Raw genomic sequence first — 230,816 nt, forward strand, 5'->3', positions numbered from 1 at the left:
ATTGAAAGAGTTCATAGAACACCCTCTACACAAAATCCCAAAAAAACAACTCCCAGAAATGTAATTGCCACATTCAAGAGCTTTCAAGCTAAGGAGAAAATTCTACAAGAAGCCAAAAAGAGGAAATTTAGATACCAAGGAGCACCAATCAGGATCATACAAGACCTCGCAGCTTCCACACTAAAGGACTGCAAGGCCTGGAACATGATATCCAGAAAGGCAAGAGAGCTGGGTCTTCAACCAAGAATCAGCTATCCATCAAAACTGACTATATACTTCCAGGGGGAAAGTATGGGCATTCAACAAAATAGAAGATTTCCAAGTATTTGTAAAGAAAAGACCAGAACTACGTGGAAAGTTTGATATCCAAACACAAAGATCAAGAGTAACATGAGAAGGTAAATATGAAAGAGAGGGAAAATGAGAAAAAAATGTTCTTTTTAATTCAAACTCTCTTCTTTAAGGGCTACAATTAGGTCAAATTATACATATTAATATATGGGGGGAAATGTTATTTGTAACTCTGAAAAAATGTTTTCATTATTATAGTAAATAGGAGAATCATTCATAGGAAAAGATTGGGGCATTAAGGGCTATAAAATGATATGCAAAAGTAGGTGGGGGGAATCAATGGTGGTACCAAAAGATACTTGAAAAAATAGAATAATCTTTGTCACACAAAGATACACATGGGAAAGGGAGGGGAAGAATACTCTTATAAGAGGAAGAGAGTGCTAATAGGTAATACTCGAACATTACTCTCAGTGAAATCAATTCTGAGAGGGATGAGCATCTAGATCCACTGGGATCTTGAAGTCTATCTTATCCTACAGGGTATGGAAGAAGGGAAAACTAAGGGGAGTAGGAGTAGGGAGAATAAAAAAGGGAGGGAAGGATAGGGGGGAGGGAACTTAAAAGACCCTAAAAAAACAAGAAGGGAACAAAAAGAGAGGGGCCAGAAAGGGAAGCATATTAAGGGAGGGGAATAGGGGGATTGACTAAAAGTAAACCACTGGATTAAAAGGATATAGCAAAAGAAGAAAGGACATAACTAGGAGAGGATATCAAAATGCTAGGGAATTCACAAGTGACAATCATAACTTTGAACATGAATGGGATGAACTCATCCATAAAACGTAGATGAATAGGAGAATGGATTAGAATCCAGAATCCTACCACACGTTGTCTATGAGAGATGCACCTGAGGCAGATACTCACAAGGTCAGAATTAAAGGTTGGTGTAAGACCTATTGGGCCTCAACTGATAGAAAGAAGGCAGGAGTTGCAATCAAGATATCTGACAAAGCCAAAGTAAAAATAGACCTGATTAAAAGGGATAGGGAAGGTAAATACATCCTGATAAAAGGGAGTATAGATAATGAGGAAATAACACTAATCAATATGTATGCACCAAATGGTATAGCATCCAACTTTCTAATGGAGAAACTAGTAGAATTGAAAGAGGAGATAGTAAAACTATACTAGTGGAAGACCTGAACCTACCACTATCAAATTTAGATAAATCAAATAAAAAAATAAACAAGAAAGAGGTAAACGAGGTGAATGAAATCTTAGAAAAAATAGAGTTAATAGATATATGGAGAAAAATAAATAGGGACAAAAAGGAATACATCTTCTTTTCAGCAGCACATGGTTCATTCACAAAGATTGACCATATACTAGGTCATTAAAACATGGCATCCAAATGCAGAAAAGCAGAAATAATAAATGCAACCTTCTCATATCATAAGGCAATAAAAATAATGATCATTAAGGGTTCATGGAGAGCCAAATCAAAATTTAATTGGAAATTAAATAATATGATTCTCCAAAATCAGCTAGTTAGACAACAAATCATAGAAACAATTAATAATTTCATTGAAGAAAATGACAATGATGAAATATCCTTTCACACTCTATAGGATGCAGCCAAAGAAGTACTCTGGGGAAAATTTATATCCTTGAGTTCATATATTAGCAAATTAACAAATTAGGGAGAGCAGAAGTCAATGAATTGAACATGCAAATAAAAAAACTTGAAAGCAAACAAATTTTAAAAACCCAGAAGAAAACCAAATTAGAGATCCTAAAAATTAAGGGAGAAATTAATAAAATCAAAAGTGATAGAACTATTGAACTAATAAATAAGACTAGAAGCTGGTACTTTGAAAAAAACAAACAAAATAGACAAAGTATTGATCAATCTAATAAAATAGAGGAAAGAAGAAAACCAAATTAACAGTGTCATGGATGGAAAGGGAAAACTCACCTCCAATGAATAGGAAATTAAGGCAATCATTAAAAACTATTTTGCCCTATTATATGGCAATAAATACACCAATCTAGGTGATATGGATGAATATTTACAAAAATATAAATTGCCTAGATTAACAGAAGAAGAAATAGAATTCTTAAATAATCCCATATCAGAAAAATAAATTAAACAGGCCATCAAAGAACTCCCTAAGAAAAAATCCCCAGAACCAGATGGTGAATTCTATCACATTCAAAGAACAGCTAATTCCAATACTATACAAACTATTAGACATAATAAGCAAAGAGGGAGTTCTACCAAATTCCTTTTATGACACAAATATGGTACTGATTCCAAAGCCAGGCAGGTCAAAAACAGAGAAAGAAAACTACAGATGAATCTCCCTAATGAACACAGATGCAAAAATCTTAAATAGGATACTAGCAAATAGACTCCAGCAAGTGATCAGAAGGGTCATCCACCATGATCAAGTAGGATTTATACCAGGAATTCTAGAACAGTTCAATATTAGGAAAACCATCCACATAATTGACCATATCAACAAGCAAACCAGCAAGAACCACATGATTATCTCAATAGACGCAGAGGGACTCTGGTGGAGCTTCTCCCCTCCCCCTCTCTACCACACCTGATGGCATTTTTTTCACATCCCCACCCCTCTGCCCAGCAGTCAGTGGGGGGTGCACAGAAGTTAAGGTGGGTGGCTCACAGGTGTCAGAGCTGGAGGGGAGCACAGCACTCAGGCTACACTCTCTGGCTTTCTATACTCACTGAGGACATTCCTCACTTTACCCACTTCTCCATCCAGCAGCCCAATGGGATCCCTATCTCCCTCCCCTGTGTGGGGTAAGAGGGGCAGAGAGACAGGCATTGGATCTCTAAAAGGTCCATCATCATTGCCTTAAACCAATTCACATCAATTAAGTTTAACAAAAGGATATTTTACTTCAAAACAAAAATACCATCAATTCCCCTCCCAGGCCCCTAGAAGGTATATTCTCCCTAAACTATCTTGTAGATCATCAGTAGAATAGACTCAGATTTAATATAGTTTCTACAAATGAATGAATGAAGCATTTATTAAGAACTTATTATATACAAAACCCTATGTCAAGCACTGGTAGTACAAATAGAAAAGTAAGGCAATTCTGATCTCGAAGAGTTCACATTCGAATGAGAAGACATCGAATACAGAAGGTTTTAGCTGTTAAGTCATGCCTCTTCAATTTTCCACTGACGAAATCATATCAGTTTCTGAGGTTGAACCATTTGACAGCACCCAGGACTTTGATGGCTAGAACTTTCCTTTCTGTATCTTCAGTAGCTATAATTGTAGTCCTCACAGGAGTAGTTGTCTGTCTGTATTTCCAAAGGGGTTGTTTCCCAGCATGATGGCTGTGGACACATGGCTAGAAGTACTGATAATCCCTAGGCTTTTGAGTACAGGGTGTAAATTTTAAAAAATAATGTTCAAGACTCCAACTATTATTTTTAATCATATTTATCAACATTTAACTTGAAACAAAGGGAAAGTAAAAGGCTAGAGAAATCAAGAGAGCTCACCAGATTTTCCATGTGGAAAAGAGAGCAAGAGGGAAGAGGCACCTCCACTATATAAAAAAAACAATGATGCACGTACAGGAAAGGGAAAAGGGAATTTTGGGACGAGAAAAGAATGCTGGGAGATGAAGTCCAAAGAATACACAATTACATTCATATAAGGATCCTAGGCTCTCTCCATCAGTGTCTAGGAGACATTCAGGACAATGTATCCCCACATTGTGGGAAAATGGTGATTGACTTGTCCAGCCCATGCTACCTCCTCTCCCTCAAGATGACTTGCTGCTTTAGCTGGACTTGATTGCTTGCTGGTGGGTTGTAGTTGGTAGAGATGGCTGGTTCTTCACAGGAGTTGCTTCCCTGGATGATACCTGTGAGGGGTTGGGAAGAAGCAGGACTTGTGGTCTGGTGGTAAAGTGGGGATGGGAGAGTGCTGCCACATCCTGCACCCATCTGCCCATTGGTGGTACTGATCAAGTTCACATCCAAATATGGCTTTGGTACCAGAAGAGTCCTCATCTTAGATATTACTAGGTTGTGTCTCCATGGTGTAAGGGCCAGATTGTAAGGGGTAAAATTAAAGGGTTGGATAAGACATTTAAGAATGTGGTCACCAAGAATTATTACTCAATTCCAAATGATTTTTTTAATGCTAAAAAGGAGAAAGAGTAAAAGTAAGAAAATCAGAGGGAGTAGATATTTACTCTGGCCCAGTCTGAACCAGGTAGGGTTTCAAAGGCCCCAGCAAAGGGGACCCAGAGGTAAATTAAACAATGGTTTTATCCATTAGCCATAAGGCCTCCTTCAAGACAAGGGGCCTCTCTGGAGGCCAATATCTCCAGAACAATCCAGGGAAAGGAGTCAGTCTTTTTCACTCACTCACATGGTAGTTCTAATAGAAAAAGCAGTCCAAGGTCCTCAGCCTATGCTCCTCCAGAGTCAAGTTAAAGGCATAAGACCTCGTCACAGGAAGTTCTTTTCACTTTTAAAGACCCTTCCTTTTATCACTTCCTGTGCCTTCCTTCCACTTTTACATGGACCAATTGTAACTATAGTTTTGCTTAGGATTTCCCAAGGATCAGTCAGTGGGTTCTGATTTATCACCCACTTTCACACACATGGGTCACAGACTTCCCCCACTTACAGATAAGTGGGGTGTATACGCTTTTGGTGATTACATCTAAAAACGGGCAGGGGAGAGTTAATCTCATCTTCATAATGGTTATTCCTCAGGCAATACTAGACTGGCTGGACTCTACTCCTAGACTTTTGAGAGTCATCCAGAGGTCTCTCTGAGGGTCTGGAGTCCACTCTATCTAAGTGTGACAATTTTGGTCAAATAATGGAGTGAGAAACACTATGTGCTCAGTCCCACATGCGTAAGCATCACATAGTGTTCTGCCATGGCACGAGGTTGGTTTATTTTATAGGTTCAGTGAGAACATGCTTTTCTGGCACACAATCAATTTTCTACATACATTTTCCATAGAACTTAACAACAGACATGAAGCCTAAGGAGATAATCAATGAAACATTGTTGCTACAACAGAGATGGAGATAAATGACATGAGTAGAGTGATTTGGAGGTTAGTCCCTCTTGACCTAAGGAGAATCATTATTACTTTTGGTCAGCTTTCACAATTAATCACAATTACTTAGGAGATGAATAACAAAACATTTCATAGCTAGGTACAGGGGTCAGAGGGTAATTTAATGACAGACTAGAATTGGGGTTTTCTTCAATTTACAAGTTCTACTTTTCTTGTGTTACTTTAAAGCACCTGGCAATGTTGCCTGGTTTCTGTCTGTAGTGGAGTGTATCTTGAAGGTGATTGATGTTCTTGGTTTGCCTGGTTTGTAATGGGAGTGAATGTAACTCTGTGGAGAGGGAAAGGAGGGGGATAATGGTTAGTGATCTTTAGGTTTTAATTCTGTGAATGTAATCTTTTAGGGTAATAATCTGGGGAGATTAAGGTGGGATATATGTTTATTCTATAAGTCTTTGCTCTTATATCATTTCTTTTATATTAAAGAAAGCCATTAGTGAGGGAAGTTAAAGTAAGAGAAGTCACAGAGGGGGATCAGTGGGGGCCTCATAGCCCCCATTTCCCAAAATGTGACTTTGTCAGCCAGTGGGGGTTTGACAGCTCTCAACACTAGACTTCCTGGTTAGTGCCTTGCTCTCTTAATCTTTTGAAGCTCACAAAGTCATGACCATCTGGAATCCAACCTTCTTCACCTAAAAGCAAGAAGAAGAGTCACTGAGGCAAAAAACCAGGACCCACATGTTGGTCTCAGATGGGAAAAGGCCTCTTCCAAAATTGTGTCCCCTCTACTTGGAATACAGCCAGGCAGGAAAAAAGTCAGGGTCACAGGACAGGGTTGATTAGTGCCTCTTGAATACCCTCTAGTTCTAGTTTCATATTCCTTCAGACATTCTTCACCACCTATTTAGCCAACCTGGATGGGTTACAGAGTCTGTTCATATTTCAAAGTCCATAAGGGGACATAACTAAATACTCTGACCAGGCTTAGAAGGGAGATAGTTCCTGTTATATAGGAAATGTGTCTTTTTTCCCATGACAGTTTCCTGGCATATTGGCCGAGAATCCAAAATATAGAATGAATTGCTTCCCATTATGCCTTGGTGTCCCACTGCAGTAGTGAAATTAATTTCTTTTTTAAATCTCCATTTGGAGCTTTGATGGGAAGTTACCTGTGGACTCTATGTCTATTTCTGGGGCATTGAATTTCTCCCTCTCTCCTGAAGGTCAGAAGAAAATCTTTATTTCTGTTTCTTTTCTATTTAATTTCTCTTTTAACCCCGAGGATCTGTTTGACACTACAGAGTCCCAGAGATAATACTGTCTTGTTTTAACCCTATGCTAGCAAGACATTTGAAGAAGAATCTTGTACATCTAACCACCTCTACTGACTTAGTGTGGGTTTGGTCTGATGCTGTTTGCATAGCTCCACTGAATTGTGTGGGTTGGTGTGAAAAATCTGTAGTTCCTGTCCCTAGATCACATGTCCATTTAAGATTCAGAGAATTTTGTAGGCCTTAGTGAGATTATGTATGTTGGCTGTTCTCTTTCCTTGTGCATCTGTGGATTTTCTTTTAAACTCTTACCTCCCATCTTAGAATCAATATTATGTATTGCTTCCAAGGCAGAAGACCTGTAAGGGCTAAGCAATGGGAGTTAAGTGACTTGTCCAGGGGCACATAGCTGGGAAGTATCTGAGCCCAAATTTAAAGCCAGATGCTCCTGACTCAGGGCCTGGCACTCTATCCACTGAACCATCTAGCTACCCCTTAGCTTACTTCTCTTGATGTAACCAATCATGTTGCCCCCACTCCCATGATATTGCCAACATTTGCATTATTTTCCTCACTTACCCAGTTCTGTGCTTATAAAAAGGAACTGTGCTTCCCTCCTCTGGGTCTTTGGCTTAATGGAGGTAGCTATTTAACCCACTTTATTAACAGTTCTCAGCCTGATAATAAACTGATAAATGTCAAAGTTCAATGCCGCAGTTTATCTTTATTAAATTCTCTCAAGGTAGTTGGTGGCAGCAATGAGATCAGGGGAGAGAGTTCCTGACACTGTGGAGTGTTCCCCAGTGAGACTTTTCTTTTTTTTTTTATTTTTTTTAAAATATATTTTATTTGATCATTTCCAAGCATTATTCGTTAAAGACATAGATCATTTTCTTTTCCTCCCCCCCACCCCCCATAGCCGACGTGTAAGTCCACTGGGCATTAGATGTTTTCTTGATTTGAACCCATTGCTTTGTTGATAGTATTTGCATTAGAGTGTTCATTTAGAGTCTATCCTCTGTCATGTCCCCTCAACCTCTGTATTCAGGCAGTTGCTTTTTCTCGGTGTTTCCACTCCCATAGTTTATCCTTTGCTTATGAATGGTGTTTTTTTCTCCTGGATCCCTGCAAGTTGTTCAGGGACATTACACCGCCACTAATGGAGAAGTCCATTACGTTCGATTATACCACAGTGTATTAGTCTCTGTGTACAATGTTCTCCTGGTTCTGCTCCTCTCGCTCTGCATCACTTCCTGGAGGTTGTTCCAGTCTCCATGGAATTCCTCCACTTTATTATTCCTTTTAGTACAATAGTATTCCATCACCAACATATACCACAATTTGCTCAGCCATTCCCCAATTGATGGGCATCCCCTCGTTTTCCAGTTTTGGGCCACCACAAAGAGCGCAGCTATGAATATTTTTGTACAAGTCTTTGTGTCCATTATCCCCAGTGAGACTTTTCACTTGGAAGAAGAGATTCTCCTGGATAACTGTAAGTGGAGAGTTTTGAGCTAGGACATAACCTTAGAGCTTAGTCTAACCAGGGGAAAGCCCACGACTTTGATTTTTAAAGCCTTAAGGAATTTAAAGTCTTGTTTTAAAATTTTGGAGAATTTTTTTGGTTCCTCAAAGAGAACCCCTAGGCCAAACTAGGATTAAGGTTTAAAACCTTTAACTGAAAGCCTTGGAGAATTTCTGCTCCAAGGGGAGACCCTGGATAAACTGTGGCATCTCTTTCTTCAAGGAGAGCTCTTGACTTCAGTCAGGAGAAACTGGGAGAAAGACATAATTAAAATCTAGAGAGAAATGTCCTAGAATCAGCCTAAGGAGGGACACATTTTCTACACATTAGGAGCCCCATGTTTTTCTGCCTGTGTTCCTGACTATAGCATGGTCTTTGGAGACATCTAGTAGCCAACCTAAGAATAATAATCCACTGGTTGTCAGCCCTGTGTTTGTAAGTTATTGCATGCTTCTGTGTGACTTTGAAACAAATGCTTCAGCAGAGAGCCTAGCAAGATGGAGGCTTTTTTAACCCCTTACCTTCTGGCTTAGAATCAATACTGTGATCATTAGAAAATTGGTTAAAAGTTTCAGACTACTATTTAAATTATGTCTGACTACTTGAGTTCTGTAGATATCTGTATTTAAATATCTGTATTAAAAGGATTTCTAAAATTTTCTCACTATATGAATTCTCAGAATAAAGCTGGAGGTAGGAGGGTTGCTATTGGTCAGTTGGAGCATCTCTTGGAAACAGCATAGCTTATAAGGACTGAATATTTAGAAAATCAAATTAAGCATATGTTGCTTTTTGGTTGTTTGTCACTATACTGAATTATGTTACCTTGGTTATTTACAGTTGGAAATTTTATAGAATAAAGTGTAAAGGGGAAAATATTTTAAACTGAAGTTTAATGAGAACTCAATCTCCCTTTTTCAGCATGAGCCCAGATCTTGGAGAAACACATTTTCCTATGCCACAAGCAAGTATAATCTTCAAAGTGGGACTGGAAATCTAGTCAGGGATATAGTTAATTTTATGAAATGTATAGAAGTGAAATATAACTGTAATTTCATTTTTCTTCTTTTTGACAGTCAGCTTAGATCTAATTTAGATAGAGATAAATTCAATTTTTATCTAAAGTTGTCCTTTTAAAGCATACACATGTGAAAATGCAATTTTAAATTTATTTATTTATTTTAAAAATATTTTTCCATGGTTACATGATTCATATTTTCCCCCTCCTAGCACTGATAAGTAATTCCACTGGATTATACATGTATTATTACTCACAATCTATTTCCATATTATTCATTTTTGTAATAATCTTTTAAAACTTAAGCCCCAAATTATATGACTATATAACCAAGTGATAAAAATAAAAAATGTTTTTCTTCTGTGTTTCTATTCCCACAGTTCTTTCTCTAAATGTGGATAGCATTCTTTCTCATAAGTCTCTCATCATTGTCGTGGATCATTGCATTGCTATTAGTAGCAAAGTCAATTACATTTGATCATCTTACAATGTTTTAGTTACTGTGTATAATGTTCTCCTGGTTCTGCTCATTTCATTCCCGCATCAATTCATGGAGGTCTTTCCAGTTTTTATAACAATCAAGCAGTTCATTGTCCTTATAGCACAGTAGTATTCCATCACCATCATATACCACAATTTACTTAGCCATTCGTCAATTGAGGGACATACCCTCATTTTCCAGCTTGAAAATGCAAATGTTAAGATAAATTCCAAAGTTTCCCTTCTATTTATGAGTCTTAGATAGTTAGCTAGAGCACTGAGAAGTTAAATTACATGCTCAGTAACAGTAGATCAGAGAATAGCCAGTATATCAAAGACTTCCTTGCTTTGAGGCTGGTTCTTTACCCATGATTCTGACATGGGCACTGTACCCCAGAAACCCAGGTGAACCATTACCAGGGAAACTCCCTTGCCTTTGCATCCTTGTGACTCTTAACCTAGAAACACCCAATGACCCCACCTAGGGTCCTGAGATGTTTACCCTCTTTTGTCCTCTAGATTTAAGATGGACAAAGAGATGAATCTTTATGCCTCCAGGAAGACCCCAGTCAGATGACCACCTCACCCCACCAAAATGCCTGAGGGACTAACACTCTCCAAGTCATGTCCACACCAGGACATAGCATCTAAAGAGTATATAAACCCCAGAACTGATGTCATCTGGGGGACAGCCTTTCCATCCATGCTGTCCCCATGGAGGAACAGCCTTTCCTTTCATGCTGTCCTCCCAAGGAACTGCTCCCCATCTTGCTGTCCCACCTTGCTATCCTCCTGGCCACTCTCAATATTACTTTCTAAATTAATAAATTTATTTTTTGTTTTTAAGCTAAGTTTTGGAGTCTTGCATGCTTGCAAAAGGTATCCTTCCTGAACCCCAAGGGTATCCTTCCTGCCCATAACATTTTGATGCCCAACATTTTTGGCTCTCCTGAAAGCTACTCCTGTACTCCAGATTGTCCATGAGGACACAGCTTCTCAGGTAGGAAGGAGTCTTTTCTTTGACTCCTGAAATCCCCATCTTTTGGGTGATATCTTTGTGAGAACTCTTTTATGCTCTCTCTCCCATCAGCCCCAGATCAGTCTGGCCGCTGGAGTTTGAGGTCTATCTGTTGGCTTCCCCTTCTGATACTAGAAGACATTCTGATGTGTGGGGAGTCTCGCCTCAGTCTTACACTGAGTGTTCACCTCAGTCTTGAACTGAGTGCTCTTGGTCGGGCAACCTCTGTGGACGCATAGTTGTTGACCCTCTGGTGTGGAATTGGCCATCCCGCATCTAAATGGGACAGAGACAGAGTACCCCGAGATTCCCCTTTGGGATGTATACTTAAAAATTGGAAAAATTGGCACTAAAGGAAAAGCAACCAATTTCTATTTGTAATGTTGACTGGCCACATTACATCCTTGATAAGCAAGAGGCATGGCCTATCCATGGCACACTAAAATTGAAATTTTAGTCAAGCCAGATAGGGACTAGCCAATCCAATTAAGACAAAGGGAGAAACATGCTTGCAGGCCTCTCCTGTTGGAAAGAGATCAAGTCTAAGCAGCCTGAGAGAAAATTCAGTTGGATTTTTTGTTTGTTTGTTTGTTTTCTCTCATGTTAAATAGCTGAGCAACATAAAAAAAATGATGAGGAAATTGACTTTTTGGTACCCTAACTTCTAACACCAGGTGGCAATTGGACATATTTTATGGACAGAAGCTCCTTACCTTTTAGCTTTATTCTCTCACCATGATCCCAGTCCTCCAAACTCTACTCTTCACTTGGATTTTAAGGCAAGGGCCCACCGAGAAACCCAGATGGAGATGGGGGGGAGGAAACAGGGAAGCTTTTCAGTTCACTGATCAGATCTGCCTTCCTCCTCTACTGCAGAGAGGAAGAAGGATTGATTCTGAACAGAAAAACTGGTGAGACACCCCTATTTGGTGGATTTTTAAATGTCTTACACTTTTAAAACTAAAGTTTTTTTCAACTTAAAGAACAACCTATTAATTATCTTCTGTTTTGAGATAAACAGGGAGAGATAAGAAGACCTGATAAATCTCCTTTCCCTGTCTGCTAGCCAGAAGGAAGTAATGTTCTCGGTCACCGAGAGACTACCACTAATATTAGAGGTATTTATTGGTATTTTATTTCAAAATTGTGATCATGTATTTATGTGGGTTTAAAAAAATAACATCCTAATTTTAATTTTGTCAGACAGTGAAATTTGTTTGTATAGAAAAGCTACAGATTGGTTTTGTAAAATAGGTTTTTAGCAGTATAGCCTCAAAAAGACTGCATTCCATCCTTATCTACCTTTCTACCATAAGAAGTTTAAGGGAAAAAATGGGTTTAAGTGTTTAAACTTACCAAAAATGGTTTTTTGTTTAAAATTATCAAATGGTTTTCTTAATGGTTTTCATCCCAGTTTATTAAAGTTGGACTAACTTTATTGTTACATTTAACTTCTTAATCTTGAAAATAGTTAATCAGCCTGCTTGTCAAAAGGCTTACTTTAAGGTTTACAGTTCTTAAAAGGTTTCAAATCTCTAAATTTAAAATAGATCATGTTTACTAAATACTAATACTAAATGCTTTATGAAATTTTTTAAATGTTATGTGAGTTGCTGTTGAAATATGTATTTTAAATATTGTTTGGATGTAAACAAAAACTCATCACAAACCTATAGATTTTGTTCAATACTCAGTGGTTACCTCAGTTTACCAATTTGTTCTATGAACTGAAATTTATAACTGATGAGTACTATGCTCATCAGTACTATGATCCTTTAAATCAGAATTCTTATGGGTTACCAATTAGCAATTGAAGTGATATCAATAGAATGTTTGTTTGACTTATGATGGTAAAAGCAAGTCAGAGAAGGTGAAGAGGTATGTTGGGTTTGAATTCAGAAGAAAGAGGGACTTTGCTCTAAAGTCCATAAAGCTTGAGTATGAAGATTTGTGAAGGAAAAATGGAAGTTGTGTTCTGCTTTTTAAGCAGAGGGTTTTGAATGAAAGAGAGAGAGAGAGAGAGAGAGAGAGAGAGAGAACATGAAAGAAAACAGATAGATGTTTTGCTCTCATAATTGGATCTTTAACTTAGGGATAATTTGTAGAATTGATGTATGTAGTTTTGGAAAATCAAAATTCCTTAGAGAGATTCCTGACTGGTCTTATCTTAGTTCCTTCAGATGGCCTAAGGTCAGGATATGATCTAGCCTTGATTTGTATTTACTATAGAGCTAATGAATTCAACATTTCTGTTCAGGTTTTATGACTAAATTGTGACAAATTAATTATTGCCAAAATATGTAAAATAATTGCTATAATGTAGACTCATAGGCTTTAAGGAATCCTTAGAGAGGGCAAATGGTCAGAAAAGCTTGTTTGAGGATATGGAAATTTGTTTTTAGTCTGCTGATAAGCAGAATTTCTCTGAGCTGTAATGGGTGAGACTTATCCTTTAAGGAAAAGAAGGCTTCTGGGATCCAGTGGCAAGTGCTCTAAGGAGAGAGAAAGTCCTAGGATGGTTAAAGAGAAGGCAGCCCAAGGCTCACTTTGGACTGAATTTTCCTGACCATCTAGACTGTTAATCCTGGAGTGAAACAATAATGGCAGTGCCAGCCTTGCTTGGTACATGAAGCCACTCACTATGTCCTTTGACATGGGGAGATATTTTCCCTTTCTGGACCTTCTTCCTTTGTGACATCCCCATAATCAGCACAAAATACAAATTGGAAAATTGAAGTTTCCATTTCCCCAAACAACCTATTAGGTTAGTAATTAAACATTCTCAAATTCTTAGGAACATACTTTGAGAAGTAGGTGAAGTTTATTAATTGATGGCTTGTATTTGCAGCCTTAATTGAAGTTTGAATCTTGAGCTTGGAATAGCTCAAAGCTCTCCTGAATTTTCCCCAGAATCTGGGGTAAAGAAATTCATCTGTAAAATATTGTTACTCAAGTGTTTATAGATGTTATAGTTAATGTGTACTTTGCAAAAGGATATTATTTAACAGAAACATCACATACCAACTCTGCAAACAACTCAGGAATCCAATTTCCTAAAGGGATCTATTCCTGACAGAAGATGATTTCTGAAGAAGTCTGTTGGCTAAGATACCCAAATGCAAATGTGTAATGCCAATTGTTATTGTACTAATTTTCTTTGTTTCTATCCCCCTAGTCCTGGTTTCTAAACTTCTATCTTGGGGGCTAACTCTCCCCTTGTTACCTGTCTTCCCATCAAGGGAAGCAGTCACTGGACATCCCTCACATCTCCAAGCAGATTCCCAGCTACCTAGGATCCAGGCATTCACTGAGGACATGTCCCTAAGACCCTGTGCCCACAGCCTTTCCTTCTCTGTTATCTAAACCCCTTTTACTTTAGCTCTTAACTACCTGACCATAACTATTTCTTTCCTTAAATTTTGGGTCTTCTTCTATGTTTTAAATCATGAATATCCAGCCAGCTGGACATATAATTCTCTGATTCAGCTTGGGGAAGCAGTAGCCAAAGTGGGTCCCGCTAACTGTTGGGTCTGTATGAAGCACCCCCAAAGTGGAGAGAACCCCACACCTCTAGCCCAAGATCTCAGTGCCTCTGAGGTGTATCCAAGACCTGAGGCCTTAAGGAGATTAGCAACCACTCCAGTTTTTGTTACTCCCCTGTGGGATATGTGGACCTTGTATTTGTAACCTTGTCATCTCTCTAGTTGCTTCTAGAGTAAAAGCACTCATGGGAGTCACCCAGATGCCAGATGCCACCATAACCTCGGCAACCATCCCAGCCTGATGCTCTGGACATGGCCTAGAGTCAATACCTCTCTCTCCTAAGGGGTAGGCAGGGACATCTCTACACCCATTCTCAGCTGTAAAGAAGTTACAGAAGACAGACCACCATCCCTTTTCCCTTACATAGTAGGAGAGCGGGGAGATGACATGGGCAATGTACCCCAGAAACCCAGGTGAACCATTACCAGGGAAACTCCCTTGCCTTTGCATCCTTGTGACTCAACCTAGAAACACCCAATGACCCCACCTAGGGTCCTGAGATGTTTACCCTCTTTTGTCCTCTAGATTTAAGATGGACAAAGAGATGAATCTTTATGCCTCCAGGAAGACCCCAGTCAGATGACCACCTCACCCCACCAAAATGCCTGAGGGACTAACACTCTCCAAGTCATGTCCACACCAGGACATAGCATCTAAAGAGTATATAAACCCCAGAACTGATGTCATCTGGGGGACAGCCTTTCCATCCATGCTGTCCCCATGGAGGAACAGCCTTTCCTTTCATGCTGTCCTCCCAAGGAACTGCTCCCCATCTTGCTGTCCCACCTTGCTATCCTCCTGGCCACTCTCAATATTACCTTCTAAATTAATAAATCTCTTTTTTGTTTTTAAGCTAAGTTTTGGAGTCTTGCATGCTTGCAAAAGGTATCCTTCCTGAACCCCAAAGGTATCCTTCCTGCCCATAACAATTCCATAGTGCCCTCTAGTACATTTTAGTAACATATATAACACGCACTCTTCATCATTAAGGAAGGAGGCATCCACATCCTTTGAACAGTTTAAAAATATCCATAATTTTACAATAAATTTTGCAAAAAGAAAACCAGACCTCTTGAGGATTCTGAAAGGGAATAATAACTAACATTTACATGGCACTTACTTTGTGCCAGGCACTGTGTTAAGCACCTTACAATTATTCTCTCATTTGATTAGATATTTGTTTAGTTCTGTTTTAAGGTAGTTTAGTTCTAATTAGGAGATATTGACATGGGATTTTTGGGAAAACATAACTGACTTTTTATCCTGTTATTTGCTACTTTTCTTTTTATTTCTCTGTGAGTTCTTTGACAATACTGAATGTTTCTTTCTGTACTGTTTTGCCCAATTGATTTGTGATTACAAAAAAAAAACAAAACCTCATAGCTCCTCAGTTGTTACAGAAACTCATCCGTTTCTCTTTATCCTCCTTGATAAAACATGTAATATGAACTTAAAGTTGATTAGCCAAACCAATTGATAAAGAAGGTACTGTTTCCTGTAGTATAATGTAAATGGCTATGTTTACAAGGACACATTTCCTTTGTAACAATTTTAGGAATCTCCTCTTTGATAAGGGCTTGTCTTGCTTACATTCTTGACCTGATCTAAATAAAATTACTTTGTAAAAGGCTAGTACTCTGGCTTGAATAACTTAGGAAGGAAGTATATAGAGATATGTCTATATGTGTATGTATCTATATCTATATCTATCTATTATATATCCATAGATATTTTGTTATAGTTCAGTTACTGTTATTGTTTAGTTATGAGTCAGTTCACGTCTGACTCTTCTTTAGGTAACTACCTATTTACTTAACTCATTTCTTAATTTGTTCCTCTGTGCTTTTAGTAACATGATGAAATGAGAGAGGGGAATAATTAGTCATAGACCAATTGGTTAGACTATTGATAACTGATGGATACTGTATGATGATAGCATACTCCCAGATTTGGGATCATTACTAAATCTGTGCATGATAATTGGATAATTATTGGATACCTATTTTTCTTTACAATAGTTGTTTTCCTCATGCTAAGGCAAGAAATTTTAAGTTGAATGCCATTGCTGCATTGCCATCTCTTTATTATATAGGGTTGAAAAATGAGTCAAAATAAGTTAACAATAGATTTCATTTTTTCCTTTGTGGATAATGAGTTTCTTGACTGCTATAATACCAATATGTGTTGTCAACTTGAAATATAGAAACCCCCAAGTTCATTTAGCTTGAAAGCTGGACACCCCAAGTTTGTGCCTGTTCCTGTGAGAATATACCCCCAGGGAAGTTTCAGAATTAGTTATTTCAGGTTGAATAATGGACCTTAAGATACTTAATGGCCCTAGTTAGGTGGAGCTAGCAGATCTAAATCAAATGCTAAATACCCTCTTGTCCTGGTAGTTTCTCCCATTGTATCAAAGTTCATTCTCAGGTAGCCCAGCCCTTGGCTGTAACTTTCCCTTTTGTGTTCATTGTAAAGTATCAGCCTCTCCCTGATAATCCTGTCTAGAACTCCTCATTTCTTTGTAGCCATTGTAAAGCCAATCAATAATATTTTCCTGTCTTTAGTTCCCCTAAGAGGTATACAAGTTTTCATGATTCATTGGAGCTGTCTTCTACTGGTGTCACTCTCAGGGATATGGTAGCCAGAATAGCCAGAGCCTTCAGCTCTGTGTGATTTTGAGCTCATGATTCTGTGTGGAAGCCTAAATATTTGTACTTTATCCCTCTCCTGATTAAAGACTTGGTTTTTCTGCCTATTTAATAGTTCTGTGTTTTTTCAAGTTTAACAATGTTAAAGACTTTCTTTCTGGTACATATAATCTTTACTCTAGGCCATCAAAAAGAGTAATTAATTGCTTGAAAGCTCGCTAAAAAAAGACTTCACCAGATCCTCAGCACTTTGGATAAATCAAATTTGTATTTCCAGGTCCCAAGTTAAGAGTCTTTTCACTCTAGATGTTGAAATTAAACAGAAGGGCAGGATGACTGCCAGTAACTCTCCCCTTCCCAAGAATGAAATTAAAATAATGCAATCATTAAGATTTTAAACTATTTTTGCTAATTCTAAGAAAGATGCATTTCTGGTTTTGAAGGAGACTCTTTTGTAGTATCATTGTTTCTATTTTAAGATGATTAATTATTTCCATTGATGTTTGCTTTGCAATGTATTTGGATTGGTGCAGTGTTTAAAATATGAATATGGAATAATTCAGGTAGAACCAAAAGAAGAAGAAACAAAGTATTTTAAACACCCCATAAGGGGGCATCTGAGTGGCTCAGTGGATTGAGAGCCAGGCTAGAGGCAGGAGATTCTCTGTTTAAATCTGGCCTCAGATACTTCCCAGCTGTGTGACCCTGGGCAAGTCACTTAACTCCCATTGCCTAGCCCTTGCCACTCTTCTGCCTTAGAACTGTTAACTTGGAAATAACACAGAACTATTAACTAGTCAGAAAAATCAAGTCTTTAATCAGGATAGGGATAAGTCTAATTTGGCCCTTTACGGTGCCACAACCTTTTCAGGGTGCAAACCCTGGACTCTGGGGATGTTATCCCCAGGGAGTGCCACAATGCTAGATGACAACTCCAAGGAACAAAAGAATTTGGGGAACCTATATACCTTTTGGAAAATCCAGGGGCAGGGAAAGATGATTGACATCACTTTAGCTACAAAGAAAATGGGAGTGTTCAAACTACACTGACAGGATACAATCAAGCTTGGAAAAAGACTCATAGCTAGAGGCTAGGGTGTAAGAGAAGAGGTTGCTTACAATAGATACTAAAGGATGGTTCCTGCTCAGGTGTGGATCTTTTTGGGAAAGGTTCTAATACAATAGGGGAGACTACCTAAAACAAAGAAGTCCTTAGCATATGCTTATCTCACCCAACCAGGATTCTCATTTTCCTGAGGGTCCCCCACTCAGTCTGAAACTTCTAACTTGGGATTCCCTTCAGGGTAGATTCCCATGAGAACAGGGAACAAGTACAAGCAAAATCTGAAAATTGGGGTTCATCAGATCTCACTAGGTATGAAGTTTGGGATTCCTAAAATTCCATGTTGACAGAACCAATACACAGTATTCATTCTAAGATGGAAGGTAAGAGTTAAAAACAAAAACAAAACAGCCCATAAGAGCTCTCTGGACAAAAGATGTTTCATTGTTTTATTATATATTATGTTACTGGTACAAAACAATCTCAGTGCCTTGAGATATTACTATATACTGTCAACTTAGAAAAAACGCAGAACTATTAAATAGTCAAAATCACTCTTTAATCAAGGGAAAAGGGGTGAGCGCTACTAAGTACAACAGAGCTGCTCCCCAAGACTGCACAGTCTGGACGCCCTGGTCACTGACCCCTGGGAGTGCCACCGACTCAGGATGGACTCCAAGGAACAAAGGAATTTGGGGAGCCTATATACCACTCTAGATGACCTGGGGGCTTGGAGTGAGAGGGACAGCTGACTGACTTTACAATGGTAAGAAAGGAAAATGAGGAGTTCCAGACAGGAATACCAGTGAGGGGCTGATGCCCTACAATGGACACAAAAGGGAAAGACTCAGCCCAGGACTGGGCCACCTTGGTAATGGACCTTAGCCTAGGGGGAGAAACCATTGGGATAAAAGGGATTAGCTGCTCCCACCCAAACTACCAGGATGTCCATTGTCTGTTGAAGAGGGACCTACCCTCAGGGGGAACCTCTCCTGTGACAAGGTCAAAACCTGGGGTTTCTACACTCAAACTAAATAAACTGGGGATCTCTATATTTCCATGTTGGCTATCTGGGTGAAGGGCTAATAATGAACTTCTAAATTTGTATTTAATGGCTTGAGATGCTGTTTATCTTTGGTCATTGAGAGGAAAGACCACCTACTCAAAAAGAATCATGAACTTGGCATGTGCCAAAGGCTTTTTAATTTCATCCTCTTGAGAATGGGCACTCTTGAGTCAGAGTTACAGCAAGTAAGTGCAAAGTGAAAAGACTCACAGACTTCCTTTTATCCTGGTTCCTGAGCAAAGAGGGTCTCTCCCCTCATTCATCACTGACTGGTTACCTGAGAGTTACAATCTTATCTTAAAAGCTAGCTAATTGGAATGGGCAATTTATAAACCCAGTTATCCTAATTACTCAGGTGGGGTTTAACCAATCAAAATAAGGATTAGGGCTTACCCAATCATAGGAGGAGGAGTTTATATACTGCTCTTAAGTTTCAGTTTCTACAAATCTACTTCTTATCTCCTCAGCCAGATGTACTTCTGAGTGGAATCTATTCGATCTCTATTCCCCAGTCACCAAGAGAGCTCAACAACCAATTAATTTATTGATTATTGCTATCCTGACCAATAAATTAATTTTCTTATCCAGAACCCAGTCTCTTAGAATTTTTAATCGCTACAATATTTTCACCACAACAGAATAAACACAGAGACAAAGAACAGTCACCTACATTCATAGGCCACATCTTGGCTCTAGGTGGAAAAGATTCAAGATATGTCCCTTTGCCTAGAAAGTTATAGAATGTCTCTTTCCTCTGACTAAACCAAGGAGGAAAAATGAGTCCATACCATAGTAGATTAGTGCCTCTTCAATGTATTCTCAATTCTTTCACTATAGTCAATTGAAAGGTTTCTCTTCTTCACAAGATATGATGGTCAGAATAAATATCTTTGAATACTTTGAATACTCTAAAGTAGAGAGACCCAACTCTTTCATTCGGGGTCATCAGCTACTTCTCAGAAGCAGATTTACTGCCTTTGCAAATATAGTGGGATATAACTGCACTGTAAGAAATGAAAAAAGGGGCAGTTTCAGAGGAACTAAACTGATGCAGAGTGATGTGAGCAGAAGAGAAGAATAATTTACATACAATAGCGACATTATAATTTTTTAAAAAACCTAACACCTTTGAAAGACTTAACATTTATTTAATATAATGACCAGCTGTGATAAAGAAACACCCTATCTACTTCCTGACATTGAGGTTGATGTGGGAGAGCTTTGAGGAACTGCAAAACGCTGGAACTGGATGGGTACCCTTATCAGGGATGACAGACTCCAAAAGTTAGCTTAAAAATAAAGAGGTTTATTCATTTGAAAGCAATATTGAATGGCAGGGAAACAGGTATAAGAGTAGATTCCTCAAGGAGATGGGTTCCAGGCTTTTTATACCCTTTAGACAACAGGGGTTACATGCCAGAGATAATGAGATGGGATGATGTTACTATGTAAGCATTAGTGGGGTGATATTTGCCACCTGACCAGGGATGAAGTGATATCTTGTGTCCTGAGGACACAAGGGGTGACTGGAATAGTTTAAAGGTCGATTAGATGTCTTAGATAGAACCTGATGCTTCTCAGAGTAGAACTCGGAGATGTATATCTGTGTTCATCACAAAAACAAGGGGAGAATCCAAGAGCAATACTTCTCTCTCAGGGGTCTTTCCCTATCGTGGGTCTCTGATGCTCAGGGTCACCTTTTCCTCAGCAAGACAAAAATGCAAAGGACAGGAATTTCCTGCATCCTTTTTGACCTGGAACACTTCTGTAGTTTGGGTTGTCCAGAGGAAACCCTGGGTCCAATGCCAAGGATAGGAGGGTACAGACTTTCCCTAGATATCCCAAACCCCTGATTGTGTGCCAGGTCATAGAGTACACAAAAGACGCATTTTTTCCTTGCATTCCTGCAGTGCTAAAGGGCATTTTGAACTAAGAGGAAGATCCCCTCGGCCTCTCCCCCCCCCATTCCTGGGCATCTCTCAGCTTGCTTCTAATAAGCATCTATTTTATATCCCAGATATCTGATTTTCCTCTAAACTGAACAGTTTACCCTCTTTTGATTTTGAAGCACTGGACATAACCACATGACCCTTCTCATATTCCAGAGACCCAGTAATATACCATCAGCATCATCCCATCTCTAGTCATGGAGACCCTGTTGTTGAAAGGGTATGTAAAGCCCAGAATACCTCTCCACTAGGAGGCAGCATTCCACCCGCTCTGCCTCCATCAGCCATCCCATTTGACTTACATTCAAATTAACAAATTTCTTTTATTTTTAAGCTAGCCATTGGAGTCTGTCATTCTTGACAAGGGCAACCCATCCAGATCCAGGGTTTTACCTTAAAACTCTTCCATAACACCAAGGTTATATATCAAGGAATCAATACTTCACAATAGTACACAGAAAAGTGCATTGCCAAAAGAACTCTTAAGATTATTAAGAAATGAAGAGATGCATAATGTAATTACAGATGAAGTCAGTTATGAAAGAATAGGAAAAATAGTAAGCAATTTAACATAAAAAGTGGTAAAGCTTACCCAAAAAATGGATTCTAAAAATTATAATGAACCTAATTAAATGAGGTGTCTAGGAGGGAACTTCACTATCAAAAGCAACTGGCCTGGAAAACAGATCAAAGAGTGATAATCTAGGAGTCACTGACCTACTCAAAATACATGACCAAAAAAAAAGCCTGGATGCCATATTTCAAGAAATTGTAAATGAAAATTACTCAGATTAATTAGAATCAGAAGAAAAAATGATGATAGGTCATTGTCTCCTGAAAGAAAATTTAAATAAAATGCCCAGAAATGTCATAGCCAAATTCCAAATTTCAGGTCAAAGGAAAAAAATATTGCAAGTGGACAGAAAGAAAATATACAATGGTCAAAATCACCCAAGACTTATCAGGTGCCACTATAAAGGAGAAGAGATCTTAGATTATGATATTCCAGAAGGCAAAACCAAAAATCCCAGAGAGGGGAAAAATGGATCTTTTAAAAAAATACATTTTTATTCATATCTTTTGTTTTCACATCATGTAAATTTCCTTCTGTATCTTTCTCCTTTCTCTCCCAGTAAGCTATTCCATATAACCAAAAAAATTTTTTTAAAGAAATAAAAAGAGGAAAGGGGGGGGGGGAATCAGTAAAACTAATTAACACATAAAAAATTAAAATATATACAATGATCCACATCTGCATCTCTGCAAAGATGTTATCATCTCATCTTTCTCTTCAAGTCCACATTTTGCAATCTGTTCTTTGTAATTTTATACCATTATTTTTATTGTTTTATGGCTATTTTTGAGACAATGAGCTTTAAAAAATAAAAAAACCCTTATCTTCCATCTTAGAATCAATACTGTGTATTGGTTCCAAGGGAGAGGGTGGTAAAGGCTAGGCAATGGGGGTTAAGTGACTTTGTCCAAGGTCATACAGCTATGTAGTGTTGGAGGTCAAATTTGAACTCAGGACCTCTAGTCCCTAGGCCTGGCTCTCAATCCCCTGAGCCACTGAGATATCCCTGAGACAATGGGTTTTTAATGGAATAGAGGGTATCAAGCATTCCTGATAGAAAAATCAAAGCTTAGTAGATACTCTTAAAATGCAATCACAGGAGCCAGAAAGAAACCTAGAAAGATAAATCTGACTTAATGGAAGGGACATTATGATGATAAAGTGTTTATGCCAGAATAGAGAAGATTCAAGTACAAAGCCTTGATGTCTTTATGGGTTATTGAGATAAATAAGAAGCAGTACTTGAGGGTGGGGTGGATCTAGTTTGTTTTTATAGCGATAAGAGAGAAAAGAAAAGGGAAGGAACATGGAATATGTATGGGAAGAAGAGACTGAACTTACTTTCTCATATATGAGTAAGGAAAATGATTATACAAATACAGAAGTTTCACTCTTCCTAAATGGAGAATTCAACATATCCATTGAGGCTCATTCACCAAATTTATACTATTGCTGGTCAATTAATTGACTCTCCAGAGGGGTGTCTCCTGCATTTCCCAGGGAGTTTTAGGAAGTTATCTTCCTAATCACTCACTTGGGAGCCTTCACCAATGTGCTTCTGTCAACTTGAAATCTGGAGACCCCAAATTTGCCCAGGTCACTAGAGTTGGCCTGAGGGAGGTCTCAGGCGTTGCCATTTCAGACTGAATAGATCTAAAAGTAATTGATGATCAGTTTAGGTGGAGCTAGCAGACCTAATCAAATAAGTTACCCCCATAGCCTCAGATATCAGACCCCAAGAAGACCAACACCTGGGTAGGGACTACCCTTTTGCCATCTATTGTAATTAGGTCACTCCCTCCCCCTCCCCCCCCCCCAGCCTCTGGCAATACAGTTTGGGCTTCTCATTTCCTTGTAACCATGGTTACATCCATCAATCATACTTCCCTATCCCCAAGAGGAATCAAAGTATGAGTTCTAGCGTGGTGTCTTCTTCCTGGGTAGTTCTGGTTTTTTCCAGGTTAACACGCGCTTTAACAATCCCGCAGGGGCCTGGGTTCTTTAGCAAGGGCATTTAATCACAAAGTAAGTGGCATTTAGCCATTAGTTCTTCAGGAAAGCTATGTACCTTCCAAAATCATATCAAGAATAGTCATTATGAACCATTTCCCCCAATACTAAAGGCATACGTCCCTACTATTTACCCCGAATCCAAAAGAAAGGGAAAGAGCAGGTATTTACTTAAGAGTGCAAAGGGAGTGAGGCTCCAGTTTGGGGATGTCCAACAGAAACGGGCTATTAATCCATAAGCAAGGATGCCAGTGGGCTACATAATAGTTTTAAAGTGCAATCTTATCCCTATTTTGTTAAATATTTCCCTGTTTCATTTTCATCTGGCTCCCTCTGCCCTAGGGAGCATAGAAGGTTTGCCATCAGTCAGTGCTGTTCGGCTGGCCTGACTCTGCAGGGCTCCATGTTTCAGCTGGACGGGCTCCTCTGCTGCTGGGAAGGGTGGAGCGGGTCACTCAGCAGCTCTGCTGGCTCCTTACCAGGTTCCCCAGCTGCTAGCCTGGCCTCAACCAGAGTTGAGCAGACTACTATGCCACTTGCTAGTGGCTGCTGGATAAGCCTAGGAAGGCCACTTTGTTGCTGGGCAGCTGCTGCCAAATGGTGCTGGACATGCTGCTGTGTCCTTGGGAAACTGCTGCCAGGCGGGGCAAGTTGCTTAGCTTCCTGGGGTGCAACACCTCTGGCAGACCCCACTGGTTTCCTGGGTTTGCTCTCTGAAGGCGGCTGCAGTCTTCTTCCACAGTGAGCCATTGGCTGATCTGGCTGATGCTTCATGCTTTCAGCTAGGGCAACAGCCCTTTGTTTAGGAGTGGCAGAAGCTTCTTCTCTTTGATTCCCTGAGCTCTGAAGTTGTTTGTCACGTCCAAGCAGGAGATGGGAGCCTCCTTACTTGTCCCAAAGATAAATTCCTCCTGGCTCAAAGGTCCGTTCTCTCCAAGCACTTAAAGTTGCCTTAGTGACTAGTTTCAGTTTAGTCATTTTCTCCTCCCAGACTCCTCTGGGAATCTTATGTAGATGAGTGTCTGGGGACAATGTAGTCTAGCTCCCAGGCGCATTCTTTGCTTGGCTGCCCTCTTCATATGCAATCAGGCATTCAAGCTTTGCATCTTTTCTAAAGTGGGGAATGGCTATTTTGCATCTGAAAGCTTTCTCCTTTACCTTTCAATGTCCCTGTCTTTTAGCCTCCAGTAGTAGCTGTTCCTCCTCTACCCCCACCTTATCACTTTGGAGAGTTGTGTTTACATTAAACTCTACTGGAAAACTAGATTACTGAGGGGTTAAAAGGGAGGGTAGCAGAAGGGAAGAAATAGTCACTAGGGAAACCAAACACTTGAGAGGCTGGACCGTGAAGAAGGGAATTAAAAGGAAAAGAAAGAAAGGGTAAGAATGTTAGGGTCTGAGCTGGGGGAAGCAGAGGGGAGAGGCCACTGCTAGGTTTATACCCTTGAGTCAAAAGAGGGAAAAGGCCTTGTCAGCTTGGAAAAACAGAAGCACTTTTTTAAAGTAGTCATAAAAACCAAATCTTCAATCTGGATAAGAGGTAAATCCTTAATAACCAGAGTTTCTTTCAGGGGGCCAAGCCTTATGGCTGGAGTGATACTCTTTGGGATACCCATTTTAAAACACCAGCCTCCCCCAGGCAATCCAGTCAGGAACCCTTCCACTTTGTCCTTTATCTGTCTCCAACCACTGAAAAAATGTTATAATCCCTGCAGGGAGACTTGATTGTAGCAGGGTTCTCCTATAAATAAGGGATTTGGGGAGCATTCTGTCTTGGGTCAATGACTTGAGGCAGGGCCCCACATGTTCTCTCTCAATAAAGCATTATATTTTAAACAATGGCTTTCCCTGCTCATATTTTTTTTCAAATAGTGGTTAAAGAGGGTGTACTTTGAAATGTTCAAGGTCCCCTCAATGTCCACTTGACACACTAGGAACTTTTCCTGATCACACAATCATTACCTCACCAGGAGAAGCTCCAGATTTCCAGACAAAATACCTATTATCAACCTATTTCCCTTGGAACCCAAAGTCACTCCAAGGAGTTACTGTCAAGAATCTGCTGTAGCAACCTCTCCATCAAGCTACAATGTGTTTTTTTCTTCCTCATTTTAAATACAATAAAAAGATGCCAATTCCTGTATCTAATGGGCATCTCTCCTTAGAGAGGAGTTGAAAAAAAACAATCAACATGCCCTTCGAGTGCCCTGTTTCTGGTGTCTTTCTTTGGTCCTGTGGGGTCAGTATTGGGTTGACAATAGCTAAGAAGATGCTTAACTGTACCAAGAGTCTAGTTTCAGACTGAGGGGATTTCAGTTTAGACAGGGGATGGAGGAGGGCTGAACCCAGGAAACAATTTTCCTGACAGCTATAGAGGCCCTTCTAGCATTAAGACAATTCATAAAGCTTGGAGAGTGGAAGGTTGGCCTACTGGTCTGATAATAAAGATCTACCCCTCCTCCTTTTAGGAATACCATGGTCCCCAGTACTGTTCTTTATTACTAAAGCAGAGGTCCCCTCCCCCTCCACGACACCAGATAACACTTTTTCACCTTTCCCACCCCTCTGCCTAGCAGCCCAATGGGAGTGCTTCCTCCCTCCACTGTGGGGTAAGGCAGGGAGGGGCATGGCTCAAGGTTGGTCCTCAGAGACCTAGACCAACTCTAGTCCCAGGTGGAACAGCCTGAATTGATCATAACCTCAGGCCTGAAGAAGTGAATTTGTAAGAAGGAACCTAATTCTTGGGCACCTACACTAGACCAGAGCTGATACAATCTAATTTTGTCCCTTTAGTGTCTCCTTTTGTATTTGGGACACACCCAGGCACGCTAGCCTCTGGCTAAATTCTCTTTCACAAGCCTTTATTTAACCAGTCAGTTGTCTTTCCTTTCTCTTCCCCAAGTTCTTTAGTTCAGTGGAAATTCCCATTATTGGCTTCTTTCCAGGTCCAAGGCTCTTCCAGGAGAGGTTGGCTCTGTGTGGTGGCTTTGATCTTTGTCTCCTTTGACTTGCTTAAAGATTTGCTCCAATGTAACTAACTACTCAGGCAATTATGAGTTACTTTTTCAGGCTGACAGCATTAACTCCCAGAACACTGCAGAGCTTCCTTAAGGAAATCCGTAATTATTTGAGATTAATTTAGCTGCCCACACTAAAAAGACAGAAGGATGAAAAGTGTATATTGTCCAAATGATAACATACGGTCGGACAGATAGCCCATGATTTAGTCCATCGGCAGATAGATCTTGGCACAAAGATACTATGAATAATGTGCCAGGCCATGGCTGAAAGGGACCTTAGAGGGAAACCAAAATATTACCTAAAAACAATACTCCAAGTGAATACTGTAATTGGTTGCTAGCCCCATATATATGTCACACATTTATGTCACATCCCTGGGGCTAGTAAGGCCATACTCTACTGGCTGAGCCCGGTTGTTCCTAGACAGGGATAAAGTTCCAAATCCCTGACCTGATGGTCTGACCTATAGTCAGGCCTTCTAAATATTTTTATCATGAAAGGTTTTCACTACTGGAATCAAAGTTTCAAGGCAAATGGGAAGGAATCATCTCATTAATACCTGTTCCTGTAGGTAGGTTCCACAAGGTCCCAAGGGCAAAAGCCATCTCGGTCTTTTCTCAAAGTCTGTTGCTTCGTGCCCAACTGGAATCCTTCCTTTACCCACCAATGGGATGCTCACTTGAGAGTCTCACTGGCATTTCCAACATCACCCAAAGCTGCCCCCAGGCTCAGGGTCCAAGATCATTCAGACCAAACAAAATATCTGGCAAGTTGGAACTGCAAACTCATGATCCATACTGTATTTCTGGGATGTTTTTCTGTAAAGCAGGCAATTCTATCTGAAAACCCCTAAAACTTTAGGCAACTTCCTTTGCAGTAGAATGCCCTTATACTGTCCAACCTTTTGGCCCCGTCAGGATTAAAACTGTGGGGCTAAAAAAACATGGACCAAGCAGGCTGTGTACATGATGTTTTTACCAGTAGAATGTGAGCTACCTCAGGACAAGAATTGCTTTCAGTTAATGTTTGTATCACCCACACTGAAAACAGTAGCTGGCAAGGGACCTAGTAAAGGTGGAGGGGAGCTCAAGTGCTACCTTGGTATCCTTTATATATTAAAATGTTTAATTGATGTTTTTCTTTATACCTATTATTTCAAACAACCCTCTCCAAAAAGCTCCTTTTCCGGTGACAAAGAAAAACAAGCAATACACCCTATACTGTGAGAAAGTGAAAGGAATGCTGACTAGAATCATGGTTGGATTTGCTCAAGCCTCCATTTTTCCAGGGTTTCTGATATGTAATAACAATCCTTTTTGACTATAAACCTGAGAAATGGGCACCTATCATCTAAACCCTGCCCTAACTGCACCAACAGGGCCAGGACTGAGAACAATACTAGGAATCTTTCCTGATATGATGATCATTATCTAACCAAGAAGAGTTCTAGGTAACTGTTATCAGACTATCTCCTCAAGACCCCCCCAAAATCACTCCTTGCTGTTACATAATAATACATGTATAACTCTGATGGAATTGCTTGCCGGAATGCAGGAGGTGGGAGGAAAGAAGGGAGAAAGACAATTTAGATCATATAATTTCAGAAAACTTACATGGAAACATTAAAAATTTTTTAAAATTGCCATTATACCTGTCCCTCAAGCAGTAATCTTCTTCTTTCTCCACCCCACCCCCCTTGTCTTTTAAACAATTAATTTGTGGCTAGTTTCAGTATCTAATGGGCTCCTCTTCTTAGGAATTCCCCCATTCATGCTTATTCTCAGAATACGTTAAAATACCCTTTGCTTCTTTCTCAGTTTCTAGTGTCTCTCTCACTGGACTCTGGTTTGATAGTGGGATACTCCATAATTTTGTGACCACTGGACAAGTCATTTAACCCCAACTGCCTAGCCCTTACTGCTTTTCTACCTTGGAATCAATACTTAATACCAATTCTAAGACAGAAGGTAAGGGTTTAAAAAAAAAAAAGCCATTGGCCACTGGCTCTAGAAGAACCAGTTTTTCAGTTAAACATTGCTCAGATACCAGAAGTCTCAAGGGCCGATGAAAAGTGAGGCTTGGTATTAAGGGCCCAAGACAGCTTCTACTTCCTTTATTCCTCACTCACCACACCCTTTTCCACTCCAGCTCCACAGGGCAATTCTCAACTCTTGTGACTGACTGCTCCAGGTGATTCTCCAGGGAGCATTCCAGACCACATTAATCTCAACCCAGTTCTGATTGGGAGGACCTGCATTGAAGCAGGGATCAGAGAAGACAGATACAATAAAATGTAAAGTAAACTTTATTATCCTTAAACCACAAAATAGATTTCTTTGGTTGTACAAATGTCACTAGTTACAGTCTTGATGCTAGCTTCCCTGGCGTGTGACACGCCCAGTACCAGTTTTTTTTTTTTTTTAGGGGGGAGGGCTGAGGAGTGGGTAAGGTAAGGGAAGACACACAAGTTAGTTACTGAAGCTGAGCCAGGCGGCTCCCAACAGTTTTGAGTTAAAACGCTAAAACCGAGTTAGAAAAAGTTCCCAGGGATGAGGGGAATGGGAAGGGGGAGCAATGAACAATGATTTGTGATAAATGCCTGCCCCACCACCACCCCCAATCAAAGGGAAACCAAAATCCCATTAAAATGATCCAGTTTCATGGGGATAGGAGGTCACCATTGATTCAGCTCAAACGAACAGCCACAGCCAGGGGAGAAGGGAATTCAGAAAAAAGGGTCTGAGGCTGGGGGCTGAAACTGCTCATCCCTACCCCAGGGGTCAAACATGGAGCCCAGATAGAGCAGTATCCACTGAGCCCTACCACTGGCTGGTTCCCTTATACATCAGACCAGACACTGAGGAAAGGGCCAGCACAGTGTGGCTGGTGGCTGGTTATAGACTTTTGCTCTCTCATTCCTTAGACACAATTTACAAACTTCCCATTTATCAGCTCCTTCAGTGGGGTTGGGGGAAGAAAGTGTGCCCTGGGAGTCTAGGAGAGCATGGGATCTAGACCCTTTCCTTCCCTCTACTCCGGCAGCATACTATGGGGCCAAGAGGTCCCCACCACTCCCTTTAACCCTCTTGGGGTTTTAGGAGGGCATGGGTTCAGGTTCCTCTCCCCTTCTGGAGGGCCTAAGAGGACATAGGATCGAGGGCCCTCTCCCAACCCTTCTCCCCTTTATGGGGCTTAGGAGGGCACAGGGTCCAGGCCACGACGTTCATGTCGAAGTTTCCGACGGGTGCTGCAGAGAGTTACTTCCTCCAGGGCTGTAGGACTGGGTCCAGGGGGGCCCAACAACACTTGTTCTACTTCTCCATCCTCCTCCTGGAGGCCTGAGAAGGAAGTATGGGTCAAGGCAGGTCCAGACAATCTCACTGCCTTTAGAGATTGAAGGTGGCAGCGGCAGGGAGAAGGGTCCAATAGCATTAAGGATAAAAGAGTCAGTTTTCCCCTTTTCTTTCTATCCCAGACCCCAAGGCTCACCAGGACTGAGGCTGTCCTCCAGGTATTTGAGCTCCTCTGGCAAATCTGGAGACTGAAACAGACATATAAAACAAGGTTAGAAGAGCCAATATGGAGTTATGACTGACTACTTCTAGCTAAAAAAACTAGTGTATGTAGGCCAGCCTTCTTCACCATCAATCCACTGAAGTCTTCAGTTCCAGGCAATTATTTGGATTTCCAGCACCCTCAATATGTCCCACCCAAACTTCTTGTCCTGTTCCATATCCCAGTCCATGAAAGAGGATGGGTACATAGAAAGGGAAACTACCATTAGAACTCGTGTTCACTTTTGCCTGATCTCAGTCTAGTACAAAAGACAGAAGGTAAGAATCAGAGTGAGGACAGGATGGAATGAGAATGGCTTTGCCTTCTGGGAATGGGCTCTCAACTCTACTCTCAAAGATACGAAGCTGACAGTAGCAGAGGCCAGGAGAAAAGTTCACATGAAATAGAAAATTTCCCTGAAAAAAAGGTGATGGTCAAAGATATCCATATGAATATCAGTCTTTGTTAAGAGGAAAAGGTAAAAAGGCCAGAGGAATAACTACAAGGCTGTTCAAAAATTGAATGGGCTACTTAGAGAGGTGATGGGTTTCTCCTTGAAAATCTTCAAGCAGATGCTGAATAATTACTTCTAGCATTGGGGGTTAAATTAGATGATAATTAGGAACTCTTCTAACTTGAATTCCAAGACTTGATATCTTTTGAAGATAGGTAACAGGTTCTTCCATATAATGGACTGGAATATTTTTACAGAGGACATTTATAACTTTACAAAGAATAAGATTCACAGATGACACCAAGTCTGCTACAGGATACAGGAAGAAGTCATGGTGATAGACAATTCCCTGCCAAGCGGTACAGAAGCACAATGTGAAAATATGGGTAGGCAGATATTGATGTCTAATGGGAAACCTTTTTAAGGGAGAAAAAAACAACAGCCTGATCTTTTACCTTCTTTTCCAATATTTCTTTCTTTAATGCATCTTTTAACACTGGCCTCTGCCGTTTTTTCTCCAGGTTTAAATGGTCTCCCTCTAATTTCCCCTAACTTCCTGCATTGAGAAAGCAAGAAAGTAAATTTCCACACTGGCTAAAGATTTTTCTTAACAAAAAACCCTTCAATCTCCATTGTGAGTCCATCAGTTTTCCAACTGGAGGTGGGTTGTTCTCTGGTATCATGGTTCGTCATTGTGCTGAGCAAAGTTGAAAGAAAGGTCTTTCAAAGTTATTTGTCTTTACAATATTATTGTTGCAAAAATTGTTCTCTTGTTTCTGCTCACTTCACTCTGCATCCATTTATTTGTTTTCCTAGGTTTCTCTAAAACCATCTCCATCATTTCTTATAGCACAATACTATTCCATCACTCTGAATGCCTTTAAAATTGGATTACTTTCAGTATGATTTTTTTTTTAATGTGGTCAGGTTTACTTTATGTATGAAACTAGGTTTTCTCTTCTCACATTCTTCTATCATTACTACTTCCTCACAAAGTGGTAGGCAAAAGTCAGGGGTATCCCTGGCCCTTCTAGACCTGGAGTCAGAAAGACTCGAGTTCAAATCTAACCCCAGACACTTACCAGCTCTATGATCCTGCGTGAATCACATAATCTGTTTGCCTCAATTTTCTCACCAGTAACATTAGCACTTATATGCCAGAATTTTTAGAAAGATAAAAAAAAGCCAATATTTGTAAAATACCTTGCAAACCTGAAAAGATTACATGCTTATGCTCTTAATATTATCTAACTCAATTGGGTCTCACGATGACATCTTTAAAAGCTTGTTTTTCCCTCAGTTTCTTTAGTGGTATTACTTGTAATCTTCTATTCTCTGCCATGTTTTGCAGATGAATTGCTGTTTGAAGTAATGCTGGCTAGGGCTGCCATGTCCTTCAGCTTTGAGTTAATGCTGAGATTTTGGGGAGTGGGGTGGTAATGACATGACATGATTAGCTTCTGCCTTAACACTTTTCTAATAAACTCTGACATTCAAAGTTTCTCTACTTTTGTCACTTATATAGTTTTTGGAGTTGATGCTTGTTGTTTTTAAATTTTCAGAATCACTTGTTATCTATCTCTATGCTAGACAGTGCCTCAAAAAGGCTATCCAAGATGGCTGGGTCGGTTCAGCCTAGAACTAAATATTGTGATATTCATACCTTAGGGAAAGTCAGCAAAGGGGACCTTAAGCTTTGGAGGTTTATGAAGTTAAATCAATTTCACATAAAGATGGTAAGCCTACTCCCCATTACATGTAGAATGGCTACCTCCCTCCAAATTGATATTCATTTCCTAATACATATCTTCTCTAGACAGCTAGCAAAATTTCCTTTAGCAACTGGGGAGAAGCAGAAAAAACAGATAAGCTTTGGGAACAGTAAAATACTCTACAAGAAAGCTACTGAGCAGTAGTGAAAGAGTTTTTCTTTACGAGCCTTGGCCATATCTCAAAGATCTTATGGATTGATGGCTCATAATTGGCCAATTATACGAAAATACTGAAACCATTGCTCTCCTTGGTTATTAACTATACAGAATGTATTTGGATTAAGCTTTAAGGGGCTTCCCTGGGGCTAGTTTAGGTAAATAGCTTGGAATCACTGTGTCCTACAACCCTGGCAGGAGAGAGGGCTTTGCTTTTAGGGCTGCTGACACTACTCTAAGGCTAGCTACTGGGTCAGCCTTAGGAAATCTGTGGTTTATTAGGAAAAGTTTTTCTGAGGAGGCATCACAGAAAAGCAATGGAGGCTAGAGCAACAATGACCTGAAGACACAGACAGCTGACTCTGAATTGACTTCCATGTGATTAATGTTATTTCCTGTCCCTTAAAAGTCTTTTGAGGGGCAGCTGGGCTGCTCAGTGGATTGAGCCTGGCCTAGAGATGGGAGGTCTAGATTCAAATCTGGCTTCAGATACTTCCTAGCTGTATGACCCTGAGCAAGTCACTTAACCCCTATTGCCTAGCCCTTACTGCTCTTCTGCCTTGGAACCAATACACAGTATTGATTCTAAGATGGACAGGTGTTAACTTTTTTACAAAGTGCATCACATATCAATGAACTAACTGCATTAAACACTAAATCTATGAACTAGTTTGAAGGCTTTTATCAGGTTCTTCAGAGAACTTTTCTACTTCACTGCCTAAAACAGATATCATAAGCTGCCATTATCCTTATGGTAACTTGACTGGTCATGCTTATTGAGAATAAGCTAGTTTACAAAGTGTTCTATGAATTGATGTTTATTATTGCCAGGCAGCTGACAATAAAAATAGCTCTGGAAATTCACAGAAGCATCACGATTCAGTGGAAAGCACTAGATTTGGGGTTAGAGGAGCTAAGCTTCTGCCACTTCCTGAATAACCACCTTGGGCATGTTGGTTAACTTTTTCTGGAACTCAGTTCTTTATGTGTAAGATAAGGAGCTTGTACTTCATGGACTGTATGGTCTTTCTGACTTTAAATGTATAACTCTATAAATTCTTTTATTTTTCTTTCCAGGAGAATCTTTGAGCTTCTCATCTAATTAGCTACAACTTTTTTGCTTTCTAATTTTAATTGCAACATGAATGTTTATATGGGTGTGGCTTAGTTTACTTCAGTAATGTTATATAAACAGCCCACATGGAGTCCCAACAGTATATGTCTAATTCTTGCCAGCTTCTCTTCCTTTTCCATCATCCTACCATTGGCACTATAGTATCTATCAGTAGGGAAAGAGCAAGACTCAAGTCCTTTCTGTAATCTGCCAGTTTCCTTGGTTACCAAACAGTCTGCTGCTCCTGAGTAATTCAATACTCAGCTAGTCTAGTCCACAGACAACAAACTTTGTCCCTAGAACCATTTCCTGTTTCAGTGGAGTCTAACAGATTAGTATCTTGATTGGCATAGTCTTTGAGAACCTAAAAGTTCCCTCCACACCCAAGCTAGCCTCCATATTATGAGGCATTAGAGCTTCTATGAAGGCATCAACCAATTATATTATTTTTACAAAGCTATACAGAAAAAAGAGCTGAGCATGAATACATGTAGCAAGGTGGCACAATGGATGGAGTGCCAGGCCTTAAGTCGGGAAGACCCATCTTCCTGAATTCAAATCTGGCCAACACTAGCTGGGTGATCCTGGGCAAGTCACTTAACATGTCTCGGTTTCCTCATTTGTAAAATGAGCTCCAGAAGGGAATGGTAATCCATTCTAATATCTTTGACTATAACACAGACCAGAAAAGGGGAAGAAGATCCAATTCTTATTTTTGCTTCTCTATAAGGAGAAATGATTAGTTTCAAGTGAGTAGACAAGAAAAGTTCACCTAGTCACTCTCAATAAGTTCAAGTCACTAAGTGCTAGTAAAATATTATACTCGTAGGTAATAAAAGAACTTTCAGGCAGAACTGGTTGAGTTGTTTTAAATAATTGTTGAAAACATTTTGAAGAAAAGTAAATAGGTATTGACTAGGTATTCAAAAAGGGGGAAGTAGATTAATTCTACAAACTATAAGCTGATGAAATTGATTTCAATTCCTGTCTCAAAAGGTAACTGCATTGGGGGCAGCTGGGTGGCTCAATGGACTGAGAGCCAGGCCTAGAGATGGGAGGTCCTGGGTTCAAATCTGGCCTCAGAAACTTCCTAGCTGTGTGACCCTGGGCAAGTCACTTGACCCCCATTGTCTAGCCCTTACCACTCTTCTGCCTTGGAACCAAAACACAGTATTGATTCCAAGACGGAAAGTAAGGGTTTAAAAAAAAAGGTAACTGCAATATTAGGCTGCCTTAAGAGAAGCAGAGCATCCAGAATGAGGTGGGGGTAATACCATTGTACTTTTGTATGTCCTAGTCCAACCACAACTGGAATTACAGGAACCATATTTTAGGAAGGATACCAACAACCTGAAACACCACCAGTAGAACCATAATTCAAAACTATGTCACATAATGAAGAAACTGAGTATTCCTTACCACGAGAAGTCTAGTGGCGGTGAGAGAAGGAAGGAGAAAAGGGAGAGATAATAACTGTTTTCAGGAATTTATAGAGCTTTTTTTTTTTGTTTTTTTTAAACCATTACCTTCTGTCTTAGGAGTATTGGCTCCAAGGCAGAAGAGTGGTAAGGGCTAGGCAATGGTGGTCAAGTGACTTGCCCAGGGTCACACAGCTGGGAAGTGTCTGAGGTCAGATTTGAACCTAGGACCTCCCGTCTCTAGGCCTGGCTCTCAATCCACTGAGCCACCCAGCTGCCCCCTAATTTATAGAGCTTTTATGTATCAGAGAGATTAGATTTATGAGTAGAATCAAGAACACTAAAAATTACAAGAAGGGAGATAATGATAGCTCAATATAAGGAAGCAAATTCCCTAAAAACCAGATCCATTTCAAAGTGAAATAGGTGCCAAATTCCCTGTCATTTGTAATTCTTGAATAGAATCTGGAGGACCACTTGTTTTGGGTATTACAGAGGAGATTCTAGTTCAAGTTAATATTGGCCTTAGAAAAGGTAACTGTGCTAGGCACTGGGGATACAAATGAATGAAACAATTTCACAAAGGCTTGTGACACGGACAAGAGTGTTTTGGAGACAGAGTGTGAGGATAGATAGGGCCCAAGGCTGCTTCAAGAATTTTAGGTTCAAACAGGGCAAAAGAGGGCTTAGAAAGAACACAAAAGTCAAGGCACAGGATGTAGTTAATAAACAATTAGAAGGCTAGAAATCAGACTCAGATCCTGACATTCATTTCAAGGAGCATTTTCTGTGAAAATTTTTGTCCCTTTCTTCTACTTGTTGCCCACCTCCAATCTCAGGGAGGGGGAAAGAATTTTGTTCCCCTGTGTTTAAAATCAGTAACCCTTCTCAGTCTTCCCCTTTTCCCAAGCTGCCTCCCCAATAAGGGCTGTGTGCTGTCTCAGGGACAGAAGGGTAAGAGACATATAGGGAAATTATATTCAGTTCTGTAGGGGCCTGGAAGGAAGCCTGGGTGGTAGACTAGGTAATAGAAGCTAGAATGGAACAAATGGGATGGCCTAAGGCTGTGTTGGCAAACCTATAGGCATGCATGCCACAGCACGCTGGAGGCTGCTTCCCTCCCCCTCTCCATGTGCACCTGAGGACATTTTTCATATTTTTCCTTCTGCCCAGCAGCCCAATAGAAGCACTTCTTCCCTCCCCTGTCTGGCATGAAGGGCGTGCAGTTTGGGCACTCTGTCTCTAAAAGATTCACCATCACTGGAAGGCCTAAGTTTCCTTGACTGCTACAGTGGCAACAATCCTATGCTTGAGTTATGGGGAGCAGGGACAGAGACACTGGGGCAAAGCAAAGGGATGGGACAACTGAAAGCATCATTGGGGAGGAACAACAAACAGTAATAGGTGAGAACCGGAGGGACAAACAAAACCACAGTCAAAAAAGGGAAGACAGATAGCTTTGCTGGTACCTGGATGTCATATACAGGCCTGGAAGAAGGAAGAGCAGCAAATTCCCGGTAGTCAAACTTCTTTTCAGACAAGGACTTGAGGGGACAGCGTGAAAGAAAGAGAGGGAGGGAGTTGGGAAGGGAGGGGAAGAGGAAGGGGAAGCGGGAAGAGAGACAGGTGTGAGAAAAAAGAAGGATGCTCAAGGCCAAAATAGTAGGGATTGGGAAAGTCACTACTCTAACCCCTGAAGGAATTTTTAAGGACAAAGTGAGATTCTCGTGTGTGTGTGTGTGTGTGTGTGTGTGTGTGTGTGCGCGCGCACGCATCCGCACATGTACACATGCACGCATACATGGAGAGGGAGGGGGGCTATATTTAATATTCTGGTCCCGCTGGGAGTTTTTCTCTGGTTACTGCCATTCCTCTAGACCACCTCCCTCTACTCCCAACATCCCAATACAGATCAGGTTTCTGAGCTTCTGGGGGTGATGTCATGACTTTGGAAACATGAACCTGTACAGAGACATAGAAAAAGGCTTGGGAAAGTACTGGGAATGGGGAAGCAGTAGATATGGAGATAATAAACAAGAGAGAAAAACATAAGAGGCAGCAACAGAGAGGCAAAAGATAAGAACAAAGAAGAGAATCATATAAAGTAGGAGGGGAATGTGGAGATAAAAGGACAAAGTGGGACTCAAATTAGAGGAGTGAAAGACTCATCCTTACCAGCCGGCCAGGTGAAGTGACAATCCTGGGGCTAAGATCTGGGGAAAAATAAGACGAGATTAATTAGTGCCCTTCAAATGTCTCTCCAACCTCTAGGGGCCAGTGATTTGTCCTTCCCCTTCCTTCTTCTCCCTGGGACTTGTCTTTGATGCCTTACTTGGACTGCTAGCCACTCCTGTCTTTTAATACTGTTGTCCATCTTCTGTTTACTCCCAACCCCCAGCCCCAGGTAATCTAAACTGACCACTTTCCCCACCCTCACCACCTTCAAGTGGTGTCGGTGAGGGAGTGGGTGCAGGCGAGGGGGCCTCTGTCAGCTGGCCAAGAGGGCTCCGTTTTCCCCGTCCTTCTTGAGATTTGGCGATGACCATCTGAGCCCGTAGGGCATCCTGCTCCAGGGACTTCATTCTAGAAAGAGTCAGGATGGACAGGGGAGATGGGTTAGGATTGGGCTTTCTCCTAACCCCAGTCCACTTGGAGCCATGGATAAAAAAAGATCCAGTGGAGCTAGGGAGTCAAGGCCTCTCCCCTGTCCCATAGACCCCATGGAGCACCCAAAACCATGGTCCAATACTAAGGCATGCAGCTGGGGAGGCAGGGCCATGCACACCTTGGGGCAGGACTTCCTGGCCCAGCTCGGGGGGTGGGTCTGAGTGGAAGCCCTTGCTGGCGGGCCCGGTAGAGTCTACGGGCCAGGTCCTGCTCGTAGTCCCTAAGGCTGTCGTCCAAAGCTGAGGGTCTAGGGGTCATGGAGATAGAGGTACGGAGACAGAGACAGAAAGCAAGTGAGAGACAGAGAATAGAAAACAATGCAACTAGACCAGGGCCCCTTGGGTCAGTTACAGGCACAGTAAGACCAGAGAACTGAAAGTAAGATCAAAATAAAGCAAGGAGAAAATAGAACAGAGCAAAGGAACCAAATTTCCATGCCTTGCTAATAGTCACAGCCAATCACAGTCATCCATGCTATCTTTTACTGACTTTGACTCTAGCATCTAACCCCATATTTAGTAGAAATCTTCATTTAAAAGGCAGTATGTGACCAAGGATAGATTCTTAACTCTAAACTGAGAATCAAATGAGATAACAAAATTCTGGACTGAATTCTTTGGATCTTTAAAAAAAATCCTTACCATTTGTCTTAGAATAGATACTAAGTATCCATTCCAAGGCAGAAAAGCAGTAAGGATAAGGCAATTGGAGTTAAGTGACTTGCCCGGGGTCACACAGTGAACAAGTGCCTCAGGCTTGATTTGAACCCAAGACCTCTCATCTCTTTATCCACTGAATCACCTCACTGCCCTTGGAAAGATTTAAAGCTCTGAACATCTGGGCATGGTACTTTTTGAGGCCCAGAGTGACCAGAAGCCTTTCCCCCACTCCCCTAATGTTACTCCTTTTTCATACACTCTCAAGTATCTCCAGATAAGGAATGTTCCTCTCCCCCAAGAACACTTATCTTTTGTCCTTCTGGTTACAGCTCAGAGAGGAGTTAAGAGTTGTATTTCCACAAGGGGCACATTTCGATAGTGTAAATGTTCGGAACTATTAATAAGGCTATTAATATGGGCAGGCCCACAGTGTCTAGAGCTGAATGATGGACTTAAGGGCAGGGAGGAAAAAAGAGGTAGGGAAGGAACACCGAGTCCTAGAAATGAAAAGGGAAACTGAACAAGACCAGATTCCTCCACCAAGAGGGATAGCCGAGAGTAGAACAATACTTGGTCCCAAAATACAGTGGATTTGGAGGACAAAAGAGGCTAGATTGGCTCTGAATAGCTCAGACCCAAAGAGACAGAATAGCCATACAACACATTAAATGAAAGGAGAGAGGCTATGAGATCGAGCAAGGGACCAGGAATTCTTTGAGCCAGAGATGAGGTGGACCAGCAAAGGATGGGAATATTTAAAGAAGAGGATGCAATGTCTGGGTCCTGAAACAGGGGAGTTGGACCCAACTAAGACAGTCAGAAACAAAAAAATTCTGGGGGTAATGAGGATGGAAGATGCCTAAGAAAGTCTGGCTAATTGTGCTTTATAACTGCAGGCCTATCAACATTCTGTGCTGTGAAATGCTTCAGCCATCAGTAAAATTGTCAGTGTACTGGAGACACTGGGCTAGAAGGCACAAGGCTACTATAAGAAATAACCAGAAGCTACATTTCTGAGATATGGCCCTTAAGGCAGGAGCAGAATTAGATTTAGAGCCTCAGAAACACCCTATAATAATTTCTTTTAGTCAACCTCATCCTCCAACCTAAGGCTCTTATATCCCTGACAATCTCAGTCTTCAGCACACTCTTTCAATATCCATATTCCTCAAGAATCATACACATTTCAATCACCCCTGAATCTGATAGTCATCACTCAATGGCCACATCCTTCTTCATTCATTAATTCTGCCATTTGCATGCATTTCTGATATCACACGAGTCCTTATCCATATAAGGCATGCTCTCATCTTTCCTCCAAGTATTATGGGTGCCCAGATGTGTGCACCTATGGCAACACATGCCATAGCCATCATGCCTCGTCTACAAACACACCCAATAACAAACATACCCTTGGAATCACTTCTTTTCAACCCTTTTTTTGTCCATACTTGTAACTGTATTGATACAGGAAATTCCTGATGAGGAAACTGTCTACTAAGGCAAACTAATAACTGTTCTATAACACTTCCAGGGAGTTGTAATGACTTGCCCAGGGTCACACAGCCTGTCAGAAGTGAGATTAGAACCTAAGTCTTCCTGACTCTACAGACATCATTCTATGCACTATACCCATACTCTTAACTCAAATATTATATCCTCTGAAACATTTATCCAAGTATTGAAGCAAGCTGTATCTTATATTGGAAGCCCCTGTCACCTTTCCTAGTCTTAATCTAACTTTAATCCACCATGGTGAACCAATGGCATCCTAACCAGCAGTCATCACAATATAGCAATCAGCAAGTCTAGCAGAAACCAGCTTTTCTCATTCCCCTTGTGGTCAAGTTCCTTTGTGGTATCATGAAAGAAGTGTTGTGGGACTAGACAGTAATCTAGAAGGGGGTCAGGCACCTGGCTGCCCGCCAGAGTGCCCTCTTCTCAGCCTCCAAGGCTCGTCGTTCGGCTGGGGATAGCTCCCGTTCAGGCCCACTCAGGAGTTCTGGACTCTGCATACGCAACCGTTCCTGCTGCCGTCGCTCAGCCTTAGCTGTCCGGACTGGGGCTCCCAATTCCCCGCCCCCCAAAGACATGGGGCTCAGCCTGTAGGCGACACAAGGATCTACCTGAAGGACACTCAATACTGAAAGGGCAGTAACAAAGTTGATACCATTCCCCAACCTCTAGACCCTTATGATATAATTGATGCCCCAACTCTAGACCCCAGATCCTTCCTGAGCCCGTCCTTAACCATCCCCTTTCAAAAAGCCTATAGAGAGCCCTGCTTACCGGGCTGGGCAGTTGGGGCGTGGCTCTTGTTGGGATCCTTCTTCCAGTGAGTTCCTCTGGGAATGGGAGGGCTCAGTTTGGGGGAGGCTAGAAGGTAGTGAAGGGTAAAGGAGCAAATCTGTTACGGTAGCTGAAGTTGTCTATCTCATGGATAAGGGTGAAGCCCTGAAGCATCAAGCCTCTAGCAGATGTAGCAGATTCTGATGAGCCACCTCTTATCCTGGGCTGACCTGCCATTGGTTGTCCTAATCTAGGAACAGTCTTTCAGTTCCCAAAAGCATACTCCATAGACCTACAAGGGCCCAACAAGGCTGTCTGGTATGCAGAGAAGTTTGTTAGCCCAGACTAAACTGTGATTGAAGTCCCTTGCCTTGGACAGGGCATCCACTCTTCCAGCCATACAAACAAGGCTTTGCCAGACATGTAGAGTACCACCTAAAGAAGCCTCAGATCAACAGTCAACTGGTTTTCAACATAACTAGTAGGAAACAGTGGGATGAAAGGCCTACCCTGAATTTTATGGGTTTGTCTTGCCAAACCCTAACTACCATGGTCAGGGTCTACTGGACTGATTTAGTCTACAAGTGAAAGCCCCAACCTCTCACCAGCTCTTTTGTTCTCCTAGGGACTCCAGACCCTCCAATGGGGCAGGGGCAGTTGCTACAACTTCCTCTGCCTCCTCTTCTTCCTCTTCCTGAAGAAGTAAGGCCCGTTTCTGCTGTAGCTTCCGTGCTGGAGTAGGGGAAGGAAGAGAATGATAAGAAGCTTTAGTGGAGACTTCTATACTACTTCCAGTCCAACCAATCCCCAGAATTACACTTTCTCCCAATCTCTTTCCATCAAATGCTACTCCACCTTCTTCTTCCTTCATCTTCTTCAGGTCATCCTCACCAACCAAGGATACCCTTTTTGGTGGACCATCAGCCTGGGGAGGCCTCACTTCCAACTCAAAGTATTTTTGTCTCTCACGGAAAGACAACTGTTCTGGGCTGGCAGTATTACCAGGAGATATCACCTGAGAAGAGAGGAAGAAGACATCTGACTCTAGTCACTAGAGCATCCACTTTAACCCTCACTTCTCATCCATGGCTTCCATGCTCACCATGTTTCCACCTGCCCCCTCACCTCTGGGGAAACTTGGAGCCACTCTGCCTGTGCAACTCCTATTGGGAAAACCAGGTGGAAGGGAGGTGGGGTGTCAGTGGAAGGGGATGCTCAATGAAAATTGGAAATAATTGGCTATTCAGCTAAGATTGGGAAGTCTTAAAGAGGAGCAGAGGAGAAACTAGACTTAGTTCTGGAAGTTCCCCAAGGGTCAGGTCATACCTGAGCCTCTGTCAGAGGGTGAGGGGGGGGCACAGCTGCGAAAGTCCGGTAGGCCTGCTTAACATTGACAGGGAACTCACTGGGGGAGGGTGGGGATGGGGGACAGGTACGAGGCTGTGGAAGACAGAAGGACAGAAAGAGAAAGGAATAGGTAAAGTTGAATAGGGGTAAGGAAGAAGAGGAAAAGAGGGAGAAGGTAGTAAAAAGGAATGTAGGAGTAGGAGGGAAAGGAGAAGGCAGAAAAAGATAGGATGAATAGTAGTCATGAAAAACTGTTTCCTGAGCCTAAACCCATAGCCTGATTGGAGATTTCTATGATGCCTCTCTCCATGTAAGTTCTTTCTCCAGAATCTTCAGCTCCAGCTTTATCTCTAGCTGCTTTGTCTTCAGAAAAATGACTCTTTTTATCAGGCCCTGTCTATCTCTCTCTCTCTCTTCTCCCCAACCCCCAATCCAGATACCAATTCCCAAAGCAGATGTCTAGTTTTCATATATCTGTGTTAAATAGGGTTAGGGAATGGAGAGCCTCCCTTCAAGGTGATGTCTCCCTTTTAACCTGTAAGGTAAACTGGGTGGGAAACTTACAGAGCTGGGGCTATAGGCCCAAGGCAGGGGTGAAGACTGGAAGGGGTTGGGGCTGTCTCTACCACCAGACGTGGTGGATCCCACTGGCCATGGCCGAGGCTGGATTACCCCAGGTTTAGTCTGCATGGATAATAGAGAGGAAGAAAAGAAATAGAGAGGAAAAAAAGAAACAAGGAAGGAAAAAGAGGAGTTGGAGTCAAAAGGAAAGATTAGAAAGAGAACAGAAAAGGTGGTAGGGCATAGTTTCAGATAAAGGGAGAGGATCATATGGGGAGAAATGGAGCAGAAGTTAGAGAAACAGTAAGGAACTGGCAAAAGGTATCCCCAAAGCCCAGAGGAAGGGCATAGGGTAGAAAGGACACTCACAGATTTGTGCTCCTCTTGGGAGGGCAGGAAGCTGATGGAGGCCTGAAACAAAGGAAGAATTGGTAAACTTCTCCCCTGTCAGTGTGGCTCCCCTCCATCCCCACCCTCCCAGAACTAACAGCCAACAGTACAGCCAGCCTGCCCCCCAGCTGCATCCTGTGCCCACAGGACAAAGTTAGGTTGGAGAATTCCAAGTCACCTCCTCCTTGGCCCTTCCCACATTTCTAATAAAAAGGCTGGAAAGGGATATTAGGTTGAGAAAGGAGGCCCTGGCCTATCCTAAAACCTCAGGGGCCAAGCCCCAAAGCACATGCCTTGCTAGTAGCTCCTCCCAATGAAGTGCCAGAGGGAGAGAGAGGCAGGGACAGAGAGGAACTGGAGACCATCTGGCAGAGGGAATGCCAAGCAGAAGGAGCTGCAGCACATAAGACACTTACAAACCGGGTCTCCCTGCCCACCAGGTGGAGGGGTCGGGGGGAGGCAGGTGGCTGAGGGCACCAGAAACAGGTACAGAGGGATCCATGGGAGAGAGAGGAAGAGATCAGAGGGACCCCACCCTACAAACTACAGGGATCTATCTATCTAAGAGAGGCCAAAAGGCACAGAGCTATCTGGGAATTGTCTAACCCTGATCCCTACTACTACCTATTCAAGCTAGAGCTTCAAGACTAGCCTCAAACCAGCCTTTCTTGGGCTCTGCCTTATAATGACTCAGTTGTACACCCACCCTCTATACCATCAGTTTAACTCCTTCAAGTCCACCCCACTGGTCCACCTTTCAGAGGAGTACTAAGGAACTGAGAGAAGCCACAACTGGCTTCTCTTTTACCTTAGGTTAGGGGCATTCACAAATACCCTTCTCTTCAGAATCTGCTAAGGAGATGTGCAAAATTTGCTACCCTCTTGAAAGAGTACCTTGAATATGTCTTCAAAGATTCATTCCAAAGAAGACAAGAAAAGAAAGAAGGGTTGGAAGGGAAAGGTATACCCATGAAACCAGAGGCCAGGAAAAGACTCCAAGGGCTCAGGTAGGTCGAGTCTGGCTAAAATGCTAGTATTGGTCCCTAGGTCTTGGGTTTGGTGGACAAGTGTATATTTCCCCTAGAACTACTGACTTTTAGAAGAGATCAGAGGTTACTCAGTTCAACTTTCCATTCATAGCAAAAATCCCTTTTTTATACATTCTTGGCAGACAGCCATTAAAACTTTACTTGAAAAACTATAGTGACAGGGAGTTCAAGACCCTACAAAGCAATCCATTTGTCTTTACCCTAAATATAAGAAGTTGTTCCTTAGGTCAAAACGAACCCTGTCCTTCTGTGCAGCTTTCACTCACTGTCTTTAGTTCCCCCATACCTCTTTAGGATTTTGTTATTGTTGATTACATTCCTTCTTCTCAGTTTGGGTCCTCCTCCCAGACTGTGGAAGCTGAATATCTTTTAGTTCATCTTCATAGGACATAATCCCACCACAAAACCAGTTCAACTAAGAGTTTTGGCTTTGGATAAGATTTGGGCTAGAGAATATCTGAGGTTCCTTCCTCCTCTTCAGAGTCTCTGACTTTAATCACTAGGGTCAATTGTTCTATCGCTAGTTAGATGGGGTAGCCAGACATTCCTGCCTCTGCCCCCACCCCTCCCTTACAGGCTGGGTATGGGAAGATCATTTGTAGTGCTGGTTCTAATCCTTTCCTGACAGGGCCTACCACCTTGTTGGCTATTTGGACCTAGAAGCCCAAGTGCCAATGTCTCCTTTATTAGACTGCAAACTCCTTGAGGGCAGGGACTGTTTTTTGCCTTTTTTTTTAAACTTTTTATCTCTATCACTTAGCATAGAACCATACAAGTGTTTAATAAAGAACTTTGGTAGCAAGAACTTTCTGTATGGCTGTGGCTATAGCCTCTATAGGAGCAGGTTGCATCTCCACAGGAATTGTTTCCCAGATTTGATAACTGCAAATCAGCCAAGTAAGACACCTTTGGCAAGACTCATCTGTAACCAAATTTTGGTTGGTAGTTCCATAGTTTTATCCCCGAGTTTTTTAAAAGTTCTGGCATTGATGTCAGTTGAGGGGATTTATTTAAATTACATAGCTACATTATATCTGGAATGAACTATGCCCTTAGGATTGGCTGACACGAAACATGAACCAGTCGTTTCTAAGGCATCATCTTCATTAAAGTCAAAGATTTTAGTCATCTCATCCTAATGACATTCTTATTCCTTGGACCACTTTGGACAAAGGGTCAACACCAAAGGATGTGTCCCACAGATATTCTTCTCAATGACTCCATAAAGTCTCTTTTCATTGGCTTTGCAATCTTTGTGAGGGCCTCCTCACATTTGTTGGCTTGATTTGTCCTACCCTACACTTCATTATCCTTTCCTAACCCATCCTCTGAGAGACCCCTCAATTTATTCTCTTCATTCGGATAATACTGACATTCTGTAAAGTCATTTTTTCCCCCTCAAAAGTGGCTTCTGACTGTCAATAGGTGTGTTCTTTCCCTGTCTAGTCTCTACATAGGTCTCTAGCCTCAAGCTCCCAGAGCAAGGTCTTCATAAATAGCCTCCTCCCATCTACCTAGAGTCACAGTTTCAGCAGACCCCATTTACCGTTTGCTCTGCCCCCTTTCTCCCACAATGCTGTCATGGATCTAGACCCTTTTGGCCACAGGTATGAGTGGGATTCAGGCCCTTCATCTAAAACAGTGCTAGTGAATAGATTTCTTTTAGCCTAAAGCTCAACCTCAAGAACCACTCTGGTTTCTGACATTCCTCTCCAAACAAGTCATAGCATATCCCACCTTCATAGTCACTTTAAGGGCAAAGGTCTTTATTGAAAAATTGGTCCTTTTCCTTTTCTGAATAATCCTCCCCATTCCTTTTTACAGAGTCAAAACTGTTTCTGACCCTTAATGAGCAATACAAAGATTATTTTTTATTAATATGATTATTAGAGGCACAACACAAGATGGATTTCTTCTAGTAAGCCTTTTCTAATTATGCCTAAGTAGACATCCCACTTATTCAGAGTGTTCCATTATAGTAGAGGGGAAAAAAGGCCTAGAAGTAGATCTCAGCTCTTCTCTGTACTGACTTGTGTAAAGCTTAGTTTTAGGTCATGACTATTCTCTAAGTGTCACTTTCCTTCATCTGTAATATAAAAATAACATTTGTGCTAACTACAGCAATGTTCCCCTGATGCTATCACTGAGGGAAGTAATCATTTTCTCAAAGGAGGCCTACCTTCCTTATTTTACCACCAGGAACAACTGCTGACCAACTACCATCAACAGGCAGATAAGCCTAGAAGCCTTGGGAATGGCAGCACCTTCTAAATTACCAAATTTGTTTTCAGCCTGGCCTTCAGAGCCATCATGTGAGGAAGCAATTCTTTTGGAGAAAGGGATAGTCATCTCCAGCAACTGCCAATCAACTCACACGGGCAGCAATCCAATGAAGCAACAATACTCTCTGAGGGAGAAACAGGAGGCAGCATTGGCCAGCCAAGTCAAATCACCAGTACTACCTTGATCACTCTTTTCCCATATATTGCATATTCCAAATTTATTTTGTCTAGAGGGTGTCCTAAAATCCTTAGTGTGGTTAAAAGACTTTTGGGACATCCTGTACATCTTACTCTGTATGTAATTGTTGGCATGCATCTCTCTCAATAGACTGGGAATTTCATGAGTTTTTTGTTTGTTTGTTTTTTGCCTTTTCTTTGGTATCTTGAGCACCTAGCAAGAACCCTACAAGTGAATTGACTAACTGTACCCAAGAACCTTGGGAATAGCAATGCTTTAACCATTGTGTCTGTAGTCATCAGACTGGAAAACAATCCCTGTGGAGGTGAAGCCCGGCAACTGCTCCTGCAGAGATTACAGACATGGCTAATGAAGTTCTTCCCACTGAAGTCCTTGGTGCTGGTTCAACATCAGAAAGTGATATGAATTTACTAAAGGACATGACATAAAGAAGAGGCATAAATATCTGTTGTACCATGGGATCTTTCCACTAGACTTGCAGCTGAAACCTTTCATATTTGTTGTCTTCCCATTAGAATATTAGCTCCTTGAAAGCAGAGACTGTTTTACTTTTCTTTTTTTTTTTGTATCTCCAGTATTTAGTAGTGTGCTTTGCATATAGTAAATGCTTAACAAATGCTCCATTCCTCTCTGAAATCTTGTGCCACTCTATTCTTTCAATAATCTCTCATGTTACTTTTTTGCCCATTTTATGCTGATGGCATCTCATTGCAGATGACTTCCAGACTTATTTCTAGACCTCATCTCTCTCCTGAGTTCCAGTCCCTCATCACTAGCTGCGTTGTTTTCTTAGAAGTCAGGTTAAAATGTGGTGTCTTGACCTCTCTGTGTCTTTTCTATTCAATCAGGAGTCATTCTACAGGACTCTTGAGGTCCCTTCTAGCTCTAAATCTTGGATCCTTTTTGAATCCCAAGCTTCCTTGAAGGCTCAGTTGAAGTGTTCTCTCCTCCAAAAGGTCTCTTCTGATCCCCCCAGTTACTGATATCCCTATTCATCTCTCCAATACTGTGTATTCTACATATATCCAACATTTATTTTTTGTGAACATGTTCTATTCCACCAGTACCATGCAGGGCTAGGACTGTCTCACTAGGTGTTAATTAATCCTATAATCTAAGGTCTTGGACTACTTTCTTATTCAACTAACATGCCCTGTGTTTTCCTATTTCTAAGTTTATATTAACACTGTTCTCTGCTTAGATGGCCAGTTCTCACTTAATCTAAGTGGACTGTTCTACAGAACTTCCTCTTCGCTCATGGAGCTCTATGTGCTCCTACACCCTCCACAGATCTGCCCAATGTTGCCCCTGTCTCAGCCTGCTGGAAGCACTAGTTGGAGAGCAAGCCTGTGGCAGAACTCTGCTGCCAGCCTACTAGGGCACAAAGAATTCTGAAAAAAAAAAAAATCCACATTCTAAAACAAATAGCTATGTTTACCTTACAGTATTGATGTGGGCAATGCTGATTGGGTCTTGTCCAAAGAATTGATTGATGGCTCAAACTGACTCCATTTTGAGGAAACGAGGTTTATTATAAGAGAATATAGTAACAGAGTTGCTAGTACAGTAAGTAATTAAGGTAAGGTAAGGAGGTATGATAAGTAAAGGTAGAGAGTGTGAGAGTAAAAGGGGATAAGGACTTTTAGTAATGATTTTTATCTTGATTAGTTACTAAAGAAGGGGTCGTTTGCTTGGGCAGTTGCTGCCCTGTGTCTCCAGGGGAATGAATGATGTCACTACCCAAGGTCCACTGTGTTCTATGTGGCTTTACCCATGGTTCACTCTGCCCACTAGGGGAAAGCAAACACCAATGAAAATTGGATATTAAACACCCTGGGGCAACCTTAGGTCAAGTTTTGCTCGTTTCTGCACAGACTCTAAGGAAGGCATTGAGTATGGGAATTGAACATTGTTTGAACCTAGTCCTGTCACTGGTGTAAGGGTTAAAATAGGGGTCTGGCAAAAATAAAAGAGCAGCTTTTAACAATTAAGTTGTATTAAAATAAAGATTGAAAAGAATATATATAGCAAAGAAGGGAAATATAAGAAAGAGGTAGAGAAAGAAAAATATCCTAATGTCTATACTAGTTATCCTATAACTACCTATAATTACTACCTAAAACTGTCTACCTATAACTGCCTATTAACTACCACTAATAGCAATCACCCCCACAAAGTTCCAACCCAATCCACCCCAATCAAAACCAACCCAATCAGTGTTTAATCCAATCCCAATTAAGTCTGTCAATGAAGACCAACCACATCCAAAAAAAAGTTCAAGAAAGAAAAAACCTAACAGCCCAAACCCTCTAAAGGCTAAAGCCAAACGCCCTCTCAATAAGCTCAGGCTCACCTTTTATATTCCAGCAACTAAACACCAATCACCAACCCAACACATTCCCAGCACCCAACTTCCCCACAACTGCCAGCACCTGTCAGCACATGTCCCAATGCCCGACTCCCCCCCCCCCCCAACTGATGCTGGACCTTTTTATGCCCTTTCTCTACCTCACTTCCTGTCTTGACAGAGACAAACCTCAAAGTTTGAGGCAAAGGTCCAAGATTGGCTTGTCTCTGTCACTGTCTCTATGGTTCCTCCTACCTGTCTCTATGGTTTCTACTTCCTATCACTGTGGGCTAGTTAATCCCTACACATCTCTACGGTAAGAGGACCTCCAGGTCCCCAGTTAAAATACAAAAAGGAATAAAGAATTCCTTTTTACACTGGGAAACTGAACCACCTATACTTGCTGTCCAGAGATCCTAACCAAGGATCTAGGTTACATCTAAAGATTGATGTAAGGAGTCTTCTCATAACTGTGAATCTAAGCAACTCATAATTTTAAATGAAAGATGGCCCCATTCTAATCAACTAGTTGTCTCTATGTTCTTTTGACAATGTACAGCTGCTTGACAGGGTTTGTGGGACATTTCAGTCCACACCAGTACTATGCTCTCTCTCTTTGCTTCTACCCCTCAGCTAGCCACTCCCCACCAAAAACATCAACAACACTGCTCCTCCACCCAAAAAATAAGGCAGAAGACTCGATGCCACCACCACACAGTGGGGCTTGGCTTGAGACCTTAGGCACTGAGAGAGGAGACCTTTGCCCACCCATATGCCTAACTGTCCTTGTCAGGGCCCTGCATGTCAGTCTTTTGTCTGTCAGTGTTCAGGTACCATGCTTCTGTCCCTGGCCCCCATATGTCAGCCCCGTCCCTTTCCAACCTCCATGGGAAAATTCACATTATGGTAAAATCTTTAAGTAGAAGCCTTCCAGAAGTCCCCTTACCTAAGGCAAGAACTGTCTGTAATTCACATCCCCTTTGCCTACTGTTTCCACCCACTGAAAAGCCACCTCTTCCAGAAAACCTTCCTTGCTTTCCTCATTGGTAACAAAGTCCTTCAAACCATACAGAACTCTGCCCCTTTCTGATGAACTTTTCATGAAATACTTATCTGACCTAACCCCTTCTGTTTTCTTTGCTAGATTACAATCCAACCTCCACCTCAAAGCTCTTTCCTGGGCTGCCTTCTTTTCAATATTCTCAGTACTTTGGTGATCTCATCAACATTCATGGGTTCAATTAGCACCTTGATACAGAAGATTTCCAGATATACATATCCAGCTCTTAGTTCTCTCCTAAATTTCATTCTTGAGTCACCAACTACTTGTTGAATATCTTTATTTGGAGGCACCTCAAGCTCAATGTGTTCAAAGTGAAACTTGTTATCTTCTCCCCAGCACCATCAAACCAGCCATATACTACTTGATTTCTAAGAGCCCCATCATCCTCTCAGTGACACAGGTTTGCAGCAAAGTGATTTTTAACATTTATTCCTCCTCACTTCATACACTGAATTGGATGTGAAGCCTTCCTAATTTTCTGTCTCCATAATAAGTCATATTTGTTGTTCTCTACCCACTCATACAGTCACCACACTAGTTCAGACCCTTACGATTGCCTAAATGGGAAAGGGGACAGGTCTCTGCCATTACACCAAGGGCTCCTGAAGAGTAAGGAGTCTTGATTAAAGATATATTTAACTGACAGACCCTAGTCAGGAAAAAAAGATTCCCCTGCCAGGCTGTCTATTCACTACTACAAATTCTCCAGTCCAATATCCTTTCTTAGTCCCATCCCTTATTGAAACTCACCTGTTGGCTACTGGGAGATCGAGGAGCTTCAAGAGGATTTCCTATGGCCCCTGGAGAAGCCTAGAAGTGAAGAGGAGACAAAATTGTGAGATAATGGGGGGAGAAAAGAGAGGGAAACAGAAGGTATACACACAGATACAATCAAAATCTCACAAGGCCCAAAGGGGATAGATATGTATATGCATAGAACAATATATATCTACCTGGGTATGGAGTTTAAAAGGCTAGGACAGAGAAAAGTATAGGAAGTTGGAGAGAGGTGAAGGGTTGAGAGTTGGCTAAGTGATCTGGGGATGGGACAGAAAAAGCTTAAAATATTCTCTGTGGGTATCCTCATAGATAACAAGGATATAAATGAACTTGGATGAAGAAGATACTATGAGACCTATAGATGAGGGAAGGGTTTAGAGGTCATAGTTAGAATTCCCTACTTTCTCTCCCTCCCCCAGCTTCGTTTCTAGGTCTGAAAATTAGGGATCACAATTAGTATCTCTTACAATTACCTTAGTTCCAACCCCAAATCCCAGGTTAGTCTCTATTACACAGTTACTGGGGTAAGGGTGAAGGACTGCTTGCCTTGGGGATGCAGAGGCTGGTCTTCAGCACCCCTCCCTGGCCATATCCCAGGGGAGGTCCCCCTAGGCATGATGTTCCCCGGTTGGCCAGCACAAAGGGGTTCTCCCCAAACGGAATTGACTTGCAATCCACCAGGCTCTCCCCCTCCCCCATGGGCTCTTCAGAACTTCTTGGGGAGGCACCCATGACTGGGGTAAACCCAGAGGGGCCTTTGCTAGGTTGGACCAAGGCTGAGACCTCTGAGCTGCCCTCAGCTCTGTGCAGGTCTGCTGGGGCTCTGTCCATCGCGCTGGGCTTGGGGTCCCAGAGACTGTCACGCAGGAGAGAGTAAAACTGGAGCTTCACATGAGAGAGAGAGAGATGGAAGACAGACCAACAGAGATGGGACACACAGAAAAGGAGTGTAAGTGAGGAAGGGAGATGGAAGAAGAGATGAGGAAAGATGATGGACACAAGTGTAATAAAGCCCAAAACAATGCTCCCTTCCCCTAGTGTCAATCCTGTTTCTGCCAGCCTAGCACCCCCCAATTCTGTCCAAGGTACCAAGGACTGGTTTCAAAAACACTATGGTCAATCTTCAATATATTATTATTATTATTATTTTAAACCCATACCTTCCATCTTAGAATCAGCACTGTAGTGGTTCTAAGGCAGAAGAGCGGTAAGGGGTAGGTAATAGGGGTTAAGTCACTTGTTTAGGGTCACACAGCTAAGAAGTCTATGAGGTCAAATTTGAAACCAGGACCTTTTTCTTATCTCTAAGCCTGGCTCTCAATCCACTAGCTACTACCCCCCCAATTTGTTATTTTTGAAGGTTTAGAGTTATCCCTAAAATCCTCTCCAAAGGACCTTGAAACTCAGTAATTTATCAAAATTCTATTTGAATCTGTATTTCTAGCTTGGAACAACCTCTGGGATTACAACTTGTTATGATATAAGACTTTTTGCTATCTATCCTACCTAAATCCCTCTCTCAGGCTCCCACAATTTATTGTCTGATCTGATGCATTAAGTTCATGTTTGCTCTATATATTTTATAAATTTAATGACTTGGATCTTGTTTTTTCTTAGCTTTCAATTTTCCAATATTAAAAGGCTTGTGTTTTTCATCTTGCCTTCAACAATCTTTCCTTGTTTCTATTCTTGTTCTTTCTGAGTCTTCTTTAAGCATGTTAATGTCCTGAATGATGTCTACTTATCACACCTGCACTTTGGGCTATAGGTAAAGGGGAGGTGAATATTTTCACTCTAATTCCCAGCTCCTTGCTGTTAGGGGCCACCTCTCTAATCACAACAATCTTAGTACATATCCTCAAGGAAGTCACAAAATTGGAAGGGACTGTGAAGGCCATTCAAGACCAACCATTATCTGAAGAAGAATCTGTTCTAGAATAAAGATATTTAAATCTATAAAGATTCTTAGGTCCTCTTTCTACATTCTCTCTAGGAACTCAAAGTCCAGAAGAGTAGAGTTTGAATGATTTCCTTCCTAATATATTCTACATTTGTCCAAATTAATGTTTCCCTATCCCATGTTCAGCTTCAGGAGTTGTCAGTGTAATCTGTTCGATTAGAACAATATTTTACTACCCACTGGAGTCATATACAGTCTCCAATCATGGTTATTTTAGACTATATTTCTTCTATATAATTTTTTAAATGTTAAGCTAAGATCAGGATGTTCTAGAACATCCATTTCTAGAAGACCTTCCCTACTAATCATAGTTCTCAACCCATAGACATACAAGTTTTAAAAATGACACCTCATTTATATTACTGCCTTTGGGGACTTTGAACCTTCACTATAAAAGTTGACTTAAATCATCATATAAATAACAATGGCTGTTACTGAAAATGTGCATTCATTAAAAAAAAAAAGATCAAGTATGTCTGGGTATGTTCTCCTCTTTTGGGGCCCTAGACAGCTGCCTGCCTTGTCTCTCTGGCATCCCAGCTATAGGCCTCATCTCCAGCAGGAGGCATGCTGGCTATGTGCCAGGTCTCCTGAACAGTGCATGTTTTGTCAGGACACATTATACATTTTCATCAAGCTTTCCCCAATTTCACCCTTAAATTCCCTTAAAACTTTCCAATGGCTGTCCAGGAGAGTTTACTAATATTTAATGTGCTGATTAAGCCCAGAATATCTTGCATATTTACCACTGCTTGACCTATTCTTGCTAACTCAGTTGCTCTTCTAAAAGGCAGTTTAGAAGGAAGAATCTTCCTGATACCTTTCCTCAGAAAAGACCAGGGCACAGAATTGAGCCTGTTTCTTGAAATCTCCTTTCCCATTCCTGAGCCCACCTTGGGAAGTGCTACTAAATGGCCTGTTTGAAATTCCTTTAATTAGCTTATTTATAGACTCTTTATAATGGCTTTGGAGTCCTGTGAAAGGTCCTTCTCAAACACTTTTGTGTCATTACCAGCAGGAAACATGGAGAGGGAGGTAAGTAGGATAAAGGGCAGGGAAGACTTTTTATCAAAGGGGAAGAATTAATATGGGAATAGTACAAAAAGGAGGAGTGGTATGCAGGGGAGAATGGGAAATGTATAGGATCAGAGAGAGTGATGGGAGGGGGTTAGTACCAAAATAAAATCCCCAGTTTTTTTATGCTAGAAGGCATCTAAATCTTATTTATAGTCCCTCTACCCTTCTCATTTCCTCCTTTTCCCTTCATGCATCTTCTTTTACAACCCACCTTTAAACTGACCTCCCTCCCTGTCCCCAACTGTACAGGTACCCACAAAATCCTCCCCCCAAAACTAAGCCTCAGCAGAGCCCCCCAACAAAGATGTAGTCTCCTCACCTCCTCTGGAGAACACTGGCCTCCAGGACTAGATGGGTTACACCCCTTTCATAGCCCCACAACATTCCTGAGGGTCCTGGGCTTCCCAGCTGCTGGACTGCCCTTGGTCACACCCACCCAGCTGGCTATTTTTATCTGCTAGGGGGAGGGGAGAAGAAATAAATGAGGAGGAAAGAGCTATGTAAAGACCCTATATGGAAGAGGAGCCACTGACATGACTAGAACTGTGGGAAATATTCAGGGAAAAGGTCACATTTGGGAAAACAGGGTGATCTTGGCAGTTTCCCCCTTTCCTTCTTGAAACCTTTCTTCTTTGACCTCTACACTAATACACTATAATGGCTTTCTCTGACTCTTCTTTTCCTGAGACATCTTCTCCATCCCAACCTTTAGGTCAGGTTAGGACATATATTGCCAAGTCCTAAGTCTCTTAATATTCTGTTCTTTTCTCAACTTTCACCTTTCATATGTAATCTATGGGGGGGAGGGGGGGGTTGTTAGGTGGCTCAGTAGATTGAGAGCCAGGCCTGAAGATGGGAGGTCCTGGGTTCAAATCTGACCTCAGACACATCCTAGCTGTATGACTCTGGCAAGTGACTGGGCAAGTTACTTAACGACCTTTACCTAGCTCTTACCGCTCTTCTGCCTTGGAAGCAATACACAGTAATGATTCTATGATGGAGGTAAAGGTCTTAAAACAAAACAAACCCAAATAATTCATCATTTTATATCATTAGCCCTGAACTCTCCTCTAAGTTCCAAGTCCTTATCATAGTTTAGTTACTTAAGCTCATCTAGTTATCAAATTTCTTCCCAACTTGTCCTTTCTGTTATATATGCTAAACTGAAAATATTAGGGTCACCTGGGCAGACACTGTCAGGAGTTCTCTTTTACTCTGCCTTGGGATCCCAGATTAGAAGGGGTCTTAAAATTATTTAAACTCATTTTATAGAGGAGGAAACTACAGCCCAAAGAAGTCAAAGGATCTAGCCATGGCTATAACGTAGTGAGGAGCACAGCCAGAGGCTGAACCAAGCCCAGAGTCCTTTCTTCTACACTGCTCTGTAAATCATTCACAATATTACCAAGCATCCCTCCCTTCTCACTCCATCTCACTACCAAATTTAAGGATCTCCCATGGTAAAGACTTTATCCTTTGGGTTTGTCCCACTGCTTTATATACAAAGATGATTTATTACAAGTTTATTATTGCTGCAGCCTCAGAGAAGCCCTAATTGAGTGCCTCTTACCTTAAGCCATTGGCAATCTGGACCCAACCTACCTTTCTGAACATGTCTCCTCCCTGCCTCATCTGCGGCTTTAGCTACTCGGTTTCCTTGTTGTCTCTTGAAAGTGCCCTGTAAATTACTGACACTTCCATCTTTGCTCCTGTTATTCTTTGGGCTTGGAAAATCTTTTCTACTTCTAGCCATTCTAAATCCCACTATCCTTTAAGGCCCAACTCAAAGCTCATCGGTACTCAGAAAACTTTCCTAACTGGTTCCCTCAAACTTTTTATAGCCCCTCAGCAATCACTGATATCATCCATCTCATACTCTTATCTTCATTCTCTATCCTATTCCCTTTCATACAGCTCACACATGTTCCTGTAGACCTCAGGCCAAGAGAGAAAGAAAAGGGAAGGGTGGAGGGGTGCCAAGGGTGTTGGAAAGAGAGCTATAGTAACTGGGAAAAAAGGGGGGGCAGGAAAAGGAGAGAGGGGGGAAGAGAGAGAGCAAGAGCTCACTTACCCTGGAATTAATTCTCTGGATACTGCTGCTTCCAGGCAAAGCAGCCAGGGTTCGGTAATCCAGTCTCAGGGGTTCTGGACTCAGGGTCTGCAAGACAATCCAAAGAAAATATACCAGTGAGAAAGTGCATGTCTACATGAGAAGGAATATGTAAAACTGACCAGAATGGTAATAAGCTTAGAAACCTTGCAACCTAAGGAGTATGTGAAGGCACAGAGGATGTTTGTTTATATGTGTTGCCCCAGACAAGGGGAACTTCCTTGAAAGTTTAGGCTATTGGGGGCAGTTGGGTTGCTCAGTGGATTGAGAGCAAGGTCTAGAGATAGAAAGTTCCTCTGTTCAAATATGGCCCCAGATACTTCTTCTTAGCCCATGGGCAAGTCACTTAACTCCCATTACCTAGACCATACTTCTCTTCTGCTTTGGAACTAATACACAGTATTGATTATTAGGCAGAAGGGAATTATTTTAAAAAGAAATAAAGAAAGTAGAGGCTATTTTATTCTAGTCTTTGTATCCCTACACATAAATAATATTTTATAAGAAGGGTGGGGTTTAGCAAATGTTGGTTGAATTTAACTGAGAAGACTTGGTAGTGATAGAGGTGTGTATACATGATTGTTGCCGTCAGGTATTTGATGGGCTACCATGTGAAAGATAGGTTAGAATAGCCCTTTTTGCCTTCAGAAGAATTAGGAAGTTACAGAGTTCAAGTCAATATAAGGAAGAATTTCCTAACAATTAGCACAATTTAAAAATGAAACCAGGGCTACCTTGTAGGCTAATAAATTCCTCCATTTCTGGAGGTCTTTGAATAGAAGCTAGATGACTATTTTAAAGTAATATTGTTAAGGCAACATCTTTCAGGTAAGAGTTGGATGCTATATCCTCCAGTGTATTTTCTGACATGAAATTCTGTGGTTCAAAGACCTTGCTATATAACATATGTGGGTATGTAAGATGTACACGAGTGTATATACATGTAAAGAGTGCAAGGAATAGGTTGGAATTTCTAGGAAGTCTTAGAACTGGCGTTAATCTTTGGCAAGGGTTAGCTAGTCCCTAGCTAGCTCTGAGTAAACATTTATAACCACATGCCTTCCTGGTACCTCTATTAATCCAGCAGTCACCAGGACACAGGAGACATGTGAATGAACTCACTGAGAAAAAAAGTGAAAAGCAAGGTGTAGAGACATACACACATGCCCCCTCTACATGGGCACTTCCTGTTGTTTATTTCCTACCTAAAGCCTCCTGTACCAGTCCAGGACCACAGGATTTAGGTGGGAAAAGGGTGAAAATGGAAATTAAACAGACCGGAAGCCAGGAGGATGGGAAGAGCCTACCTGTAGCCCTATAGATACACATATTATGGGATGGATGGAAGGGGGGAGGGAGGGACGGAAGTGGGGGGGAAGAGAGAGAGAGAGAGAGAGAGAGAGAGAGAGAGAGAGAGAGAAAGAGAGAGAGAGAGAGAGAGAGAGAGAGAGAGAGGAGAGACAACAGTGTTTGTCCTCAAGGAGAAGCCACATGGAACAACTGAACTCTGACCCAATATTCACCAGTTCACTGGGGAAGCTCTTTGTTCATGTCAGTCATGTGGGCCACTCAAAGGACTTGAGGGAGGCTTGACTATGCAGCTTACTAACCTTGTCCAGATCTTCAGGGCTCACGTCACGGTCAATGGATGAGATACTCTCCAGGCTGTTCTTGCGCCCAATACCAGCAGCAAAGGGGTTGGCAATGATACCTGGAGACATCTGGGAAAGGAGAAAAGTAAAAAGCAAGAGGGATATGTGAAGACCTGGCTCCAGGAGGAGAATCTGGTTTGGAATTACATTGAAGCAAGGCATGTACTACTGCAGATATGTTGCTATAAATGAATAAACTCTGATAAGAGCTACCTTATGTACTAGGTTAATTTTGATAACTTAAAATGTTCAAATCCATTCAAGAAAAGAAAAAAGTAAACTCAAATAGCACTATTAGATTAACAAAGTACTTTTCTCACAGCACTCTCTGAGGTTGGTGATTCAAATATTATCCCCATTTTGCAGATCAAAGGTTTAGAAGCAGAGAAGTATACTCAGAATTCAAACTCAGGCCCCTCCTGACTCCATGATCACTACTTGCTTTATTATACTATATTACATAAAGAATACTAGTTATCTCAGGCTATAAGAGAAGCACTGTAGGCCAATGAAATTAAACACTCAGCTCCAGGTAAAGGCATCACTAATTGAAACGTGTGCAGAACTCACTGTAACTTACATAACTTACAGTGATAAGGCATTCAAAGTTATCTCATTTGAGACTAACAACAACCACTGGAAGGTTACATAACACAGGTGCTGTCATCATTTTACAGATTAGGAGACTGAGATTCTGAGAGGTTAAGTGACTTCCCATATTCACACAGCTTGTATCCAAAGCACATGCCAGAAGCAGGATTTAAACTCAAGAGTTTCCTGTCTCCAAGTCCAACCTTCTAACTTGAATTGGAAAGTTATCTGTACTTTTGCAAAAGGAACAAGAGATAATCTCTCTCTCTTTTTTTTTTTAACAATAAATGATTTATTGATTGTTTTAAGGGATTTTCCCCTCAAAAGAACAAGTTAAAAAAATTCCCCTTGCTTTTTCGACCTGTGTATATACCTTTTCCTTTCAGCTATCTCCTTGTGTACCCTAATTTCCTGGGCAAATACACAGTGGTGCTGAATAAAGATCCAGAAGAACAACATCTGTGTTTCTGGGCTTAAAACCTTTCCCAGTCTAGGGTAGCTCCCCAGAGAGTTGTACTGAGGTTGCATTTCCTTCAGAAGAACAAAGATTTTTCATCCTCCATGCCTGTGATTCACAAGAAGGCTCCTCCTTAGCTGGGCTTCAATTTCTGGGTGCTCAGAGAGGATTGGGGGGGGGGAGCCACCCAACAACAGAACATACTCACTGTGTCAGTAGCATGACAACTCATCTAGTATCTTCTGTGTTAACTTTAACTACCTTTTTGCCAAGCTGAATACAATCATAAAATATTTTCGGGTTCTCAGCCTGGAGCCCTTCCCAAGCCAAGAGCTGGGGACAAAGATGTAGAGGGCTTTTGTGAAGGAGACCCAACACAAGTCTGGGCCAAGTGGCAGGAAACTTTTATAATGAGATAATCTCTTAACCTTAAAGGTTCTTAACCTGGGCTCTGAGAACTGTTTTTTTTTTGTTGTTGTTGTTAACTGTATACATATTTCAATATAATTGGCTTCCCTTGTGATCCTCTGTATTTTATTTTGTGCATTTAAAAACCTAATTCTGCCCATAGGCTTCCCCAAATTGCCTAAGGGATCTAGGACACAACAAGATTAGGAAACTCTGATGTGGTCTAATCCCTTGATTTTACAGAAGAAGAAACTGAGACCCACCTAGCTTCAGGTTACAAGGCATGCTGTGGCAGTTTGTCTCCACTCTTAAGAAGCTTGTGGGTGTGTTGGGCTTCTTCTAGATATGTACACAGGAAATGAAACTCCCTGAGAAGGAAGGAATCTGGAGCCTATTCTCTAGCATGGTGTCTTGTATACAGCAGATGCTTAATAAATGTTGAATTTGAATTTGGTGATAGGAATTATTTCAACAGCAGGAAGAGAATCTCTCAGAAGTAGTGAACTGCCTTCTAAGGCTGGGAGGATAGCTCAAAGGTCCTGAGTGCAGCCAAACCAAATCAATAAATCTCAACTCTTTCCCTTCCAGTAACCCCAAATATCCATGCAGTTACCAAGTCTTGCCAACATGCCTGTATAACACCTTCCACTTCTCTCCACTGAAGTACAGGCCCTCATCACCTCTTACTCTATCTAATTACTGCAATGGTATCTGAATTGAGCTCTTAGCTTCTACTCTCTTCTTTTTAAATTCAACCTTCTAAAATAAACTTCCTGTCCATGACACTCCCTGGCTCAAGAATCATCAGGAATTCCCTCTTCCTCAGTAAAAAAAACAAATTCCTCAGCTTGGCATTTAAAAGTCCTTTACAATCTGGTGCTAGTCTACCTTTCCTAACTGGCCTATTTTAATATCAAGATCACTAGAATCTAACACTTGAGCATATGAATTGGAATCAGAATCACTGGGTGGGTAGACACCTGGGCTATGAATTAACAGCATGGAACACTGTGTGGAAGAAGGGACATCGGACCTGTGCCCATCTTATGAATAGGCTGGAGGCTGCTGATTATGAGGATTTTAGAGGCTGTTTAGAGGCTCAGGTCACTAAATGGGTATTTGCTAGAGGTATTCTTTCCTCTGTTCTACAGATGGAGGCTCCTCAGAGAGGTTAAATTACTAGGTTGTGCCCCTTGGCCAGGTCATCTCTGGGCCAAGGAATCTCCCATATTTTAGTACTTCTTGCCCTTTTACTCTCCTAACCAACCCTCTCAGGCCCTCTAAGTGTTGTCACCTTCATTAAAACTTAAACTCCCTGAAGGTGAGGACTCTTGTATTTATACTCATAGCACTTAGCACAGCGAAGCAAGCGTGACCAAATGTCTACTAAATATCTTCCCTTCCATGTCACTGGCTGGGTGACTGACCTCAAGGGCAGCAGCAGCTACAGGATCAAAACCATCACAGACAAGCACTGTGAGGGTGTCTCCAACACCACGAAGTAGTTGCACAGCCTCAGTATGCGTCAGGCCCAGCAGGCTCTGTTGATTCACCTCAAGGAGCCGCATCCCTACTCTAAGTCGGCCATCTCGCCCAGCAGCACCTGCTGGGCTCACCTGAGAACCAAAGGAATGTGAAAAGGTGAGAATGAAGGTGGGGATATCAGGAGAATGAAGAAGAAACTCAGCAGACTGACATTGGGGGAAAGTCATGCTCTGTCACTAGGAAGCACAGGGGAAAAAAATGTATGAATGATAGAAAAGGATCATCTTAGAATAGATATGTTTGAAGGGGAAAGGAGAACTTCCCTTCAGGGTTTGGTGGGGAAGAGCAGGGTAAGAAAAACCTAATCTTGGAATTATTTTAGTGGAGGATCCCTCTAGGCTTCAGGAGATCTCACCTTGGAAATGAAGACACCTTCATCAGTGGGGTCAAAGGGGTTCCCAGCATGACCTTTGGCCCCACCTCGTATACTGATCCCCAACTTCTCCCCAGGGGCCTTTTCAATGCAGATCTCCTAAAGGCAATAAAGATAGAAATAAAGGAGAGGCCAAAGAAGCCCTCTGTCACCATTTGAAGGTAGTGTATACCACCACATCTCTCCAAACCCAACAAAATCTCTCTTCTGCTCTCAAACAGCCCTCTGCCCCAGGTCCAACATAGCCTGGTTAGAGATACATGCCTTCATGCCTGGTGGGGGAGGATCCCTCCGTATTAGCAGACACAACTCAGGGGTAGGGCTGAGTAGGGCATTCACGGCCTCCTGATGTGTAGCTCCTCGAACATCTTGCCCATTCACTGCCAGAATTCTGTCACCCACACGAAGCCCACTTCGAGCAGCCAATCCCCGAGGAAGCACCTGGCAGAAACATAACAGAAGAGGTACAGGGCAGTGCAGGATGTCCTATGGGATGGGAGAGCCAGCTAGAGTTGGATGACAAAAAGTAGGAAGAGGAAAAATACTTGTACAAGCCTGGCTGAATGGAGTATCAAATGGTATGTGCTGGCTTTTTTTTTACCTCCTTTATTCTAGTTTCAGTTTCTAGATATTCTGTTTCTTTAGCAAACACATATTCAGATATCCCTCTACCCAGGCAGCGTACAACCATACACATAACATATATATCCACTGTATGCAAACACTATCTCCCCATCACATAGGCATCAATGATAAGGCTTCCTGGAAAGAGTATTCCCGATAGAGAAAGAGGAATGAAATACAACCCCACCTCCCATAGCCACAGATACAACTTGTTCCCTTCCCCCCCCAGTACCACTATACCTTTGAGATGAACACACCAGGCTCTTGGATCCCAAATGGGTGGCTGGAATGGTCAGAGCCTCCAACAATACTCAGCCCCAGAGGCCCACCAGCCTTCACCAGGGAAACTTCCTGGAGATATTGAAGAGGCAAGGAAGAAATTATGATGGGGTAAGTATAGAGCACAGTGGCTTTTTTGTCAGAGCTAGGGAATTGTCTTGGAGACATAAAACAAAGGAAAGGTAGGGATCAAAAACTTAAGAAAAGTTCACACCTTGATAGGACTTTTATAGAAACAAAAGGCTAGATGTACATTATGGAGTCTGAACTTTCTCTGGATAGGGAAAAATAAGCAAGATTTATTTTTATAAATAATCTGGCAGAGACTACACAATGAAATCTCCAGGGTTGTGGATGACAATAAGCTCTTCGAAGTGAAATGTTAACCCAGTGGGGATAAACATCAATACAAAGTGATGAAGTTAGGTGAAAGAGTTTAAGAATGATGGCAAGGAAACCTCAATTTGGTATACTGTAGGGTAAGCTATTTGGGGATATCTTCCAAATTACTTATAGGATAAAAGACTCTGCTTGTTGTTATAAATAAGATGGACCTTAGTAACCACCAGAAACTTCTGGCATCAGAGCTATGGTGAACTGGTAAGGATCATAGAGACCATTCAGTTCATTCTTCTCAGAGATAATGAGCTCCTCAGAGATATGGCACCTGAAATGAGTGACTTGCTCAAAGAGGTTTCAGAACTAATTAATAGCAGTTTTGAGACTATGCTTCCCAATCCTCAACTTGGAGCTGCTTCCCTAAGATCATCAGCCTATAGGACTTAGATCAAAAATGCTAGGCACTACAAGGAAGGGAAAGGGAATAGATATATCTTTTGGCCTTCGTACAACAAGGATTCTCTGTGTAGGTCTGGTTTCCAAACCTCAAAAAAAAAAAAAACCCTGAAACACACACACACAGACAGACACAGACACACACACAGGGCTACCTAAGGCAGTTCCAAGGAAGCTGAGGTGATTTGGACATAAGTGAGGGAAATAGTAGGTAGGACAAGAACATATGAAGACAGACTGAAGAATGTGGGCCCTTTCAATCTTGAAAGGCCAAAGCTAAGAGTGCATCTATGTCTATAAAATCTGGAAGGCCAAGGAGAAGCTTATACATTAAATTTCAGATATTAGGGTTATGCCCTCCTATACATGATGGAAGGTAGATTTGGGGTCAAACAACAGGAAGTCCTAAATCACACACTAGAGGGTAAATTTATGTAATTAATTATACTGAGTATCAGTACCAGTTGAAAATAGAGATTCAAAAACTATTTAGAAACATCCTCGGATCACTATGAACTACTAACAGTCAGAGATGTGTGGTGACATCTTTGACTTGGATGGGTATGTGAAGAAGAACAAACATGGTGTCCCCAGACTACAGGAGACAAAATCCTGGTCTAAGTACATAAATAGAGATGGTCCCAGGAGGTTTTAAAAAATTTCACAGGATAGAAAGGAAAGAATAAAGGACTCCTTTAGTGGGAGAAGTAAAGGGGAAACACTAGGCAGGGGGAAGGGGAAGGGAAATAGAAAATAAAATGTATATGTAGAGAAAGGAAGGTAAGTGGGGACTAGGAAACAGGGAAGGGGGTGAATAGGGGGCTCCTCACCTCCACAGGATACGGTCCTTCTAGAGTGGTGGCCATGAGGCTGGGAGGGGGCCCAGGCTCCCCAACTGCCATGGGTGTGACAGGGCTGGGGGGTAGAGGGGAGCTGAGTGGTGCAGCAGGGGTGAGAGGCCCATCAGCCTCTCGTTCCAGCAGCAGCGTGATGGTAGGGGAGGCAGCAGTAAGCAGTGCGACTGCCTGGTCATGTCTGGCCTCTGTCATGTCTACCCCATTGATCTAGAAGAGTTGCCCCCAGGGACAGGGATCAGGGACCAGAGAAGCAAGACAGCTATCCCTGAACCCACATCCCTGTGCAGGGGCCAGAACAGACAGAAGCAGCGCTGAAGAGACAGTCCCAGCTCTTACCACCCTGGCTAGCCACAGAGGTTCCAACAGACCTCCCCCCCAAACTGGGCTGGTTCAGCCCTTTGATACAGCCACACCCCTACTCCATAATCCTGCAATTCCCAAAGCAGAGAAAGAGCATATGAGAGAGACACACACAGATTGAGATTACACAAGAGCCCATGTGCAATTTTTGAGGGAAGAAGAGATCCCAATCATCTGAGATCTAGCCACTCACTGAAATTACTCGGTCCCCAACCTGCAATGTGCCTGCCCGGTGGGCAGCCCCACCTTCAGCAATCCTTGAGATGAAGATTCCCTGGGCAGAAGATAGAATGGTTAGACCCTGCTCTAAACTTCTCACAAACTCTCTGCTCATACGACTTCACAATTAGAAGGAACCTTAGAAGCCATCTTTCTCCTTACCTTTACCTGCTCAGATTCTTTTTAGTCCGTCCTTTCCCTCCCAGCCTCCCTAGCAGACTACCCCCAAGTAAGAGCTTTGAGAAAGTCTTATCACTGAATCACTGTCCCAAAATACCACTGAGGGTGGGGAAGGAGGATCCAATGTCACTAGAGCTATTCTCAGCTCAGGAATTGAGTTCCATGGAAATATAGAAAAAGTCTCTATCCTCTCCTCAGCTTCATCTTCTTTTTTCTCGCCTAACAGTCCTTAACTCTAACCTTGGCCTTTACTCTTATCCCAGCCTTTCATTTCATCTCATCCCTTAACCTGCATTCTATCTCCTCACCCCATCTCCCGCTCGATAGGGTGTGGAGCCTTTGCCACCAGCAATACTGAAACCAAGGCCTCTTTCACTTCTGACTAGAAAGGTAGTATGTCGTTGCCGAGGAGGGCAAGTGGGGCTGGAAGGCTCAGGCAGACGAAGGGCACTCCCCCTCCTCTCCCGGGGACTGTAGTCATCCTCAGGACGCAAAGGAGTGACGGTGATTGCATTCTCTGGCTCCACCATTCGCTCCCGCCAGACTCTCATCAACACTGCTCCACCTGCACCCCGAAGTGCCTCCACTGCCTCATGGTGCTCAGCCCCTTGTAGGGTCACACCATTCACCTGTGGGAAGAAGGGCAAAAGGGACGTCAAAGAAGAACAGACATAGAGAGTGAGACCACTCATCAATCTACTGAAACCTTTCAATCTTCGCATTTGCCTTCCACTCCCTACCATCCCACTTAGATTACACTTAGTTCAATTATTTCTTTTTTTCCTTCCTCTGAAACACAACAAACTGCTTCCAAGGCCAATGATTCAATGGTTGACCAGCTATAAATTTGGCATCATGTATACTGTATATTCTAAGTACCTTTAAGAAATCTCCTGTATTCAGATGCCCACTGGTTCCAGAGAGACAGGCATACATCTCTATGTGTCATCTGAAGTCTTTTTGTCTCTAGGTTTGTGTAATAATGTACAGAATAAACCTTTTACTGACGGGTTCTCAAACATGATAGAGAAGGTTTTCTTGCCAAAACACAAAACAGAAAAAAAAAAGATGATTTTAAGTGGAAGGCATTAGCAGTTGGGGAGATCAAGGAAGACCTAATAGGGAAGCAGAGTTGGGCCTTGAAGGAAATTAGATATTTAGAAAGGAAAGGAAGCAGTATTGAGTTATTCTGTGGGTGGAGAATAGGCTTGACCTGGTATTCTCCAGAGGAAGCAAGAGAATATTGCAAGACCATTCCTATATGGTAGTTAAAAAGAAACAAGGATTAGTCAGTCTAGGACATTGTGTTCATGTAAGATTCATGATGTCATGGGATATAATCTCTATGTTCTATAATCCATTAGTGATAATAAAGGTAACAAAATGGCTAAAACAATATGCTGCAGCTTGCTGTTACCAACTCTGATTTTATTCTGGTCATTATCTTTTCTGTCAATACCACAAACCTTAATATTTGTTATATTTCTTAAATATAATATAATAAATCCATTTCTTCCAAATTCCAACTTTTCCAGAAGTAAACAATTATAGTATCATTTGAAATTCTCAATTACATTTTCATTTTCTTAAATTTTAAAAAGTAAAATGATATCCCTTCAAGAAAGATCAATATATATAATCATCTGATGAAAAAACCCATCTGAACTGAAGCAACTGAAAGTAGTAAATGCAAAGACAATACAGACAGATGAAATGTTGAAATACAGAACCAATACCCTCTTAAGGGACAAATTCAATGACCTTTTTTTAGTCTTCATTCTTGATCTCTACTTGACTTTGGTCTCTATTTAGCTTTGGTTCTCTGACCTGTAATTAATTTTTTATCTGCTGTGACTTTTTTCTGAACTGCTAATCCCTTATCTGCCTCCTTGGATTCACCACCTTGCTCAAATATATAGAACTTTCAGAAATGCACTCAATTCTCTTCTTTTCTCTCTAGAGATTGAGCCTTAGGTCTTTTTCACCTGCCTGAACATGAATTCCAAATGTTTTATCTCCAGCCCCAACCTCTTCTGAGCTATAGACCTGCCTATAGAACAATGATGGCAAACCTTTTAGAGACAGAGTGCTGCCCCACCCTTGTGCTAGATGTGCCCCACACCCCCTCCTTACCCAACACAGTGGAGGGAGAAAGTGCTTCCATTGAGTTGCTGAGCAGAGGGGTGGGTGAAGTGAATATAGAGAGGGGGGAGAGAAGTAGCCTGAGCTCTCTGCTCCCCTCCAGCTCTGCTGCCTGTGAGCCACCCACCTTACCCACTGTGAGTTCCCATTAAGCTGCTGAGGTGGGGGAAAGGATGTGAAAAAATATCATCAGGCAGAGTGGAGAGGGGGAGGGGAGCAGCTCCTCCTGGTACCTGAGTCCCTCTGTCTTTCTAGTAACAAACTGTGGAGGTGGGGAAAAAGGTGGCTGTATGCCCAAAGAAAGCCCTCCATGTGCCACCTTTGGCACCTGTGCCATAGTTTCGCCATCACTGCTATATGCATTTCTCACTTAGTCTATATGACGCCTTCATTTTAATGTTCCACCAGAATCTCAAATTCAGTGTCCAAAACTGAGCTCTAAATGTACATGATCTCACAGCCCCCAATAGCAATTGTCAACTTGAACAACCATTTATTAATCACCCAAAGCCTATATGGAGGTTATGTGCCAGGGAGACAAAAAGGTAAAAAAAAGAGTTTCTGTGCCCTTATGATGTTCTCTGGTTCTTCTGTGTCTTATACATAATAAACACAAGTCTGTTAACTGGCTTGATGACCCATAAAAATTTAGAGATGAGAGTATGAAGTTTGGGTGAAAGATCATGGCTGAAGACAGGCACCTGGAAAAAAAAAATCTCTGTAGCTGTGACAAATGGAGTTGTGAGAACAAACAGATAAGGTTTCTGAGGTGAAGAGTATAGAGAAAAATAAGGAGGGGACGCGAGCAGGACCTTGAGAGAATAAAAGGTCACGAATTGAGAACGAGCAAGAAAAGATATACGTTGAATGGGCAGATTTCAAATCCTAGAAAAATTTTCTGATGACTGAAAAATGTAACATTACCCTGGGAATGAACAGGTTCCCCCTCACTAAAGGTCTATAAGCAGAAACTGGAAGGGCTTTGTGTATTAGGGGATTACCTAAATAAAAAAGTTGGGAAGAGTTTGAGAAAACAGCAAAAGAGAAAGAGAAGCAAGCAGAGATATAGAAATGGGAAACTACCCCATTTCTTTCAGTAACACTGTTATTCTTTATTTCCCAGACTAGAAACCTTGAAGTAGCCTTTGGCTTTATCTCCTATATGCAACTTCTCATCTAATCCTATCATTTTTTCCTCCTTCAGAATGTTTTTTTCATCAACCACTTCCCACTTCTACAACCCAAGACCAGTTTCTTATCATATTCCTAAATAACTACAAGAGTTTTAAAATAATTTCTAGCCCTTCATCTTACAGATCATAGACATATTAAATTAATTTAGAGCCCAATTTTGTACTACTACTCTGCTCCAGAACCCAATTACTATTGCCTATAAAAACAGAGTCACAGAATCTCAAACTAGAAGGAACCTTAGGACCCATACAGTTAGTTTAAGCTGAACCTAAACAAAAATCTCTTTTACAGCATAACTGACATACTTGGTAAGTAGTCATTCAGTTTTTGCTCGTAAAGCAAAAATGAAAGGGAATCTGTTAATTCCCTAATCAGTCCATTAGACTTTTCAATAGCTCAAATTGTTGGAAAAATTTTCTGACAAGAGTTCAGTCTTTCCCTGTAACTTTTACTTCTTGTTTCTTGTTCACCACTCTAGGGTCAAACAGAAAATTAGTCTCTCTTTTACATAACAGTCCTTTAGATAATTGAAGGCAGCTATAATGTTGATGAGCCTTCTCTTCTCCAAGCTAGACATTTTCCATTCTTCCCACCAATATTATTATAGCATAATCACAAAGCTTTTCATCATCCCAGTCATCCCAACTTATCAACATGCTTCCTAAAACATGGCCCTTGGAAGTAAACACAATACTCCAAATGCATTCTAACCAGGACAGAGAACAGTGATACTATCTCCTCCTAAGAACTAGATTGATGCCTCAATATCATCTAAAACTACACTTATTTTTGGCTTCCATATCACACCTGTGATTCCTAGTGAGTTTATAACCTACTAAATCCAACATGTCCTTAAAAAAAAAACACCCCCCCCCCTTCTGTCTTAGAATGTGTATTCTAAGTATTGGTTCCAAAGCAAAAGAGTGATAAAGGCTAGGCAATGGGAGTTAAATGACTTGCCCAAGGTCACATGGCTAGGAAATATCTGAGGCCAAATTTGCACCCAGGACTAAGTCTTGCCTGGCTCTCAATCCACTGAGTCACCTAGCTGCCTCTTCAGGATGTCTTTTAAATGAATAAAACACCCTCCTTACAGTCCCTGGGTTATCTGTGTGACCCTAACAAATCACTTAACTTTACATTTATACTGTCCTTCAGACCTGCAAAATATATAGCTCAATGGAGGACAACAAGAGTTATGACAGCTGACATTTAAATAAAGCTTTAAAGTCAACAAAGCACTTCATTTATATTCTCATTCAAGCTTTCAACAACCCTGTAATACAGATGGTTTTATCCTTGAAGGTATTGGGACTCAGAGAAGTTAATTACTTACCCAGAGATATAGCTCCTGAAAGAACAATGATTGGAACTCACATTTTCCTAAGTGTAGCACTGCATCCACTATGGGACACAACTTCTGAGCCAAAATTCCTCATTTGTAAACTAGGAATAAAAATAGCACCTATCTGACAGGGTTGTTGATGAGGATCAGATGACATACTATACATAAAGTACTTTGCAAACCTTAAAGCCCTACATGAATGTTAGCTTTCGTTATCCATAATTATTCAGCTTTTAAAGCTCTCCCCTCACTCCTCTAGTCCAACAGAACTCCCTCCTAAAACTCATAGCATTTGTAGCTAGTTCCCATATCAACAGTGGATTCTCAAAGTGTTGTAATGCCTTGATCATAAGTCCCCTACAAATCTGGAGCTCTCCAAGAGAAGAGACTGGGTATTTTACATTTCTGTTTCCTACAAAATAAGAGCATAACAAAAATGCTCAAGCATGCAGGTGTCAGGAAACATTTGATAGATGAAGACCCAAAGACATGAAAAGAGACACAGAACACCACATGCATATGAACATGCAGGCATGCACTCAGTTATATGCTTGTACTGAGAAGTATACTCATTCATATTCTTACCCTTCACATATACATCTCTCACCTCTAGTAGCTTGTCTCCTACTCGAACCCCAGCTCGGGCAGCAGGACCTTCCTCTGACACTCGAGAGATGAATATGCCCTGAAGAAAATAGAAAAGTGGATTGGGGAATGGGGTCATCTTCTAGGAGTAAAGAAGAGAAGGCCACACTTCAATATATGTAGAAATGGGGAGGGAAGGTTTCAGTTAGTCCATGCCACTGTCACATATCACTCCGTACTGTCTTTTTAGGCTTCTCTACTAGCTTTCTTTGAGCAGTCAAAGATGTTAGAAGAGATGGAAATGTCACAAAACCAGATTAAGCCTCTTATCTCCTTGAAAACATGTTGAAAATAATTCTGGTTTGTGTAAGCTACTCTTAAGGCTCTTTAAAAAATGTTCTGCAAAGTTAGATGTGAACAACTGTGCACTATAGTATTGCTAGAAGCAAATTCTGCAAAAGGAGAAAAAGTCATTGCTTGGAGGCAAGGTATTAAGCAGAAATTAGAAGAACAATTTCTCAAAAGGTAAGAAAACCAAGCAACTGAAAATCTTTCTAAAATAAGGGACCTAATCATCAGACTCTGTTGATATTGGCAGAGATGCTACCATGGCTTTGTTCACTTGTTCTCCTTCATCATAAGAGAAGGCAGGGTACAAGAGAGAACATTCTCCTGGGGCAGTTGCTCAAAATATTTTAGTTAATCCTGAAAATAAAGTCTTTTGCCTTGCTCTGTTTTAGAATGGTCAGGACTTCCAGGGGAAGATTAAGGAAATGGCTGGATTCTGAGGGATAAGGACAACCTCCAAGAAGGGTCAAGCCAAAACTCAAGGTGAGTTCATAAAGTAAAAGTTAAAGGTACTACATTATACCATAGGCATTTCTTTAAAGGTTAATCTATGGGGGCAGCTGGGTGGTTCAGTGGATTGAGAGCCAGGCCTAGAAATTAAATTAATTAATTTAAATTTTAAAAAAGTTAATCTAAAATATAGTATCTTATTCAATGTTTTTAGGTGTTTTAAAAAAAAGCTACATTTCAGAGAAAGGAAAGGATTTTGTGGCTTTAAGTGGTATGGAGACTTTGTGGTTACAAGTGGAATCTTAGCAAAGCACACACCATATACACACTTCTAAATGATGGCAGAGGGGGAAGCTGGGTTGCTCAGTGGTTTGAGAGACAGGACCAGAGACAGGAAGTCCTGGGTTCAAATCAGACCTCAGACACTTCCCAGCTGTGAGACTCTGGGCAAATCACTTAACCCCCATTGCCTAGCCCTTACCACTCTTTTGCCTTGGAACCAATACCCAGTATTGATTCCAAGATGGAAGGTAAGGGTTTAATTAAAAAAATGAAGGCAGCATATTGTTAAAAAAAAAAAAAGACCTCGGCCTCAAGTTCTAGAGACATTGAATCTAAGTTATTAAGTGATAGCAAAATGTTTTTGGGTGTTTATAGAGGGAAAGGAGAAAAATCAAAGAAGGGAATAAAAGATTTAGCAGGAGGAAGCAGAGGATACAACAGAGGAAAGGGGCTAAGAGAAGCAAGGGGGTGGTCACAGAAGGAGGCCTTTGGGGTCCTATGCACCTGCCCAAGACAGATCACAGATAGAAAGCCCAGGCCTCCCTTACCTCGTCGTCTCCCTTGTATGGGGTGGAGCCCTTCCCCCCTGCGATGCTGATCCCCAGGCCACCTGTCTGCCGCAGGATTGTTAGTGTCAGCTGGAAGCAGAATGACAGGCAGAGGTTACATACAGCAAGAAAAGGTACTGGAAGGGAAGCAAGGCATGTGTATATGCATGTGAAGACTTGAGACCTGGCCAGGAGATGGGGCCTTTTCAGTGTTAGCAATATGGGTGTGGGGAGGAATTTGCATCTTGGTAACATGTGAACCTATAAGTCTAGTACATTTTACCCGGGGCATGCAGTTCCCTTTCCAGACACCTGTGAACCATCCTATACTTAATGTTATCATCTACTATCCCAACAGTGGCTCCCCTGGACAAAGACCTTCTTCTCCAAACCCACATGACTGGGATCTCCCTCTATCCCTCTCCTCCCCCAAGCCTCTCACCTTGGCCACCCTCTAGCAAGGGGAGTTGTGGATATATAGGAGCTGAAGGACTGGAAGTCCTAGGCCTGGGACTCTCCACTCAACTCCTCTGGGCAAAGCACTAACTAAGGCCTCCAGAAGTTGGAAGAGTGAGCCAAGAGCTACCTGCACAGAGGCCAGGAGCTCCATCCACATGGTTTGGGAAGCAAGGGGAGGATGTGGAAAGCAGTAAAGAAAGGGGTTGAAGGAAAGGAGGTAACAGTGATTTAGGAGCTAGGAGTCTTCAAGCAAGGGAGATCTTATAGGGAAGAACCAAGGAGTGGTAGAAATAAAGAGAAATGAATGAACAGAGTAGAGATGACAGTTGAAAAATGATTATATCTTGGCAGAGGGATCTATACAGGGAGGTTCCCTAAGCTCAAAGTAGATAAACCTAATGACTATTGCAGAGTGGGTGACTGATTCACACCTTAATCAAAGCCCCCACACCCCTGCATCACACTATATGTGCGCACACGCGCGCGCGCACACACACACACACACAAGTACATATACATACTCTCACACACACACTCCCCTTCTCATTAAAGCTTACAAAACTATGATGTTACTTGCTGAATTCTTGCAGGGCCATGATAGACAAAAGGCACTTTTGATATGGAATGTCCTCCCTTCTCCCCCATAATACTTAGGCAGTTATGAGGTCAACTTTTGGCCCATTGCAAGGTCCCTCATTTTCCCATCTCAGAACTTGTACTAGAATAAACAGAGAAATGTACACTCTACGGGAGAACTAAGGCTTTCCTAACTTAAGACCCACTACTCCTAGACCTGTGCTTACTCTGTATCCCCTCAGCTTATTTTCCCAAAAATGCTTTAAGGTTCCCAGTTACCAACCATGTTCTTCTCTACCTGCTGGACCACAAGATATTTCTCCCTTTCAAGTCTCCAAAACTCATTTTCATTTACCTTCTGAAATATTCCATCTTTCTCCAGTCTTGAACTGAAGCACAGAAGTATAATGCATAGACCACACCCAGAAAAGGAGACAAATGGGAACCCAAAGTGTCAAATTTTCCTCAGGAGCATCTCCAAATAAGAGGTGGGGGGAATTTTAAAGCTAAAACTCAAACAGGGAAAACCAGAACAAACTTAAGAGTCTAAGAACAGATCAAATCCTACAGAAGGAAAACATAGTTAACAGAGAACTAGGAAATTAAAGAGATTAAGGAAAAAATTATGTAGATTTGCCTCCTTTAAACCGGATACAAGCTCATCTTGGGAAGGGGAGAGGGAGAAGAGTCTAGGATAGACCCAAAGATACAAATACAATGTAATCAGGAAAAGGGGGCAAGAGATCAGGACAAAAGATTTCTATAAGCACCCAACTTAGAAAATAGGAATAGGAAAATAGGAATAAAATGAAAATTACTCTCCTCTCCAACAAGAAAACCAAAGACTTTAATGAACCTGTTCAGCATCAACTTTAGAATGGAACATCTCATGGGTAGTAGTTTCTGGGTAAGGGGCAAGGATAAAGGGTAGGAGATTGGTGGTAGTAACTCTAGGTTGATAGAACACAGGACAATAATTCAGTGAACACTCATGAAAAGAGAAAAAGCAATAATTGTAGGAATGAAAAGAGATTTGGATGGGGTAGGGAAGAAAGAAGGTTACATTAATGAAAGGACAGGACAGTGACCCTAGACAGAATTTTAAGGATCTAAACTTCCAATTATATAGCTGAATATAGAAATGCTTGTTTACCCAATTTATTATTTATTTTTGCATGTTAGCCTTCTGCTTCCAATTAGAAAAAAATAATTATCACATTTAAAAGCTGACTTCAAAAAAGCTAATGTAAGGGGAAATAGGCTAAAGAGATGACTAAGAGATATAGAAAAGTTAAGGAAATAAAGAGCTTTTTTCCCCTCCCCTCTTACTTAGCTCCTTCCTCCTCACTGGTCTTCCAGTATGTTTTTTGAATTAAACAAAGTAGGGAGAGAGTAAGGATGTATAATAAAGATGGGCAACACCCAGGAACATCCCTAAGAATTAGATCTTAATGTGGTGTGACTTTTAAAGCTAGGTCTCTAAGAGACAGAGAAATGACTGAGTGACCTTGGATAAGTCACTTATCTCATAACCCCAGGCAATTCTTAAAAAAGACTATAAATGACAGGGTAGGTGCAGACCTGCATTGACCAAGGGAGAGTTCCTGGCAAAGAGATAGCTATAGTGATAAAAAACGTAGGTCTGGACTAACCACCCAAAAAAGTATTTAACACACGCATGCCCACAGAGCTCAAATTCTGCCCCTCAAATAAATTTAGCAACATGTCCTGCACAAATAGTGTATGAAAAGAAGTAGTTATACCTTGTAAAAAGCCTGATCAGATCATTAAGGTAAATAGAGCAGAATTAAAAACTTAGATCTGAAATTCCCTATTAAGAACACAGCTTGAAATTCAAGATTTTTTTTTTACACTGCATTAAAATGTATTTGTTTCTTAATTTGGTTGATGAAATAAATGAGGTGGTGAATTTAATTCAGGAAATACTTAATCAGCTAGCTTGTGCAGAGCACTGTGTTAGGTATTGGGGGAGATACTAGGTTGGATTAGTTATTTCCCTGCTCTTATGGAGCTCAAAGATCAGTCTTGGATAACATACAAACATATATAACTACAACATACAATATTAGGTGTTATATGCCTTGGAGAGGAGGCAAAAAAAGCTACATGAAGATGCAAAAGTGCTATAATTGTGGGATCTGTTAGAGAGGGCCTAGGTAAGGTAACTGATTGGATAGGAAAGGTGACAGAGGAATAAAACAAATGCCAAAATTTCAAACATGGAATACTGTGTGAATAATGGTACCATAGACAGAAATTCTGAAGCTGGGAGAAGCATGGCTGGGGGGAAAGATGATGTCCTTGGGATTTAGACATACGTAATTTGAAGTGAAAGTGAGGACATCTGGAAGGTGGAGGATGTCTTGTAAATAGTTAGAGATGAAGGTAAGAACTTCAGAAGAGAATAAGGGCTGACAAAAATTTGGAAGTCATCCATATGTCACTGGTACTTGAAACCAGAAGAATCAATGTGATTACCAAGATATAGAGTATAGAGAAATAATAGACCCAAGAATAGACTCTTTGAGAATACCCATTTTAAAGGTTCAGGAAGATGAGGGTCCAGTGAAGGAGACATGGAAGGAATGGCTAAATAGCTAAGAGTATATCATCTCTGAAGTCAAGGGAAGAGAAAGTATCCAGAAAAAGAGCAAAGTCAACAGTATAAAATGCTTCAGAGAAATTTAGAAAGAATGAGAAGTATTGGAAAAAAACAAAGAGTTTTTTTTGAGATCCCATTGTCCTCCTAGGGTAAAACACTGCTACTCCTTGGACTAGACAATATAATGATGCCAAATAGTTTTGAAAAAGAAATTAGTAGCCATGGGGGACTAATTTTCCTATTTTAATAAAGATCTTCAAGCAAAGTCTGAATGACCACTTATTAGACATTTTGTGAAGGGGCTTTCTGCTAAGATACAAGTCATAGATTAATTTGGCTCTGAGATCTGTGGCTTGTAATTATATAATTTTTTTTTTTTGCTGATGAAAGGAGGATTGGGAACAAGGAAGAGAGCTGGATGTATTTTGTTTTTGACACAAATGGTCAGAAGAGTGGCTATTGGGCTCAGACTGTACTGTCTGCTCAGTTAGATCCCTGGGGTAAAGCCAATGTTAAAATCATAAGGAGACTCCTGCTTCAAGGAGAAAAACTTGATCCCAATGCCCAGGAAAAAGGGATTAAAGTGAATCACTCTCATAATACTTCTGAGAGCAAATTATGACCTGAATAATGGGTAAGTGGATGCTGACCCTCTCTCCCCCATATAGCTCCCCAATACATACATACAACCCAACTCTGCAACAGCTGCTTCTAGTTCTAGAATTTCAGGGAGATAGAGGATCATTTACAAAGGAGGGTGAAAAGTATAAGAAAAGATAGATCACTGTATATGGTATGCTCAGAAATAGGACCAGCCTGCCAGAACCCCAGGTAGCAAGTTAAGCAGTGTGAGGAGTCCAGGGGAGAGTGAATGAATGAGCCCAACAGGAGCAGTACAGACCTCTTCCTCCTCAATGCGAGCAGGCTCTATCAGCAGGTTATTGGCCTGGTCAAACGACACCCCCTGTTAGGACAGGACCAGCAAAGAGGCATGCGGATTAGTGGGGCCCAAACCAGCACCATCACCGCCACCACCACCACCACCATATGCCCACAATCATTCCTGGAGACGTTGCTTGGGGCCTTATCTGCTCCAGCACCAGCTCCAGCCACAAGGCAGAAAGGAGAGGAGAGAAGGAAAACCACCAAATTCACCCATGCCAGAGTGTGAAGTGTAGCCACCAGTGTCCTAGGACCTAAATCCCCTCCTCCACCGGTGGACTGACTCTCCAGTCTCTTTGCTTTGTCCATCTTCATTGGGGAAAATCCAAACACAAACCCATTTCCTAGCAATAGACCCACTAAAAGAAAGGTTGGGGTTCCTTGACCCCTATGATTATTTTGGTAACATGGGGGGTTGATGCTGCCAATATCATTAGGGATAAGAGGGACAAGGACAACAAATATTGATATGAAGAAGTGTTTCAGGCAATCCTGAGTGACCAGAGCAGGGTTATATCTACAGCTAATGCCGAGTAAAAATCTAAAATAAGGATGTCTCTGAATAACCCAACATAAGGATCTCTCTGACTAGTCCTGAGTAGCTCTCACAGGGATAGTTCTGTCTTCTCTAGATCATCTCTAAATAAGTGATCAATGGGACAACATATGTCTAGTGATCCTTCTTGCTCCCATATAGCTAACAGCTAAAATGTTAGGTTTATGATAGACATTAATCTTCCAACTCCTCCAAATCCACATCCTTAGTCAAAGAACAGAAGGCTAGGGGAGAAAAAGCAATTAGTTGCCAGTATCATCTTGGAAGGCTAATCACAAAGATTATGGCAAAAGAAAAAAGCATATTAGAACTGGCAACAAATGGATGAAGAGTAAGGATCATCAGTACAAAAGATTGTGTCATTCAGCAGTATAATTAGGGGACAGCAGAGGCATCCCACTGCTGAAAGATTTCACCCTACTTGTTCCTTTCTACCTCTTAAGGATGGAAAAAGGCCCCCTAAAAAAAGCCCTGGTATGTCTAGGGAAGTGAAATTCCCAAAAGTAGGGAAGTTTTCAGCCTTCAGACTTTCTGCAGTATGACAGCTACTCTCCAGTATCTTCCCTACCTTAAAAGCTCCCTGAGGATACCCAGGCCCTTGGGGCCCTACCTTGACAGAAGGTGGGGCAGGCACTGTCCCATTCTTCTCTTCATCAGGTTCATTATCCTCTTCTTTGTTCATTTCAGCATGCTGGCCCCAAGGGAGAGGCCTCTGCTCATGTGAAGCATGGGGGCCATTGCTACAGCCTGTTGGGGCTAGCTCCCCCTCTCCATCCCCTGACAGCCCCTGAAGCAAGGCCACCACAGCCTCAGGCCTGGGCAGCTTGGTAATTTTAAAGTGCTTCTTGTAATGAGGGGTATCTTTCCGGATCAGCCTTTGCCTCTCCCCAGGTGGGGGTCGCAGTTCCTCAGCTTCATCTTCATCTTCACTTCGTACCAACGTGTCCTCTGCAAAGTGCACAGTGGGCTGTAAAATGACCAAAAATGTGAAACCTAACTCTGGGACCACAACAACTATCCTCTTTTGCCTCTTGATCATGCGAGTCTCCCCTGATATTGCTCCCCTTGAAGTCATGGGGATTAGTTGAGTTGAGAAGTAATCCTCAAATGTTCCTTTCCCTTCCTTAACCTCTAAACACTACAATCTCTTCCACCACAAAAATTTCAGGTTTATACTTTCCACAATAAACCAGAATTTATTACTTATTCCATTATGCACCCATAATGCCCTATCCCAGCTTCTTTAACCCTCCAATTCAATGCAATAAACAATTATTAAGCACTTGCAGCATGCAAAAGACTGTAATAGACACAGGGAGCACCTTTAAAGATGAAAAAGGACACAGCCTTTAAGCCCAAAGAACTTAGGAGGTGGGGGATGAGTGAGATGAGAAGATACAAAAAATACACAGATAAGTATAATACAAAGTAGGAAATAAATGTGGCAAAGGACAGATTCAAAGTACTCTAGGAAAACTTGAGGAGAGAGAAAACACTGATCTTCCTTCCATTTCTCCCACTGCCTCAGACCTTTTTACTCATTGCTAGCACCAGCCCATCAGTGTCTCTGTCTTCCTATCACCAGTGCCCTGTTTTGTTTTCCCTTTCTCATCTTCATAGAAGAATCAGATATATGAATTCAGCATTGCTTAACTTCCTAAGCTCTGGGGTAAAGTAGCACTTGATAACAGCAAAGCACACTGTTTAGTACACAGTAAGCACTCAAAAAGTTTTTTATTCATTTCCAGAGTACACTGAGTTCACATAAGAAATATTTGAAACCTCATATGCAAGGCAATCATGCATTTCAGTAATGAAAAACAAAACCACCCCCCTCCAAAACAAACAAACAAACAAACAAAAACCACTAGCCTACTAGTCAAAAGACCTGGGTTTTGTCTGGGTTCCCACACCTACTTACTGTGCAGCAAAGGATAAGTCAATTCCTCCTTCAGGGCCTCATCTGCAAAAACTTAGTATGTCCAAAACAGAACTCCTTTCCTCAAATTTGCACTTTATCCAAACTGCCTTAATTTTGTTGAGAGCATAACTATTTTGTTGGTTCCCCAAATTCATCATAGAGTTTCTCTGAGTCTTTTCTTTCCCCTAAATCTACTGAATTGTTCCCATTCACAGTCACCAACCTAATTCAAGCCCTCATCACCTCTTAAACTTAAAATAGCCTCTTACTGATCTCTTTTCTTAAAAAAAAAAAAATCCTTACCTTTTGTTTTAGAATTGATATAAGTATCAGTTCCAAGGCAAGAGAGGTATGGGTTAGGCAATGGAGATTAAGTAATTTGCCCAGGTTCACACAGCTAGGGAGGGTCTGAGGCCACTTTTGAATCTAGGTCCTCCTGTTGTCTCCAGGCCTGGCTCTCTACCCACTGAGATACCTAGCTGCCCCTCTTCTAGTCTTTCTTCTCTCTCATCTATATCCTATCTCATGTATATAATTGTGAAAATAATCTTAAATGCTTGGCTTCTGACTGATTCTAGCATAAAACACAAATTCTTTAACTAACCTTTTAAACCCCATGCATAATCTAATTCCCACCTACCTTATTTCATATTACTCCTTTTCATAAACTATCCATCTTGGCAAAATTGGATTGACTAGTCATGCCTTGAACTCTCACTTCTATGACACTGGTCCAGACATTCCCATTTCCTGACAGGTATGTGCCCTCTTCATCTCAGAATCCTTATCTGGCTTCCTAGGCTCAGCCCAGGGCCCACCTACTTGGTAAAGACTTCTTCTATCCCAACAGCTGTTGATGCTCTATCTTTCCTAGATCTTTCTCTTTCCCCTGAGAGAACAGAAGCCCTGGGTCAGTTTTACTTTTGTACTAGTACAAGATATCATTTGGACCCAATATGTGTAAATTAGAATTAGATCTCTAATTACTCCTTTTTCTCCTGCTTTCAAGAAATATGGGTTGGTTCAACTCTTGGCCCCCTGCTATTCTTGACCAATAGCCTCTGGATACTTGAATCATGGTTTCAACTATGTTCAGCATGTGGATGGCTCATATATATATTTCTTTGTCATTCATTCATTAATAAAAGTTTGAATTGTTTAACATTATAACTATTATATGTTTTTATTTTAATTCACTCACTAAACTTTGAACTTCTCAAAGGTGTGAATTTTTCTCTATACCCAGTCTAATAGTGTTGAGCACAAATATTTGTTGAATGATTAATGTATCCATTCTCTGTATCTGTTCTGGTCAACATGCTTAAGTCTACCTGTCCCTATTAGCATATCAGTCTGTCTCCTTTAGAATATGAATCAGTGTTTCTCTTCTGGTACATAACTGTCCATCCTTTCCCCCTAATCTATCCCCAAATTGATCAGGTCTCATAATGTGACATGAAGAGGCTTGGGCCAACTCAAGCCACCTGAAGATTTCACAAGGCCCTACTAAGGGAAAGAAGAAAGAGATGAGGGCGAATGAGAATCACTAAGAAAAATGGACCACAGGTAGCATCTTCTCTCTAAAGCAACTCAGGTCAAGGCACTCCTTTGGCTACTTCCAATTTCCCCAAGTGACAAAGAAGTCCTCTTTTACAAGAGGCATCCAGTGTCCTGGGTGTTGTGGGGAGGGGAGAAGAGGAGCTCCAGGTTACAGAGTCCATATATAGAGAAAGACAGAATCCTAAATGCCATGCCAGTCAAGTCCATCTGAAGCAAGATGCTGCTTAATTGCTAATGATGTGTAACAATGAGCTTTGTTACAACTTTGCCCATTCTTCTGCTTTGCTATTTTTGCCCTCCTTCCCCTTAGTTGTTTTAGTGTAAATTCTATAGGAGGAAGACTTGCCACATGTTGGCTGAAGTGAATGAAGGGAAAAGGGCTCTGTTCACCCAAAGCCCACTTAGGAGAAGCAGAGTACAGAAGAAGAGGGCAAAAGCAGTCCCAATTTCCTGGACTGGGACAGGGAAGTTGAAAATTCCAAAGAGGGGATGAGAAAAGCTGGTAATCCAAATATTTTCCCAATTCTCTCCTCCCCTATTTGCTATGGGGGATCTCCCCACCACAAGAAAGTACAAAAAGTCCCCTTTGTACACTGCCTGACATATAGTAGGTACTTAATTATTAAATTGAATAAACAAAAATAAAAATTTCTTGAGATTAAAAAAAAATTCTTAGTACCTAGAAGCTAACCTTGTTGGGATAGGTCCCTTCTCACTTTTTCACTTCTTCCCCCCAAACCCCTGAACCACTCTTACCACCTGAAAAGAAAACATTTATGTAGAATTAGTCTAACTTGCAAGTGCTTTCCCCTGTAGGGACTTTATCCCAACGCAGGTCAACTCTCAGCAGAACCTTTAACACTTAGGAGTTAAACCTGACAACCACAGAACAAAAGCTACAAGTTAGGACCAGGGGCAAGGAAGCAACAATCATTCCTTTAACTGACACTAGAACCCTAAGACTACAGGCCTGATCTCAAAGAAATTTGCAACAGCAGTTGGCTTCTTAGTTATGAAAGTATAGAGATAACACAACAGAAGAGCTAAATCCCTTCCACCAACCAATGCTAACTTGCTTCTCCTCCCCTCTCCACTCATTCCCAGTTCTTTCCCCTTCCCTCACCCCACCTCTTCATACCTCATCATACTCCTCCTCCACTTCCTCCTCATGGCTAGCTGCCATAATTTCCACCTCCTCCTCATTGGCTCTGTGACTTGTTTCCTTTTCTGATGTTGGCCCCTGTTTCTGCTCCGCCTCTTCTTCCTCTTCCAGGAAACTTGCTGAGACTGTGCTGGTGGACACATGAGAGTCCATGCTCTGGTGGGATTGAGAGCTCAGCCTCTTTTCCTGTAATATAGAGAAGCTAGAGATTATACCTCTAATTACCCCTTCTCATTCTCCCCCTTACTAAAATATGGGTGGATTCAGCTCTTGACCCTCTGTTATTCTTCATCTAGATTCTCTGTATCAGAAAGATTGTCAACAGTCATGGTTTCAATTATTAACAAGTTATGGATGGTGCACAAAATCTATCTTTAAACCTAATTTGTCTCCTGAGCACCAGTCCCACTAAAAAGTGATGCCAGAGGCCAATTAATCTAACCTAGATGGCCTAAATTAAATCTTCTCCCAAACATGCTCAGTGTATGACCAGACCACACTTGAAGACTTGGTGGGGAGGGAGGGAGAGGGAAGAAAGACCTAGAGCCCACTGCACTTTTAGAAAGCTCTAATTCTTAGAAGCATTTTCCTCATATCAAGAGGAAATCTACCCCACTCAAACTTCCACCAAATGAAATTCATTCTGCCCCCTGAGGCCAAGTCAAACAAGTAAATCTCCTCCCACACAGGATAGTTCTTCAAATATTTGAAGATAATTATGTCTCCCAAGAGTCAGTTCTCCATGGGAAACATGCCCAGTACCTTCCACCAATCCTCCTCCTTCTGACAGCTCCTCCTCTGCCTCCTTCAATGATTGCTCTAATGCCTCAAGTTCTCTAAAGATAGGTTTTCTCCAAGCTTTGCCTCATCCTTCTTTTTGCTATATATCTTTCTTCTTTTTAACATTCTCTTCCTTACCAACTCCCAAGACTTCAACAACCATGTAGAGGTCCCAGACAGGAATTACCACCTAAATACCCATCCTGTATTACCAACTGCATATATGACATCTCTACCATAACAATCAAACACTTCAAACCCAACATGTTGAAAACTAAAATCTTGTTCCCCACCAAATCCACTTAACTTTTCTATTTCTGGTAATAGTACCATAAAGACTTAAAATTTTTGTGTGATCTTTGCCTCCCTCCTCCTTTTGCCTCTGACATCCAGTGGTTACTACTAAAGTCTTGTTATTCATTCACCAAATTTATATTAGGTATTTGGGGAGATATATAATTGGGATGAACATATAAAACTAGTAGTTGAAGTCAAGATGAATTTGCAAAGGAAAAAGAAGTAGAGAAAGAAAATTGGGCCATGGACCAAACATTAAAGAACACTTTCATTAAGGAATAAAACAAGGATAAGGAGGCAGCAAAGGAACAGTTAGGGAAGAGGAGAACCTAAGCATGTGCTATTTCTAAAGTGAAAGGAAAAGGAATCATCAATTAGGAAGAGGTGATCAGTAATACCAAATGATGACTGTTCTCTAAAAACTCTTGCATCAGTTAGCTCCTGTTCATTTCTACTACCACTGCCCTAATTCAGTCTTATTACCTTCTACTTGGACTATTATAATTGCATTCTACAATATGTCTCACCACTGGAATGCTTTCCTCCCACTGCTATCATGTTATTCTCTTGATAACCTTCAGTGAATTCTAAATACCTATCAAATAAAGTCCAACTTTCTCAGTCTAGTTTCCAAGGCTCTCTCTCTATAATCTGCCTCTAATCTCATTTTCCATCCTCACTTCACACTATTCCATGTTCCAGGCAGAACGATTTACTGGCTTTTGATCATCTAATGCTTTCTTATATCTAAAATATGCTCTCTCCCTCTTCCCTAGCCTTCTTAAATCCTATCATACTTCAAGGCCCAGAAGTCACTATCATCTCCATAATCATATATATTACAGTTGTTCATATGTATATATTACTACACCTATTAAACTGTAAGTAATGGCCAGAAGAGCAGGGACTATTTATTATACATCTTGTAATATATGACCAGAAGGAGGTCACACACTCATACACTGGGGAACTGGGGATAGAGAGTGAAAGAACTGAAAAATGGAGAGAGGGGAGAGATTGATCCTCCCCTCTCTTCCACTTGGGGAAGACAGCACAAATTGTCTTTCAGAGGGACAGAATATGTCTCTTCAGAGATCAGGTTTGGGATATGGAGGTCAATGATTGGGGGAGAAGGTCTCAGAGAAATGTCTCACTGCCTCCCTTCTTTATCTTGGCTGTTGCTAAGAAACAGGGTAAACTTCCTGCCTCTGGATGCTCCCAATATCCCAACTGCCACCTTCCCCTTTGAGACCTGAATTACTCCTCAGCCTTGGTCTGGAGCTAGCTCTCTTCCATTCAGGGAAAAGGTATGATTCTCCCCAAATCTTCAATCCCCTTCCTTGATGTTAGAAAGCAGGCAGATCTGATCTAAACAGATACCACTTTATTCTTGGGGACTCACCAGGCAGGGAGAATGAGGGTGTTGGGAGAGTAAAATGAGAGATAGGAATCTCACTGACTTCCTCCCCAAATCCTGAGGGGTTCAGGCTAGCTGCCTGACCCTCCCTTTGGTCAGTTGTTGAGTTTGTCCTTCCTCCTAAGCTAATCTGGCTAAGAGTTGAAGTCCAGGACAATTTTGGGGATAGAGAGAAATCTTCTTAGTAGACAGCTTTCTATAAAGTCCCAGTCTACTTTTTTTTTTGTCTTCAGCTGGAACCAGAGAGATTTAAGGGTTCACTGGAAGGTAGTCAATGTTCAAAGGGATGGGATCCTCTGTCTCAGAGGTCCTTTTCTCATACCCTCCACTCCAAGAAAGCTCACAAGAAGAAGTGATCTGGCAGTTTCAATTTCCCTTAGCTCCTCTGTTCCTTTCTGGAATCTTGAGTCTTCTTGCCGTTCCCCTGCTTGGGCTGTTCCTTTGCATCTGATTTTCTCTTTTACACTTTGCATTGCTAGATCTGATTTTCTCTCTCTTACAATCTTTATGCTTTGCCTCAGCATCTAGAAACGCCTATCTACATATTGCCATTCCAAACTTGGCACTAGGCAGCCAGCCTATCCTGGATTCTTCTCTTTCAGGTCAAGTCCTGTCAATGTTCCAAAAAGTCTCTCATCTGTTCCTACTATCATCAAACTAATCTAGGTCCTTTATATCATCATAATAGTAAAAGTAACTGTAATAATAATAATATCTATATAGTGCTTACTAGGCACCAGGCACTAGACTAAGCACTTTCTAATTATTATCTCATTTGATCCTCACAACAACCCTGGAAGGTAGGAACTATTACTATCTCTATTTTATAGATGGGAAAACTGAGGCAAAAAGAGGTTAAGTAACTTGTCCAGCGTCCTGTATCTAGATGTGAACTAAAATCTTGTTGACTTCAGGGCACTGATTTCTACAACCTGGCACCACCTGGTTGCCCCTACATGTTACGCCTTGACTGAATCAATAGTTGTTTTGCCTGTTTCCTTCTCACCTCCACTTTTTCAAAAATCCTGCCTAGTGTTACTAGGCTATTCTTTCTTTTCAAAACTGTTACCTTTCATCTCAGAATCAATATTTTGCCCAGGATCAAACAGCTAAGAAGTGTCTAAGGTCAGATTTGAACCTAGGACCTCCTATCTCTAGGTCTGGGTTTCTAACCACTGAGCCACCTACCTGCCTATGTAGACTATCCTTTCTTGAAAACACTTTTATCATGTCAAAGACCTGCTCAAAAACCTTCACCGTTTCTTCCCTGTCTAAAGGGTAAAGTTTGAACTTCTTAATTTGGCATTCAAAATCTACAACTCGACACCCACATACCTCTCCAAACTTCCTTCCCACTATTAGCTGTGATTTTGTATAAGATGCTTCTCCTTTCTGGGACATTTTTGAGAAATTAGGTTTGTTTTCATCAATGAACAAGTATTTATTAATTATAATTAAGCTGAGTACCAGGGACTATACTAGGTGCTGGTAATACAAAACCAAAAATGAAATAGTTCCTATCCCTCAAGGAATTTCCTATTACTCAAGAGCCAACTACCAAAAGAAACATCATTTACACACATAAATAGATCAAAACTATGTAAAAAAAGTAAATATGAATTCTTCTGAGGTTGTTAAAATGCACAAGCAACTGAGGGAGGATTGAAAAAAGTTTTATGTAGAAGGCAGCACTTGAGTTTGGAAGGAGGCATACGGGACAATCTGCACACAGGCCAACAAATGCAGTGTGAAAGGAATAGGAGGAGGATAGTAGGGCTGAACATCAGAGTGCAGGAAAGGCAAGTTATGAAGCGCTTTAAATGCTTCCAGAGGAGTTTATATTTGATCAGAGACACAAAAGAGCCACTTTTCAAACAGGGGAGTGAAATGGTCAGAACTTTGCTTTAGGAATATCACAATGGCAGCTTTGCAGAGGATAACAACTGAGTGGGGAGAGAACTAAGAGAGGAATACAGATGTGAGAGATGGTGCGGAGACAAAATCATCACAACTTGGCAACTATTTGGATGGGGTAGGAGGGTAGGTTAGAGAATGGTGAGTTAAGGATAACTGAGGTTGGGAACCTGCATGACTGGAAGGATGCTGTTGCCCTTGACAGAAACTGGAAAGTATGGAAGATTGGGGTAGTTTAGAGAAAGGATGGGGCAGGGTGGAAAATGAATTCCTCTTTGGACATGCAGAGGCTGAGATAGCAATTAGGAAATCTAGTTAGAAATAACTAATAGGTGATGTGGGATCAAAGTTCAGGAGAAAAAGTAGGGCTAGATATATAAATCTGGGAGCTGATTGCATAGATCTAAATGAATCTATGGAAGCTAAGGAATTGGAAGAAAAGGAAAGGGGAGGGTAAGGAACAGAAAACCTTGAGGTACACAAGGTAAAAGGTTAGGCCTGGATTATGATCTAGCAAAGGAGACTGAAAAGGAAGAGCTAGACTGGAAAGAGAGTGGCTATAGCAGTATTATGAAAAACCAGAAAGGGAATATCCCAGAAGAGAATGTCAGCATCATCAAATGATGCAATGGATGTCAAAAGGAAAGAAGTCTGAAAAAAAGGCCACAGAATTTGACAATTAAGAGGTCAATGATGAACTTTGGAAAGAGTAGCTTCAGTTGAATGATTAGGTTGGAAGACTACACATGGCTCAGTAGACTGAGAGCCAAGCCTGGAGTTGGGAGGTCCTGGATTGAAATGTGGCCTCAGATACTTCCTCACTGTGTGACCCTGGGCAAGTCACTAGCCCTTACTACTCTTCTGCCTTGAAAGAGAAGGGGAGAGAAAGATAAGGATTCTAAGAGATTCTAAGACAGAAGGTCAAGGTTATTTTTTTTTTAAGACAATACAGGGGGGAAGTGTAAGAGGAAAGGAAATGGAGCTAGTGAATGTACTTGTTCAAGGAGGTAGGCTATGAAAACAAAAGAGCCTGAAAGGATAGAAAGGTCAAATGAAAGATCTTTTTTTAAGAACAGGAGAAATGTCTGTAGGCAAGGAAGGATCCAGTAAATAAGGAGAGATGGGAGATTAGAGTAGAGGGAAGTTAAGATTTCAGAGATCAAGAACACAAGTGGAATGTTGGCCTAAGCAAGTGGGGCCACATTTCTTCAAGGCTAGAGCTCAAATTAAGAAATTTCTAGTTTCTAATTGATGTAAAAATAAGGTACTCTTCTAAAAAGGAAAGGGAAATGGAGGAAGAGATGATGTAGAAAGACTGAGAGAATTGAACATCAAAGAAGGAAAGGCTTCTGAGTGATGGCAGCAGAGGGGAGGCAATCAAATACAATTGGCAGATCTTCCCTTTACCTTGTGTTCCCAACAACATAGCCTAGCATAAAGCCTCAAACACAGAAGATATTCAGTTACAAAAAACCAAAACACAAAAGGCCTTGCTGAATTATTCTCAGTACAAGAAAGCAACACAAACCCCAAACATGCATAATGGGAATGCAAGTAGACAACACCACTCTAGCAGGTACGCATGGAGAAGAAACATAGTCCCACTCAGGAAACACTCCTTCTGAAAAAGGAATCATGATACCTAGGTTTTCTGTAGTAAGAGGATGGAGATGTGGTCCTTGCCTTAGAGAAGCCTGCTACTTTTATGGGGAAGATATAGTCCCATCTCTAGAAATTCCACAGTTTAAAGGTTCTAAAGCGGGAAACATAGCTTTTAGTTGTCCCAACTCAGGGCAGAAGGAGAGTAAAAAGACAGCTAGCTCTGCCCTTAGGAATAGCTTAGGCAGAAATTTTGGAGAAGCTCAAAGTTCAGAAGGCAGAAGTAATTGCTAAAGCACAGGCTACCATAGAATATAACTATGGAAAGAGGCTTAGAAATCATCTAGCCTAACTCCCTTATTTTATAGCTACAGAAATTTAAATTTCAGAGACACTGACATGCCCCAAAGTGCATGTGTAGCCTGGAAGAGCATATTTAATGAGGAAAAAGTTACTAGAAGTCAAACACCCCTGTCTCTGATGGTTGCTGTGGCATCACCAGATTCAGTGGGCTTGGTAGGTGGTAGACTCAGTGAGACATACCAACCAGTATTAGTGCATGTGAAGACAGAACAAGCCACATTGGGGGAGCATGCAGAAGACCAAAGTCAGGAAACCTTGGGAGTAGCAGTCACACAGGCAATAAGGGGAGGAAATGGTATCTCTAAGAATAGCTTAAGACAGGAAAAGATCCACATAGAAGAGCGGCAAGAAAATAACTTGAGAGGAAACACCCCACCCCCCTAGGGTGTCCTGTCACTAGATTTTCCCCTGACAATTCTAATCATGTCCTCATGTATCTCTATCCCAGTACTCCTATGACTCAACTGCCCTCCTACCTTGTGAGGGAATAACTATTCTTCATTTTATAAAATCTAAGAAGGGCAAATGAAGCAGGACTCCTGGCTCTTTACAAAATTTACTAATACATAAAAATATATAACCTGTTGGATAAGAGAATAAGAATTTTAAAATGTCAGCAGAACAGAACAATGGATCAATCTAATAAAATATGTTAAGGATAAATGTAAAGTCTCACACTTAATCTTAAAAAAATAAACTGCCTAAATGTAAGTTAGAAGGCTGGGCAAGAGTTCTGAAAAAAAAGACCTGGGGGTTTTAGTGGCCTGTAAATTTAATCTGAAGAAGCTAGGTGGCATAGTAAATAAAGCATGGGGCCTAGAGTCAGAAAGACCTGTGTTAAAATTTGACTTCAGACATTTACTAGCTGTTTGAGACCTTGGGTAAGTCTCTTAACCCTGTTGGCCTCAGTTTCTTCATCTATAAAATGAGCTGGAAAAGGAAATGGCAACCACTCTAGTATCTGTGCCAAGAAAACCCCAAATGGGGTCACAAAGAGTTAAATATGACCAAAACACTTGAAAAACAATAAGCAAAGAGTGACATGGCAACCAAAACCAAAAATGAGGTCTTATATTGCATTAATGGCAACATATGATCTCAGAAGAGGGAGAGAAAAGTTTTGCTGTCCTCTATGATCTGGTGGAATGATCCTTGGATTATTGGGGTCAGTTTTAACCAGCACATTTTGGGAAGGGTAATGAAGAACTGGAGTGTATTCAGAGAAGCATGGCCAAAATTATTAGAGATTCAGAATCATGTCACATGAGAAAGAAACTAGGGAAAGTTAGCCTGGCAGAAGAGAAGAATTAAGGTGAGGGCATAATTGTTTCAAGTTAAGGAGCTATCATGAGAGAAGCAGAGTACTTTTTAACCTATGCCTACAAGGCGGAACAAGAAATAATTAGAAGTTGTAAAGGCAGATTTCAGCTCAAGATCAGAAAAAAATTTCCTAAAAGAAAAACAACAACAACAAAAAACCTTGTAAAATAAAAAAGGTTGCTTAGAGGTAGGCTCTGTAGAAATTATAGAGGATGCATGACTACTTGCAAGGGATGAGGTCTGAGATCTGGGTTGAACTAGGCAATCCAGGGTCCTTGTAAATCTGAAGTAGGGATTCTGTGACTTAGTTCTTAAGGCCCCTGAGATTTCCCAGGGCTCAGTCTTAAGCAAAAAGGAATACCCTGAGCAGAGAAGATAGGTCCTCCAATGCCTTTATCAACTTAAGAACACTTCAAGATAGTGTGATTTAGGGGCAAAAGTGTTGTGCTGGAGCCTCATTAGACCTGGATCTGGTTACTGGCTATTGTGCTTACATGTTATATGACCCTAGGCAAGTCACTTAATTTCTCCAAAGCCTCTGTTTCTTCAGCTATAAAATGGGGATAATAGTTCTACTAAATTCTACATCCAGTTTACTTTAAGAAAAGACCTTTTCAACCTAACGTGCTTTGAAATGGAATCTATAATTTCTCTAACTGTTGTTGCTTGGGCTCCCCTGGATAAGAAACAGGAATAGGTAATATGGACAAGGCAGCAGGGAACACACAAATAGTTGTGGAGCAATAACCCCAGATTCTTGACAAGAGTGAAAGGCGAGTCTTGGGGAACAGAAGTCAAATTCATGATTTTATAAGACCCCTGCTGGAGAAGGTATGCCTAGATACATGTGAAGGAGATATAGGTGAAGATAAAATGAGATATTTTTAAGTTCTTTGCAAAACTTAAAACTGCTGTGGAACTGCCAGCTATTTTATAAAGATAATTTATAAGAGCTAATAGTTTCTTTCTCCATCAAGGGATACAATTCCATGAAATGAAGGACCAGATAATTAGTCTTAGGACTTTTCTTAAGAAAGACAAAGTGATCAGAAAGGAAAATGTCTATAGTTTAAGAAATGCATTTTTAGGTGTGAGTCCCCAGATAAAGAAAAACCAGGTCTGTGTTTCAGGAGTTTCTACTCAGGCCAGCTGATCTGTAGATGTAAGTTAGGGGTGATCCATATAGCTATATTCTATAAACTCACCGAATCTTAAAAGTAGGGAAATGTGCTGATAAAGGACTATATTCTATAACATTCATGAGAAGTCTTAATATAGTCTCTGCCCCATTATCTCCAGTGACATGTTCAGCATTTATAAGGGCAGCCTTTTTTTAGCTGGACAGCAAAAAAGTTCTCCCTCATACACCAGGGATCTGCCACTCTATAACTTTCAGTCACTGGTACAAGTTAGGACCACACATTATTAGACCTAAAAAGGATATATGGGGAGGCGAGGTCAAGATGGCAGGGTAGAGGCAGTGAAAGTTCAAACCTCTGAAAACCATTCCTTGCCAATTAAAAACCAAATGCTCCTAGAGGACTGAAAACCAAATCTAACAGGACAGAGCTAAGGAATCCTCCTGCTGATCTCAACTTAAAAGGTATGCCCCGCCCCCAAAAGCCTGAATTGGAGAACATTCGGGTTTAAGGGGAAGGAAGAAGGAAGGTCCCAGGACCCCTCCCCCACCTATAGTACTGAGCCTCCAGCAGTGGCTGGAATCTCTGGACAGGCAAGGGCCCTAGCCTACAGCCTAAAAATGCTGCCCTTATAAATGCTGAACATGTCACTGGAAATAATGGGGCAGAGACTATATTAAGAGGTATATTAAGGTACTAGATCCTAGTACCTTACAGACAAAGCTGTGCCAGGCTCAGGGTTTTGATCACAGGTGGCGGGGAGGCAGCTGGAAGAGAACCTCAAAGAAGGCAGCCCAATTGCAGATGACATTCCATATTGCCTCCCCCCTTCCCAAGGTTTTGGACTCAGGGCACATCCAGCTTTGCAAGTTCAACTCCACTGGACTTAATCTTAACAAGCTTTTAGAGGGCAAGGAAGCTCAAGCTCCAACACCCCTGCCCCACAGATTGCTCTTAGAATCTTGCTAAATTCCAAGGGTGAAGATTGACAGAAAAGCCCAAACCTACAGATACAGCACATAATGAGAAGAGCAAGACCACAGGCAACTACAAGGGGAAAAGAAGAGGCAAATGTGAGCAAACAACAGAAAAAGGAAAAAGAAATTACAATTGACAGCTTCTATCCAGGGAATGAACAAAGAGCAAATGTAACAGAGGAAGATCAAACACCAAGCAAAAACACAAACTCCAGTGAATTGGACACCGGCTTTGGAAAAACTCAAAATACAATTCAAAACACAATTAAGAGAGGCTGAAGACAACTGGGAAAAGAACTTAAAAAGCAAGATAAGTCATCTGGAAACAGAAATAATGTCTTGAAAACCAAAATTAATCAGCTTGAAAATGAGGCAACTAATTGAAAGATGAGGCAAAGGTTAAAGATGACCTCAAAGAAAATCAGACCAGAAGGAGAAGGATGACCAAAAAGCCAGGGATGAAATTCAGTCTTTAAAAACCAGAATTCAACAATTAGAAGCAAGTGACTTCACAAGGGAGCAGGAAACTATAAAACAAAATCAAAAGAATGAAAAAATTGAGGAAAATATGAAACACCTCATTCACAAAACAAAAGACTTAGAAAAATTGGTCTAGGAGAAACAACTTTTAAGAAACACTGGTCTAAATTATCGCTCTTTGCAGATGACATGATGGTCTACTTAAAGAATCCTAGAGATTCAACCAAAAAGCTAATCGAAATAATCAACAACTTTAGCAAAGTTGCAGGATACAAAATAAACCCACATAAGTCATCAGCATTTCTATATAATTCCAACACAGCTCAGCAGCAAGAACTAGAAAGAGAAATCCCATTCAAAATTACCCAAGACAAAATAAAATACTTAGGAATCTATCTCCCGAGACAAACACAGGATCTATATGAACACAACTACAAAACACTTTCCACACAACTAAAACTAGACTTGAACAATTGAAAGAACATTAACTGCTCATGGGTAGGACAAGCCAATATAATAAAAATGACCATCCTACCCAAACTCATCTATCTATTTAGTGCCACACCCATGGAACTTCCAAAAAATTTTTTTACTGATTTAGAAAAAACCATAACAAAGTTCATTTGGAAGAACAAAAGATCAAGGATATCCAGGGAAATAATGAAAAAAAATACAAAGGAAGGGGGTCTTGCAGTCCCAGATCTCAGACTATATTACAAAGCAGCGGTCATCAAAACAATTTGGTACTGGCTAAGAGACAGAAAGGAGGATCAGTGGAATAGACTGGGGGCAAGCGACCTCAGCAAGACAGTATATGACAAACCCAAAGATCCCAGCTTTTGGGACAAAAATCCACTATTTCATAAAAACTGCTGGGAAAATTGGAGGACAGTGTGGGAAAGATTAGGCTTAGATCAACACCTCACACCCTACACCAAGATAAATTCAAAATGGATGAATGACTTGAACATAAAGAAGGAAACTATAAGAAAATTAGGCGAACACAGAATAGTATACATGTCAGACCTTTGGGAAGGGAAATACTTCAAAACCAAGCAAGAATTAGAAAGAGTTACAAAATGCAAAATAAATAATCTGGATTACATCAAATTAAAAAGTTTTTGTACAAACAAAACCAATGTAACCAAAATCAGAAGGGTAGCAACAAATTGGGAAACAATCTTCATAAAAACCTCTGACAAAGGTTTAATTACTCAAATTTATATAAAGAACTAAATCAATTGTACAAAAAATCAAGCCATTCTCCAATTGACAAATGGGCAAGGGACATGAACAGGCAATTCTCAGCCAAAGAAATCAAAACTATTAATAAGCACATGAAAAAGTGCTCTGCATCTCTTATAATCAGAGAGATGCAAATCAAAACAACTCTGAGGTATCACCTCACACCTAGCAGATTGGCTAACATGACAGCTATGCAAAGTAATGAATGCTGGAGGGGATGTGGCAAAGTGGGGACATTAATTCATTGCTGGTGGAGTTGTGAATTGATCCAACCATTCTGGAGGGCAATTTGGAACTATGTCCAAAGGGCGATAAAAGACTGTCTGCCCTTTGATCCAGCCATAGCACTGCTGGGCTTGTACCCCAAAGAGATAATGGACAAAAAGACATGTACAAGAATATTCATAGCTGCGCTCTTTGTGGTGGCCAAAAATTGGAAAATGAGGGGATGCCCTTCAATTGGGGAATGGCTGAACAAATTGTGGTATATGTTGGTGATGGAATACTATTGTGCTAAAAGGAATAATAAAGTGGAGGAATTCCATGGAGACTGGAACAACCTCCAGGAAGTGATGCAGAGTGAAAGGAGCAGAACCAGGAAAACATTATACACAGAGACTGATACATTGTGGTACAATCGAAGGTGATGGACTTCTCCATTAGTATCAATGCAATTTCCCTGAACAATCTGCAGGGATCTAAAAAAAAATACTACCCACAAGCAGAGGATAAACTGTGGGAGTAAAAACACCGATGAAAAGCAACTGCTTGACTACAGGGTTGGAGGAGATAAGACTGAGGAGAGACTCTAAATGAACACTATAATGCAAATTCCAACAACAGGGAAATGGGTTCGAGTCAAGAACACATGTGATAACCAGTGGAATCATGCGTCGGCTATGGGAGAGGGAAAGGCAGGGGGGGGGGGGAAGGGGAGGGGAGGAAAAGAAAACGATCTTTGTTTCCAGTGAATAATGTATGAAAACGACCAAATAAAATAATGTTTAAAAAAAAAAAACACTGGTCTACTGGAAGACCATGACAAAAAAAAAAAGCCTGGACATATCCTACAGGAAATTATCCAAGAAAATTGCCCTAACATTCTAGAATAAGAGGGGAAAGTAGAGATTGAAAGAATCCACAGATCATCTCCTGTACTTAATCCCCAACTGACAACACCCAGGAATGTTATAGCCAAATTCAAGAACTACCAGACCAAGGAAAAAATATTACAAGCTGCTAAGAAGTCGTCATTCAGATACCATGGAACTACAGTGAGGATAAGACAGGATCTGGCTGCATCTACACTGAAGAACTGAAAGGCATGGAATATGATATTCTGGAAAGCAAGGGAACTAGATCTATAACAAAGAATCAACAGCAAAACTGACTATATTCTTACAAAGGAAAGTATGGTCATTTAATAAAATAGAAGAATTCCAAGTATTCGTAAAGAAAAGACCAGACCTGAACTGAAAATCTGATGCCCAAACACAGACCTCAAGAGAATCATCAAAAGGTAATTTAGAAAGGAGGAAAAAATAAAAACAAAACACTTTTTTTAAGGGACCCAGTAAGTTAAAATTATATGTATCCCTACAAAAAAAGAGGATATTGGTAACTTTTAAAAATTGTTATTATCTGGGTACCTAGAAGAATTATACTTAGAGGGAACAGTGACAAACTGTATAGGATGAAATGCCAAGACATAAATATGTATATAGATATATGTATGCATAAATATGCATGTGTATATATACAAATAACATATATTTACAACTAGAGTTTAAAAAAGAGGTTAATACTAAGAGAAATTGGAAAAGAAACAAAATGGGGTAAATTTATGTCACAAAGAAGTGCATGGTGGGAGGGAGGAAGAATATCGATACACTGGAAGGGTAAAGAGGTTGGAGATAGGAAAAACACAATTCTTACTTGCATTGAAGTTGACTCAAAGACAGAAGAACAATCAAATACACTGGGACAGAGAATTGATTTGTGCACTATAGGGAAGGAGAAGGGTAACAAACAGACAGGTAGGGAGGGAAGCAATACAAGGGAGGGCAAGGGTGGGGAGGTACTTTAAAAAGACTGTAAAGAAAATAAGAGGGGAATAAAGGGGGGTATAGAAAGGGACGTAAAATAAGGGTGGGAATTAGGGGGACTGATTAAAAAGAAAACACTGGTATAGAAGGAAATAGTAAAGAAGAAAGGGCAAGACTAGAAATGGAAATCAAAATGCTGAGAAATACACAGCTAGAATCATAACTATGAATGTGAATGGAATGAACTCACCCATAAAACACAAGCAAATAGATTGGATTAGAAATCAAAACCCTACCATATGCTGTCTACAAAATACACACCTGAGGCAGGTAGATACACACAGAGTAAAGGTAAAAGGCTAGAGCAAAATCTATTGGGTATCAACTGAGAAAAAAGAAGGCAGGAGTCGCAATCATGACATCTGACAAAGCCAAAGTAAAAATAGATCTAGTCAAAAGAAAGAGATAGGGAAGGTAATTATATCCTGATAAAAGGCAGTATAGACAATGAGGAAATATCCATACTCAACATGTATGCACCAAATGGCATAGCATCCAAATTTCTAAAGGAGAAACTAGTGGAGCTCAAGGATGCAATAGATAAAAAAACTATGTTGGTGGGAGACCTGAACCTTCCTCTATCAAAACTAAATAAATCAAACAAAGAAATAAATAAGAAAGAGGTAAGAGAAGTGAATGAAATCTTAGAAAAATTAAGAGTTAGTAGATATGTGAGGAAAAATAAAGAGGGACAAAAAGAAATACACCTTCTTTTCAGCAGCACATGGTACATTCACAAAGATTGACCATGTACGCAGGCATAAAAACATTGCAAACAAGTGCAAAATAGCCGAAATAATATATGCAACCTTCTCAGATCGCAATGTAATGAAAATAATTAGTAAGGGTATATGAAGAGGCAAATAAAAAATTAACTGGAAATTAAATACAATTCTCCAAAATCAGTTAAAGAACAAATAATAGAAATAATTCATAATTTCATTGAAGAAAATGACAATGATGAGACATACTTTCAAAATTTATGAGATGCAGCCAAAGCAGTACTCAGGGGGAAATTTATATCCTTGAATTCATACATTAACAAATTAGGGAGGGTAGAAATCAATGAATTGGGCATGGAAATTAAAAAACTATAAAGTGAACAAATTAAAAAATCCTCAGATGAAAACTAAATTAAGAGATCCTAAAACTCAATAAAATTGAAAGTCAAGGAACTATTGATTTAATAAATAAGACTAGAAGCTGGTACTTTGAAAAAACAAATAAAATACCCAAAGTACTGGTCAATCTAATTAAAAAAAAGGAAGAAGAAAAACAAATTGACAGTATCCAAGATAAAAAGGGAGACCTCACCTCTAATGAAGAGGAAATTAAGGCAACCATTAAAAACTATTATGCCAAATTATATGACAATCTAGGTGACATGGATGAATATTTACAAAAATATAAATTGCCTAGACTAACAGAGGAAGAAATGGAATACCTAAACAACGCCATATCAGAAAAAAATTGAACAAGCCATCAAAGAACTCCTTAGGAAAAAATCCCCAGGACCAGATGGGGATTGACAAATGAATTCTATCAAACATTCAAAGAACAACTAATCCCAAAATTATACAAACTATCTGACAGAATAAGCAAAGGAGTCCTTTTACGACACAAATATGGTACTGATTCCAAAGCCAGGCAGGTCAAAAACAGAAAGAAAACTACAGACCAATCTCTCTAATGAACAAAGATGCAAAAATCTCAAACAGGATACTAGCAAAAAGACTCCAGCAAGTGATCACAAAGGTTATTCATTATGACCAGGTAGGATTTATACCTGGAAAGCAAGGATAGTTCAACATTAGGAAAACCATCCACATAACTGACCATATTAACAAGCAAACCGACAAAAATCACATTATTATCTCAATAGATGCAGAAAAAGCCTTTGACAAAATATAACACTCATTCCTATTGAAAACACTAGAAAGCATAGGAATAGAAGGCCCTTTACTAAAAATAATAAACAGTATATATATAAAACCATCAGCAAACATAATTTGCAATGGTGATAAATTAGAAGCCTTCCCCAATGAGATAAGGAATGAAACAAGGATGCCCATTATCACCTCTATTATTTAACATTGTACTAGAAACACTAGCTGTAGCAATTAGAGAAGAAAAAGAAATTGAAGGTATTAAAATAGGTAATGAGGAGACCAAGCTATCACTCTTTGCAGATGATATGATGGTCTACTTAAAGAATCCTAGAGAATCAACTAGAAATAATCAACAACTTATGGGAGTAAAAACACCGAGGAAAAGCAACTGCTTAACTACAGGGGGGGAGGGGATATGACTGAGGAGAGACTCTAAATGAACACTCTAATGCAAATACCAACAACATGGAAATGGGTTCGAACCAAGATCACAAGTGATACCCAGTGGAATTGTGCGTCAGCTATGGAAGAGGTGGGGGGGCGGGGGGAAGAAAAGAAAATGATCTTTGTTTCCAATGAATAATGTTTGGAAAGGACCAAATAAAATAATGTTTAAAGTGAAAAAAAAAAGAAATAATCAACAACTTTAGCAAAGTTGCAGGATACAAAATGAACCCACATAAATCATCAGCATTTCTATGTATTTCCAACACATCTCAGCAGCAAGAATTAGAAAGAGAAATTCCATTTAAAATCACCACAGACAGTATAAAATACTTAGGAATCTATCTACCAAGACAAACACAGGAAATATATGAACACAACTACAAAACACTTTCCACACAATGAAAACTAGATCTGAACAATTGGAAAAACATTGATTGGTCATGGGATGGACAAGCTAACATAATAAAAATGATAATCCTACCCAAATTCATTTGCTTATTTAGTCCATACCCATCGAACTACCAAAAAACTTTTTCACTGAATTAGAAAAAAACATAACAAAGTTCATTTAGCAGATCAAAAGAGGGGGCAGCTGGGTAGCTCAGTGGATTGAAAGCTAGGTCTAGAGACGGGAGGTCCTAGGTTCAAATCTGACCTCAGACACTTCCCACATCAGATTTTGTGATATAGTGCTGTATATGGTAGCTCCCTTATAAATTCACTGAGGCCAAGAACTATCATATCATCTTTTTATATGCTGTGATACTTTGTCCACAGTAGATGTTCAATGATATTTGTTGAATGAACAAATGATCTTGAACAGGGATATGATATGATAAAAAAGTTATTTAAAAAAATAAATACGGGAGCAGCTGGGTGGCTCAGTGGATTGAGAGTCAGGCCTAGAGAGATGGGAGGTCCTAGGTTCAAATCTGGCCCCAGACACTTCCCAGCTGTGTGACCCTGGGCAAGTCACTTGACCCCCATTGCCTAGCCCTTACCACTCTTCTGCCTTGGAGCCAATACACAGTAGGAAAGGGTTTAAAAAAAAAGAACAACAACAACAAAAGATCAAGGCTATCCAGGGACATCATGAAAAAATGAGAAGGAAGGTGGCATTGCAGTCCCAGATCTCAAACTATACTATAGAGTAGTGGTCATCAAAACAATATAGTACTGGCTAAAAGACAGAAAGGAGGATCAGTGGAATAGACTTGGGGTAAATGACCTCAGCAACACTGTCTATGATAAGCCCAAAGATCCCAGCATTTGGGACAAAAATCCACTATTTGATAAAAACTGCTGGGAAAATTGGAAGACAGTGTGGGAGAGACTAAGTCTGGATCAGCACCTCACACCCTACACCAAGATAAACTCAGAATGGGTGAATGACTTGACTATAAAGAAGGAAACTATAAGTAAATTAGGTGAACACAGAATAATATACATGTCAGATCTTTGGGAAAGGAAAGATTTTTTAAGACCAAGCAAGAGTTAGAAAAAAATCACAAAATGTAAAATCAATAATTTTGATTACATTAAATTAAACCAATGCAACCAAAATTAGAAGGGAAGCAACAAATTGGGGGAAAATCTTCATAACAAAAACCTCTGACAAAGGTCTAATTACTCAAATTCATAAAGAGCTAAATCAATTTTATAAAAAAAATCAAGCCATTCTCCAATTGATAAATGGGCAAGGGACATGAATAGGCAATTTACAGATAAAGAAATCAAAATTATTAATAAGCACATGAAAAAGTGCTCTAAGTCTCTGATAATCAGAGAGATGCAAATCAAGCAGATTGGCTAACGTGACAGCAATGGAAAGTAATGAATGCTGGAGGGGATGTGGCAAAGTTGGGACATTAATGCACTGCTGGTGGAGTTGTGAATTGATCCTACCATTCTGGAGCACAATTTGGAACTATACCCAAAGGGCACTAAAAGACTGTCTGCCCTTTGATCCAGCCATAGCACTGCTGGGTTTATATTCCAAAGAGATAAGGAAAAAGACTAGTACAAGAATATTCATAGCTGTGCTCTTTGTGGTGGTAAAAAATTGGAAAATGAGGGGATGTCCATTGATTGGGGAATGGCTGAACAAATTATGGCATATGTTGGTGATGGAATACTATTGTGCTTAAAGGGATAATAAACTGGAGGAATTCTATGTGAACTGGAATGACATCCAGGAATTGATGCAGAGTGAGAGGAGCAGAACCAGGAGAACATTATACTGATACACTGTGGTACAGTCGAATGTAATGGACTTCTCTACTAGCAGCAATGCAATGATCCAGGACAATTTCTGAGGGACTTATGAGAAAGAATGCTATCCACATCCAAAGAAAGAACTCTGGGAGCAGAAACACCGAAGAAAAACAACTGCTTGATTACATGGGTTGAAGGGATATGATTGGGCATATAGACTCTAAAATGATCATCCTAGTGCAAATATCAACAACACGGAAATAGGTTCTGATCAAGGACACATGTAAAACCCAGTGGAATTGTGCATTGGCTACAGGAAGGGGTGGGGGGAGGGGAGGGAGGGAAAGATTATGATTCTCATAATCAAGGAATAATGCTCTAAATTGACTAAGTACAATTTTCCAAACAAAAAAATAAATAAAAAGGATATATGTTTTGCCTTCATGAGAGTCTTTCAAATACCTGAAAAATGGTGATCCTCCCTATCTGCCCCATATCAATAAAAATCTCCAATTCCTTCAGCCAACCTTCATATAATATGGTTTCTAGTTTCCTCAGCATTCAAATCACTCTCCTTTGCATCTGCTACAACTTATTAATCTCCTTAATACTCTGATATAAGGTTTTATCAAGGCAGAGAACAAAAGTATTATCACCTCTCTTACTTGGGACATTTTAATAGTTAATGAACTAACATTTACACAGCACTTTAAGGTTTGTAAAGCCTTTTACAAATACTACCTCATCTTATTTGATGCTCACAACAATCCTGGGAGGTAGATGCTATTGTTACCCTCACTTTATAGATGAGGAAACTGAGGCAGGGGTTGTAACTTCCCCAGGGTTACACAGCTGGCATGTCTGAGGTTGGATTCAAACTCAGGTCTTTCTATTCCAGGCCCAGAGCTCTATCAACTGTACCACAGTTACCTTAGCTTCAGAAAATATAGCCAAAAATCACTTTAATTCCATGTCTATGTCTTTGAATTTTCTGGTTTCTTTTGGTTTTGTAAGTATAAGTTCCTTTTGAAAAACCTTGTCTTAAAGATATTTAAATAAGAGAAAGATCTGTGATTTCATTAGCTCAGGAAACTCCCTCCATCAAGGCAGATCACAACCTGTCTATGACAGTCCTGAGTAGGGATGGGTTAGTAAGTGTTTAACATCTAGATCTCCAAAATGTGCAACATATTTTTAAGTTTAATCTACATTAAATTTTTTCATTTTCTGAAGTCTAGGCAATCAACAAGCCAATAAAATCTATATTTTTTGTCAAATTCCAAGATGTAAACGTTCTCATTGAAGATTTACTAATCAGTTGTTACAGGCCAGATGAGTTAGATGTAACACACTTACCATCTAGTGAATTATATGAGGCACCGAGAGGTTACCCAAGCTGCCCAGGATTGCATAGCTAGTGCCAAGGTAAGATCTGAATTCAGGTCTTCCTGACAATAAGCCCAGCATTTATGTACTATCCCACAGTACCACACCTTTGTGGCAGTTCATACTGCTATAGAAATTTAAACTCTTTCAAGGTTGCAGAGTCTCATTCTAACAACCCTATGAGGTAATCAATATGAGTCTTATTAATCTCATAGTACAAATACAAAAAAACCAAGGCCCAGGAAGGTTTAGGCCCAAGGCCCAAGGTTAAATAACTAAGTTAGTGGAAAAATGGACTTGAATCCAGGGATTAATTCAGATACAACCTTCATTCACCTTCACAATCCTGGCTGAAATCCCAAAGGAAGGGTTTTCCTTCAAGACAGAAACTACCCTAATGGTTAAATATGCTGTCAGCAGCCATCAGACCAGATGAAGAACTGGGAAACTTGGGTAAGGCTGAGACAGAAAAGGAAAAAGAAGGGGATAGAGCCCTTCTTGTATGAATAAACCAAGACATACCTCCTAATCACCCCCACTCCACATCCTCTTACTCTTCATTCACCCATCTCTCCTGACTGCACTTTTCCAATACCTTCTACCCCCCCCCAAGTCATGTTGTCCCACCTTTCCCCCCAGAACTCCCACTTTATACCTCCTCAGTGGGCAACATTTGCTCTGAGTCAGGCTTTGCTGTGTAGGCCTCATTACGCCGATCCTCAATCACTTTCTTCATAACCTTCAACTCGCTGGGGTGGGGAGTGGCTCTTCGTTGTAGACCCTAACAGAAGAGTGACTATAAGTGGAAAGTGGACCCTGCCCTGTGAGAAGCTGAGGGGTAGGAGAATGAGATGGGGGGAGAGGAGTGGGGGAGACAGTGACCAGGAATTGGTGGTGTGAATATTGAGGGAACAATAATGAAGCAATGACCCCCAAGAGTGAGTGAGAGTCAGAGTGAGAGAGAGTGTGTATGTGCATGTGTATGTGTATGTGTATGTGTATGTGCAGAAGTAAGAAACTAGCTCGAGTCTAGCTTCTTAACTGGGAAGGGGCATGGGAACTTGTCTTCCAAAGTATTAGTGTTCCTCAAGCACCCCAGTCCCTCAACTAGACTTACCCTCTTCTCTGCCCCAGGCTCCTCATCTTCCATACCCATCGGCTCCTCTAAGAACTGGATCACGCTGACCCGGTTCACATGACTGTGGCTGCCACTCCAGCTCTCATCCAGGCTGCTTTGCAGCAGGGTGTCTGGAGGAGCAGAGAGGAAGCAGGGACTGGGCCAGGGGAAGATACGATGGGGGAACCAAGGCAGATAAGAACTGGACTAGTGAGGGAAAAACATGAGGTTTGGGGTGAGGCAGAGGCCTGGGGGTGAGGCAAGAAATTGGGGTGGAGAAGAAAAAGGAGTGGAGTTAGGGTGGACTCTGGGGAAGGTGAGGTAGGAACACAGGGAGTGGTGAGGTAGTGTGGGCCCAGAAATGGGGGTTAGGTTGAAAAGGAAAGCTGAATACTATTATGTCCTACCAAGGCTAGGTGAGGGTTGTTGGGGCAACAGGTAGCAGGTGAGCACCTTCTCCCCCGTCTTCTGATCATCCTCTGTTTGGAACTTGAGCATTGGCTGAGCCTGGTTCTCTGCCAGCCACAGGGCCTTCAAGTTGAGGTGGGTGAGGGCGAAGGGCAAACTCTGTAGCCTGGGGGGATGGGATCTACTGAGAGGGGCCTTGCTCCCCTGAGCCAAGGGCCCCTCCTTGAACACCTCTCCTGTTCTCCATTACGCAAGGGGAAGAGGCAGAGGTGGGAGCTAAGAATAAGGAAGGGGCAGTCTGCTTACCGGTTCCCTGCCACATCCAACACATGTAGCTCAGTGGTGCCAGCCAATTCAGGGGGTAGAGAGGCCAGGCGGTTGTCACGAAGGGAAAGCACATTCAGACTGGTACAGCCCCCGACCTCTGCAGGGAGTGTTCCTAACCGGTTTCGGTCCACATTCAGGTTAGTCAGTTTGGTTAGCTTCCCCAAGGATCGGGGAAGTGCCTGGCAGGGAACAATCATGAACTCAGGGCTTCCAGTCACTATGATGAGGTCAGTAATACAACTGCCCAACCTGTAAGTAGGGTCACAGGGTAAGCCCTTTTCCATGGGAACCCTGTCTCATGGATGGTTTCTGGTGACCCAAGTGAATGTTCAGGGCAGGAATTGTGCAAAGGACTTCCCCAGAGACACACAGGGGAAGGAGAAGGGCATGGAGAATATTATGGGGTCAGAGTTGGGACAACAGGGATAAGGATAACAAGCATGGGGGGATTATTCAGGCTATAGAGTCAGTGGTGGAGTTTAAAGCATCATGGACTATTAGGCTGGAAGTGATAAAAACAGAAATTAAGGGACTAAAGGTAAGAATCATTACTGGCCTAAGATAGGGTCTGTGGGCTCAAGAGTAAGGAATGTAGGGAATTAGGGACAAGCCAGGATCAAAACTGGATTTAAAAGCCTGTGGAATCAGATGGGCATGAGAGGTCCAGGTCCAGACTGTGATCCATACCGTCAGCATGTTTTCAGTGAGAATGAGCTCTGATAGGTTCTCACACTCTCCAATGGTTTCAGTAACCTCACAAAGCCGATTCTGATCCACCTTCAGAATAGAGAGCTGTTTCAGTTGGCCTGGGGACAGAAGGATAGAGAATAAATGAAAGAAAGGTATTTTCCTATCAGGAGGAGCTGGTGACAGAATGGAGTGCTGGGGTCTGGTTTTAAAAAAATGAATTCAAACTCAGCCTCAAACATCTGCTAGCTGTGTGACTTTGGGCAAGTCATTTAACCTCTTTGTCTCAGTTTCTTTACCTGTAAAATGAAGATAATAAAGCACCTTCTTTGAAGGATTGCTGTGAGGATCAAATGAGATAATATTTATAAAATGCTTAGTAGAGCATCTGGCACAGAGAAAATACATAAATATTTATCCCTCTTCTCTCTTCCCTTATCTAACCCTTTCCTCACCAAAAAGTTAATGTTCATGGAACACCTCACATACCAATGCCATCTGGGAGCCTCTCCAGCAGGTTCTGAGACAACAACAGGTCTGTGAGCAGGGTCAGCCCACTGACCTCAGCAGGCAGCTGCTCTAATTTGTTTTCAGACACATCTAGGCACACCAAGCGCCGAAGGTTCCCCAACTCCTAGAAAAAGCAGAGAAATATTGAGAGAGATTGACCAAAAGCACCAATATATTTGGAAGGACAAAGGACAGAAACTGAGGAACACTGGAAGAGAAGAGCTTGAAAGAGAGCTGGAAAGAAGGGGCATGAGGCTAGAGGACAGAGGAGAGGCTGAGAAGTTGACTAGAAGGAAGCTAGGGGAAAATGAGAGGAAATGAAGGAAAGCCAAGAAGGGAGAAGAATGGGAAATAGGAAGGACCAGAACCGGGGTGGGAAATGGGGAAAGGTTGGAAAGGATAGAAATAGAGACACAAGAAAATAAAATGATTTTGAAAAGATAGGGAAGACTGAGAAGGAAGGGGGAAGAAAAGGGAGAGAAGACTGGGAAAGAATGGGAAAAAGTAGAGGATCAAAGGTAAGTGGAGGCTGAGCAAAGGAAGACAGGGAATAGGCAGAACAACAGGGGAAGTCAGGAGAAAGTTCCTGACTTCAGTCCTCCCTTTTGCTCACCGGAGGCAGTGTAGATAGCTGATTTCGGTCCAGCCACAGTTCTCGCAAGTTAGGAAGAGCCCCCAGAGTATCTGGCTATAACAGAATAGGATAAGCAAGGCTGGATCAGTAAAGACAAGGAATTCCTTTGCTTCTGCCCAGACATCCCCACCTTTACCACCACCTCCAGTCCCCAGGGCCCCAGTTGCTATCCCTTACCAGAACTTCCAAGTCATTGCCACCTAGATCCAACTGTTCCAGTTTGACAAGGAAGGACAAGGACCTGTAGGCAGGAGGCCAGGAGTGTAGGATAGAAGAGGATAAGAGTTTAGGGGAGAAGAGCAGCTAGGTAGCTCAGTGGATAGAACACCATGCCCAAAGATGGGTGGTCCTGGATTCAAATCTTGCCTCAGGCACTTCCTAGCTGTGTAACCCCATACAAATCATTTTACACCTAATTGCCTGACCTTTCTATTCTTTTGCCTTGGAATCAATACTTAGTATCAATTCTAAAACAGAAGAATTAAAAAAGTATATATAAGTATATGGGACCAGAGAGGGAAAGGAAGAGCTCAAAATGCATCTTAAAGAATCAAGGTTGTAAATAACTAAAGTCTTAAAGCCTAGGAGGGCAGAGAATCTCTAGAGGCAGAAAAGACTTGGATGGGATAGGGGGTTCTGCTAAAACTCACGTAGGAAGGGACTTTAACAGGTTCTCCCGTAGCTCTAACGTCACCAAGTTAGCCAAACTGGAAGAGAGATACGAATAAGCATAGGAGATGGAAGGTGGTTCCTACTTTAGCTAAGGTGCCATTTCCCTTCCCAGAAAATCCCATCATCCAATTCCCTACTCTCTACCCAGGTTCCCCCATTCACTCACTTGCCCACATCTCCTGGCAGCACCTGCAGAGATACATCATTCAGGGCAAGATGAGCTAAGCTGCGCAACTGGGTGAAGCCATCAGGGAGCCTAAAGAGGTTAGGAGAATCAAAGGGAAAGATCTTCAGACAACCTCCTTTAGAGGGAGAGACAGATCCTTAAATACACCATTACCAGATTAGAGAATACTTAGCTTCCCATCCCACCCCTTCCCCATAGGAACAGGATCCTCAGAAACCACAAAGAACCACAGCAGATCTTAAGCCTCACTTCTCTCTAGTCCTTTTACCTGGATAGGGGATTCCCACTGAAGTCAGCAATCTCCAGGGCTTTGCAAAACTTGATACTCTCCGGTATCTCAGGAATGTCTGTATAACAGAATATCAATAGCTAAAATTTAAATAGCACTTACCATGTGCCAGGTACTGAGCTAAGCATTTTACAATTACTCTCATGATATAGCCAGGTCTTTCAATGGATTGAAAGTCAGACTTGGAGACAAGAAGTCCTAGGTTCAAATCCAGCCCCAGGCACTTCCTAGTTATGACCCTGAGCAAGTCACTCAACCCTATCTGCTTAGCCCTTACCTCTTATAGGAAGGAATTGCCTCTGCCTTGGAATAGATATTCAGTATCAATTCTAAGGAGGTAAGAGTTTAAAAACAAACACCACCCTCCCCCAAAATACCCAATTACTATCTCATTTGACGCTCACAAAAATCCTAGAAGTTGGGTGTTTTATTATTGCTATCTTATAGTGAGTAATCTGAGGCAAAAAGAGGGTAAGTGACTTGCTCAAGGTCACACAGCTAGTGCCTACATTTAGAGCTGAACCTATCATCCCAAAACAGCCTTCTGACATTCCTATCAGAGGAATGTTCAGGCAGGAAGGAGATCCAGGGACCACAACTGACTCAGACTATACCCCCTCCTGTTCCCAACTCTATTAGATGTGGCATGGCAATTACAACCCCCAAAATAAAATGCTTCCCTTTACTAAGATATGGAAAGAATTTTTTAAAAATAAAAACCCTTACTCCCCTTCCACCCCCATCCTATTTCCTCAGTTTCTGAGACAATTAAAATTTACCAAAGAACCTTTTATTAAGAAACTGAGAAAAATTAAAAATCACAAAAGACATAGCAATAGATGAGCAAACGGAACACTACTATAAAAGTCCAATAAGGAAAAAAATGTATACCAAAGATAATAATTTGTTGGTGGGGTTGAGGTATCTAAAGTAGCCATTTGTATTAGCCCATAGTACCAGACAGTTGTGGATCTGGAAGTTTTCTAGTCCTTGTATTCTAATAAGCCTTGACCCTTTTGTCTTTTAACATCTACTAAAATAACATCTCCACCAGGAAGTCCTTTTGCATTGATGTTGGGTATTCAATTGTGCAATGAGCACTTCAGTTGCCTGGAGCCCAGATGAAATTTTTATTAATTCTTCCATCAATAAGCACACAATGCAGGAGCCTCCTATCATCTCTACCTACCATTCTCAGTCATCTTCCCCATGTCTAACCACAGGGTATCCCTACCACATAAATCTCTCCTCCCCACTCCTGAGCCCCTTCCCCAAGGCCTCTTACCATTTCGGGAGACATCAAGCTCCACCAGCTGCATGAAGTTGGCCACCTCAGGTGGTAGCCTCTGAATCTCATTGTCACTCAGGCCCAATTTTCTAAGATTCAGCAATCGGAAGAAAGGCTAGGAAGTGAAGGAAAAGAATATTTCATGGAAGCCTCATTGAGATTGTGAGGTTAAAATAAAATCCAAGGGAACAGGTTCATATCAAAAGCAGCCTTTCAAGCCCTCCTACCTCACAAGCAACCCTAGGAGAATCCTACACACACATTTCCCACCAACACCCAAATAAACCATGCCCTGAAAAACCCCATCCCTAAAACGCATGCCATCTTAGAAACAAACCAATAAGCTTATTCAATCTCCTGCTCTCCCTCTCAATTTCAATTACTACTATAACAGACACAATTTTCCACAGCTTGAGAACACAGGCCCCAAGAACATAGATGGGAAAGGTATGGAGCCTAGTGGACTGCCAAGGAATTGGCTGTTTGTCCATTGTGATGTACAACACACGGATTTCCGGCCATTTAACACCAAGACTTAGGAATCTCAAAGCCTTTTGGAATCTGCTTCTCTAATAGTACCCCCTCCCCCCAAGATATTAGCACAACAGCTCCCACCCACATCTCGGGTACACAAAGGCCCAACAAAGGTACTAAGTAGGAAGAGGAGAACCAAACTTGCAATGGGAACCAAGGTAGGCACTGAGAACAGAGATGCCAGGGAGAGGCTGTAGATGTGGACAATGTAAATGAGGAAGAACGTCTGGGCACAATAAAGTAGGCATGCAAGAGCTAGAACAAGAAAAACATGAGAGCTAAGGCAAGGCAGCCAGCCAGAAAAGGTGCTAGGCAGTGACAACCAAGGGGAGAGGGGAAGAAACAAAAGGAAAAAAGCAGTTGGAGACAGAATAGAACAGTTATAGGACTACTGGGGAAAAGATTGGTACCGCATTGGGGGAGGGGAAGGAAGGAAAGAGAGTCAAGCCAAACTCCCAAGGGCCCAGCCCCTATCCTGCCTGGACAGGCTACATGCGGCTTCCCTGCCCCAGGGACGGAAACCCAGAGAGCCTAGGAAGGAGGGGAGGAACTTGGAGTAGACTCAGGGCCTCCCTGGATGCAAGCAAATTAAAAGCTTCTCTTAATCAGCCTGAACAGAAGATTTGCTTAGGACAATCACAGCCTTTGCTAGCTTGCCTTCTACTCAGGTTTCACATCTCAGTTCTCTCTCCCCCCTCCCCTCCCAGAGAGATGGGCAGTGACTGCCTGGTGACAGGTGCCACCTGGTGCCTTCTCAGCAGCAGGTAGCCAGAAGAAGGGGGAGGGAAGGAGCTCAGGTGGAGCAGGAACCAGTTGGACTTGGCTGGGCTGGTTCAGTAGGGCTTCCTCTGACTCAAGCTCCTCTAACACCTAGGACAAGGAAACATCTCTCCCATCATTGTCTTCTACAGGCTCCTCAGAGATCAAAGGACAGGATCCCATACTTTCTTCCAGCCCAAAGTTCAACCTAGGGATCCCCAGTTGAGTAAAAATGAAGATGGTGTCCAAGGGCTCCTCCCCAGATGAAATGTGGATAATTGACAAATGACACATGATGTTGGTGTCAGATAAGATGCCCAAACAACCAGATGTGGGAGTCTCTCCCCAGTATAGTTCCTCCTTAGAATTCCCAATTAATAGCCACCCTTTAGTTCCCCAGGGAGGTCCTATTTCTCTATTTTCTCCCTTCCTCCCTCTTTCTCTCCCTCCCTCCCCTAGAAAGCCCCACCCCCTACTGAAAGGAAAGGCAATTTATCCAATCCATTAATTAGGCCGGACCCACTCTTAGAATGCAACACTAGCATCCTGATGATAGCAGAACTCAGAAACAGTGGAACCCCTCCAACCAAGATACATGACTCTCATGGGATATAGGAAAGCTGTCTGTAGCAACACAATTCTTGCCCATCATGTTTGGGTTATCCTTTGCCCCTGGTACTCAGAGAAAATGGTGCCTATTTTTAAAGCTTCCTAGTGACAATAAAAGACACCTTTTCCAGTTTTTTATAGGCATATGCCTATAAAGTATGCCTAACATACCAGGAAAGAGCAGACAACTAGCTATCCATCCCACATGCATACTGGTGGAAAGGGTAGGAGGAACAGGGCCCAATGGGTTCATAATGCTGTGCCTTCTGGAATGCCTATCCTAACTTCTCACCTTAGGTAGCTCCCTCAGCTGGTTGGCATCAAGCAGCAGTTCTTCCAGGCTGCGGCTGTAACGATAGATCTCTTCTGGAACGGCCTGTAGTGAGCAGTGCCGCTTGTCCACTGACTCCACATGCCGGTTACACCGCCACAAGGGGATGCACTTCAGCATGGTGCTTCAGGAAGGTTCCCCTCCTCCAGGATGGAGAGAAGGGAAGAGAGCAGGGGGCTCCAGCAGGCAAGACAAGGTCAAAGAAGCTTAGGCCAAGGGGTCCCTAGATGAGGATTACAGGATCCAGAGCCAAGCAGTTCTGGGCAGGAGGCATCAGGAGAGAGGCACAGAATAGGAGCTGGGGACAACAGGCAGGAGCCCCTTGGTCTCTCTTATCGGGGAGCAGGAAGGTGAGGCCAGGCCAGGATCAGCAAGGTCTGGCGATGGCACTGCCTTGGGCACAAGTGCCCTGGGCAGCCTCTGAGGAGGGACTGGGAGGCAGGGGGCTTCGAGGGAGTTCGGGGCTGCATGCGGGAGGGAAGGTGGGGGCCAGGCCTGAGCCGGCTGGGAGGTGGACTCTCTTAGGTGAACACTAGAGCTAGAGGAAGGGCCTGGGGTAAAAAAACCCCTGGTAGGAGTTTAAAAGTTCCCTTGAAAGCACCTAATAAGTGGTGAGAAATTTGTGAAGGAATGATCTCTAAAGAGGATTCCCAAGAAAAGAAAGGGTTCTTGTGTCCCAAGAGGGCAAGCCTAAAAGTCTATGAGATGGGTTAGGCTCTAAAGGAGATGAGATGAGAAGTTTCTCTATAATAGATACAAATAGGGTCTCTTAGAAAATTCCCAAACTAAAGGGGGTAAAAAATGAGAAAAGGTGTGATTTTTGGAGTGGAAACTCTAGGAGGGAGGGGTCCTTTTTAAAGCTGATTGAACAAGCTATCAAGGATTCCTACAGAAGAAGGGGATAGAAGAGAAAGTTGTCTTTGTTAGAAAAAAGGAAATATCTCTAATTGAAGTGTTTTTTGGGGGAAAATCTTTGAAAAAATCCAATATAGTAAGAAGGAATTCCTATGAGGAAAAGGGGTCTTTGAAGAGATTCCCTTGAGGGAAGGTGGGAGGGGGAAGGAAAGCCTGTGAAAAGTGAAGAGGCAGGTTTCTGAGATATAGAATGGGTCTCTGAGAATATCCTAGGGAAGGAAAGGGCAAGTCCCTGAGGATTGTTAAAAAGGATTTCCCAATTCTCAGGGGAAAGGCAGAGGGAGAGGAGAGGGGAGGGGGGTGTCTCTGAGGAGACTAGGGGTGGAGTGAGTGTTTTAAGGGGGTGAGACCTCAGTCTAGGACAAAGGGGCAGGTCTTTGAGGAGATAAGGGAGAGAGCGAGCCTCTCCAGGGAGACTGGAGGACTGGGGTTTTCTATTAGTCTCGGGGATACCTCGGGTGAGGAATGGAAGGTTTGCGGGAAGACCGGGGTAAACTAGACCAGAGAAGAGGCTTAGGTGTACAGCTGGGGAAAGGGGCTCCCGGAGGGGCGGGGCGACGTCTCCGAGGGGGGCTCCCCAGGAGGGCGGGGCGGGGGCGTCTCCTCACCGGCCCGCTCGGCTCAGCTCAGCGAGGCCCGGGAAATGGGTGGGGAAGAGGCCTGGGGTGGGGGGCGCGGCCCCGGCTGGGCGCTCAGGCGCTGAGGCTCCGCTCCCACATCCCGCCTGCTCTCGGCTCCACGTTATTCTCGTACCCCCGGCAGTGCCTTCAGTCTTAGTCTCGGTCTCGGCTCCCGCTCCGACTCCAGCCGTTCGTCCGTGCGTCCCTCCCTCCGTCCGTCTTCACCACCGCCGGAACCGCCACCGGCCGCCCAACCGCCTGCTCGCCGCGCCGCCTGCCGGGAAGGCGAGTCCCTCCCCCGCCGCCCCAGTCCCAAACCCAGTGGAGGACTGCAGTTCCCAGAAGACCCTGCGGCCGCGCCTACATTGGCTCCTCCAGGACCTAAATCCCACCCCCTGCTTACTGTCGAGTCCCCTAAAATCTTTTCCACATATTGCATGCCGGGAAACGTAGTCTGTGCTTGCCAGCCAAACCAGACTAGGAAGCCAAGCACTATGGGAGTTGTAGTTCCTGATGCGCAAGGGCGTATTAAAGGAGGTTGCTGTCGTGCTCTGTGCTTTACCAGTACTGGTTGCAAAATAAGAGTGGGAGACAGACCAAGGATAACAAAAAGGATTTTTCAAAAGCAGCTATATTGAGAAAAAGATGAAGCTCAAATCAGGAAGGGGTCAGATAATGGACAAAGGGAAGGCAGTACTTATTTTTCTTGTTTCACCTGAAAAAATTATTGGACTGGAAAGGACAGGTAACACTATGGGTAGTATTGATGGAATCCGTTCCAGATCTCAATCCTAAGGTAGTGGGAAATGGGGCAGCTAAGATCTTTTAAAATTGAGGAGAACAGTAAAGTCTGGAGGTCAAATCTTGCCCCATTAAAAAAAAAAAGTTTTCAGCAATTCCCTGCAAAATTCCAGAATGTAGTAAATTGTTTATGGGTTTGCCAACAAATCATTTAAAATTTACCTCATGATCCATTTAGTTACAAAACTCATTAAAGATCTGCAGTAGCTACAGGTTACCTAGATTTTCACAAAGCATTTAGCTGGTTCTCATGTTACTTTTATGGACAGAACTACTGACTAGATGGAGGAATGATGCACTAGAAGACTACCACGCAAATTAGGTGGTCTCCCAACTAATTTAACATCCTAAAAGAAAGAGAACACTCTCCCAAGTCATCTAGTGCCAATTCCCTCAAGGTTAGGAAGTAACTTGCCTAAAGTTACTTTAATAGCATGTAACAGAACCAATTTTGAACCCAGGTCCAAATCCAGAACTCTTGCAAATTAAACAAGACTAAAAAGGATAGTTACTGCACTGGATGATAAGAATCCAAAATAAATCTTGATAGGCTAGTACTATAAAAGGCAGTACATCTGAACAAAGGTCCTGGGGTTTCAGACTGTCTACTCGAATTGAATTAACAATTTTGTTAGGGCAACTGAAAGAACCCCTAACAATCTTAATACTGCAATTAGTCTCCAAGATGGTGGGGGATAAATTGTCCTGTTTTCTATGCCTAGGTCAGACCACATCTGGAATAGTTTTTGTTCCAGATGTATCATAAAAACCCCTTGATAAGCTGGAGAATGTCCATCGGACAACAAAAATGGTGAAGAGTCTGAAGGATTGATGAAAAACACTTGGCCAGGAGAGGTGGGGAGAAAGGAGTAGAATGACTTTTCTCACATGGAGGCTTTAAACAAGGGCTTAATTACTTCTTGGGATACACTGTAGAAGTCAGTGGGACAGAAGGGACATTCTTTTGCAGAGTTGGAGAGAAACCTCTTAAGGTCTTCTAGTCCAATCCACACCTTAATAGGAAGCTTCTTTTCCTTGCTAACCTACTAGAAGACTTCTAACAGTGATTATTTAATACAAATGTGTTTCTTTGGCTACTACATTCCTGTTTAACTTCAATTCTCCAATGACTGTCAATAATTCAGATCTCACTCTATCCGTTTCCTCTCATAAATTCACCACAGATGTCCCACTTAATGTGCTGAGTGCCTTCCTGAAGTTCTCAATTTTGGAGAAAACCAAAAGAACACGAGCTGTCCCTTAGTCTTCTTCACTCTTGCCTTTTATGGCCAGCCCATAATTTTTTTAAAACTGGAAATACATTTCTCGGATGGCATTTACTTTTATATCTAGAAAAATTGAGGTAGAAAGGGTGACAGGTTTGCTGAGAGGAGAAATGGTTTCCAAAGGAAACAAAGTTAAATAATGTAAGGCAATAACATGAGATAGCACATTATTTAACTTTTCATGTATGTACATATTTTTTCAACTATTGTCTCCTTGAGGGTGGGCATGTGGCATACCCCACCTCACCATTATTACTGATTCTATAAAAACACAACTTTAAGTAAAATGATATAATTGGGGCAATTAGGTGCATAGGAAATCTACTAAGTGAGTAACTGGTAGAACTATGAGACAGAAGCCTTCCTTAAAGCCAATTATTTGCCCCCAGAATGATGCTACTGTGAAATGATAGGCAGGGCAACATTTTTCAGGGTATGCCTATCTTTTAATCCCTGAACCCCTAGGAGGATGTCTTTTTCATCCTCCATGGGACTTTCAAAAGTTTGCATGAACCCTAAGTAGAATCATAATTTGAAGCTCATTTGAGGATGCAAATCAATACTCCTGCTTCCAAATCAGCTACTAAGGGAGTGAAGGAAAAAAACACACACAAAGGGAAGAGTCTATCCCATGCTAGAGCAAGGTCCCTGCTGAAGGGCCTGACAGCTGGAAAAGAGAGCAGGTAAAAGAACTAAAGTGAGAAAAGGAAGAAAGGAAGGATGGAGGCAGATGGAGCACCAATTCTTCAGGGAATGTGAGGCTAAACCTTTATCCTCCCGCTTAATCTTCCTCGATTCTTCCTTTTCCCTCAATGATATAGATAAGGTAAGGTGTTCTTTGTGGTAGGCAATGACCGATGAAATATCCTTTCTTGAAACCAATTTCTCTATGCACTTTTGCCCCTCTTTCAGAGACAACTCAACAACATTCTCCTTTTCTCTACCCGCCCTGTTTCTACCCTTAACATGCTGCTCCCATGTCCCAGTAACCAAATATACCTTGACTTCATGTGACCTGAATCTTCTTCTGTAGAACTTTCCTTTGAAATGCACTGACCAGAACTGTTGCCCACTTAAGATCTGTAGGACCCTCATTTTTTTTTTATTTAAACCACAGGCCTGGTAGGGTTGGGCCCAGTCTCAAAGCAGTCCCTTATCTTTCTGCAGAAAACAGAGGGTAGAGACTACTTGCATCATTCTATTTCATTGTGTGTGCATTTTTGACCCAGCCATGAGGTCCTTGAGGGGAAGACCATATCTTCTCTTGTTATCCCCCAACACAGCCTAGCACAGAGCAAACACTTGAACTGAAAAAATTGACAAGGGTGAGGCTAAATGGCCCCTCAAAGCACCACAAGGGCCAGAAAGCTCTTGCCAAAGCCTAGGAGGTGGCCCTGGAAGATAAAAGTCCATGGAGAGTTGGGGAGAGCCGGCAAGCATATGATCTCACACACAGTGTGTACAGGGGGCCAGCAGCATCCGTACTTTTATCCAAACTACACAAAAAGGCCAGGCAGGGGCTGAATTCAGCCCCCCAGGGTGAGCCCCATATATCTTTCTACACAAACTGGAGGGGAGAGACAAGAAAAGGAAGATTCAAGTCTGTGAGAGGTTGGGGAGGAGAAGGGCCGAGGTCACGCAGACAGGTCGCTATTGTCAAAGCGCTCTTGGTCATAGACCTCAGCCACCACCTTTCGGCCAGCAAACCAACGCCCATTGAGAGCCTGGATAGCCTTGTGTGTCTCTGAGGCCATGGAGAACTCCACAAAGATCTTGACTATAATTTCAGCGTCCTCTTCCTCACCCTGCTTCTCTTGGTAGATGATGACACGGTTGACAGCCCCAAACTTGCCACATTCTTCTGTCACTTCCCCCTCTAGATCATCATCAATGTCTTTGGGGTCCACCATGTTTCGTAGAACCATCACTGTGGACTGGAGGGAAGAAGGGGATGTGAGCACTGAGACTAGGTGCCCTCCATTTCAGAGGTGCAGGTGGGAAGGGTTTTTCTCTCCTGCTCTGATGACTGCCCCACCTGATACTGGGGGTTAGTCCAGATCATGCTGCCCCTCCACTTTGACCACAACTTTTGTCATATACCTTCCTTTTCATCCCTTCTCCCATATTGTTAAGGGGAGTTCAAAGGAATAGCAAATGGAACCCAAAGATATCAGACTAGGTAGTTCCTAGGAATTGATATGTTTGGAGTTATTCAAAATCAGGGCAAGTATCCATGGAGATGGAGATTTACCCTATGGTAGAAGGTAGATTTGGGAGACACACACACATCCAGAGTAATAAGAATGGGATGGGATAGGCAAGTAGGCAAGGATGAGCTCTGGGGGTCTCATATACCTCCTGTTTCCGCAACAGTTTCTGCATGACCATGTGGCGGGCACTACTGCCCGAAATGCTCATGTGCTCCTGCTCACTCAGCATCTCCGGCCGCTCTGATTCAGGGAACAATTCCTCCTCCTCCTTCTCCTTCTTAGGCTCCAAGAGGCCTAGTGTCGGAGGGCTAGCCAGAATGGGATTCACCACCCCGACAGAAGGAATGGTGACAGGGATGGGGGGTCTTGCAGGGGTCACACCTGTCACACAACAACATTAACTGTGAATTATCAGGTGAAGTTATCTTCTCCCCACCTCCTTCATCACCTCCCCCCCCCCACTCCCCCCCCCCACACACATTATCTCCCATAGCCATTTGCTCAAATCCTAACAGGGGAAACAGTGGTGACACTGGATATAAATAATGATAGAGGAAAAAATCTATTAAAAGCAACAAAGATGGGTAAAGAAAAAGGTAGTTCAAGTTCAGAAAGAACAGGGACAAGGGGGATCTTGCAACAGACTGGCATGGGTGGCTGAGGTGATTACCTGTGATGACTCCAGGGGCCTGGGCTGCCATGACAGCTTGTGGGAGAGCTCCTAGGGGCTGGGCCAGAGTCAGTGCTGGTGACACTAGCCCAGGTGTGGCCAGAGTGCCTAGTACAGCTGCACCAGCCACTGCTTCCTACAACACAACAGCAAAATCTGAAGCCAAGACTTTCCACAACTCATGACCAACCAACCACCTCACATTTCTTCCATAGCCCCAGGCCAGTAGCACATCTCACCTCCTTTCCCCAACTTCAAAGCCATTTCATGGCCTTCCCAATAATGAGAGATTTAAAAAAATATATATATATATATACATGCACATATACAACCCAACTCCACCTCCTCTCCCTGTTTTAACTCTGCTGACATGGCTCTCACCTGGGCAGTGATCTTGGCTGTGGCAGCAGCAGCTGCTACAGCAGCTGCAGGTGGGAGACCCCCAGGAGTGGCAGGTGTAAGTAGGGGCATAGGGGGTGTGACTGCCTTGCCTACCCGAAGGTACTGGCCCCCCAGATCAAAGAGATTCATGGATGAGACAGCGTCCTGAGATGACTGGGCCTTTTCATATTCTGCAAGGATAGTTTTTAGAAAACAGTCAAGAGCTGTGGCAGTTTATCCATATCCCCTTCCTCCACCTTTCCCTTGAGTCAGAGCCTTGTTGATGGCCCTTCTCCCCTCCCATACTCTTCCCTGGGCTCACCGATGAAGCCATAGCCCTTGTGTTTGCCTGTGGTCGGGTCCCGAGCCAAAGTACATGACTTGATCTTGCCGAATGCCTCAAACACACTCTTGATGTCATCATCTGAGAGGTCCTGGTGCACTGAGGCCACGTAGATGCGGTTAAAGGCTCTGGCTTCTTCAGCCAGCTGGTCAATGATGGGCTGGGCCTGTCCGATGTTACTGGGCCTACCCACCTGAGAGTGGGTGGCATGAATGGGCAAGTTAGGCAGACCACTCAAAAGTTCATATAGGCCAAGCAGGCCACACTCCCTAATACATTTCTTGACCACCAACCAGGATGGAACTATGATTCAGGAAAGGCAAGTTTTTGTAATCAGAGACCTCACGGTTAAATCTTCTATCAGAGCAGCCAAGGAGGTAAGGACTATCAAAATGGCATCTATGTCAAGCCTAGGTGCAAGGCATTCTGCCTTGCCATTCTTTAGGTATCTCCTAACCTGTTTCCCCTCCAAATCAAGGAACACTGTCTACTTCACATGTCTGCACTTAATTTGCCTTTGAAAATGCTACCAAGATATTTCATATAAATAAAACTGTGGTTGTAAGAGTAAATCCTCATGAGATTTCATGTCAGTATGCAAGTACAAGGATCATGCCCACATAAGTCCAGAACTGAATCCCCTGTACCAGCAAAGAAGGGGATTCTGTCATTAGGCCTTTCCAGTGAATCATTCACCCTGTCCATTCCCTTCAACCCTCCACTCCCAATAAATACTATGCAATGAGCTTTTGGTTTTGTTCTGGTCTCTGTTCCTTTAAGCCTCCCTTCTTCACCTACCTCCTGGACCTGGTCACCCCATACTAAGGGGCAGGCTACTCCCCTGAAGCTCCTCACCTTAATATTCCTTCCTCCTAGCATCACAGAGTTCATCTGCTCCAAGGCCAACTGGGCAGCTTCTGGCACCTCATATTCCACAAAGGCAAAACCCTAATGCAGGGGAAAAGTCAGGTTACGGGGGATGGGGAGCCCTGGACCTGCATATACTTAGCAACCCCTGGAGGCAAAACCTCCTTCTTAACCCACCCAGGTCTGGGAGAGAAGGTAAGGTAACTGGAGTAGGCCCAGGCCCACCTTGTGTTTCATGGTGACTGAGTCCCAGGACATGTCTATGCTCTTGATAGGACCGAAGGGGGCGAAGGCCTGGCGGATGGTGTCTTCTCCCAACTCATAGTAGATGGAGCCCACATACACCCGACACATGATTGCCAGTGCCCTCTGCCTCTGAGCTGCCATCTAAAGGAGAGAGAAAGAAAGAGAACCACTGACCCATGAGCATGGGGGAAGAGTGAGGGAGCCAGGAAAAATTTCTCCCCAATCCCCAACCCCAACTCAACACCCTTTCTCAGAGCTGTGGGAGACAGCTCACCCTGCACACACACACAGCAGCAGGGGCAGGCTCTGGCCAGGCTGTGCAGGGCAAGGTGGTAGCAGGCTGGCAGGCGGGCAGGCAGGCCCCCAATCCCATCCTCCCCCCTGCTAGTTCCCACAAAGGCCAGCTCCCAATCACACAACTGATGCTGACCAATCACCTCTGCAATGGCTGCCTCAAGTGGCCAGGCCTGGGATCTCCATACCTTTCCCCCATTCCCTACTTCCTTCCCATATTTATGAGGAATTCAGTACAACAGTACTGCCCCATCTCTGGCTCAAGGAAATGAAGCCAGGCCTAAAGGAAACCAAGCTATTCAGGGTAGGGAGAATTCAAGAAAAGCACCAACCCAATCCCGTCCCACCTCCCCTCTCCACCCAAACCCTCTAACCCTTCAATCCTCCCTCCCCACCCCAAGGTCAGGCCTGATTGCCCAGGACCTAGGCAACAGGCAGGCAATGCTGGGGCCATAGCCAGGAGTCGGATGATTTGGAGATGTTTGAATTCTATTTGTAGAGCAGTCCGAGGAGCCTTATACTCCAGTCCTGATGGACAGAGCCCTATTACACTCAGGCTGGGAGATCCCCTCTATCCAGCACTCCCACCTTGGGAGGCTGCCTCTGAAAGCCGCACAATTCCAGCCTAGGGTTTAAAAGGGAGAATCCAGAGCCCCAAGGGCCTTCTCCAAAAGTTAGGGTACTACAGGCTGAGCTCTAAATTCAACAAACTATAGGCCCAACTCCCTTGGCTCTCCCCTCCTCATCCAAGCTCATTATACCCACCGGGCTTAAAACAGACCAGCAACCAGGAACAGGGGCTTGGGAAGGTGGTAAGGGGAGCTCAAAGCAGAAACCTGGAGCTAGTCCTGGCCCTAGCCAAAACATCTGCTAGTAGCAGGTACTCTTGGGAAGGTCCACAGGAGAGGAGAGAGGGTACATGGTAAGAGAACCCAAGTGGCCTTCCCTCAGATATGTTTTGTCCTGTCCAAAGATTCTATGGCTTATGGCATCCAGGGGGGTTCGGGAGTATGGGGTGGGCTGGCCAAGGGGTTTGGATTCCACCTCCACAAAATAAAGCACATATATGCCAAAACCCATACCTGCACAGGCCCCATTAAGCAGAATCAGTCCTTGCTAAGGGGGAGTGGGGAGGGCAAATGCAATCCCAATAGGCCAGTTCCCCACCTCACCCTTTAATGACCTAGAATGAATATGTAGTAACTGCCTGCATCAACAGTAGTAAGAAGTTTGGGAGATTCCTTTGGTGAGGAAGAGAGAGGAGTTGGCATCCTACCTCCTAGACTAGTGGGTTTTCTCTATGGGTAAGAGCCTCACAAAGTGAGAGCAGTGGGCTTCCTTCCGGCAGCTGTGGGGCTAAGGAGATCGACAGACAGACAAGATAGTGGCCATAGCAGAGGACAGGAAAGGCCTTGTTCCCAGGATATGGCTGGGGCTGTCACTGACCCTGTGGGTGAAATGTCCCCCTTGTTTGGGAGGCATCATAAGACTCACCCATACCATGCTATAAGATATTACAATCTCTTCTACTTCCACCCTCGTCCCCCAAATCACCAGTCTAAGCCAGGAAGAGTGCTATTCTTGGGAAAGGGCTGGAGAGAACCAGCTGTGCTCAGGCCTCTCAGTGGGCTCAGTATACACCAGAAAGGTGGGGGAGAAGGCAGGGAAGCACGCTGTCCTCTTTAAAGAACAGCTCCAAGGACATGAAAAGGACACCCTCCCTTCCCCCCTTGCCCCTGACTTTGGGCTCAATGCTGTAGCTAGCCCTTTCCTGACTAAGGAGGGCCACCTTGGGAAGAACAGGAGAGTTGGAAAAGCCACAAATAATTCAGACAAGTCAATCCTTAAGTTCACCCCTCACCTTCAAGTTTGTTTACATACTCTTGGCACTTGACCAATTTACCCCAAAGGAACAGGGCTTGAGACAAGACCATAGTGGTTCTTGGGGTGAGAGGGGGAAGAATGATAAAAACAGGAAAGAGGCAACCCCAGGTGTAGAACTCATTATGAAAAGTGACTGATAGAATTGTTTAGATACTAAATGTAAATTCTCCAAATCAGGGGCCCCGTCTCTCCCCAGACAGGTCTTATGCTTCCCCCCTTAAACTGGAGCTATATCTTCCCCACTTCAAACTGAGGATTCCAAGGATGAGGAACTTTTCATTCTGACCAATGGCTTACTGAGAACAGAGCCCTGTCTCACTCCCTAAGGCTGGAGGGGAGTCTTCAAGGGCAGAGTTTATTTCTCATAAAACTGGGATGCCCCCTCTCCTTCCAGGCCAAGGGCATAACCAGGCAGCAGGGACCACAACTCTTCCTCCCTTTAGGTCAGAAACTCCCTTGCAAGCTAACTATTTCCTCAGAGGGGAGACACCTTGAAGGTTATAGCTATACCTTCCTCCCCAAAGATAAGGACCATAATATCTCTATCAAATTGAGGAGGTCTCTTTTTCATCTTAAAGCAAGGCCTTCCTGAAGGCAGGGGCCACATCTCCCTCAGAACAGAGGTTGCCTGAGAGCAGGGTCAAGTTCTCTTATCAAACTGGAGTGAGGCCCTCTCTTATCACCATCAGAGCAAGGACATTCTCTCCTTCTGAGTTCAGGAGCTCTGCAAGAGAGCATTAACACCAATCAAACCAGGGGGCTGTCCTTTCCCTATCAGACCAGGGACAATCTTCCTTCAGACCAGGGCTCCCTAAGGGTAGGAGCCACATAGTTCAAACTAGAGGCTCTTCCCCATTGTATGTGACCAGAAGCTATTTCCTTCTTAGAAGAGAGACATCCTGATAGTGAGGACTGTATTTCTCCTCCGTCTATCTCTAAAGCTCCCCCAGCCCAGGGCTTTGCCCATATTTCATACTGAGGCTGGAGAGGGGTGGTGGAGGGGGGTGGGGAATGGAGGGAAGATAAAGGGGGATGGGAATGACTGGTGGAAAAGCTGCCCTCCTTATAAACTCTTATTTCCTAAGGGACAGGAAAGGCTTTCCACTTATTGGGCAAACCCCAAAGAGAGGCTGCTCCTGGGTCCAGTGGTGGACTCCTCTGGTGGCTAGGCAACTCCCTATTCATGACAACCCATTAATGGAAGCCCACAAAGCCCAAGGTCAATCCTCCAATAACTTTATCACTCCCTTACCCTCCACCCACCTCCCCCAGCCCTGGGATAGTTATATAATTCCCTCCCCTCCTCCCTCCCACCCAGGACTTAATATGATGCCATGGGGTCCCCCCTCTCTCACCAGAAGCCCAACCACGGCCCAAGAGACAGGCCAGCCGGGAGGGAGCGTAGTTGTGCAGGGAGCCTGCCCTCTGCGGCCCCAAGTGCGTGCGTGGCTGGCTGCTGCCCTCCCAGGCGGCTGCTGCCCCTCCGGAGTTACCTGGCCGGTTACTTTTAAGGCGGGCCCTCAGAACGGAGCATCCCTAGGGAAACGGCTGTCCCCCAATGTCCCGGGGGGGTGTGCTCCCAAACAGCTGGCCAGCTGCTGCCCGGGCCCGGCCCCGCCCGGCTCTCTGCTCGGCTCGTCCAGAGCTGGCGGGCTGGGGGAGCATGGTCCCCACCACGCGGGCCTCACTGCCCCCCTCTAGGCCCTGACTAAGGAAATGTGCCCCAGAAGAAGTGAGTATTTCTATTGACCGATTGCAAAGGTGAGAGAGGATCTCCAAAGCCCATTGTCACTGCTGCCATCTGAAAGACAGTAAAGACAGAGTTCAGTCTGTTGGAGCTGAGCATTCTCCCGCTATTGTCAACAACTCACGCAGACAGCGGCACGGAGACCCTGCCTGCTGGAAGGGCCTGCCTTCCTTCCCCTCACCGCCGACCGACCGACCGCCTGCACCGCCTGCCCCCTCGGGGCCTCCAGAGCCCCGGGCTGGCCGGGCCCAATGTGCCAATTCTCCAAGCCTGCCCAGCCAGGGCAGGAGGGAGGTAGGGAGCTGCAGTGGAGGGAGCAGTAGCCTCTCCCAGCAGGGGAGGGAGGGAGAAAGGGAGGAAGGGATGGATGGAGAAAGGGAGGGAGAGAGGAAGGAGGCAGGGGCTCAAGGCACTATGGACCTTGGGTCAACACAGCCTTTGCCTCACCCCTGGCATTATAAGGAGCCCCTCATACAGACATCACAACCACCACACCAGCCACCTGAGAGCAGAGCAGAGCAGATCTGCCTCTCCTAGGCATGTGCCTTGGTCCCAGAATCCAAACTGGAAGTTCCCATCCCAGGGAGAAGGAAAACCTTTGGGGAGAGGCCAAGCCCAGACAACCCTACCCTGGGGGGTTGAGGGGGTAGCAGGCAGGCTGAGGGGCACATATACATTATTCAGCCTTTCAGCCCAAGGCTTGTGGACAAGGAGAGCCACTATACACACCACATTGCCTGCGGGCCATGCAGACAGCCCAGGATAGGGAAAGGGGAGGAGGGAAGGGAAGAGCAGTGAGCACTGAAGATGGGATGGCAGCAGATGGGGACAGAGAAAGTAGGCAAGTGGGACCCCTGAGTGACGGAAAAGAACAAGGGTACTATGGGCTCAAACAATACAGGGCAGAGCCAATGTGAAAAAGAAAAGGAGAACAAGGAGAAAGGAGGGTAAAAAGTAGAAAATACCAGGGAAGAGAAAGTCCATTGGACTGGGGGAAATGGAGATGAATCAATCCCTGAGAAGGCTCAGAGATCTCTAGAGCCCCAGGAATAGGGGCTAAGCGAGTTTGTAAAACTACTCAGGAACCAGAAGGAAGGGGAGAGGGGGAAGAGGAAGAGGAGGAGGCAGCAGCAGCTTCCCTTCCCAATCTGGGTGGTAGGGGCACTTTTCACAGCACACTTGGAATTTACTGTAGAAACAGCAGTGAGAGGCCTGGGGCCTGGGGGCCAGCCAGCTGCCATGGCTCCCTGGGACCTGGGTTCCTCAGGGTAGGGAAGGGAGGTAAAGCACAAAAAGGAGGGTATCTCACCTGGAGGTTGGTGAGCTGCTGCTGCTGGTGGGCGATGGTTTGCTTCACCAACACACTCTTGATGCTCTGCTCCATAGCATACTTCTTGGCCTATCAGAGAAGCAAGATAGTACAGTCATAACAGATCAGGGCCCAATGTGAGTAAACTTATATCTCTCACCAGACTTGGGCACGAAAATCCAGAGACTCGATAGCTAATAACTTAGGAGTGAAAGTAACACTTGTGAAAAGATCAACTTTGTCCAACCAGCTTGGAATGGGAGACCCCTTTTCCCAGTTGGATTTCATCCTGGTCTGCCTATATCCTAAGAGCAAGGTTTTAAACCTAGGGTCCATGAAGTTTAGAGTTGTTTTTTTTTTTAATATGTTGATGTCTGTATTTCAGCATAATAGTTTTCCTTTAGAATCCTATTTATGATATGCATTTAAAAAGATTTTCCTGAAAAGTATTTTTGCCAAAGGAGTCAGTCCATAACACAAAAAAGGTTAAGAATTCCTTTTGTAAAGCTTCTCCCCATGCAATCTACACAAGATAAAATATAAGGGGGCTGGGGCTACAGCAGTGATGGCAAACATTTTAGAGACCCAGTGCCCAAACTGCAGCCCTCATGCTGCAAATGAGCTCCTGCCTTACCCCAGACAGGGGAGGGAAGAAGCATTCCCATGGGGCTGCTGGGCAAAGGGCAGGTGATGTGAGCATTGTCTTCAGGCACACCTGGAGAGGGGCATATGTGCCATAGGTTCGCCAACACAGGTCTATATAATTCTAGGTAGAGACACATGGACTCTTAAGACCACCAAAGCTGGAGGTCTCTAGAAGATATCTCATTTGACTCTCATTTGATAAACAATAGTCATACTTTCCAATTTTGTGGACCAAGGCCAGCTCCTTCACGATTTGACTGGGTTAGAGATCTAATATCTCAGCTCTTGTCAACAGTCTCTACCAATCCAAAGCCCCCTGATGTCTGTCTTTTACCTAGTACCTGTAGAAAACCTGAGTCACCAGTTCATCAAGGAGGCCAAGAGTTAGGGAGGCATCAAAGTTCAAAGCTGGCCTATACAATGGGCCTACAGGATTTTGTTAAAGTTATACAAGGAACCATTTTTGGACCAGAGGAGGAAAGGAAAGGATTGCTCACCTTCTGGAGGGCCTCCTGCTGCTCAGGTGTGAGGGGTGGCAGCCCCAGCTTTGCTGCTGTGCTCTGCCCATTTTCCATTTTGATGGAATCTGTGCCCTGGGAGACACAAGAGCCATGATCAGCTGTTCCACACTCCTCATACAGATGTACAAACTCTAAGGGTATCATTGTTGCTTATCTTTACTCCCTCTCCATCCCCGAGATAAGGAACCATAATAAATCCCCACTCTAAAAACTCCCAATCTCTCTCCATTTTTACCTCCTGAGCACAAATAATACAAAAAAGTTTTCTATTTGTGTAGACAGGTGAGGAGGTGATAACACAGTATATATATTTTGGTGAATCCCTAATAAAGCCCTAAAATCAGAATCCTTAGGATCTGGACTTGCCTCTCTGGACATTAATTCCCTCCTCCCTTCCCTCCTCTCCTAAGAACCATTCTCAAGGCCTCCTGCCTAGATGGTTTTTATACACTCTCAGCTCATGCCCCTCTCATACCATGCCTGACCCCTGGCAGAATCATTCCATAGCAATAGAGCCCTATGTGAGTAACTATCACTCTCATACTCTTACTCACAATCTTAATGTCAATAAACATTATAAAGTCTGAGCACCATTTCTTCTCTTTCCTCCAAGCACTAGGGCAGGGAGGATGAGACATAGAAAGGCAGGCTACTCAAATGCTGACCCTTTGCTCACCTTCCCAATCCTAGGCAACTAAAGGCTATTTCAAGCTTCATAAAGTCAGAATAACTAACCCAGAGAGGACTAGGAGAAAAAAAAACCTATATCTATACCCTTTTACCCCTGCTTTGAGATCCCAAATTACTAAAGTGGAACTAAACTCAGTTCTGGGAAAGATAAGGTCATAAATCACCCCCTCTCCACTCCCCCCACCAATTTCCTGGCAGAGATTAAAAAAAAAAATAACTCTCTACACAAACCCAAGGATGAGCACAGAGTTATTGGAACTCACAAAAGCAATTTTACAGTCCCATACCTTAAAGTAGACATGTAGGGGCCATAGTCCAATGGGGGGGGGGGGTGTTCCAGGTTCTGACTAAAACCCCAAAATCTTTCTTCCTAGCCACTTTCTTTTCTCTGGAAGAAGATCCCAGGCTTGGCTTAAGGCCAGGGTGCCTCGAACCAAAGCTGAAAGGGGCCCTGTTTCCCTGCCTCTCTGATCCCTAGACCAAGCTCCTTTTCTCTTTCCATTTGTTCTTGCCCCAGAGCCTGCACACAAAGGCAAAGTGGGTAGAGGGAGGACAGGATTGAGGGGGTATAGCATTGAAACAAAGAATTCAAGAACTAAGAAATAAAGGAATCACACAGGACAAGATTTCTGTGCTCTATGGCAACCAGCTTAGTTACCCTTTAGTCCACATCTCTCTCCCCATCACTCCTACCTCTGAGGCCTGAAATAGGGAGGAGGCTGCTTAGTTTGAAGGAACAAGAATGATTTAGCTTACTTTGAGGAAATCAAGAACAGGTCTAGAAGGAAGCATCCATCTCTCTTCCCCAATCTCTGAGGAGCCAAGAAAAGGAACCTATCTCCCTCGGGAAATGGAGAAAATAAATCTTGTTTCCAGCTAGTATTTTCTCCTTTTCATGAACTCTACAATCAACCAAATTAGATTAATAGCTATTCCATAAACCTAACACTCCAACTCTGATTAATTACGTCTCTGCATCTGCACAGGATGTCCCCCCCTTGCCTGGAACTAACTCTTCTGCATCTTTTTTTGTCTTACTTCAAGGCTCAGCTCAAGTGATAACCTCCTTCAAAAGGCCTTCTCTATTCACACCTGGGTGTTAGTGGTCTGTCTCTACTCAAATTATCTTGTACTGTATATGTTGTGTCTCTTTTCTTCTTCCTTCCCCTAACCTCCTGTATAAGCTCCTTGAGGGCTTATTCACAGGAATGGCCTCATTTTTGTGTCTGTATCTTCAGCTGAATTGAAGGTTTAGAACTACCCTTTTATTCTCAGATTCAGCCCCCATAAGAATCTCTTTCCCTATCCTTGCAGGCTCAGTTCAATGCAAAATAATCAGGCCCAAGGGAATAATAGGAAGCCCTCAAAGAACACAGATGTGGAAATGGTTCACTGTTCAAAGGACACCCAGAGCCTCGTTCCTGTTGATCTAATTCTCCAGATACCACCATTACTAAGTCTCCCTTCCTAGTATTGACCCTGCTCTGGGAGCTAGGGGCAGATGCTGAGGGAAGAGGTCTCAATTTTAGTGGAATCTAGAGTTTGAAGAGTCTTCAAAACCAAATCCAACAGCATCTAGTCTGAACAGTCTGCAATATCCCTAAATGATGTTGTTCTAGCCTGAGCTATCTATTAAACTATTGAATAGCTGAGATTATCACCTGCATACACATGTGTATTATATATACATATGGACATATGTGTGTATGTATGTATGATGCAATTTGATGAGTTTTGGCTTCTATCCATTCTTCCTAGTTTGGCTATCTGGAACAACTTGGGGTCCCTCACCTATCTTACCATATCTGAAGGCCATAATCTTTTCATTCCCTTATCAATCAATCAATCAATCAATCAATAAACATGTATTAAGTAACTAATACAGGAGAGACACTGGGTTGGAGGATACAAATACAGAAGAGAGACAATTTCTGTTCTCGAGGAGATTATGTTCTACCAGAGGGATACTTAGTCATAGATAATAGAGAGTAAATACAAAATAAGAACCACTATGATTGGTGGGGCATTAACAACTGAAGGAAACACTTTAGGTAGTACCATGTAGGCTGAACCTTGAAGGGACTAGTAGTGTCTTAATCACAAGTAAGGAAGAAACATCCCAGGTATAGGAGGCAGCTTATACAAAAGCATGGAGGTGTATAGGGAAGAGTAAGCTGGCCAATTTGGCTGGAGTATAGAGTGCGTGAGCAGTTTTAATATGTAATCATCCTGGAAAGATAAGTTAGAGCCAAGCTGTAAAGGTCTTTAAATGTCAAACAGAATTTTAATTTTATCTGAAGGGCAATAGGGAACTTCTGAAACTTCTTGAGCAGGGAGACATTAGGAATACAAGTGAAGTCATAGTGACACACTATCCTAACGACTCCACCTAACCTGCCATTCTATACTCTACCTATAGAAGTCAATACCCAGGTTTCACAGTTGTCTCCCTTCCCCAAGACTAAACACTGCCCAGCACAACCATCCTCCCAAAGTCAGCTATCTCACTTCCTCTCACCTGGAAAGCTGTTTCCTCTACTATTCCATTCTCACCCCAAACTATCTTTGATTTTCTCAGGAATGCATACTAACTAGTCCAGAGCCCTGGGCAAGGTGTGTACCATCACTATGTTTGCTGACTGAAAATATGTCTTCACTGAATACCTCTGTATTTTCACCACACTGAGGGGAGAGAAGGGAGGGGAAAACCAAGTATGGGCCCTTAAGGAGCTCAGTCTAACTAGAAAACAGGTCTCACTCAGAGTAACAACTAAAGAATAATATTAGACAGCATATGATCAAGGGCTTGATGATAGGAGGCAATCAAGAAATGCTCTAACCCTTCAAAGGAATGGTCCCTGTGAGCTGGAGTGGTTGTGGAGAAAGATAGCCCTGAATCTTGAAGGATGATAGAAGAAATCAAAATTAGAAGCTGTTTAGAGTTAGTTTGTTTAAAACCTTTAGATAGAAAAAACAATGACCAGTCTTTTGAGCTTAGGGCATGCAGAAGAGAGAGCTTTCAGTCACTCACAGTGTGCAAGGGCTCCCTGAGTTCTCAGCTTTCAAAAAGAGAGCAGGGAGGAACAGTGGCCCAAAAAAGCAAACTAAGGTACACTTGGGATCTTAACAGGGACGAATAGGCCAGTGGTTAGTACTTATTTGTCTGCCAGCCTTTTCTTCAGGGCTGTTTTGTAACCAGAAGAGAAAGAAAGCAAAGGGAGAGATAGGAAGGAAGCCAGGAAGGTGGGCCAGCCAGTAGGCCACCTAGCTCTAATCAGACATACAAAAGAACAAAAGCTTGTTTGCTAGGACTTTGCTGAGCCCACTCAAACCAGAAAGGGGATGAGGAGGAAAAGCAAGCCACAGCAACACACTTCATGACCCCAGAGAGTACTGAGGACAGCTCTGAAATTCTTTAAGTGCTGGGTAGGACAGAGCTCCCTTCTGAAGAAGGAATCCTCTCCTCTGCTTGAATAACTCCACTGATGGAGACTTTATCCATGATCTCCTCCCAGGCATTCTGCTCTAGTGTTAAAAGTTCTTGCCAAATTGGCCTCTTTATAACGCTTCCCTCCCTGTATTCCCAAAATGAGTCCTTGTCCTGCACTCTGGGGGCTAAGGAGAACAAGCCTAATCTTTCTTCCCCGTGGCATTCCTTCATATATTTAAATACAGTGATGGCATCCTCAAAGTCTTCATGCCATCATTTCTAACTTTAAAAAAGTAAATATGAAACTCATTGATATATTTAAATAAGAAGGTGCCAGTCTGAGCCTAGATATATTTTTCTTATTCCACTCCCAATGGCATTTTCTTGTAATGTTAAAATAGAAATATAGGCCACCAATGCTTAATTAATTTCAATACTGGAGTTCTCCTTTGCATCTCAGGATAGACACCCTCCCCCAGTATATTTAAGGGTAGTCGGATTGCAGGCAGAGTACCTAGAGGGCATGTGTTGCAGATGTAAACTTATTTCAGTGACAATCAAGTTACTAATAAGTGGCAAAGGAGCAGGGAAGGATTTACAGAAAGAACAGCATGAATAAAGGCCCAGAACAGGAAAGGGGAGGGTATAGGTTCCTTAAGATTAGTGAGTTAGAGCCCATCAACTATCCTTCAAGTGAAAATATAGATAGTTGACATAAGGTCCCACTATCCCTTGTCAATGCCAATCCTGGGTCCTGAGAGGAAACTAGAAAAGTCCTAGGCTAAAAAATCATAAATCTTCAGCCTAGAACAAAAGCTGCCGGAAAAGAAACCTTGATGAGCAGTTCAGGGTACATATGGTGGGAATGCCCAGGTTATGTAGACAAATATGTATACCCAGACCAGCCATTATGTATTTCTACATACTACCCTCCCTGCACCATCACCTATGGGGTGATACCTTTCACAGGCAGAAAATATTCTGGAGCATCTCAAACAAGCAAAAAAATACAACCTGTACATTCCTTTTTCCAGGTGGTAAAAATGTGGTTGTGGCCCTGTACCCTCGGGACCAACCTAGGCCCCTGCAAGATTGCATTGCTACCCAGTCCAGCCCCTTGCCAGTCTCCAAAGTCAGTTCTGCCTCTCTTTCCCTTTCAAACTCATCTCTCCTATCCCTCTTTAACCTTCACCTGCCTCTTTCCCTTTCCTCATCACCAATCTAAGCCCCAGCTCTGAGGCAAAAAAAGACCCTAATAGTTAGGTGGAGGCTATAGGATAGGGGCCATTCACCATGGTAACCAGTAGCCAAACCACATAGGGTCCGGAGATTGAAATCCTTCAATTCATCCTTTGTCTTGGGAAACAAAAGGCCCTTCTCCATTCGGCCAATAGACAGAGTGCTTCAGAGGAGGTCAGAGGAGTGATGAGGCAGACTGACACTCCCCGCTGCTGTCCCTTCCCCCATTAAGCAGAAAACTGGGGTCTCTTCCTTTCTCCTTTCCCCTCACCCTCTGAACAAAGGGGCCAGTCCCATGTACTGGTTGGCTTTCTTTCCAACCCACCTCCCAAATGGCCCTATTAAAAAACACCTGGCCTAAAATTCCTTCTAAGGGGCTAACCTCAGAGACCTCTCTGGCCAAGCACTTCCCTTACTCCTCTCCCTTTGAGCTGCCCGAGGGCTCCAAAGTGGCACCAGGCCTAAGGATACTAGGCAGAGAGAGAGAGAGAGAGGCACTGGCTTGTCCATGACAGGGCAATAACTAAGTAAGCACCATCTGCATGCTCATGGAAATGGATAGACCCAGGGTCTCGGGAAATCAATAACAAATGCAAGAAATTCTCTACAAATAAAAATGAACAAAAAAGGGCAAAGTTCTAATCTCCCTGACTCCCAAAAGGAGCCACAAAGAAAGGAGTTTAGGGTGTGCAGCAATTTGGAGTAGGAGTGTATATGTATACAATAGCTTTCGTACATTCTATAAGTCTGATCAATCAGAGCTGGGCTTTAGAAGATTAATCTGATGCAGGCCTGATTAGGGAGAGAGTATATGTGGACAGGTAATTTAGGAGGTGCACTAGCTCAAGTTAAAGAGTAGGAAAGAGAAATAGAGACTAGAGCCCTTGACCTCCAAAGAGGAGGCTGGAGAAGACAGAATAAAAGATGATCCAGAACTATAGGAAGGACAGAAATTGGAAGCCAGGAAATTTAATTCCTTATATTAGGAGATGACCTTGAATGTAACAAGTTCTAGAAAAGAGGCTTCCTGAATAGGCTTCAGGTCTTAAGGACCATGCAGCTGAAATGAATCTGTGGAGTTTATTTCATTTGTCCCAATGAACAAATCTGACTTTCGAGTCTAACTTAGTAAAGAGTCCCAATGGTCTATGGCTGCAATGGTCACTAAGAAAACAGCCATTCTTATGCACTGCATGAGACCTCCTGTCCTACTTTGCCCTGGGTTGGAGGAAGCAAAGGCCTCCAAGCATACCCCAGTGATAAATTTGTGCTCCGAGTTGAGAGAGAATATGGTAAAGGCAATACCTGTGGAGCTTTCCACTTGTCTCCCGCTGCCGATGGCTCGGGCCCCCCTCCTTGCTGGCCATTCACCTGCTGCAGGCAGGAACGAGATGTTGTGATAGGCAGGCACTCAATCACTGTTCACAGAGCCCAGGCACCCAGAGCCTCCGCCTCCACCACCACCACCACCCCCTCCCCACCCCAGGGAGAGGAAGACCATATCCCAACCCAAGCCCCACATTCTAGGATTCACGTGATACCCCCCCTACCCCTCATACCAGCCACTGCAAAAACAAGCACAGCCCAAGCACAGGCAGATAAAGGGGTTCAAAAGGTACTAAGTCATGAAGAGCTTCAGCCTACCCAATCAAAATGACACTCCTTCACTGCCCTGGCCATTAAGACCACAGACCTCACTGATATTAGTATCCTTTTTTTGGAGGGGGGGAGGGAGGAGAGGGGGCCGGGGCCTGAACTTCTCATCCTAATAGATGCTGTCTATCCCTCCCTTCCTTACTCTGGTCCCCTATCCCTCAATACTGTTAGTTATTACTCTCCCCCTGTGGTCACTTCATCCTGAGAGGGTTTAAGGGGTAGTAGGTTTCCTCTTTACCCTTAAGGCTGATAGGTATCACAACTTTATACATCTGATAATTAGTATTCACACCATTACCACCTAAAGGATCCCCCACCTCCTGCCCCATTTACCCTGATAGATACTATCCCAGATAGCTTCTGGCTCCTAGTCCCAGCTATTTTAGTCTTAGAGCTAAGGAATCCAACAGTCATTGTCCAGGAACAGATACAGAAGAGGTCATGGAAGGAGTGAAGCAAGTTAAAACACCTAAAAACAAAAACAACCAGGAAGCAAGAAGGTCTCCTAGTGTGTTGTCCTTAAACTGCTTTGGGGGTGGGGGTGGGGATCCTATATTATGGTCTTCTCCTTCTACCCTTTAAATGTAAATTATTCCTACCTCACCACCCCCAAATCTTCTTCTGGAAAATTCCATTCATCATCATGGCTTCAATTATCAAATGACTTCCAGATTATTATCTCCAAACCTGGTCTTTTCCTGGAGCACCAATTCAAAATTTCTAGCTTAGTTGTCTAGCTAGCAACTCAAATTCAACACATCTAGGGCTGAATTGATCACGTTTCCCCCAAAGCATGGAGGGAGGGAAAGGGGGGTTGAGAAGGACCAGGCAGCTAGTTGGTTCTGTGAAAACCAGGTCTGGAGATAGAAGTTTTGGTCTCAGACATTTCCTAATTGTATGACCCTGAGGCAAGTTACTTAACCTCCACTGACTAACCCTTACCACTCTTCTGCCTTAGAACCCATATACACTATTGATGATTCTAAGATGGAAGGGAAGGGTTTTTAAAAAAACAACAGAGGGCAGCTGAGTAGCTCAGTGGATTGGGAGCCAGGCCTAGAGATGCAAGGTCCTAGGTTCAAATCTGGCCTCAGACACTTCCTAGCTATGTGACCCTGTGCAAGTCACTTGACCCCCATTGCCTATCCCTTACCAAGCTTCTGCCTTGGAACCAATACACAGTATTGATTCTAAGACTCTTTTTCCTCTATCCCAGTGGACAAGTCTATTGATTCATTCCATCTTTCCACCTTTCTTAAGTCTAGGTCTCTCATTGACTTCAGAGGTTGTTAATAAGGAAAGCACCTTATAAATATTATATAAAAGTGGAGGGGGCAGCTGGATAGCTCAGTTGATTGAAAGCCAGGCCTAGAGACAGGAGGTCCTAGTTTCAAATCTGGCCTCAGACACTTCCTATAGCTTTGTGACTCTGGGCAAGTCTCTTAACCCCCATTGCCTAGCCCCTACCACTCTTCTGCCTTGGAACACATACACAGTATTGATTCTAAGACAGAAGGTAAGGGTTTTAAAAAAAAGATAAAAGTGCGAAATGTCTCTGGACCTCTCCCCCAACTCCAGTCTATCCTATACATGGCTACCCAAGTAATTTTTCTTAAATACAAAGTTGATTTTCTAACTCCCCTAAATCAAGCAACTCCAATGGCTTCCTATATTTCTCTTTTGTTTTTAAAGTCCTGGTATCCACTTCTCTTTCTAGCTGCAATGGGCATTATCTCCAAATTGTCACCCCCATGCCCCCGTTTCCCTCAACAACAATCCAGCCAAACTGGCTTCTGTATTTCTTACTCAAGTCACTTTCCTTCTGTCTGTGTCTTTACACAAGTTAACCTGGATGGTTAGAATACACTTCCTTCTTACCTCAGTTCTGCTAAATGCCCTGATAGTGTCCTCCCTCCCAAACTATCTTGGATTTGTCTGTATGTGTATATGTATAAAACTTTCTATTTAGCTGGACTTGTCTCATGATTAGAATGTAAGCTTACTGTAGGTAGGAATCACTGAATTCCCAGTATTTAACTGGCATAGTGCTGAGTACATAGTAGCTGCTTAATAGTTACTAATAATAAGCTCCTGACTAGTCCTCCTTCTTGCCTCAAGTTAATCTTCTCTCTAATTCATCCTTCTTATAGCTACCCAAATAATCTTATTGTACCACCCAAAGCACCAAATCATAGAATCTCAAGTTTTAAGGATCTCAAAAAGTCTAACACATACCTAAACACTACCAGCAACTCCAATAAGTAGTCTTCCAGCCTCAGTGAAGGGAACCCACTACACCATCCTAGTGGCCTATTCTACTTTTGGTAAGCTCTTATCTTTAACTTTTTCTGATGGCACTAGAGGTAAGAACTAGGATGAGCATGTGGGATTTGCAGAGAGGATTTAGACTTACCTCAAACTGCTGGCCTTAATTTACTCCCCTTTGCTGCCAAACTGGACTATTTTCTGATTTCCCATTCTAATTCTGCCTTTGCTATTACTGCTTTTCATACCTGGAATAGCTCCCCTCCAAAGTCTGCTGTTGGAATCTTTTCCTTCCTTTAAGATTCAATTGCTACCTAGGATGATGAAACCTTCCCCAGCACCTCCCTTCCAGATAAGGTGAAAGGTATCAGTGCCTCCTGTTACAGCCAAAAGAGTGTTTGCTTTAAACTGTGACCGAGGAAATATGGTTTCAAATCAAAAATATAATGGTGGCCATGGGAAAATTCCCAAATATTAAGTATACCCAAGTCAGCTGGGTTTTATGGAGATTTTAATACAAATTAAGGAATTAATGAAAGGGAGTAAGAGAGTAAGAGGAAATAATGAGAAAAAGGCTAGGCCTAAGCCTTAAGAGAGAGATCAGTCAGTCTTTAATCCACTCACCACAAGATTTGTCCCAAGCAAGATTCTAGTGTTCAGAGAGACCCACCAGTTCAGCTCACCAGCTCAACTAAGTTCAGCCACCAAGCCCTCCAATTCAGCTTTGGCAAGCTCACTTTTTTCAGAGGCCTTTCTGACCTCCTTTTAAAAAGAATTTTCTCCTATGTCACCTCCCCTAAGTTCTCACATCTACTAATCATGGTAGACGTTTTCATAGGACTGACCATTCTTAATTCACACCTGAGTAGACTAAACTTTTGAGTAAATTCACACCTCTTTGCCCCTTGCAAGTTGCTTGACCTTTTAGTGATTAATTTGACCTTCATAGGTATTTAGCACCCTTTTGTATTAGATCTAAAAATAGACCTAGCTTAAGGGCTTTTGCCTCACTATAAGTATGGGTTAAGTACTTTTTCACTGTTCAGTAAGTAGTTTACAACTTTATCTTCCCCTAAAGTATGCTTAAGTATGGGTGGAATAATGTTAGAGTTCTCACATTCCTGATCAAGTACCTTCATTGTTTAAAATGGGGAATGGTCTTAACCAAATACTCTAAGGTAGAGTCTGAGGATTTTTAACATTCACAAGTCGAGCAATTTTAAGATTCACACTCCTCAAATTTCTCATGGTATTTTGTCTTGATCTTAATTTTGCCCTGACCACATTCCTTCTTGTTTCACAATTATTTGTATAGATCTACTTTCTCCTCTTTTTTTTTCTTCTAAAACCCTTACCTTCTGCCTTAGAATCAATACTATGAATTGGTTCCAAGGCAGAAGAGCAGAAAGGGATAGAAAATTGAAGCTAAGTGACTTGCCCAGTGTCACAAAGCTAGGAAGTGTGAGACTAGATCTGAACTGAGAACCTCCCATCTCTAGGCCTGGCTCTCAATCCACTGAGCCACTTAGTTGCCTCCCTCCCCAATTTATTATTCTTTAGATAAAAAGCTTCTTGAGATCACATAGTCCATGTGACATCAGAGGACTAGGATCCAAATCCCATCCAACCACCTGGGGCACTTCATTTCTCTGAGGTCCCCCCAGCTCTAAATCTACATATGATCTAGCACAGCAGTTCTCAACTTCTCAATTTGTAACAATGAGAATACATAATGCATATCAGGTATCTACATTCCGAATCATAACTGTAGCAAAATTACAGTTTTGAAGTAGCCACCAAAATAATTCTTTGGTTTGGGGTCACTGCAACATGAGGAACTGTATTGCTGGATCACGGCATTAGGAAGGTTGAGAACCACTAGCACCTAGTAGTAGACCTTGTTTATAGATGCTTAGGAAATATTTGCTAAATTTGCTCCTCTAACTGCTCCCCAACCCCTACATTAACATTCCCCACTTAGCCTTCCATTTAATGAAACAGGGGCTAGCCTCACCTCATTGAAGCCCTCCCCCCAGTCTACCTGTCCTTCGTCCCCCAAGGGGCTGATGCCTCATTGTTCACAGCTCGGATCAGCTTCAAGAGGGGATGAGAGGTATCAAGAGGCCAAAGCAAGAAGGGAGAAGGTATTATAAGTAGATGAAGGTAGTGATGGGATGAAGGAACAATGAGATCATATAACTTGAAGGTTAAATTCAGCAGATCCTATCTTCTCTTTCTTCTGAAAGATTGCCACAAAAATCAATTCACAATTCTACCAATTACCAACCCCAAGCAAGGAAGGATATTCCATGTTGCAAACCCTACCTAACTTTCAACTTCAAGGCTCACTCTTCTTCTTCTAGCCAACTTTCCCAACTGTCCTAGTGTATACTGTTCCCTTCCATCTCTAAATTATTACTGTTAACTTAGCACTTCCAACAAAATATGAGGCAGTTTACCTTTTTACTATTATGTTTGTTTTATCATTCCCACTAGACTACAAGACCAATAATGGCAAGGAGGCAGTTAGATGGCTCAGTGGATAGAATACTGGGCCTGGAATCAGAAAGACCCAAGTTCAAATCCAACCTCCAACTTATACTGGCTGTGTAACACTGGATAAGTCACTTAAGCCTCTGTTTGCCTTAATCCAAGGGTGGAGAAAATGGCAAACTACTCTATTATTTTTGCCAAGAAAAACCTATGGTCAATGTGGGCCATGGATCATGAAGAGTAGACAGAACAGAACAACTAATGTCAAGAGAAATGATCTCATTCTCCTTTGTCTTTCTCACTGTGGAACTGATTGAGGGTCATGGCAAAAAGCAGGATCTGTGACTCCTATGGTAGATATCCTTCTTTCTAGACTAAAGGTCCCAGAAGGGATAGCAACCCTAAAGTGAAAAGTCTCTCCCCAACCCACTCTTTTATTTCCTGCCTCACAATCAAAGATAGTGGAATAAGGACAGGTTTGGTCCCTGATGCTCCTGCAGCAGGCAGTACTTTATAGAATAAGGATGTCTTAGGAAGAGAGCCCAAATTCAGGACAGGAAACTGGCAAAGTCACCTCCATGTGTCTGAGTCCTGTCTCACTCCTTGGGATGACATCTGGGAATACAGAAGAGGAAGCACTGGGAGTAAGGAATTCACTGTCCAGCTTACTGTTTTTTAAGTCATGTAAAAAAGATGGAAGAACAAAAAACTGAAAATGGATATAAAGAGTGAAGCAGTAGGACAATGTCAAAAGCACTTTAAAAAGCTCCAAATGAACAACCCCTAGTAAAGAGCACTAAGGACAACCAAAGAGGCTCTTAAAGACATACCAGGGCACAAGGAAGAAAGCTCAAAGAAGAGATACTATCTTGCTGCAGACCAAGGTATATGGAGAACTAATAAGACAGGAAAGAAAGTAAAATTGCTTTCTTTTTTACTCTACAAAGAAGAAATTACTTTCAGATTGGGAAGCACAACTTAGATGACCTTGCCTGGCCAAACAACATCCCAATGCATGTAACAAACAAATAGAAGTAATTACAAAACCTCTGTCAATAATCTTCTCTAAATCAAGAAAGGGAAAGAACCTACAGAGCTAGAGAAAGATAAATACTGGTAGAAATTTCAAAAGAAAGCAAGCAGATTTGCAAACTGTAGTCCTGTGACTTTGACTGATTCTGGAAAAAAATTCTAGAACCTATTATTTTTTAAAATTATATAATGTCCATCAACTGGGAATTGGCTGAACAAGTTATGATATATGGTTGTAATGGAATACTATTTTGCCATAAGAAATGACTGAACAGGATAAGTTCAAAAAAACCTCAAAATTTATAGAACTGATACAAAATGAAATGAGCAAAAGCAGGAGAACACTATACACACTAACAGAAATATTGTATGATCAACTGTGAAGCACTAACCTACTATCAGTAATACAAAGATCCAAGACAACCCCAAGGAACTCATGACAAAAAAAGGCTATCCATAGCCAAAGAAGGAAATGTTGGAATCTGATTGCAAAAAGTAAAATCTTTCACTTTATTTCCTTCAAGGTTTTTATCATATGTATGATATGGCCTTATCCCACAGTATGGAGAATATGGAAATATATATTGCATGAAAGCACTGGTACAGCCTATAATAAGCCTATTTACTGCCTCAGGAAAGAAGGAGGGAGGGAGAGAATTTGAATAGCAAAATGCCAGAAAACAATTAAAAATGTGTTTTTTAAGTTTAAAAAACATGGTTTGTGAAATGGTAAAATCACTAGAGCCAACATGGATTCAAAAAGAAGTTATAATAGACTAACTTTTATTTCCCTATTTGACAGAATTCCTTGACTAGTAAGTAGATTTGGGAAATTCCAGAGACATATAAACAGATGATGAGATATGAGTTGATTGCAGTTTTCAAACTACAAATTTTACAAGTGTGAGGACTTTTTTTTAATGTATAAAAAGTTTAAGGAAGCCTCCATAACTGTAATTGTTATCTGATAAAATGACAAAAAGATAAATAAATGACACTTTTAAATAAATTTGTATGTTATCAAACCTACAGCACACCAAGAATGCGGTTTTGTTGGTATGGAAACACCATCAATGTAAACACTGTCTACATTTTCTATAATTTACTAAATAAATCTCAAGAGAGCTAAAGTCCTAGAATTAAAAGGACCTGAATAACATCTGTATGTGAAACATTTAGTCATCTAAAGAAGTGTATTTCCTTATCTATGAAAATTAATATGTGGATACCGAAACTCTTTCAGCAACTCTGTTGTACATAGGAATCTGGTTGTATACCACTGGGCCATATGATAGTAGCTAGACACTGGCTGATTTGACTTGACCCAAAAGGTATTGAAAAATGTCACTCTGGAGGAAGGTATCTAGAATGATGACACACATGAAGCTAGGCAGGTTTCCTAATATGTTGGATGGAAGGATAAGGATTCAGTAAGATCTTGACTGGCTAAAAGGATAGATCATATCTAATCAAATAAAATTTCAAAGGGAATCCTAATAGAAAAATTAACTAAGCAAGTACAATATGGGGAAAGATGGTTTAACCTTGCCTTTGCAATCCTGCAAATTGGCAAAAATGACAAAATATGGCAATAGTTATTGGAGGAGTTATAGAATAGACATACCCACGTGCTGTTGAAGCTGTTAATCAGTACCTATTTTCAAACTTTTTTAATGGATTGATCAGCTCTTCTTTTTTTGTCTTAAAAAACTTATATGGAAGGGGACTCTGGGAAGAAGAGGGAAAACAAGGAGGAAAAAAAATGTTTAAGCCCAGACATCAATAAAACTAATTCTAAAAAAAGGTCTAGCAATTAGATCTGTCTAAAATCCAATTCAACAATGATCAAGTGTGCTATGGAACAAATAAGATAGTATTTTCAAAGCATTTAGCATAGTGCCCAGAACACCATAAAAACTTGTTTTCTCCTGTCCTCCCTGTGATTGACCTTGGGGATTAAAAAAAAATCTCAAAGCTCACATTCTAGAGGGGGAAGAGAATATAACATGTATATAAGTATACACATAATAATTTGAAGAGGGACTGAACACAAACAACCAATAAGATTAATAGTGTTTGGGATGAAAGAAGTAAAGAAAAGTAGAACTGCTCAGCATTCTAAGGAAAAAGTACAAAAGTGTAGAGGTATTAGATAAAATAGGCTGAATAGAAAGTTTTCAAGAGTGATCACTTGTTAGAGATGTAGAGATGTGCTCAGATAAAAGACTTCAGGGGGCAGCTGGGTGGCTCAGTGGATTGAGAGCCAGGCCTAGAGATGCAAGGTCCTAGGTTCAAATCTGCCCCCAGACACTTTCTAGCTGTGTGACCCTGGGCAAGTCACTTAACCCCCATTGCCTAGCCCTTACCAAGCTTCTGCCTTGGAACCAATACACAGTATTGATTCCAAAATAGAAGGTAAGGGTTTAAAAAAAAAAGTCCCCTCCAGATCTGAGATACTATGATTTTGTGAATAAAGTGAAGTCATGCAGTCTTGAATCAGTCCCTAAGTTCCTTCTCCTGGGGCAAACCCTCAAAATATCTAATAGAATATTCCTTGCAGGAGGAGGACAGAGGTATGACTCTGATACCTTTGTTTAGCTCAAGCAGCAATTCAAATGGCTGTTCCAACCACTCAATCTTATTGCCTGCCAGTCCAATCACCAAAGGCTGAAAAAGCAGCTTTGTCTCCTCAAAAGGCCAGCTCCCACGTGCAGGCCCACTGAACTCCTCTGAATGCTCTTCAGCAACAGCAAGCTGTCTCCAAATAAATCTCCAGAGAACAATACCAACAGCTGTGGAAAAGACCTGGGCATAAGCCATCTCCCAAATAAGAGGGAGGGAGAAGAAGAGAGACAGAGAGGGAGAGGGAGAGGGAGAGGGAGGGGGAGAGAGAGTCTGTGAGCGCACGTGAGCACACACGTGTGCGTGTGTGTGTGCGCGTGCACACACAGAAAGGAAGAAAAAAACATTAAGTGCTTACTATACTCAGCATAGAACTACGCAGTGTAGATAAGATACAATTATAAGCAAAAAGACAGTCCCTGCCCTAAGAAAGTTTCCAGTCTAAAGAGGGAAGAATATAAATATATGGGAAGTGAAAATGGGGGTGACTGGACGGAAAATGAATGCAGGTCAACCTTGGTTCATCCACAAAATTGAAGCTCCAAGAACTCAGAACTCACCAAAGGGGAAGGGCACGGGCCTTGCAGAAGCACATTCCACAGTGAGTGGGCTGGGAGATTGGCATGCTGTTCCAGGGTGAGACAGCTCAAGGAATTGAAGAAAGTTCCAGGGTGAGGCCTACGATGCCCTGCCATTTCCCATAATGCTAATACTGCCCACTCCTGGACCTCTACATCCCTCCAGACCAGCTCCAAAAGTTGGATATTTGCTGGACTACACTGAGTTGCCCATGAAACCAGTAAAGTACAGGTAACAAATAAGTGCTTGGGAACCTATATGGCTTCTGACTTCAAACAACACCCCAGGGCATAGGTCTAGTTCTTCATCTTCCTCTTAGCTGGTAAATCCAGGTAACTTTCATTCAGGTAGAGAAAGTTCCAGAAGGATCTGATGCTTTAGGAGGGGAAAAACAGGGGAAGAATTGACATGGAAGTATTCCTTTCTGGAACATGAAGATGGTACCATTACCACATCATGAAAAAAAGATGAGTGAGGTGATTTTTTTATCTTGAAAGAAAGAGAAAGTCTCATAAGGAGTCCAAAAACAAAACCCAGACTCATTATTGATATCTCCTCTACAAAGAACCTCCTACCCTTAGGGTCATTGGGTCATTTGTCAAATGAGTCTCATAAGGTTAAAAAAAATACCCTGTAGCCTAAACTTCTGTTTAACACCAGCATACATCTACAATCAAAGGTCTAATGTTCCCACCCTATTGCATGACCAATGCTCAAATCTCCCTGGCTCTTATGCCCCAGACTAGTGCTTGATGCTCCTTGACTTGCAAAATTAAGCAAACACATGGGAGCAGGAGACTAAGAAAACTAGATGGAGAAAGTCGGGGCACAATTAAATCATTGGTGATGTTTTGTTTTAATGTCTACCAAAACAATGCCTTACCTATTGGGAGGGAAGGAGAGAGGAAAGACTGACTGTCATCTCAGAGACTGTCATGGATGACAAGGAACACCCAATCTTTATGCTCACAGTTCCTCCCCATCCCACTGAATACAGTTTACCAGTCAGAAGGAAAAGTATTTTCATTAGTCAGAGCAGAAAGGCCAAACCACTCTAGCAAAACAAAACAAACAAACAAAAACAAAAACAAAAAAAAAAAACTTAAATTGCCAGAGAAAAAGGAAAGAGGGGAGAGAAGAAGAAAGCAAAAATAACGATGGCAGAAATGGCAAATATCAGAAGCCGGCAGTAGGGCAGAAAGTTTGAGAAAAAGACAAGAAAAAAGCTTCACAAAGGGGGACTAGTGGTTACTCAGATCTCGGTCACTCAATAAACATTTATTAAGCACCTACTCTATGATAGGCACTATGCTAAAGATACAAAAAAAGGCAAGAGACATCTCTGCCCTCAAGGAACTTACAGTATAAAGAGAGAGAAAACCAGCAAATATAAATAAACAAGTTATATGGGGGGTGGGGAGGAAATAATCAACAGAGGGAAGGCAACTAGAATTAAGAAGGGTTTGGGAAGACTTCCTATAAAAAATAAGATTTCAATTGGGACTTGAAGCCAGAAGGCAAAGATGAAGGAAAACATTCCAGGCATATGGGACAGTCAGGGAGAACATGGAGCTAAGAGATAGTGGGTCTTGTTTGGGAGAACAGCCAGGAAGCCAGTGTCACTGGGTTACACGCTGAGGCACTAAGAACACTCCTTGATGTACCATTTTCCAAAGGCCAACATTCCTAAGTCATAAAGGGACAGAGAGGGTGAAGTTCTTAGGGAAAAGTCAAATGAAGACCTACTTCCTTCATTAATCTCATATAAGTGGATTGAGAAAGTGTGGCACTTTTGGCACACCCACCAGATCAAGACTGGTGAAGCTGGCAGGGGAACTCACTGAGCCAAAGGCTCAGCTCTAAGCTGAGTGCCCTAGACCAAGATAAGAACACACCCAGAGGCAGGCAGCAGAACAAGTCCCCACTGTATCCTTAGCTACAGATTTCATTCATCCACGAGTGAAAAGGTTAGAGGGTCTCCTGAGCATCTCTGACTCCCTGCTCACAATAAAGACAAAAGCTTTCTCAGAAGAAATGGTTCTCTGAGTTGTAGGATCCATAGGATAGCTTTAGTTGGTCATAATGAAACCAGGCATTAGAAGGCTGGATCTAGCTGTTTAAAAAAAAAAAAAGTTGTTGTCTTTTTTTTTTTTAATAAACCCCAAACCAAATATACACAAGAGATATATCAGAAAGCTGTAGAAACATGTTGGAGCTGTTTCAGAGAGCTCATACCTGAGCCCAGTCTCACATCACTGACCAAACACAGGTCTATGCTGACAAAAGCAGCCTGCCCAATTCTGCCTTAGCTAGTACTGGAAGATCAAGTGCCCATGAAGATCTAAAGGGGGAATACTTGGCTGTTCTCTTCATGTATGTGCTAATTCAATAGACGCCTATACAATAAAGCCTTTAGTAATTAAAAAATGTTAATATCCTAGAGTTTCCAAAGTGTCCCACATTTATCAATGATTTATAAAAAGTAGGCTAGTCTTTGGAAGGGTTTCTAGAAACACCTTCTTTTCTATTTATTTGTTTTGTTACAATGAAAGATCATTTCTAAGCCAGTCTTACCTGGGGATGGCAGGCTATTACACTGTTAAGAAATCATAAAATTTAATCAGAGAATGGTTGGAAATTTACCCTCATTTATGCCCCAAATCCAATGAGACCTCAACAAAATCAACCTACGAAACAAAGTGTTAATTCTATTGTTCCTCAGAAGAGATTTTATGAAAAAGCAAATAAAACCCATCTGGGCAACATGGTATAAGCTTTCTGATCTCTCAGTAACATCAAATGTGAAAATTGTTATGGTATACCTCTCACCTGACTATTTCAATAACTTTCTAATTGACTGGCCTGCCTCAAGCCCAACTATCCTCTACACATTGTTGAAGTAATTTTCCTAAGGCACAGATCCCTGTTAAATAAATTCCAGAGCTCCCTATTACTTTTGTTTAGCATTTAAATCCTTCACAACCTGGTTCCAACATACCTTTTCAAACTTACATATATCACTTGTCTTCATAAAGGCCAAAGTCATAATCTTGTTATTCCTCACTTGCAACATTCCATTTCCCACCTCCATGCCTTGGTCCAGGTTATGTCAGTTATCCCTGGAATGTACTCTCCTCTCACCTCAGTTGATCTAAACCTCCAGATTCATTCCACATTCGGTTTTTGCCATTCCTTCTACATGAAGTCTTTCCTAATAAGTTGCTAGTGCCTTAGCCTCCCAGACTAGCTGTATTTGTAATATATATGCTTACCTATGTTGCCTCTACCTCCATCATGTATGATATCTGAGGACAAAGACTGTTAATTTTGTCTTTGTGCCCCTCCTTGCTCCCGATCATCCTTCTCAACTATCAAATTGATCTTCCTAAGCATAGGTTTGCCCAATTCAATTAACTTAAGGGGTTCCCTATAACTTTTTGGATTAAATATAAAATCCTCCAATATTCAATGTACTTAATAACTTGCCCTCTTCTGCACTTTCAGTCTTTTTACATCTTATTCCCTCTGCCTTATACTCTGTAATCCAGTGTCACTGGTCTCTTTACTGCTCCTCTAACAAGACACTCCATCTTTAGACTGAGCATTTTCACTGGTGTTCCTCCACCTAAAACATTCTCCCTTCTCATCTCTATCTCCTGGCTTCCTTCAAGTCTTTCTGCATTCAATTTTTTCTGTATCTATCTCATTTACACATAGTTGTTTTCATGTTCTCCTCCATTAGACTGTAAACTTGAAAGCTGGGACTGTTTTTACCTTTCTTAGTATGCCCAGTACCTGGAAAATAGGTGTTAAGTGCATGTTGACTGATTCAGCACCTACAATTACTGTCTGGCATGTAGTAATTTCTTAATAAATGCATTAATTGAGGGCAGATAGGTGGCAAAGTAGATAGACAGGCCTGGAGTCAGGAAAACATCTTCCTGAGTTCAAATCTGGCCTTGGACACTTACTAGCTGTGTGACTGTAGGCAAGTATTTTAATCCTATTTGCCTCAGGTCTTCATCTGTAAAACGAGCTGGAGAAGAAATGGCAAACCCCTCCAATATATTTGCTAAGAAAACTCAAAAAAAAAAAAGGGGGGGGTCACAAAGAGTTAGATATCACTGAAATGACAGAACGCAATTGATTAATTAGGTCTGAGATTTTGTACAAAATCAAACTTGGAAGTAGAGCTCCTGTTCAAAGGGATTTTTGTTATGGGAGAATTTGCAAGCTCCCATAAACACTCAAGCCTAGGTGTCTGAAATGGAAAGGTTATGCTCCTTCTTTCAAACACTACGAACAACCAGTAAGTGCTTATGACGTATAAATTATAGAAAGTGTGGTTCTCAATGTTGACAGCAAATCAAAGGCCACTCAGAGACTTTTTCACACAATGAAAAAGAAAATTATTTCCTGGAAGATTAGAAAATGACTGTATGCAGAAATCTTACCCAGGAGACTAGGCCCTTGCTTCACAATACCTTGATGAAAAGGAAACAGACAAGTAAAAAGAACAAGTGGGTTGAGAAAGCACCTTCCCGTTCATAGACCAGAGTTGTAAGAAGCCTTAATGATTATCGATTCCAAGAGTGATCCACAGACTTGGTAAGAGCATAGATTCCAGGGAATCTGAACTTGGATGGGAAAAAAAGTTGCATCTTTATTTCAATATACTTGTTTTCTTTGTACTCATATGTATTTTATTTTGTATATTTAAAAAGAAAGGGTTCATAGGCTTCACTTGACTGTCAAAGGGATCCATGCCACAAGAGTTGCTAAGCACACTGATCTATTCCAATATTCACATTTTAAAGATCAAACTCTGAAAGGTGAAATAACTTTCCTAAAATTACATAGAACCAGGACTTACAATCTAGTGTTCTTTTCATTACAACTGTTTTCTTAAGCCTTGGATACTAACAGTGTCTACACTTACCAACCTACATAATAGCCATGTCCATAATAAGAAATGAAAATTTAATAATTATCTCTACTCAATGTGCTATGTTTAAGAGAGAATGATGTGAACACATTAGAAAGCATCATGGAGAACTGAACAAGAATCATTGGGTTAAGAGCAGGGTAAATGTGATCAGGACTTTTAAAAAAAGGAAAAAGAATGGAGGGGTGAGCTGGGTAGCACAGTGGATTGAGAGCCAGGCCTCTCAGAGACAGGAGGTCCTAGGTTCAAAATCTGACCTCAGACACTTCTAACTGTGTGACCCTGGGCAAGTCACTTAACCCCCATTGCCTAGCCCTTACCACTCTTCTGCCTAGGAAGCATATTCCAAGACAGAAGGTAAGGTTTAAAAAAAAAAAGAATGAAGTCTATAAACTACAAGCTATTTAGTTTGATTTCAATTTCTAGCAAAATTGTAGAACTCATTCAAAGGACAGTTAGATGTACACAGATAAAAGGGAAAAAAGTAACCACAAGAAGCCAATACAGTGTGATCCAGAACAGGTAGGGTCTAGCATTTTTTTTTTTACAGTTTAGACCAGAAGAATCAAACACTCAGCCATATGAGGTCTGAACCAGATGAAAAATGTAATTGGGATATATTTAACAAAATAAGTAAAAATACAATAAAACATTAATTAAGTTTAATATGTGGTCTTCTACATCCACACACATCCAAAAGGATGTAGCTCCAAGTTTCTATATGAATTTGATACTAGTTTAGACCTTTATTAACTCATACCTAGACTATGGTAATAGTTTTCATTTAAATTCAAGAAACGTTCATCATTTAAAAAGTAAAAAAACAACAAGGAGAACTGCTCTCGTAGATGTGGTTCTCTCCAAAAAGAAAGAACTGGTTGCTGACATAGAAATGATGGGAACATCATTAGGGATTAGGGAATACAAAATTTTAAATTTGTGATAGAAGAGGAAAACTGGGAAAAGCCTGAAATGCATCCTGAATTATGGAACAAATTTCAAAGGATTCAAAAAGTAGCTGGAATCCCAGACTAAAATTCAACAATAGGTGGAGACAAGGAGGCATGGAAATATTAAGAGGATCAAAGAAACAGTAGTGAACAGTATAATACAAGACAATAGGTAGTCCAAGCTAGCTGGAATATTGAGAAAATGACAGGAAATATGAGAAGGCTAGAAAGGATAGTTGAACCCAGGTTGAGGAGCAGGAAGGTAAGTAACAGGACTAGGAGCTTAAATTTTATGAACACTGGACTTTAAATAAAAACTTTCTTCCAAATAAAGCTAACTAAATTGCAATGGTTAACTACCTGTTCTTCCTGGACACTTCTTAGGGAGTAATTGCTTTTACTTTCTCTGTCCAAGTAACTGATTTTTCACAGGTTTTCTTTCTTGGATTATCATTCATCTTTTAAGTTTTCCTCGGTTTTATCCTAGGCATTCTCTTTTCTTTTCTAATTTCATCAACTCCCATTTGTTTCCAAATATCTCTTTGTGGTGACTCCCAAATCCATACAATATACTCTAATTTCGTCCCTAAATTCCAATGACATGGTTAACTCTTGCTTGAATACTATCTCATCCCTGGCACCTCAAACTTAGAATGTCCAAAATGGAACCTATCATCTTCTTTCCATATCTGTTCATTTCCCTTCCAAACTTCTCTATTTTTGATAAGGGCACCACCAGTCCCAATACCATGGTTTGCAATCTCAAGATCATCTTTTGATTCCTCTCTCCTTGCCCTGCCCAAAAATACAACTGCCATGCTGTACAGATTCATCGTCCATAATATCTCTTACAGCTGGTTCTCTTCTCTAGGTAGTCACATTTAAACCTAGAACCTATCTCCAGGACTCCCTATCCACTAAGCCACCTAGCTGTCCCTCATATGTACATCTGATTCAGTTCAGAAATTACTTCCTGGGGTTAGGATTCTCTCAATTTTCCTTTGTAACATACTTATTTGTGTAGCTATATCCTCCTCCCAATAATAAATAATTGCTCTCCTGGAGGGCAAAAACTTCAATTTTTGTCTGTCAGTGTGGAGCACAGTAATTTATAAACAAAAGGAATTTAATAAATGTTTGTTAAATTGACCCCCAGCTCTAAGAGCCTGGAATTCATTCTTTCCTTTTAATGCAAAGAAAAGTACTTTAAATAGAATAACTAATGAATTTGGTTTCAGTTTTGTTCCATATGGGATAAAAATGACTATAGTTAGAAAGTAAGTTAAGAAATCAAAAATTCAATTGACTGTCCTACTCAGTCTTCTAGATCAGAAGGAGAAGACCAAAGTCTGGTGAAGATTTACTTGGTCTTTGGCTTCCCCTGACTCTTCCACTTAACAGACATCTTGATTCCCCAATAACCTCTCTTCTGGAAAGGAAGGGTTTTCTCAGCATGGGGTATGACCCATCCCAGAGCCTATCTCGGTTCATCTGTAACTACCAAGATTCTTCTCTTTCATTAAGGCTTCCATTAAAGGTCTCTCCAAGGTCTCATTTGAGTGTGGAGGTGACCACTATCAAGTGGAGGTGGGTTTTAGGAGGCTTTGCCAGTGGAGTACTAAGTCTGAAAGGCTCCATCAAGCTGGAAAGATTTTGATTTAATTTCACTGTCCAAGGAGTAGCCAAGCTAAATACAAAGGGGAGCAGCATCAAACTGCCACTAAATGATGAACTCTTTTTTGAGGGGGTTGCCATGGCCAAAGAAAAATACAAAATGTTCCCTCAGCTCTGGGGAGGTAAGTGTAATTACCATATTTGGACTTTGTTTCAACAGCAGCAGAATGGCAGAAAAGGAAGAGGTAAAGGGTGCTAAGAATCATAGTTCTTGATATAAACACTGATTTTACTTTTAGTACTATAAACATAGCCTCTTTGGCTGGTAAGCTGATAGTGTTGAAGGAATTAAACTAAATCTATATTAATATTCTAATTATAAATGAAACCAGAAGACATAAAGAACATACAGTTAAATGAAAGAATAATTTAAAGGTTCTACTAGAAATAGTGTTATGTAGAAGAAAGAACACTACGCAGCCATCACTGATAGTGTAATTATCATATATGGACTCATTCTACTCTACCCAATGTGTTCATTATAAGAAAATGAAACCTGTAACTAACGGAAATGGGGAAGTGGTTCTATCTAACCAATACATATGTAAGAAACTTATGCTTAAAATAACAATTGTAGTGGCATTCAGAGATTGATTTTGAGTTAATTCATAAAAGAGGCTCCTAAAGAAAAGTCTATGAACTATATGTCACCACCAAAAAATAACCAAACTTTACCAACCCTGATGATGATCTTATATCTATACAACTTTTATGAAAATGATTTTATACAGATATTGAGGGTATGTTAGATGAAAGCATAAGGGGAAAAGGCAGGCTTCTGAAGGTTGTTATTTGTTTTGAACCAAACCATATCTTCACTATCACAAAGTTAAGATATAGGAAACAAGCTTTTTATTACAAAAAAGCAAAATGTCTTAGTAGAATAAAAGGCTCCCATGGTGCCTCCCAGGAGTGTGTTAAGATCATTCAAGATTGTTTAATAATTACTGCAACCAAAAAGATAACTTTAACAATTCTCTGAATGTAGTATCAGTTTCAAGCAAGGAATAAAACAAGAAGTACATCATTGCAGGTGTGTATCTCTGTCATGGGCATAATCCAGACAGAAAGTCTCTCTACATAGAAGATGAAGTTCTTTCAGATGTCCTTATTTGCTAAAAAGGGCCTCTCATTATGATTCATGGATGCTCAAAAAGACTGGTTTAGCAATCTGCACAAGAAAAACAAAGTGGATGAATAAAAATTTTTTATAATTATTTGGACCATTTGTCCCCCTTCCATTATTGTCAATCAAGATGAAATTTATCAATTACTCCCTATATATAATTAACAAGCAAGAAATAAACAGGGAGACATATGTGTCCCATCATTGAAGATGTCCTATTCAAAACAAATGGAAAACAAAATGACTGTGTTCTCTACATGCTCCAGTCAGCAGATATTATGCTAACTGTAGTAAACTCCAAAATACTAGAAGACCTTTTCAATGCAATTTATAATGATATAAAGGGTACTAGCAACTTACATTGAAAGAAAAAAACTGACAAAGAATAAATATTGTCCAGATTAAAACATAATGTTGAATGAACAATTAACTGATTTATTCTATTAGTACGAACCCAAAATTAAGTAATTGACCTGGGATTGCATTTGAGAAACTGCTTGATGTTTTTAATGATCATAGTTACTTCCTAGTACAAAAGCTATGTTTTCATTTTTATCAATCAGTCAACAAATATTATGCACCCTGGCACTGGACTAAGTGCTAGAAATATAAATACAAACAGAAAAGGCAGTCCCTATCTTCAAAGAGCTTATATTCTGAAGTGAAATACAACACATAAAAGGAAGCTGAAGTGGGTAGAGAGACACAATAAAGAGTTCAGATTGTGATATTAAATCTAATCTCTCACTCCAACCCTAAATTCACCTGGGTGCTCTCCTTAAATAGAGGTTTGGGGAAGAGCCATCCAATCAGAAAAAAAGACCCAAGGGCTGAAGAAGTGTACTTCTCAAGATGTGACTTTAAGTTGCTCTTTCAAAATTAAGAGTTTGAGGGGCATGCTCTATCATGCTATAGAAATCTCTTCACTCTGGAAGCTTACTCTACCTGGAATATTTTTCACACTGGAAATACTCTTTGCCCCTGATGATTCCTTCCAAGTGGCTCAGGACAACCAGACCTTCATACCTAACCAGGATGCCTTGCTGATTGTCTTCACAATACTTTTTCTACCAGGGACCATCCTTCCCCACCCCACCCCCAACCCCATTCATGTGTAGTCTTTATCATTAGAATGTAAGCTCCTCAAGAAAGTTAACTGTCTTTCTGCTAGTATTCTGGAGTCTCAGTGCTTAGCACAGTGCCTGACACATGGTAAAATCTTAATAAATATTTGTTTACTGTCTGATTTTCAACAACAATAACAGTCACCATTTCAAAGTAATGCTTTTTAAGATGGACTGAAAGTCATGGAACATGATCTCAAAAGAATCAAAATTCTTAGCAAATGGATCTTGGCTTTGAAGTAATGTAAAAGACATCATCAAAGCTGCACAAGTAGAAACAGAGATGTCAGGTATGAGAAGCAAAGGATAAAACAAATAGATGTGCTGAATATTGTAGATATAAAGCAAATATTAAAAGACCTTGAAAGAAAGCCTCCAATCCATTGGGTAGATATCTGGAAGATTTATGAAAAGACAAACAAAATTGATGAATTTTAATCTGCACAGGCAGAGCACAGTTCAGATATCATCTCTTCCATTGAGTATTCCTTGATTGTGAAATAAACTCTCCTTCCTCAAATTTCTCTAAATCACTTCGAATGAATCTCTCTCCCTTGCCTCTACCGTCATCTTACCTTTTTACATCATATGTGTGTACATGTCATAACACTTTCTCTAGACCCTAAGCTTTGTAAAATCATCTTCATTAGATTTTCCTGTGACTTGCACATAGACGGCACATAATATATTTGAACCGAACTGCTTACATTGATAAGGCCCGACCAGTCCACATCTTTTGCTGGGCATCCCTGGATTCCCTAGCTGGGGGAAGGAGGCCAGCCTGCCTTCCTCTTGGGCTCAAATGGAGGGAAATTGGACACAGCCAGAAGAAAGCCCTTCTTCCAAGCCTCGTAGCTCACGTGGCAGCGGCCTACCTTCAACAAAATCATCCCCACTGCTGCCTCCTAGCATGCAACTAGGATCCCACAGACAAAGCTGTTAAGCATACACGAGAGGGGAGGAGGATGCGGAGGTGAGGGTGGGGTACAGAGGGGAAAAGGTAACATGCACTACTGGACCCCGCCCCTAGCGCCCGCTGCCCATCCCAGGATGCAATAGAAATGGAGGTGGGGGAAGAGCACGACTCGTCCCAGCATGCTCCGCGATGGCCAGCGAAAACTACACCCCCCGGCATGCAAAGCGGAATGACAGGGACTCAGTGCCCCGAGCGCTCTGGCGCAATGAAGTCTGGGCATTGTAGTTCCAGGCCCCCGCCACCGCAGGAAAGCCAGTAGCCCTGCCCCCCTAGTCGCTTTCCCGTTTCCAGGAGGCTAAAGATGAAGAAGATTCACGCGAAGGACCCGCGGACACGGCGGCAGCACCTGCCATGGACTCCCCGGGCCCTCAGCTAACCCTTCCCCCACCCTCCCGCGCCCATCTCGCCGCTAACCGCGCTCCGGGAGGGGCTCACTTACGAGAGTAATGGTCGCCGTCGCCATCTTGCGTCCGCCGCGGCCGCTGCGCGCGCCTCACTCGTCCCACTACTCTTCCCACTCTCGCGAGAATTCCTACCGACAGACGTAACGGAAGATGAAACTGGTGGAAAACTCGCGAGAGGCCCTTGGAAAGGGAGAAATGAGAACCAACCTGCTTCCGGCCTGAGGCTAACGGTTAACGCCTCTGAGCAGGCTGGACAAAGAAAGAGGGATGAGGGAGGGTAGAGCGGCCTGCGAAGGAGATAGAAGGGCTGTAGGACCCGCCCTGGAACGAGTTCGTTATCTCGCCCCCCTTCGGAAAGCCTGAGAAACCCAGACCGCTCACTAGCTCCGCTGCGACTCAGTCTTTTTCCCAACGACTCTTGCAGACCTCTAATGGCGGGGAGTTCACTACCTTAGGAAGTAACCCATTCCATTGGGGAATGACTCAATTTCAAATCCTCTTAAATCTTTTTGGTGTAATAGTTCCCTTTTCAAAATCATGTTTTTAAAATGCATTACAAAGGAAACCAATTATGTTGAAATTTAGAGACCCAATAAGTAGACCACTGGGCCTGAAATCGGAAAAATTCGAGTGCAAAACTAACCGTAGTTGTGACCCAGGGCAATCCATTTATCCTCTGCTGGCTTCACTTTCCTCATCTGCAAAATTGATAATAATAGCACCTTCCTCCATGATTGTGAAAATAAAATTAATAGAAAGAACTTTGTAAAACTTAAATTTCGATAAAAGCCACTTTTCACAGTTTTTAAAAGTTCACAGACCCAGTTAAGAATCCCTACAAAATGTAATGATCAGTAAGTTTTTCTTGACGACAGGATTAAAGCTACTCATCACTCAGTTCCTGGCAGTGCTTCCTAAAAACATTTTTCACATTCATGTGATTAAAGATCTCTTTAATAAAAAAAAAATCAAATTTTTAAAAAAGCTTTCCTACAACCCTCTGGGAACAGGGTGGCACATTGGATAGAGCATGGAACCTAGAGTCATTTTCAAATCTTGCCTCAGACACATTAGCTTTGTGACCCTGGACAAATTATGAGATCTGTGTTTGCCCCAGTTTCCTCAGCTGTAAAATATAGAGATAATAGCATGTACCTCTCAGTGTGGTTTCAGTGTCTGTCTCTCTCTCCCCCCCCCCCCCCCCACACACACACAGGTCAAATTGGACAATAGACCTTCAAAGTATTTAAAGATCAAATGTTAAGTACCCTTTTCCCCAGGTAGCCCAGCCCTTGGCTGGACTCAGCCTCTCCCTGATAATCCAGTCTAGGACTTCTCATTTCCTTGTAGCCATAGTAAAGCCATTTAATCATACCTCCCTGTCCTTAGTTTCCCAAAAGGTATACAAGTCCCCAAGTTCTTTTACTCTGGAGAATCATCTTGCCGCCATGATTCTTCCAGAGATATTGTCCCCAGAGCCCCAGGGTTTCAACTCTGTATAGTATTTAGGGCTTGGCTCTCTGTAGCATCCAATTATTATGGACCTATCTCTTTCCTGACTAAAGATTTCATTAAGTTGACTACTTTAATAGTTCTGTGTTTTTCCAGGTTGACATAGCTATTATAATTAAGACAGTCTCAGTTCCCCTTCTGCCTCCCTTCCCTGCCAATTTCCCTCTAGCAAAATTGTTTTTGGAAACTTCTTTGGAACTCTAGTATTCCACTTCACTTTGGCTTTTCAAGCTTCCTTTTGGTATGTTGTCATCCCCTAGGAAATTAGATTGTAAACTCCTTGAGGGCTCCTCCTGGGCACTTAGTTCTAGGCTTGGTTCAGGTTGGTGCTCAGTAAATGTTAACTGATTATTGAGACAGTCAATAAACATTTATTACCTACTATGCACTAGGCACAATGCTAAACTGTGGAGAAACAAAAAGACAGCCCCTGCCTTCAAGGTGCTCACAACCTAAGCCTCAGACTAGATAAATAAGAATGAACAGAGAAAAAGCACAATTAGATTAGTGAGGGCTTCCTATAGGGAAGTGGGATTTTTAGTTAGGATTTAAAGGAAGCCTAGGAGGTTAGGAGTCACTCCCACAAATCAGCTTCGATATTGGGGTTTATCATTGATGTTCAGTTGTTTCAGTTGTATCCAACTCTTTGTAACCCTATTTGAGGTTTACTTGGCAAAGATACTGATTTGCCAATTTCTCCTCTAGCTCATTTTATAGATGAGGTACTGAGACAAATATGATTAAGTGACTTGCCCAGCATCAGACAACTTGTGTCTGAGGTCAAATTTGAACTCGGGAAGATGTCTTCCTGACTCCAGGCCTACTGCTTTATTGGATGTACCACCTACCTGCACTCAAATCAGTAGGGGAGGGAGGGGGAGGAATTACAAGTATGAAGGATGGCCAGAAAAAGGGGTCAAGATAGGGAGGAGAGAGAGCTGGGAGAAAGGGAGTCTAGGATTGAAGTCCTGGTATGGATGAAGAGTAGGATGTGGCAACAGAAGGCAGAAGGAGAGGTAGAACCAAAAGATTATGGTCAGATAAGGGGATTTCAGAATTCTTGAATGTGGTGGTACATTTGTAGTTTTAAGTATTATCTCTATTTTATAGATGATATACTTCATCAATTAAAGAGCTTTATAGCAGTAAATAGATGGTCTAGGATTTGAACCTGGATCTCTTGATTCCCAAGTTTAATGTGTTTTGTTTTTTTCCTCCATTATACCATGTTGTCTCTAAACCTATACTAAGCCTGTAAATGCCAAGATGGTGACATTCTGAAAATTTTACCAATTACTGGGAAATCTTGGCAGTTCAGGGAAGAAATTTTTGAAGTATCCATTTAGAGATAGTACTGCCATCAACCACAGCCTTTGAGGGAAAAAAAAAATGCAAAGAATCACAGAATTGAGATATTAGTTCATCTAATCCAATCTGGATGTGAATAAGAATCTTCACTACAGATCTTGGACAAGAGGCTAGTCAATCTTTGCTTGAAGATATATCTAGTTGGAGGGAAATCCAGCCTATTATGCTTTTGATTATTGCTAATTCATAGGAAGTTTTTCCTCACCTGGGAAGGGTTAGAAAAGAAAGTTCTCTCCACTGAAGTCCTTGGCACTGTCAGAAACCAGTATGACTTTATGAAAGGAAATGATGTTAAAGATGATAACATCTTTTGCCACTGTACCCTAAGGACCATGGACACTTTCCATCTAACCTGCAGGTGAAAACTATAATTATATATTGTCTTCCTGGTCAGAATGTAAGCTTCTTGTCAATAGGAACTATTACCACTTTTCTATTTGTATAGCCAGCATTTAGCACAATGATAGGCACATGGTAAATGCTTAATATTTTTTTCATTCACTCACATCTTGCCTAAATCCCACCTTGGTGCTACTTCTTTCTTCTACTCACTTTAAACATTTATTAATATCTATTACATATACAAAGTGCTAGGAATACTGGAACTGTGATTTCATCAATATGGGTATTCCCTTCAATGATGAAAATTTCAAGTCTATTCCCATCACTTCTTATTCTAGAAGCAACAGGTTTGACTCTGACACCCTCCACCCCAACTACTCAAATAAACTCCAATGGGTCTCTATTACCTTTGGGAACAACTATAATTTCTCAGTTCACAACAGGGGATGAATCTTCTAGCCTGTTGACATCCTTTTAGCTCATGACTCGGGCATTGTGGTACAGTGAAAAGAGCACTATAACTAGGTAAAAGTTAGAGGATAGGGTTCAAATTTCTCCTTGGACACAACTTGGCAAGTCTGTGTGGGGAAGGAGAGCACCAGGCCTGGACTTGGGAGAACCTGGGTTCAAATATGATTTCAGACATTTCCTAGCTATGCAACCCTGGCCAACTCATTCCCATTTGTCTTGGAATTGTTTCTAAGAAAGAAAGGGTTTAATTAAAAAAAAAAAAACCATCTCCATGGGTCTCAGTTTCCTTATCTATAAAAGGAGATGGCTGCATTCATTGGTCTCTGAGGTTCCTTCTAGCTCTAGATCTATGATTCAATGATCCCAATTAACTTTTCTTCCCAACTTCTTATCTGCAGATCTGATAAGCATACAACCCTCCTGAAGTCATCCAAGTAATTATTGATATAATGAAGAACCAAGTGACCAGTAAAGATGGTAAATTAGAAAGGCACTCCTAACTGGCTGCCCTGGAAATTTTGTTCCAGTCTTTCTGAGCAAGCTTGGTGCTTCCACTTCCTTTTCTTACCTTTGCTGTCTGGTTTTCAGTCTCACCATTCAAATTAAAACTTGGTCTCTTCAGTTATCCATGATCCCTTAAACAACAAATCTCATGTCCTTTTCTTAATATTCATCATTCTTGATATCTCTGCAGTCTCTGATAATTGTCAATAGCCCTCCTCTTTGATGATCCCTTTAGGTTTTTGAGATAATAGATATTCTGGATTCTCCTCACATCTAATTGTTCCTCAGTCTCCTTTGAAGGATCTTCATCCAGGTCCAGTCCCCTAACTATAGGTGTCCTCCAAGATTCTGTCCTGGTCCCTTTTCTTTTCCTTCTATACTTCCTTTGGTGATCTCAATCACCTCCCATGGGATTCAATGATCATCTTTAGATGATTCTCAGATCCATTTATCTAGGCCTAACCTCTCCTGACCTCCCATCTCACATCTCCATCTGCCTATCATAGCCTGGATTTCCCACAGATAGCTTTTCATTCAAAATATCACAAAACAACTAACTCATTTTCCCTCTCCAAGCCCTTTCCTCTTCCTAACTACTTAATTACTGTCAAGGCCCATCAACCTCACTCAGGCTTCCAACTTGTTATCCTCAACTTCTTACTCCCTGACCCCCTCCCCACACATAATATGATAAACATTCATTAAGTGCCTACTGTGTGCCAAGCACTGTAAAAGTACTAAAGATATAAATCAGAAAAAGAAAAGCAGTTGCTGAAAGAATTCAGACAATTGAGGAAGACAATACACAAAAGGAAGCAGAAAAAATGAGGGAGACGTGCCAGAGAATGCCTGGGTCAAGTCATGAAGATGATAATGGGGTCAAAATGTAGGAGAGCAGCTGGTGGCAAGTGAAGAATTTGGCTGATATTTCGACCCCTCTATAAAGAGCTCAGAGGGAGCCCTTAAGGAGTATGGGAGTTTTTTGCTTCTCTCTCCAACTCACCAAATAGATGGGACTGAGGGTATTGATGAGGTATGAGTAGCTAAGCTGAAGAAGCAATCTCCCATGATTACAAATTTCCTGGTGAGTTTATACTAGGAGAAACATGACAAAATTAAAACCAAACAGAGCAGCTGGTAGCAAATCAATAGAATCTGTGGCAAAGTCCTATTGACAATTCCTTATTAACATCTCTGCATGCCCATTCTCTCCTTTGCACTGGTGCTATCTCTTATCACCTTACATCTGTACCATTACAATAGTCTACTGGTTCTGTGGGTTGGCCTTCCAGGCTCAAGTCTCTTCCCACTTCAGTCCATCCTCCACTCAGCTGCCAAAGTGATTATTCTAAAGCAACAGGTTTGATTCTGTCACCCTCCAGCACAACTACTCAAAATAAATTCCAATGGGTCCTTATGACCTTTAGGAACAACTATAAAATCCAGTTTGGTTTTTAAAGTCCTTCATAAAGTCCTAGACCAGTGATGGCAAACCTTTTAGAGGGGTGGGTAATGTCCTCAGGCACACATGGAAAGGGGGAGGGGAGTAGCCTGTCTCACCCCCGACCCCAAGTACTTCTGGCTTTCTCGTAATGAACTCTATGCTGGGGCCCTAGCAGGTGTGCCCATAGAGAGAGTTCTGAGTACCCTCTCTGGCACTCATGCCATACGTTCACCATCACAGATCTAGACTCTTCCTATTTTATTCTTATACATTACACTCCTCTACATACTCTGATCCAGAGACACTAGCCTTCTTGCTGTTCCTCAAACAAGATACTCCACCTTCTAATTCCTCAAATTTCCAAGCCTCAGCTAAAATCTTACCCCCAATAAGTCTTTCTTGTTCTTAATGCTAGTGTTCCCTTTGAGTTTCTCTTTCATTTATTCTGTTTGTATATAATGTTGCCTCCCTCATCAAAATGCGAGCTCCTTCTTGATAGTAGTGATCATTTATGTGATTCTCTTGTTATCTTCACCATTTATCTTAGTGCTTGGCACATTTTAAGTACTTTAGACATGCTTGTTGCCTGCTTGTGAATGACTAAGTTCACACCCATAGCCACCACCTTCCTCCTTAGCACATCCCTTTTCCTCTCAAAGCTCAGTAGCACAGCCCTAACTAATCCACTATAAGGATACTTGTTAGGAGCCCCCTGAGATGTGAGGAAATAGTAGGGTCTACAGCATTCTACAGATCATGAAGTTTGACAATGCTGTTTACTAATATTGCCCATGATGATCCTTCTTCCAGGATGGTCAGGATATCTGTGAAGCCTCTGGGCAGGCAGGATCTGGGGTGAATGCTACAAGGACTTTATGTCAGTAGTAGTGTCAGGAAAACAGGAGAGTCAAGAGTTCAGGTGTGAAGAAACACCTGTGTATGGTACTCCAACAAAGAACTCTATGGGATATTGTCAGAAATGTGATGTGGCTGCCCAAGACTAAAAAGGTCTTTTGTATCATTTAGCTAATAATAATGGCCAGCATTATCAGTCATGCATTGTGCTAAGCACTTTACAAATATCTTGTCCTCACAACAACCCTAGAAGGTAAGGAATTCTCATTTTGTAGATAAGGAAAGTGAGGCAGGCAGAGATTAAGTGATTTGCCCAGCAAGTGCTTGAGGCTGAATTTGAATTCAGGTCTTCCTAACTCCAAGCTATCCACTGGGTCACCAGCTACATTTAGGACCTGAATGACAGTGATTCCTCTGCTCTGGTCAGATATCTGGAGCACTGTGGCTAGTTCTTGGGGCCACACTTTAGGAAAGGCATTGACAAAAGTGCAAATACAGATAGGGATAGACTCCTTTGGAGCTCTATACAAGTAACTGAAAATCTGTCTGAGGAAAAAGGATCAGACTTGTTCTGCTCAGCCCCAGAAGGTAGAATTAAGAAATGGAAACACATTACAAGGAGTCAGTTTGACTGAAAGAGAAACTTTCCCACAACAATCAGATTTGTCCAAAGTGGAATGGGCTACTTTGAGTGGTAGAAAGCCTTCTGTTCCTACAAGTCTTCAAGTTGGACACCTACTTCTCAGGCATGCTGAAGTAAGGGTTTCTTGCTCAGAGACAGGTTAAACTGGCAGATAAGGACCTTTCTAGCTTTAAGATTCTGTTAACTACCTGCCAAGGGGTTGTCTTACTCATTTTTATCTTCCCAGAAAAGCTTAGCCATGTACTAGGCACATCAGGGTCCTCAACAAATATAATTTCTATCTCTGTCCCAACCTGTAATTACAGAAGTACTAGTTAGGACTCCCTGGTGTACCAGCTGCTTCCATCATTGCCCATCAGATACTCTTTTGCAATTTGGACTTAAGAGAGTTGTCTGGAGGCACTGGAGGCTTCAGTGATCTGCTCGTCACACTGGAGAAGGTACCGGTCAGAAGCAGGTCTCAAATAGCAGGTCTTCCTAGCTTGAAGGCCTTTCCTCTATCCATTCTTCTACACTGATCCTTTTTCTACAGTACACAGCAACTTTTAAACACCTTAGAAGTAGCCTGTGAGGTGCAGAGGCTAAGAATGAGCACTTGCCTCTGTCTCATGAGGAAACTGAGACCTAGAGGTTAGATGCCTTACTCAAAAAGACAGGTGTGTGGCAAACTAGCAGCCCAGTCTGCTGAACCCAACCTCTTTTCTTTGTGCCCTTTTAACTTTCTTGGAACAAACCCTTGTCTCGAGCTCCCCCATCCCCAAAAGTCCCTTTTCCTCCCTCTGCTGACCCTCCATCTGATTCCCCAGAAGAATGGCAGGCCTTTGGATCCGTGCAGGTACGTTATTTATTCATTGTCCCATGAACAATAATGGGACACCCCTTGTAAATGAGAGAGAAGGGGGAGGAAAAGGACACCACTGTTTGTCAAGGAGAAAGACAAGCCCCCTCATCCTCCAGGTTAGGCCGGAGCCCATGGAGGTGGGTAATAGGATGGGGTCAAAGGCATCCCCAGTCTGCCACACAGAAGCCTGGAGAGGGAATGGGTTCTGGAAGGAGGAGGTGTTGGTCCCAAATAGATGTAGGCATTGAAGATGGGGTAGGGTAAGGGAACAGGGATTTCATCCACTGAAATTCTTTGGGGGTGGGGTGGGGACAGAGGGAATGTAACCCCTGCCAAGTCTTTCACCAAAAGAAGGAAGCATCAGGCACATCCTCCCATACATACACCTCTACCTCATCTCAAATCACTCTCTTAGCCAATTCCAGCAGCATAGCCCTGTATCCCCCATCCCCATCCCCAAGACCCTTTCAGAGTTGAGGAGCAGCAAATTGTGGCCTTGGGCTGGGGCAGGATGTGAACTTCCAGTGCCCTTGCACTCCTGGGTAATATTTGGGGAATGCTTCCCAGGCTACAGGAAGAAGGGGCCCGGCAAGTAGAAAATAGGGCCCAGGTCAGGGTGGGGCTGAACGATATTTGTGGAAGGTGCTCTCCAGAAAGGCAGCCAGTTTTTCGCAATCATCCTGGGGGAAATGGGATGAGGGACAGCCATGGGGAAGAAGATAAGAGAAGAAGGGTTTTCTTCATCTCCTCCCCCCTACATCCTATTCTCATGGCTCCTTCACACACCAGATTTTCTTACCCCCCCCCTTCTCCCCTTGCCTCCCCACAACTACTCTGGGGCCCTGTGTAGACACCTCCCCAACCCCCTCACCTCATGAATGAAGCCATAATGAACCAACTCTGTGGCTAGATCCTTGGAACTGTCAGCTGAAAGGAGCAGAAGACAGAGTAAGGCCACTTCCCACCCCCCCAACCCCAAATTCCCCCTGGAGCCACTTCCCAGAGCATATCAGCTAGAAAGAGATGCAGGGAGAGAGAAGGTGCTAATGTTCAGCTAGCTCAATAGCTAAGCTGGGAGGGGGCAGGAGCAGAGCCAGAGGACCCACAGCCAAGCCTGGGCTGGGAGGGGAAGAGAGGGACAAGGGCAAAAAGAGGCGGAACTGGACCAAGGAAAGGAAGAGAGCACATCATGAGAAGGGTAGGGAGAAAGTGCCTACTTGGCAGGAGATCATAGCTCAGCTGTCGGTGTAACTTGTCTTCCAGGACCAGGAGCAGAGTGAGCTGAAGAAATGGATACACAACCCAGGACAACATTGACGTGATGATCCCAGAGCAGGCACCACAGTCATGTGAGTGCTGGGGAGCCTGGGGGTGGGGGTGGAGGGGTGGAGAGGAGATGTGAATATAGTAGGGGAGAGGGGCTGCTCCCTTAGGTCTCACTCACGTGCCACTGAGCTCTGTCTTCATTCATCTCCATGTTACACTGCATTTGTACAACCTGGGAGAGGGCACAAGTAGAGGAGTCATGGCCCTCCCTCCTACCCCGGTCCCCTAGGAAAATCCTCCCTCTTCCCATTTTCCTCCCCGTGGATTCCCCTTCACTAGAGGTCTTCAAACAATGGCTGGATGATTCCTTATCAGGTAGAGGTGGTCGTAAGGAAAGTTTCGCAAACTTTCAAGTGCTCTAGAAATAAGAGCAGATGCTGGCATGGTCAAGGGGTAATCCTAAAGGAAGAGGGGCTGGACTAGATGTCTCAGAGGTCCCTTCTAACTCTGAGCTTCTAGGATCCTCCCCAGCTCACCTTCCTGGTTTCCACATCGAAAGGCTCTGGGGTGGGGGTCTTAGCTTTTCGGGCATCCTCAGGGGGAGGAGCCAGTACACGAGGAAGCCCCAGGGGTCGAGAGGCAGCAAAGTTCATGAGTGGGTAGATTCCATTTCTGGGGAGCCAGGGAAAGGCCAAACAATGACAATGAGCTCACTAAGCTTTCTTCTCCTCCTATCTCCTACCCCCACCCCCACCCCCAATTACTGAAAGAACCAGCTAACTACCTACTTACCTGACATCTTCCAGGAACTTGTCCAGCTCTAAGAATGAGACCTCAGAGTACCTGGGGGGAAGGGAAGTAGGGGAAGGACATACACTCATGGAAAGATGAAGTGGCTGAGTAGCACAGTGGAGAGAGCACCAGGCCTGAAATCAGTAGGACCTGGGTTCCAACCTGGCCTTGGGCACTTCCTAGATGTGAGACCCTAAAAATCACTTAACTCCAATTGCCTAGGCTTTGTGGCTCTTCTTAGCACTGATGCTTAGACAGAAGGTAGGGTTTAAAGAGAAAAAAAGGAAAGGAAAAGAAAGATGAAGAGGTCTTCAGAGCCCAGGACAGACTTCAATTTCCACCCCTCTCCCTCAAGGTAGTTAGGAGGTGGGGCCCAGAAGAAAGCAGAACTAGAGGGAGAGGGGAAAAACACTCACCGCCACTGAACTCCTGGCCGGCCAGTCCGATGAATCTCAGCCATCACCATGTTGAGGTCAATCACCTTGGTCTTTTCTTCTACCACATTTTCTGGCATCAGATCTGAAGAGGCCTTTCACAGTCACTCACGAAGGTCCTCTGTACTCTCCAACAACTCACATATGCCCTCCCTCCCTTCAGGTGCTAGGTACCAGAAGTATAGGAACACTCCCCCCTCAGGCCACCCACACCCACACACCCCAGACACTCACCACTACCCCCCTCCACATGAGCCCTGGATGCCTTCCAACCCTGAATCATTCCCCAGAGTACTGGGAATTTCCCCACACCCCAGATCACTCACATTGGTGCTGGATGAAACAATGAGCCGCCAAGAGCTTCAGTGAGTGAACTTCAAAGAGCACACGATGGAAGAGAAGGTTGTGGGCAGAAGGTCGGCAGGCTGGGTCCAAGACAAGGCACGACAGGATGAACTCCTGTGAGGGACAGAGAACATGGGGATCAAGGAGCAAAAACAGGACAGGGCAGGAATGATGAGATGATGCTAGGATGACTTGAATGAATTGGGAAACTAAAGTCTGGACTCCTGAGTAAGAATAAGAAATTTGTTTTCCCCAAAGACCCAGTGTTGGCATCTGTGAATCTTAAAATTTCTCAGACTTGTTAATGTTAATGATTCTCAGACTCTACCTTAGAACATTTGGTTAAGACCATTCCCCATTTTAAACAATGAAGGTACTTGATCAGGAATGTGAGAACTCTAACATTAGTCCACCTATACTTAAACATACTTTAGGGGAAGATAAAGTTGTAAACTCCTGTACTGAACAATGAAAAAGTACTTAACCCATACTTATAGTGAGGCAAAAGCCCTTAAGCTAGGTCTATTTTTAGATCTAATACAAAAGGGTGCTAAGTACCTATGAAGGTCAGGCAACTTGCAAACTTGCAAGGGACAAGCTTAACAAAAGAGGTGTGAAGTTTTAGTCTACCCAGAGAAGTTGAGAACTAAAGAAGGTATGAATTAAGAATGGTCACTCCTGTGAAAATGTCTACTGTGATTGGTAGATGTGAGAACTTAGGGGAGGTGACAAAGGAGAAAATTCTCTTTAAAAGGAGGCCAGAAGGCCTCTGGAAAAAAATATAGCCTTGGAAGCTGAAGTGAAGCTTCCTGAGCTAAACTGGAGGGTCTCTCTGAACACTAGAGTTTTGCTTGAAAGGATCTTGTGGTGAGTGATTAAAGACTGACTGGTCTCTCTTAAGGCTTAAAGCCTAGGCCGGCCTAGGCTTTTTCCTACTATTCCCTCTTTCTCTGTTTCTCTCCCTTTCCTTAATTCCTTTATTTGTATTAAAATCTCCATAAAACCCAGCTGACTTGGGTATTTCATATTTGGGAATTTTTCCCATGGCGACCACTTTATTTTTGATTTAACGCAAGACACTGTCTTGAAACCATATTTTCACGGTCACAGTTTAAGACCTTCACTCTTTTAAATGTTACACATCCTGCGCACGAGTGAAAGGAAAAAGGAACTGCAGATGGAGCTTTCTTTAGAGTCGAGGCCAAGTCAGGCACCTACAGACAGACTGGGGCATTCCTACTCCTTGCCTCAGAAGGAGAATTTAGGGAGCTTGAGAGAAGACTTGCTATTCTATCAGCCCAACAGGTGGCACAGTGGGCAGTGCTGGAGTCTTTTAAGAATCCTACCTCTGTCACTTTTGTGTGACCCTGGGCCAATCATTGCAAAATTGAGCTAAAAGTTCTTCACATATTTGTGGTGAGTCAAACTAAAATAATATATGTAAAGTGCTTAAAGCATTGTATCAACCTTAGCTGTTACTATTACCATCAGAGACTCTAAGAAGAGTCTTACTCTACAACATTCCCTAGCAATTCATCCTTGTAGCATAATGGAATGAGCTGATGATTTGGAAGCAGAGACCCAGGTTTAAACAATTATGTAACTAGGGGTGGGAAAGGTTGGGGAAGGAGGGATGGAACAGAATGATGGAGTTGGAGACAGGAAGACTTTGGTTCTGATCAACCCATTCTGGCACAGACAAGTCGTTTAACCCTGTGCCTCAGTCTTCTCACTTTTAAAATGTGAATAGCATCATTGGTGCTACTTTGTCCCTGTGAAGAAAGAGGCTCAAATGAAAGGTATGGAAAGCGCTTTGCAACCTCACAAAATGTTCTATAAATGGTAGCCATGGTTATTATCATTGTCTCTTGGAGCCCCAGTTTCCTCCCCTGTAAAATGGTGATAACCACTGTATTCCCTGCCTCTGTGGGTTATCCTGAGGCAAGTACTTCCTAGGGAATAAAAGAGCATAGGGTACCTGAGGCAGCATGACCCAGAGGGAGTGAGCTTCAGATTCAATCCAGAAACCTGGAATCCCAGCTCTGATCCTCGCCCTGTGGCCAAGGGAAAACTATTTCCCCTCTCTGAACCTGTTCTCTCATTTATGAAATAGAACCAATACCTGTATGATCTTCTATTATGGGGCTTTTAAGAGGACACTACTTTGTTTATAAAAAGGTCAGGGACATGGGAAAGCAAGGGAGTTCTTGGCTAACAGATAAACATCTCCCTTCTCATTCATCAAGTAATCCTGGGGACCCATGCACAAAAGGCATTAACTCTTGGATATAATAAAGACTTCATGGGGAAGGGACAAAAAACTGGGAACAAAGTAGACAACCAACAACTGGGGAAAGGGTAGATAAGTTGTGATTCATGAATGTAATGGAATATCACTGGGTTGCAATAATAATGATAGCCTGCATGTATATAGTGCTTTGATTTTGCAAAATATTTTCCTATGTTATCTCATTTGGTCCTTACAAAAACCTTGTGAAGCACCGTTTATTATTACTCCCATGGCAAAGATGATGAAACTGAGGCTGAGAAGAATTAAGGGACCACCTATAGTCACTATGGAAGGATTCAAACTTGGATCTTCCAGACTCTGAGTCCAGTATTCCATCTCAATCTAAGACCTAATTGTCTTTTAAGAAATAATGAATACAGAGGGGCAGCTAGGTGGCTTAGTGTATAAAGAACCAGGCCTGGAGTCCAGAGGACCTAGGTTCAGATCTGATTTTAGATACTTCCTAGGTGTTGTACCCTGTGCAAGTCACTTAACCCCAATTGCCTAGCTTTACCACTCTTCTGCCTTGGAACTGATACTTGTATTGATTCTAAGACAGAAGATAAGGATTTCAGAAAAAAGAAATGATGATTATGATGACAAGTATGAGAAGACTTGTATCAACTGATACAATATGAAGTAAGCAGAACCAAGAAACAATATACATAATGGTTATAATGTAAATAGAGAGAACAAAATAATCAAAAATGGAATGCTGAAAAAGTATAATGACCACACCTGGCCTCAAAGAAGTCATGAACAGATACCTCATCCTCAACATCTCCTTCTTTGCAAAGGTAGGGTATCACAGGTCAGAATTTCTGGTACATTGGTTAGTGTTGTGTAATTTTTTTCCCTCCCTTTTTAAAAAATTATTTATCATAAGAGATGGTTCTCTGGGAATGAGTAGGGGAGACACACAGTAGAAAATGTAACAGATATATGGGAGAGTAAGGAAAAGAGATACTAAACTTTAGGGAGAACAGGATAGAGACCTACACATTCAAGCAGTACCTACATGGTACCCATGTTCCAAAAAGATGATGCCACAGAGAAAAGGCACTGAAACAGTTTCAAAATCATGATGGGGTGGGGCAAACCCTTGGGCCTTGCTATTTCTGGGTCACTTTACAAAACACTGTCCTAACCAAACATCTCTTGGTTTCCTTTTGGACAAGACAAAAAAATGGAAACACAAGAAAACAAGGTGAGGTAGATTCAGAACTCCTTTAGTGACCAAAAATGGACCAATGTCTCCCTTCCCTCTCTCCAGCATATATACACACACCACAAATCCATTAAGTTGCTAAGTCTTGTCAATTTTAGAGAGGTAGATGGTGTTAGCCTATCTATCAATCTCATTCTCTCTAATAACATATCTCTCTAATAACACTAACTAAATCAGGCCGTTATCAATTCTCACTTGAACTATTTCAATAGCCTTCCTCAAGTGTTTCCCCTTTCTCTTCCATCCTCTATATATACTGACATTCTAAAACCACAGGTTGAACCATGTTATTTACCGGCTCAATAAACTTTAGTCTCCCTATTATCTCTAGAAAAAAAAACTATAAGTTCCTCCATTTAGCATCTAAAACCCTTCACAACCTGGTACCAAACTCCCTTTCTAGGTTTCTAAATATTCTTTTTTGCACACTAGATTGTCCAACCCAACTTTAATCCTTGCTGTTCTTCACAAGTAACATTCTTTTCTGTCTCTGGGATCTTTGAACTGGCTGTACATCATGCCTGATGCTTCCTCATCTTCTACTGTCTGACATCTCAAATTAATTTCCCTGCATATGCTGGATTTACTTCTATATGCACATGTTACTTCCCTCAATCCAATGTAAGCTTTTTAAGGGCAGAGATGATTTCATTTTTTGTTTTTGTAGTGACACCCTAGAGCACTAGTACCTAGCATGTAAGAAATGCTTACTGATTAATTGAATGTCAACTTGGAGGAGTGCCTCAGGGATTTGTCCTTGACCTTCAGTGGAGGCATTGAGGTAGCCCGGTAGATAGGGCTCCAGGTCTAGAGGCAGGAAGACCTGGGTTCCAATCTGGCCTCAGATACTTCCTAGTTATGTGATCCTGAGCAAGTCACTTAACCCCAATTGTCTAATTCTTGCCACTCTTCTGCCAGAATACAGAAGGAAAGTATTTAAAATTCTTTTTTTTAGCAATGTCTTAGATTTATAGATGATAAAGACCTGGACAGTCAGTTAACACAGGATCACATAATTTGGATCTGAAAAGTTCTTAACATAAAATGGATTTGAATCTAAACTGATGAAATTTAATAGACATAAATCTAAAGTTCTACATTTGGGTTAAAAAAATCAACTTGAAAAGTATAAAGGGGGAGGGAAAGGTATGGTCAGATAATATATAGTACATCTGAAAAAGATCACAGGGTCTTAAGCTCCTTAAGGACAAGGAGCATTACATTATTTATCCTTTCATCTTTAGTGTTCAGCACTTAGCCTTGTAACATAACAGGAGCTTAGTAAGTCATTGCTGAAGGAAATATAGCAGTGAAACAAGGAAGCAGTATAAAAAATCACTAATGGACTAATGAGTCATTAGTTTACACCTAGGAAAATAGGTAGAGCTATAAATCTCAATCAAGGTAACCTAGATCCTGGGTTAAGGAGTCAGGAAACCTGGGTTCAAATCCCAGATCTGACACTTAATATTTGTGGGACCATTGGCAAGGCACTTAACCTCTGTGTCACACTGTAAAACAGGAGTAACATTTATATTACAGCCCTAATAAGGTTTTTGTGAGGGAAAGAATTTGTAAAGCCCAACATGTTATAGAAATAAGAGTTAATGGGTCTCTAGGAACAAGGGAAAAGATAATTTCCTTACCTAAGAACTATCAAAGTGAAAAGAGAATGGGGACCGCAAAGGAAGCCACAATCTTACCCATGGATACTGGGCAGATTGTATCAGGGTGGCTCCCTAGAACAAAAGATGAAGACTGATTATCCTGACAAACCACAACCAACTTTAAGAAGTAGTAAAGGCTTTTTAGAGGCAAGCCAGGACCAAAGAAGCAGGAAGCACTAGGGAGAGAACAAGACTTAAGCTTAAGGCTTACAGGAAAAAAAGAAAACTTCAGGGAAGAGAATAACTGCAAGATGCATCTTGATGGCCTGAGGGCAGAGGAATGAATGTTCTTGGAGCCCATATGGGAAATAAAGTATTCTCCTCCAGCATCTAGGTTTGGGAGAGATACTCCAAAAATGAGACAAAGGAGCCAACTTCACAATCAGTACAAAACCTGAGGCCCAGGTAAAAGAAGGCTCCTCTAAAGTTGGCAGGAATTAACTTAGCCTGTTAGGGACTATAGGGAAGAACAATGGAATCAAGCAAGGTTTGGGGGAATAGTCATTATGGGAAAGAGTTGTGCCACAATATTCTTAAATGAAGCTGGGCAAGGGGCAGGTAGGTAGGATAGTGGAAAGAGGAAGAGGAAAAGGAGGAAGAGGAGGAGGATGACAACAATGACGACAGCAGAAAGGTTTGTTGACAACTAAAGTGATAAGAGATACAGGGTACCAAAAGCAGTAACATAAATATATGTATAAACATTTCAGCAAATAAATCATATGAACACCCCAGAGAGACTGTACATGTGACCCTGAGAAAGGCTAGGCAGAAAAAAGAAGATGAACCTAAGAGTTGTTGGGTCAGAGAAAAGAGTCTATTACAATGGAGATCCTGGGTTCAAATCGATCTTTTCTATGTTAATAACATTTCTGGGACATAGTTTCCTCATCTAAAAAATGAAAGGGTTGGACCAGAGGCCCTATCACAGCCCTTCCAAGTCAAAATCTATAATTCCTGACTAGTATGACCCTCTTGTAGCCATTCTTCAGGTTGGCAACCAAGAAAAAACCCCACTGGGGAAAGAGAAGAATTAAGCCATGTTTAACCCCACGTAAAAGCTAGAGATGGTATATGAGTGATGGGTCAGGGGAAGAATGCTAAGGAGGAACTGGGATGTAGGCTCTTACCCGCATATTAGGATCACTCAGTGAGTGTCGGGCACGAGCAATGGCCTCTTCAGTCACTCGGGTGTCCCCATTAGACTGGATCTCTAGCACAGCCATCTGAGAAGGAAAGGAGACCAGGAGTACAGTCCAGGTGAGAGGAGCACATGAGGAAGAAATGGGGGATGCAGGAGCAGGAAGCAGGACAAGAGGGCAGGTATTGGCATTTAAGAAGAGGAAGGAATGACCAGGGTCTCTGCTCAGGATAAGGAAGGAGGGTAGGGGATCCTATGGAGCATTTGGAAAGGGCATGCTGGGAGGAAAGGGCATGGGCAGGGTGGGATATGAGCAAAAAGGCCGTGCTGGGGAGACGGGGGGGGGGGGGGGGGGGGGGAGGGAGCTAATACCTCCAGTGCACACATCCCGAATGAAAAGATGTCCACAGCTGTCCCGTCAGCAACCCCTGAAACCGAGGGAGCAAGGGTGGGGAAGGAGGGGTATATACCACAGGGTCAAAGTTCAGGGAAAAGGTAGCACAGGGTCAGGAATCAAGGAAGATGGTTCAGGTGCTAAAGGGTTATGGGTAAGAGAACAGGGGGGTGGTTGTGGAGAACTATAAGGAAAGAGGAGGCCTGGAAGAAGACAGCCCTAGGGGTCCCAGTGGTCACTCACGGCCATACTCCGGGGGGAAAAAATGCAAGTTTCGCTGTTCTTCTCGCTCAGCTCGAATGGGGCTACGGAGATCATCAGGAATTGCTGGAGGGAGCAGATGGAGAGACTGAGGTGGCCCCAAAGGACCTTCCCCAAAAAGGCACTTGATCTTTCCCAGTCTACTCCCACCCACCCACCCCTGCCCCAAACTCACCATTAGAGAATACCCTGTGCCAGACTGAGGGAGAAAGAAAAAGAAAAATGTGAATGGGTGATGAGGAGAAGGAACAGGCCAGACAAAAGGGAGATTTGCCCTCCTTTCAGGCTCTCCTCCTTTCCCCTGTCCCCGAGTCCAGCCTCACCAGAACCAATCTTGATTAGGCCATTGTGCTGGATGAAGATGGTGTCGCTGGTCAAGTTGCCATGAATGATGGGAGGGTTGCACGAGTGAAGAAAGCTAAAGGGACACAGGCCCAGGTTTAGGGTCAGAAAGAGCTAGAGGCTAGGGGAAATGCTACTGGGGGTGGGGATAGGGGAGGAGAGGAGAGTGTGTGAGTGTGAGTGTGTGTGTGTGTGTGTGTGTGTGTGTGTGTGTGTGTGTGGATGGGGTTCCAAATCTATGATTTTATGGTGTGAGGAACTCCCAATGCAAAAACCCCCCCTCTCTATCAATGCAGATTGGCAATTTATCTGTACTATATTACTACAGAGGGTTTTCTGGGTCACTAACTAAGTAGTCCATGGTCACATGGCTTTTCTTTGTCAGAGAGGGAATTAGATGCTGGGGGAAACTGAAGGAGGGAGGAGATGGGCGACTAAAAGCCAAGGGGGTAGATGGTCTAGAAGGGTGAGCTGGGGATATGAAATAGTGTGAGGAAAACACAGAATGAGAAGGCTGGGGGGCCAGGGCCATCTCACCTGAGAGCAGATAAAATCTGTGTACACCAGCGTTTCCAGGCCTGAGGGCAGAGGAAAAAGGGCTTAGGTCCTTGCTACTTCTGGGGAAAAGTGGGATTATTCCACACCAGGCATCAAGGGCCAAAAGGTCTCTACAGATGTCAAAATCCTCCAAACCAAACTACTAACAAATAATATATTCTCAACCCCAACCCTAACAGCTCCCCAGAGCCCTCATACCCGGGCATTCATAGCCTTGTGGTTTTTTTTTGTCTTCTTCAAAAACTGCTTGAGGCTGCCTGAGGAGACATACTCAGTGATGAAGATCACCTAGATGGCAAAGACCAGAGTTCAGCTTTAGGTACTCCCTTCACCCTCCCAGGGAAGAGGGGGGAGCTCCTTGAGAGCAGGGGCTGGCACACAGGAGGAGCTAGGGACTTCAGGAGGGGGTTAAGGGGCAGTCTAGCCTTGCCCCTCTCCACCCAGTGGCTCAAGGACAGGGAGAAAGAGGGACAGAAAGCAGAATCCAGCCTGGAACAGGTCAGGAGGCAGGCTGTGTTGTGTGTGCACTGGGCAGGGGGGCTGGGCTCACCCGGGCCTTGGATTCTGGCGTGTCCAGCCAATACTTGTGCAGCTTGACAATGTTGGGATGGTCCACAAGTACCAGCTGTTCAAACATGGTTTGGATCTTCTCCTGGGGGGACCAGAAGGTGGGGGATGGGGGATTAGGCACAGGCTAGAGGCAGGAGATACCAACTGATGGATGTTGGAAAGGGGGGGGGGTCACCTCATGGGCCTTGAAGGCCTTCCTGTCTGTGAAGTGCAGCTCATTCCACACCACCTCCACACCTTCCTCTGTGTCCATGGCTAGGAAAGTGCTCTGGATCCCTGGCATATTGCCCTGGTTGACCTGGGGAAGGAGTGGGGACCAGTTATGGCACCAGAAGTCAAAAGTGTACAAGGCAGGGGCTAGGCAGTTTGGGGGCTCAAGCTGGGCATGGTGAGGCATGGTTATGAAGGGGGGGCCAGGCAAGTCAGGGATCAGGGCCAGCGGGAGGGGAGTTGGACAAACTGAGCAAAGACACAGGCTCATGCCAGCCCCACCCCCTCTTCCCTTCCCTGGCCCCCTTGGGTCACACAAAGGCTCCTCTCATCTCTAGGCCAGACTCAGAAGGGAAGGGGAGGGGAGAGGAGGGAACAGAGTTGTCACCTGATCCAAAAGGGAAGGCTAAAGTAACTCTGGGACAGGGGCCCATTTGGTCCCCTAAGATACTGTCTAGCTAGAAGACCCTGCCTTTCCCCTAGAATGCTCTCCTAAAGGTGGCTTCCCCTGCCCACCCCCCCTTTAGCCATTTTCCCTTCACACACTCTGCACCCCCTCCCCAACCATCAGCCTCCCTAGGGACTTGGAAAAAAGCATAAGAGGAGAATTAATGAAACTCAAAATTCCTGCTGTATATATAACCCTCCCCTCAATCCCCCAACCTTCACCAGATCCAGACCCCTCCCCATGGTACCATGGCCCTTTCTCTTTACACACACAGCATGGGGGATCGAGGGGGAGAAGAATGGAGGCTTGTCTGTCCCAGTTTCACCAGTTCCCTGGGAAAGCATCTGTCCCCTCTCTTCCCTAGCTCTCAAGGGAGGGAGGCAAAAAGTACAGATAGTCACCTCTGCCCCACTAGGTACTACATACTTCCTCTGACATGCTGAGAAAATGTGTGTGCCTGCCTGTCCCTTCTCTCTCTAATAGAGTAGGACTCTATTAGGAGAATGTGCCAGTGTGCTGATGTGTCCCCAATCTCTCTGGCCCTAAAAGGGAGTGGGGCAAAAAGTAGGGGCCCTACAGGGCTGGGGGAAGGGAGGTGGGGCAGAATGGGAGCTGGAATGGGACTGAGGGATCAGGGGCCCGGGCACTGGGCCAATGCAGGCAGAAGGCTCACTCCCCATCCTTCCCAGCCCCTCGGGGCCCCACCCTGCAGGCAGCCCCCGAGGCAGGCCTCTGCAGCGTCCCCTCCCATCAGGTAACACCTTGGACCCCCACCCTAAAAGCATAGCACATAGCAACTACCATCTCTTCTATCCCTCAGTACCCCAACTATCCCTGGTTCCTAGTGACCACTGCCCACAAACCCACAGCCTCAGGAAAACCTTGGATCCCTACTTCCCAAACCCTCACATCCCACAGTTCTCTTTTCGCCAAGGGTTCTAAGTTCCCCGCCCACGAACCCCTCGGGTCCCCGATCTCCCCTTAGCCACAGCTCCCCTTCTTCTGCCCGAGGCTCCCGTGCCCACTGGGTCCTAGTGTCTCTCTTTTCCCGGAGATCCCCGCTCACCGCCCAGGGCCCACGAGCCCCCTGGGTCTTAGCGAACCCCACGAGTCCTCCCCATCCCCCTCCCGGCAGCCCCCCGCCCAAGACCCCGAGTCCCGCGGGTCCTAGCGCTCTCGCCCTGCCAGGGTCAGGTTCTAGCCCGATACCCGGCCTCTCGGCCGCTCCCAGCCCCCGGGCCCGGGCCCCACCTGCTCCCGGCGCTTCTGCCAGCGACCACACGGACTCTCTTCCAGGATCTCACTCTCGTCCTCGCTCTCGTCCTCCCGCTCCCGGCCCCGCCGCGCCGGCTCCGGGGCCGCCATAGCTGCGGCCGCCCGGGGAGCGGTGCGGGGCCGGGGGCTGGGACCGGGGCCGGGGCCGGCGCGGGCCAGGCCGGAGGCTCGGCGGGCTCTGCTAGCTCACGGTCACGGTCACGGAGACGGCCACGGCCAGGGCCCCGCCCCTCCCTCTTCTGGAGCCCTGCTGGGCTCTGCTCACTTCGCTCCGGCCGCAGCAGCTGCGGGGCCGGGCCGGGAGCCTGGGAGCGGCCGCGGAGCTCCGCCCGCCGGGTCCCGCCCCGCGGGGTCCGCCTCGGGCTGGCTAGCCCCCTTCGTCCCGCCCCCGACGCAGCCCGGGACCCTCTTCCATTGGCTAGCCCCCAGCCCACGGCCCCACCCTTGAGTCTGACTGCCCTCGTGGGTATCTCGGTTCCTGGCGGGTGTGAGCATCAACCGAGAGCCCCCTTTCCCCTAGACTACGTTTACACACACACGTTCCATCATCTTCCACCTCCTTGCTTTTTTCTGCACGCGTGGTTTCCTAAGCCTGGAACGTACTTTCCACCTCACTTTTAGAAATCTCTAGTTTTCTCTAAAGTTCAAATGCTATCTCCAACTGGAAATCTTTACTAATCTTCCCAAATATCAATGCCGATACCCATTATCTTATAGTTATTTTGTATATATTCTGTTTGCATATCTCTCCCAGAAGAATGTAAACTCCTTGAAGGCAGGGACTGTTTTAGTTATGTCTGGATTCCCAGTGCATATCACAGCGCAATAGATGATTAATAAATGCTTATTGATGGATTGATGAAGAAATTGAGGCCCAAAGAAGAGGAGAAGCGATTTGTTTGAGGTCTCCCAGCAGTGTCGGGCAGAATTGGAATCTAAATCCAGCTAGTCTGTCTCCAAATCTAGGCTCTTTGACAGCAAATCATTTAGCTTCAGGGCACCTATTGAAACCAACTCCACAAACGATTTATTATTAATAGTAGCTAACATTTACACAATGCTTAAAGGCTTGCAAAGCACTCCTCAAATCTCTTATTTTTGTCCTCATAACAGCTTCAGATATAGGTGCTATAATTTTCTGAGAAAGGTGTTATTATTCTTACTTTGTAGGAGAGGAAACTGAGGCTGACAACAAGTAAAATCACTTTCTCTGATTTGCACAGCTAGTATCTGTCTGAAGCAAGCTCCAGAGCCAGAGCCTCTAACTACTGTACCACTTCCTTGCTTCCTACTATGTATCCCAGGAATATAAATGTAGCAGGAGTGATCAGGGAAACTGCTGAATTTAGTTCTTGAACTCAAGGAACTTACAGGGGAGGGAGCATATGACAGGTGCATAAAATAAGAAATAATACAAGGTAGAATTTCATAACCCCACCCCAAAAGGAAGAAAAATTTGAGGACAGAAAGAAATTTTTCAGCTGGGAGAAATTGTCTCCCACTTTCTATCCTCAAATTTTTCTTCCTTTTTTTCTTTCAAATTTTCACCCTCCCCTACTTTTCTCTCTATTCTCAACTGTACATTTTAAGTACATTGTATATCCACAATTAACCATGGGAAATATGTCTGTAGTCTTTTGAGGCTTCCTTTCCTGGTTCCTACATTCTCTTGGCTTGCAAAGAGGTCAGAACTGGGTTCTACTACATCCTCCCTGGACAGAATCTTAAGCTTAATAAGGAGAGATAGCCTAGTCCTCATATGTAGAGTAGTTAGTTAAATACCTTTAAAATAAAAGGGACTGATTTTGTAACCTCAGATAGTTCAGGAAATTTTTCTAAATACCGAAGTAGCAGTAGATGAGAAATGATGTGGAAGCATCTCTTTCCCCTACCTTGAACCAGGTTCCTCTCAGCTTGATCTAGAGTTTAAAATATAAAAATTTTATTATTAGAATATGTTTCATAAATTTATCACAAGTCAGGTCATCTCCAAATATAGCTTGTGCTCCATTTCCCATTAATATCTTTATGTCCTTCCCCACTTTGACCCAAAAGAAAAAGAAATTCTCATTATAGTTCAAGATCTTTTTATGACAAGAAATTCTAATTAAAAGATATAGTGCAGTATTTAAACTTTTAACTGCCACCTGCCACTCAGAAAAAGGGTCAGCCTTTTCCATTTCCAGAATTAGCACCCTTGTAATAGATTAGTTCACAACTTTATTTTCCCTGAATTTTCCCAGAAGCCTTTAGTGGAATATACAGTTTTACCATAGCCCAACTGGCTCCTAATATAGTTCATTAGAGGATCTGAGGAGCTAGGGTGAACAGCTGTCCTCTCCCCAGGTATAGTTGCTTGCTTGTTCCTACCCTGTGATCTTTGCTCAGCATTGGGTTATGCCAACTCTGCTGGTTTCCTCAGCCTGGAATGGTCTCTGCGGATACTGAGATCCTAAGGTGTTGAATCCTTGACCAGAGAACACAAACAATCCCTGCAGCTCTTCCCTATCAATATTAAGAATAAATTATTTGGCATTCAAAAAAAAATCCAGGACAATTCTGAGGGACTTATGACAAAGAATGCTATTCATCTCCAGAGAAAGAACTGTCCAAGTCAGAATGCAGATGAAAGCAGATGATTTTTCAATTGCTTAGTTGGGTTTGGGAGTTTTGGTTTTATAAGATTACTTTCAAAAATGAACAATATGGAAATATGTTTTGCATGATAATACATGTGTAACCCAGTTTAAATTACCTCCCAGCACTGAGAGGGGGAAGGGAAGAAAGGGAGATAAATTCAATCATATAACTTAGAAAAACTTGTGTGGAAACTTGTTATTACATATAATTAGTAAATATATCTATGTATATATATTTATACACACATATTAAAACATATTATACATAACATTAAAAAAAAAGTTGCTGCTGTCTATGTTTTCAGAGAAGGATTCTGATGCCCAGAGAGTGAAAGAGAGAGAGACAGAGAGAGATGAAATGAAATGCTCTACTTAACAATAGGGTGAACCCACCCTGTTTATGTGGCTTCTCTCACAAGTGTTGCCACCTTTTCCTCTTTGACATGGCATCCAAAAAAACACTCTACTTCCTTGGGTTTTTAACTGCTGTGATTAGGGAGATAACTAATGACAATGTCAATTTCTGACTTTCAGCAGTTCCCATAACCTCAGTGCAACTGTCTGGGTAGAGACCAGGAAGATGTTCATTTGACTAGTCTGGCTTCAGAGGACCACTGGTTCAAAGCTAAAAGGAACTACAGAGGTCTAATTGTAATGGATTAGGGTTAGGATTAGGGTTGGATTTATTACCTGATTAATTTGATGAATTTCCCCAACCAATTTAATAAGATTATGTATTGTGGACTCATGTTGTACTTCCTATTGTACCTTGGGCAAGTCACTAAACCTCCCTGCACCTTGAAGGAACTCGTTTCCTGCTCTGTAAAAGGAAGGAATGGGACTACATGGTTTATGAGGTCCCTTCCTGCTCTAAATCCATGATTCTTTTATGCCTCCACCCCTTGCTAAGAGCATCCATGCAAACCCACAGATTATTCTCCAAGGACTGGTATTTCCTCCTGTTGACCTTCTGGAAGATGAACTCTTGTCAGAGGAACTGCCTTCTCTTCTCTAAGACCAAGCTGTGATAAAACCATCTCTTTTTATCCTTTTTCTTTAGTTTGACTTGGCCTTTCAGGGTGCAGCATGAATAGCAGAAGAAAGAGGATTTATCCTTTGCATGTCCCTTCCTGCTCCCCCCAGTAGAAAATAGCCATTGGCAGGAGACACACAGAGAAAACAGTGTAAGCTAACCCAATTGAGTCTGAAAAGGGAGTTTCTGCACCTCCAGGCCTGGTTCCTCCTTTTGCTTTTCTGAGCCCAAGTTTGAGACTATCAATTCAAAGGATAGATATTTCCAATCTTGGGGATTACTCATAAATAATTCCAGGTTTCAAAGTTGAATGCAAATCTCCTAAAGGTAGAACAGCCAGTAGTATGCGGGTAAAGTTTAATAATTGGTTATGGATCAGAAGGTGAGGGGAAAGCATGACACATTTTAAAGTTTAATCTGTATTCGTGTTTTCTGTCATTTTCTTATGTTAATGCTACAACTCAGGGCTTGATTGTTTTGTTGATTGCCCAGACTTAAGAAGATTATACCCAGGCTAGTTCTAGCACACCCCAGGAATAGCTCACTTCTCAAAAAAAGGAGGAGAGAATCTTTTTAAGAAGATGTGGGTCAGGAGATCTTGGGCTTACCTTTCCTTCCTGACACTACTGTGGATGTATGAACACTGCTGGTAAGAGATGACTGTAAATTGTAATTGTAGCAAACACTGTAATAGGCCCATAGTGTCTTTTTCTTCAGCTTTGTCTGTAATCCCCTGCAAGCACTGATGTAATATCTATTTGTATTTTTCTACGTTATTTGATACTGCTAATAAATTACATTAGCATTAATTTGGATAGCACATACAGGCTCTGGGTTCATTTTCCTCTCTCACTCCAACTAGCAGTTTGGTCCCCAGAGCCAGGCTAATCCTCTCTAAAAGATCTAAATGAAATGCTGAGAGGTTGTAGGGTTTCTGTCCACAACTCATATTGCTGTAGCTTATGAGCCCCATCGGGTGTATTTCTTCTACTATCACTACCAGCTAATATTTCCCTAATATCATCGAACTAGTAATTGCTATCCCAATATCATTCAACCAATGACCATTTCTGCAATTTAATTAACCAATTAACACCCATTTTTTCCTGAGGGATATTTACAGAAAAGTATAAAGATAACTACCCAAACCAGGGTACACTTCTCTACACAGCCACCCACTTGGTCCCGGAAGAGTGGGTTCAAACTCAAAGAGTCATTACAAAGATTCTCCTCTCCAGATTCACTTCTGGATATGGCATAGTTGGTGAATGAGTAGCTCTACTACACAGGAGAGCAGAAATGGGTATATTGGCTGCCAGGTCAATTCATAGCTGGCCTAGGTCAGTCACGTCACTACTTAGAGCTTGCTCTTTGCCAGAGTTGACTACTGTGGCTACCAGTGGCATATTCTATGAACTCCAGCTGCTGGAGCTCTGGTGTCATAAGGTAATAATTTGGTCATTCGGTCTCTAATATTCATTCATCTAAGATCAGGGAAGAATAGACATAACTGAGGTAGAAGAAATGTAGATGCCTTGCATTCCTGGCCACATAGCATTCCACATGTAGAAAGAAGGCAGCTTGTGCTGTCTTTTCCCTGACTTGGAATCTTCTAGCAGTTCTTTTCTTGCTTGCTGGCCAATACAATGCTAGGTATACAGAGAACTTTCATCTATTCAAGTCTTTTTGTATACACATTCTGTTCCTGCACTGCAGCCCATTAAAAGTTGCTTTTTGTTGTTGTTGTTGTTTTTTGTTAGCATACAATATGCTGACAGGAAAGGGAGAATGCATACATTTGAAGCAGGGAAAGGCCTATCCATTATGCAATTCCAGAAGCAGGCTCTCCAAGCCTTCATGGGGGTTCATATGAGGCAGAGCATACTGTACATTTTCTAAGGACTGGACCCTTATTGGCCAGTCCTCAATTACATTTTTATATCCTATAAATTTTGGCATTCAGTATTGAAATGGGATGTCAACCTCTAGAGAAAAGTAAATGAGAGCTCAGTAAGAGAAAGAATGGAAGGAGGAAGGGAGGAAAAGAGAGAGAAAAAAGAGACAGAGATAGAAAGCGATAACTGTTTGGCACCTGTGCCATAGGTCCACCATCACTGTTCTAGGATCTGGAGGTCAGCTAGGGTAAATTTCTGCTTACCTTCCCCAAACTGACAGTCTGAGTGGAGTGCCCAAATGCTCACTCCCACCCTCTCCAGCCAGAAGGAAGGAGATTCCCCAAGAGCAAGAATGTGCTGAGGAGATGTTGTTTCAGAGTTGATTTTATCTTGCAGGACTGATACGTTTCTGGACATCATGAAATCCAGGAGGTTAGCTGGGTGAGAAACAATGAGATGAATTTCTTGCTTGCCCTTTTAAATGGCAGAGAATTAGGAAGAAGTTCTCCAATGTCCAACCTCTACCCATCCTAGTCAGAGAATAGTAGGGACCTCAAAGATAGGAGATTCTGAGAAGGTATGAGATTCAAAACTGATTTTATCTTGCTGGATGATGAGAGAGAGATTGAAAGAGAAAGACAGACAAATAGAGACAGGGAGACACAGAGAGAAACAGAAACAAGAGACAGACAAAAGAGAGACTCAAACACAAAGAGAGAGAGACAGATTCTCATATGGGTAATTTCACATAAGCTCTAGATTGCCTTTGAACCCAAGAGAAAATTAACAAGGAGATTAAGTTCTAGGTGTGAACTTTACATCCAGAAGTAAACTAGTGGGTTGGAGGTTGGGATGGGGAAGGTGTCATCAGGGAGATGTTTTATAGTAACCATTGAAAGTTTGAGCCCACTCTCCCTATGGATTAAGGTGAGAGAAGAGAGTATGCTTCTGGTTTGGAATGTTTTTGTACTTTCATCCTTGCTATACCATCATCTCTTTGTAAAACTATGTGTCATTAAGAACTAATTGATGTGATTTGGTTAAATGATATAAACTGATGATAGGTATTGGTGGAAATACATTAGATGAGGAACTTATCAATGACAGTACTGGGAAAAAATCCCCAACCCCTCAGGGTTCCCCCTAGTCCTCAGGACTGCTATAGCCAGCCAACTCCTCAATGCTAGTCAGGGGTAAGAAGAGTGAGCCCAGAGCCTTCATGCCACAAGAATATTGAAGTAGATGGTTGCCAAAGTACCTTTTATCTTTTTTGTTGTTTGTTTTGTTGTTTAAACCTTTGCCTTCTGTCTAGTATCATTTCTAAGATAGAAGAATAGCAAGGGCTAGGCAAAGGGGTTAAGCGATTTGCCCAGGGTCACACAGCTAGGAAGTGTCTGAGGTCACATTTGAACCCGGGTCCTCCTGACACCAGACCTGGTGTTCTATCCACTGTACTACCTAGCTGCCTTTTCTTCTGTCTTTTAGTGGAAAGAAAATTAGATTTGGAGTAAGAGGAATTGAGTTTGAATCCTGACTTTCCCACTTACTATTTTTGAGATTCTGTACAATCCACGACCTCTTTCTGTCTTAGCTTTCTCATTTGTAAAATGAGGAGGTTGGACTAGATGGCTTCTAAGTTTACTTTCTATCCTTGATCTAGAATCCTACGACTGTTATTTCTCAGCTTCAGGTACTCGGGGTAGCTAAGTACAGAGTTGTACATGCAGTGGGAGCTTTATTCTGCTGAATTAAGTGAAAGAATATTGAAGTCTCAAAAGGATACCCTTCCAAGTCCAGTTGTGTCTGTGCCTTCTTTGCATATCCCACAGCACCCAGGATTTCACCTCTGGTTAGATGGGGAGAAGAAATCTTCAGACGACTGGAAAAAATGGAGATGCAGAGACAGACAGTTTGAGCTCCTTAGGAGATGAGATACATCTGGCTCCAAGGCCTCAGACTCCAAAGATACACCCTCAGCCTCTCATGAATACCAGCTGTCTGTACTCACATAGAAGACTACATTTTGGACTCAAGCTGAGTCAGGAATTCAGGCAGATGGAGAAGAGCTAAGGGGTTCTCTCTTCCTCTCAAACAAAGAAGGAACCAAAGAATCATAATCTAACAATCAGGGGGCATCTGGGTGGCTCAGTGGATTGAGAGCCAGGCCTAGAGATGGGAGGTCCTGAGTTCAAATTATCCTCAGATACTTCCCAGCTGTGTGGCCCTGGGCAAGTCACTTGACCCCCATTGCCTAGTAGCCCTTACAGCTCTTCTGCCTTGGAACCAATACACAGTATTGATTCTAAGATGGAAGGTAAGGGTTAAAAAAAAAATCTAAAAGCATAAGGGAAGCCTTAATGAACAACTTTGTAAAGCTTTGCCTTTTGTTTGGTTTTTGGAATCACATGCTTACTAGTATCTTCCCTCTGTTGATTATTTCTCCCTTAACCTATCTGTATCCTATTTGTACAGAATCGTTTGCATGTTGTCTCCCTCATTTGACTGGGAGCTCCTGTGGAGCAGGAACCATCTTTGCCTTTCTTTGTACAAAGTAGGTACTTAATATATGCTTATAGACTGTGTGACCCTGGGCAAGTTGCTTAACCATCTTTGAAACTGAGGATCCTAGGTAAAATCAGCTTAATACTTAAATTACCTCCCTTACAGGTTCTTCTTCTTTTTTAACTGTTTCCTTTAATCTTAGAATCAATACTGTGTTCCAAGGCAGAAGAGTGGTAAGGGCTAGGCAATGGGGGTTAATGACTTGCCCAGGGTCACACAGCTAGGAAGTGTCTGAGGCCAAATTTGAATCTAGGACCTCCTGTCTCTAGGCCTGGCTCTCAATCCACTGAGCCACCCAGCTGTTCCCCTTTCAGGTTCTTAAAGCAGAAATGCTTAACCATTTTTTTATGTTATCTACACTTTTGGCAATCTGATGAAACCTATGGATTTGTTTTCAAAATTGTTATAATCCATAGCATTTATATAATATTTTCAGGTTTACAATATATTTGGATATCTCATTTGGTCCTCACAACAACCTAGGGAGGGGTTGTTATCATTATTCCCATTTTACAGATAAAGAAACCGAGGCTAGAAAAGATTAAGTGACTTGTTCCAAGAAACAGAGCTAGTAAGTGTCTGAGGTAGGATTTGAACTCAGGTTTTCTGAATTTCAGAAGTTCATTATTCAATTTATTTTGCCACTTTAAATGCTCAAGATAAAATAAAATATAGAATTACAAAAGGAAATCAATTATATTGAAATAGTTGTAAACAACCTTTGACCCAGCCATAGCACTGCTGGGTCTGTACCCCAAAGAGATAATGGACACAAAGACTTGTACAAAAATATTCATAGCTGCGCTCTTTGTGGTGGCCCAAAACTGGAAAATGAGGGGATGCCCATCAATTGGGGAATGGCTGAACAAACTGTGGTATATGTTGGTGATGGAGTACTATTGTGCTAAAAGGAATAATAAAGTGGAGAAGTTCCATGGAGACTGGAACAACCTCCAAGAAGTGATGCAGAGCGAGAGGAGCAGAACCAGGAAAACATTGTACACAGAGACTGATACACTGTGGTATAATCGAACGTAATGGACTTCTCCATTAGTGGCGGTGTAATGTCCCTGAACAACTTGCAGGGACCCAGGAGAAAAAAACACCATTCATAAGCAAAGGATAAACTATGGGAGTGGAAACACCGAGAAAAAGCAACTGCCTGAATACAGAGGTTGAGGGGACATGACAGAGGATAGACTCTAAATGAACACTCTAATGCAAATACTATCAACAAAGCAATGGGTTCAAATCAAGAAAACATCTAATGCCCAGTGGACTTACGCGTCGGCTATGGGGGGTGGGGGGGGAGGAAAAGAAAATGATCTATGTCTTTAACGAATAATGCTTGGAAATGATCAAATAAAATATATTTAAAAAAAAAAAAGAAATAGTTGTAAACATATTTTTTAAAGTCCATAGACCCCAGTTTAAGAACCACTACTTTAAAAAATCTAGAATGGGAATAGTAATAATAATATTAATATCTGTTATTATTATTATTATTACTACCATTAGCTTCTCTTGGCTTGGAAGCAATAAAACTCTCTGGGAAGCCTGAGGGTAGGAAAGACACCCAGAGTCCCAATCTAGTGGGAGAATGAAAAAGGGAACAGGGGAAGGGCAAAAGGGAAGGTCAGGGCCTCTTCTGCTCCCCAAGGCATTGTGAGCAAGGACAAGCACATATAGTGGTAGGCACAAGAACGAGATGGGAGACTCAGATTGTGCTATTTTCCCCTCCTCTCCAGGAACAGATTTCCTAAAGAAATCTGGCCAAGGGAAGGAAAGGAGGGATGATGATGGTGGCCAATGATGCTGAGGCAGAGCAGGGAAGGCTCAACCTTAGGTGAGAAGGGAATGGAGAAAAATGAGTCCAAAGGAGAAAGATATAGGGAAAAGGAGGGAGAACCTCTTCCCAAATTCCTATCTAACTTCCCACAAGTCAAGCCATTTTTGTCTCATGTAATGGGGAGATGGGGGTGGGGATGGGGATGAGAAGCACAAGGCAAGAGTGGCTTCCATATCCTTTCTTGTGTCTTATTAGGGATTTAATACTATAAGCTAACACTGAGGCTAAGGGAAAATAGGGTCAAGGACCTATAAAATCAGAGGGAAGTCAAGGCATGGCTCAAGGTGGGCACCAGGGGGCAGCCTGGCCTCACTCAGTCCATATCTCCTACCAGTTGACCCCACCCCACCCCAACTCTTCCACATTACCCAATGGGCTCCAATAATCTCCTCTGTCCTCTTATATCTTTCCTGCCATGCGCCTTCCTCCTACATCTTATCCATCATATCCATCACGTAAGACAGAGGATACACTATAGTGTTTAGTTACCATGCACCCTAACCTTCCCAGGTTACATTTTCCCTGACTAACTTCTACCCCCCACCTGTGTGGGTGATCCACCACAGAAAGCTCCTTCCCTCACAAGATCCTTTCCACCCCAGGCCAGGAACCCCTCCTTCCTTCACACACACCCTTTCCCAGCATACAATCCTCCTCCTCATCCTTTCTCAAGATACACCCATTCCCCCTCATTAATTTTTCCCATGCTTATCAACCCTCAAACAAAAACCTACACATCTCTATAAACTCATGCATAATGCACACACAACTAGTCTCCCATAAACTTTCCCTCCTACTACCACATGGGTTTATTCCTGCTTCTCTCCTCTCTTTTGCCTTTGCCCCACAACCCAGTGCTCCACTTTCCTTTCCTCTCCTCCTTCCCTCAGTGTCCTGACCCTTCTCCCTTTTCCTCTCTCCCTCACCTCTGTGCTACATCCCTTTCACCTTTTCTCTTTCTTTTTCCTCTCTATTGCCTGTCCCTCTGCTCTGTCCCTTCTCCTCCCTCTGGGGTGCTCCCCTGTGCCTCCTTGATCTTTCTCTTACTTGCCATCCCCACTCAGTGACAAGGAATGAAGGATGGAGGATAAGAAGCCTGGAGGTTTTAATGAGGAGAAAACCTAATAGATTTAGGACTCTCTGATTTTCCTGGCTTCCTTTAAGTGTCAGCTAAACATCTCATCTGTAATAAGTCTTTCCCATTACTCCTCAATATTATACCTTCCCTCCAATTTATCCTTTATACATTTTGTATATACTGAGTTGCTGTGTATTATCTCCCCAATAGATTGAGAACTCCTTGGAGACAGAAACTGTTCTTGCCTTTCATTGTATATTGAACTGACAACAGAGCCTGTCAAGTTTTTTATGAATATTTGTTGATAGGACAGTTAGATGGCTCAGTGAATAGAGAGCCAGACCTGGAGATAGGAGGTCCTGGATTCAAATATGACCTCAGACATTTCCCAGCTATAAGACAGTAGACAAGTCACTTAATCCCATTGCCTAACCATCACAACTCCCTTCCCCCCCCCCCCCCCATGGTTCCATGATTCATGTTTTCTCCTTTCTCTCATCCCTCCTTACCTCCTGGAGTTGACAAGCAATTTCACTGTGCATCACCATTCTTTTGCCTTGAATCACTACTTAGAACTAATTCTAAGACAGAAGGTAAGGGTTAAAAATAAATAAATAAATGCCTGTTTACTTGATCTGATTCAAGTGAGGTAGAGATGGAAAGACAGAAGATTGTGATCATAGAGGGAAATTTCAGCATTCAGAATCACTGGTGGTATGCTTATGGGTAATAGTGATGTATTGAAGTATTCCTTATGTAGCATGAAGATGTCCTTGTGGAGCTCAAAGGAATATCTCTGATCTCTTCTCCCATCATCCTTCCCCAAGGGAGATTTTTGTTTCTTCCAGGGGAAGCAGGAGGTTTGAATCAGACATATTGTCCACTTCACTCTCAGACAGAGGAAGGACTAGGCTGGAATGATATCTTTCTGATCCCTTAAATGTTATTAGTATAAGAGATGTGATTTTTCACATTCAAGCTGATCATTGTTCCATTAATGGAGGAAGCAGATCTCTAAGCTTGAACATATCCAAGACTTGATTCCCTTCCCACCAAATACCAGTTCTGCAATGAACACATAGCAAGAAGCAAAGAAACACATTTATCTAAGTTGGAAAACAAAAAAATAGAAACCAGAGAAAGCATAAACAATAGGGTATTTGGGGGGCAGCTGGGTAGCTCAGTGGATTGAGAGCCAGTCCTAGAGACGGGAGGTCCTAGGTTCAAATCTGGCCTCAGACACTTCCCAGCTGTGTGACCCTGGGCAAGTCACTTGACCCCCATTGCCTAGCCCTTACCATTCTTCTGCCTTGGAGCCAATACACAGTATTGACTCCAAGACGGAAGGTAAGGGTTTAAAAAAAAACAACAACAGGGTATTTGTATATACATATGTATATATTCATAAAATATATAGAAAATACAGAGGGAATGAGCTTTCTTATTGAAAGCAAGGTAACTTAGCTCAACTAAGTCTTATCTTAGATACTCAAAAGGAAGTTCCTATTGTGAAGAGTGAATTAAATTTTCTTTGTCTTCAATCAGCAATTTTTAAATTAATTAGTCAAAAACTTAAACACCCCTACTTAATACCAAGAAAGAGAGTTTGCAAGTCACTTACTAAAGTGGGTGACAACTCCAGAAGCCACTGGGAAGTGTTAGGCAAATTGAAAGACTGTGATTGGTTCCTGTAAAGTGGAGGAAGGGACAGGAAGTGATGTAGGGAAAGGACTATAAAAAATCCTGAACTTCCTGTCAAGGGGAGCTTGGATTTTGACTCTTGGACTACTTCTTAGAGGACTACTCCTGGATCTTCTCCTTTGGACTTTGGTGTTGGAGGACTTGGCCTTTGGTCTTCTCCTTTGGAGTTATCTTGGGTGGGTGAGTAGCTGGCCTTCCTTTCCTGACTTCTGGAGAGATTGGTTACAGAGATTCTTGCTGTGGTTTTGGAGGAGGCTGCATTGGTGGAACTCTAGTTGAAGACATCACCAGACATGGGGAAGCCCCTGCTGGGCTGAACCTCAGTTCACCATAGAAGAACTACTAGGCTTATTAAAACTTGTCTCTTCAGCTACCTTTTCCATTTTCATTCTTTCTAACTCTTTGTAAATAAAACTACTAAAAGTCATTTTTAACTTCATTTATAATATCTTTAAATCAGTGACCACAATATTACTTTAAAATTTTCATATTTAATATAAAAACCTGAATTTAATTTCTTACACCCTAAAGGCTCTAGTGTAGCAAATTGGAGTTAAGGACATGACAGAAACTTATTGTATGTTGGCTTCTTCCCAGTCTTTTCCTTTAGTAGTCTGAAACTAGGTTGGTATCTTCCATCTTCTCTCTTGAAGCTAGAAGCCAACAGCCCTTGAAGCAACAGCAGAACCCCTAAAAGACTGAAGAGACCTAAGGAACTTGAATGACTTGAACAAAACTGAAAAACTCTCCCCTGCTCTCACTAACTGCCCTGCTCTTATACAGGCACAAAGGCATTAATCTCCACCAATGAGAACAGAGTTCTATACCAATGGGCTTTGGGAGGTTGGTTACAGCATCATCTAGGGTTAGAGTAAACCTGGAAGTCATGGGAGACCAGGCCACCAGAAAGGGCATCAACAGTTAGGTCGTATTCCACAAATAGGAAGGTAGAGTCTAGAGTGAGGCAGGTGCTGAAGAAAGAATGATTTGAGGGCAGGGATAGCACAGCAAGAAGGATCTGAAATGAACAATATAAATTGATGAATAAAGCTCAAAGGAAGAGTAATTGCTGAGTAATGCATGTTTGTTTGAAGTAGACCAGGGATATCACAAGGTGAAGTTGTGACTTGCTCATGAATTGAATTTAAGTGAGGCAGAGTTTCACAAAGTCATCAGTCTTACTCTCTCTTTCAGAGTCCTGGGTTGATACAAAAGTCAAGACAACTGGAGATAACCTGGGATGCAGTGAATGACCTTGGTGTCTTTCATGTCTGACCAAGCTCTAAGTGCTTCTCAGTGCTTGCTTCAGCTGCCTCCATGGCCATTGGAACAGACTGTTCTCATCTGCCCATCTCACCAAGGGACATCTTCCCATTCTTAGGATAGACATCCTCCTAACTGGTCCAGGGGTTTTGGGTCTGTCAGCCTGAGATGGTTTTATGGGATGCAGCGGCTGCTGAACATGCTACAGCTTCTTGGAGTCACAGGGAGAGCTGGGTGAAACACCAAAAGTAAATACACAGCCCTGAAAAGGGTTTGGAAAGCCCTAATACCAGAGGTGCTAGTTCTCCCATAGCATACTGCAGAGTAATGCTGGCAGAGGGATGGTCTGATAGTAGAAGGGCCAACTCCTTCAGCTCTATGTATTGGAGGACATCAGAGAAAGAGCCACAATGGAAAAGTACTGGAGAGGAAGAAAGGGACTGGGGTGATGGTTGGATTGAGCTGAAGAAGAGGAGGGCATATGAAAGGTTAACAAGACAAAGAGACTTTCATTAAAAGGACCTGCCTGCTCTAGGTCACTGGGATTAGGTGAGTAGGAGGTGCAAATCTGCAAGATATAGGTCAGTTCCATAGATTGGTTGTACAGTGATAGAGACCAGCACTAGTGTGGAATTTACTCTCCAAACTCTGGGCAGTTGAGGATAGCCCTGGGGAGCTCAGGTCTGAGGTCTGGGTTCCCAGGGACTCCCCTGAAACTGAGCTTGATTCAGTTTAGTAGCTACATTCCAAGGGGGGAGAAAAAGGCCTAGCCAGAAAAATACCAAACAAAGAACATGCCATTGGCTCTGTGTCAGGTCTGACATCCCATCCCAGGCTTCAGTTCTTGAGGCATTTAGTCTGATGTTTGGAGCCCAAGTCAGAGAGGCACTAGCCTTTGCTCTGACAGTCCTGTCTTTCCAACACTGAAATGTTCAGGACATGCTATCATGGGCTGTGAGGAGGTTGTGGGGTTCAGAGTATTGGAGGGGGAGGTAGGGGATGATATGTGAAGGCAATGGGGAAAATTGAGAGTTTGAAAGGGATGGAGGAGAGGGCAGCTGGGTGGCTCAATGGATTGAGAGTCAGGCCTAGAGACTGGAGGTCCTAGGTTTAAATCTGGTCTCAGATACTTCCTAGCTGTGTGACCCTGGGCAAGTCATTTAACCCCCATTACCTGGCCCTTACCACTCTTCTGCCTTGGAACCAATAATACACAGTCGTGATTTTAAGATGGAAAGTAAAGGTTTTTATATAAAATAAGAAAAAAAAAAGAAAGGGATAGAGGAGAAAAGTATGGGGACATGGTCTTAGAGATGAAATATACAAGGATAATCAAAGGGGTGATTGGCCCCATGTAACCTCTTTTGTATCTTGAACCCTTCTGGCAACCAGAGGAAGTCTATGGACCCCTTCTTTGAATAAAGTTTTTAAATGCAGAAAACAAAATACATAGGATTGCCAAGTGTTGACTTGGAAAAAAAACACAGAACTATTAAGTAGTCAGAAAAATCACTCTATAATCAAGGAAAAGGGGTTCAGTGTGATAGTAGGCCTCTACACAGAGCTGTGAGCTAACAATTACACAGAGTCCACAAAGTCTGAGGATTGAACTCTGGTCACTTTGGACACTCACCCCTGGGAGAGCCAACCATGCTAAATTGACAACTCAAAAGAACAAAAGAATCTGGTGAACCTATATACCATTTGGGAGAAATCCAGGGGCAGGGAAAGATGATTGACATCATTATAGCTACAAAGAAAATGGAAGTTTAGTCAAACTATCTATACAGAAAAAAATACAATCAAGCTTGGGAAAAGAATCATAGCTAGAGGCTAAGGTCTAAGAGAAGGGGATGCTTACAATGGAGACTAAAGGATGTCCCTGCTCAAGTGTGGGCCTTCCTGGGAAAGGGTCTCTAATACAATAGTCTTAAACTGCTAGCCTGAGATTCCCTTCAAGGTGGATTCTCACTGGGTTCAACTTTGGGGTCTCCAACTTACAAGCTAGTCCTAAAACTTGGGGTTCATCAGATCTTACTAGGCTACAAGTTTGGGTTTTCTAGATTCCATGATGACACTAGGAAGTCAATTATACTGAAAAGCAGTTATCAAAATATTTTTTAAAAGCAAACAAGTTTACAAATCCACAGTTAAGAATCTCCTATCTAGAGTATTAGGGGATTGGGAAACACGAGGTATGAGGGGGCTGTGGGAACACGGAATCTGACAGGAAGAAGAGATAAAGAGTGTAGGGGGAGGTAAGGACAAGGCTTAGAAATTCTTTGTTTCTTTTTTTCTGGTCTTTGTGTTCCTCACCCCTTGCAACACTCCTGGGTCTTTAAAGATTAGATTACAAGGAGCCCTTTTTCTCTTTTGATTCTCCTCTAGATTTTTGCCCTCTCTGGAGTTCTCTTTATTGTTTCATGTCGATGACCCTGAGATTTCAGAGGCTAGAACAGGGATGGCCTGTGTGTCCCTGGGCTCTGTGGGCAGTGCTTATCAATAGCCCATTGGCTACAGGAAAGGATATTTTTTTCTTTTTCAACAGCTCATTTAGATTCCTAAGGTTGTGTGTATGACAGCAGTATCGGGAAGGCTTGGAAATCTTTGGTGTTGAAGTTCACAGGCGGTTAGGGAGGGAGGGTGGGCACAGAGGTAGGCCATGGTAGAGATGAGAAAACTGAGGAACATGCAAGCTGTCCAAAGACGCACATGGGAATCCCAGTAAAGTTGGATCCTTTCCTTGGCCTTTACCCACAGCTCTTTGCTCTGGGGGCAAGCAGAGCTTAGAAATCCAAAATCATCCTACTCAGTTTCTCCCAGAGCACTAGCTAGAGCTCCACCCTACTTCATTCAATTGGGGTGGATAACAAGCCTCGAGGACCTGGAGGGAAATCCTCCCCTGAGTATCTCTTAAGCCAAGCCCACCTTCCCCTACTGTCCCCTCCCCAGGCCCCTGGGACCAGGCCAGGGCTAGCCGAGGCTTCCTCCAGGAAAGGAGACACCTAGGAATGTGGTGCGGAGGAGGGAGGAGGGAGCTAGGCTGGGCAGGTAAGAACGGGCCCAACCGGGCTGGGGCTGGAGGGGGAGCGGGGCGGAGATGAGAAAAGAGTGGGGGAAGGGGACTGACTGTTCTGCTCTATCCAGTCCCTTCCCTTCCCAAAAGCCCCGGCTTAAAATCTCCTCCCTGAGACAACTGGAGCGCCATACTGGAAGTGGTGTGAATCTCGGGCTCCTGGTCAGATTCTTTCCCCTTCCCCTCCTTCCTCTCCCTTCTTTTCCTAGAACCATTTCAATGAAGCAATTCTGGCCCTCTGTCCTTTCCCTCTCTTCCCCTCCGGGTCAGCTGAGAGCTAGAAGAGAGGCAACTACTTGCTTCAGGTGCATTGAAATTCCCTAGTCTGTCCTCTCCTCCCCTAAACCAAATCCAGACTCTCTCGCCACCCTAAAACACCACCAAGCGCCCCCCACCCCTACCCCCCTTTCCCTGGTCCTATTCTGCCACTGGTCTCTGCGTACGGACCCCAGCCACGGCCCAGCTCTGCTCTGGATTGGGTCCAGAGAACTGTCTGCCGGTAGGAATTGACTAGTCTGGGCAAGAGGCTGAACCATTGGCATAAAACGATCTGACAGCAACAGTTCAATAAATATTGACCAGCTACCTCCTCTGTGCCAGGAATCTATTGATTTGAATTGATTCAGTTCCATAAGTATTTACCGAGTGCCTATTGCTTGGGCAGCTAGGTGGTACAGTGGATAAGAGTGCCAGGCTTGGGGTCAGACCCATCTTCTGACACCCTTCCTTAGTTGTGAGATCCTGGGCAAGTCGTGTGACCCTGTTTGCCGTAGTTTCCCCAAATAGAAAATGAGCCGGAAAGAGAAATGGCAAAAAGGGGTGTTAACTTGGGAAAAAAAATACAGAATTATTAAATAGTCAGAAAAACCAAGTCTTTAATCAGGACAGAGAAAGTGCCCTCTATTGGCCACCACCATTGTTTTCTGAGAGGACAGCTGAGCTAGGTAATAACTCCCAAGAGGGCCAGAACTTGAGGGGTCTTTTATACCCTCTGGAGAACTTGGAACAGCAAGCCTGCACAGACAGGCTGCAAGCAGGCTGCCAAGAGGTTGGCAACCAGCCTCAGGAATATCAGGGAGAGCCCAACACTAACAATTACAAAGGAAAGGGTCAAACTAAGAGCTGGGCTTCCTGAGAGGGGACTTTAATACCATGGGAGAAGCTTCTAAGACAAATAAAGGCACTCTACATTCTGACTATGTTTATGAATCTCACTCAAACTAGTGTCCCCCAAAAGTTTAAGGTCTATAGTTCAGCTCAAAACAGGTGTGCCTGGTCCTGGGTTCCTCAAAGTGCAGGGGTAAAATTGAGGTGTCTAGATTTCATATTGACTGGGGGCAGTGGATTGAGAGCCAAGTCTAGAGATGAGAGGGCCTAGGTTCAAATCTGCCCTCAGACCCTTCCTAGCTATGTGATCCTGGGCAAGTCACTTAACCCCATTGCCTAGCCCATACCACTCTTCTGCCTTGAATATACAGTAGAGAGAGAAAGGAAGGAAGAAAGGAAAGAAGGAAGGTAGGAAGGAATGAAGGAAGGAAGGTATGAAAGCAGGAAGGAAGGAAGCTTTGAAGGAAGAAGGAGGGAAAGAAGGTATGAAAGAAGGAAAGAAGAATGAAGGTATGAAGGAAGGAAGGTATGAAAGAAGGAAGGAAGGACAGTATGAAAGAAGGAAGGAAGGAAATAAAGCAAATCACTCTGGTATCTTTGGTAAGACAACCCTAAATGGAACTGTGAAGAGTATGAAATGACTGGACAACAGCCTATTGCTCTATCCTGGACTGGACCTTGTTAAGGTCAGGGTTGTGCTGTGCTGTTAAATATTTAATGACCCAGATTTCTGGGGAAAAAATAAACTCAGGGCATATTTTAAAGTTTAATCTACATAATATTTTCTCTATCTCTCTCTTAAATCTAGACAACCAATAAAGCAATAAATCAGATCCCGATTTGTAGTGTTTGCCAATTTTTGAGGTATAAATGCTCACCTTGAAAATTTAATAATCAGCTCTCTCCAGTACCAACTAGGTTAAATTTAACCCAATCTAATTGAAGAAGCATTTATTAAACATTCACTATATGCAAGACTCTGTGTTAGGTGTCTGAAGACAAGGTTAAAAACAACCTCTTCCCTAAAAAAGTCTACATTCTACAGGTAGAATATTATCTATCAACAGATGTAGATGCATGAGCAGGGAGAGAGCACAAATTGGGGAATCAGGAATGGCTTCCAGGAGTAGATGGCGTATGAGCTGAGTCTCATGGAAGTGAGGAGGCAGGACATTTCAGAAAAGGGAACTAGACTGTGCAAAGGCAGAAGAAGATGGGATGCCAAGTTGGGGAACAGAAAGTGATCTGGCAGAGAGAAAACAGAACTGGTGTACTGCCTTAAGAGATCATAGACTGAAGGAGACAATCTGGTCCCCTAGGAATGATAGTGCTAACACTATTTCTTTTATTATTTAAGCATTTAATAGATGAGTATAGATTGATTTATTGAATAGTCAACAAACATAGGAAATCATTCATAGATAAATACTGATAAAATTCACTTTCTCTTAATAATACTATTGCTCTGAGTCATACTTGCTATTCAGAGAAGAGTAGGGATCAGTAGGGAGGAAGAAGGCAAGCCTCCTATGGTGATGGCAGTGTCCAGGAGTCAGAGCACTTACAGGAACTGTCAACCAGATGGGTAAGGCTAGCAGGTTAGTGGTCTTGAAGAGTATTTGAGCAAAGCCAAGCATGGGAATTATGATGTATTTGTACTGAGCTATAATATTGGGACCCAAATGGGTGTAGATTAGGTATTCAGATGCTGGAGCAAGCAAGCAAGAAAGCATGCTTTTCTCTCTGTGACTTCCCTTATATTTACTAGGAATTTATTTCTATATGGACAGGATGGATGCCCTAGGAAGGAAGGGATTCTATTTACGCCCATTCCCTTGTTCACTAGGGCTTGGATTCAAATCTTGTTTCTGTTCTATTCAGGTTGTAATTACTGTGCTTTACATTCAAATGTGAAGTAAGAACTTATTTGCATGAGGGGAGAGCTAGAAATGTGCCAGCTTCAGAGATTTCTAGAAATGACTTCTGAGAGGGAACAAACACAAAGACACGCCAATACTATTAGAACGAAGTCCCCTAAGGGCTGCTAGGTGGTTCAGTGGCTAGAGAGCCAGTTCCAGAGATAAGAATTTTCAGGTTTAAATCTGGCCTCATACCCTTCCTAGTTGTGTTACCCTGGGCAAGTCACTTAACCTCCATTGCCTAATCCTTACTACTCTTCTGCCTTGGAACCAAGGTACAGAATTGATTCTAAGATGGAAGGTAAGGGTTTAAAAAAAATGAAAAAAAAAAACCCCACTTGGTTAAACATACAAAAACTAAGATATAGAAGGAACCTCAGAACCATCAAGCTTTTGTTTGACCAATAATCCCTTCTACAATTCACCAATATAGTGACCTTCCAGTCTCTATGTAAAGACCTCCCATTGGTCTATAGTGATAATTCCACCAACAGAACTACTGCTCCATTTAGGACAAATGCTACTTAAAAAATCCTGGTCTTGCTAGTGCCTAGAATGTCAGAGGCACTTAATGAATGTTTGGTGAATTGAATATAAGGCAGCACTTGCTGAAAACTGTTTTTTGTTTAAATTTTTTTTTATTTTAATAAAATTCAGCATAAGTTTTCCAAAATCATGTGATCCGTATTGCCTCCTTCCTTTCTTCCTTTCCTCCTCCCAGAGTTGACAAGCAATTCAATCTGGGTTATATACATATTATCACACAAAACATATTTTTATATTATTTATTTTTGTAAGCAAATAATCTTATAGGACCAAAACCCTCAAACATATGCCCAGATAAACAAGTAATAAATCATATGTTTTCATCTGCATTTCTATTCCAACATTTCTTTCTCTGGAGATGGGTAGCATCCTTTTCATAAGTCCTCAGAATTTTCCTAGATAACCGTATTGTTGCTAATAGCAAAGTAGCAAAGTCAATCACATTTTATCATCCCACAGTGTTTCAGTTACTGTGTACAATGTTTTCCTGGTTCTGCTTATTTCACTTTGCATCAGTTCATGTAGGACTTTCCAGCTCTTTCTGGAATCATCTTGTTCATCATTCCTTACAGCACAATAGTATTCCATCACCATCGTATACCACAATTTGTTCAGCCATTCCCCAATTGAGGAACATCTTTGCTCCCACAAAAAGTTGCTGAAAAGGAATGTCTGCCATATATACAAATGCTTACCTGGCAAGTAAATAAATATTGCTGGATAGGGTATAGGTATTAGCTTGGAGTCAGCAAGTTCTGAGTTTGTATCCTGGCTCAGATTAGTTGTGTGACCCCAGGCAATGTAACCCTGAAAATGTGGGTTTCAAGACTGTGAATTGCCAAAACTGTAAAGATAATTTTTAGTGTCTTGATTTAAATAAAAAATAAGTGGTCGACATGGGGAAAATTCCCAAATATGAAAATACCCCAAACCAAAGGTTTTATGGAGATTTTAATTAATATGAATGAAGGAATTAAGGAAAGGGAGAGAGAGAGAATAAGAGAAAATAGTATGAAGAGCCTAGGCCAAATAGCCTAGGCCTGAGCCTTAAGAGAGACTAGTCAGTCTTTTATCATTCATCACAAGATTTGTCCCAAGCAAAACTCCAGTCCTTCACTGAAATCCTCAACTCCTGAACTGAGTTCAGAGACCTAGCTCCTCCAAACTAACTCCAAACTCCAACTAAAAAACTCCACCCCGAGCTCCTTCCTTTTAAAGAAAATTTTCTCTTGTGCCATCTCCCCTAAATTTTCACATCTACCAATCACAGTAGACACTTTCCCCAGGATTGTCCATTCTTAGTTCATATCTTCTTTTGTTATCACCTCTGATTAGATTATATCTTCATACCTCTTGCCTTTTGTAAGTTGCTTGACCATTTTAGTGATTAATTTAACCTTTATAGGTACTTAGCACCCTTTTGTATTAGATCTAAAAATAGACCTAGCTTGGGGTTTTTGCTTCACTATAAGTATGAGTTGGGGACTTTTCATTGTTCAGTAAGGAATTTTACAACTTTATCTTCCCCTAAGGCACTGGCTGAGCAGGGTGGAGTAATTTTAAAGTTCTCAATACATTCCTGACTAAGTACCTCCATTGTTTAAAATAGGGAATAGCTTAACCAAATCTTCTAAAGTAGAGTCTGAGAAATTTTAAGATTCACAGCAAGTCATGTAAGTGTCCTCAACCTCAGTTTCCTGGTATGTAAAGTGGAAATACTAATAGTATTGACCTTACAAGGCTAATGAAATTAATTCATATAAAGGGTTTTGTAAAAACAAAGTGCTATAGGAATTGAAAGGAAAATTGTTATATTGCCTTTATATTACTAATCATGAACCAAGTGATAACATATAATCTTTTAGATAAGTAATTGCAATTATAATTTTTAGAAAGAATTAGACTCATTTATTGCACTGTGTATAAGATAACAATTATACTAATAGAATATTAACTATAGTATTAGAAAGGATTTTGGTGTATTAGTTTGGTATATTAGAATATTATAGCAACTAAATATATTAAGAACTTCTGTTGGAAAAATAGAAACTTTAGGTCTGTTTAGTTATCTAGGAAAGTTAAAACTTATGGGAATAGTGACTGTATAGGCCAGTAGAAGGGATAGGTAGAACTGGGATAGAATATAAGAAACATGGAGTTGAGATGGGTGAGAAAGAGGGAAAGAACAGAGGAGGTTGTGGGGGCAGGATGGTGTGTTTTCAGAAGTCAGTGGTTGGCTCAATATCACTGGGATGGGAAGATTCAGAAGGGCTAAGAGTAGGTTAACCATTGGGGAATAAGTCCACAAAGACTATGAAAACAATCTTGGCATGTCCAGGAGTTGTTTGATCCTTTGATGATTTATGCCAGTTATATGGTCCCTAGCACATTATGGCCAAAAAAGGTTACTTTGACCTAAGGAGTATGATAGTTACCCTCGTGCTGAACTTGGGACTTCAAATATTCCAAGCCCTTGTTCCCAAACACCATTGCATGTTTCTTAACATCCTCTACCTTCTACGGTGTTAATGACTTAGGTTAATTAACCGTCAAAAACCTATAAAACACACTGCTGAACATCTAAAGAGGATCTTTGCCACAGCTTAGGCATGGTGAATCCTCCAGTTTTAATTTACCACAATTAAAGTTCAGATCTTCAGGTTACATTATGGCCCAGAGATTTCTTTAATTCTAACAGAATGTGAGCTATTATTGTTGTTGGGGCATTCACTTGTGCACCACTTGACACCCTAAAAAATAATACATTCCCTAAATCACAGGGAAAGTAATACATTCATTAGCCAGATCTGAGTAAATAGACATAATACAAAAAAAAAAGAAAACAACCCAAACCCCAAAACAACCCACTTAGCAATATTATGTATCCCCATGGTTTTAAGTTCCTTGTGAAAATTGGAGCCTATTTGTGAGACTATAGCATACATGTCTACACACACACTTATATACCTATATAATTATATGGTGACAAAATGAAACAACAGATATAATATGCAGAATTGCATAAGTGCAGAATGGATTGTTATTTCAAGATCTGGGGGAAAAGCTAACAGTAGGAGATCAAGTAAGACTTCCTGAAGGAGGTATGATTTGAGTAAGTGGAAAGGAATTCAATAGGAAAAGGACAGGTTGGAGAAGACATTCTAGACAAATAAAATAGCTTTAGCAAAGGCACAAAAATAGAAGAGTAAGGGTGTGTTTGGGGCCCAGAGATGAAACCAGTTTGATTAAGCTTAGAATAGTTCATGGAAGAGATATGGGGGAAATCACATGAGAGAAGACTGAAAAAGAAGGTCGGCCCCAGATTAGAGAAAGTCTTGAGTTTTAAGCAAAGGATTCTGAACACGAAGACATGTAAGGAGCCTCTAAAGTCTTTTAGGCAGAAGAGTGGCATAATCAGAGCTGTTCATTTCAAAGATTGTTTTGGTAGCTGTGTATTACTGGGAGAATGGGGATAGGAAGTCCTACTAGGAACCATAGAATTCACGATTTGGAAGGGATCTCAGCATTTATCTAGGCAAACTGATACAGAAAAGGGATTTTTCCTGAAACATACTGATAAGAAGGTAACATGTTAGTCTAGGTAGGTGGTGATAATAGATGGTACTATGAGTGGCATGTTTGCAAGGGTTAAAATCCTGGCCAGGCTTCCACATGCCCTGGGCCACTTAATTTCCTGTCTCTTTACCAGGCTTCTAGAGTCTCCCAGGGTCACTGCCAGGTCCTGATCATATTGGATTCCAGAACACATTTGCCCATGACAATGAGAGACATTGCCTCCAGGAGGCTTCCTGGGCTTTTCCCTGCCTTGATGCTGGGTTTCCATCCTGGGACATGTCTTGTCATTTCACCTTTTCAAGCTTCTCCTGGAAAACCTTCCACTCAAAATATTGGCAGACTCCAAGACACAGATCCTTCTTCCTAGCTGGGGTTCTGAACACCTGGGACCCATTACTTCTTTTTTTTTCTTTTATGCATTAAAAATTATTTATTAAAATATTTTTCCATGGTTACATGATTCATGTTCTTTCCCTTCCCTCTTCCCTCCCCCTCCCAGAGCTGAGGAGCAATTCTGCCGCATTATATATGTATCATTATTCAAAACCTATTTCCATATTATTAATATTTACAATAGTGATCATTTAAAGCCAAAATCCACAATCATATGACCATTGAACCACTTGATCGATCATGTTTTTCTTCTGCTTTTCTACTCCCACAGTTTTCTCTGGATGTGGATAGCATTCTTTCTCATAAGTCCCTCAGGATTATCCTGGGACCCATTACTTCTTGCTTATTCCAGGCACAAAGTGGGCTTCCAAATGCTTCCTAGGACACAGAAACATCATTTGCCCTCAGGCTAGGCAGTTAAGGAGCTGTGCACAGATCTCTAGAACCAACCCTGAACTCTCTAGTCAATCTATCTATCTAGATATATGTCTAAAGTATGTTATCTATCTATTTAGATAAACTTGTGTGTATAAATATGTATATAGATATAGAAATAATAGACAGAGAAATAATTATTACATATATCTAGATCAATTCTCCCCTTTCTACAGCAAGGCAGCCCTCCAGTTCTTCCCTAATTGATTCTCAATTCCTCTTGCCACAACAGCTGTTCCAAAACTTTTATTCCTCTTCAAACCTTCCATGCCACTCTTCTCCCTATACCCTCTGCTGAGGACCTTACATGGTGCTTCATCAAAAAAATTGAAGCCATTAACTGAAAGCTCCTTCTTTTCCCCTTCTCATAGCATATGTGTGACATCACCCCCCCTCCACCCCCCCAGTCTCTTTATTCATTCCAGTTTCTGATGAAAAGGTATTTCTTCCTCTTGCCAAAGTCAGGCTTCTACATGTTCCCTTGATCCCATCTCCTCCCATCTTCTTTAGTAACTTGCCCCGCTGATCATTCCAATACTCCCAATATTCTTTAGTCTCTTCCAGTCTCATGGTTCCTTCCCTGCTGCCTACATGACTGAGCCTGCCTTATATTTTTAAAAAAGTATATATTTTAAAAACATTCTTATTCTGAAATTAGACACACACAAAAATAGTATTTACATACACGTAGGAGACCACAAAAAGAATGTTTCTATGAAATTAAATCTCCTTTTTATATCACTTGCTCTAAAAAATAAAAGTATACAATAGATTCCAAACATTATTTTCAAAGCTGACCTCTTATCTATGCTTCCTTAAACAAAATTTTCTTTTGCATTTTGAAACATGTTTTAGTTTGTTGTTGTTCAGTTGTTTCCAGTTGAATCTGACTCTTCATGACCTCATTTGGGAATTTCTTGGCAAAGATCTGGGAGTGGTTTGCCATTTCCTTTTCCAGCTCATTTTACAGATGACAAAATGGAGGGAAACAGGGTTAAATGATTTACTTAGGATAACACAGCTAAGTGTCTGAGGCCAGATTTAAATTCAGGATGATAAGCCTTCTTAACTCTAGGCCTGGCACTCTATCCATTTTGCCATCTACCTGAATCAGCAGTCATCTTTTACTTAGTTTCACTATTGCTAACCTTGACTCAGTTTCTTCATTTTTTAAAAAACTCATCATATTCTGCCATCCCCACTAGTTATTCTATATTTTTCCTTCCCTTTTCAGCTAAATTCCTTGAAAAACTTCTTGGTGCTTCCTTTTCTTTACCTCTCACTTTTCTTCTAAATTGTCTGCAATCTGGCTTTTTACCTCATCATACACCACAAACAGCTATCTTCAAAGTTACTCCGAGTCTTCAAAATACTTAAAAATATCTTCTTTGATGTTAAAAATACCAAATAAAATGAGCACTTTCACAAAAACAATAGTACATAAAAATAGGATATATGAAATTATGAATTTTTATCATGTACATCTGGATTTTATTTTAAACATATAATAAATTCAACTTGCTGAAAGGACTGGCCCCTATTGGCTAATTCCCCATTATACATATAATGCTGGCACTTGGTTTTAAACAGATTCTACTTACCTCTATTAAGGAAAGGCTCATTTATTCTTATACTTCCTAGTGTTTATAACAGAAATATTCGATTTTTCAAAAGCTTTTTCAGTATCTATTGATAGAATTATGTGCCTTAAATTATTTTTCTTATTAATATGATCTATTTTTTGTTTATAGTTTTTTGTATTGAGCTACACAGAATTCCTGGTATAAATCCAAACTGTACATAGTGCAAAATATTTTTATTATGTTTTTATAGTCTCTATACTAATATTTTATTTACTATTTCTGTATCAGTGTTTGTTAGGGATATTGGCCTATAGATATTTTCTTTCTTTGCTTTACCCTTGACTTCTGCAGGAATTCTTGGGTTTTAGCTTATTTTCTGAGGGCTCATTTTCAGTTTTGGTCTTGTCTGACTTTTTGTCTCTTGAATCCAGAGTGGGCTCTATCATTCTTTGTGATACTGACAGTCTCCAGCCAGGTATCCATTGATGATTGTGTTAGAAGGAGCGCTTGCAGAGATCCTAGGTGCTTTGCTTTCCAGGCGATGCTCTGGGTGATGCCTTTCTCTTGCTTGAGTTCCTGCCATGGCTCAACCATGGGTTACCTGGATGCTGGGCTATCCAGGCACTGACTTGTCTCATCTTTTGCCTGGCTCTATGTTGCTTGCACACTCTTAACTTATCTCTACTCAAGGCTTACACAGGATTTTCTGGCCATCTTTCTGTGCAGGACTTGATTATGAAGTAGCAATTAATAGTTTCCTTTGTTTTCCTTGTCATTGTTCCTTCTAGCACATTCTCATTCTTGAAACTTTAAAGGGATGTTGTGGGGAATCTAGGCTCCACTAGGTCCTAATAAGCCACCATATTCCCATAGTAACTTCCCACTGATTTCTTATCATACCTAGTTTTTTAATCTTCATCTTTGGCCTTTCTGTGCCATTTGACAGAGATGACACCATTGCCTGGATATTCTTTTATTTCTGAGCTTTATGATTTTGTTCTCTCTCTTAGTTCTCTTCCTACTCATCTCACTATAGCTCATCTTATTTTCAAATATGTTATACCCACTAACTGGGGGTTCTTACAAACCTCTGACTGGAGCTCCCTTCTCTTTTCTTTCTACATCATTTCTTTTTATGATATGATCAACTTTCATGAATTCAGTTAATATTTCTATAAAGATGAAGTTCATATCTATATACCTATACCTAGTTCTCTTTCTTGAATTCTAGTCTCCATATCACCATGGCCTATAGGATATTTCAAACTGAATATCTCACAGATTTTTCAAATTCAACATATCCAAAACAAAACTCATTTTTTTCACTCCTCCAATCCGCCCCATTATTTTAAAGTTTTAAAATTCCAGTCAACAAGCACTCAATTTCTTACCCTTCCCCATAAGCCTTTTCTCAAATGAGAACAAAGGAAAAATAAAACCATTACAAATATATATAGTTAAATAAAAACAAAACAATGTGCTCAAGTATCCATGCCTTTCTCTGACCTCCACATTTCCTTGAACCATGTGCTGACACCCTCCCTCATCTAGTGACAGTCCCCTTTCTGCCTCACTCTTCCTGCTGGAACCCAAGGTTGACTGAAACCATGTGAAGTGATTACTGAATTCCATCATATACATATAGTATAACTTGGCCACCCATTCCCCAATTCATGAATACTCAAATTCCCATTTTGCACTACCTTAAAAGGAGCTATAAATATTTTTGTATATCCTTAGCATTTGTTTAGCTTGGAACATATCCCTCCTTTAATACATTTTCCCTTTACTCCCTCTCTCCCTTTTCCCTCCTATTTATTTCCCTGTTGAGCAAAATATATTTTAGTACCCAACTCAGTGTGTGTGTGTGTGTGTGTGTGTGTGTGTGTGTGTTTGTATATGTTTATCCTTCCTTCTTCTGGCTAGTTCAGATGAGTGAGTTTCAAATGTTCGCTGTACCTCCCCACCCCTTCTCCTTGTTTGTATGTCTATTTGCTCACTCTGATTATATGAAATAATTTCTCCTAACCATCCTTTCCCTTCCCCTGTCCCAGTGTATTTTCCTTATTCTCTTTTGATTCTTCTTTTAAGACTATCAAAGTATAACACAATCATTCCCAGGTTCTATCTAATTAGACTCCCTTTATAACCCATGATGATGACAGGGCTCAGTGGGACACATGAATCATCTTCTCATATTAGAATGTAAGCAGAGGGCAGCTGGGTAGCTCAGTGGATTTGAGAGCCAGGCCTGGAGATGGGAGGTCCTGGGTTCAAATATGACCTCAGTCACTTCCCAGCTGTGTGACCCTGGACAAGTCACTTAACATCCATTGCCTAGCCCTTCCCACTCTTCTGCCTTGGAACCAATACACAGCATTGATTCCAAGATGGAAGGTAAGGGTTTAAAAAAAATGTAAGCAGTTTTTCCTTGTTTAGTTCTTTATCATTGTTCATTTGTGTTTAGCTTTTAGTTTAGTTTCTTTTAATTCCTGTGTTTGAACTTCAAAGTTTCTAAACAGCTCTGGTTTTTTCTCAAGAATGCTTGGAAGTCTTGAATTTCATTAAAGATTCATTCCCCACCCACCCAATAGCTAATGATCAGTTTTTCTGAGTGAGTTATTCTTGGTTATAAGCCTGTATGAGGACCACTAGGTGGTGCAATGGACAGAGTATAGACCTAAAATGAGGAAGATTCATCTTCCTCAGTTAAAATCTGGCCTTAGACACTTACTAGTTGTGTAATTCTGAGCAAGTCACTAAATCCTGTTTGCCTCAGTTTCCTCATCTGTAAAATGAACTAGAAAAGGAAATGGCAAACTGCACCAGTATCTATGAAGATAATGCCAAATGACCTCATGAAGAGTCAGACATGACTAAAATGACTAACAGCAATAGAGAAACCTTTGCCTTCTGGGATATGTTATTCCAAGTTCTCTTTATAGAGGTGGCTGCTAACTCATATATGATTCTGACACACAATTAGTAGTCCTTTAGTACTTGAATTCTTACTTTCCAGTTTCTTACATATTTTTTTCTTTGACCTGGAAACTCTGAATAATTGTTATCATATTCCTGTGAGATTTCAATTTGGAGTTTCTTTTAGGAGGTGACCAGTGGATTTTCCCCCCTCTATCTCCACTTTCCCCTTTCTTTCTTTCTTTTCTTTTTTTCCCCCTTAAACCTGTACCTTCTGTCTTAGAATCAATACTGTATATTGGTTCTAAGGCAGAAGAATGATAAGGGCTAGGTAATGAGAATTAAGTAACTTGCCCAGGGTCACACAGCTTGGAAGTGTCTGAGATTATATTTGAACCCAGGACCTCCCATCTCTGGTCTTGGCTCTCAATTCACTGAGCCACCTAGCTGTTCCCTTCCCTTTTAGTTCTAAGAGATCTATTCAAATTTCATGAAATATAATATCTTGATTTTTGGGGGGAGGTCATATTCAGGAAGTCCAATGACTCATTTTTCTCTTCAATCTCTTCCAGGTCAGTTGTTTTTGTTATAAGATATTCGATATTTTTGTCAACATTTTTAGTCTTTTGACTTTGTTGCAATATATCTTTGCTTCATGGAGTAACTGGTTTCTATTCAGATTTTCAGGGAGTTTGTTACTTGGGCAAGGTTTTATACCTTTTGTGCCAGGCTACTGATTCCCTTTCCAATTCTTTATCCTATAGTTCTCATATCTTTTGCAACCCTCCCCAAATGCTCTCATTTAATTTATAAAAACATTTTTAAAATTAAAAAATATTTTATTTTCCTAATTACACATAACAATTTTCAACATATGTTTTCCAAAATTATAATATTCAAATTGTCTCTTTCCCTCTCAGAGATGGCAAGCAATTTGATCTGGATTATATATACATATACATACATATTTATACATATATGTGTATCATCATGTAAGACATACTTCCATATTGGTCATTATTGTAAGAGAATACTAATGTAAAGTCCAAATTCCCAAATTATAAATGTGATTATAAAAAAACATTTTAAACTTAAAAAAAAAAAACTCACGCCCCCCCCGAATTGAATTGAAATATTCAATTCTAGAATATTTACACCAAGCTGTGTTTCTTTCTGAGACATTGCTTATACATGTTTCAGAGTCATTCTCTTCTTCTGAGTTGATGTTTTGTGTTTGTCTTAATACTATTTTATGGTGAGATTTTTTTTGTTTGTTTGCTTATTTTTTAGACCCATTTTCCATCTGAAGGTCTTCTTGGTGCTTTGTTTTTTCTCAAGCTTTCAGGTAGACTAATGATTCTCAAATTGTCTCTCCTAGATCTGTGTTCTAAGTCAGTTGTTTTTTCAATGAGATATTTCATGTTTCCTGCTATTGTGTGATTCTTTTGATTTTGTTTTATTAATTCTTGCTGTCTCGTGAGATCATTAGTTTCTATTTGTCCAATTCTAGTCTTTAAAGATTGATTTTCACCCATGATCTTTTGATTTCCCTTTTTGGCTTGGTCTATCCTGCTTTTCATGGCTTCCAACAGGTCAATTCTGGTCTCCAATTTGCTTATTACTTCATTTGATTTCTGTGCTTCTTTTTCCATGTGGGAAATTTTGATTTTTAAATTGCTATTTTCTTTTTGAATTACTTTCATTTCTTTTTCCCACTTTGCTTCCCATTTTTTCTATCTTTCTTACTAGGTTCTTGAACTACTTTCTGAGTTCCTCAAGAACTTTGACCAATATCCATTTTTTTGGAAAGTTTGGATGCATTTGCTTGTTTGTCACTCTCTGCTGGTACTTCCGTATTTTGCTCTTTTTCTACATAGAAATTATCCAGGATCAAAAGCTTTTTCTGTTGCTACTTATTTCTTTTGCTACTTGTGGATTATGGTTCCAGCATGTTGGTGGACATTGCTGTCTTAGATTCTGTCTCAGTATTATCTTCCCTTCCCATCCAGAAGCCTGAGTGAGGAGGGCAGGCAGTTCTTTGTGTATAGAGTTTTAAAGCATTTTGCCCTGAGTCTATTTTTCCAGTCCCTGATGCCTCAACTGTGGCTGGCTGACTTCTGCCCAATCTCCATGTTCTGCTGTCTAGGCTCCAAGGCTTCAGCCTTGGGTTCCAAGTCTCACTTCCAAGGTCTTGAACTGTCCTCAGGGGTAAGTTTCAGCCAGCCTCCAAGAATTTAGAGATTGCCTGGCCCTCACTCTGACTCTGGTGAGGTTGGAGGGGGAGGGGTGATCAACTCACATTTAATAAGTATAATTTTGCCCCTTTATAGCATGGAAATCCCCAAACACTGCCTACCTTTAAGACTGTGCCCTGTGGGAGACCTCCTTTACTCATCTGATTTTGATTTCTTTCCTTTTGAGATGCTTTGTATTGTTCAGTTAGAAGGAAATTCCAAAAATTCCTGCTACTCTGTGGCCATCTTAGCTCTGCTCCACCTTAATTCATTGTTAAAGGACCTTGGTGCTTCTTTGGAATGGTGAATGTGGTGTTATTTATTCTAGTATCTCGGGGACAAGCTGGGGATCTGCAAGCTTTCAGTACTTCCGAAGGAGTCTAATCCAGGACAAAGTCTGATTGTTGGTGCCTTGGTCTAAGCTTTGTAAACTCCTGACTGTGATTCCAATCTGAGCAAAAGTAAAACACTGCTGTTTCTCTAGAAATCAGCTGGGAAGCTCTATTGCTTCAGGATGACATCACTGTAGGTTCCCTTTTGACCTAAGATTCCTGCCCTGGTTATTCCTCTGTAGGCTGTGCTACATGCTGGAAATGAGATAGTGCTCTACTCCTGGGGTCTAAATCAAAACAGCTATTGCTTCCTTCTCAACTTACTCTTTTCTTGTTTCAAGGTCCAGAGCCTCTCTACCTACGACTTGAGCAGGCCCCCTGCTCCAACATCCCTGGATTTGTGTTCCAGAACTGAGTAGGGGGTGACAAAGCTGCCAGTTGACACCTGTCCCTGTTGTAGTACTATGGTATGTCTGATGGTGCCCTGGTATGGGTCTGGGACCTACCTTATCTTACCCTGGTGTTCAGCATCTCCTTGGGCACTAGAGATCTCTAAGGGAGGCTTGTTTGTGGAGGGAAGCTTGGCTATACTGTTTCCAGCAACTCTGCCATCTTGTCTCTGTCTCCTTTTCTATGACTATTTTTTAAAATTCAAAAATATTTTATTTTTCCAATTTTATGCAATAACAATTGTCCACATATATTTTCCAAAAGTATAAGATCCAAATTGTTTCTCTTCCTCTCTTCCCTCCCCCCTCTTGGAGATGGTAAGCAATTAAATCTGTATTATACATGTATTATCATGCAAAACATACTTCCATATTGGTCACTGTTATATTACTATTTTTTCAAAAATCTTAACCTTTGGTCTTAGAATCAATACTATGTGTTTCCTAGGATATTTGAATTGGTTGCCTTCCATGTTATAAGCCTAAAATGCTGAAATTAAACTACTACATACTTTGGGGGGAGGGGACAGAAGAATCAATACTGTGTATTGGTTCAAAGGAAGAAGAGTGGTATGGGCTAGGTGATGGGAGTTAATTGACTTCCCGAAGGTCACACAGCTAGGAAGTGCCTGAGGTCAGATTTGGACCCAGGACCTCCTGGCTCTAGGCCTGGCTCTCAATCCATTGAACTACTTAGCTGTCCTTTGAGGATATTATTATCCTTCTAGTCACTTTAGTTTTGAGTCTTGTAGTATCATCCCAAGTCATCCTTGACTCCTTGTTCTTCCTCAAACTACACATCTAGTCATTTGCCAAATCTAATTTTTTTTCTCTATAACATCTCTAGCATACATTCCCTTCTTTCTAGTTCTATAATACCATTGTAGAACAGAGCCACATCAATGGAATGATTGTAACAGCCTCCTAATTGATGTCCCTGCCTAATTTCTCCCCATTCCGATTCAAACTCTAAAGCAGAGGTTCTTAACTTCTTTTGTTTGACATGGATCCTTTTGGATGTGATGAAGTCAGTGGACTTCAGGATCTTGTTTTGAAATATGGATAATAACAATTACAGTATTACAATGGAAACAACTTACACAGAAATACAGTTATCAAAATATATTTTTTAAAGTTCATGGACCACAAGTGAAAAACTCCTATAATGGTTGCCAAATGATTTCCCCAAAGTATAGATTTTACTGTGTCACCCCCCACCCCCCACCCAGATCAATAAACTCCAACAACTCCCTCTTATCTACTTTTGATGTTTAATTGTTTCAGTAATGCCCAATTCTTTGTGACCCTATTTGGAATCTTCTTGGCAAAGATACTGGGGTAGTCTGCCATTTCCTTTTGTAGCTCATTTTATAGATGAGGAACCTGAGGCAAACAGGGTTAAGGGACTTGCCAAAGTTCACACAGTAAATGTGTGAGGCTGGATTTGAGTTCAAGAAGATAACTCTTTCTGACTCCAAGCCCAACATTTTATCCATCTAGCTATACCTATTATCAGATATGAACTCTCCTATTTAGCATTTAAAGTTCTTTACAATCTGTTTTCTGTTTCTCCAATTTTCTTATACTTTAATCCCCTCTACATATGACATGGTCTACCCATTCTGTCCTATTTGCTATTTCAAATGTACAATGTTCCATCTTCCATCTCCATGCTTTTATCCTGGCAATCTCCCATGCTTGGAATTCTCTTTCTCTTCACTATCGCCTCTCAGAATCCCTGGCTTCCTTCTAGACTCAGTTGAAATGGCATTTCCCAGTTTCCATAGCTGCTAGTACCTTCCTTTCCAAGGTTGCTGTTGTTCAGTTGGTTTTCCATGTGAACAACTTTTCATGTCCCTCTCTGGAGTTTTCTTGCCAGAAATATTTCAGTGGTTTTCCATTTCCTTCTCTAGCTCATTTTACAAATAAGAAAATTGGGACAAACAGTGTTAAATCACTTGTTTGGAGTCATAGAGTTAGTAAGTGTTTGAAGTCAGATTTGAACTTAGGAAGGTGAGTCTTCCTGACTTCTCTCTTCTGCACTACCTAGTTCCCTTCCCCTCTAAGGTTATCTTTCAACTACTATATATGTAGTGTAAGGAATTAAATTAAGGGTTGGACTAAAAATATGAGAATTCTAAGATAATATTGTAATCGCCGATTTTAAAATTAATACAGCCCAAGTTAAAATGACTTTTAGCAGTTTTATTTACAAAGAAGGTAGAGAGAGTGAAAGTAGAGAAATGTGAAATAGGGTAGAATAAGAAGTCTAACTTATCACCCTAAATGTTGCTCCAGTCTTTAGCTCAACTTATGCAATGGTCATTAACCCCTCAGTTGTAGGACTTGGTGTTGAATTAAGCAAGGGTTCAACCCATGCAACCTCCTCCAAGAAGGGGAGGCCTCTCTGGAACTAATCTTTCCAGAAGCCAGGAAAGGAGGGTAAGCTTTTCACTCACCAGGAGAAGATCCAAAGGGAGAAGATCCAGGAGCAGTCTTATCAGAAGCAGTCCAAAAGCCAGAGTCCCAGGTCCAAGTAAAGTGGAAGACTGAAGTCCCAAGGAGAAGTCCCAAAGGAGAAGATCCTCCAATCTGAAAATTAAGGAGGAAGACCTTTTGAACAGGACGTTCATCATCTTTTATAGTCCCTTTTTTACATCCCTTCCTGTCCCTTTCTCCATTTTAGGGGGACCAATTGCAGTCTTTAAATGTGCTTAATACTGCCCAGGGGGCAGGGTAATATTAAAAATTATATCCAATACTCCAAGTGTTATATTTTATAAGAATTTTATTAATAATAACTTGAAGTAGAGGAAATAAAAACCATGAGTAGAGAGAGAGATAACCTAACCTTGGTCCAGGGGAAGAGGAGAGCAGGAGAGTGCTGGAAGAAGCAAGCAAAAGGCAGGGTTGCAGCAAACTTATTTATAAAATGTAAGAACTCAAAGTAGGGAATGTAATTAAAGGAATTTTCTGGGGAACAAAAAAGAATTCTGGGAAATGAAGACTTTTGGGTACAACATTCTAATTATACAGAAGTTAGTTACTTCTGGAGGTGTATCTCACTTTAGTAAGTGGTTTGTGAACTTCCCCTACTTAGTGTTAAATAGGGGTGTCTTTGCTTTTGGTTGACTAAATTTAAAAGTAGGCAAGGGGAGAGTCAATCCCATCTTCACAATAGGCAATTTGATGGTATAGTGACTAGGATGCCTAATTTGAGAATGTGGAAAGTCTGAGTATAAATTCTGCCTTAGACACCTGTAGCTGTTCAACCCTCTCTAAGTTAACCTCTCTAAGCCTCAATTTCTTTATCTGTACCTCCCTCTCAGGGTTGTTGAGAGGGATACATGAGATATTATATTTGTGAAGTGTTCTGGAAACCTTCATGTGCTCCATACATGTCAGCAATTTTTATGATCTCTTATGTATACTTCCCTCTGTTATTGGGCTTAATCACTCTCACTGTAGATCATTCTTCTTCCTGCTATTTGACTTATTAGCATATTCATTTTCATTACTACTAGTTCTAGGTTAATCCAGGTTTTGAATTTATGTTTTGATATTTTCTTATTATAATTAATCCATTAGCTGGGAGTTTCACTCCAGTTATTAAATATTGTTTCTTTAGGAAACTGGAGGAACCTCTTTCTCCATAAGCTGTTGCTCATATCTCTCTATGTATCAAAACCTTTAATCTCATGAAGTAATGATTGGATCTATGATTTCAATAATATAAGCAACTCCCCAAAGGAGGAAATTCATTTACTCACATAGGTTGACATCATTTCTCCAGGATGGAATTTTAGAGAGATTTGCTGAGAGCATCAAGAGGTTAAGTGACTTGTCCAGGATCACAGAGCCCAGTATTGTCAGAGGCTGGAGTTGAACCCAGATTTTCTTGGCTTTGCAACTAGTTTTCTCCATTGTTCTATATTGTCTTTCAGTTTCATAGGATGAAATAATATCTTAAAGCCAGGAGCATCTAGGTGGCATGGTGGATAGAGCACCAGGCCTGGAATCAGGATGGTGCAATGGATATAGAGAGCTCTGGAATCAAATGTGGCCTCAGATGCTTCCTAACTATGTGACCCTGGGAAAATCCTTTAACCCTGATTGCCTAGCCCTTGCCCTTCTGTCTTAGAATGGATACTGCATAAGAGATAAGGTAAGGGTTTTTAATACACACACACTCACACACACACACACACACACACACACACACACATATCAGCTATACTGTTTTTTAAACCTAGTAATCAATAATAACACAACGATTTAAATAGTTACAGTATTTTAGCTATGAGAAAGATCACTAGTCACCTCAAAATGTTACTATAGCTGCACCTGATTTCTCATTTCTGAAATCAAAGTTGTAAATTTAGTTTCTCTCAAGATACCAAGTAGAGTTTCTTCTCAGGAATTCTTTACATCCTCATCACAAAACAAAAGTTAAAAATTTCATCAGATAACATCTTCATATTCCTTCTCTGTTTTCTCCAGCTTCTCTCCACTTTTTTTTTTAAAATCCTTACCTTCCATCTTGGAGTCAATACTGTGTATTGGCTCCAAGGCAGAAGAGTGGTAAGGGGTAGGCAATGGGGGTCAAGTGACTTGCCCAGGGTCACACAGCTAGGAAGTGGCTGAGGCCGGATTTGAACCTAGGACCTCCCATCTCTAGGCCTGGTTCTCAATCTACTGAGCTACCCAGCTGCCCCCACTCTCCACTTTTTTTAAAATTAAAAAACAAAACAAAACAAAGCAACTGTTACCTTGATACTAAGAATCAGTTCTAAGGCAGAAGAGGGGTAAAGCCTAGGCAAATGGGTTAAATGACTTGCCCAAGGGCACACAGCATCTGAGGTCAAATTCAAACCCAGGGCCTTCTGTCTTTAGGTTCAGCTCTTTATCCACCCAGTCACGTAGCTGTCCCTCCAGACACTCTTAACAGAATATCTAAACTGTTGTGTAACTGGAAATCTTGTGCCTTTGAACTACATTTCCCAGGAGCCCACTGACTTCCTGTCATTAGGTGCTGACATGGGTTGGGGGGAAGATAAATTTGGTGGGGTTCCTGATCTAGCCCTCTTTGCTTCTTGTCAGGTACTGTGGTGGAGCGGGCTTTTTGAACAGGTAGATTAGCCATGGGCATGTATTTTTATTTTGTTACCTTTTAATTTTGTCACTTCTAGTGATTATTAGTAAGTCTAATAAAATATAATATTTGAAATTATTGAAGATTAATTTAAATTTTTATACTGACTCCTTATAGAAAGACAGGATATTCCCTCTGTTATATGTCAGCCATTTCTACATTATTACACTTGGTTATTACATATATAGTTACAGTATCTATAGTCTCATTGGGAGAGCCTAGAGAAACAGATATTACACATACACATTATTTCCCTTATTAGAATATGAACTCCTTGAGGGTAGAATCTTTTTTTCCCCCCAGTGTTTTGTTTATTTTTTTTCTTTGTATCCTCAGGGCTTTGTATAATACCTGGAACATAGCACACACTTAATAAATACTTTTTGATTGGTTAATTGACTGATAACTGATTAGATATGAGAGGTGAAAAAGAAGGCATGGTGCAAAATGAGTGTAGGGTTTCAGATGTGGGACACTGATGGTGCCATGGATAGATATAAAGAGCTCAGAAGAATGAGCAAATTGAACAGAAAGGCTTCACAGAAGAGCTCCCTTCTGAACTAAGTCTTTAAAAAAGATTCAGAATGCAATTTGGAATTATGCCCAAAGGGCTTTAAAAGAATGTCTGCTGGGGGCAGTTGGGTAGCTCAATGGATTGAGAGCCAGATCTAGAGAAGGGAGGTCCTAGGTTCAAATATGGCCTCAGACACTTCCCAGCTGTGTGACCCTGGGCAAGTCACTTGACCCCCATTACCTAATTAAAAAAAAAAAAAGAATGCCTGCCCTTTGATTCAGCCATAGCATTGCTGAGTTTGTAACTGAAAGAGATAATAAGGAAAAGGAATTGTACAAAAATATTTATAGCCGCACTCTATGTGGTGGCAAAAAACTGGAAAATGAGGGGATGTCCATCAATTGTGGAATGGATGAACAAATTGTGGTATCTAATGGTGATGGAATACTGTTGTGCTAAAGGGAATAATGAACTAGAGGAATTCCATGTAAACTGGAAAGGCCTCCAGGAATTGATGCAGTGAAAGGAGCAGAACCAGGAGAACATTATAAACAGAGACTGATACACTGTGGTACAATCAAATGTAATGGATTTCTCTATTAACAGCAATGCAACAATCCAGGACAATTCTGAGGGACTTATGAGAAAGAACACTATCCACATCCAGAGAAAGAACTGTGGGAGCAGAAACACAGAAGAAAAACAATTGCTTGATCACATGGTTCAAATGGGGATATGCTTGGGCATATAGACTCTAAATGATTACTCTATTGCAAATACTATTAATATGGAAATAGGTTTTGAACAGTGATAATGTAAGACCCAGTAGAATTGCTCACTGCCTATGGAAGGGGGGTGGGAGAAGAGGAGGGAAAGAACATGAATCATGTAACCATGGAAAAATATTCTAAATTAATAAATTAAATAAATAAATTTAAAGAGAAAAAAATTCAGAGTGGAGGACATGGAAAAGAATGCATTTCTTGGCATGAAGATAAAGCATGTTCACTTCCATGTCCCTCTGTTCATGTCTTTCTAATCTTCCATCCGGGATCATCCCATCCACCTACCATTTCCATTCCTACTCCCAAGCTGCTAAATGCTGGTGGAGAAAGTCATACAACTATGCCACTTACTTCCACAACAAATTCATGTTACCTTGAATTTGGCACAGTAAACACCACCCAAACCCCATTTTCTCAGGAGATAATCATCTCAGGAGAGATCAAACCTCTTATTTTGATGAGAATATTGAGACCATTGTCATGAACTCCCTTCATTGCCTCAGCTCTAACTCTCCCAGTCATTTTGTTCTTGTTCAGTTATTCTTTATCTTGCCCCAGTCTCTGTGGAAAAGGCCAGTCCTTCTCAGGGATAAGACTTGTGTTTTTATCTGTGCCCTTGTCTGAATTCCCTCCTATCTCTTCTGGAAGCTTGTTTGATTGATCAAAAGTTATCATTCTCTCATCTTCCCTCTCTCCCTGTCTATTTACCCTTCCCAGTTGCCCGTGTCCAGATGTTTGCCATTATTGAATTTTTTCTTAATATCTTTTGCTCTAATCCTCTGTCATTTCCCAATACATCTCTTATTTACTCCCACCAAGAAAACTACCTTATCATAAATAACAAAAATGAAAGCGGGAAAAAAAATTCAGCACAATTACCCAGTACAACAACCAGATCTTATAATGTATGCACAATTCCTCAACTGTTGTTCCCTTCCCCAAACTTCTGCAGTAACGGGGAGTAAGTTACATTCTATTTCTGTTTTGAGGGTCATGCATTATCATTACAGTCATACAGTATTTAATTTTGTTTTTTTGGTGGGGTTGTCCTTTCCATTTATATTGTTATAATCATTGTGCATATTGTTTTCCTGGTTTCCTCACTCTGTTTCTCCACTGGCCTCTTTTATTCCTTTTTTTTTAAACATTCAGTGGTCTTTTTTGGGAGGTGAGGTGAGGGAGGGGGGCAGTTATTTCCTTTGCTTTGAATAAATACATATGTCCTCCTGTGTTTCTCTTTATAAAGTATAGACAGAATCACTGGTAGAATACTTAAGGACATTGTCCACATGTAACATTGTATGGGCAAGGCTCTTATGTGCAAAGAATATAAAGGGAAATTATTTTCCTGTCATGAAGCATTTAGGGAATGGTTTCTATGGATGGCTCAGATTGCCCCTTTCTGGGGTTTGGCCTGCTTTTGCCTCTAAGGCTTATTACTACTAGGTCTGGGGCTAAATTTCTATCTATGAAATTAATCTCTCTGTGTTCATTGGTGTTTTCATTTGCAAAAACTTGTGTTTGTTTAGAGTTAGAATTTCAACATGCCTCCACTGTAATTGAGAGTTCTTGATGGAATCACTGCCTGTTTTTCCATGACAGAGGTCTAAACCTCTCCCCAAGTCCTAACCTGTGTGGGAATTAGTCACACAGATAAGTCACACAGCTATGAGATTTTCAGTTATAAATAAGAGAGAAAGAAATAATAATTAAAAAGACAGCTAATGGTGTTATAAGAATTTGCTCCTTACACTGCCGACTGCAGAGGCCTTATCCCAAAGGGTGAATAAATCTTCTGTAATCTTATTGGAAATGTGAATTTTGAACCAACCTCTTTTTACTAGGCAAGTGAAGGACAAAGAAGTTCCTTTTGGCTACCTAATCTCCTCAACAGCATACTCATCATTTCTTTGCAAAGGGAGAAAGAGTGATCTTTGCTTTGCTTTGCTTCTCTTCTAATCCCTGTTGTCTTGGGTCACACAAGAAGGAGAGTAACTGGTACCCAGATATTGGACATCCCACTAAAACTGCCCACTTTTTGGTGAGGAGCAAGAGTGGGTGCTTATTCATTCTGATTCCTCTCTCACAGAAGCCTCCAAAAATACAATCCCAGAAATCCAAGTTGAAAATACAACTGCTCAACTCTGGGATAATGTTTGCTTGGGTCTCTTGTATCTACAGCATCACTTAAAGAACAGTTGTTACATCTATAGTCTTCATATTTATAATATGATACAATAAACATTTATTAAGTGCCTACTGTGTCAGGCACTGTGTGAAATACTGGGGATAGAAATTAAAAAACAGTCCCTGCCCTCAAGGAGCTTAGTGGGAGAAAACAATATACAAAAGGAAGCTTAAAAGGGGGTGGTACCAAAGGGCTTCATATAGGGGCGTGACAAAAGTGAGAATAGAGTCAAAACCAAGTAGAACAGCTGATGGAAAGGGAAGAGATGTCTGGGATTCTGAGACTTCTATAAAGAGAAGCTCTGAGCAGAGATTTTTGTTCTGTCCTCCACTCCTTCAAACAGAGGGGCAGAAGCAACTAAGGGGTCTGAGAAGATGGTGAGCACCAAAGCTGAAGCAATCTCTATGATGATGGGTTTCCTAGTGATAAGTTTATCTGGGTTGAGTTTATCCTGAGTGGAGCATGATGAAAATGATCATGATGGAGTTGAAACCAAGCAGAACAACTGATGGCAAATGAAGAAACTACAAGTATTCCTTCCATATGTCGGGAGATAAGGGTATGGTACCCTATCCATGAGCTGGAAAATCCACATAAGATTTTTTGACTATCCCTTCATGCCAGAAAAGAAGTCTGAATTTTTTTTTTCTTTTTGGGGGTGTTTGCAGTACCTTAAATGCATTTATGAGTTACTAAACTTTTAAAGATATCACTACATTTTTAGCCTTTGTGTATTGTATTGTCTGCTGGCTTTTGTGTTCTTTATGCAAACTTTAACTTTTTACTTATTTTAACTTCAAAAAAGGAAAGTGTGATTATTTATGGTATTAAAAAAGAAAATATGTTCATATTATACAATACTATACATATATTTTATGCATTTCTGAATTTTTAAACTTTTTTCTGTGTCGTCTGTTAGCCTTTGGGAATTTTAGATTTTCTATGCCCTGATTAGTTTTAAAAATCCTAACAAACAGGAATGTAAACACCCCTACTTAAGGATTAAGTGTTGAGGAGGATGGCCTATGACAGACATGTGCTAGCAAGTGACAAATAAGAAACAACTGACTGATGCCCTGGGCTGTCCTAAGTCAAGCTTAAGCTACCATTGGTACATGTGAGACACAGGAAGTGATGTAAAAAAAAGTCTATATATTCACCTCACTTCCTCTTGCCACTCTCTTTGGCACTGGAGGTGTCGAGCTCTGGGTCTCTCTCTGGGTCTTTCGCAAAGACATGGCTCTGGCTCTTTGTGCTGGGCAACGTTTTGGCGTCTTGGCATCTTGGCAGTTTGGCAGCTTGGCATGAACATGCTAGGTGAGTGGGTTTAGGCTGATTCTCATTTTTTTCCTTTACCTTTCCAAACACTATCCTCTTAGGAAGCTGAGCTAGTTTTTATCTTCTGAGGAGGCCTTCAGAGGAGGAGAACTTGTGCCTGAGTTCTCTGGCTTAGGCTAGGCCGGAGAAATCTTATACCCCTTTTCCTCTCTCTTCTTCATAATTCCTTCCCTCTATATTAATTAAACCACCATAAAATTCCCAAACTGACTTGAATATTTTTATTGGGATTGAATTAAATCCCTGGTGACCATTAGTATAATATATTAGTCAAAACCCCCTACATTTACCCCTTACACCTTCACATGTCATCTGTGGCTTCCACAAAACTCCTCCAAAATTCCCATTTGATTTCTCATGCCTACCTGTGATATATCAAAACCATGATGGAGAAAGTCACAATGTGGAAGGGATACTTGTTTCTTATAATGTAGTAATACTGCCTCCTATCTGTGTACCACAATTTATTTAATCCTTCCAAAATTAATGACTTCCATTCTTTGCTACCACTAAAAGGTCTTCTCTAAATATTTTGCTGCCTTTAGGACCTTTCCTTCTGTCTTTGATCTTGGGTGAGATGCTTAGTAGAGAGGTTTCTGAGTCAAAAGGTATTTAGTCACATTTTCAGGGATTCTAAACACAGAGTTTTGTAGGTTACCCATATTTCTGACCACTTTGGGTCATACTTGGAGGCTTTGCTGGTAGGATACCCTTTCCTTCAGACTACTGGGTGACTTCTTGGGAAGTTCTAGGGCGATCCACCATTCTATTTCTTAGCCAGTACTAGATCATTTTCATGATTACTGCTTTACAGTACTTTTGAGATCTGGTACTGCTAGGTCACCTTCACATTTTTTTTCACTTTCAATTCTCTTGATATTCTTGATCTTTTGTTCTTCCAGATGAATTTTATTATATTTTCTAGTTCTATAAAATGTTTTTTTTTGGTAGTTTGATAGGTATGGCACTGAATAAGTAAGTTAATTTGAGTAGAATTATCATTTTTATTATATTAATCTGGCTAGCCATGAGCAATTACTATTTTTTTCAGTTGTTTAGATCTGTCTTTATTTGTACAGAAAAGTGTTTTGTAATTGTGTCCTGTAATTCCTATGTTTGTCTTGGTAAGTAGATTTCCAGGGATTTTATATGGTCAAGTTATTTTTAATGGAATTTCTCTTTCTATCTCTTGTTGCTGGACTTTGTTGGCAGTATATTGAAATGCTAATGATTTATGTGGGTTTATTTTGTAGCTTGCAATTATGCTAAAGTTATGATTTCAACTAGTTTTTATATTGATTTTCTAGGATTCTCTAAGTATAATTATCATATCATCTGCAAAGAATGATAATTTAGTTTCCTCACTGCCTACTTAAATTCCTTCAATTTCTTTTTTCCCTCTTATTACTAAATATAGCATTTCTGGTACAATGTTAAATAATAGAGGTGATAATGGACACCTTCCTTTACCCCTGATCTTGCTGGGAAAGCTTCTAACTTATTCCCATTGCAGATGATACTTGTTGATGGTTTTAGATCTTTACTATCTATCGTTTTGAGGAAAGGTCCATTTATTCCTATGCTTTCTAGTGTTTTTAATAGGAATGGGTGCTGTTTGTCAGATGCTTTTCTGCATCTATTAAAATAATCATGTGATTTCCATTAGTTTTGTTATTGATATGGTCAATTATGCTGTTAATTTTCCCAGTAGTAAACCAACGCTGAATTCCCATTATAAATCCCACCTGGTCATACTGAATGATTCTTGTGATATATTGCTGTAGTTTCCTTGCTAGTATTTAATGAAAAATTTTTGCATCTATGTTTATTAAGGAAATTGTCCTATAATTTTCTTTCTCTGTTTTTGCTTTTCTTGGCTTAAGTATCAGCCCTATATTTATGTCATAAAAGGAATTTGATAAAGCTCCTTCTTTGTCTATTTTCTCAAATAGTTTATATAGTATTAGGATTAATTGTTCTTGAAATGTTTGATAGAATTCACTTATGAATCCATCTGGCCATGGGGATTTGCAGTTGAAGATAATTCTCAATGAAGTTCTTTATTGGATTTCTTAATCGTTATTCAGTCTATAATGAACTTCAGAGTTCTACTCCAGGATTTGGGAATTGAATGGTCTTCTCTTAGTCAGTCATTTTGACCAGAAGCCCCTCAGATTTTGGATATAATATTCTATAGCAGACCACATTTTAACAGTCACATGACTGACTGAAACATGCAAAAGGAAAAAAAAAAATTTCACTGTGGTTATTGTTGATTTTTAAAAAAGCATTTGGTATAATAAAAGAAAAGTCACCTTTAAAATCTTTCCTTCAAGTTATTTTCCACATAGATGTTGAGAGGTTTGGAGGTTATCTTGTCCATCCTGTCCTTATTTTATAGATAAAAAATACGACCTAGAAAGATTAAATGACTTGCCTGAAGTCACACAGGTTGAAATTGGTATGACCTGAATCCTGGTTCAGGTCCTATGATTTTAAGTCTAGTATTTTTATCCCACTACTTTATACTGCCTCTAAGTCTTGACATTTCTTTAAAAGATGTGACCTGAGTTAACTTTGATGACCCTCTTATTATCAATATCCAGGGAAACATAAAACAGAGAGGTTTATGCTTGCTCAGGGTATTTGACTCCATCTAGGATGATATCCACTGCAGAGTCTGAAAGAGGAATTCCCTAAATATGATGAGGTTTTCCAGATGCTTCTTTTGTATAAGATATTGTACTAATTGCATTAAGCCCATAGATATATATTGTAGAGTCTTCCAATGGATCTTAACATTGCAAAGCTCATAAGATCACAGCCTAATTTATTCTCTCTTCAATACCCCTTCATCTAAGTCAGTAAAGATAAACACAACAAAGACAGAAGCAACAGATTGGCCATGTGCTCATGGTTGGGAAAGTTGGTCTATGGCCAACTGGTCTTCCAACTTGAAATATTACATCATTTATGTCCTTTTCCTTCAAATGCAGCCAAGCGGGGGAAAGGCTTCCTTTCATTGGTTAGTGCCCTTTTGAATGCACAATCAGTTTTGGCTCAGCTGCCAGTCCAAAACCCTTTTTTTCACCATGAGGTCAGGAAGTAGTCATAGAATACCTATGCATGCTTTAAAGTCTAAATGAGGGTTATTCTGAAATACACATTCAGGGTAAGCATGAGATGCCCACTCAAAAGGGCTGAACTCTTTTTCACCAGTCATCCATTATAGTAAGTTCAAGTTTCATCTCCCTAGTAGAATGCAAGCTCCCTGAGGACGGGGACTTTTTGTCTCTATTTCCCTAGGATAGTGCTTGCATGCAGTAGCCACTTAAATGTGTATAGACTAAATGAATAAAGAAGTTAGGAAAACTTTGAGACAGATAGTAAAAAGTATAGAAGAGGGGGGCAGCTGGGTAGCTCAGTGGATTGAGAGCCAGGCCTAGAGATGGGAGGTCCTAGATTCAAATCTGGTCTCAGACACTTCCCAGCTGTGTGACCCTGGGCAAGTCACTTGACCCCCATTACCTAGCCCTTACCACTCTTCTGCCTTGGAGCCAATACACAGTATTGACTCCAAGATGGAAGGTAAGGGTTTAAAAAAAATGCTATCAATAAAAAAGGGACAATGTGGCACACACTGATTTAATAGATTTCAAAATATGAAGGATAGTGACCAAAATCAGAGGATGTGCCTAGAGACAAATAAGAAATGATTGTTTCTGGAGGATGGTGACAATTTCAGGAAGTAAGACTCTTGAGATGGAGAGAAGTGCCAGCTATGGACATAAGAAAGGACTTCCTTCAACAAGGGGTTGTGTTTACCCTTTGGTCACACATGTGCACCTCACTAATATAATATTCTAATTTAAATCTACTCTTTCCCTGGATTTGGTTTTTACTTGTGAGAGTGTGTGTCCCAGGGTTTGGGGGGGGCAATTTATTATTTTTACTATAATATCTTGGTAAATGGAGGCTACTGACAACTAGTGGGAATCATATTCAGTGGGGGTTCTTGAGCAACAATATTAAAAATCACAGTCCTTCAGAATATTCCTAGATCAGTGAGAGGCATGGTAGTCAGTCAACCCCTAGAGACATAGCCTCCTTATGGGAATGGGAGATGGGGAAATTGCCTCAGAGGGACATTATGTTCAATGAAAAAAGGTTCCAAAGGGTATAGTAGAAGGGAATAGGTGATGGACAGAATAAGCAGGAGAGGAATAGAATTGATTAGATTTCAGATCAGGATTCAAGGGAAATAGTATGGGCATCCAATCACCCAGATAATTATGATTGGAGGACAAGTTCAAAGAGAGAGATTGGTATGGCATATAGTATAGGCAGAACTTAATAAGTCATGTGCCTGTGGTGTAAGAATTCAAAACAATTTGGAGCAAAAATGAAATATTTAGACTATATTTAAAGGGCTTCTTGGTGCCATACAGACACTAAAGGAGCACAATATTTGTAACTAACAGTGTTAATGGAGCTTCAGAGTAGAGATGGGAATTACACTGGATTGTGAAGGATTTCTATATTTTGGATAGGCTGAGAGACAAGAATGGAAGAAAAGGAGATAGCATTCTTGGTAGAAGACAAGGTGAATGTCATTCTGTTGATTCTCATTTGTTTTAGTTTATATTTACCATATAAGATGATGTCAGTAAATATTTTTTTACTCATCTGCTATATGCTAGTTACTGTGCTCATTGCTTAGGATAGTGAGAAAGCCAAAAAAAAAAAACAATCCCTGCTCTCAGGATACTCAGTCTAATGGGGAAGACAACATTTAAACAACTATATACAGATAAGCTTTATATGGGATTAATTGGAAATAACCAAGAAAGGGAAGGCACTAGAATTAAGAGGAGAGCACTGAATTCAGAGCTAGGAGACCTGTGTTTGAATCCAGGCTTTGCCAGTTCCTACTTGGGCAACCTTCAACAAGTCACACTGCTTCTCTGATCTTCAGTTACTTCATCCATGAAATGGAGCTAGTCATCCTTGTGCACCCTACTTTGAAGAGTTGTTGTAAGAAGAAAGTGTTTTGTAAACATTAAAGTGATTGTGAAATGTGAACTATCACAATAAATACTTGTAACGGAACACATGACTACATCTTTTCTTTCCAGCCTCTGACAGTATCTTATATAGGTAGAAGAGGGTTACCATGTGAAGCTGAGTCTCAGGTGTGAGAGTTAAGGGTTCATCTAATGGCAAGAAAGGCAGATGTCAGTGGCAATGTAAAAAGATGTTTGAGGTATAACCATGTCAACCTCCAATGCTGCTCTGAATATAGGTTCAATTCTTTATTAATTCATTCTCTCTGTCAGATTCAAAGGCAGTCTACTAGGCATAGACTAATAATAATTATCACTTATATAGCTCTTTAAGGTTTGCAAAGCACTTTATATGTTATCTTACTTGTTCCTAGAAACAGCTCCGTGAGGCAGAGCTATTATTATCTTCATTTTATAGATGAAGAAACTGAAATGGTGAAAAGTTGAATGCTTTGCCAAGAGTTGCACACCTAGTAAGTATCTGACATAGGATTCAAAATCAGGGTTTCCTGAGGCCAAGTCTATTGCTCTGTCTCAATCTTGATTATGTTCAGAGAGGACCAAAATGTAGAAGTGCGCTCTCTCTCTCTGCCTCTCTCATCTCTCTTCTTCCTCAACCACCATAGCTACTGGTTTAGCTGGAACTTCTCATGGCCCCCCCTAATCAGCCCTAGCCTGATCTTGCACACACCTTGCACAAGTCTACTCTTGACTCTCATTCCTTCCAGATCATCCACTGTTAGTCTTGAGGACTCAGCTCAGCTTGTTTTCCCTGGCTTTGGTGGCAAGAAGGGAGTATATGGATCCCAAGCTCCTTGTGGGGCTTGTTGAAAGAAGTATAGGACCAGGTATGGCTACGTATTCTCCTTCTCCAGCTCTTAGCGTGGCTTCTCAGCAAAAATTTGTCCTTGAAGCCCAGATTTCTCTGGATCATAGATAACTAAGTGGTGTAGTAGGCAGAACTCAGGATCTAGAATCAGGCAAATCCAAATTCAAATCTAAACTTAGACACTTACCACCTGTGTGACCCTGGACAAGGCACTTAACTTTTTGGTTTCCTTATCATGAAAATAAGGATAATTAATAGCACCTACCTTCTGGGGTTATTGTGAATATCAAATGAGATAATATTTATGAAGTATTTTTCAAGTCTATATAATTATCAGTTATTATATACCTGTCTCTCTGACCCACCAAATATTTTGACCTTTGGTTTTCTGATCTCTCAGTGGTCTTGGAGACTCAGATTATGTACTTGGGCCAGAGTCTCTTTTGGTTTTGAAAAAAGTTCAATAGCCCATAAAGATAGGTAGAAGACCATTCAACTTGAAGGGGGTAAAGGAGGGATGTCAGAGAAAGTCAAGGAGTCCTAAGGTATAAATTGACTGTCTTTAATCTCACTGAAGTGAAGTGAAGTAAGTGGTCAAATTTGATTTGTTTTGTGATTGTGGAACATCACTTTGTAAGAGCTGCCCTGATGGTATATAAAGGGGAGCCAAAATGCCAGTAGGACATATTTGCAAGCTCTCTCTCTCTTCCTTGGACTTTGAGAACAAAGAGCATTAAAGTAAGAGGAGGAGATTTTCTCCCTCTCCCTACCCCAGTAGAGGAAAATGGCCAAGAAGCACATGACAAGCCACCTATGCTTGCTCAGGTGACCTGAAAGGGAAGCTCATAGACCTTGAATTCCTGGCTAACTTCTACCTTTCTATTTACTTTTCTAAGCATAGGTCAAAGACTAGTGCTTCTAAGAAAGTTCTTTTAAAACTGATTATTGTTGTTGTTGTTGTTATTATTATTATTAAGAACGGTCTTTCTATGTATTGTGAGAACAATATCTTAAGGTTCCACCTCATGTAGGTTAGGCTAATTTTTCTTTAAATGGTATTAAAACTAGCTTTAGAATTTAATCAGTAAATGGAGCTAAGGTTCAAGCTGTTAAAGAGGCTTCCTGGTCAATAGATTTCCAAAAGCCACAAAGAACTCCAGTTGAGCCCCAGTGCTTGCCCAGTGAGCTGATAGCAGCAATACAGCAAAGAAGGGCAGGAGGGAGAGGGCTGTAATCAGCTGAGTCAATGTAGAATGAGGGAAGTACATAGACCTTGAATTCTTGGCTAACTTCTACTTTTCTGTTTACTTTTCTAAGTACAGATCCAAGACTAGAATTTGTAAAACGATCCTTTAAAATTTATTACTATTATTATTAGTAGTAGCCCTGGCTCATAACACAATTAGAATTCTAGTGTTCCCAAGAAACCAAGAATCCCTTAGTTGGATTGTTCACTGTAAGGACAGGAATCTCAAAAGGGGATCACCCTAAAGCTTAAAGGACAGAAACCTCAAGGGTGGGATAAAGGTAGGGCAAGACATCTGAACTGTACCTCTCTGGTTGTTGCTGTGAGTTGCCAGAGTTGCAAATCTGGGAAGATTGAGGAATGTTTATTTGTTCCTTCATTAATTAATCTTTTTTTAAACCCTTACTCTCTGACCTAGTAACAACTCTAAGACAGAAGGGCAAGGGGTAGACAAAGGGAGTTAAGTGACTTGCCCAGGGTCACATAGCTAGGAACCCACCTAGATTAATTTAAAAGCATCTAAGTGTTAATTAGCCTGGCATTATGCTAAGTACTAGGTATACAAAGGTGAAAAAGAAATAGTTCCTACTCTCAATGAGCATTTGTTCTATCAAGAGAAACCTGTATATGTATTAGCAAATGCAAAATTAATGTAAAGTAATACTGGCAGGGGAGGTAGTCAGCCTTGGGGAATCAGGAAAAGCTTCGTGGTGAAAGTGGCATTTGAGCTGAGATTTGATGGAAATGATTCTAAAGGGTAGAGGTGAGGAGGTAATGAATTCCAAGCAAAGGAAGTCTGTTGACCCCCTAGGTATTTTCTTCCTTTTTCGAGTGCAATAACTGCATAGCAGTCTTCCTCTTCACTCCAACTCTTGCCCTTCTGCTAGGAGACTCCAACATTCATGTTGATGTTCCTTCAAATACTCTGATCTCCCATTTCAACTGGGAGTTTATTCAACTCTTCACCAACTCTTCCACTCCATCTCAACCATATAGAGGGATGATCACACCCTTGGTCTTGCCATCACTCACAGGTTCTCCACTTTATCTGATCACAACTTCCTATCATTCCATCTTTCTTTTCATCTTATTCCTCCTCAACCTGTTCTTTGTCTTCCAATCCCTCTACTGCACAAGGTTTTCCTAGGCTATCCCCATTGCTCTTGCTTCACTTTCCTCTTGCTACTTTTACTTCTTCAGTTAAACAGTTTAGTTCTATTCGTTCCTCACCTCTGGATTCCCTTGCTCCTTTGTCATTGAAATTCACACCTTGCCAAACCTCAGCCCTGGATTAATTCCTACCATCTGACTCCTCCACCCCACTGCTGAACAAAGTTGGAGGAGTTCATGCAACCAGGCTGACTGGATCCACTATAAATATATGTAATCTAATTCCAACCAGGCACTTAGCATAGCAAGGCAGTCCTTTTACTCCTCCCTAACTGATTCTCTATCCTGCTCCCCACAGCATCTAATCCAAACTTCTCTCCTCAAGCCTTCCTATGCTACTATCTCCCCAATTGCAGTAGTTTCCTTATTGCCTCTCAGGTGCAGAGGTGCTTAGCTTGGAATCTCATGACCCGCAAGGGGCACATAAACTTGGACAGCAAAAAAATTACATATTTCTTTTCTTTAAACTCTAACCTTCTGTCTTAGTGTCAATTCTAAGACAGAAGAGTGTCAAGGACTAGGTAGTCAGGGTTAAGTGAATTGCCCAAGATCACACAACTAAGAAGTATCTGAAGTCAAATTTGAACCAAAGTCCTCCCAATTCCAGACCTGGTATTCTATCCACTGTGCTGCCTAGCTGCCCCTTAAATCTTTATTTTCAACAAACTCTAACTGAAATTTAGCATTTTCTTCAATTATGTTTTTTTTTAAAATAAGCATTATTCTGAGGAGGCTCATAGGCTTCATCAGACTTGCCAAAGGAGTCTATGATTACAAAAATGTTAAAAACCTTATTTTAATTTCTCCTTACTATAAACTTTTCCTCCCATAGCTGCCAGTTATTTTCCTAAAGTGCCACTATGACTATGTTGCTGCCTTTCTCAATAAATTCCAGTGATTCTATATTACCCTTTAGAAAAGTGATGGTGAACCTACGGCATGTGTGCCAAATATGGCACGAAACATGCTCTATGTGGGCATGTGTACTACCTCCCATACCCCAGAGTTTATTACTAGAAAGGCAGAGGGATGAGTATGGAGCTGCTCCCTTTCCTTTCTCCACTGTGCCTGATGACATTTTTTCATATCATCTGCCCCTCTGTCTAGTAGCCCAATGGGAGTGCTTTCTCCCTCCCCTGTGTGGGGTAAGGTAGGGAGGTGTACCCAGTACTCAGGTGGGGAGGGAAAGCAGGGCACAGCATGTGATCTCTGGGAGGCAGGGCATGGCACATAGTCTCTAAAAGGTTCACTATAACTGCCCTAGGATCAAATATCAACTCCTCTCTTTAGCATTTAAAATCCTTTATGACCTGGCCCCAATCTACCTTTCCAGTCAATATATATCACACTCCTTCACATTTCCTACAATATAGTCAACCTGGCATTTTTTATTGTTCCTGATACTTGCTAACCATCTTCATACCTTTGAGCTGGTCCTTCCTGTCTTTCATCCCATGCCTGGTATGCCCTCCTTCCTCACTGCTGCTTCTCAGAAACTCTAGTCTCTTTCAAGACTGTTCAAGTACCACATGAGACCTTTCCTGGTCTGCCTACCAAATAGTGCTCTCTCCTCCATCACCTTGTATCTCTTTTGAGTATTGTGTGTGTGTGTGTGTGTGTGTGTATGTATTGTCTTCCTCAAAAGAATGGAAACTTCTTGAGAATAAGGTGTGTTTCACCTCTGTCTTTGTATCTTCAGCAACTAGTACAATGTCTAGCATACAACAGGCATTGTGGGAAATATAGCAGATAATTAATTATGGAGAAATAAAAGGATAGCCTTATTGCAATAAGGACACAGTTGAGATTAGATAACAAATTTGTGGTGGACCCAGGAAAAATTGTGTCTCCTTCCCATGAGATGCTTGAATGTTTTGTGTTCCTGTCTATTTATGGGCTCCTATGTGTCCTTTGGTTTATTTTTTAATTTTTAAAAACACTTACTTTCTGTCTTAAAATCAATTTTAATTTTATTATTATTTTTTATCTTAACACATTTCCACACAAGTTTCTAAAGTTATATAATCCAAATTGTCTCTTTCCCTTCTACCTCCCTCCCTCCTGGAGCTGGCAAGCAATTCAGTCTGGGTTATACATGTATTATCATGCAAAACATATTTCCATAATACATGCATAACCCAGTGGAATTGCTTGTTGGTATCAGGAGAGGGGAGGGAAGAGTAGAGAAAAGTGGATTTTAAAATTAATAATCAATAACTACATATTACATGTTAAAAGTTTTATTAATAATAACTAGGACAAAAGAACTGCCTGAATTCAGCCTGGTCACAGGTCCAAAAAAAAAAAAAGGAAAAGGGAGGAGTTATAGCCACTTAAATACAATCACACAAAATGGAAGGATGCAGGAGAAGGGAATTTTGGGAAATTCTAAGGGATTTCTGGGGGATGAAGTCCAAAGGTTCAAAATCTCCATTTATACAGGGAGTAAAACATGAAACATGTAACCATGGAAAAATATTCTAAATTTAAAAAATTTTTTAACCATATTTCCACAATATTCATTTTATTAAGTGAATAATCTTATAAAAACCATAGCTCCAAAACATATAAACAAATGATAAATCATATGCTTTAATTCCAACAGTTCTTTCACTGGAAGTGGATGGCATAGTAGGTGGGGGGCGGTCAGCCAGCATTTTTCTGTGTGCAGTTTTGCTCCAGGTTCCTCCTTATCTTGTGAAAATTGACCCTCTTTGCCTACCTTTCAAGTCATTTTCAGCAGGAGATCCCACCTCACTGTCTTGTTGTTGGTTTTTGACTCCTGTCATTTTGAGGTGCTTTTAAAAGATTGGTTTGGAACAATTCTAAGAGTGGTTTCAGTTTCTGCTACTACTAGACCATCTTTGCTCTATCCCCTCTGTCTTAGGATCAATATTAAATATTGCTTCCAGGCAGAAGAGTGGTAAGGGAGGTTAAGTGGCTTACCCAGGGTGACATAGCTGAGAAGTGTCTGAGGTCACATTTGAACCCAGAGCCTCCCATCTCTAGGCCTAGCTCTCTATCCACTGAACCACTCAGCTGAGTCCTTTACTTTAATGTATTTTTCTGTGGTATATGAAATAACATTATCTCATACCTAGTACTTAGCCTCAGGGGCATGCTGATAAACATTTAACAAGCCAACTCTCCAAGTAGACATGCTTTTAAGTTTAATCTGCATTCTTAACATATTCTTCATCACTTTCGTAATGCTAGACAATCAATTAAGTAATAAATCAAGATCTGATTTGTAGCATTTACCTATTTTGGAGGTATAAATGCTCACACTGAAATTTTAACATTGGGGCACACCCTTGTCTTACATATACATTAAGTGTCTGTGAGGTAATTAGTGACACAGTTACCTATATTTGAGGAAACCTATACATGGTCATACCTAACTTTATTTTGAAACTTTTCCAGAATAAAACTTGAGATCTGGAGCAAAGAACCAAAAAAGAGAAACCAAGACTGAACCTCATTCATATGAGCTCAGTTATTGGGGTCCCTGGTCCTTGGGTTAAAATTAGCCAGAATTTGTTAATTTTTTCCCAGTAACAAAATATCCATTTAACCTAAAAATGAAGACCAGGAATGATCATTTGCATTTCTGTAGCATTTTCCAAAATGGCTTTTTAATTTTTTTTTTTAATAGCACCCCAGACATAGGTGGGGCAGATGTATAATCTTCGTTTTACTCCTGAAGAAATTGAGATTTAGAGAACCAAAGAGACTTGTTTAAATTCACACATAATAAGTAAGTGTCAGAGCTGGGAACTTGGACCCAGGTCTTCAAACTTTAGGTCTTGTATTTGCATTACACATTACACATTAACTCTCAATCACACAGTTATATCTTGGCTCCTCTTTCTCCATTTGTCTTTTTAAGCCAGAATATCTACCCTCATACTTGGATTCTTGGAATCCTGCCTCTAGCCTCCTACCCTTCCAAACCATTCTGTGTACTCAATAAATTAATCAAATAATTTAAAACAGTTTGTATTATGTCTTCTACTGAACAACACCCCCCACAATGGCCCCTGGTTACCTCATAAAACAAGTCAAAGACTCATAGAATTTCAGAGGATCTTAGCAGCCATTTAGTCCAACCTATAATGGAAAAGGCATCCTACTATAAGATATTCTACAAGTAGTCACTTAAGTCTTTTTTTTTTTTTACTTCTGGTGAAAGGGACCTCACTGTTTCTTGGGCAGCCCATTTTACCTTGGAATAATTCGTTGTTTACATTTCCTGATGCAAAAATAAATTGCCCTTTTGTAACTTCCACCTGTAATTGCTCCTAGTACTGTTCTCTAGAACTAAACAATATAAGTCTAATCACTTCCCTACTTGATGGCCCTTCAAATATTCAAACAAGGGCCTTTCAAGACAGCTCTTCCTGACTTTTGGGATTTTATCCCCCCCCCCATTTATTTATTTATTGCCAATTACATGTAATAACATATTTCCATATTAGTTTTCTGAAATTATATGATCTAAATTGTCTCCTCTTCTCTACCTCCTGCTGGAGCTGGCAAGTAATTCAATCTGTATCATCATGCAAAACATATTCCTATATTCTTTATTTTGGTAAGTGAATGATCTTATAAAATCCAAACCCCAAAACCCACACCCAAATAAACAAGTTTTAAAAAATCACATGCTTTCATCTGCATTCCTATTCTAATTGTTCTTTCTCTGGAGGTGGATAACATTCTTTTTCATAAGTTCCTCAAAATAGTTCTGCATCATTGTATTGCTGTAGTAGCAAAGTCTGTCATGTTTGATCATTCCACAATATTGCTATTACTGTGTACAGTGTTTTCCTGGTTCTGCTTATTTCACTCTGCATCAGTTCATGTAGGTGTTTCCAGTTCTTTCTGAAATCATCTTGCTCATCATTCCTTATAAAACAAAGTATTCCATCACCATCATATACTAAAATTTGTTCAGCCATTCCCCAATTGAGGGATATTCTTTTAGTTTCTGATTCTTTGCCACCACAAAAAAAGAACAGCTATAAATATTTTCATACAATCAGGTCCTTTCCCATTTTTTTCATATCTCCTTGGGATAAAGATCTAGTAGTAATGGTATTTATTACCGGATCAAAGGGTATGCACTCTTTTATAGCCCTTTGGACATAATTCCAAATTACCCTCCAGAATGGTTGGATCAGTTTACAACTCCACCGGCAATGCATTAGTGCCCCAATTTTGCCACAGCCCCTTAAACATTTATCATTTTCCTAATCTGATGGGTATGAGGTAGTTCTTCAAAGTTGTTTTAATTTGCATTTCTCTAATCAAGAGGGATTTAGAACATTTTTTCATATGATTATTGATAGCTTTGATTTCTTCATCTGAAAATACCTATTCATATCCTTTGACCATTTGTCAATTGGGGAATGACTTGGCTTCTTGTAAATTTGACTTAGTTCTTTATATATTTAAGAAATGAGATCTTTATCAGAGAAACCTATTATATACATTCTTCCCCCATTTTGTTGTTTCCTTTCTAATCTTGGATGCATTGGTTTTGTTTGTATAGACCCTTTTTTAATTTAACATGATCAAGATTATTCATTTTACATCTTGAAATGTTCTCTATCTCTTGATTGGTCATAAATTCTTCCCTTCACTATAGATCTAACAGATTTTATGTTCCCCTAAGAATGTTTACAATATCAGTCTTTATGTTTAAATCATATACCCATTTGACCTTATCTTGGTATAGGGTGTGAGATATTGATCTAAACATAATTTTTTCCATATTGTTTTCTAATTTTTCCAGTAGTTTTTGTAAAATAATGAGTTCTTATCCCCAAACCTGGAGTCTTTGGGTTTATCAAACACTGATTGCTGAGGTCATTTACCGTTAACCCATTCTATTGATCCACCCTTCTATTTCTTAGCCAGTACCAGATTGTTTTGATGATTAGTGCTTTATAGTATGGGATCTTATTTTTCTGTTCATATATCAGATCATTCTTAACTCCCTGCCTAATTTGATGTTATGCTCTGTCCTCTTGCCTGGAATGTCTTTTCTCTTTCTTTTCTATACATAAAAATCTACTTATCCTAACAAATAAAGGGGAATTCTCACTTTTAAAGATCCTCCTGTCCAATAATTGCAGTTCATAAAACTCTTTTTCTTTGAACTATTTAATGCCTTCCCTTCCAAAATTACCTGTTATCTCTTCTGTAAATGCATATTGAATGTTTAAAAGTTTTAATGAACAAAATCCCACCTTCTCTTTCTCTGATCTAATTTGTTCAGTCATTCCCCAGTTGGAGGGAAACCCATCAGTTTCCAGTTCTTTGCCATCATGAAAAGAGCTTCTATAGGTAAATATGTTTACATGAGTCCTTTCCCTCATTCTTTGATATCTTTGGAATATAGATCCAACTATTGTATTACTGAGTGAAAGAGTATGCAGGGCTTAATAAGTCTTCAGGTATAGTTTTAAATTGATTTCCAGAATAACTAGATCAATTCACATCTTCACCAAGAGTGCTCTGATGTATTTGTTTTCCCACAGCTCTCTCCCCCATCATTTGTCACTTGGGGGAGGTCAATTTTGTGAATCTGATGGGAGAAAGGTGACCTTCCCCTCCCCCTTATTTTCTCCTATTAATCACTTTCTGATACCTTCCACTTTGATGGCAGTTCCCCTGGGAGTTGATCTCAAAGCATCTCAGCCTCCTCCTAGTCTGGATAATTCATAACTCACCTGCCTCAGTCTTGGCTTTAAGTTACTCCTCATGGGAAGGAATTGGCCTCTACTGAATGCTGGGTTCTTTGCCTCAGACTTACTGGGGCATTACACAGCCCCACACATATGAGTCTTGTCTCATTCCCTCCATTCCTTTAGTTCCTTTAGTTCTCTAGTTCATTGGCACAGAATACAGCCATGCTACTTTGCAATCTGAGCAAATTTCTGGAGTATGAATCTCCAAGGCATTAGGAGGAGGGGAGAGATCAGAGTTTAGTTCTGTTAGAAACAAGGACACACATCTTTCCCTGTTCCCTCTGATCCTCTATTTTTGGACTGAATACTATTATGGCACAGAGTGCTGCCATGCTGCTATTGGAGCTTGTGAAATTTTCTGTCTTCTGGATCTCTATGACACTGGTCAGGGTTTAGAGCTAAATTCTTTTTGCTTCTGTGGCCCTGCTGAATGGTAGGAAAGAGGATGCTGGATGATTGCAATGTAAAGTTTAGGGATTGTTGGCCTCTGCTCTTAGTTCCTCAAGTTTTTTACCTTGTTTGGGCTCTTTGTGTCTTAGATTGTAGAGATACCATAAATTGCTTTCTCCCTGGTACTTAATTCCTATTTTAGAGAAATTTGAGAGGTCACAAGGATCAGAGAAAATGTCTAATTCATCTTGCTGGTTCAGATCAAATCAAAGGGTTGAGGCATCTATGATTGAGACAAGGGAAGACAAAGGAAAGGCAAGAAGTGAGCAGGAGAGACTTTCAAATATGAAGGAAATGATATTTGAATAACACAAGACTATTCTGCACCCACTGGGAAACAAAGGGAAGAATGGAATAATGGGTTCCAAAGGAGAAGAGAAAGGAATAAGCATTTATTAAGCACTTGCTATGTGCCAGACATTATGCTTAGAATTTTTACAAATATTGTCTCATTTGGGGGGCAGCTGGGTAGCTCAGTGCATTGAGAGCCAGGCCTAGAGACAGGAAGTCCTAGGTTCAAATCTGGCCTCAAACACTTCCCAGCTGTGTGACCCTGGGCAAGTCCCTTAATCTCCATTGCCTAGCCCTTACCACTCTTCTGCCTTGGAGCCAATACACAGTATTGACTCCAAGAGGGAAGGTAAGGGTTTAAAAAAAAAATATTGTCTCATTTGATCAAAGAAGAACAATGGGTCTAAAGATTCAGCCCAAGGAAACAGATCCTGCAAATTTGAGCTTAGCCATAAATGAAAAAAGATGACAAATAAAAAAGAGGAGTTCAAAACATTGTTAGAAAGAAAAACAGACTTCAAGAGATTATT

General features: G+C 41.7%; 3 protein-coding genes and 1 long non-coding RNA gene across 54 annotated transcripts; 1 reads left to right on the forward strand and 3 right to left on the reverse strand.

Annotated features, from left to right (window-relative positions):
- Positions 1–28,855: 28,855 nt before the first annotated feature.
- Positions 28,856–110,613, reverse strand: SCRIB (scribble planar cell polarity protein). Of its 44 annotated transcripts, none has more exons than XM_016432001.2 (43): positions 108,736–110,593; positions 106,539–106,656; positions 105,233–105,311; positions 104,944–105,033; positions 104,756–104,812; positions 104,283–104,346; positions 104,085–104,159; positions 103,451–103,595; positions 102,962–103,080; positions 102,254–102,453; positions 101,947–102,113; positions 101,540–101,670; positions 101,078–101,203; positions 80,827–81,036; positions 76,818–77,174; positions 75,611–75,673; positions 71,052–71,141; positions 69,446–69,523; positions 64,466–64,786; positions 63,952–64,032; positions 63,372–63,605; positions 61,708–61,818; positions 61,108–61,284; positions 60,826–60,942; positions 60,353–60,541; positions 57,428–57,538; positions 55,779–55,865; positions 51,217–51,555; positions 50,641–50,700; positions 43,367–43,417; positions 42,930–42,971; positions 42,564–42,683; positions 41,979–42,092; positions 41,508–41,667; positions 41,258–41,384; positions 40,653–40,739; positions 40,278–40,466; positions 37,823–37,951; positions 37,478–37,620; positions 37,213–37,250; positions 36,507–36,581; positions 30,058–30,109; positions 28,856–29,906 (listed from the first exon to the last, which is right to left on the reverse strand). In XM_016432001.2, exons 1-43 carry the CDS (start codon positions 108,892–108,894, stop codon positions 29,761–29,763), a joined length of 5,628 nt encoding a protein of 1,875 aa, XP_016287487.1. In that variant the 5' UTR covers positions 108,895–110,593; the 3' UTR covers positions 28,856–29,760. The 44 variants fall into 44 exon arrangements, with proteins under 44 accessions (XP_016287487.1, XP_016287486.1, XP_016287488.1 ...); XM_016432000.2 differs by having other exon boundaries at positions 37,457–37,620; XM_016432002.2 differs by lacking the exon at positions 75,611–75,673 and having other exon boundaries at positions 37,457–37,620.
- LOC103103137 (uncharacterized) lies at positions 61,283–77,413 on the forward strand. The gene is made up of 4 exons (XR_465619.3): positions 61,283–61,421; positions 61,697–61,857; positions 70,164–70,254; positions 76,895–77,413. It is a non-coding gene; the product is annotated as an uncharacterized LOC103103137 (long non-coding RNA).
- Positions 110,614–113,469: 2,856 nt separating the features above from the next.
- PUF60 (poly(U) binding splicing factor 60) lies at positions 113,470–150,856 on the reverse strand. 7 transcript variants are annotated; one of them, XM_007488699.3, is made up of 12 exons: positions 150,754–150,856; positions 130,178–130,246; positions 123,490–123,585; positions 122,348–122,437; positions 121,042–121,092; positions 117,093–117,254; positions 116,856–116,948; positions 115,980–116,193; positions 115,658–115,848; positions 115,277–115,412; positions 114,752–114,987; positions 113,470–114,330 (listed from the first exon to the last, which is right to left on the reverse strand). In XM_007488699.3, the coding sequence occupies exons 1-12, from the start codon at positions 150,775–150,777 to the stop codon at positions 114,031–114,033; spliced, it is 1,662 nt and encodes a 553-aa protein (XP_007488761.1). In that variant the 5' UTR covers positions 150,778–150,856; the 3' UTR covers positions 113,470–114,030. The 7 variants fall into 7 exon arrangements, with proteins under 7 accessions (XP_007488761.1, XP_007488762.1, XP_007488763.1 ...); XM_007488700.3 differs by having other exon boundaries at positions 130,178–130,243; positions 150,754–150,813; XM_007488701.3 differs by lacking the exon at positions 150,754–150,856 and adding an exon at positions 150,214–150,395.
- Positions 150,857–158,683: 7,827 nt separating this feature from the next.
- Positions 158,684–172,243, reverse strand: NRBP2 (nuclear receptor binding protein 2). 2 transcript variants are annotated; one of them, XM_056822857.1, is made up of 18 exons: positions 171,896–172,243; positions 170,162–170,284; positions 169,967–170,068; positions 169,615–169,704; positions 169,396–169,436; positions 168,840–168,934; positions 168,692–168,715; positions 168,499–168,582; positions 168,234–168,295; positions 167,851–167,946; positions 161,517–161,649; positions 161,173–161,275; positions 160,757–160,807; positions 160,501–160,636; positions 160,143–160,196; positions 159,916–159,979; positions 159,570–159,625; positions 158,684–159,378 (listed from the first exon to the last, which is right to left on the reverse strand). In XM_056822857.1, the coding sequence occupies exons 1-18, from the start codon at positions 172,007–172,009 to the stop codon at positions 159,310–159,312; spliced, it is 1,497 nt and encodes a 498-aa protein (XP_056678835.1). In that variant the 5' UTR covers positions 172,010–172,243; the 3' UTR covers positions 158,684–159,309. The 2 variants fall into 2 exon arrangements, with proteins under 2 accessions (XP_056678835.1, XP_056678836.1); XM_056822858.1 differs by having other exon boundaries at positions 168,234–168,289; positions 171,896–172,242.
- Between the last annotated feature and the right edge of the window lie 58,573 nt (positions 172,244–230,816).

The sequence above is a fragment of the Monodelphis domestica genome, chromosome 3 (genome assembly GCF_027887165.1).
Source record: "Monodelphis domestica isolate mMonDom1 chromosome 3, mMonDom1.pri, whole genome shotgun sequence".
NCBI lineage: Eukaryota > Metazoa > Chordata > Mammalia > Didelphimorphia > Didelphidae > Monodelphis > Monodelphis domestica.

Bases quoted from the DNA above. Each gene is read 5' to 3' on its own strand.
- SCRIB (XM_016432000.2), bottom strand. From the start codon at position 108,894: ATGCTGAAGTGCATCCCCTTGTGGCGGTGTAACCGGCATGTGGAGTCA. The intron at 71,142-75,610 runs GTCTGTACTGCT...TTCTGCTTCCAG, and splicing joins CTCGCATTGAGGAGGAAGAG to CTGACACTAACAATCCTGCG. The intron at 43,418-50,640 runs GTGAGTTTCAAT...TGGTGCCCTCAG, and splicing joins GATCTCCCAGTAGCCAACAG to CCACCTGCCTCCCCCCGACC.
- NRBP2 (XM_056822857.1), bottom strand. From the start codon at position 172,009: ATGGCGGCCCCGGAGCCGGCGCGGCGGGGCCGGGAGCGGGAGGACGAG. The intron at 169,705-169,966 runs GTGAGCCCAGCC...TTTGCCATCTAG, and splicing joins CGCCAGAATCCAAGGCCCGG to GTGATCTTCATCACTGAGTA. The intron at 168,296-168,498 runs GTGAGTGACCAC...TTGCTCCCTCGG, and splicing joins TTTCCCCCCGGAGTATGGCC to TTTCAGGGGTTGCTGACGGG.
- PUF60 (XM_007488699.3), bottom strand. From the start codon at position 150,777: ATGGCGACGGCGACCATTACTCTC. The intron at 123,586-130,177 runs GTATTGCCTTTA...TGTGTCTCCCAG, and splicing joins ACAAGTGGAAAGCTCCACAG to GGCACAGATTCCATCAAAAT. The intron at 117,255-121,041 runs GTCAATAGAAAT...TCTCTCCTTTAG, and splicing joins CTCTCTCACCTTTGCAATCG to ATGGCAGCTCAGAGGCAGAG.